A 288,358-nucleotide genomic window follows, 5' to 3' on the forward strand; every position below is an offset into this window, starting at 1 on the left:
AAAAGGAAATGGTATTATATAATGTTTACTCATGCAAAACAATTGTTGTACATATTACATTTTAGTTGTTATATAAAAACATACCTTGCTGCCTGTAAATACTTTCAAACGGTGGTCGATCGATGCGACCATCGCAGTTGTTGGGGACGTCGCAGTTGTTGGCACTTTAAACAAAGTAAATAAATATAATTTCACGAAATATTTAAATGAAAAAAAAAGTATTTTATCGGCTGCTTCTGCGTGTCAGGTGTTATGAGGTAAACTTTTGACACTGAACAACTTGACACTGCAACTTTGACGTGTTACTACGTGTTGGAATGAAAAATTTAAACTATAAATAAAATTAACATAACAATTCTATTTATTGTAGCCACATATCATATAATCCCATTATCGTATCATAAAGTTGTGTATTTGTGAATCGATATCGTTCAAAAATAGCTAGACAGCATAGTATATCATCACAATATGAAAAGTTGTCGTAGAATAATTTGTTATTGTTCAAGCATTTTATTTATTTATTGTTAAACATTATCACAATAGTTTGTAGCACAGTTATATTTTGCTCTATAATAATTTAATGGTTTGGAACGTGACTCAAATTGTTTTTTGTTATGCGGGATGTTCCGGACAGCGACGACAGCGACAATCTTTATCTAGTAACTAAAATATCCTTTGGTAATACCCACCCGCTATAGGAGAATCCACATAAAGGTTATTAGTTAATGAGGGTTATGTGTGTTTCCACATATTGTGGATTTACTCGATGTCAAGATTTTCCCGATTACTTTTACCTACTTTTACTAAGGAACGGCAATTATAAAACTTAATTTTAATGATTACAAATATTTAGTCAAATGAAATCAATTCTTCAATATTACAGTCGCAGAACTTTATGAAATAATGTAGGTATTTTTTCCGTGGTTTTTTGAGTCAAACAAAGTATTAAACATTTTATAAATATCTCACTATCAGGTATAATAAATATTAGAGGTCACACATTGCAAGCGAGCGTTTGCTTACGAGTTGTCTTTTGTTTGCATGTAATCACTTTCAGTGTAGTCAGACAGGCAAATTTTGACAGTTGTCACTTTCTGCGAACAAAATGCTCGTTGCGAGTGATTTGCTTGCAACGTCTGAGGGCACCTTAACTACCCCTCACCTACTGGGACGAGCTAATTCTGTTGTCCGCCAAAAATGCAAATGCCAAAAAGCACCTGGTTGCCGGTAAACAAATATTCCTAGGAACTTTTTTCAAATAGGCTTAACTGTATTTGACCTTGAAATTTGAATCGACTCATATACTCTGTCTATTCACCAAATTTTGTTTAACTGACGTTACTACCGGATAGTCCGCAATCTATTCTTTCTGTTGAGTACATTAGTTTACCAAAATAGTTTGAATTAAGAGCACAATCGCCGTTCCAAAAATCAAGGTCAGAATCAATTACGCCCATTTGAAAAAAGTTCCTAGATTCGCTCTTTCACTCAGATTGGTGGTTGGATTTTTTTTGACGTTTACTTTGTCTCGCTCAAACCAACAGCGACCCAACCCCGTACTGCTGACTGTTTTCAATTAAATTGCTTTTAAAATTTTTGAGAAGAGTTTTAAAAACTTCTTCGTATGGTTTGCCGTGGAGAATTTTCTACGTGCTTCCCCGATATTTTTTCGATTATCATCTTTCTGTTTCTTCTTCTTCATGCAACAACAACGACTGTCACGATACAACACGATGAACACTGTCACTGTCGCACTGCACTGTCGCGTCTACTCTTCATCCTGGCGAATCACGAACGTGAAATGAAAACATAAAACAAAAAAAAACAATCTTCCTCACGCACGTGCATTCATTAGTAATTTTGAACAGCTAGTTTTGTTGTTTGGCACATTACGGTAAAGTAATCCATAAAATGTCCAAGTTCAAACAGACCAACGCGCAAATTTACGCGAAAACTGCAACGGTGCTCTCGCCGGATACGGTTTACTGGAAGAAATTGGGGGTGAGTTGTATTTTGGTTTGATCTTTACAGTAGACGAAATTCACACATTTTTTTTCACACACAGGTGCCCACATTAGTGAAAGAATTCGGAGCAATCGATTACATCGACTTTAGTCCAGTGGAACCTTACCAGTTCGCAGTTACAGCTTCGGTGCGCGTTCAAATTTACAATCCTGTGACGAAATTGGTGGTGAAGAATATCTCCAAATTCCAAGAAGGCGCTCATGGTGGTTCATACAGAAATGATGGAAAATTGCTGGTGGCCGGCGACGACCAGGGCAAAGTGCGCGTTTTCGATGTCAATACAAAATCGATTTTAAGAATATTTGATGGACACAAAGCACCGGTTCATCGAACCTTTTTCAACGCAGATCGACATCACGTGAGCAGTTTTTCAGACGACAAAACCGTTAGATACTGGGATATTGCTACGGAGAAGCATATCAAAACCTTTTCCGAACATTCGGATTATATTCGTGCAGGTTGCACCAGCCCAGTGAGTCCTAACATAATTGTGTCGGGAGGTTATGATAAAAAGATCAACATGTATGACACGAGGACCAAGGAAAAAGTACTGTCCCTCGACAATGGTAGTCCCGTGGAATCGCTTATATTCCTGCCTAGCGGAGGTATTTTTATCAGTGCAGGTGGAACTTCTGTTAACGTTTACGATGCGCTTGCCGGAGGAAGGAAGATCGCCCAGTTGTCACAGCATCATAAAACTATAACATGCCTGCAACTGGCTAGCGAAGGTAAACGGCTTCTTTCCGGGAGTCTGGATCGACACGTGAAGATCTATGATATTGCGACCTACCAAGTGGTGCATACGATCGATAATTCCAACGCTGTATTGAGCTTGGGCGTTTCTAAAAATGACGATACACTTGTAACTGGGATGGTAGACGGTTTGATAGCCATACATCGGCGGGATGTGGATAAAGATAAAGATGGTGAAATGAAGAAATTTCGACAATCTAAAGCTAGAGCAAGATATGACAACATTTTCCAGTCTGCTGATGAGCAAATTGTCGAATTTCGACACGATCGGATAGAGCAGTATGATCGGATGTTAAGGAAATACGAGTACTCGAAAGCTTTGGATAGAGTTATGCTACCAAGCGTGATGGGAAAAACGCCCGAAAAAACGGTAGCTCTTATAAAGGAACTTATTCGTCGCAAAGGATTAGACAGAGCCCTCACAGGCAGAACGCACGCGTTTCTTGTTCGTTTCATTAATTTCCTCGTGCGTAACATTGGAGATTATCGGTTTACCCCAGCTTTAGTTGATGCAGCCAACATCCTCTTGGACGTGTATGAAGCTGATTTCGAACAATTCGCTGGAACTGAGGTCGGTAAGATCTTGATTAATCTTTCGAGGCGGCTGAAAAAGGAAGAGCAGATCATTAGCGATTTCCTCGAGGTGCAGGGGCTTCTAGAGATGATTTCCGCCGCGGCTGATGTCAACCAGGCGGTCAATGAAGACGACGAAGCAGAGTGGGCGTTGGACGAAGAACTTCAACCTTCAGTTAATGCACAGAAGCAAGCTGTTATCAATATCGATTGATCTACGAGAATGAAATATATCACTATAAACAAGTTTGTGTGGTTGTGATTGCTTATTTAACTGGAATGGAATGAAATCCTTAACTAGAATGATGTCGATATTCGATAACGCAACTACAACGTTACGTTACGTTCTCCATAATGTCAAACTATTAACAGTCAACGGCTTGAATAATGGAGATGGTCGGGTTTCGGGTTTACAAACTCTAAACCCGACCCGAACCCAAACCCAAACCCGACGGGTTCGGGTCGGGTTTGGAAAATTAGAGCAATGTCGGGTTCGGGTCGGGTACGGGTTTGTGAGATGATAAAATGGCGAGTCTGGGCCGGGTACGAGTTTAAGAAATAAAATATTGAATATTTTTTATTCGTTTCTGGTTATTTTAAGGCTTGTTCGTTGTTCGGGCATATACTCTTTTAGGTGTAAAGAGAAAATATAAAATATCTAGTTTGAGTTTTCCGCCAAAAAATTAGTTCGGGTCCAGCTCGGGTTTAAGACTGCAAAAATTGTCGGGTACGGGTCGAGTTCGGGTTTGATAAAAATTTTCATTCCGGGTTCGGGTCGGGTCCGGGTTTGAAAGGAATTTCTAAACCGGGTTCGGGTCGGGTTCGGGTTTACAAAATGTGAAACCCGACCATCTCTATTGAATAACATAGACAGGTAAACGAATGAAACACATCCGTACTAGCAACAACCCTAGAACAAACTATAGTACACTCTGAAAAATCTTCGTCATATTTACCTGAAAACAAATGTGGTTCTCATTCACCATATTTTTCACGTAAGAGTGACCTGAATGACAAGTAACCTGAACCAATTTTAGTTCCCTTGAGTTACGTGATTTATCCGGTGACTCTGACTGGATCTTCCAGTACTAATGACGTGAGGCTTGAAAGTAGTTACGTTAGAGGCCTGAATAAGAGAAACGCGGATAGGTATGTGCCGCCAATCGAACCAAGAATCGAACCGTCAAAAACAGCAGCCAATCGAGCAGGAGACCTGTCAAGCAGCCAAAATGTTGGCTCAAATACTGAAAACGGCCAAATTCGATTTTATGTCATTTTTAGATAAACAAAATTGAATGTATTTTAATATAATATATGCAAGTCATTTACAGATTATGAAATGAAATTACATTGTTTATTGGATTCTATTGTTATGTGATGTGGACATATAAAATAGCGGATTGTGAGATTTTATCTACATAAACCATTTCTTTCTTTTCATGTGTTGTTCTTTGATGAAGAAGATTGGATGCAGTGTTGGCAGAGTCATATTTTCTATCCGCGTTTCTCTTATTCAGGCCTCTAGTTACGTGTTTGATCAGGTGAACCTGACGTGATTTGGTCGTACTGGTTACGTGAAATTTTAGTGAAAGCTACAAGACAGCAGGTAACCACTACATGTTTTGAAATGTATTGAAATATAGTGATTTTGGAATGAATGCAAACATGAACAGGGACTTCCTATAAAGGGAATCTTTTTCACGTTGTTGATGCATTGATACATTGCAATGCCGTCATTTGGTCATTGCGCTTTGGAGTTATTGCAGAAACACTGTTGAAGAAAAAACAAAGTTATCGGCGGATGTTGAATGGAATTTATCAGATTTGTTGAGAAATGATTTCAATGAGAATCGCTGAGAATTTTAAAACCAGTTTTTTGCTCGAAAATTGCTAATATTGCCGCTGTTAATTAAACAAAAAGTAGTGGAAACTAGACTACAAATTTAATACTAACGCGACCGGAAAACTGTAGCTCTAGACTTCCAAGCAGCTTCTTTTTCTTTCATATCATTTTTCAACGATTCTAATAAATTTTATCCAACCTCCGTTGATTTTTTCCAAGGAGGAAAAATGCAGGTACGGAAAATATCACTTACCTCCGCGAAGCCTCATTATGTTTAGGTTATGTATCATTCATTCTTGTTTACAATGCAGGTCTTCCGCAAATGCCGAAGCTGCAATCACACTAACACAATCTCACTTAAATTGTTTACGTGGGTATACAGTCATATTCACCAAGATTTTTAGTAAAAGTTACGTGAATTTCAGGTGAGCATTACTAACGTCACGTAACAATCGTCGTTTGTTCAAGACAGACGAGTTACGTGATTTTTCACGTGAATATGACGTGATGATTTTTTAGAGTGTATTTCTAGTCTGTACGACTTAGGGAGCGTCCACAAATTACGTAACGCTTAGAGAGGGAGGGGAAGTTGAGCGAATTGTGACGATCCATACAAAATTTGCAGATGTTTCATACAAAAAGTGTGACATAGAGGGGGGTTGAAAATTCCTAGTTTTTGCGTTATCATGTAATTAATGGATCTTCCCTTAAGCAGGTTTGAAAAAATAACAGTGTTTGGTCACCAAAAGCGTAACCAGTTTGGGTGTTTTTGGTGATTGTTACTTTCCTAGCACGCTTAGTCGCTTACACCACCTCTCAAGTATCGCAACCTGGCGGCTACTGAACGAGCTCGAGATTCCCAAATTGGACGCATAGTCAAATCACTCGCAATCCATTTCTCAAGCCAATACTTCCACATGTGTATAGTACACGTCCACGGAGGTCCTTCGTAGCTTAGTTGGTTAAAGCACCAGTCTAGCGTACTGTAGGGTCATGGGTTCGAGTCCCATCTAAGGGAAAGTGGTTACCTCCAATACATTTTCCAAATCAATATCTTCGACATAACGTACATATTCATATATGAGTTTTCATAACATCGAAATTAACGTCCAAGTCGGGTGGTTTAATCCCCGGAAATAGGCAATTAACTTTGATTGAACTAGACTTTATTACCTTCTTTGACGATAGGTTGGTCTGAACTAACTTCCGTCCAGGGCTTGCACCAATTTATTTGGTGTGACAATAGAGGGTGAGTGATATCATACGCGCTACTGAATCGACATAAGTTTAGGCGAAAATGTGTGGTTAGGAAGGTGGTGAGAATCCATAATCTATATATCATCGTATACCATCTTCAATTTATCTTCTTACTCACCAGTATGTAAAAACATCAGTAACAATTAAGTGTCTCAAGACATGACATGTTCTTTCAAAAGAAATTTTCAAGCTCATTCAATCAGTTTGATTGATAATAGTTTATTATATTCACTGTTAAATATACGATTATAAAAATGCATTGAAAATTGTCTGGGCTAAAGCTTGGCCTAATTGATCTGGATGACATAGAATATAAAAAGGTCATAAAAGCATATAAAAATTACAACATATAAACTAAAATGGCGTAGGTTTTGAAACGTTTTAACTTATCGCCTGTTCCCTTTGCGATTGGCGATCCTTCGTATTATGGATTTTATATAAGAAAAACGTTTGAGTAAGGTGTATGAGGAGAGAACGAGTCGAAATAAATCATTCCATAAAATCCTAACGTAAACTAAATATTTCGTCTTTTTTTTGGTATAAACATGCGCTGCTTTTCTCTCCCTTTTGACTTTTCACTACCTCGATTAAAACTACTTCGTTTCTTCTTTTACCGTTGGTTGATCGGTTGGTTGTTGCTGTTCGTAATTTGAATGACTCACTACTCTCTACAAAAAGTTGTTTTTACCATCTCTAATCTATAACGAATTCTGCTCCTGTATTACTGGTACAAATACATTGAATTAGATGTGGTAATGCGTCTCAATATGTTGACTCTGAATGTATGTGGCTTAGGTAAGAAGATGATTAGTTGCTTAATTCTGCAGTTGCTCTGTTTGCAATAGCGTAGTGGATCGTAGAGGGGTATACAAGAGTTCGGTATTCTACGTATTTTACGACAAATTGTGGAATTCTATTTTGAGGAACATATCGTTTGAAAACAAAACATTTTGCGGATTTCATTGTTTTTCAGGTGGCTATCCGTTATCTGTAAAAACTGAGATTGCATAACACTGAAGGAAATATCATATCCCCATTTAAAATAATTGAAAATAAAAATTGGTACCACACCAAAAGTTTGTGCATAAAGGTACTCGTATCCTAGCGTGAATTCTCCTGAAGAATAATTAGTATCTTGCCAAATTTAAGAACTGTAACCAACTGCGTAGTTTTGTCGAAACAATTTACTGTAACTGTGTAGTGTGTGACCGTTTAATCCATTGGATAAATCGTCAATTTAGTTCAGTTTGTTGGTATTCAGGTGAAAAATAGGAAAAAAAATGAGAAAAAGTATCAAAAAGATTTTTTTTCCCGAAAATGATTTTTTTTCTAAGTAAACAATTCGCATAATAGGTTTTCCACGATTTGACATAAAATCATGATTCACCAATATCGATATCGCTACGTTCTTCAACTGGATGAGTTTTTTTTTCAACAGTTGACAGAATTCAATGACCCTTGCATAAAATTTAAAAACGGACACCTAAACTGCTAAACGAACTGACAAATTTTGTGCGATGTCATTTTGGGATCATCGTGGAATACATAACGGTTTTTTGTTCATACTTTCTATGTTTTTGTTTAAATATTTTTGTAGCCTAAAATTACCTCTCCTGAGTACAGCAAAATGCTAAAAAAGTTGTGATGAGAAATTGCATACATCCACCTGCTCTCGTAGAACAAATACAAGCAGATGCGCTTTTATCATATTCCTATTGACTGCCGTTCCAAAATGTTTGAAACATAAAATATTTGTTTTTCTTGATTATCTGCAAGGGTTTCACTATTACGCACGTAATACACGCTTGTTAAATGTTAATCCTGTGTCGGTTTTACTTTTTTTTTATAACTTTGAGTTTTATAGATTACCTTCTTCTCCCAATTTGTCATTTAAATACTTTGCCACGTGGGCATGTGGTTGAATACAGCCGCCAACTAATTAACTAATCATTTCACGATATTTGAGTTTATGCTTCGAAAGCATCTCCGTGACGGTGACCAGCTTTTTGAGCGAATTGTTAGTCTTACTCATCGATTGCAATTCCACGAGGTACGATACGCAGATGTGATGCAACGTGGCGAGCTCGCGACCTGTATGGAGTAGAAAATTGCTAAATTACTAAAATATCATATAGGGGGAATGACGGCTTTGGCAGGTTTTGTTATATTATTGTCAGGGGGGGTTTTTATGACTGATTATGCTCAAATTTGGCCTAAACATTCTTTGCATATCAAAGAATATTGTGGCCAAATTTCATAAAATTCGGTCGACAAAACCCCCCAATAATAGAACAAAACCTGCCAAAGCCGTCTTTTCCCCTACCATTTTTAAAGAGTATCTTGATGTCAACGTTCGAACATCTAGTTTTACTTAGGGCCAATTTCTTCACCTTCGCTTAACGCTTAAGCGGTGCTTACCCATACGTTTAAACCTGGTTTAGCGCCTAAGCGGAGGTGAAGAAATTGGCCATTTGACTAATGTATACAACGGTTATATTATATTTTTAAACTGATAAACTGTCAAGATTCACATAAGAGTACCGCATGTCGTTTTTTGACGATTTTGATTTTCTTTCAGTCTTTCAGAAATAAGCTTAAAATTGTTTAAGGAAAACTGATAAACTCCTATTCATAGTAGGAGCTGCACTCTTTTTGATGATTTGCTTGAACTATTAAGCTATATATGATGTGAAGAATATTTCTACTTTACTCTAGGTACGAAGATAAATCATGATCTTACCTGCATCGGAACTGGATAGTGTAGAATTGCTTTGCTCTACCATGCACCCTGGAGGGGGATTAGGATCAGTAACGGATGATAGCTGATCCAAAAAAACTATCATCCTCTCCTTATTTTTCAATATGAACGGATTGACTACCTCCATGTAAGGTTCCTGTAGGTGATAAAAGCATTATTTTTACTAAACTACTTTTGAAAGCGAAATGCCAATACCTTTCCCCCAAACTCGACTAAATTTGCTAAATTCTGCAAACATTTGGCAACCATAATGAGAGTACGAGTTGCCATCTGATGAGGAGTTTCACTGACTAGACCAAATTGACGTGGGTTGAGCAAAGCGGGACACAGTAAGCGTAGGAAGATAAATCCGGATACGACCCGGGTGCGGACCAAACGCTCATTGGGAGACGGCCATTTGGCCACCACAGCCTTCTGCAAGCAGTTGCAAATGTAGCGAACCGTACGAGGACACGCATCTGGCGAGGTGAATATGGATTGGGTCACCTGGTCTAAAATCATTAGCAGAAATTCTGCATTTGAGCAAGCGTCGTCGTTTACGTCCATCTTGGTTGGATTCAGTTCCCCTGACTGCTTACTGTCGAGTATTCTTTGGATTGTGTCAGACACGGCAGATTGAAGAAAAACGGTGCATTCAGCCCGCATATAGAGATCCATCAGAGTTGTCGCAAGGGAAGCACCTCGGAACAGAGTTGTCGTTTCATTCTCCCGAGCCACTTCTGCTTGACACAATATTCTCAACAATTCCGTTTCACGTTTCTCGTGGCGGAAAACTTTCAGCAAAGATGTGGCCAATGGAATACGATCGTTATGGCAGATTTCAGCTAATGCACGCACCGCATTCAGCTCTGGCTCTACCAAGAGCTGCTGAAGAGGACTATACTCGTCGCACGGCATAACTAAGTCGTCGAGGTACCGAATACGAAGTCGAATGGAACCCCATTCACCCATTGGCGTCATTCCAACCAGGGGGTACCACTCTTCCGTCTCCTGGCCATTTTTCAAACCGCACAGGTCGACGGTCAATTCCGCAACTTCTGAGTCTTTGCCGCGTTTTCCTTTGCTGAGAACGGTTATTGTCACCGTGACTACGTCTGGCGGAACATCACTGAAAAACGAAAACAGTCACCAGTTAGAAATGAATCAAAATAATGGCAGCGAAATGAAAAAAGTATAAGAAAAATTAAGTTGTAGTTAATTTGGCCTAATTTAGGATTTCGTTTATTTGCACGTTAAAATCTAACTACAATATAACCAATCAAACGAGCTGCAGTTCGGATTCTAAACAATCGGAGTCTATAACATTATTACATAATGAAGAAGGCATATTGAACGAACAACTCCCAAATTTTTATCTTTTTCTATTTCTTTTATTTTCTATTTATAGGACGCCCCGCTCAATGTTGGTAAATATTGTTTCGACGTGAGCAATCGCCTCATCGTGTGTGTTGTTTAAGGTCTCAAAATTTGTGAGCACCTTATGATATGCCACTATTGTGTGTTCAATGTTCTCAGAAATGTTTTTCAGAGACATTGATAATTTATTAAGATTGAGTTCTTGCGCGAACTTTTCTTGGCAATCATTACAGAGAGGCAGCATAAAAGTGCGTAGCACTTCTTCGTGATTCCTTTGGACGCCTATGCATGCTGCATGAAAGGTGCGTTTGCAGGATCCATAACAGCGCCATAAAAAGTGATTGTCACTTTGCGCACAATTTCTTATTCCACACTTCATGCCACAATTAAACGCGAAATGCGCGCGGGTCAGGTCAAAATATTTAAAAGATAAGCACTGCGGGGTAAAGTTGAACGCGAGGAGAACGCGCGGGTATGTAAAATAAAAAATATGTATCTCGTCAAGTTTAAATGTTAATTGTTAAGACGCCGCGATACGAGTGGCTACACGACGAGAAAAAAAATAAAATTAAATACTTGCGGAGCGCAACGACACACAACCGCCTTCGTCAACCACTCGTGATGGAAAAAAAAGGTTGAAGGGACCATCGAGATAAGGAGAGATCGAGGAATGGAAGGAAAATTTAAATGGGTACTAGATCGAAAAAAATTCGTTGCTATGCAAACCTTGAAAAACGACAACAAAACAAAATGTCATTTCTTATTTTTGATGTGTTTGTTATTGTCCAAAGATGGTATTGTAGCCTAGAAATGTGAATATATCGACATTCGAAGTCGATATCGAAGCAAAATTCTTCACACAAACAATGACAGTTCTTTATGGGTTTTTACAGTAGAGCAACAGAGAGGAGGAGATGGCGGCCATGTTTCACTCAAACTCTGACAGATAGCAATGGGGTTTCCCTATAGGAGGGAAGAGCAGAATTTGCTTCGACTTCGCGAATAGGGAGAGAGAATCCAGAACAAAATATGAACAAAACACATCGAGATAGTGATGATCGAGATGTAGAAAGTAAAAATGCATGTAGATTGAAGGAACCGAGCAAACCATTGACATAAGGAGAGATATCGAAAATCGAGATGTAAAGAATTGACTGTATTAGCATTTCCTCAGTTATTGCATCCAATATTTCTCTACACGGTTCTTATTTTTTAATTTCTTGGTTTACCTGAACCACAGCTTTTTAAATTCCAGTTCTGCCCTCCAGTTCGAACTACTCGTTTGGCCAGGGCCCCAGAACGTAACGTCGATAATCGACTCGGCCCGTTCCAGCTGTAGTTACTTTTGGTACCGACATCAGCCAAGTCCACATCCAACATGGCCAGTGATTCTAGCAGGATAAGCCCCCCTTGATTTGTGGATCGGCTTCCCCATTTTACGGCCCAAGCGTTGAAGTCCCCCGCTATCACAACCGGCCTACGCCCCATCAAGTTAGCCGTCAAACAATCTAGCATTCGACCGAACTGCTCGATCGAGGAGGCGCATAGCAGCTGCACTCGTGTACATCAGCCAATAATTTACAACTACGAGCTCAATGGAATTGTGATGCAACGTGTGAACTGTATAAAGGATCTTGGTGTTATTCTAGATACGCAGCTAACATTCAAGCATCATGTCTCTTACGTGATTGAGAAGGCTTCTAGAACATTAGGATTCATCTTTCACGTCGCCAAGGGTTTCACCGATGTTTATTGCTTGAAATCACTGTACTGTTCGCTGGTTCGATCTACGCTGGAATATTGTTCCGCTGTATGGCATCCTAATTACCAGAACGGATCAGTAAGAATTGAATCTGTTCAACGCCGCTTCATTCGTTTTGCTCTTCGGTTGCTTCCATGGCGAAACCCATTCCGGTTACCAAGTTATAGCAGCCGTTGGCGTTGTCAATTAATTAATCTTGAAAGCCTACAATTGCGGAGGCACATTGCACGGGCCATGGTCGCTGATACGCTCCAAGGCAGAATCGACTGCCCTGAAATTCTGGAATCAGTAAACTTGAACGTTCGACCTAGGGCACTGCGAAATAACGGAATGTTGAGGATACCTTTTCGAAGAACGAACTACGGACAACGTGGAGCGATGGTGGGTCTACAGCGGACATTCAACGAGGTTGCCCCATGTTTTGATTTTAATCTATCCCGACAGACGATTCGTCGTAATTTTACAAGGGCTTATTCTGCCATGTTTCATAATTAACGATGATTTTATTATAATTACTTTTATTAGTATTAATTAGGATAAGCATCATTAGGACCTAAGTTGTCTGTTGATGAATCAAACAATAAAGAAGACCCCGTTGATTTTGGCAATGACGAAGCCCTTGTGTGTCGAAGACACCAACTCTTGGACTGGGTATTTCCCCGTTGTCCATATCGCTGCCATTTTAGACCCATCGGTGACCCAATTACCGTTCCTGGCGGGTACCCGGTAAGGATCTGCTATGATGGCGATATCCGTCCCCCATTCAGCAACTGTCTGACACAGCAGTTGCTGGGCTGCATCACAGTGGTTCAGGTTTAGCTGCGTTACCTACACTGTGATTTTGCAGCACGCTTAAACGCCGGGCACTTCGAACCCCCCATGGGGTGCTTGCTGTTCGCAGCTTTGCTGGAACAGATCAAACAGGGTTCCTGCAGCATTGTGCCTTATGTCCCTCCAATCCGCAGCGTCGACAGAGCTTGCTTCTGTCAGGGCCTTTGCAGTTCCATTGCTTGTGCCCGGTTCCAGGCACTTGAAGCAAACTTCGGGTTACTCATATATGCCCACAGGGCATACCGACCACCCCACCTTGACGCTCCCTAACTTGACTACCTTGGAGGCGTCCAAGGCAGATAGCCGAACCAATGCTACCTGTGTCCCTGCCGGACCTTTCCGTAGCCGAACGGCTGCGGTGGATGCCTCCACTTCACACTGTCGCCGCAGTGCCATGACGAGCTCTTCGACTTCGGTGATCTCGTCCAGGTCTTTAACCCTTAGATTCACCTCCGTCGTGAGTGCCCTCACCTTGACCGTCTCGCCTAGGACTTCCTCCGCCAACTTCTTGTAGGCGACGCCCTTTTCGAGACGCCCGCTTTAGCTCGAGGATCATCTCGCCCATCCGGGTACGTCTTATTCGACGTACGTCGGCGCCGAGTTCACCGAGCTTGACGTCACTCCTCATCGCCTTCAAGACGTCCGAGTACTTAGCCTCGTCCGTTTTGATGATTAGGGCATCGCTCCTGGAGCGATTGGCGCCTACCCTAGACTTATTGCTATCCTCATTCGCCTGGGCCTTCTTTTCGGCCCTTGGTTTCCTCTTGTTCTTGACCAGGGTCCAGGAGGCGTCATCCCCCTCAATTTCCCTGGTCTGGGGCAGCTGAGAGCTCTCAGCCTGCCGTAACCCCTTACTACCGTTTTTCCTGGGTGGACGGACCTTTCCAGATCCTTCATCCCGCGGTTTTGGAGGTACCTGGCCGGGGTTCAGCTTCCCAGCCCCACTACCCTTGTTCGGGGTAGTAACCCTCCGCTTTTTGGAGCGGCCCCCAGGGAGCTCATCCCCTGGAAACTGTCGCCCCCGTTTTTGTGTCTGCTCCAGTGGTGCAATTTATCAACAATGCCTGCTGAGTGTGATTCTTTTGTTTTGTATTTTTTTCTGTTCCTCTTTGCCTATGATGGTACCTTTCAGTCAGAACGACAAAGCAGGAGTAGCTTAGCAAACTCGGTTTGCCAACAGCGGGCTGAAGCTGATGATCATTCGGCACAAATTTCCTGTCATTGTCTTTCAAGTGATAGTATTCACCCATGCATTTATATAGGGCCGTCGCATTCACACAGCAGCGAGTGAACTGAATAGACTGTCAGTGCGGGCTGCGTGTGCAATGAGAAGAGAGGTCTTTTGTTTACTTTATCTTTGATTGTTGCTGCTAACCATTTTCAGTTTTCACTGCTAGGAAGTGAGTATGAAGAGGGAATGGTATCAATATCCAATAAATTTCAGTCACTGAGATTGAGAAATCGCACCCCTGGTCTGCTCCATTGGAGCAGTTACCCCCGACGTGCTCGCGAATACTTGAGCCTCAGTCTGGGTAGACTTTGGCACCACCGTCTTGGCTGGCACGCCCTCGGTCCATTCGACCTTGCCCAAATCCGCGAATTCTTGGGCCTCAGTCTGGGTAGACCTCGACCCCACAGATTTCACGGGTTCGCACTTGGCCTTCCCGACCGCCGTTTCCAACTTGGCGTCCAACATCGACTTTCGAAGTTTCAGCAAGCTCCTCTTGAGTTCCTTACTGATATTATGCTTCGATGACGCAAAGTCGATGATGGCGTCCAGCTGTTCCGTCGCCACCTCGAAGGCCGAAAGCTCATCGCGTTTGCGGTTCATCGCTTTCACTAGGCGGAGACCTGAACAACCCACCTCTTGCGAAGGGGTTGTCGCCTACACCAAGATGAATACACAGCTAGGTGTTGCAGTCTGCCCAATTTATGGACGAGAAGAGGGCGGGGGTGAAAAATTCATTTTCTGTGCAAAACATAAACAAACCGGCTGGCTCTTCCATACTAAAATCCAAGATGGCTGAATCGTGAATTTGGCAGATTGGAACACCTAGTGGTGTATTCATCTTGGCCTACACTACTACCACTAGTTGAAGAATTGCCTTGGTTTTCCATTTTGGTCCCACGAGTTGCTCGGGAAAAGAGGTCCGCCACGCCAGAGCCCAGCATGACGCGGTAAGGGACAATTACTGTGGAGGGTGCCCACACACTTAAAATAAATCGCGGAATTCGGTAAAATTTTACCGAAATCTCAACAGCAGAACTGTTCGGTAAATAATTTTACTGATTTTCGGTGATTTTGACAGTTGAGCAATGGAAAAAATTACAAAAATTTTGTAAAAAAAATTACCGAATAGTTCTGCTGTTGAGATTTCGGTAAAATTTACCGAATACTGTAAAATGAGTTAAGTGTGCAGGTACCCCACAGGCTCCGTTAAAGGCCTAGCTTATTATTTCACCCCCCTGGCCATGCATCCCCTCGGCACGGGTCGCTAAACGCCTTGGGATTAGGGGTTAGGGACGATGGTCCCGGTCTAACTCGCAGTGGCCATGGGGAGGGGTCGTCAAGCCCTTGGACAAAGTCCCTGCTGACCCATGTGTGTGTGCGTCTGTGCGCACCCACGTACCAAAATGTAGCAAAAGTGTCACTCATTTTTCGGGCACTTATCCTCAACCGATTTGCTCGCAACCAGTTGCATTCAACGCAGACTTCTATCTTATTGTTTCCTATCGAAAATTGGCCAGATCGGACTATGGTATCGGAAGTTATGGCCAAAATACTTGTTTTACGGAATAATCGCATGAAAAAGTGTCACTCATTTTTCGAGCACTTATCCTCAACCGATTTGCTCGCAAATTGCATTCGACGCAGACTTCTATCCCATTGGTTCCTATTAAAAATTGGCCAGATCGGACTATGGGATCGGAAGTTATGGCCAAAATACTTTTTTGCCTTTCTCGTATACTAAGTATACGGTAAAGGCTATATGATCGCTCCAAAAACAAACTTTTTATAGAAGCCCCGGAGACCCATAGTGTTATATACCAATCGACTCAGTTCGACGAATTGAGGTGATGTCTGTGTGTGTGTGTGTGTGTGTGTGTGTGTATGTGTGTGTGTGTGTGTGCGCAAAACGACTCAAAAAATGTCACTCATTTTTCGGGCACTTATCCTCAACCGATTTGCTCGCAAAAAGTTGCATTCGACGCAGAATCCTGTCCCATAGTTTTCTATTTGAAATTGGCCAGATCGGACTATGGGATCGAAAGTTATGGCCAAAATACAAATTCATACGAAAAAATCGCGTAAAAAATGTCACTCATTTTTCGGGCACTTATCCTCAACCGATTTGCTCGCAACAAGTTGCATTCGACGCAGAATCCTGTCCCATAGTTTCCTATTTGAAATTGGCCAGATCGGACTATGGGATCGAAAGTTATGGCCAAAATACAAATTCATACGAAAAAATCGCGTGAAAAATGTCACTCATTTTTCTGGCACTTATCCTCAACCGATTTGCTCGCAACAAGTTGCATTCGACGCAGAATCCTGTCCCATTGTTTCCTATTTGAAATTGGCCAGATCGGACTATGGGATCGAAAGTTATGGCCAAAATACAAATTCATACGAAAAAATTGCGTAAAAAATGTCACTAATTTTTCGGGCACTTATCCTCAACCGATTTGCTCGCAACAAGTTGCATTCGACGCAGAATCCTGTCCCATAGTTTCCTATTTGAAATTGGCCAGACCGGACTATGGGATCGAAAGTTATGGCCAAAATACAAATTCATACGAAAAAATCGCGTGAAAAATGTCACTCATTTTTCTGGCACTTATCCTCAACCGATTTGCTCAAAACAAGTTGCATTCGACGTAGAATCCTGTCCCGTTATTTCCTATTGAAAATTGGCCATATCGGACTATGGGATCGAAAATTATACCATTTTTGCCTTTCTCGTATACTAAGTATACGGTAAAGGCTATATGATCGCTTCAAAAACAAACTTTTTATAGAAGGCCCGGAGACCCATAGTGTTATATACCAATCGACTCAGTTCGACGAATCGAGGTGATGTCTGTGTGTGTGTGTGTGTGTATGTGTGTGTATGTGTGTGTGTGTGTGTGTGCGCAAAACTACTCAAAAAATGTCACTCATTTTTCGGGCACTTATCCTCAACCGATTTGCTCGCAACAAGTTGCATTCGACGCAGAATCCTGTCCCATTGTTTCCTATTTGAAATTGGTCAGATCGGACTATGGGATCAGAAGTTATGGCCAAAATACAAATTCATACGAAAAAATCGCGTAAAAAATGTCACTCATTTTTCGGGCACTTATCCTCAACCGATTTGCTCGCAACAAGTTGCATTCGACGCAGAATCCTGTCCCATTGTTTCCTATTTGGAATTGGTCAGATCGGACTATGGGATCAGAAGTTATGGCCAAAATACAAATTCATACGAAAAAATCGCGTAAAAAATGTCACTCATTTTCCGGGCACTTATCCTCAACCGATTTGCTTGCAACAAGTTGCATTCGACGCAGAATCCTGTCCCATTGTTTCCTATTTGAAATTGGTCAGATCGGACTATGGGATCAGAAGTTATGGCCAAAATACAAATTCATACGAAAAATTCGCGTAAAAAATGTCACTCATTTTTCGGGCACTTATCCTCAACCGATTTGCTCGCAACAAGTTGCATTCGACGCAGAATCCTGTCCCATTGTTTCCTATTTGGAATTGGTCAGATCGGACTATGGGATCAGAAGTTATGGCCAAAATACAAATTCATACGAAAGAAACGCGTGAAAATGTCACTCATTTTCCGGGCACTTATCCTCAACTGATTTGCTTGCAAATAAGTTGCATTCGACGCAGAATCCTGTCCCATTGTTTCCTATTTGAAATTGGTCAGATCGGACTATGGGATCAGAAGTTATGGCCAAAATACAAATTCATACGAAAAATTCGCGTAAAAAATGTCACTCATTTTTCGGGCACTTATCCTCAACCGATTTGCTCGCAACAAGTTGCATTCGTCGTAGAATCCTGTCATATTGTTTCCTATTTGAAACTGGCCAGATCGGACTATGGGATCGAAAGTTATGGTCAAAATACAAATTCATACGAAAAAATCGCCTAAAAAATGTCACTCATTTTTCGGGCACTTATTCTCAACCGATTTCCTCGCAACAAATTGCATTCGACGCAGAATCCTGTCCCATTGTTTCTTATTTAAAACTGGCCAGATCGGACTATGGGATCGAAAGTTATGGTCAAAATACAAATTCATACGAAAAAATCGCCTAAAAAATGTCACTCTTTTTTCGGGCACTTACCTTCAACCGATTTGCTTGCAACAAGTTGCATTCGACGTAGAATCCTGTCCCATTGTTTCCTATTTGAAATTGGCCAGATCGAACTATGGGATCGGAAGTTATGGCCAAAATACAAATTCATACGAAAAAATCGCGTAAAAAATGTCACTCATTTTCCGGGCACTTATCGGCAAAACATACTTTTGCATATAAACGATAAAGACGGATTCATAAAAAACTGAAAAACGATCCATAAATAACATCTGAATGTTCTTTAAAATGCTACCATTAATCCATAAAATAGTTAATGATATTCCATAAAGAATAATTTTTCGATCCATAACTAAGCTAAAATTTAGCAATTAATTGGGAAATATGTTCCATTAACATGGTCAAGAAAAACAATACAATTCTTGCTATTTTCCCCTTGAAAATATGGAAAATGATCCATAAAAAACTATATTTTGATCCATAAAACCTCAAATTTGCGCATTTTTTTATCGTGATGATGATCCATAATTTCAGTAATATGATAATTTTATATGATAATTTTAGTCATATGAACCATAATTCTGGCCATATGATCCATAACTTTGTTCAAATGATCCATAGTTTTGGTGATATGATCCATAAATTTTGATAAATGATCCATAGATTTTATGAAATGTGTGGATCAATTAATATAGTTTCATTGGCCTTCTTTCCAAGCATTATGGATCACATTATCAAAATTATGGATCATATGACCAATATGGATCATATGGCTGAAATTATGGATCATCATCAGGATATAAATTGCGCAAATTAGAAATTTCATGGATCATTTTTCAAAGTTTTATGGATCATAAAAATATTCTTTATGGAATCTCTTGAACTATTTTATGGATTTATGGTAGCGTTTTATGGAACATTCAGATGTTTTATGGATCGTTTTTCTTTTTTTAATGGATCGTTTTTCCACATTGAACGGTGCAAAGTAAGGGCTGCCGGCACTTATCCTCAATCGATTTGCTGTCATCAAGTTGTATCAATCAAGTTGCATTCGACGTAGAATCCTGTCCCGTTATTTCCTATTGAAAATTGGCCATATCGGACTATGGGATCGAAAATTATACCATACCATTTTTCAGGCACTTTTCCTCAACCGATTTGCTCGCATTAAATTGCATTCGACGCAGAATGTCTCTTGTTTCTTATTGAAAATTGGCCAGATCGGACTATGGGCTTAGAAGTTATGGTAAAATTACTATTTATTGTGTGTCTTCTTTTGCCACCACACACGCATCTACTTTTCAGTTATTGACACATAGGATTTACCGAGATTCGGTTCAACTTTACATTACCGATGACTGTGGCAAACTTGTTTGCCGAAATTCAGTAATCAATTTGAAAGTCTTATTTTCTAACGAAATTTCAGTAAAAATATGGTTTACTGACCGCGTTCGTCATTTTATTTTACCGAGAATAATTCTAGCGATTAAGTGTGTAGCTCACTTTTTAGCACTTAGACTTCATCTATTCCCCAAGCAACACAAGTTCAACAAATCTGGTTGCAGTAACCATATTGTAACTGAATCCGGTCATATATAAGTTACTGTGATAGATGTGCAATATGTGTGCTTCTCATGTCGCTCGCAACAGATTGCATTCGACGCAGAATCTTGTCCCATTGTTTCCTATAGAAACTTGGCCGCATCGTACAATTGGGTCAAAAGTTATGGAGAAAATACTAATTTTAAAACTACAAAATAGAATGCCATTTTTTGCTCTTATGCTCATCCGATTTGTTTGCAACAAATTGCGTTTGGCGAGATTTTTTTTATGCATATAAACAAATATGAAAAATGATACCAATCCACATATTAGTGTTATTTTAGATTTTTCCAAACCTTTTGAACGAACGAGAAAGGCACCATCACCGCTAGGTGGATTAATCTGGGTTTTTTGCAAAATAATCGCATAAAAAAGTGTCAGTCATTTTTAGGTACTTATCCTTAACCTTTAAATTATTTATTCGCGCGAGAAAGGCACCATCACTGCTAGGTGGATTAATCTAGGTTTTTCTTCTTTCTTCCTCCATTTTTGACCCTTCATTCTTTTTCTTGTTCCTTCTTTTTTTATTTCTTTCTTTTCTTTCTTCCTTCTACCTTCTTCATTTTTATTTTTCTTTCTTCCTTGTTCCTTCTTTATTTTTACATCTTCCAGCTATTTCCTCAATTCTTTTTTCCTTCTTCCATGGTACTTTTTCCTTCCTTATTCCTTTTACTAACTTTCGTCTTCCTTCTTCTTCTGTCTTCCATCTACCTTCTTCTTCTTTCTTTTTTCTACCTTTCCTGTTTCTTTTAACTTCTTTCTTACTTATTATTTCTTCCATCTTTCTTTATTTATTTTTCCCTTGTTCCTTTTTGCTTCTTGTTCTTTTTCTTCCTTTCTGTTATCCACCTTCCTTTTAAATCACCTATTTTCACGTGACGTACCTTATGGATCTTCCCTTATTGCAGCCTTTTGAGATTTCAGTTAGGTATAAGAGTATTCATTCAACCTTTCGTAAGACATTCCTCCGCACGCCTTAAGGTTTGGAGCATTAACAGCGTCCTCATTCTGACAATGAAGCAGTCAATTTCCAGCTTTGGAGCAACTAGGAGCAAATCACAACGCTTACCACCGGAAAGTAGACCAAAAATAGGTTCCGAATCGTTCCCGAAAAAACTTCAGTCAAATTTTCATTTTCCATACAAATTTGTACCCCAAGCCACGACGTCAAAATCATCATAGGAGATTTGAACGCTCAGGTTGGCCAAGAGGAGGAGTTTAGACCGACTATTGGAAAGTTCAGCGCTCACCGGCTGACGAACGAAAACGGCCTACGACTAATTGATTTCGCCGCCTCCAAGAATATGGCCATTCGCAGCACCTACTTCCAACACAGCCTCCCATATCGGTACACCTGGAGATCGCCACTGCAGACAGAATCACAAATCGACCACGTTCTGATTGATGGACGGCACTTCTCCGACATTATCGACGTCAGGACATATCGTGGCGCTAACATCGACTCTGACCACTATCTGGTGATGGTTAAACTGCGCCCAAAACTATCCGTCATCAACAATGTTAGGTACCGACGACCGCCGCGGTACGACCTAGAGCGACTGAAGCAACCTGATGTCGCCACTGCATACGCGCAGCATCTCGAGGCAGCGTTGCCGGAAGAGGGTGAGCTCGATGGGGCCCCTCTTGAGGCCTCCTGGAATACAGTCAAAGCAGCCATTAACGACGCAGCGGAGAACAACGTCGGGTATATGGGTCGAAGTCGACGGAACGATTGGTTTGACGAAGAGTGCAGACAGATTCTGGAGGAGAAGGACGCAGCGCGGGCGGTCGCGCTGCAGCAAGGTACCCGGCAGAACGTGGAACGTTATAGACGGAAGCGGAGACAGCAGACCCGCCTTTTTCAGGAGAAGAAACGCCGCCTGGAAGAAGCGGAGTGCGAGGAGATGGAACAGCTGTGCCGTTCTCAAGATACACGCAAGTTCTATCAGAAGCTCAACGCATCCCGCAAAGGCTTCGTGCCGCGAGCCGAAATGTGCCAGGATAAGGATGGGAGCATCTTGACGGACGAACGTGTGGTGATCGAAAGGTGGAAGCAGCACTACGAGGAACATCTGAATGGCGCTGAGAGTACAGGCAATGAAAGTCAAGGCAGCGGAGGAGACGACTACGTCAGTTCAGCGGACGATGGAAGCCAACCAGCCCCCACCTTGAGCGAAGTTAAGGATGCCATTCAACAGCAAAAGATCAATAAAGCAGCTGGTAAGGATGGTATCGGAGCTGAGCTCATCAAGATGGGCCCGGAAAAGCTGGCCACTTGCCTGCACAAACTGATAGTCAGAATCTGGGAAAACGAACAGCTACCGGAGGAGTGGAAGGAAGGGGTTATATGCCCCATCTTCAAGAAAGGCGACAAACTGGAGTGTGAGAACTTTCGAGCGATCACCATCCTTAATGCCGCCTACAAAGTGATATCCCAGATCATCTTCCGTCGTCTGTCACCATTAGTGAACGAGTTCGTGGGAAGTTATCAAGCCGGCTTCGTTGACGGCCGCTCGACAATGGACCAGATCTTTACTGTACGGCAAATCCTTCAAAAATGCCGTGAATACCAGGTCCCAACGCACCATCTGTTCGTTGATTTCAAGGCGGCATACGACAGTATAGACCGCGTAGAGCTATGGAAAATTATGGACGAGAACAGCTTTCCTGGGAAGCTTACCAGACTGATCAAAGCAACGGTGGATGGTGTGCAAAACTGTGTGAAGATCTCGGGCGAACACTCCAGTTCGTTCGAATCGCACCGGGGACTAAGACAAGGTGATGGACTTTCGTGCCTGTTGTTCAACATTGCGCTAGAAGGTGTCATGCGGAGAGCCGGGTGTAACAACCGGGGTACGATTTTCAACAGATCCAGTCAATTTATTTGCTTCGCGGATGACATGGACATTGTCGGCCGAACATTTGCAAAGGTGGCAGAACTGTACACCCGCCTGAAACGTGAAGCAACAAAAGTTGGACTGGTGGTGAATGCGTCAAAGACAAAGTACATGCTTGTGGGTGGAACCGAGCGCGACAGGGTCCGCCTGGGAAGCAGTGTTACGATAGACGGGGATACCTTCGAGGTGGTCGAGGAATTCGTCTACCTCGGATCCTTGCTAACGGCTGACAACAACGTTAGTCGTGAAATACGAAGGCGCATCATCTGTGGAAGTCGGGCCTACTACGGGCTCCAGAAGAAACTGCGGTCGAAAAAGATTCGCCACCGCACCAAATGTGTCATGTACAAGACGTTAATAAGACCGGTAGTCCTCTACGGACATGAAACATGGACAATGCTCGAGGAGGACTTGCAAGCACTCGGAGTATTCGAGAGACGGGTGCTTAGGACCATCTTTGGCGGTGTACAAGAAGACGGTGTGTGGCGGCGAAGAATGAACCATGAGCTCGCCCAGCTTTACGGCGAACCCAGTATTCAGAAGGTAGCTAAAGCCGGAAGGGTACGATGGGCAGGGCATGTTGCAAGAATGCCGGACAGCAACCCTGCAAAGATGGTGTTCGCTTCCGATCCGGCAGGTACGAGACGACGTGGAGCGCAGCGAGCGAGATGGGCAGACCAGGTGCAGAACGACTTGGCGAGCGTGGGGCGTATTCGAGGATGGAGAGATGCGGCCTCGAACCGTGTATTGTGGCGTCAAATTGTTGATTCAGTGTTATATGTATAGATGTAGACTAAATAAATGAATGAAAATGAATGAACAAATTTGTTCGGGAGCCACCAAAAATTAAATTTACAAACTACAATCATCAAATTTTGGAATCAGTTCATTTAATATATGTGTTAAATTAAAAAAATATGAGTTTTTTGAAACAAACGAAAAACAAATTGAGGTTTTGTCCGGGTTTCCGCCATTGTGCGTCTTCGAGGGTAATTCGTAATTTGTAAATTTTCCTTCTTTGTTTTTTTTATCGTGCACAGCTAGAATTTGCTGCGCTAGCTCCAGATCGACGACCTTTACGAATGCGCACCCAAGTGCTCTACTTGGTTGAAGGCGAACAACTTGGTCGCGCTGCAGGCCCAACGTTGACCCAATAAAGTCATGGACCTCTGCAAAGGACGATTTCTTCGGCACGTTCGCATAATCGAACACTCATTGCGACAATACTCACGACACATAAACAATTGCGAATCGAAAATTACGGAAAGAAATAATTTGATAGTACAAATCATAGCCCGCATGCGGCTTCCAGCAAAGCACAACTGCTGCCACTGCTTGGAAGTTAAGCGCTAACTGATAGCTGGTTTGTTTAAAAGTTATTTGTCACAATTTTAACAATATAAAATAAGAAGAATTTGGAATTTCATCATACAAAGATGATGCATTATTTCAAAAGTGAGCAGATTTTTTTAAGTTTGATTGTTGTTTTATCGTATAGGGGTAACGGCTCAAACCTTGGCCCATTATGCTACGGTTGAGCACATTTATCGTTATAAATCTTCATATATTGCATTTCCAACCAGAATTATTCCACCAGCCGGCTTGCTTACATTTGGTTTTGACGCCAAATAGCAAAAAACGACGATGAATGTCCGCAATATCTCATTAAAACCAGCGAAAGTCTCGAGAGAAATGGACAAAACGTCGGCATCCTTGTCCCTATCAGATGGATAATTCTTCAGCCCACTTGGGACGAGTGATTGTTGATTTCGAACATACGAGAGATAAAGACGGGTTGCTGTTTATAGTGCCAGTCATTTTGCTTGCGTTGAAAAAAGGCAGCATGCAAACAAATAGAGAAAATCAAATCATCTTATTGAGCGTGAATTCTAATTGGTTGCCAGTGTTGGTAAAATCACTCATAAATCTCAATCAACGAGCGCTCCCGTGCGAATGAAATCGTCTGCGATTTTAAAGGATTGCATCACGCTTGAATTTTTCATGCTAAAACGCATCATTTCACTCATTTGCCAAAAAATCATTTTGGTCTAAAAACGCATTTGAAATCAATTTGGGGGCAATTTTTTGCTTATACATAAAAGAGTGTCTTATATTGTATGCGACAAACGTCAATTCACTTTTTTTAACGAAGGAGAACAAAAGAAAACCTACGATGATTCAAATGGATGATTCAACTCATCCATGAGTTTTTAGGTGCTGAGTAGGGTGCGTTTCAACTCACGCTTGATTTGAATCATCCATGAGTTTTGAGATTTTGAGTTTTTACCAACACTGTTGGTTGCATGTAAAATACTACCACACTGATTGTGAGAGTGCGTTTCAGATTCCCCCAATAGCACGCTTAACAAGGACATGCTAACGAAAATACTATTATATGAATCATTTTTTCCCAAATATTTACCATATTGGCAAGTGAAGAAGTTTAGAAAAATGAAAACTGTATTCAAAACTGCAATTGCAAAAAGGCTACATGTTCTAGCCCTCATGTTGTGCCTTCAAACTAATTGCATACGTTAATTATTGGCTGCCGCATAATTTTGAGATTTACTGCTAGTTGAAACCATGGCAGTTGTATTGCTCTCGCTCTCGCGATACTCTCAAAGAAACTTTTTTCCAAAACGTAAACAATGCTTTAGGTGGGGATGATGCATAACGCACTACTGAAGAAAGCCAATTGTAAAACTTATTCTAGGCAATTCCTTGCTTTGTACTGTGCATAAACAGTTATAACTGTGCCAACTACCTGATATTATTACACAATTATTCATAAATAAAATTATTGGATGCTTGTTTTTAACTCTGCCTGCATTGAAGTTTTATGATTGGTACGTGCGTTTGATTCCACTCCTCTCTATATCGATCAGCTGTTGTGAATCCTCTCAAAACTCTCACATGTTTCAACTTCCCGAGTTGAAAGAATACTTTTTCGGTATCATTTTACAGATCAAAATACTTTTTGCAAGCAATAATAAATCTTAATTATGATGAAGGTATTTGTCAAGTAATTCTTGTATTCGGGCAGCAGGGACTATGTCCAAGGGCTTGACGATCCCTCCCCAGGCCATCTGCGAGTTGTGGGGCTTGCCTAGGATGTGGTGGGGTTTGACAGTGGGCCCTGTTAAACCTCTATAAAAAGCTGCATGTATCCGCAAGTAGGCCCCACCAAAGCGACCGTGTGCCGCTCAAAGCGCACAAGCCCAAGTCCTGGTGTTAGGTGGGACGCTAAACAGCCCTGACACGACGGCCCTCCGACGAGACAGGAGGTTTGCGCAGGCCCAATAAGCCGCCTAGAAAACCAATCATTACGAACAATATAAGAGATAATGCGACTCGATATAATCGGCAAAGACCTAGGCGACGAATACAGGATCACGATTGGAAGCTTGGAACATGGAATTGCAAGTCGCTAGGTTTCGCAGGTTGCGACAGGATGATCTACGATGAATTACATCCCCGCAACTTCGACGTCGTGGCGCTGCAGGAGATTTGCTGGACAGGACAGAAAGTGTGGAAAAGCGGGCATCGAGCGGCTACCTTCTACCAAAGCTGTGGCACCACCAACGAGCTGGGAACCGGCTTCATAGTGCTGGGTAAGATGCGCCAACGCGTGATTGGGTGGCAGCCAATCAACGCAAGGATGTGCAAGCTGAGGATTAAAGGCCGTTTCTTCAACTATAGCATCATCAACGTGCACTGCCACACGAAGGGAGACCCGACGACGAGAAAGAAGCGTTCTACGCACAGCTGGAGCAGACATACGATGGATGCCCACTGCGAGACGTTAAAATCGTCATCGGTGACATGAACGCACAGGTAGGAAGGGAGGAAATGTATAGACCGGTCATCGGACCGGATAGTCTGCACACCGTATCGAATGACAACGGCCAACGATGCATAAACTTCGCAGCCTCCCGCGGAATGGTAGTCCGAAGCACCTTCTTTCCCCGCAAAAATATCCACAAGGCCACATGGAGATCACCTAACCAAGAAACGGAAAACCAAATCGACCACGTTCTAATCGACGGTAAATTCTTCTCCGACATCACGAACGTCCGCACTTACCGCAGTGCGAATATTGAATCCGACCACTACCTCGTTGCAGTATGTCTGCGCTCAAAACTCTCGACGGTGTACAACACGCGTCGAAGTCGGACGCCGCGGCTTAACATTGGGCGGCTACAAGATGGTAGACTAGCCCAAGAATACGCGCAGCAGCTGGAAGTGGCACTTCCAACGGAAGAGCAGCTAGGCGCAGCGTCTCTTGAAGATGGCTGGAGAGATATTCGATCCGCCATTGGTAGCACCGCAACCGCTGCACTTGGCACGGTGCCCCCGGATCAGAGAAACGACTGGTATGACGGCGAATGTGAGCAGTTAGTGGAAGAGAAGAATGCAGGATGGGCGAGATTGCTGCAACACCGCACGAGGGCGAACGAGGCACGATATAAACAGGCGCGGAACAGACAAAACTCGATTTTCCGGAGGAAAAAGCGCCAGCAGGAAGATCGAGACCGTGAAGAAACGGAGCAACTGTACCGCGCTAATAACACACGAAAGTTCTATGAGAAGTTAAACCGTTCACGTAAGGGCCACGTGCCACAGCCTGATATGTGTAAGGACATAAACGGGAACCTTCTTACGAACGAGCGTGAGGTGATCCAAAGGTGGCGGCAGCACTACGAAGAACACCTGAATGGCGATGTGGCAGACGAAGATGGCGGTATGGTGATGGACCTGGGAGAACGCGCGCAGGACATAATTCTACCGGCTCCGGATCTCCAGGAAATCCAGGAGGAGATTGGCCGGCTGAAGAACAACAAAGCCCCTGGGGTTGACCAACTACCAGGAGAGCTATTTAAACACGGTGGTGAGGCACTGGCTAGAGCGCTGCACTGGGTCATTACCAAGATTTGGGAGGAGGAAGTTTTGCCGCAGGAGTGGATGGAAGGTGTCGTGTGTCCCATCTACAAAAGGGCGATAAGCTGGATTGTAGCAACTACCGCGCAATCACATTGCTGAACGCCGCCTACAAGGTACTCTCCCAAATTTTATGCCGTCGACTAGCACCAACTGCAAGGGAGTTCGTGGGGCAGTACCAGGCGGGTTTTATGGGCGAACGCTCCACCACGGACCAGGTGTTCGCCATTCGCCAAGTACTGCAGAAATGCCGCGAATACAACGTGCCCACACATCATCTATTCATCGACTTCAAAGCCGCATATGATACAATCGATCGGGACCAGCTATGGCAGCTAATGCACGAACACGGTTTTCCGGATAAACTGACACGGTTGATCAAAGCGACGATGGATCGGGTGATGTGCGTAGTTCGAGTTTCAGGGGCATTCTCGAGTCCCTTCGAAACCCGCAGAGGGTTACGGCAAGGTGATGGTCTTTCGTGTTTGCTATTCAACATCGCTTTGGAAGGGGTAATACGAAGAGCAGGGATTAACACGAGTGGTACAATTTTCAATAAGTCCGTCCAGCTATTTGGTTTCGCCGACGACATAGATATTATGGCACGTAACTTTGAGAAGATGGAGGAAGCCTACATCAGACTGAAGAAGACTAAGCGGATCGGACTAGTCATCAACACGTCGAAGACGAAGTACATGATAGGAAGAGGTTCAAGAGAAGACAATGTGAGCCACCCACCGCGAGTTTGCATCGGTGGTGACGAAATCGAGGTGGTAGAAGAATTTGTGTACTTGGGCTCACTGGTGACTGCCGAAAATGACACCAGCAGAGAAATTCGGAGACGCATAGTGGCTGGAAATCGTACGTACTTTGACTCCGCAAGACGCTCCGATCGAATAGAGTTCGCCGCCGTACCAAACTGACAATCTACAAAACGCTAATTAGACCGGTAGTCCTCTACGGACACGAAACCTGGACGATGCTCGTGGAGGACCAACGCGCACTTGGAGTTTTCGAAAGGAAAGTGCTGCGTACCATCTATGGTGGGGTGCAGATGGCGGACGGTACGTGGAGGAGGCGAATGAACCACGAATTGCATCAGCTGTTGGGAGAACCATCCATCGTTCACACCGCGAAAATCGGACGACTGCGATGGGCCGGGCACGTAGCCAGAATGTCGGACAGTAACCCGGTGAAAATGGTTCTCGACAACGATCCGACGGGCACAAGAAGGCGAGGTGCGCAGCGGGCAAGGTGGATCGATCAGGTGGAAGATGACTTGCGGACCCTCCGTAGACTGCGTGGTTGGCGACGTGTAGCCATGGACCGAGCCGAATGGAGAAGACTCTTATATACCGCACAGGCCACTTCGGCCTTAGTCTGATTAAATAAATAATAAATTTGTCAAGTAATTTGACTTGCAATTATGCACATGAAATGACGTTGAAAGTTTATTTAATGAAACATACAATCCATTGTATCTGTCCATTATTAAATGAGAAATGTTTGAAGGATTCGTGCGAAAGATGATAAAACTAAATATTCTTACACTAATTGAATAATTTATTTGCAAAATTATGAAGAAAATGGTGTATCGAACCACGAAAGGTTGATGCTTGAATCGCTTTTGCTTGAATCGTGTTTGGAAGCCGTAAGGTAGGCAATTATTTTTGGTATGTTCTGCGAATGAAAGCGATTATATCGTGATTCGAGAAAAGCATCATGAGGGCCCATTTACAAACTACATGACGTTTTAGGTTGGGGGAAGGTACTTGTCTGAGCGTTAAGGACTAAATTTCAGAACCCTACCATACATGAAGCATTACTAGAGGTTTGGTGTGGGTTGAGTTTAGCGTTATGTAATTTGCGAATGAAACTTGACCGATGAGTGGATTAACCTGTTTTTACAAAAATTCTTAGCAACCTAATCGCAAGCATCGGATATTCTATCTGCAGCATTTCGGTTATTTTCTCCAGTACGGGTTATTAGTGAGAATGTTTTGATTTTAGAGTTTCACCTATGCTAACGTGGTGCTACAAATCGAAAGCGCATGCCACCATTTGGCTACGGGTGCCCCAGTATTGTCCAAAAAAGTTTTGGTTTTTTATGTCGCTTTACTAATGGAAATTGTGAAATAAAAATGATAGCTGACATAGTGTGGTTGTTATCCATTCATCTGATGTGCGAAAGCAGGTATGTTCATTCAGAAAACTCTTTTATTGGGCAAAAGAAAAACTCTAGCACAGCCAGCCTGCATAAGTCAAGGAAACAAGGCTGCTAAAAACCGAGTCAAAGTGATTTTTCACGCAAGATAATTGCTTTTAATAGTTTAAGAAGTGTATAAATCTAGAGTTATGAAGCAGATATATGTTTGATACACTTTTCTAAAGAAGTAGTGGTTAATATCTCCCTACAAATCGACGTATTATCGCTGAAATATTGAATTATTTGCGTGATGAGCCAATGTTACATCCAGGGCCAACATTACCGCCGGTTACCCTATTAATCAACAACTGGCTTCTTCTAAAATGAGCTGTTCCAACCAGAAAAGAAACTAGTGTAAAGTAAATTATAATTTCAAATCTAAAAACAATTATTTCGTGAAACAAGCAAACAGATAAGGTACAGTGGGGTAAGTGGGTAAATGGGGTAAGTGAAAAAAACGCAAGTATTTCACTGATGAAGCACAGAATTATTCAATTTCACTTCACAATCATACAAGGCCATTCAAATCAATGCGTTGAATAAGTGAAACATGAAATAATGAACCATTTCAACATGCGAGAGTAAAAGTTTATTAACCTTTCAAGTTTATCTTTTGCACAAGTTGTTTTGCGTGTCAATAAATACAAATATTTTTTTATGTTGGTTTCCATAACACATTCAATTAGTGCATTGATAAGTTGGTTTTCTTTGTAGTTTTGAATTCCCGACACAAAAATATTGATGTGAACATCATAAATTTTGAAAAAAAAATTATTTCTTTGCCTGTTTTTTACCATGGGTGGGGCAAGTGAAAACTTTCCGACACTGAAATGCATTTCTCTATTTTTCCAAACACAAATAATTTCTATTAGGCGTATATAAACAAATGATACCAATTCAAACTCATTCGAAGGCTTTTGGTTATTACAGTGACACGTGGTAATACTAAATCAGGAACCCAAAGTGCCAAGCGTGTCAGTGTTTTAAATAATCCATGTTTGATAAATAATTCGTGGAAAAATGTTATTTATATAGCTTAAATACAAGAATCACTACTATTGCAAATATATCAACTATTATGATTTATTTAGTTGAAATTTATAAAATTTATTTATTTGGTAATGTAGACTCTTCTACTGAAATCATAAGTGGATTGTTAATGAAACACAATATGATTCCAGGTTTGATGAATATTTCAAAGATAATTTCTCTGCATTATCGCCAAGGTTCATTATCTTACTATAAACTTGAAATAGAAAGTAGTGTTAGACACGAATGGAGATGAGATATTAGATTTCAAAAAATTCAAGTAAAGAAAACATAAAAATATAAAAATCATTTAATGGAGGCACTCTAGTGCCCTTTGACTCTCATAAAGTGTCAAAAAGCACCTTAACAGATCACAGTTATGCTCTATTCAGTATAGTTATCATTTGCATGAAATACATGAACAGAAAATGTGTTCTTATATTGAAAAATCCTCTTTTAAAATCAATTTTTCACTTACCCCACATGTGGGGCAAGTGAAAAATTGAAACCGATTTTTTTGTTTTCCAAATATTTTGTATCCTAAAAATATTTTTCAAAGATCTTGTTCGCAGGCATATAAAGATTGGATAGATGATTCGTTATGTCATAAATATGATCAATTTCAATATTATCTTCAACTTTTATGACTTGATGAACATGAAATATACGATTTCCTTTACCCACTTGCCCCACTGTACCTTAAATGAAACAGAATAGAACAACTCTCAATACTCACTCTAGTACAAATTCTTCCTCCCAAACCGGATCCGGTGCTGTTTTGACACGAGTTTTGCCCACCTTAACCTGATTCAGCGAAACAACACAGTACGGATGCGGAACCAGCTTGAATGGCAAACGGTGAGCTTCCAGAATTTGCAAATTCAGACAGCGCAACTCGCGCAAACGTGGCACCTTCGATTGGGCTTTGCTGAGCTGAGACACGCAATGGGACTTCAACGCATTGACCCATTCGACATAGCTCTCCTGACTGTTGGCACAGAGATAGGTGATCGTTGCTAGGCACGGTAGGGCGCGTTCAACGATCTGGAAGCAATGCTGTCGCTCCCAAAACGATTCATGGCACTGGAAAAAAGAAAAGTATTTTATATATGTGTGATGTTTATTATTATATTATTTCTATAAAAAACTGATTACATATGTTAATATGAGCTAATGAAGCAACGGTAGCTGTTTGGACAACAAGACAACAAAAGTTAGGAAGGAATCATAATTGGGTATACTTTCTAATACCTTTTTGGAGGTAGTGCCAGTTTTCCCATAAAAGAGTCATGCGCAAAAACTAAATAGGACAATGCAAGACTAAACTGAAAGTTTCTGGGCTCAACTCCCAGTACGATCTAAGAAATTGTCTCGACTTTCACGAGCAGAAGAGTGTCATCGTGTTAGTATCTCAAGATGTACGAATGCAAAAATTGTATTGGGGTATATGAACCTCGCATTTAATAACTGTGGAAGTGCTTGAATAACTCTAAGCTTCGAGGCAGCAATGCCTAGCAGGGAATAAAATTCCAACAAAAAAAAAATAAGACATGTTATTCAAAAGAATTGGTTGGAATTGAGATTACAGCTATGTAATCGTTACTCACCTGGTAAAGATAAGCACAGGAAAGATCAATCAGACCTTTCGGCTTCGTTTTCTTCGGATTATCGTAAAAGCAAAGATGCGTTTCTGAGCCCTCGACCAAAAGCGCGAAATACAGCTGCTTCCATTTGGCCGTTTTGTCCGATTTCTTCAACAGATAGCCGTGATGCTTGATACCCTTGGTTTTCTTTAAAATGTTCTGATCGCGACATTCCCTGAGGGTAGCGTAGATTTTTTCCGCCGCGCTTGCCACATTTGATGGCGGGTGATACTCTGGTTGACTACCGTTTATAACGGGATGCATCAGAGTGTGCCCTTCGACGATTTGCTCCTTCCGATAGCGATTTATGACTGCATCCAAACATTCGAAGGTCCGTCCTCCCATCAGATAACGAACGCCTTTCTTCTCGATACGGAAACGTTGTATTTGATTATTGATGTGGAAGAAAAGAGAGTAGTCTCCAGGTGAGTTGTCACTCGGTCGCACCAAGAAACTTCCCGGTCCAGCTTTAACAAGCATATCTACGGCTTCGTTTTTGGAACAAGTCGGATGGAACCAAGAGAAGACGGTATTCGGATCGATGCTTGGATCGAGATCTTCAACTAATTCCCGAAAAATCATGCCTTGTTCTCCAGTACGATGCGCCGTAACCCACAGCCAATTATCGCCCATGTCGTTGTGTACGAAAAAAATGTCACCCTTCTGAAAAGTGAGCTCATCCGTATCCGGCATTTTGGTATATGGTAGAATGGCCACCACCCGTTTCTTATCATTAACTGGCTCTGGTGGTGCCACCGGGCAAATAAGCCGCTCTCTCTTTAGCAAGTCGCTGCACGATGTGTAGTAGCCAACCAAATCGCTTAACGAGAAGAATTGTCTTCCTCCGATGTAAAAATCACCACAGACTGCCGTAATCCGGAAATGGTTGATTCCAGTCCTGCCATAGTAACTCAGAACGTATGATCCAGGTTTACGGTCACTTTCGCGAACTTAAATTCAAATTAAATTTAGAAGATTATTTCTTGGTATGATGGAAACACCAACATCCATTTGGTATAGGCAAACAACATTGAAAACGTCATACAAAATTTTCTATCCAGATAATAAATTTCAAAAACGATCTTAAGATGAAAAGCATAATTTCGGCAGACATTTTTCAGTGCTGTACCAAATGACTCTCAAATATTTTTTTTTCAAAGGTCATACCAAATGATCTATAATTAGCCAACAACTTTGGTTGCATTTATAGTTAACTTAATACTATTAAAGTAACAATTTACCCAGATAACTGCCCAGCCTTGAAGCGGATTTCAATCGCTGTTCAGCACAAAATCTGTCCAAACGGCCATGGTACCATTCGCTTTCGGGAGGAGCAGTGATTGCTGGTCTATCGCCTGGAAGCGTAAAGTCAATAATTAACAGTTTAGCATAACATGTTAACGTGCAAGCCAAAAACCTTCCTACCATTGAACGCCACAGGTCCATCGAATTCGTCCTGGTCCAGCTCTTGGGCGATGTCACCGAGATCGATCCCTCCGCCGTCTTCCGAACCAGTAGACGGAGAACCGAGTTTATCCCGCTGGAACCCTCCCCCAAGGGCACCGCTTCCACTCATTCGCATCATATCGGCCATGATTAGTTCGTTTTATGTTCGTCCTTCTACTGCCGTTTGCTTTTCCTCTACTTCCGCCTATGACAGGGGGAAGACTCACCCTCTGCTGGAGGTAGAATTACAACGTTTCTGACCTTCGAAATCGCGAAGAAATACGAACCATGAATTATAATTTAATCGTTCGCTTCCCAAGCAACCTAATAAAACAGCATTATACAAAATTGCAGAGAAAACAAAAAAATATTTCTAGCTACTAAACGAAGACAACAAAAACGTCAATATGCAGACCGTCTGAAAAATCTAGATTTTTCAATTCGTTAGCTTAAGATTTGACTTACCTATATTTTTACTTGCTATTATCTCACTTTAGCATCGTTGTAATATGAGTATTTTCACATTTTGTAGCAGTTATTTGCCATTTTTCACTATTTTTATTTCACTGCTACTTTTGATGATTAATCGGAAAAAATTGAACTGCTAAGAAAAAGCAGAAGAAAGTCGCGACAGATTTGAGTGCTGTCAAATGAATAGAAAAGACGTACGTTTGTATCTGCTTTATCGGTTCAAATGGGGTTGATAAACATTTCGAATAGTGTAGTCGGGCAGCCACCAAACTGGACCGCGCAAAAGCTCCCCGAATAGAAACTACAGTATACCCCCGCTGATCCGACAAATGTATGGCCGGACTATCGGGGTTTCTCTCGTTAATCCGACTGTCAAATCCATACAAATGAACCAAAACAAAATCACAGCACAAATTTGAAAACTGACAGCATAATGTGTTTAAATGGGTGTTGATACTTTTTAATCCGGAAAATTCCGAATTAGCGAGATCCGGACTAACGAGTCGTCGGACTAGCGAGGTCTGGATAAGCGGGGGGATACTGTACAATAGAGTTACATTAGAATATCATAAAATTACAATACATTTTATTGATGAACATTCAATTATATTGTTCTTCTATTGTACCAATTAAATTGCCTTATTGTTATTCCAATAAACGTACAATAAAATCTATTGACAGAAAAATGTTGACAATAGAATTACAATAAATTCTATTGTAATGTAAAAAAATTGTTTGAGAAAAAAACGATTTTTTTATTGTTACGGTAACTAACAACCCCTATTTTCTATTGTAAAACTGCCATTTACAATAGGATTTATGGTGGAAAACAATATTCTTAATTGTTATTCTATTGTCAGCAACAATAGAGTTTATTGTAATTACAATTTAATTTATTGTATTGTTACAATAATTTCTATTGCAACTCTATTGGACTTTTTTATTCGGGTCTCGCGACAAGACTCGCGATGCGACGCGAATCGCGACAATAAGCCATTTTATGAGACAGATTCGAACAGCTGATCGAAATTTTGAGTGGAGGGCTCGGTCTTTGTTTTGGTAAATTTGCATGTAAACCATCATCATTTCGTCATCATCATCATCATTTCATTTCATTTTCGCAAATGTTCCTTGTAAAATGTAAATATTAGTATTTGGTCTCCTGTCATTTGAGCTTTCTATAAAATGGCTTATGGACAATGAGATATTTAATAAACTATAGAGGACGATTGTCGCTGCGGTTCCCTTTGTTTCCATTCCCAAACATGTTGGGTACCCAACTGTCAAAACGTACTGATTTTTCCTTCGTTGACATTTACTGCCGTAATACGCATATTTCTCGCTTAACTTTTCAAAAGGACCTAAGTAACATTATTTTCATGAATTAATTTGAGTATTGCAATCAAAAGCTCTCATGTTTTTCTGTTGATTGCGCTATTCAAATTAATTCATGAAAAAATGTTACTTAGGTCCTTTTGAAAAGTTAAGCGAGATTTGTCCCATGTTTGCTGGGATTTCCTATGTACATGGGACAATTATGCGTAGAAAGGCAGTTTAGCACCCTATCCTCGCCAGCAAAAGATGTTTCGACAGTGACGACAGCGACAATAAGCTTCCTCTATAGTTTATTACCTCTTTTCAATGGACCAATCACGGTGTCTTTGTCCGAAACCCGAAGAGGCTTACCCGCATAATCATGGACCATACGTAGACCGCAACTGTTATAATTGAAAAGAATAATAAGTTTTATTGTAGCGATGGTCTCACTAATATTAATTAACTACACAGAAAAAACAAACATTGTTTCTTTAAATAATTTGCCTTCTTAATTTGAAAAGCGTTTAGTTTTCTTAAAAATAAAAGTAGATTTGATTCAAGCAAAAGTTATGTTTTAACTTCGAAAGTGTTTTCAGTTTATTCAGAGTGTAAATATAAAAGTTTTTATTTTCAACGCAAACATTGTTAAACTGTCAAACCAACCAAACACTTTCTTGTTTGTTTTGGCTATGTTATGAACCTAGAAACATGAAATGAATTTATACAAATTGAAATTGAATTATATTATATATATTACCTACCTTCTTACTTACCTTGAAACTTGTAATTAAACACACACATACAGACACTAGGGATGGAGAGACGCGGCCTCGAACCGTGCATTGTGGCGTCAAATTGTTGATTCAGTGTTATCTGTTTAGATGTTAACTAAATAAATGAATGAATACAGACACTAAACTCCACTCGAATAATCCCAAAACCCACAAGGTACAAACAATAAGAAACAAAACCCACATATCAGTTCAATAGAAGCTATCATCCACTAAAGTGCGCGTTCTCTAATCGAGTTTCTACCACAATCCGAAAAACCAGATTTTGTGGTCTTCCAGTAAGTCCCCGCATAGTGGAAAACATTGTGCCAAATTGTCATAACTAAATACGAAATTTAATACGTGTCTTCACCGTTTATATTATGATTGAGGAAATGTCGCACTCTAGTAATTTTTCATTGTTTCACTCTATATAACAATGACTCTACATTATCTCTAATAATCAGTTTATGTCTTGTTGTCCAAGAAATTTTTTCGTATTCCGCCTTCGATATTTTTGATTCAATAAATGATATGAAATTTCAAATGGATCGTCTAACAAGCTGTGACCTTTCAGTATACTGTCTGAGCATAATTACTTGTTCTCCATAGTTTTCAAGCATGTCACACATACGTTGAAACATCATGCCGTTTCAAGTTAAACCTACTGCATCTGTTACAGTTATCAACATTAGTGTGCATGTGGGAATTTTCAGTCATTTTTTCGCTTGATTCAACTGCCATCTTTGTTTATATACAGACTGGTCGTGATGGAAAAAGTAAGTTTGTTTTTAATGTTATACTGAAATAAATTAATATTTTTAACTTTCAGAAACCCAAATCTTCCGTTCAGCAGGAGCCCTCATAAAATACATCATGTAGCATGATTTTAGGTAAGAAATATAAAATGTTTAGCTTGATCACATTTAAGTTTCTTATAAATCTTTCTAGATGACTTCGGTGACCGGCGAAAAATTTAATGGAAATAATCAACCTTTTTCCGGAAGTTTTCGTTTTAATAGAGGTGGATTCTACTCATTGGCGTAACTAATGAAAAATTCTAGGGGGGGCTAACTTTTTTTTAAACTTTTCTATTTTAACACTCATAACACAGAAAGTTTACCATTTTCGCTCGATTCAACTGATGTATATTGTTAGTCTACCAGATATCAATGCAATGGACGACTTAAATATTTCAATTGATATCGACGCTCAGCCCTGTTACAAAAATCTAGAAATCTCGTAGGGTTCCTAAAATCCTTGATAGGTTCAGAAAACCATAGGTGTTGGGCTCACCGTAAATAGAATGTGAAGCATGATCCTGATTTTTAAAGGATTTTTTGATTTGCTTCGAACCTAGAATACATTATAAATTAAATATTGAATAAATTAGTTATTATTATTATCGTCTTTATTTGAGAGGTTTTCAGCCCTTGGCTGGCTCACCTCTGATAAATTAGTTAGTTAAATTCTTTTCGCCAGCTTTCAATTCAGTTGCCTGAAAATTCCTACGAGCTTTCAAATGGCGATATGACCACAACAAACTAACGTTCCTTTTCTGTTAAAATAACTTCTAGGATGATTTAAAAAAAAAATCAGTTTTACATCCCAATGTAACTTATTTGTCGTTAATTTTCAATTTAGTTTAAAAAAAAACAAATTATCAAGTTAACACATAGGAACATTTAACACATCTTTTCTCTTAGTAGGTCTGTTTCACGCCTACTGAGACATTTTCACTGGTTTCATTGCTGCAGCGACAATAGGAGTTTAGAGAATTAAATAGTATGCAGAGTTTCTAAAATCCATCCGAAAGAATACAAAGTTCTTTCTTATTCAACTTTTTGTTACCTCTACTTGAAATCTAAGAGTTTTACCGAACCTTTCTCAAGAAGCCTACAGTGATAATTAAAATGCACTGCAGCTTTTAGGATTGGTATTAGTTAGGAAAGTTTAGATCATACGCTCGATTTAGATAACAATTACTCACAAAACCCTGGAAAAACTTGAAAATCTCAAGGAATTGTCCATTATCCATTAAGTACTTGTAATACTAATAAATAATATATTTTTTAATTTACTCGTTGATGAGGTATTTCCTTTGGTATTTCATAAGTTATAACGTGTTTTGAGGGGTCCAAATTTTGTTGTGAGCAAGCCTTATAACAATTGCTCGAAGTTCAAAAACTTGAGCGAATAAATTGCTATAGTGTTTCGAAGAGAGTAATTAGATAATGAAGACAATCCTTTCTTTGCATTTACCCCATTTGCATTGGACTAGATATGCGCAATACTTATACAAAGTAACAAATTTTCTAGGGGGGGCTAGCCAGATCCTAGGTGGGGCTATAGCCCCCCCTAGCCCCCCTGTAGTTACGCCAATGATTCTACTACAGGCTACAGGATCTCAGCAGAGTCCTGTGACGGAGTGGCTTGATGCGGTAGTTATCGCGTCACTCAGCAGGTCAAACAGCGGTGCATGCTGAAGTGGACAAAAGAAGATCTGAAAATGACGGTGTGGATTACATTTTTTTTCATCGAAGTATAATGATTCCAGTAATCTATTGAAATTGTGATTTTAATAAAAATGAGAAGAACTAATTCCCTTTTTTCATTTTGCATTCCAAAAGTACTTATTTTTAATTTTGGCATAAACATAAAAGGTGCAATAAACTATTCTTCCTTTATATTCTCCAAAAATTACTTCACAGTATGGGTTGCAGTTCAGCTTCTAGAAAAGGGATAATATAACAACTGCTTGGTATGAAGTTGAGCGAAAATTTTGTATGAGAAAATGGCCATTTTTTTATGGTAACGTAACTTAACAACCCATTCAACACATGGTGATTCGGCTAATAACCTTTTGTGATGAGGTCAAAACCATTTGACAGAATGTAAATGTATGGTTATTTTACATTAACAGAAAAGGTCGACAACAGTGAGAAATATCGTCTATGAATGGTTTAGAATTATGCGGGTCGGTCCGTCGTATTCAAGATCGTTTCTCGGTACCGCGACAGTGACCGTGCGAGTGGATCCAGTGTCCCCAAATTCGTCGTCGAAAATCTCCCGCAACATTGGTGCCGAAACCCGGGAGTAAAGTTGCAGTGCAGTTAACCTCATCACCACGTGCTTCGGAAGGTTGCTGCATCAATTTGTCACCTCGTCGCGGTCAAGTGTTCGCAGTTCGGATCGGATTCTTCATTAGTAACCGTCCATACAGCAGCATCATCATCTCGTTCGTTCAGCAGCAGCATCATCTCGTCGTCGTCGTCATCGTCGCAGCCAAGCGGCAGAGAAAGTACCTACAGTGGATGTGAAGAATAGTGTCGTCGTGAGTAGCAGCCCGGCGGCGAACAGTGCACAGCGGTACAGAAGGCGTAAAAATCGTACCCAAAATCCAAGCACTTTATCGGAAGAACAGGAGCGGTAACAGATTTATTTTGTCGTCGTCGTCAACCCTAAGCGATCAACACCGTAGAGGGAGGTGAGAGTAAGGTTGTGGCAGGTAGCGGAAATATCAGGTACGTGATTAGGCTAATTGGTGAAGGTCCAGCATGACACCCAAGAAGAAGACGAGTAGTAAATTGACAAAATTAAAAATTTTGTATCGTCGACGAACGAATATTTTGGGCTCCGCCAACCTAATTAAATCGTTTAACGACACGTTCGACCCTGCTAATAGTGGTCAAGTGCCCATTCGCATTCAACGTCTTGATGCGCTATGGCGTGAATTCGAGGAAACTCAAGAAGAAATTGAGATCTTGGAGGAAGCAGAACAGGATTTTCTCCAAGAAAGAGAAGAGTTCCAAACCCTTTATTACGAGCTCAAAGCGTCGTTACAGGGTAAACTTCCTGTACAACCACCCGTACCTCCACCACTTCCTTCTGCCCAACCATTGAATTCCTCCGTTCCTATTTCGTCAAGCGTTCGTTTGCCCGAAATTAAATTAAAAGAGTTCACGGGTAATCTCGAAGATTGGATTCCGTTTCGCGATCTGTTTGTCTCGCTTATACACTCGAGCGTGCAGCTAACTGCGGTGCAGAAAATGCATTATTTACGAGCTGTACTCCATGGCGATGCAGCTCGTATAATTTCTTCGCTAGAGATTTCTGCCAATAACTATCTCATTGAGTGGAATTTGTTGAAGGAACGATACGAAAACCCGAAATTGTTGGTAAAACGGCACCTGTCTGCCATACTCACAATTCCTGCGTTAAAAAAGGAGTCTGCACAGGGCCTTGCAGAACTTGCCGACGAGTTCGATCGCCATGTGCAACTGTTGGATAAGCTCGACGGCGCTGAGAACCACTGGAATTCATTCCTGGTCGAACGGTTGAGCCAATGCCTTGATCCCATTACACTTCGTGAGTGGGAAACACACGTTTCTGAAGACGACGATTATCCGAAGTATCAAGAACTCCTCGAGTTTATCCACAGAAGATCGCGAATCGCACAAACTCTTAAGCTCTCCAAATCGGCAAACGTCCAATCCGAGAATAAACACCCCAAATCACGGGCAATCACTTCTCACATCGCCTCTGACAATGGGTCCAGGTGTGTCAGCTGTAAGCAAGTACACTTCCTGTTCCAGTGTGAACAATTTCGAACGCTCTCCCCCCAACAACGGTTTGAAGTCGTGAAGAAGCATAGACTATGCATCAATTGTTTGAAAGGAACACACCAAGCGAAGAACTGTTCCAGCGGGTCCTGTAAAAGCTGTGCGAAAAAACATCATTCGTTACTACATCTGCCTCCCCTCTCATCGGCCACTGGTTCACAACCAGTAACAACAACAAAGCCACCGGTGCTGAACAAACCCGTTGAAGCAAATAGTTCGCAATCGTGTCAAATGTCGCACTTCATTCCGAATCGTGTCGAAGGCTCGCCGTCAGAAGAGCCCGCGGTAGTCTTACCACCTGTCACACCATCGGTTCTCTCGCAGTCGTCGCGCGGTAGTTCTCTCCCAAATCATTCAGTGTCGTCGGTTGATTTCGTTGTAAACCCTCCATCCACTGCCTGTCAAAGTGCAGAAGTGATCACCCAAGCTCGGCAGTCAACAGTTATTCTGTCAACCGCAGTGATTAAAGTGAAAGACGTTGATAACAAATACATCCTCGCCAGAGCTCTGTTAGACAGCGGCTCACAGCCAAGCTTTATCTCTGAAGCTTTGTGTCAAAGGCTAAGACTGAAGCGGACAAGGTTAAACTCACCGGTTAGTGGAATCGGACAATCCGTAGTCAACGTTCGCTACTCTGTATCGTTAGCCATTTCTTCTCGTTTCGAAACATTCACTGCTCAATTGGACTGCCTGATACTACCGAAGCTTACCGTTTCACTGCCTAGTCACCACATAGACGTCTCTCGCTGGAGAATCCCACGGAATCTCCCTCTCGCTGATCCACAGTTCAACATCAGTCAAAGTGTGGACATTATCACTAGAGCAGCAAACGCCTGAAACCAGTGGACATCAAACCTGTCACATTTGTGTTGACGAAACACTCGATTCCCAACTCCAGCGGTTCTGGGAAATTGAAAACTTTGACGAAGGTAAAGCACTTACTCCAAATGAACAACATTGCGAAGAGCACTTCCAAGCCACCGTCGCCCGTGATGATACCGGCCGCTATATTGTCCGTCTGCCGCTCAAGGAAGAAAAGCTGTCAATGCTTGGAGATTCGCATACTGCTGCCCTGCGGAGATTCCAACAAATGGAAAAAAGGTTCGCTGGCGATCAAGATCTTCATCACAGCTACATGCAGTTCATGAGTGAATACGAGAGCTTGGGTCACATGGAAGAGGTATCCGTCGCGTCGCGTAGCCCACAGTTTTTTCTTCCCCACCATGCCATCCAGCGCCCAGAGAGTACGACTACCAAAACACGTGTGGTGTTCGACGGATCCTGCCGAGGGCCTGCCTCGATATCGTTGAATGATGCACTGTATATCGGACCCACAGTGCAACCAGCCCTCTTTTCTACCGTCGCAAACTTCCGTCTGCCACGTTTCGCCATCACCGCTGATGCGGAGAAAATGTTCCGGCAAATATGGATCCACCCTGATGACCGGAAATACCAGCAGATCCTCTGGCGGGACAATCCATCCGATATGATTCGATCGTATCAACTGAAAACCGTTACGTACGGTCTGGCAAGCTCACCGTTCCACGCTGCTCGCGTGCTGAATCAACTAGCCATCGACGAAGGTCATCGTTACCCACTAGCTGTTCCAGTCATTCTGAAAGGCACCTACGTGGACGACGTCATCTCAGGACACGACAATCACGACACTATGGTCCAAACATGTGAGCAGCTGATGGAGATCATGAAGTCTGCAGGGTTTGTTCTGCGAAAGTGGGCCGCAAATTACAAAACGGTTCTCAGTAAAGTTCCCCAAGAGTTGTGGGAAACATCTTCAGAATTAGAGCTCGATCGTTCGCAAGCAATCAAAACACTGGGTCTGCTGTGGTTCCCCCAACCGGATGTGTTCAAGTTCAAGGTCCCAGCACTTCCTGAACTAAATGTCGTAACCAAACGGATAGTAGTGTCCGAGATGTCTCAACTCTTTGATCCACTGGGACTCCTCGGACCAGTGATCGTAAACGCAAAAATGTTTATACAACACCTCTGGGCAGCTAACTTGTCGTGGGATTCTGAGATTGCGGAAGAGTCAGCAACTTGGTGGAAGAAATACCGAACTGAAATAAGGCAACTCCAAGCTCTGCAAGTTCCCAGAAGGGTTCTGTGGAACACTGAACGAAAATGCACGATCCATTGTTTCTGCGATGCCTCGCAAAAGGGATACGGTTGCTGCATCTACATGGTGTCACCAGATGAGTTAGGTCAACTACATTCCCATCTACTCACGTCAAAATCTCGAGTAGCACCTCTTCGAGGGTTATCTATTCCACGCTTGGAACTTTGCGCAGCTCTCCTCGGGAGTCAACTGGTCCACAGCCTCACAAGCAACCTCAACTTTGCAGTGCCAGTGATGTTTTGGACCGACTCAACTGTCACTACACTACACTGGATCAAATCCAGATCGAATACATGGAAAGTATTTGTCTCAAACTGCATCGCAGAGGTTCAGCGCCTATCGAAAGAATCGCAATGGATGCACGTGCCGACCGACCTGAACCCTGCCGACCGCATCTCCCGAGGAATGCTTGCCAGCCAGATCCTTCACGACAAGTTGTGGTGGCATGGTCCAGCGTACCTCACCTCCCCCGTCGAGTTGTGGCCGAAGTGTGCGGTTTCGATGCCGACCAAGTCGGAATTACAAGAAGAGAAGCGCCCTTTGGTGTCCCTAAATTCGGTCGAAGAGAACGCAACTGTTTTCAATGAATTCTCAGAATTAGCAAAGCTAACAAGATTCGTCGCTTACTGTTTCCGATTTCGGAACAACTGCAAATTACCGAGAAATCAGCGTGTGCTCACTGCCCTGGCGCCTAAGGAAGTGGAATGCGCGTTAAAATCACTGGTTCGCCTGGCTCAGCAACAAGAATTTCCAATGGAGGTTCAACAGTACACCCGTAATGCCACGGAAACCACTGGCAGAATTGCATCGAAATCGCCACTCAAGAATCTCAACATTTTCATGGACGAATTCGGACTGCTTCGTATTGACGGGCGACTGAAAAACTTGGATGCACCATTCGATACCCGTCACCCAATGCTACTCCCAGCAAATCACAAGTTGAGCTGGCTGATTGTTCGGTCCATTCATCTCCAGACTCTCCATGGTGGACCTTCTCTATTACTCGCCACAGTTCGACAACGATTTTGGCCACTCCGGGGTAGAGACTTGGCTCGTAAGGTTATACGCAAATGCGTCACGTGCTTTCGGTGCAATCCTACTCCGGCAAACCAGCTCATGGCACCTCTACCGTCTGTCCGCCTCAAGCCAGCTCGAGCCTTTACGTATGCTGGGATGGATTATTGTGGACCGTTTTTCGTTCGTCCACTGATTGGGAGAGGTTCGTCGGTTAAAGTGTACGTCGCGTTATTCGTCTGCTTGGTGGTAAAGGACGTGCACCTCGAGATTGTCGCTGATCTGTCGACCGCCGCGTGTATCAACGCCGTCAAACGCTTTATCGCCTGTCGCGGTCGAGTTCTCGAGATACATTGCGATAACGCAACCGCATTCGTCGGGGCGGATCGCGAGTTACGGAAGCTGCGGAAGGAATTCCAGCAGCAGTTTAAGTCCGCAGAATGGGGCGAGTACTGTGCAGGAAATGGCATCACGTTCCGATTCATCCCGGCACGTTCGCCACATTTTGGTGGCATCTGGGAGGCCGGGGTGAAATCATTTAAGTACCACTTCCGCCGTATCATGGGACAAAAGGCTTTCTCAATGGATCAACTTCTCACGGTCGTAGCCCAGATCGAATCTGTCCTGAACTCTCGCCCTCTCGTCCCTCTTTCCGATTCTCCAGATGACCTAACAGCTCTGACACCAGGGCACTTTTTGATTGGGGAGCCTCTAGTCTCAATCTCCGAGCCAGACCTGCTTCATCTGTCCCCTAATCGCCTCACCCGTTTGCAGGACATGCAACGCTCAGTTCAAGATCTGTGGCGCTGCTGGTCTCGGGACTATGTAAGCCAGCTACATCAGCGTAGCAAGTGGAGACGCCCATCTGCGGACGTTCGAAAGGGTCAACTGGTGCTTTTGAAACTCGACAACTACCCCTCACTACAATGGCCTCTCGGACGCATCGTAGAAACCATAGCCGGGTCAGACGGCCGAGTCCGCGTTGTGGTGGTTAAAACAAGTGCTGGGGAATACAAGCGGGCAGTCACGGAGATTGCGGTGCTCCCAATCGATTCCGACAACGAAGAGAAGGATGGATCAGCATTATCGCCACCTGGCGACCCAGTAGTCGGTTGAAACGGACGGTTTCAACGGTGGCCGGCATGTTATGAACCTAGAAACATGAAATGAATTTATACAAATTGAAATTGAATTATATTATATATATTACCTACCTTCTTACTTACCTTGAAACTTGTAATTAAACACACACATACAGACACTAAACTCCACTCGAATAATCCCAAAACCCACAAGGTACAAACAATAAGAAACAAAACCCACATATCAGTTCAATAGAAGCTATCATCCACTAAAGTGCGCGTTCTCTAATCGAGTTTCTACCACAATCCGAAAAACCAGATTTTGTGGTCTTCCAGTAAGTCGGTCCGTCGTATTCAAGATCGTTTCTCGGTACCGCGACAGTGTCCGTGCGAGTGGATCCAGTGTCCCCAAATTCGTCGTCGAAAATCTCCCGCAACAGGCTAGGTTTTGCCTTTGTCATTTTTTGCCGCAATCATCTGCTGAGTGCTGACGAGCTGGGAAAACAAAAAACGTGCCAATCACCTTGTGATAAAGAATAATTCAAATTAGTTTGTGTCACAAAACTCTTCAAATGGAATTTACTCGCTGGCGCTTTCATCGATTTCTAATACAGGTAGGTTATTGGTAAATTACACTGCATGTTGTGTTTTTGTTTCATATTAAACTTTGCTCCAATATTTATTTTTATTCTAGAACCTATACGATCCTCCATCGATGGATGCAAAAAAACGCCCCTCCAGGTACGCGTCTCATGGCGGGATGGGAGATAATTCATTTCCGGGCTTGCACAGTTCCTCGAAATCGAAAGGTAGGTCTTATGTTTATTAAAATTATGTATTCGAAAAAGTACTGGGACGTAAAAGAAACAGGTGTGAATTTATCTTACTTGAAAAACAGCATATGCACAACTCCCAGTTCAATAGCGTAAAGCTGCGGTGCTGTTTTTACTTGTTGAAATAAAGACACAATATAATCATAAATGTTACTTTATAAGCTATTCGATGATTTTTTATTTTAGATAACCTGGCATTCCTAATAACGGCGAAAACAAATGGCGCGATATCTGGATGGCTGCGATGCGAAACCTAAAAATGAATGAAACATGTTCACCCTATTAAATCCGGTTTTGGAAGCTCGGATATTAAAGCAATGTTGAAACGACTCCTTGATGGGATGTTTTTTCACGTTTGTGTTTGTGGTCCATAAATAATAAAATTTTGAAATATAGATAAAAAACTAAAATTACGATTAAATTTAATCCAAGAGAAAACCATAAATGGAAAGTTGGGGTGGGAGATTTCGTTTCCAAGTAAAACATTTCCATTCTTATTTTGTTAGTGCTACCATTTTGATTTGACAGTTCTATACTTTTACCTCGACTTTCACTTTGAATGTTCAAACTTTTAATTTCAGAGCGACACTCAATTTTTCAACCATGGGAGTAATAAAAGTTTTCCTACTTTTATTTTGAACACACGCAACTCTCTACGAAAAAGAACCAACGCAACTTTTTAGTTTTACCAACGATTTTTTTAATTTTAATAATGATTTTTCTTTCTGTGTATAAATAGACAGTCACATATAATGTTTCAACACTAGCTCAGATGTTAAACGGACAAACGACCATATGAGTAATGGGCGGTTAAGTATAAATAACATTTAAATCCGGTCGTTTTTCCGAACAAAATTTTCGATATACCATACATCAGTTGGTAGATGTACTATTAAAGAACTATATAATTACATATCGACAGCATGTTATGTATTAACAGTAAGTGTTGATGTAGGGTTGGTATGGTGAATCAAGCTTAAAATTGTATGTTAACAATGAAGTGAATAGTGACAATATATCTTATAACGCATATGCAATTTTGACTGCATGGTAAGGCAAGTCGTTTTCCATTATGCGGGTATTTTCAAAAAATCAGTATCTTTAAAATACCCACTAAAGGTAAGTATAGGTTTTCCTCTTTCATATTTCATTTTTAAAATGTTCGCCCGAAATCTTCACACAGTTTTGCACACCATCTACCGTTGCTTTGATCAGTCTGGTAAGCTTCCCAGGAAAGCTGTTCTCGTCCATAATTTTCCATAGCTCTACGCGGTTTATACTGTCGTATGCCGCCTTGAAATCAACGAACAGATGGTGCGTTGGGACCTGGTATTCAACCCATTTTTGAAGGATTTGCCGTACAGTAAAGATCTGATCCGTTGTCGAGCGGCCGTCAACGAAGCCGGCTTGATAACTTCCCACGAACTCATTCACTAATGGTGACAGACGACGGAAGATGATCTGGGATATCACTTCGTAGGCGGCATTAAGGATGGCGATCGCTCGAAAGTTCTCACACTCCAGCTTGTCGCCTTTCTTGTAGATGGGGCATATAACCCCTTCCTTCCACTCCTCCGGTAGCTGTTCGGTTTCCCAGATTCTGACTATCAGGTTGTGCAGGCAAGTGGCCAGCTTTTCCGGGGCCATCTTGATGAGCCTAGCTCCGATACCATCCTTACCAGCTGCTTTATTGGTCTTTAGCTGTTGAATGGCATCCTTAACTTCCCTTAAGGTGGGGGCTGGTTGGCTTCCATCGTCCGCTGAACTGACGTAGTCATCTCCTCCGCTGCCTTGACTTTCACTGCCTGTACTCTCAGCGCCATTCAGATGTTCCTCGTAGTGCTGCTTCCACCTTTCGTTCCCCACACGTTCGTCCGTCAAGATGCTCCCATCCTTATCCCGGCACATTTCGGCTCGCGGCACGAAGCTTTTGCGGGATGCGTTGAGCTTCTGATAGAACTTGCGTGTTTCTTGAGAACGGCACAGCTGTTCCATTTCCTCGCACTCCGCTTCTTCCAGGCGGCGTTTCTTCTCCTGAAAAAGGCGGGTCTGCTGTCTCCGCTTCCGTCTATAACGTTCCACGTTCTGCCGGGTACCTTGCTGCAGCGCGACCGCCCGCGCTGCGTCCTTCTCCTCCAGAATATGTCTGCACTCTTCGTCGAACCAATCGTTCCGTCGACTTCGACCCATATACCCGACGTTGTTCTCCGCTGCGTCGTTAATGGCTGCTTTGACTGTATTCCAGCAGTCCTCAAGAGGGGCCCCATCGAACTCACCCTCTTCCGGCAACGCTGCCTCGAGATGCTGCGCGTATGCAGTGGCGACATCAGGTTGATTCAGTCGCTCTAGGTCGTACCGCGGCGTTCGTCCGTACCGAATATTGTTGATGACGGATAGTTTTGGGCGCAGTTTAAACATCACCAGATAGTGGTGAAAGAGCTGAAAAACATTAAGGCTGCGGGAAAGGACCAGCTCCCGGCTGAACTTCTCAAACATGGCAGTGAGCAGCTTTATGAAGTTCTGCACCATATTATGTCGAAAATATGGGAAGACGAGGAAATGCCTGCTAGCTGGTTGAACGGCCTCATTTGCCCTCTCTTTAAGAAAGGGCACAGACTGGAGTGCGCCAATTACCGAGGAATAACCCTCCTTAATTCGGCGTACAAAATTATGTCCCGTATTCTGTTCAACAGATTGAGACCGCTTGAAGAGTCCTTCGTCGGCGAATACCAAGCAGGTTTTCGTGAGGGCCGATCAACGACGGATCAAATGTTTACCCTGAGACAAATCCTTGATAAATTCCGGGAGTACAACTTGCAGACACATCATCTGTTTATTGATTTCAAGGCGACGTACGATTCAGTGAAACGGAATGAATTATGGCAAATTATGCTTGAACATGGTTTTCCGGCGAAACTGATACGGCTGATTCGTATAACGTTGGACGGATCGAAATCAAGTGTAAGGGTTGCGGATGAAATATCGACGTCATTTGTTACCTTAGATGGATTGAAGCAGGGTGATGCACTCTCGAACCTACTGTTCAATATAGCGCTCGAGGGAGCGATTAGGAGAGCTGGTGTGCGAAGAAGCGGTACCATTATCACAAAATCGCATATGCTCCTGGGATTTGCGGACGATATCGATATTATCGGAATTGATCGCCGTGCCGTGGAAGAGGCTTTTGCGCCTTTTAAGAGGGAGATAGCGAGGATTGGACTCACGATCAATACCAGCAAAACGAAGTACATGGTCGCTGGCAATCAACGTGGGTTAATTAGTGGTGGTGGTAGCGAAATAGTGCTGGATGGTGAAAAATTTGAAGTGGTAGAAGAATTTGTGTATCTTGGAACATTAGTGACGTGCGATAATGATGTTACCCGCGAGGTGAAAAAGCGTATTGCCGCTGCAAATAGGACTTATTACGGACTTCGTAACCAGCTTAAGTCCCGTAGTCTGCAAACGAAAACAAAACTCGCGCTGTATACTACTCTGATTCTTCCGGTGGCTTTATACGGCCATGAGACATGGACGTTAAAGGAGGCTGATCGGAGAGCTCTCGGGGTGTTTGAGCGTAAGGTGCTGCGGATAATACTCGGCGGTAAACAGGAGAACGGTATCTGGCGGCGTCGCATGAATCACGAATTGTACCAGGTGTATAAAGGGCTGGGTATTATTAAGCTTATACAACACGGCAGACTACGGTGGGCTGGTCACGTTGTTCGTATGCCGGAAGAACGTCAAGCGAAGATAATATTTAGTAGAGAACCCGGAAGAGGCCGCAGGCTTCGTGGAAGGCCGAGTACACGATGGCTTTTTGCAGTTGAAGAGGACCTGAGGTCGCTCAATGTTCTGGGCGACTGGAAGCGATTGGCCCAGGATCGAGTCCAGTGGAGAAGGATACTCCATTCGGCGTAGGTTCATCGAAGAGCTGTAGCCCATCAAGTATCAAGTAAGATAGTGGTCAGAATCGATGTTAGCGCCACGATATGTCCTGACGTCGATAATGTCGGAGAAGTGCCGTCCATCAATCAGAACGTGGTCGATTTGTGATTCTGTCTGCAGTGGTGATCTCCAGGTGTACCGATACGGGAGGCTGTGTTGGAAATAGGTGCTGCGAATGGCCATATTCTTAGAGGCGGCGAAATCAATTAGTCGTAGGCCGTTTTTGTTCGTCAGCCGGTGAGCGCTGAACTTTCCAATAGTCGGTCTAAACTCCTCCTCTTGGCCAACCTGAGCGTTCAAATCTCCTATGATGATTTTGACGTCGTTGCTTGGGCAGCTGTCGTACTCATGTTCCAGCTGCGCGTAGAATGCGTCCTTATCATCATCAGTGCTTCCGGAGTGTGGGCTATGGATGTTGATTATGCTGAAGTTGAAGAACCGGCATTTGATCCTCAACCTGCACATTCTTTCATTGATCGGCCACCACCCGATCACGCGCCTTTGCATATCGCCCATCACTATGAAAGCTGTTCCCAGCGTGTGTGTTGCCGCAGCTCTGATAGATGGTATGATTACCTCTAAACGTTCGCACCATTGATCCCTTCCAACAAACCTCCTGCAGCGCTACGATGCCGAATCCACGGCCCTTGAGCACATCGGCGAGTATGCGTGTGCTCCCGATGAAGTTGAGAGATTTGCGGTTCCACGAAACGAGTTTCCAATCGCTAGTCCCTTTTCGTCGCAGTGGTCTTCGCCGATGGTTCCGGTCCGTACTCTCTTGTTGATTGTTCGTTGCTTATGGTTTTTTACAGGCTGGCTTGCAGGGCCTGACACCAAACCCCCTAAATTTCCGGAGGACCATTCCTCCTTATTTCCGGTGGACCATGGTGCACAGTTTCACTTAGAGTCCCTCGCTGGCACTCGGACGATGATCAGCCGCCCCTAACATGGAGAACAGACGCTGTTGTGAGCCGATCCTAACATGGAGAACAGACGCTCAATAAGATTTGCACCTCCGGAGAGGAGCAAACCCCCCTTCCCTGTCAGCATACGACCATAGTTCCCACCGGGGTTGGTTACTCGATCTTCCCTAAGGTTGCTCGTATCCCAACTAGCACTTTGAAGAGGTAGGGATAGGAGTTGCTGGGTAAGAGGCTAAGGACCGCGAGATGGGGTCTATTTTATTCCTTCATGTACGCGAAGTACCAATGGTACGCTTTACCCAGCATTTGCCGTGTCGCTAGATCGGTTTTTGACAAACGGGAACTCGTGCCGAATGCAATATTAATAATGCTGTCCAATGCGCAGCTTAAGTAGTTCGAAGTTCATCTCGCCCTGCCCTGGGAACAACGGGAATAACTTCGAGCTACAGTATACCCACGCTGATCCGACAAATGTATGGCCGGACTATCGAGGTTTCTATCGTTAATCCGACTGTCAAATCCATACAAATGAACCAAAACAGCACAAATTTGAAAACAGCATAATGTGTTTAAATGGGTGTTGATACTTTTTAATCCAAAAAAATCCGGATTAGCGAGATCCGGATTAACGAGTCGTTGGACTAGCGAGGTCAGGAGAAGCGGGGGGATATTGTACTTCAAGCTGCTCATTGGACAGCACTAAATATTCTCTTTAATATTCTTCTTTCCTTTAATCATATACCTAACCGTCGCCCACGCCATGTCGTATCACAGCAGCCGAAAACTTTATTTTTCGTTTGAACCACACACCGAATAGCGCAGACAAACAGACGTAGCACTCGAACTAGGGTGAAATACCCAATAGTAGACCCCCTAGTAGCGGAATTTTGCTCTTCCTGCCATTAATATTATGTGATATTTTAAAGAATAACATCAATCTAAACGAAACATGCCGAATTGTTTATTTTTATAAAAATCAACAAATTGTAAATTTGGTTGTGTCTACAATGCCTTTTCGTCACACATTCTTTATTCATAGTGACATATACTTTGAGAAACGACTAAAGCCTTTATTCATACAGTTTTCCATGCTTGGTAGAGGTTATTAGCAGGTGAGTCAACACCAATCGTTTAATTGAGTTCTCCAAATGAATAAAAATGTGCGTTATTCCGCTGTACTCTTCCCGAAGTGTTAGTAATGTTTTTACTGGAAATTGATTACCACCCACTTTAATTCTACACAGTGACTTAGTGTTGGTGATTCTGGGCTTGGATAACTCAATTTATGGTTTGAAATCTCGGGAAAGAAAATCTATTTCGACTTGTTAAGGTATAAAGGGGAGTCTTTCCTAATTGAGTTCTCTAAAGACAAAATCACCAACACTTATGTTACTGTGTAGGATATATGAAACAAAGTTGGGTGGTTCCTGTGGCAGTAAAAATATCTCAAAAACTTTTGGAGGAATACTCAGTACTGCGGAATCACGCACACTTTTATTCATTTGGAGAAGTCAATAGGAATCTGGGGGTTAATGTGTCGCAAAGCACACAAAACGATTGATCTTACGGCACATGAAAGCCACAGTTACAGACCGTGGAAATCTGTTTAACACACGTGAAAAATTGAATATGTCTAATAAGTTAAGAACCGGATTTGTCGATTTTACAATCCGTACGATCTTCGCAAGTGTTACGATAATATAATTTAGCGAAGCTTTATACAGTGCATATATTGTGAAGTTGGATATCATACGGATTGTTAGAATCCAATCAAGTTCGCTGTTCGATCATTCTAGTTTTCAACTTAATGAAGCACAAGAATTTTAAAATAAACTATTCGCAGGCCTTCAACTGCGTCAACTATAAATAGCATCAATATGTACACTATTAAATTCAAAACCATCAATAATTGCTACTATTTAAATAAGTATGTCTAACATGCTTATTTTTTGTTTACTAAATCTTCTATTTTTTGTTATCAGTATTGTTTCAGATGCTAAAAGATTCACCACAGCCACAAGTGCCTTTAATGTTGGGATTGTTGAACACAAATTCTGCTGCTAATTTGGTTTCTACATAGTCCATTTCTGTGCCTAAAATATGCAAAAATGTTATTTTAATAAACCTATGCTGTGCGAACTGCGGAAAAATGGTTATATTAAATGGAACGATCACTGTTCTTTTTGATATTCCTGGAAGTATAAGGCCCGATGCCCATGAAGCGTCTTTTCAACGCAACGTGCAGGCAGCGGTGAAATAACGCAGGTGTGCATCGGTGCGGTGAATCTGCGTTACCGCTTTTTTCCGATGCACACCTGCGTCTTTTTAACGCCGTGTGCACGCAGAGTTTAAAAGACGCTACGTGGGCATCGAGCCTAAGGGCCGATGTCCACGTAGCGTTTTTTCAAGCTGCGTGCACGCCGCGTCCACGCAAGGTACCCAGCATCAAATGTAGTCGTGCACACGTATACGTGTGCATTGCTCCATTTAATGCTGGGTACCTTGCGTGGACGCGGCGTGCACGCAACTTGAAAAACCGCTACGTAGACATCGGACCTAAGGTTGAAGAAAAATTGAATTCGTTGGAATTAATAAAATTTCAGAATGTACAGTGACCGATATCCAATTTCAAATGATTGATCAATCCCATTGACAAAAGTGGAAGCTGGACATGAACGTACCTAATAGCGAAAGCTGAGCTTTTTTGTCAATCAATACTTTGACACCATCTTGTACTACTTCTTCGTCTAACTTATCTGCAATAAAATAAAATAAAATTGGATTATTGAAAGCAGAAGGGTTTTAATTGTTTTACATTTTAAAATGCATTTAATTGTATGCATTTTAAAATATAAAGCCTTGTACTATCAAGGAGTAGTGAAATTTTATGTGAAAAACGAGGTGATACAAACACTATATCGACTTGGAACAAACCGTGTTCAATTGTTTTCTAGTGAAAATGGCCAAAATAGGAATATATGATTAGAACTCAGGCACTAAGGTTATGGCCAGAATACTGTTTTTATAATGCACGAGAAAGGGACCATTGCCAGTACGTGGATTAAAAAAATTGTTTAACCAGTGTTTGGGAAGAGTTTTAAATTTGATTTCCTTTGGTTGGCGATTTGATCTTACATGAAGAAGAAACAGAAAGAGGATAAGTATTAAAAAAAATGCACGGGAGAGTATACGTGGACACGTTTTACTTTTCTAAAAAATATAAAGGTAATTCAACAAGTCTAAAAGTATAAGCACAGGCTTGATTTAGATACAAAATGATCATACCAGCATGGTAACAGATGACACACTTGTGGTACATTGGTACAACTTGTACCATGATTTGGATACCACCAATGTGTCATAAGCTCGGTCATAAGTATACTTATTATAAAATTACTTGAATTTGAAATCTATGATAGTTACATTGTTGTTAGAATGTTTGAGAACAATCCGTGCATTTTATTGATGTCCTTTTTCTGTTCCTTGTTCTTCATGCAACATATCTGTAATAATGAATAACCACAGAGAACAGACATGGAAGCTCATACAATATTTAGTTGAATACGTTTGACATTCGAATCCATTGGTCAATACGACACAGTTGTTTCATAAGGGCCAATGTCGCAAACGTAAACAATGCCTTTTGCTGCAATTTCCTCTACAACTAGGACCGCTCCCAGCTAACAACCACTTGGAACTGGTGGCGCTCCGCGCCTTCTATCGAACGGAAGTGGAAAATACCGCCAGAAGTCTCTTATTTCCCTGAAATCAGCAGAACAAGTCAATGTTTACGTTTGCGACTTTCGCCCTTATGAAACAACAATGTCGAATACATCCACAAAAATGTCCCGAATAAGATTAAATTAAAAACATTGCTGTATTAAAATCTGCATTGATTCACCTTAATCTGATTCAAATTAATATAAAAATTTCCTCTGTTCCTTGCATCTGTGACCAAACCGAGAACGTAAACAAAAACATTGATCGTCGTCGAGGCTGAACATGTGAAAACTTTACATAAATGCATATTATGTAATATTTCACATAAATGTCGTCATTTTCCGATAGCTACTTACCTTTTGTAGTAGCATAATCCAGCGTATAACTTAATCCATTGCAACCTCTTTGTCGTACCCCAACTTTGAGTCCAATCTGCAAAAAAGGCATAAATGCGCATCAACTAGTTTATGCAACACGATTTTAATTAAAGTCCTTACATATTCAGATTTTCCGTCAAGAAGTTGTTTTACTCTTGCAACTGCTGCTGGGGTCTAGAATGTAGGAATTATTAGGATTAACTTTATGTTATCATACCCGAATAGTTTACCAAGGAAAGGGCTGCTCTCGTTGGAAGGAGTTTTCTCTTAACCGCGCGCACCGTTGCAGTAGCAACTACTTTGGATGCCATTTCGGCTCGTGAAATAGATGAGTTTCTACAGGAATTTAGAACTGGCACGAAGAAAAACAAAAATTCTCGTCCCCAATCGATTTGATGCGTTTCTGTGGTTTCGCAAATTTCACACAAGACTTGCACGCTCAGCTGTGATAACAAAGTACTGTCACATTGCTCCGTTTCCGAACGGTCCTTTTTTTCTTTTTTTTCCATTCTCCATGGAAACAAAGCTAATGAATGAAGATGATAGCAACATGAGTCGAGCGATGTCATAAATGATATCTCTTTCTCTCACTACAGAGGTTTTCAATTTACGAGTACGAAGCACCACTACTCTTTTTGGCTGCAGAATCAATTTACAATTCAAGACAAAATTTTCAAAACGACTTATCTGCTTTTGTAAACAAAGATTCAAACGACGATTTGACGAATCTGATAGCTCTCCCACGCAAACCAACACCATCAATAGGTAGGTGAAGGATTTCGTTACCTGTTCATGATGTTGGTTTGCGTGGGAGAGCTATCTGACTCGTAAAATTGTCGTTTGAATCTGTGTTTACAAAAGCAAATAAGTCGTTTTGAAAATTTTATCTTGAATTTAGGTAATAAATTATTGACAGTGACTGATTTTCTAGTATAAGTTTTGGAATGTATGTGACTAATGCGATGTGTAATTTTTTTTTCTTATGCATATAATTAAGCGCCATTGGCAAAAAAATTATTAGAAATCTTAATAATGAGTAACATTACTTTTTTTACGTTTAGATATTTAAAAAAAGCGCTCTGCTACAAAATTAGTTGCAAGTCACTGATCGAACTGTCATGGAAGCTTTAACTCACCGAGCTCTTGAGTTCTTGACTCATTTGAGGTCAACATCAATGAGCACTTCAAAGTAGTAGGCGCTTTTGCAGAAAATGTCGAAATATTGAGTGATGCACATTTCCCATGCATAAAAAAATATTCGCTTTATTGAGATTTTTAGTTATAACTTTCATAAATAAGAACCCTTATGTTCCGACGATCCTAACTGTTTTTAAAATTTTAAGCAAAAAAAGTCAACTTCAAAACGATTTAAAAAATAAAAATTTGCTACCGCATATGTTTTCAAAGGAACGGGATAAAAAACATTTACTTTGTTTATTATTCTCGACACCACGATTGAGGAGCTCGCAATGCTACCTCTGCATTTTATCATAACAAACGTGCGAATCGCTAGCTCAAAAGTCTGTCGTCTTACTTTTGTGGTGGAACGTCTCCTTTTGCTTTATATTCGCGAATTTCCTGACAATGTCGATCACTATTTGGTAGTATTCTGCTCGCGGAGGTTGATCGTTGATGATTCCGGCTGAATTCTGGCAGCGAACAGGTTCAATTATATATAGTGTGCATTTGTTGCTCCATGATAAGCGGAGAAAGTGAGTACGCGATCGCTATGACCTCGACGGAAGCTGTGGACTACTTGGATGATAATAATGCGTTCTGCGAGAAGATCATCAACGAGATCTATGCGGTTTTCGTGAGAGATCCTGAACTGTAAGTAATTACAAAGACTTTCTTCTGACTGAATCCTGCTACCCTACCTTGTAAAGAAGCCGAAAGATGAACATTGTGATGTGTGGAATATAATTACGAATAATGAGCCTTGAAGGGTATACGACACATTCCTAAAGAGTTACAGAATGGTAACACGAGAGAAGGGTGTCATTGATCCGGAGGTCAATTGAGGAGCTGATGAGTAAAGGAGAATACAAATTGTGGCACCGTTGTTGATCTCGTCGGTTTTGTTCTATAGTGGCGCGCGTGATAGTTTTTCCAGCGGTTCTCTAATATCTGTTTCTTCAGTTTATTCAGAGTTAAAGGCCGATTTCCAGGTAGTATCCACTTGGAGTGGAATTTAATAAATGCATACTAAGGGGTCGTACACTTATTACGTAAGCAATTTTTCTGGGTTTTTTGAAACCCTCTCCCCCAATGTAAGATTTTTTTCATACAAATGATTTTTTATTTATATGGAGCGTAAGATATTGGCCGACCCCTCCTCCCCCCATAAGTGTTTACGTAATATGTGTACGGCCCCTAAATATAAAACCACGAAACGTGCATATGAAAATTTTATTCAGAATAGTGAAAATCGAACGAACACAACTCTAGTACACTAGACAGGATCTGCCAGCTAAGCTATAATGAGCCTAAGTCAACCTCCGTAGCCCAGTGGCTAATGATGAAACCGATCGGGCGAAAAGTTGTCGGGCTAAAAGGGACATAATATGTGTACCTATAATAATAAAATATATTATATTTGGTTGATGGTGGTATTTTTTCAGTTAGTCTCAACTTAGTTGTTGTAAAAACCGTGTCAACGAAATATATTGTCAAATATCGCGAACAATAAAAAACATACCAATATTCTGTAAAGATCATGTGAAACATGACTTGACGAGTGTGGGCGCAGTCGAGGTTGGAGGGATGTTGCCACGAACGGAGTATTCTTGTATCAAATTGTTGATCCAGTGTTATCTGTTCTGTACTCGACGTTTCCCGTCAATCGTATGCTAATGACATGAAAATGTTCCTGCAAATCCATTCCATCGACGATTGCTATTTACTCCAAAGTCAGTTGGAATCCTTTGCCAACTGGTGCAACCGTATCCAGTCAAATGTTCGACGATAACTTTTCCTCGGATCAAGAATCCAATTACATTCGATTATAGGATTTTGAATACCAGCATAGAAACAATTCTAGAGACGTTCCTAGACATTCCTGGGACGCCCCGAGACTAACAACCCCGGGATTTGATATATTGATAACTTTCAGTAGAAAACGGAGCACACCATCGATAACTGTAACTCTAGGAAATCAACCAGTAAAAAAATGTGAAAGGGTTATAGATTTGGGTGTAATCTTAGATGCTAAGCTAACCTTTACTGACTATCTAATAAAAGATTTAGTTATAACTTTCAAGATCCTTATACCGTGACCTGCCCTAATTCCGCGCATCGCCTAATACCGTGGTTTTCATCAAAAATCAGAACTTGGCTATCATGGACATTGTATTATTTGGTGAATTGTTCAAATATATTATGTTTGAACATTTCACCAAATAATGTGATGTCCATGATAGCGAGTAATATGTACGGCAAAAAGGTAGACGAAACACCCGCGGCGAACTATTAGAGAACCAGAGAAGAATAATTACAAAGGGTTTTCGGAGCTGTTCTAGAGACGTGTTGTTTACTCGGTGGTTTGAGATGAAAGAGACCGACAGTCGCCGGATCGGTTTATTTAAACGGTATCGGACCGCTTACTATAAATCTTTTTATAGCGTACACTCTCAAACATGTTTAGTACATTTGAAGTACATATTAGTCCTTCCTTTTTTCGAGTTAATAGTTATCTATTAATTAAATAAAAACATTTCAAGAAACAATTAATTCGATATTCGAAAAATATTTGAATTCATTTTCATGATTACTCCGCGTTTTCTTCGAACGCCTCGGCAGGCCATCGAGCGCCAAATTTGCATCAGACTTCCATTTTCGATTCGGCTTAACCACATGAGATTCGACATCGCACAACTCGCACTCCTGGAAACTCCGTAAGGACTCCTCACACGGCTCGTCTTCTTGGATCGTTTCTTGCAATGGTGGTGGTGGTGATGGACCAGGGTTATCGACAGTACGATCGACATGCACCACCATCCCTCGCCGCACACGGCTGCCGCATCGTCGGTGATCTTAACTTGACTTCGATGCGCCGTGGTAATCATACCGTTTTCAATCGTAATCTGTAAAATATTTTTACAAATACGTTTACGAAAATTAGCTTTCAACCATTTAGACAGAGGGTTACTGTTTCTGTACCATAACACATCATCAGCCATTAGGCTGCCTAAAGGATCTTTACTAGGCGTTTTGTCAATACCGTTACTATGTCTTGTCGACAATTTATCATATTTAGTTAATGGTACATTTTTATCGTTTTTGTTTAGTATTACATTAATCATATCGATTAACAATTTAAAATAATAACATAAAACATTTCGAGAAGAAATAAATCCTTCCATCGTCATATTATTTTTTAAATGTATTAAAACTAGTCCAATTAGATCCTCCTCTGCGTATAAGTACTTTGGGTCAAGTAAAAACATTCTAATTACATCTTTAACCATTCGAACTATTCTCTCCGCCTTGCCATTAATAGCAAGATTATACGGATGACTGTTTAAACCCCATATTCCTTGCCTCTCAAAAAAGTGAGGACTTAATAGAGGACCACTACTTGACATTCTGTCTGGAAACCCATATTTAGCAAAATATACTAACAGCAGTTTTATCAATTCATCATATTCTGTTCTATTTTTCATCCATTCAACTTTAACATTTAGTAAATTAACGTGATGCTTGAAGTAGACACAGTACTGTTGTATTCTACCAAAATATATTGTGGAAGTAATCCATTTCGTATTAATCAACTGTTTTGGTTGCTCTGCCATAACAGCAGGAGCATCACAAGCATTAACAATCTTTTCCAAATCAGCAACTGACTGCTCCAATGGGAATCGCAAACAAATATCAGCACTATTATCCCTTATTGCATCGGGAACGTCAAAAGCTTTCCTATAAATAGGTGTGTCAATTTTTAAAACCAATTCGGTTTCATTACCTTTAATAGGAGTCAAAAAATCTTTAATGAAAGCATCAGACAATTTAGTCTTGACATAAATCATTAGGTCGTTGTTCTTGTGTTCAATTATTCTGTTTCCAGTTACTTGTTTATCAAAACTATTACGCCAGTTGGGAAAGAAAACATCCAACCAGGTTCTCCCAAATAAAGGAACAAAATCATGATTACTATCCAATACTAGAAGTTCCAATTTTGCCTTCATATTTCGAAATACAACCGAAACAACAACTTCCCCAGCAATTTTCAAACTGGAACCGTTTACCACTATTAAATTTCTAAAACTTTTCTGTAGGGGAACATCGAAATTAGCCAAAAATAGCTTTTTTCCAATCACGGAAACAGCGGAGCCACTATCCATCTCCATCTGCACATTGATGCCTTGAATATCTAGTTCCAATAAACATTGATGACTTTTGTTAATGGAGGAAACATGCATGCACTGTAATTCTCCTGGATCCGAATCATCACTCTTGTCTTCCCAACAACTCATCATATTCGACAAATTATCGTCATTTTTCGCACAGGTTTTTTCAAAGTTGATGTTGTTGATCGGACTCCTCTTGAATTGTTCCAGCTTCGGGCACCTCCTTCGAACATGTCCTCGAACTCCACAATAGTAGCACACTCGCTGATCAATTGCTGGTTGTTCATCGCTCTTCAGTTCCACCGGGTGAACCACTGCATCCAGATACCTTCTTCGCTGTTCCTGGAACCGCACTTGTCTAACCCGTCCGGTCTGCGAACGATGATTCACACGATTGCTGTACCTATTGTAGGGTTTTGTGTTGCGCTCGTCATCACCTGAAAAATGTTTATAGCCTGCTCGGCTCTTCACTGGACCATGCGTTCGATTTGAATCTGTCATACGTTGAAGGTTACCACAACTTCCAAAAATAGAAGCGATTTGTTCAAAAGAATTGTCTTGTGTTAATGTTTTTGCATTAGAAGCAGCTAACTCCCATGTAGATATCATTCTCTCAACTTGAGCTAGATTCAATTTGTCCCCATATTCCGCTAATAACTTTTGTCTCAAGGCGTCATCCGTCAAGCCAATGAGAATTCGATCAAGTATGCGATCCTGTTTATCACGTTTAAAGTTGCAATACTCAGCTTGGAGTTTAAGCGAAAAAAGAAAATCACTGGCTGTTTCACCAGGTTGCTGTACTCGGGACCCAAATTTGAAACGTTGGATTAAGGCTGAATCCATTTTGTCCAGCTTTTGCTTCAGCTTTTCGATCAACTCGTCAAAAGGTGCTGCATCAAGCAATTGATCATTAAAATACAAGCTCTGAGCTACTTCGAATAGAAAATCACCTCCTAGGAGAAACATTTGATCTTTCCTGTCCGCTTCCGCTACTTTATTAACGCGAAAATGATATCCTAGTCGCTTGAACCAGGACGCAAATGTTTGTCCTTTGCGGTACGGATCAATATTCGGAGCTACATAAGACATTGTTTTTATTAAAATAATTTCAATGCCCAAAATAAAATCAATTATACACTCAATAATTGTTGCACCAAAAAAAAAAAAAAAACGAATCAGTTTAAATACTCCAATCTGTTATAAACACTTTACGTAAAATGAAAAGCAACTTCTATAAATCATCACCAAAAAATGAAAAAAAAAATTGAAATAAAATTTATCAAAACGATTCAAGTTGACAAAAAGGGACATCCGCTTATTATGCGGCAAACGGCCTATTGTTTCGTATTAATTCATGAACAAAACAATTCACAAGCAAATTTAAAACAATGACAATAAAGGAACAAAAATGACTTACCAATCTCAATTTAACCTTTTCCCGATACCTGGGTAACTTTACCGGAAACTCAAACGAAACGCAATCTCCACAAAAATCGTCCGGGCCAGAGGCTGCTCGTCGTCGAAATTGTCGCTACAAACGTCACGATGTCAAAGCCAGTCAGCACCAGTCCACCTCCACACAGAGTAAATCCAAACGTATTGAAATATACGGCTGCTCTTGAACGGGAGGCAACAGTCCGTCGCGATCTGATTGTTATTATAATGCCAGCGAAACTATCCGACAGAACGGCCAAACAGCTGCAAAAAATTCGTCGCCCTGCCGACGGGTCTTTAAACCTTTGTTGAATAAAAAGAAAAATTCACTTTAATGTGTTATAAGGCAATTTGGCACACTTTTACTTCAGTAAAATCACTTGAAAAAAACATACGCCCTCAAAAAACAAAATGGCGTTACGGTACGGTGAACAAAAAACACTGTCTCAGCCGCCCAAGTTCATCACCCAAAATCACCAATTGATTGAAAGAAAAAATATAAAAAACCACTTTTAATTAAAAAAAATCACTTTTTTCCGTGTAACGATTTTGATTCGATTTGATGATCACTGCCACAGAATGGCTTTTTTTCCAAACCTTCTGTTACCTAAACCGCTTCTCCGGTCAGTTCACGTCGGAAATGTTCCGTTTCTAATTACCGATCTTTCACTGCTGCTGCAGAAATCGCGCCTCCGCCCGGCGCCTTTTTTCCACACAATTTCACCGGGAATTTCCAAACGAAAAAAAAAATTCACACGCGTTTTTAAGTTTTCCTCGTCGCCAATTAATATGTACGGCAAAAAGGTAGACGAAACACCCGCGGCGAACTATTAGAGAACCAGAGAAGAATAATTACAAAGGGTTTTCGGAGCTGTTCTAGAGACGTGTTGTTTACTCGGTGGTTTGAGATGAAAGAGACCGACAGTCGCCGGATCGGTTTATTTAAACGGTATCGGACCGCTTACTATAAATCTTTTTATAGCGTACACTCTCAAACATGTTTAGTACATTTGAAGTACATATTAGCGAGGTTCTGATATTTTACGAAAACCACGGTATTAGGCGATGCGCGGAATTAGGGCAGGACACGGTATGTACAATTGAAACTTTGTACGTTGCGTATGTCAGATCAATTCTAGATATTGTATGGTCTTCGTATATGAAATCACATGAGGATCGAATAGAATCTATTCAAAAGCAATTTCTTCTATATGCCTTACGCAAAATCATTCCCACTTCCGTCGTACGACGCGCGATGTATGCTTATAGATATCCAATCATTAGGTACTCATTGCATGAGTACGTATCTTATGTGGCAAGTACAATTGATACACTATGCCCAGGAAGTCGAGAATGTTTCCAACCCGAAAACATCCTAGACCGAAACGACAATCGAACTCGCCATCTCCGGATTGGCAATCCTACGCCTTTGCTTGCAAGGCTACTGGAGTCCACGAAAGGAAATGTTTTTTTTTAAATCCCGGGATATCCGGGACTAGTACACACATATCAAATCACTTCAATAAATCAAAACAGCACACTTGTCACAGACGAGTAACTGTGACTGATATACGATCAAATCGAGTCATATAAGTATTGCTGCAATTAAAAGGTCAGAATGGTGATTCAGGAAATACCCGGAGTAGCTGTCAGTCTAAGCTAACCTAAGCTAAACTAAGCAGAACGGTGATTCAGGAAATAACTTTTTTTCATGTTTTCTGCGAAAAATGTCACTATTTGTCCTTTTTCGAGCTTTACGAAAAGGGTTACAGCTACTGAATCTCATAGCTCCGATATTCATCCCACGAAAAATAAAGCAATGAAAAGGTATTTGATTTGTTTGTTATTTTTGTGATTTTTTCAGCAGTGAGCACGCATGTTAGAAAAAGAAGCGACGATATTGGTACCGCATTTCTTTGTTTAGCGATGAGATGAATATATGTTCAGTGAGATAGAAAACGGAATAGTTCCCCTATACTATACCGAAATCTGGAAATTAATGGCAACGCGCTGAACAACAAATCGATTTCTACCAACAGCAACTACGCTGTGGTTTCTGACAATGAAGTGAACGCTACTTTTCGATTTAAGTATCAAGAGAATGCAGGTTTACTGTGGAAGCCAACAATTTTTCTGCACGAGATCAAAGTCGCATAATTTCCGCGTGACTTAAATTATAACCTTGTGAATCCTTGAATCTATGCGACAACATCAAAGTGTGGTATCCAAGCAACGTTCTTAATTATATCTAGGAGCCTCCTTTAAAAAAGGCTCGCAAGCCCCCTTTCAAGAGGCTCGGAAGCCTCCTTTCAAGAGGCTCGGAAGCCTCCTTTCAAGAGGCTCGGAAGCCTCCTTTCAAGAGGCTCGGAAGCCTCCTTTCAAGAGGCTCGGAAGCCTCCTTTCAAGAGGCCTGGAAGCCTCCTTTCAAGAGGCTTGGAAGCCTCCTTTCAAGAGACTCGGAAGCCTCCTTTCAAGAGACTCGGAAGCCTCCTTCAAGAGACTCAGGAAGCCTCCTTTCAAGAGACTCCGAGGAAGCCTCCTTTCAAGAAGCGAGGAAGCCTCCTTTCAAGAGGCTCCGAGGAAGCCTCCTTTCAAGAGGCTCGGAAGCCTCCTTTCAAAAGGCTCGGAAGCCTCCTTTCAAGAGGCTCAGAAGCCTCCTCTCAAGAGGCCCGGAAGCCTCCTTTCAAGAGGCTCGGAAGCCTCCTTCAAGGGGCCGGGAAGCCTCCTTCAAGGGGCTTGGAAGCCTCCTTTCAAGAGGCCTGGAAGCCTCCTTTCAAGAGGCTTGGAAGCCTCCTTCAAGAGACCTGGAAGCCTCCTTTCAAGAGACTGGAAGCCTCATTTCAAGAGACTCAAGCCTCCTTCAAGAGGCTCGGAAGCCTCCTTCAAGAGGCCTGGAAGCCTCCTTTCAAGAGGCCTGGAAGCCTCCTTTCAAGAGGCTTGGCAGCCTCCTTTCAAGAGGCTCGGAAGCCTCCTTTCAAGAGGCTCGGAAGCCTCCTCTCAAGAGGCTTGGAAGCCTCCTTTCAAGAGGCTTGGAAGCCTCCTTTCAAGAGGCTTGGAAGCCTCCTCTCAAGAGGCTTGGAAGCCTCCTTTCAAGAGGCTTGGAAGCCTCCTTTCAAGAGGCTTGGAAGCCTCCTTTCAAGAGGCTCGGAAGCCTCCTTTCAAGTGGCTCGGAAGCCTCCTTTCAAGAGGCTCGGAAGCCTCCTTTCAAGAGGCTCGGAAGCCTCCTTTCAAGAGGCTCGGAAGCCTCCTTTCAAGAGGCTCAGAAGCCTCCTTCAAGAGACTTCGAAGCCTCCTTCAAGAGGCTCGGAAGCCTCCTTTCAAGAGGCTGGAAGCCTCCTTCAAGAGGCCTGGAAGCCTCCTTCAAGAGGCCTGGAAAGGAGGCTTCAAGAGGCTTCAAGAGGCCTGGAAGCCTCCTTTCAAGAGGCCTGGAAGCCTCCTTTCAAGAGGCTCGGAAGCCTCCTTCAAGAGGCCTGGAAGCCTCCTTTCAAGAGGCTCAGGAAGCCTCCTTTCAAGAGGCTCAGTAGCTTCCTTCAAAAGGGCCTGGTTGCTTCCTTTCAAGAGGCCTGGAAGCCTCCTTTCAAAGGCTGGAAGCCTCCTTTCAAGAGGCTCAGAAGCCTCCTTTCAAGAGGCCTGGCAGCCTCCTTTCAAGAGGCCTGGCAGCCTCCTTTCAAGAGGCCTGGAAGCCTTTCAAGAGGCCTGGAAGCCTCCTTTCAAGAGGTCTGGAAGCCTCCTTTCAAGAGGCTCGGAAGCCTCCTTTCAAGAGGCTCGGAAGCCTCCTTTCAAGAGGCTCGGAAGCCTCCTTTCAAGAGGCTCGGAAGCCTCCTTTCAAGAGCCTCGGAAGCCTCCTTTCAAGAGGCTTGGAAGCCTTCCTTCCAGCTCAGTCAAGCTAAATAAGCCAAAAATGCACTTTGAAAGGAACTTTTGGTTACTAACCGTGGGTCACTTAACCTTCTTCTCGGCTAAAAAACGCCGGTAGAGATTATTGACGGCCCATGGCTTGTGGAGGCGATGAACCGCAAACGCGATGGGCTTTCGGCCTTCGAGGTGGCGACGGAACAGCTGGACGCCATCATCGGCTTTGCGTCATCGAAGCATAATATCAGTAAGGAACTCAAGAGGAGCTTGCTGAAACTTCGAAAGTCGCCCGAATAAAAAAGTCCAATAGAGTTGCAATAGAAATTATTGTAACAATACAATAAATTAAATTGTAATTACAATAAACTCTATTGTTGCTGACAATAGAATAACAATTAAGAATATTGTTTTCCACATAAGTTATATCAATGCAAATGTGTGTTAAAAGTAAATTTGGTTACGACGTTGATTATCGAGATAATGATTCCAGGCACGAAACATATGTTGTAAGTAAAAGTGTTATATTTTTATCGTCCTATGGGTTTTAGATCTTTTTCATCGCTTTTGTTTCTTTTCTTTCTTGTTCCAGAGGGCGAGTAATGGCGCTTGAACCTAGGCTGATATGTACACTGATGGACATAGAAGCCTTGTCATGTTTTCATAGTAATCTGTATGAATTCATACGAATACTTTTGCCCATCAGTATATAAGCCAGGGCACTAGACTAAAAACTGTGTCCCATTCCAAGACGCCGAGGACCCATGGAGTGTACATTAATCTTCTTAGGGAGTCACTCCCAACGATTCGTCAATCATCTTTACCCCTGAATGTGAAACGGTTGGTACGGCTGTCCCCGTTTCTTCCTTTCGTAGATTCAAAACTCTTCGTTGATCATGTTATTTATTACTAATTAATCTGATTGCCGAGGAGTTATGGATTATCTCCCAAATTCAAGCCTGCACGGTGGGCCTGGCCGTTTTAATACTTGTGTCATATTTATGATATGCTGCAAATATTAATGCAGACAAGAAAATGCTCGGGAATACAACCGACATTTCCAGGATGCTTTTCAATACTGGCTGTGCATGTGCTAAGACAAGACAAGACAAGACAAGATTCTAATGTAACTCTATTGTAGTTTCTATTCGGGCGATGCTGGACGCCAAGCTGGAGAGGGCGGTCGGGACGGCCAAGTGTAAACCCGTGAAATCTGTAGAGTCGAGGTCTACCCAGACTGAGGCCCAAGGATTCGCGGACTCGGGCAAGGTCGAATCGACCGAAGGCGTGCCAGCGAAGACGGTGGTACCAAAGTCTACCCAGACTGAGGCTCAAGTATTTGCGGGTACGTCGGGGGTGACTGCTCCAACGGAGCAGACACAAAAACGGGGGAGACAGTCTCCAGGGGATGAGCTCCCTGGGGGCCGCTTCAAAACGCGGAGGGTTACTACCCCGAACAAGGGTAGTGGGGCTGGGAAGCTGAACCTCGGCCAGGTACCTCCAAAACCGGGGGAGGAAGGACCTGGAAAGGTCCGTCCACCCAGGAAAGACGGTGGTAAGGGGTTACGGCAGGCTGAGAGCTCTCAGCCGCACCAGACCAGGGAAATAGAGGGGGAGGGGCGCCGCCTACAAGAAGTTGGCGGAGGAAGTCCTAGGCGAGACGGTCAAGGTGAGGGCACTCACGACGGAGGTGAATCTAAGCGTCAAGGTGGGACGGTCGGTGTGCCCTGTGGGCATATACGAGCAACCCGAAGTTTGCTTCAAGTGCCTGGAACCGGGGCACAAGCAATGGGATTGCAAAGGCCCTGACAGAAGCAATCTCTGCCGACGCTGCGGATTGGAGGGACATAAGGCACAATGCTGCACGAACCCTCCCAATTGTTTGATTTGTTCCAGCAAAGCAATGGAATGGAAACGGGTCGGGGATGTAGTCCTGCCTCCCTCGTTTACTGTTGGAGGTGATCCCTAACCCCGCAGTTCCTGGACAACCCAGGATGTCTGTTGAGAGCAAATTCCCCCTCCATTGCTTAGGAAGGAAAAAAAATACAGTCATTGCTTGCAGTCGATGGGTGGTTGGGGTACCTTTTATGAAGTCGATGTGTTTTAATGCCTTGTCTCCCCCCCACCCTTTGCGGGCCGGTGGTACGGACTTCTATATAACACCCATCCACTCACTACCTGAGCTATATATTCATTCAATTGTTCTCCAGATATTTACAAAACATAAACTGCTATTACTTCGAAAAATTTGATATGCTATGTAATTTTTCAACAAGTGATTTAACAAATTTGATATCTTGTATATGCAAATTTCAACATGCTTGTAGTTTATTGCCAAATTTTCAGCACAATTGGTCATCTGGGAACAATGTTACAGCATGGCAAAGTTGGTCAATTTGTATGAAAAATCGGCTTCTGCTGCTCTGCTGTGCCAAGCATAGTTGTCCCATGTCGTTTTTTGTCGGTGTGGCATTTGCTCAGACAAGTTATTTTTTATCAGACATCATCGCTAGGCTTGCCAGCAATCCTTTCTAGTTCTTTAATCCAATCCATTGATAAATTCTTTTGTTGGACACCAGGGCAGCAAGAAGGCAGCAAACAAACAAACAAAGTTTCAGTACATTTTTGAACAAATTTTTTTTCTCTTTTTTTTTTGCCAGATAACGTATTTTTGGACGAGGATTCAGAATATAGGTATATTAAAAAATATTCTGGCCAAAATTGTCACGTATGCAGTTACTGAAACAAACGAAGTTAGCTAACATGCGCTTATATCATTCTTTGGAATCTTGCTGGTTGAAAAGATATTCTTAGGGCGGAAGCATTATGAAGCTTTATTTTCACGAGATGAATATATTCAATTTAAGAGCGCAAAACAAAAATGTCATGCTGTGTGGCGGCACGTATGCTCCACTACAGTTTGCCAAATCTGCTGCGATCTTGTGCCGCGTCGCGATGGCGTTTTCGTAAATTGGTATTAATTTATAATAATTGGATGATACAATTCAGCTCGTTAAAGTATGCTGCTTGTCACGACGCAAGTATCGAACCAAATTCACGTTTTGAAACAAATGTTTACGGTTATTAGTCTAAGGAACGTTAAATGCGAGCTATAATGTATGGGACAAATACTCTATTCATAACATTTATTCCATCGAAATAATATATCGTTTTGTAGCTACACAAAAAATTAATCCAGCTATGTTACATTTCAGGACGGGGTTTGAAATAATTCCGATGCCATCCAACACAAACAAATCACCGGTAATCCACATTGAGCACAATCTAGGGCTGCAGTCGTGGTGTGTCAAGTATGTCTACGACTATGCCCACCGTCTACTGCTGAGACACAAAGCTGAATGCCTGAAGCTTACCGCTGGAATGGGCCAGAGCTCGGCGAACTTGGTTGGCATCGGTTCCGTTACAGCTCCAATTCTGTCTAGCACCAGCACCACGGGAAGCAACGCAATCACCAAGTACCTGAACTGTGCCATCTTGATCAATCCGGATGTGGCGACATTTTGGAACCTCCGGAGGCAGCTTTTTGCCAAAAATAGGCTCGATATCACGAAGGAGTTTCAGTTTTCAGCCGTGGTGCTGAGTAAAAAGCCAAAATCGAATGAAGCGTTCGCTTATAGGCGGTGGCTGTATCTGTTTCAAAGTAAGTATCAATGAGTATTGTCTAGCTCAGAGTCGCCAATACATACATGTGGAAAAATTATCATCCAGGTGACAATAATGCAGCATATCTAATTTTTGCTTGTTCAGGCTTACCGAATTGTTACAAATGCATTTCATGACATATCGCCGTGATAGGCGGACTAATCATCAACACAGCTTCAATTCATCAGAGTAATGATAAAAAGGTTGTTTCCTTTTTTTTTTATTAATTGGACTTTTGGCAAACCTTGAGACAGTATGGATTTCTTAACATTTGAATCACTTTAAAAAGTAAGTTTCTAACACTTTTCTATTTTTGTGTTTCAAAGGAGCACAGGATCATTCTAAAAATGAACTTTTGAAAGGAGACACGGATTCGGGTTTGCCACAGTGCCCAGTTATTGGATCTTTTAGCATTATTTTTTATAGCATTACCTCTAATGCTAAACCTATTGTAATATACTTAGTGTATAAGTGCATGCACTACTAACATGGAGAACAGACGCTCGATCAGATTTGCACTTCCGGAGATGAGCAAGCCCCCTTCCCGACCAGCATGCAACATTTGTTCTCACCGAATGGTAACTCAATCTTCCCTAAAGTTGCTCGTACGCCGGCCGGTATAACGGGGAGGTAGGGATAGGAGTTGCTGGGGAAGAGGCTAAAACCACGTAATGGGGTTTATTTTATTCCTTCAGGTCAGGCCAGCCAACATCAACTACATTAGGGATTTTTATTGCCATGGACCATAGTCGTCTAGCCGTTAGAACTGTTGATTATTCCGTTAGCAAACGATAACCTCATTAGAAAATAATTCAGGACGGCATGGACGGCAATTGTAAACGTACAGAAAACTAAATACTGCAGGAAAAATAGTCACCAACAACATAGCCTTGATTAATATTTCAAATAACATTTTAATGTTCAAGTTGTATTCTTATAGAAGTACAACTCAGCATCCGATTCATTGTTATTCAATCATCATAATCACATTTAATCATAGAAACATATCGTCGATCAATAACAAAATTTATAGACGATTATTATTAATTTTAGGCTATGATGCCATTGATTGGGCATTTGAAATTGCACTGTGTGAAAAATGTGCCGACAAGAGCACCACCAACTACCATGCTTGGTGCCACCGACAGTGGGTAATCATGAAAGCTCCTCAGCTGCTGAAGTTCGAGATCTACAAAACGGAAAAGTTTATCCGAAAACACATTCACGACTACAGCTGCTACAACCATCGACAGTTTGTGCTGGCGAAAATGTCCGAAACTTCGTATTTCGACGAACACGATGGTCATGATTTTAATGAGCTCATGCAGTATATCGGATCGTTGGTGAATTCTCCAGTCGATACTTTGGAAGATTTGCTACGATGGCTGATCCCGACCGCAAAGAAAGAAAATCTGAACGAGTTTAAAGTGCGGTCGTTTTTATTTTGTCTTAATTTAGCAGCTTACGATTTGCGGTTTTGTAAAGAGCTCAAAGCATCATACGGTGAATCACAGGCCTTCGAAAATCATCGCCGATTTATGATAAAGTTTATCATTGATCGTTGTCGGAACGCATCTAGTTCACTAAAACAGGACGTTAGCGGAAAATTCTCCACCTCGTGTAATCAGCCAATGACAAAAATCACAAAGCTAGACGAACAGGAGAGTGCTTTCATTCGAGCTATCGAAAGTAGCGAACAAACTCGAACCACACCTCAGCACAAGTTGTGGTGCAAACTTTTCTTAGGATTTAATTTTGATTGAAACACGGGGAAAAATCTCGATTGTTTCGTTTGTTTTAATTTTATGTTTGTTAGTTTTATTCACAAGCAATACGTAGCACACAATTTAGAAAAGTTCCTAATTCTCTAAGTAGCCGAAATGAACAAACTCTACTCACTTTTCTACTACAGAAAACCTTTTTTGTAAATCGTAATGTGCTCTAGTTGTCTCCTATTTTATGTCGAATGTTTTATTTTGTATATTTTAATCTTGTTGTTTTAACTCTTATAAGATATATTCAAGTAAACCTCCAATTAAGAAAAAAATGTATGCCAGTCTCGAAAAAATAGTTATCAAGCCGGAAAATAAGCCAATGTGACCAGTTCAGTATGGATCCTCTGGGAGAGTCATTATATTAATGATAGTTATTTTTTTGCTAAGAGTTTGGTTATTTTAAAGACATAGCTAAAAGCAATAAATTTCATATTAACAATATTAGAATACTATGTAAAAAGTGCCTTTGTATTAAACGAAAGAAATTATCCAAATTGTTTGTTAATGCTGAATTTTAAAATTTTCAGAACGCGCACGCTAACTATTGTATTACGAGTTAGCTAGGGATTCATCTGCTGGGCGGCGCTAACGTATGTCCTACTAATCTCTGCAACTTAGCGGGTACTGGTGAGTCAGAATTCTCAACACAAGGTGCATGGTCGAATACTTGCAATCTATTTTCCGAACTAAATCTTTCCCATGTATTATTTTGTACCCATTCACAACGAGTGATAATAGTGCGTATTTATTATTGTCTTACATCTAAACACGGTCTTCAAATAGCAAAATCCACTAACAGATATTTCTTTCATCTTCCTACTTGTTCGGTGCCGTTATTGATCATTTGAATGTTTGAGTTACTGAAATTTCAACATTCTACTAAACAAGTAGGGGAACTGTTCCGTTTTACATCTCACTGAACATATATTCATCTCATCGCGAAACAAAGAAATACAGCACCAATTTCGTCGCTTCTTTTTGCTAACATGAGTGCTCACTGCTACAAATTACAAAAATAATAAACAAACCAAATACCTTTCCATTGCTTTGTTTTTCGTGAGACCAATATCGGAGCTATGAGATGAAGTCCAGGAGCGGTAACCCTACTAGAATAAATTTCTAATTAGTCTTGTTCTAACCTTGGTGGAATGCAGACTTACAACACATGCGTAACGTTCTCTGCAAGGCACGACGACGGTATTTCAAAAACCGGAATTTTGAGAATAGAACTTTTCTTCAACGCATCGAAGCAGAGTATGACGAATTTGTTAACACTACTTTCCGTAACTACATTTTTCGTGTCTAAGAGGAAGTTAAGTCGAACCCATCGGAAACGTCATTTGCGACGTTACTTCCAGCGGCACCTCTAAAGCAGCTAAACTTTTTGACAGTTTCTTCAAATCTGTGTATAACGCCGCGTCTCCTCCCAACTCAGTTGGCGCTATAGACTAACTTCAATCGTACTACATCAATTTTCCACGCCCGATATTCTCTACTGCAGAAATAGTAAGCGCATTGAGCTCTATTGATCCATCAAAGGGCCCTGGTCCGGATAAACTGCCGCCAAGCTTTATTCTTAAGTGCTCCGATGTGCTGGAACTTTCAGTTTGTCTTCTGTTCAACTTGTCTCTAACGCAGGGCATCTTCCCAGATGCGTGGAAGCTATCCGCAGTTACTCCAATACACAAAACGGGTAGCATTCATAATGTTGAAAATTACCGTCCCATATCAATAATATGCTGTCTGGCGAATACGTTGGCATCCATAAAAGGCTGTATTTGGCTGCCGTCTCTATCATTTCTGAATATCAGCATGGATTCGTAAAAAAAGTTCAACCGTGACGAATCTCATGATATACACCAGCATGTTGAACTCAAGCCTAGAAAACGATGCCAGGTAGACAGCATCTACATAGATTTTTCTGAAGCTTTCGATAGAGTACCACACACTTTGTTGCTTAGGAAGCTCCACCGCCTTGGATTTCCTGATTGGATTATCGACTGGCTCTGTTCATACTTGACTGGAAGATCCGCCTTTGTCAAACTAGGTGCCTGATGTACGCTGACGATCTAAAATTTTTTCGAATAGTATCTACGCTTGTCGACTGCTCTGCTCTACAGCATGATCTCGATACCATAGCCCAATGGTGTGCGCTGAATGGCATGGATTTGAATTCCAAAAAGTGCAAAATCATCAGTTTCAACAGAACAAGGACGCAAATCGATTTCAACTACTCATCAGATGGAATTTCACTGGATCGCGTCTCTTCCATCAATGATATTGGCGTAACAATGGACAAAAAACTCAATTTCAGCGAGCATATATCTGTGAGCTGTGAGCTTTTGCAGTGCTCGGTTTCATTCGTCGCAACGGCGTGGAATTCAACGACGTGTATGCTTTAAAAAGTTTGTACAGCTGTCTTGTTCGCAGCATACTTGAATATGCCGTACCAGTTTTGGTACCGTTCCATGAAGTGCAGTCAGCCCGTATCGAACGAGTTCAACATAGTTTTGTCCGGTTCGCCCTCAGGAGGTTGCCCTGGACCAATCCTTTGCGATTACCACAGTACGAGGATCGTTGTCAGCTAATACACTTGGAACCGCTCCGCCAAAGACGTGCATATTTGCAGAGGATGTTCGCCTTTGACATCCGCTAGAAAGATGTTTCAACCTTCTCAATGACTTGTCTGATTTTGATTTTAACGTTAACAGAACTTCCTTTAAAAATAGCATTAGGCAAACAGATGTAAGTTAATTTTAGAAGCAGCAGTCCGTCCAGCATAGCTGAAGACGAAGAAATAAAGAAATATTCTATATCAAAAGCGGTCTTAGCTTTCTTGAACTGTATTTCTATATAAATCTTAGATCCACCGTCCAACGCTAACTGTTGGAGGTGAGACCCACCATAAAGGAGCGTTCGGCCAGATCGTTCACTGCCTTTAATCGCTTTTCAAAAATGTTCAGAACCCCTGGCTACGCCACTGTATCGTATGCAATTGTGAAATATGAATGTTTGTTCAGGGGGAGTTGAAAAAAATATCAGGCAAATTTGTCCCAGATGGAAAATGTCCCTTTATCTTTTCCTCCGCGAAAATTCCGAACATCGCGTAAAAACGACTGTCAATAAAATATCGTTTTTTTTTTGCAATTTTCACGCGTTACCAAAGGTCTGTCGATCTGTTTCAAATATGGTGCATGCTCCTTCTTGTGCTACATTGAACAGAATATGTACAAAGTATAACTTCTTGACCATCCAAGAAATTCCCGGAGTAAGGTCTTTTGATCTACACGCGTAAACAAAGGTCTGTCGACCTGTTTAAATAAAATGGATGCTGTGCTATTCTATTTAGCACAAGGTGCATGCTCCAGTTTAACCATCTCCAGATAGTGGTCAGAGTCGATGTTAGCGCTACGATATGTTCTGACGTTGATAATGTCGGAGAAGTGCCGTTCATCAATCAGAACGTGGTCGATTTGTGATTCTGTCTGCAGTGGTGATCTCCAGGTGTACCGATGTGTTGGAAGTAGGTGCTGCGAAAGATCATATGCTTGGAGGCGGCGAAATCAATTAGTCGTAGGCAGTTTTCGTTCGTCAGTCGGTGAGCGCTGAACTTCCCAATAGTCGGTCTAAGTCGGTCCTCCTCTTGGCCAACCTGAGCGTTCAAATCTCCTATGATGATTTTGATGTCGTGGCTTGGGCAGCTGTCGTACTCACGTTACAGCTGCGCGTAGAATGCGTCCTTATCATCATCAGTGCTTCCGGAGCAGTGACGGGAAATGTCATATCGATGTCATGGGACTAATTTGTTAATAACTTTTTTCACAAGTAATTTACAATCGTATGTTTTATATAAACATAAAGCACTCAAAGGATACTAAAAATTTGTCTAATAGGTCATTGCTCTAAAACTAAAATTGGCGGCGTGAGAGCCGAATTAGTGTCAAATGACATTAATGTCATCATGGTGACCAGCGAACCGGGAAAACCGGGAGAACCGGGAAAAAACCGGGAATTCAAAATCACCGGGAAAATGTCGGGAAATATGCGGGAAATTTAATAACCACCGGGAAAATTTTCTAATCTGCATTTGTCTCTCTGTAAAAAAATAGTGCAGTAATGTCAAACATCATGAGAGAATTGGTAGACTCATTCGCTCATTCCATTCTATTTCCGAGTTTACAAATTTCTAAAGTAGCTCACGTATTTATGAAGACTCTAGATACCCCATTCAATCAAGTTGACCAAAGTTGATTTTTAGACATAGTAATTAATTACAACTCCGGGTTACTTTTATACCCGAAACATGAGCAATCAACTTTGATTGCACCGATTTTGTTTGTATTAAATCTGATTAGTGCTCTCCTTCATTTTTAATTATCTAAATCTATTCCTTTTAGGTTCTCCAATTTGTCCAAATAAATATATTTGGTATTCCTCCTCTTTTATTTCAAATATTGAAACATTTCCAAAACCATTCAAAAAAGCTAAAAAACACATTCTTTTTAAACAATAAATCTTGTATTCAACCAACAAAAAATCAAATTTATCTTTCACGATCCTCATGATGCATCAAAGAGTTTTGACGATGGAAATTTGATTCACAGTTACACATTATATTAGTTCGTGACATCATATGAGGTTTAGATTCGGTATTCTTGTTTACGGACGAACTATACTTTCAAACATTAACAAGAATATGGACTTTCGATTAATAGAACATGTTCTTAGAAAATAAGGTTTATTATCAAATTGTGGAATGGTTTGAATGATTGCGATACAGAGAAGATGTTTAAACATTTTTTGTTAAATATGTTTCTATATTTTTCTGCAGAATCGCAATATCTAAATAATTTGTCATGAGTTCATACTTACTAGAATAAAAAAAACAAACTTAGTGAAACAATAGTATTACTTAACCAGCAAAAATCACTCTTTTACATTTAATTTTGTACTTGCCGTATAATTGTTTATAGAAAAAAATCTTTTCTATTTTAAATATTTATGAATTTGTGTGTTTTTGAATTTTTTTCTAATACCTTATTTTTTTTTTAATACCGGGAAAATTCCATAATACCGGGAGAAAACCGGGAAATAACCGGGAATTTGAAATTCAAAATTCACTGGCCACCCTGCTGTCATGACATTCCGTGACATTTTTTTAAATTCGTTATCATGCCTCACACTGTATATTTAGAACAATGACCTGTTTGGCAAAGTTGTAGGATCCTTTAAGCATCACATGTAAATAAAAAAATCCGAATTGTAAACAACTTTTGAAAAAAGTTATTAGCAAATTAGTAATAGCAACCCCATGACATTTTTTTGACATTTCCCATCACTGTTCCGGAGTGTGGGCTATGGACGTTGAATATGCTGAAGTTGAAGAACCGGCCTTTGATCCTCAACCTGCACATTCTTTCATTGATCAGATACCACCTGATCACGCGCCTTTGCATATCGCCCATCACTATGAAAGCTGTTCCCAGCTCGTGTGTGTTGGATCCAATGTGGTTCCAAACCTGAAGAAGCAGTCGCTCATTCGACAGACGAAAACGTAACCTGGCCACCATAGAACGTGGTATTTGGGTGCATAACAAGGATTTCAGAATTGTTCTCAGGCTTTGGTCCGATTCGCGATGCTTGCTACTCACTGTCTTATTTATCACTTCTCACCTATCACATCTCACTTCTTACCAATAACTTCTTACTACCCATTTCTCATTTGTTACGTTTCACTTCTTGCTTCCCACTACAAACACTTCTTACTTCTCACTTCACACACTCAATAAGGAAACGTATTTCAATTATTCGGCCAAACGGCATTCGGTCAAATGGCGTTCGGCTAAATGACGCTTTCGGCCAAATGACATTCAGCCAAACGACATTCGGTCAAATGACCGTCTACCGTCGGTATAAGAAAGCTGTGCTGAAACACACCACAAAAGACTTCTACGTGCTAAAACAAATTTAACGCCATATCTCTCACTCCTCATATACATGTTAATTTTTGAGGTTAAGATCACATCAATCTTGTCGATAGTTTGAAAAAAAAGGAACTTGGACCAATACAAAGATATCCGATTCTCGAGCCTAGTGTATCAATTTGCTTGCATCAAATCATACCAGGGCAGGTATAGCTATGGAAATTCTTATAATATTATTTAGCTGAAAGGCATAACTTCATAGTAGGGAAGGGAAAGAGACTTAATCTCTTGGAAGAATTCCTGTTTTATCGAAAACCAAAGTTATTTTGTTCTAGCGTATTTTCAGTATAGGTTCTTTAAACAAATGATCATTACTCAGTAACTCATTTTTTGGATTGAAAACCGTACCAATTCTACAGGACGGTTTTTGTATTTGAGATTTTTTGGTAGCCACGCAGCATTTGAATAACTTCTCATAACAATGACCAAATACTATTATTTTTTCACAGTATAAACATGACATGTGATTTGTACTAATAAAAATCCTAACATTTCTTCAAAGTTTTAGGATATTTATGTTCTAAGTTGTTACCTCAATATGGGGATAGATACTTGATCTCTCATTGGGGACCCATACAAACATTTGGCAAAACAGTTCAAAAAAAAATATATATAGGGGTTCTGAAGTTTCTATAAAAAACCCAGATTAATCCACCTAGCGTTGGTGGTGCCTTTCTCGCATTTAGTTAAGACACCAACCTTATATGGGGTTTATATGGTCCGATGTACCATTTTCTTCATAACTTTTAAACGCAATGACCGATCGTTATAAAATTCAATAGTGATCAACGAGGCTTTGTCTCCTGCCGAATGAAACTTGTTGCGAGAAAATCGGTTAAGGATTACTATACGAAAAGTTGTCTAATGTTTTTTATAGCTTTTGTGCACACACATTAGGGTGGCTCAAATTAGTATGGGGAAAACTTTTTTCAATTTTTTTGATGGGCCGCCCTCTTATTCGGTTCTATTTGATGCCCAGATGCTCTGGACAAAATTTCAGCCAAATCGGTAAACGTTTGGGCGGTGCTAAACTCGTCGGAAGTTTATATGGAAAAATGTATGCAGAAACATCCAAAAACAGTGAATTGCAGTTGGACGGCACAACTTAGCAAGAAGAACTATGATACTCATCAAGATCTTGAAGAATTTATTACAGAATGTTATGCAGAAAACCGCGAGAAGATTAGAGTTTGCCCGGCTGAGTTATTAGCATTTCTCTGTAGTGAGGTTTGAGCAAATTTCGTTTCTTTTACCTTTGAAAAGAAATAAATTCACCCCTACAACACTCCATTAATATGCTAATATCTTTGCCTAATAAACTCTAATCTTCTCGCGGTTTTCAACATTACATTCTGTATTTAATTCTACAAGAACTGAATGAGTATCATTGTTCTTGATCGTAAATTGTACCGTCCAACTACAAATCACTGTTTTTGGATGTTTCTGCATACATTTTTCCATATAAACTTCCGACGAGTTTAGCACCGCCCAAACGTTGACCGATTTGGCTGAAATTTTGTCCAGAGTATCAGGGCATCAAAAAGAACCGAATAAGAGAGCGGCCCATCAACATTTTTGAAAAAGTGTTTTTTGAGCCACCCTAACACACATACACACACACATACACACATACATACACACGGACAGACAGACATGTGCTCAGCTCGTCGAGCTGAGTCGATTGGTATATAATACTATGGGTCTCAGAGGCTTCTATAAAAAGTTCGTTTTCGGAGTGAAATGATAGCCTTTCGGTACAACATAGTTGTACGAGAAAGGCAAAAAGATTTGACCTATTTAATGAAAGGTTGGCTCGAAAAACTTATTTATTTGGTAGATATCATAAAAAGTCTCCCCAAATTATAAAATTGCATGCAGTGTCGAGTTCCATAACAAAGCTCGAATACGCACAGCAAGTCGGAAAATCTTCGTATTTTGAAGAAAATATATTCAAAAAATCAGAGAACATTTTTGACATCACTGCAACAACAACAATAACAGCAATAACAACAACTATTTACAGACTACCGCAAATCAGTAAAATTAAATCATATGTTTCCCAGAGAGCCGGCTGTGTAACATCGGAAAAGAAAAAAAGAGACTTAAAATTTTTGATTTACCCTAAACAAGCAGTATTTTTTTTTCGCTTTCGAACAGTAATTTTTAAATTTATAATTCAAGCTTTCATAAGCGTGCAACATTGCATGCAACTAGATCCAAAGTCAAGCAGCTTTCGAGTAAGTTCTAACTTATTTGATACAGTTCCCGTGATATGTACTCCTATATCTAGGTATATGGGGTAAGCACGTATAAATCGCACGATTAATGAAACCAGTCTCTCATGCTCTCAAACCGACTAACTCAATCCTGAAAAGCACGCTTCTCTCACAGGTCCTTGAATCCGCACAGTATTTGAGGTGGCTATTTTGTGTTTGTGGACCATTGCCGAATTGCAGTGTGCTCTATTCCGCGGATCTATCTATCGGCATTTTCGCTTCCATTTCAATTGTCCAGCAGGAAGATAAAAATGTAAACCTGTAACGCATAATTGCGTACTTTTAGTGGGAAATTAATCCGTGCTTCCACTTTCACCAATAGTTAGTGAATCGCCCTCGAGCACGTCTGATTTTTTCGCGAAGGTGTGTCCTTTCAGCCTCGGTTCGCAGTGAATTTTGTAGCGAAGAATGCGGCCCACCTCAATTTTCGGCATACCTGAAATAGTGTAGTGGGCGGAAATGTGAACACCATATCCTTCGTTGGATGCAAAACGATTTGAAGAACGAATAGTGAAGGTGATTTTGTAAAATATTTGGCCAAACAGTGAGGGATTCGGCTTCTGAATTAGGTACATGTTGCTTGTTTGATCGAACTCCATTTGAGGATTATCAAAATTGCCTCCGACGGAAGAAGGTAAGGTTGATGAATGTTCTGTTCTGCGTGTAACGTGGTGGAAGGTCAGGGCCATAAGATATACGCTCATATCTATGGTATTATGAATATTGCTAATTGATGTCGCGGGGAAAAGTATAGCTGCATAGCGTGAGGTCACTTACTGCCCATAAATTGATAACAGTCCCATGTTTGCTTGATTTCCTATCTACATGGGACTGTTTTCGATTTCTGGGGCAGATTTATGTGTAGACTAGGAAAAGGTAGTTTGTATATAAATGACGATTTTACAATTTGGCTTAGCATCGCATAATTTAGTGAGCGCACATGATTGATAAGAAGTTTTGGTTAAATAATGATACTGTCATTGATTTTTGAGGCGGTATCGGTAGTTGTAGCCGAAATTATTCGAAAGATTTCTTCATCTGTAAGAATATTCTAAGAGTAAAACTTGCAATGATTCAGTTTTGTTCCAAATTTTCGAACACTATTCTAGTTTAAATCTTGAGCAAAGTAGAACAAACTCGCTGGTTTCTATTCATTTTTGATTTTTGCCTTTCTCGTACAACAAAGTTGTACCGAAAGGCTATCATTTCACTCCAAAATTGAACTTTTTATAGAAGTCTCGGAGGCCCATGATGTTATATACCAATCCACTTAGCTCGTCAAACTGAACAAATGTCTGTCTGTGTGTGTGTGTGTGTACACGAAAACCGAAAAACATTAGCCACTTTTTCATATAGTAATTATTAACCGATTTTCTCGCAACACGTTGCATTCAACAGGGGACAAAGCCTTGTTGATCACTATTGAATTTGATAACGATCGACCATTGCGTTTAAAAGTTATTAGGGAAATGGAATCGAACTATATGATCGCCATGTAAGGTTGGTGTCTTGGCTAAATGCGAGAAAGGCAGTATCACCACTCGGTGAACTAAGTTGAGTTTTTTTTTTCAATTTTATGAAGATGTTATGTTGCTGCTTAGAAAGGCGCCGTAGTTCCAAAATAGATCGATCCGCAGATAAAATGATGCATTCATACACCAAAACAATTGAAAATATTTGAATCTCGTAATTCATTTCTGGGTCAAATCTACAGAAATAGAACTGTAGAGCGGTATAACAGTTTTAATCGTTTGAAACTCAACTATTATTTAAATAAACAGCTGCTGGGAAAATTAATGTTCCAGTCTCATATGCAAACTGACAGCCCCGAACAATTTGAATCACTGCTGATTTGTTCTAAATTTTACTCTAAACTTTGAAGAAGATTTAGCTATCAAGCTGGTCAATTATCCGCATACTGTAGACGAAGGTGGGGTGACTTGATCCCTGGGGAGAGTTGATATTTTTAAGTACAGATCCTCTAGACAAATGACCTTTATGTGGTGAGTTATTTTTTGGATTGACAACCTTATTTATTCTGCAGGGCGGTTTGTATGTTCTGACCAGAGTGTATGTAATTAAGAGTGGCGACACTGTCAGAATTGGAACAAAATTCATCTGTCTTTCCCATACAAAATCGTGTTCCAAACGTGCAGGAGACCTGTCAAATACGGCACTTGTCGCCACTCGTAATTACATACACTCTGGTTCTGACGTTCCTAAAGATTTTTTTATTGGGCATGCAAAATTTGAACAACTTTTTAAAGCGTTTTTTCACAGCATAAATATGCTTAATGACCTGTACTGATGAAAATGTCAACCATCAAAGTTTTAGGATATTTGGATTTGAAGTTATTGCCTCAACATGGGGACACTTGATCCCCAATTAGTCACCCATACAAAAATTTGGCGAAAAAATTATTTATTACGTTCCTACAATGTATTACGCGCAGGGTTGTAAATTTTCGGCAGCACTGGATGAAGGTGATGTTTTTTTTATATCATGTTTTTATTTTCTTCCTGCTTTGAAATCAACTCCACATTCCCGGAGAGGCAGAAAAGTAAACAACAGAACTCACATCACCCACTGCGCCGCGACGATGAAATTTACCACAGCAAAATGTACACATTCACCCAGCAAATTGAAAAAATTCACCACGCGTTTAAATGGGCCACTCACAGTCATACGGTAAGGCGCGAACTGAGCAGCCTGTCAGAGCGACTTGTGAGTGGCTGAATGCGAAATTGAACTGTCGGTGTTGGAAATGATTTTTCGGCTGCACCCAGTCGCACTCACCACGGCGGCGATGAAGGCGACTGCAGATTATACTGAGATCCATGTTTTTCACTGTATTGACTGTGAAATGTTTCTACCCTGACTACGCGTCTCCACGCACTTTCCATATCAGCATTCTGATTCGCCAACGCGTGGTACCTTCTTCCATAAGAGCTGCCAGCTAAAAGGCGTTTTGCCTCATGAGTTTTCCGGCAACAATATATCACTACTTTTCGGAAATGGTAATATTACCAATATGTTAAAGATTTTCTACAATTTTAAAATGCCATCAGTCAGCTATATAGTTTAACTATTGCATGAGGCAAAAATACCCACTCTCTCCAACGCCAACTGGCCTTTGCAAGTTGGTGCGTGCTTAACCGAATGGATGTTAACCCATCTAAATGTTCGGTAATCTCTTTCTCGCGGAAAAGGGAAACAATAATTCACAAGTATATCTTGTATGACACAGAACTTGAACGAGTCGATCAAGTTAAGGATCTGGGAGTTATTCTAGACTCAAAACTCACATTTAAGCAGCATGTTTCCTACGTGGTTAGCAAATCATCAAAGGTTTTAGGTTTCATCTTCAGGATTGCCAAAGAATTCACGGACATTTATTGTCTAAAGTCGTTGTACTGTTGCCTGACTCGTTCCGTTCTGGAGTACTGCTCGGTCGTCTGGTCTCCACACTTTAATAATGGCGCCCAAAGAATTGAATCCGTCCAGCGTCGTTTTCTAAGATTCGCATTGCGCAGATTACCGTGGCAAAACCCCTTCCGTCTTCCAAGCTATGAAAGCCGTTGCCGTTTGATTGATCTCTTTCCGTTTGGAACTCCTTTCCGTCCGCCGAAGCACAACGAGGGCATTACTGATAGCAGATCTACTACAATGACGACTCGACTGCCCTTCTCTTCTGGAACAAATTAACTACCACGTGCAACCCCGATCCCTTAGGAATAGTTCGATGTTCAGAGCTCCTATGCATCGAACGAACTACGGTATGTTCGGTGCTATCGGCGGTCTTCAAAGACTATTCAACAGAGTTGCATCTCTTTTTGATTTTAACTTGTCCCGTCAACTAATTCGCGAAAGGTTCAGTTCTTTTTTTTTAGGAATAGTTGATAATGATACTTGACCATATAATGTAATTTCGCCCAATACAGCCTGTTGATGTATCATATAAACAAATAAACAAATAAGCAAAAATACCCGAAATTGCTAAGACATTGCAGTTTTTGCGTAGGGTCGTCGCTTTCCTTAATGGATGAAAAACTAACAATAAGAGGTAGTGATATGCTATGATGAACATTGTACAAGGACCATCCGTCTTTTAGCACAATATTGAATGAGAGAAACGAAAGTCTATCACCTTGTCGTAATCCCCGGCATTGGCCTGTAGACCCTAAGTCAATTTGTCTTACTAGCTTTATGTACCCGGCTTTGCTCGGGATTGAAAAGTAAATTATGCAATTCAAATGCACCATACACACATAGGCAGATAAATTGACAGCAAGATAGATCGATACATAGATGCAACTCGATGTGTACACTGTGGTTCCATCGGATTCTCAAAAAGGCGGCTGTACCGGTTTGTCGTTGAGTTTTATTACTCTTCATTCCTCTTTCCTTTCTTCTTTATTTCTATCTTTTACCTCCCTTCTAACTTCTTTTTGACCCTTCCTTCGGAAGTGTCTATAATTTCACTTCGCATGCGTTACGCAGGCGTGTTATGTATTAATCTATCAATAAACCTCTTGAATTATGAAATAAAATGTATGGCAATTGAAACAAATTCACTTTAATATTGAAAATATAATTGCAACAAGTGATATGATATGAAAATATGCTTATTTTTCGGATTTGTTCCAAAGCAACAATTGGTTTTAATTGAGGAACAGATAGTCGCATGTACCACAAAACCTTCTCAGAAAAGCAAAAACGTAAAAATTTGAAGGGATTTCAAAAATTTCTTTAGTGGAAGCTAGATAACAAATGTGAGCATGTTTTGTGATACTAATAGACCACTTATATGCATGTATGTGTGCAAATTTTAAAATTTACTACCATATAAATCTCGCTCATTTTTAAGGTATTAAACATCATTAGTTTTAAAAATTAGGCAGCCATAAGGCAAAATATATATTATTATTGAACGCTATTGAGCTTCGTTCAGATCAATGACTGATTAAGTTAGTTCTGGATTAATTAATATCAAGGTCTCTGGAAATTACGAATATACATGCTGCCAGCGTTAGGATAGTATCTAACCAACCATGTTACAACATGTTACAATAGCTATTCAATCCTACGAGCGCCTGATAGATAGGCAACCTGGCGTACAGTGCGGAATCATTCGTTTTGTTGTCACTCAACCCATGTAATCCGCCTTTTGGTAGGCAATTATTTTTGTCATTTACACTTTCAATCGCCGTGGGAGGTTGAGTAGTTTTATCTCGTTTTAAATACTGGAGTATGAAAATATTTCCTTTTAATTAAGGAAGGGTCATAATCTCACTGTAGGTGGATTAATCTGGGTTTTTCCTTCTTTCTTCTCTCATCTTCATTCTTCTTCAATGCTTTTTCGATCATTCCTATTATCTATATCCCTTTCCTTCTTTGTTCTCGTTTTTTCTTTCTCATTTTTTCTCTTTCTTCTTTTTTCTTCCTTTTACCTTCGTTCATCTCTCACTTCCTTCTTTCTTCCTCTTCCTCAATTTCTATTATTCCTTCTTCTTTCTCTTTCTACGAATTCTATTTTCTCCTTTTTTCTTTCATCTTCTCATCTTTCCTATGCATTCATCCTTCTCTATTGCTTCGAATTGTTCCATGCAATCACTTGAACTAAACTACTTGTTCCGTCCACTCAGGATAAAGAATATGTGCACAAAATTTGGTTGAAATCGGCAAGGGGTTCAAAAGTTAGGGGAGGAGGTTCGGTTGTGGGCACCCTTTTTTGTTTGGTCCATAACTTTGGCCCTGGTTGATCTTATGCCGACATTTGTATAGCAATGGAAAGCTTAACGTATAACCTTACTACTAGCAAAGAAGTTAGTATGATTTCATCGCTTTGAAAAAATATTAACAATTTAGAAAATTTGACATTTTTGGACATTTCTGTTTTGTGGTTCGGTTGTGGGAACCCTTGAAAACTCAGCTAAAAATAAAGAAGCATGAATAAAAACCATCCAGATTTAAAGACAAGGAATAGTTTATTCATTCTAACAGCCAGGAGACAAATCAATCCACATAGCAGTGATGATGTCTCCCTCGGTGCATTAAGGAGGATGTTGGAAAAAATCACATAAGAAAGGTCTAAAATAACACTTTAGGTAAATGAGTTTCAATTTTTCAGTGATTTACGTTTTATTGGTATGCATCACAGTCAAAAAAAAATCCTGATTAATCACCATAGCGCTAATAATGCCTTTCTCGTTCATTACAAAAAATAATATTTTGGCCATAAATTTTGATCCCGAAGTCTGATCGGAGCAATTTTTAATAGGAAACAATGGGAAAGCATTCCCCGTCGAATGCAAGTTGTTGCAAGCAAATCGGTCAACGCTTTATTCCAAAAAGTGTGTGTATAACAGCTAGATATGCCGAAAGAACAAAAATATTAATTAAACTCATTATTTCAATCAGTTATGTCTAAATAATTATGAAAACTGAATAAAAACGTTATTAAAAATAAGTTAAGGGACAGCTAAAACAATATTGAATGATTTATCAATAAAATGAGGGTGTCCATAACCTAACCAATAAGGGTGCCCACAACCGAATTTCACAGCCTTTTTGGAACAAGAAAAAAAATCGTGCTAAAATTTTGATGGCAATCGACATTGAGCCTCAAAATAGATTAAATTTACTGTATAAATACGCATTAGAACTCACTTTTTGAATTAAATCACTTCAATTTATTACACTTTGAAAAAGGCCAAAAAAAAAACTTTCGTGTAGTTTTTCTTTTACAGAAAAAATTATTTGTTTCTAGTTCAAAGTAGAAATGCTCATCCGGTTTGATATTAAGCACAAAACATCATGCTATTATAGCAAACAAATGACGGTTGTCAGAATGACAGCATCTCTTATATGTCAAAAGATACATAGGGGTGCCCATAACCGAACCTCCTCCCATACACTGAATTTTCTATGTTCTAAACAATACACCCCTAGCAGCACAAGTCAGACAAAAATAGTTATAGAAACTTTATTGTAACTAAATATGATCACATACGAGTTGCAGTAGCCTATGTGGAATATACGTGCTGCTAGGGACTACCTCCACGTCCTCCCCACGTTTTCAAATTGAATGGAATGCGTCACTTAAGTAATCAAAATATGCCCCAATGGTACCGTTTGCCAAAGCCAGAGAATTTTGGAAACTTTCTCCTTATCTCTAGAGCCGTGTCGGTGGAACATTGAATGGACAAAACAACCCTTACCGGTAAGATTAAAATAAAAATAGGAGAAGTGTAAAGAATCTTGTGAACGAAAGGAAGAACCACTAAAAGATTCCATAGAGAATCGTCGGAACAAAATAGCGAGGAACTCACTAACTCACTCAATACAATATGCTTAATACAAATATCTATCATAGTGCTATTACATACAAAAATGATAGTGTTTGAATATAATTTTCTAGAAAAACCTTTTGAGTTCAGGGGAAAGTTTGGATGAACTCAGAATTCCTGAATAATAATGAATTACAAAATAAATTGTGTCAAAATTTATAAGAAGACATTTCGTGAAAGGAAATATTCTTAAAAAATATTATTTCGAAACTTTCGAATGTTTTATAGAAAGTCCACATTGAACATTATTTTCTTGAGGAAACTTATATTTTTAATTTTTATAAACGCCTCCAAAAGAATAATCGGAATGGGTTTTTATAAAAGCAATAGAATGTTTTTCTGGATGAAATTTGGGATACATTTTTAAACTTCGTTTAAAAAACTCTAAACGAATTTTTCGACCATTAGGGTAAATCACTACTTGGGCCTATGGACCCGGTTCCCGGCTCACTGCTCAGAAAACTAATGATTTAAACTGTTTGGAAGTCGTAGGTTCATTGTTGATAATTTTCAAAAAGTGTCCCATTTTTTTTTCACAATACTCAATATTTTTCTATCACTTGTTTTACTCCTAATTGATTCAATTGTAGAAAATAAAAATGTGGAATTCAAAATTTCACTCTCCGATGCCACACCACTGAGCCGGAGTGATTCTTTCCACTTTTACAAAACGGTATTATCGAATAAACACCTACCTGAAAATCGTCACAGTGCTCGATACAACCATTGCATGAAGCTGTTAATCACCACACCATAATTCTAAACACCCGCACTTCAATTATTCTTATTTGTTCGTTTCACTAGAACTTATTTAAACATACTAGAATACATTTTAAAATGTATTCACAAACCGAACAAAAATTCACCTCGGCCCAAGAACTTCTAGCCGCACCGTGCTGCCAAAAGGCCAGGATTATAAAAATGATCCTTCATCGTTAATAGGAAAATTGTCTAATATGTTGACGTTATCATGTTATTTATAGTTCTCTCGATTTTAAAAGGTGAAATAAATATTGTTTTAAAGTATTTGGAAGAAATTTGGATGAGTTTATATATCTTCTCAATTAAATAAAAATGATTATGAATAATACCATCTGGCATCTTGTTGTCGTGGAACGTGCATATTTTTGTTTACATCGCATTTTCTACCGTCCTGAGAGAGAATGAGAGTAAAATGTTGAGAGATTGAGTGAAATTTTGCTTAGGCCGGGAACTGGTTTTTGTATGCCGGATTGGGAATCGCTATGACTGAAATGAGTGCTGCACCTCGTTAATTTAAATCAAATAAAAGCTTCTTTGAACGATATTTAGCACGAATAGCTATTTTTTAAGCAGAAGTGAACCCCAATGCAGTATTATACAGCCTACAAATTTCAGAAAAAGTTGCTTCCTGTCATAAATATCAATTAAATAATGCTGTCGTACGCATGTTAGGCCGGGAATGGGGTAAGAAACCCTATATATTTATTTATTACCAGACTAAGGCCGGAGCGGCCTGTGCTGCACATAAAAGTCTTCTCCATTCAGCTCGGTCCATGATTGCACTTCGCCAACCACGCAGTCTGCGGAGGGTCCGCAAATCGTCCTCCACCTGATCGATCCACCTTGCCCACTGTGCACCTCGTCTTCTTGTTCCCGTCGGATCGTTGTCGAGAACCATTTTCACCAGATTTCTGTTCGACATTCTGGCTACGTGCCCGGCCTACCGCAGTCTGCCGATTTTCGCGGTGTGAACGATGGATGGTTCTCCCAACAGCTGATGCAACTCGTGCTTCATTCGCCTTCTCCACGTACCGTATGCCATCTGCACCCCACCATAGATGGTACGCAACACTTTCCTTTCGAAAACTCCCAGTGCGCGTTGGTTCTCCACGAGCATCGTCCAGGTCTCGTGTCCGTAGAGAACTACCGGCCTTATAAGCGTTTTGTAGATAGTCAGTTTGGTACTGCGACGAACTCTATTCGATCGGCGCGTCTTGCGGAGTCCAAAGTACGTACGATTTCCAGCCACTATGCGTCTCCGAATTTCTCTGCTGGTATCGTTATCGGCGGTCACCAGTGAGCCCAAGTACACGAATTCTTCAACCACCTCGATTTCATCACCACCGATAGAAACTCGTGGTGGGTGGCTTACATTGACCTCTCTTGAGCCTCTTCCTATCATGTACCTCGTCTTCGACGTGTTGATGACTAGTCCAATCCGTTTAGCTTCGCTTTTCAGTCTGATGTAGGCTTCCTCCATCTTCTCAAAGTTACGTGCCATGATATCAATGTCGTCGGCGAAACCACATAACAGGACGGACTTCGTGAAAATCGTACCACTCGTATCAATCCCTGCCCTTCGTATTACTCCCTCCAAAGCGATATTGAATAGCAAACACGAAAGACCATCACCTTGCCGTAATTCTCTACGCGTTTCGAAGGGACTCGAGAATGCCCCTGAAACTCGAACTACGCACATCACCCGATCCATCGTTGCCTTGATCAACCGCATCAGTTTATCCGGGAATCCGTGTTCGTGCATTAGCTGCCATAGCTGGTCCCGATCGGTTGTATCATATGCGGCTTTGAAGTCGATAAATAGATGATGTGTGGGCACGTTGTATTCGCGGCATTTCTGCAATACCTGACGTATGGCGAACACCTGGTCTGTGATAGAGCGTTCACCCATAAATCCCGCCTGGTACTGCCCCACGAACTCTCTTGCAATTGGTGTTAGTCGGCGGCATACAATTTGGGAGAGTACCTTGTAGGCGGCGTTCAGCAATGTGATTGCGCGGTAGTTGCTACAATCCAGCTTATCGCCCTTTTTGTAGATGGGACACACGACACCTTCCATCCACTCCTGCGGCAGAACCTCATCCTTCCAAACCTTGGTAATCACCCAGTGCAGCGCTCTAGCCAGTGCCTAACCACCGTGTTTTAACAGCTCTCCTGGTAGTTGGTCAACTCCAGGGGCTTTGTTGTTTTTCAGCCTACCAATCTCCTCCTGGATTTCCTGGATATTCGGAGCCGGAAGTCGCATGTCCTGCGCACGTGCTCCTAGGTTCATTACCATACCGCCATCGTTGTCTGCCATATCGCCATTCGGGTGCTCTTCGTAGTGTTGCCGCCACCTTTGGATCACCTCACGCTCGTTTGTAAGAAGGTTCCCGTTTATGTCCTTACACATATCGGGCTGTGGCACGTGGCCCTTACGTGAACGGTTCAACTTCTCATAGATCTTTCGTGCGTCTCTTCACGGTCTCGATCTTCCTGCTGGTGCTTTTTCCTCCGGAAAATCGAGTTTTGTCTGTTCCGCGTCCGTTTGAATCGTGCCTTCCCGAGCAGCACACGTCAGGCAAATCTGGTTGCAGCAACTTGTTTGCAACTAAATTTAGTCACATATTAGTTGCAGTAACCTATGTGGAATATGTGTGCTGCTAGGGTTGTTCGCTCTCGTGCGGTGTTGCAGCAATCTCGCCCATGCTGCATTCTTCTCCTCAACTAACTGCTCACATTCGCCGTCATACCAGTCGTTTCTCTGATCCGGAGCCACCGTGCCTAGTGCAGCGGTTGCGGTGCTTCCAATGGTGGATCGAATATCTCTCCAGCCATCTTCAAGAGATGCTGCGCGTAGCTGCTCTTCCGTTGGGAGTGCCTTTTTCAGCTGCTGCGCGTAGTATTGGGCTAGTCTGCCGTCTTGTAGCCGCCCAATGTTTAGCCGCGGCGGACGACTCCGACGCGTGTTGTACACCGTCGAGAGTTTTGAGCGCAGACATACTGCAACGAGGTAGTGGTGGGATTCAATATTCGCATTGCGGTAAGTGCGTACGTTCGTGATGTCGGAGAAGAATTTGCTGTCGATTAGAACGTGGTCGATTTGGTTTTCCGTTACTTGATTAGGTGATTTCTATGTGGCCTTGTGGATATTCTTGCGGGGGAAGAAAGTGCTTCGGACTACCATTCCGCGGGAGGCTGCAAAGTTTATGCATCGTTGGCCGTTGTTATGCAGACTATCCGGTTCGATGACCGGTCTATACATTTCTTCCCTTCCAACCAGAGCGTTCATGTCACCGATGACGATTTTGACGTCCCGCAGTGGGCATCCATCGTATGTCTGCTCCAGCTGCGCATAGAACGCTTCTTTCTCGTCGTCGGGTCTCCCTTCGTGTGGGCACGTTGATGATGCTATAGTTGAAGAAACGGCCTTTTATCCTCAGCTTGCACATCCTTGCGTTGATTGGCTGCCACCCAATCACGCGTTGGTGCATCTTTCCCAGCACTATGAAGCCGGTTCCCAGCTCGTTGGTGGTGCCACAGCTTTGGTAGTGATAGTGATAGTGATAGAATACATATTTGCTTCAATCCAGCGGATTTCCAATAGTCGGTCTTCTTATCCTGGCCAACCTGAGCTTTTAAATCTTCTATAAAGATTTCGATGTCGTGCATTGGGCAGCTGCGTAGTCTCGTTTGAGCTGTGCGTAGAATGCGTCCTTATCATCATCAATTGTTTTGGAGTGAGTTTTGTGGACGTTGATTATGTTGATAATAAACTGGCCTTTGATCCTCAACCTCCACTTTCTTTCATCAATCGGCCTCACCCGATCACGCGGCTCTTTATGTCGTCCATCACTATGAAAGCTGTTCCCAGCTCGTGTATTCGCACCATTGATCCGTTCCAACAACACAACACAAAACATTCCGAAGGATCATTATCCCTTAATTTCCGGAAAACCATAGTGCATAGTTTTGCTTAGAGTACCTCGCTGGCACTCGGACGATTGTTAGCCGATATAAAACATGGGGAACAGACGATGCTGTGAGCTGCACATCCCTGGTGGACAAATGATCGATCAAATTCTCACCACCCCTATTTCCCCTGTTACCATACGACCAAAGTTCCCACCGGTGTTGGTTACCCGATCTTTCCAACGGTTACTCGTACCCAGCTTGTACCATGAGGGATAGGATTTGTTGGACAAGTAAGGACCACTCAATGAATTATATATTATTACTAATAATCATACGCAATGCCTAGCATTTATCGTGCCGTTTTTTGACGAGGTCTTCTTAGGGGGCTCATATTGGCTATGTTTCCCCTACGCATTTGATGGGGTTAAACACAAAGGGGTGTAAGTGATAAAAACTTAGTTTCGAGAAAAATGAGTGTAAAGTTTTTCTATATTTTTTTATTTCATACAATTTGTGTAAAAGTTCGAAAAAAATACAAATTTTCCATGAATTTTCTCATTCATATAAACAACGCATAAACTATATTAACATATTGCCGCAAAGCTCGAAGTTCAAAGCATGTTTTGCTGTGGTCAACTAAATTTGACCAAAATGTTACTTCAACCCTCTGCTTCTGACCACCTTATTTGTTTTCCGTGATAAACGACGAGTTTGTCTTCGTGATTTTATCGCTTCCGATGCTTTCAGATCAAACCGAAGAAAAATCGCTACGGATTCGCTTCGCAACTGTACGTGCATCAATAGAGAAAAAAGTCATGACGAAGCTTTTCTCCGTCGTTGCGAAAAAATCGCGTCTAATGGTGAAGTCTTTATATTAGTTTCCATGCATTTTGTTTTCAACTTCTTCCGGATGCAGTGCCGCCACCAACGCCACCGCGCGCACGTGGGAGTCTCATTTCCGAGCTCTGCTGGTGCATCAACTCGAAAGGATTCGATTCAACGACTAAAAGGCAAAAGCAACTCGTAGTGCAATGAGGCTGATGCGGCTGGCTGGCCGCGCGGCGTAAAGGGAAAGCCGAAAAACTTTTCCGGCCAAGCTCATACACAACATCGATTCGGATGGGTGGAAAACGGAAGAGTAGAGCATAATGTGTCAAACTCATAATTTACATACCTACCTACCTACTAGTTATACGATCTCCTCGTAATGCTCACTCTGCCAATGAATACAAGTTCAGTTGAAGCTTGAAGGGCGGTGGGCTTGCTGTGCCATGTTAGCTTGGTCCGTAAGCACGGCAGTCGGACATTCTGTATTTCAATAGAGAATAGAATAGCGTGGTGCTTTTTTTTTAAATACTACTGCTTATGTGGTACCTTTCTCTTCAGAAATGCAAGCAGCAGCGGTGTTTTAGTTTTATTTATTTATTTTCTGTACTATTTAGAGTACGTCTTTGCGTCGCGTTATCCTTTTGCTACTAACGGGCCAGAGTCAATCGGTGTGTCGAAATAAAAACATGGAACTACCGCAAGATTTGATGAAGTGTGCAATTGAGGAACAAGTTCTAGGTCGATATAAAATCCAGTTCAAATTATTGCCCAAATCAAAGAGAAAGTTATCCGGAAAAGTGGAAACGTGCTAGTGTTTGGTTAATTAATTTATTATGTTATTCTGACGAAAGAAGGCTGGTTAAGACAGAATTGTGAATAATGTTACGGAAGAATCGCAGTCTCGCTGATCTCAAAGGGTGGGTTCAAACTGTGTGATAAAAATGTATTGACATGCCGGTGCTTCATAGTGCGTGCTGCATCATAGTGCATTCCACACATCCCGTTATATAATTATTTTAAGGATTATACTGGACAACATCGATTTTCCATGGCTTACATACACCGAAAAAAGCAGTGTAGGAGGATGACCCAGTTTTCCAGAGCATAATGCTAATAGTGAGGCATTTTATGTCCGCTCTATGCGGGAAACAGGTTCACGTTTTCAAGTTCGTTATACAAATCTATCACAAATAATATGAAGCTGTTAGACCTTAAAGTGGATCATCGTTGAATTATTTTTTGCAGGATAAGTTTGTACTACAGTGTATGATGAGCCGGCTGTCTTTATCATCACCAATGAGAGAGTGACTTTGGATAAAAAGCCGGCACTGAGCTTAGTGGGTGTGTGCTCAATATGTGAACTTTTCGTTACGTAGGGTTACTGCTCCTTGAAATAAAGCCATGTGCCCAAATCGATCTCAATCAAGTAGCAGTAAGCACGCATGGTTGCAATAAAAACGAATACACGAAACACAATACAAACTAAGCCGAAGAAGCTTTTTTTTCGAATATTAGCATGTTTTAAATAATGGTTTTTATTTCAAGAAGCAAATTGGTTCGAGTAATATATGGAAAAAATACCGAAATGCCCTCGGGAATATCCTTAATTATGAACTGCATTTCAATGTTATTTCTAATCACACCCACGGGGTAAAATGACTCAACTCATAAAATCGTATAATCTACCATTACAATTCAATATTAGTTTTTCATTATCGAGCTACAGTGAAAATGTAAAATTTCTCCATTTTCACATAAATATAACAATTTGCAATTCTTACACCTCACTTGTAAGATTTTTGCGGTTCAATCCGCTAAGATAAACAAGCAACCATGCGTTCACCATTATTTCACATCCAATAGACTTATGCAAGGGTTCATCGAATTCATTCACATGATGGATTTTGACATTTGAGCGGGTCGTCCACTCGAACAAAAGTTCGTTTTGCGTCCATTATAATATATGCAACCCGCTCAAACGTCATAATTTCTTGGGGGAGTTCATTTTGCGTTAGTCTATTGAGTAATTTCCCACTACACCATTTATGGGGAATTCTCATACAAATGGGCGGCCAAAAATATTTTTTCAATGTAAACTGTTTCTATGCAACATATTTTATGTGCAGGAATATTTAAGAACCTTTTTTTAACTCTTTAAGGGCCATCGTTAACCTTTCAAAAAATGTCAACAGCGAAAAAAAAATTTTTTTTAAATTTTTTTCGGTATTTTTTTTTATTTTATTTTTTCCAATACAGCATGCATAAAATAGCAAACAACCGTTTTCGGAGACGAGCCAGCCTCGGGCTGAAAGTCTCCTTAATAAAGATACAAAAAAAAGCAAACAACCATATTTCTAGTAATAATGTTTTCATTTTCAAATCATAACGAGGTATGGAGGATAAAAATCACAATTTTTGTTTGCAGCGTTCTCGTAAACGCGCAAATATGCGCAAGCAAATCACTCACTAGAAGGTGGTACTAGGGTTATATTTTAATCCCCCATTTACCATCAGGGGACATTTGGGGACATTAGGTTTGCGGGACAATAAGTATGATAAATAATATTTTTCTTTCACAACTTTTTGATTTTTAACTTTGCAAGCAAAACAAACCAATCTATCGGAAAGCTAAGGCTTTAAGCTTTGAAATGGTATACAAAACCTTAAATTTGGAGAAAAATTGACTTATGTTATCAAAGTAAGTAATGATTTTTTATTTTTATCAGCTTTTTTCACTACACACATATGTTCACATATCTTTTGAATGATTAAACATAGCGCTTCAATATTTTTCGATTCTCTTATCTAGGGTATACTCTCATATGATATATAAATTAGACAAATTGGAGATAGTAAATTTTCCGATTAATGGCCACCCTTTTCCCCATAGTGCATTCGAGCGTTTTGTCCAGGCCAATTTAAAAACATATTTTAAGGTGACTCGGGGAGGCACTATACACACCGTGTTATTTTTCCTATCTTTTGTCTCTTTCTAGCATTGCCACCTCGTAATTTTGGAGCGGCGTATTTCGGTTTTCAGTTGTTCGAAAAGTATCAGCATGTAGATTGCGAGTAAGCACGCGCTGGTGATACTTTTTCAAAATCATATTTGTTGTAGAAAAAAAAGCATTCAATGATGAAATGATGACGATTTGATGATTGTTTGTGCTTCCCGTGTCACCTTAAATGCGTTAGAAAGTTACAAAACCTTGTTATTTTGAATAGGAGATCGTTGTGACATGTAGTTAGTTTTATAAACTTTGCATGTGCACGTTGAAATGATTCGGTATTCTTGTTTTTAGTGGCGAAAACAACGTAAAAGCTATGAGGGGTGCATCGGTACGCGTGGTCGGTACCCGATCTTATTTTCTCATAGCGCGTCAACTAGTACGTAGAATCCCTTGAGGGTTGCAACCTGGTCGTGTTACTTGACTGAGAATGTTTGTTCAATTTTATTCCATTTTTAAAGTGATTATACAACAAAGCCAGAAATCGGCCATATTGGAAACCACGTGCTTTTTCTTGTATTTTTTTCAAGAGCACGAGTTGAGAGAACCATAACGCGCATAGAAGTGAGACAAAGGCAGATCATTTGCTTACTTGTTCTGAACAATCGACTTTAATTTCAGCACTGTACATACATTATTACATTATATTTGGGATTCTGAAAATCGGAGAAGTAAAGCATGTGTTGAATTTGAAATTCACCACGGGAATCATTGTATAAACACCACAATACCGTGCCTGTCCGCACACGCGTTTAAATGGGCCACTCACATTCATGCGGTAACGCACGAACTCAGCGTCCATGCCGTTAGCAATCAGCGTGACGTTTCGCTCAATTTTGAATCACGGGCATGCCAATATGTATTAAATGTTTCAACGATTCTACCTTTTTTTTTATTCTTGAGCAAGGGTAAACGAAAATCTGCAACCAGATACCTGAGGAGGTTGATATAGGTAGTGTGGGGATGGGTATTGGGTATATCATCAGTTTCTACGAAGATCTGCAATAGTGTCTCGTCGATTAACTCGAGGCCACTTAATCCCGTTTTCCGTCCTTCTCATCGTAGTGATTCCTTCAAGAGTTCTGGGTTGAACGGCGACTTGCACCATCTTGGATCGGCTGTACCGACCCGCCTTGTGGTTGTGATGCGGGTATACCGAACCATAAAACGTATTTCCTGATAGTCACTGGAGATATGTCCCTCACGAATCTTCCATTCCGACATGAATCACCGCTCGCCCCCCTGAATGTTGGCACTTAGCCTTCATTCAGCAGTACTACGTTCAATACCGGCAGAGATTCTAGCATGATATGACCTCTGGCGTTGATGAACTGGGAATCCCAGTTCACTGCCAACGTATTGAAGTCAAGCGGTTTTAGACCGGATAGTTTCGCCGCAAGAATATCTACTACCCCAGTGTACTGGACTATACTCCAGCGAGGAGGACAGTAGCAGCTACAAAAGTAAAATCCGTTTAGCTTCTCACAATCACCATTTAAGACTTATTTGGATGCTCACTTTAACACTTCACTGCCATGCCTCAAGGAGTCAATAGCTGTAACTGCCTGGACCAACAGATATTACACTAAGACACTCCTAGCTCAGCATGTGTATTCTATACACAAACTTCAGCCATGCTCCGGGGTGACGATAGCGGTTACCCGCTACGACACTTCTTCCTCAGCACAAGCCGATAACTCACTCTTCTGCCAAGGCAGACCACGCGATACCCTACCGAAGTAGGGACAGTCCCCATGCACCTTGTGGGTTTTGGGACGTCATATTGTCAGCTTCAGAGTTGAACTGAGCTTGACGATAGGAGTCATAGGACCGGATTTACACTGTTACGCACTACTCCAGACCCTAGCAGCACAATCCGAACTGACTTGGTTATAGTAACTGAAATGTGACAAAATTCGGTTGTATAAGGTTACGGAAACTTTTGTGCAACATGTGCGCTATTCGGGGAGTAGCCATATCCCAGCGTAACGGGACTGGCCTGAATACCGGTGACTGTTGTCTGTACTCGGGAGACAGATCAGACACCAGACTCCAAATCAGATGGTCATGGGTTCGATTCCCACCCCTCCACACCCTTTAAACACCCTTTAAATATTAAAGAGGTGATAGTCTATATGACTTTAAACGAATACAAAAAGTCTACGGACATAAAAACAAACGAATTATAATTGTAAGTTCTGATTGATGGACGGCACTTCTCTGACCACTATCTGGTGATGGTTAAACCGCGCCCAAAACTATCCGTCATCAACAATGTTCGGTACCAACGATCGCCGCGGTACGACCTAGATCAACTGAAGCAACCCTATGTCGCCATTGCATACGCGCAGCATCTCGAGGCAGCGTTACCGGAAGCGGGGTGAGCTCGGTAGGGCCCCTCTTGAGTACTGCTGGAATACAGTCAAAGCAGCGGAGAACAACGTCGGGTATATGGGTCGAAGTCGACGGAACGATTGGTTCGACGAAGAGTGCAGACAGATTCTGGTGGAGAAGGACGCAGCGTGGGCGGTCGCGCTGCAGCAAGGTACCCGGCAGAACGTGGAACGTTATAGACGGAAGCGGAGACAACAGACCCGCCTTTTTCACGAGAAGAAACGCCGCCTGGAAGAAGCGGAGTGCGAGGAGATGGAAAAGCTGTGCCGTTCTCAAGATACACGCAAGTTCTATCAGAAGCTCAACGCATCCCGCAAAGGCATCGTGCCGCGAGCCGAAATGTGCCGGGATAAGGATGGGAGCATCTTGACGGACGAACGAGTGGTGATCGAAAGGTGGAAGCAGCACTACGAGGAACATCTGAATGGCGCTGAGAGTACAGGCAGTGAAAGTCAAGGCAGCGGTGGAGATGACTACGTCATTTCAGCGGACGATGGAAGCCAACCAGCCCCCACCTTGAAGGAAGTTAAGGATGCCATTCAACAGCTAAAGACCAATAAAGCAGCTGGTAAGGATGGTATCGGAGCTGAGCTCATCAAGATGGCCCCGGAAAAGCTGGCCACTTGCCTGCACAAACTGATAGTCAGAATCTGGGAAACCGAACAGCTACCGGAGGAGTGGAAGGAAGGGGTTATATGCCCCATCTACAAGAAAGGCGACAAGCTGGAGTGTGAGAACTTTCGAGCGATCACCATCCTTAATGCCACCTACAAAGTGATATCCCAGATCATCTTCCTCCGTCTGTCACCATTAGTGAACGAGTTCGTGGGAAGTTATCAAGCCGGCTACGTTGACGGCCACTCGACAACGGACCAGATCTTTACTGTACGGCAAATCCTTCAAAAATGCCGCGAATACCAGGTCCCAACGCACCATCTGTTCGTTGATTTCAAGGCGGCATACGACAGTATAGACCGCATAGAGCTATGGAAAATTATGGACGAGAACAGCTTTCCTGGGAAGCTTACAAGACTGATCAAAGCAACGGTGGATGGTGTGCAAAACTGTGTGAAGTTTTCGGGCGAACACTCCAGTTCGTTCGAATCACGCCGGGGACTAAGACAAGGTGATGGACTTTCGTGCCTGTTGCGCTAGAAGGTGTCATGCGGAGAGCCGGGTGTAACAGCCGGGGTACGATTTTCAACAGATCCAGTCAATTTATTTGCTTCGCGGATGACATGGACATTGTCAGCCGAACATTTGCAAAGGTGGCAGAACTGTACACCCGCCGGAAACGTGAAGCAACAAAAGTTGGACTGGTGGTGAATGCGTCAAAGACAAAGTGCATGCTTGTGGGCGGAACCGAGCGGGACAGGGCCCGCCTGGGAAGCAGTGTTACGATAGACCGGGGATACCTTCGAGGTGGTCGAGGAATTCGTCTACCTCGGATCCTTGCTAACGGCTGACAACAACGTTAGTCGTGAAATACGAAGGGGCATCATCTGTGGTAGTCGGGCCTACTACGGGCTCCAGAAGAAACTGCGGTCGAAAAAGATTCGCCACCGTACCAAATGTGTCATGTACAAGACGCTTATAAGACCGGTTGTCCTCTACGGACATGAAACATGGACAATGCTCGAGGAGGACTTGCAAGCTCGGAGTATTCGAGAGACGGGTGCTTAGGACCATCACCGCCAAAGATGTGCAAGAAGACGGTGTGTGGCGGCGAAGAATGAACCATGAGCTCGCCCAACTCTACGGCGAACCCAGTATCCAGAAGGTAGCTAAAGCCGGAAGGGTACGATGGGCAGGACATGTTGCAAGAATGCCGGACAGCAACCCTGCAAAGATGGTGTTCGGTTCCGATCCGGCAGGTACGAGACGGCGTGGAGCGCAGCGAGTGAGATGGGCAGACCAGGTGCAAAACGACTTGGCGAGCGTGGGGCGTATCCGAGGATGGAGAGATGCGACCTCGAACCGTGTATTGTGGCGTCAAATTGTTGATTCAGTGTTATCTGTTTAGATGTAAACTAAGTAAATGAAATGAATGAATGACTTAAGACAATTTACGGAGCCTCCGAACACGTCGTGGTTGGCGAAGTGTGCATTGGATTAAACTGAATGGAGACGACTTTTATGTTACTTCAGAGGTCCCTCCGGCCTTAATATGAATAAATAATGATAATACCAGTTGAACTGTTTTTAGAGGAATGTGGCGCTGCACAAATGTCTTCTAGGAATTTCTAACCCCCCCCCCCTTTAATATTACATTCAAGAACAATATGTTGTTTATGAACAGTTTGATTCTTTTATTTGATTAACTCTTACTTTTTTCAATTGCAGATCTCCTCGTAAAGGTATTGCTCGAGGATTCCCCGGACGTGGAGGCATTGTTGCGGCTGAGTGTGCCCGTTTAGATATCGAAGGGTAAGTTGTATGTGTGTATAAAACTAGAACCCATGACATCATAATTATCCAAGGCATAAAAAGTAAAAACAGAGACACTTGCCAAACGACAACTTCTTTCTTTCTCTGGCATTACATTTACCAACTGGGAAAATGCTTCTTATAGTATTATTAAGCTTGTCGAATTGCCACATTTCGCACCCAACCATCTGCGTAGTAAGCTCTGCTTTCTAGTCACACGTCTCACCGCTACGGAAGGTCCCATGTGACAACATCTAACTCGCTTATCGATTAATGCAGTGTTCGTAATGATAGAAGAATGAGCTGTTCGAACCAGGTGTTTGACGATCGTGAAATCCCTCTAAATGATAAATAGGTCTGATAACATACAGCATAAAAAAAAAACTAAATTCGCACACCTGGTGCTCTTCAATTTGATGGCAATTTAATTATATAAATTGTTCGACATGTGAGTTGCGCCAATAAAGGATTTATTCATTGTTCCGTTATCAGCTCATGTTCTGTTTTATTACAGAAAATGAATCATATAAATGTACGACGTACTTTGTACTATTTTGGTCCAATGTTATAGGGATCAGTTAGTATCTTACTTACTGTTTTAAACTGGCAGTAAATGGGTATAAAGGGGAAAACTTTAAACGGATAAAGTTTTCAGAATGGCAGCAAAATAAAGTTTCCATGAAGAATATCAAATTTTCCATAAAAAATAGGAAATTGCCAATAAAGAAATCAGGGTATGAGGCAATTGTCACTAATATATCCTCATGTGCGCACCAAGAAAAACTTTTATGGTTACTGTTCCAGTTTTTTATCTCGTTGAATATGGAAGCTTATTCATCCGATCAAACACAAAAGGATTGAAAGTTATTTGGCATGATTCTATTTTTTTCAATAGTGAGCACATGTTAACAAAAAGAAAACATAAATTCGGTGCTCTATTCTTTCATTTTGCGTTGAGATTTATATATTAATTCTAAATCTTTAATGATTTTCTCGCAATGAATTGTATTCGATGTGGAAATATTTTAGTTGAAAAAAAATCTCAATCTGTCACTCCGTTCAAAGTTTATAAGGAATTTATGTAGTAAGACAAAGAGGGTGAAATTTGAATAATAACGAGGGTTTTTTTTCTCAATATTTATAATAATTTATATTTTATATTGAATAATCTGAGGTCTGAGTCAATTCTATTGGAAAATGCAAGAACAGCCCGCAGTCTGCAGTGATGGTAAAATTATTCCTTAATCTCAATCATCGAACCCTCATGCGCATAGTAACTAGTTTATGATTTAAAAAGAAAGCATTGAGTTTTTCATTTGCCGAAAATCAATTTACTTCTTAAAGTGTTTAACGTCAATCGATGAACGTCAACTCACTGTTTTAACAATGGAGAACACAAAAAATCCTGCATTGATTAAAATGGCTGATTCAACTTATGCATGAGTTCAGCTTACGCATAATTTGAATCGGCCATGATTTTGAGTTTTTGAGTTTTTCTTCAACAGCCGAGATCTTGACAAAGGCTTCGACTATCTCAAATTATCTTTACCGAGATCACTGTAAAAGCTCAATTTTACCGAATAAGAATGTATTCCGACGGTGTTTGGTCCTAGTCACATTTCGGCATATCTTGGAGTGTTAGTCAGAAGATTTGCCGAAAAACCAATTTTGGAGCGACAGGTGTCCCAGAAAGTATAAGCACGATTTTGATGCACTCCTATTGTTTTCAGATAAATTTTAAATGGCAGGTAATCACTAAGCATAATTGTTTACGTTATAATCTGTCGCTCTATGATTCATAAGTGCCATTTGTTTACGTTTTTGGGATTGCGAAGCTTTTTCCTTGAAAAGCGCAAACAGACTTTGCACGAATGATGCACTATTCCCAACATTCACTGAGTCAGTTGGCGAAAATAGAAAATTAGAGCATTGGAGCAGTTTACAATGCGATTCGGAAGTATGGTGTGGATTTGAATGTAAATCGGTCCCTGTGAGCCATATGTTCGATCGGAAAAATTTTCAATCTTTTCCGGTAAAAATGGTACTTCTATTCAAGATTTGGAAAAATCTGTGAACATTGAAGAATAAAGTCGACCGAACAAGACACAAAATGAACTACGGACTTTCAGGGAGCAGAAAAGAAAAAAGAGTGAATAACATGCTGCATATGTCCGAATATGGGCCCATAAGTTATACGATAAACTTTTGTGTGGAAGATGATGATGATGATGCAAGGTGATGATGATGATAAACCATGAATGAAGTTCGGTTATAAAATGCTTTCACGGAACCATTTCAACATGATCCGTACTGGTAAAGTATTGACAATGTTGATAAGCAAATTTATTCAGGAAAATTCTGTAAAAAGGCAATGATTTTGTAAGCAATTTGTAAGTGTGTAATTCTCTCAAATCCATTTGCAGCGATCGATACAATAACAGTTGATGTGTACGTTCAGGATTTTTTGTAGCGGCGGTTACTGTTCATTATCCGAAAGCATCATAATCCAGCACTCTTTTGGACGGTTTTGATTTCAGTGTATTACGCGATGGACACGGTGATCTGGTACAAAGCAAAAAGAGTCGAATCCGTTCTCAAGGAGATGGATTCTCTAAATCTTCTTCTTTTTCTTTTTAATATTGGCATTACATCCCAACACTGGGACACAGCCGCCTTGTAGCTTAGTGTTCATTAAGCACTTCCACAGTTATCAACTGCGAGGTTTCTAAGCCATGTTACCATTTTTGCTTTCGTATATAATGAGGCTAACACGATGATACTTTTATGCCCAGGAAAGTCGAGACAATTTCCAATCCGAAAATTGTCTAGACCGGCACCGGGAATCGAACCCAGTCATCCTCAGCATGGTGTTGCTTTATAGCCGCGCTTCTTACCGCACGGCTAAGGAGGGCCCATGGATTCTCTGAATAATTCCCAGGGAATTCCTAAAAAAGCATGTTAAGAAAGCGGGCTCCATCATAACTGCAAAAAGATTGAAAATGTAGCCTAAATCATTAACAAACGGTCCGTGCAGAAGCTAATGGGTACACTCAAAAAAATGTTGCGGTCAAAACTACCATTCCGAGGGTTAATTTAAGAATACGCACCGACGATTTTCAGCAGACAACAAACCTGTTTGATTTTACCATGCGCGCAGAAAAAATCAACTGTAGTCGTGGTGGAATGTTGTTACATGAACTGAATCAGTGGTGAATTTGTCCGAATACATGGTTAATTTAACTGAAAATTTGTGGTTGTTTTAAAAACATGGCGTAGTCTACAAAATAGTAATTGTTACCATGGATTTTTTTTCTGTGTATCATCTGATCAAAATCCCACTCCTTGACGTACGATCAAAAGGATCTGGGAAAAGTGATACTGAACAGCAGTGAAGCATAGTAAAAGACATAAAAGCGAAACAACTCCTGTCGGCTACATTGATAGACTAGCAGAATATTCCCATTATCGGTGATGGTGCCTTTTTCGTGTATTATAAAATGTAATAAGAAAGCCCTGATTAATCCACCTAGCGGTGATGGTGCCTTTCTCGTGCAAATAGTATTTTGGCCATAACTTCCTAGCCCATAGCCTAATTTTCAATAGGAAACAATGGGACCGGATCCTGCGTCGAATGCAACTTGTTGCAAGCAAATCGGTTAAGGATAAGTGCCTGAAAAATGAGTGACACTTTTGCTATTTTTTTTTGGGTGGGTGCGCACTAGACTGGCTCAGCTTAGTATGGGGAGAAAGAACATATAGCCTTTACGTATACTTTATATACGAGAAAGGCAAAATCGAGCAATGGGTAATGTTTTAAACATAACCGCGAGTAGACGTAGGACGTAACGTATTTACATTTAATTTTTGAATTTATGGGGTATGATTATAGGTATTGATATTGGAAACGACAACTTAAATGCTGTATAGAATATTAGCAATTTGTTTTTCAAAACTTCTGGAAATAAAACTTATAATTGAATTCATAATCAGAATTGCTTTGTTTTTAACTATTAGGCACTTATTTATTCAAGCAAATGTAGGGTTTTTATAGATTTCTTATTGATGATAGTATTTAAAGTTTTAAAATTCTATTAATACAATTGTGTTTTACACTTGGGAAAAGGGTGCTATTTTGAGGGAACTTTCCCGTTTTTATCTTATCGCCAAACAAAGAAATGCAGCACCAATTTCATTGCTTCTTAAAAAATCCCAAAAATAAGAAACCAGTCAAGGAGTAGTAACCCTACTAAAATGGAGGAGGTTCTGCTAATACGTCAACGAAAAATTATCTAATGTTGTGGCTCCAAGCTCCTAGTCTAAGTCAAGTTTTATGATATGATTTCTCAGAAAGTAAAAACCAAAGTATAAAATAATGTTTATAAAAATATTCTTCTGGCATGACGGCGAATGTGAGCAGTTAGTTGAGGAGAAGAATGCAGCATGGGCGAGATTGCTGCAACACCGTACGAGGGCGAACGAGGCACGCTACAAACAGGCGCGGAACAGACAAAACTCGATTTTTCGGAGGAAAAAGCGCCAGCAGAAAGATCGAGACTGTGAAGAGACGGAGCAACTGTACCGCGCTAATAACGCACGAAAGTTCTATGAGAAGTTAAACCGTTCACATAAGGGCCACGTGCCACAGCCCGATATGTGTAAGGACATAAACGGGAACCTTCTTACAAACGAGCGTGAGGTGATTCAAAGGTGGCGGCAGCACTACGAAGAGTACCTGATTGGCGATGTGGCAGACAACGGTGGCGGTATGATAATGAACCTAGGAGCACGCGCGTAGGACATGCGACTTCCGGCTCCGAATCTCCAGGAAATTCAGGAGGAGATCGGCCGTCTGAAAAAAAACAAAGCCCCTGGAGTTGACCAACTACCAGGAGAGCTGTTTAAACACGGTGGTGAGGCACTGGCTAGAGCGCTGCACTGTGTAATTACTAAGGTTTGGGGGGTGAGGTTCTGCGCAGGAGTGGATGGAAGGAGTTGTATGTCCCATATACAAAAAGGGCGATAAGCTGGATGGTAGCAACTACCGCGCAATCACATTGCTGAACCTACAAGGTACTTTCCTAAATTTTATGCCGCCGACTAACACCAATTGCAAGAGAGTTCGTGGGGCAGTACCAGGCGGGATTTATGGGTGAACGCTCTACCACAGATCAGGTGTTCGCCATACGTCAGGTATTGCAGAAATGCCGCGAATACAACGTGCCCACATATCATTTATTTATCGACTTCAAAGCCGCATATGATGCAATCGTTCGGGACCAGCTATGGCAGCTAATGCACGAAAACGGAATTCCGAATAAACTGATACGGTTGATCAAGGCGACGATAGATCGGGTGATGTGCGTAGTTCGAGTTTCAGGGGCATTCTCGAGTCCCTTCGAAACGCGCAGAGGGTTACGGCAAGGTGATGGTCTTTCGTGTCTGCTATTCAACATCGCTTTGGGAGGGGTAATACGAAGAGCAGGGATCGACACGAGTGGTACGATTTTCACGAAGTCCGTCCTGTTATTTGGTTTCGCCGACGACATAGATATTATGGCACGTAACTTTGAGAGGATGGAGTAAGCCTACATCAGACTGAAAGGCGAAGCTAAACGGATTGGACTAGTCTTCAACACGTCGAAAACAAAGTACATGATAGGAAGAGGCTCAAGATAAGACAATGTAAGCCTGGTGGGTTTGTATGTAGTTTGTATCGGTGGTGACGAAATCGAGATGGTTGATAAATTCGTGTACTTGGGCTCACTGGTGGATAACTGGATAACGATACCAGCAGAGAAATTCGGAGACGCAACGTGGCAGGGAATCGTACGTACTTTGGACTCCGCAAGACGCTCCGATCGAATAGAGTTCGCCACCGTACCAAACTGACTATCTACAAAACGCTTAGTAGACCGGTAGTCCTCTACGGACACGAGACCTAGACGATGCTCGTGGAGGACCAACGCCCACTAGGAGTTTTTGAAAGGAAAGTGCTGCGTACCAGCTATGGTGGAGTGCAGATGGCGGACGGTACGTGGAGGAGGCGAATGAACCACGAGGTGCATCAGCTGGTGGGAGAACCATCCATCGTTCACACCGCGAAAATCGGAAGACTGCGGTGGGCCGGGCACGTAGCCAGAATGTCGGACAGTAATCCGGTGAAAATGGTTCTCGACAACGATCCGACGGGAACAAGAAGGCGAGATGCATAGCGGGCAAGGTGGATCGATCAGGTGGAGGACAATTTGCGGACCCTCCGCATACTGCGTGGTTGGCGATGTGCAGCCATGGACCGAGCTAAATGGCGAAGACTTTCATGTTTAGCCCAGGCCACTCCGGCCTTAGTCTGAAAATTATTAAATCAAAGTATAGATTTTACGTATACTTAGTATACGAGCAAGGCAGAAAGTAACTTGGCATAGGAACCTCGCACTTAATAACCGTGGAAGTGCTTAAGCGGCAAGAGATATGGCAGCAAAGAAATCACCAATGCAAAACACCATTTTTCAGAAAAATATTTTAAGCCCTTTTTAGTGGAATGTATTCAATCGTCTAAGACGAGTTAAGTAACTCCATTTAATTCCACCAATTATTTCGATATCTTTGCAGATACGTATTTCGACCACAACTGTGTGGAAATAATTGGTGGAATTAAATGGAGTTACTTAACTCGTCTTAGACGACCATTTTACATTAATTTTATCTCAATGAATCTCATTTGATACCTCACATAAAATCCTAACTGCTTTATAGTCCGTTCTGGATCCCCAAGGAAAGTGATACCGGTGACAATGGGTTTTAATGGTTTTCTGTTTCAAAAATGTATAGTGTCTATCTGAAAACAGGATTTGGTGTACATATCTAAAGACAGTAAGTTAATTATGGGCAGTGGCGCCGGGAGTGGTGGGACAAGTAGGACATGCCCTACGAATAAATTTGCCTGGGTGGGACAGATAAAGCATTGTCCTACCCATGATTATGGTAAGAAATTATTGACTGGCAAGAATCTGTGTGTTATCAAATGGTGACTTCAAAGGTAATCGGAGTCTTTAGAATAATCATAAGCGTTGCTAAAACTCTAAAGGAATAGAGTACTGATTGTTCTTTAGGGCTTTAGACACTTTATAATCCTAAAGCGGCTTAGAATGTCTAAAGCAAGGATATTTTTGATCATTTAGTAATCTGGAATAGATCATTTAGTAATTTGTCAATAACTCATTCCACAGGCTAAAGTAAAAAGAAGTAAAAAAATAGTTATTGAAATCAGCAAATAATTAAAAACATTGAAAGTTATGATAAATAAAGTAAGTTTAAATGGATTATTAGAAGTCCACGGAAAGAAGTTTTTTACAAACCTCAAAAGATTAATTGAAAACTGAAGTAAAGCAGATCTGCTTCGTCATGAATTCTGAGCTGCCTACGATTTTTTTATTCTTAGACAAGCATACGATTTTTTGCATGTTCGCTTTGAATCGGTAGATCCATAACCATTTCTGAATGTTAATAAGACAAATCAAATAAATTGATAACAGTTACTGTTTTACTATATTTATGAAAATTTCGACTTCTACTGGAAGCTTGTAAAAATATTCGATAATCGTCAGAATTCAAACATGTATGTCATACTTCTTAGCAATCTTTGAACAATCTTGGAAAAAACAATATTTGTCCTGAAAAAAGTACAACATGTTTCAAATTATGTAAATATTCTGTCCGTTATGATCTTTTCAAGTCCCGATTATTTTTAAAATTGATTAAGTTGCTGTCGCAAGCATATCTGTCCCATATTGATATGGATGGGCATGAAACAGTAACTGTTATTCTTTTAGCGGCAGTATTGATAAAATGTGCATCGATTTCGGAGACAAACTCGGTGATATAGTGCCTACTGCTTTTGCCTATAAACAGGAGGTCATAAAAAGCGTCATCACCGATTAAGACGATTAATCAAACTTTTGTGTGGCCTTTGCGTATAAACCGGAGCCAGCTTGATGCGAACTTTACATCTCACTGCAGCAACTGCTGGTGGTATTGATGCTTGATGGATTAGGTGTTTCGACCGTGTGGGCATTCCCGAACCTGTATCTCGCACAGACACAGTCGAACAGTCATCCGTTTCAAAAGTCAGCTGTTCGCGAAAGTAGTAAACTATGAGCAGACCTGCGCGTACCAACACCCGTGCTTCGTGCAGCTGCTCCATGGTGATGATATGGGTTTGGCGATGGGGACGCTTTCGTTATATGTATTTCCTTCCAGCACCAGCGTACTCCATCGAATAAATGGTCAGTTATAATTCATCCCACCGACTGCAAAGAGCGTTGATTATAATTATAAAACACATATCTTATCTGACACACTCGTTCTCATTTATATGTCGTGGCCAGTCCAGTGGTTGATTTTCTTTTACTCCATGCTGATGTAGGCATCAAAAAGCGGCAATGACGGATGTCATTGACGCACATGTATTGCCTTTAGTGACGCGTTTGCGTATATGGAAGGCAGGGGGTTCTCAACCAGGAGGAGCGTGATAACGGTGATCGATGTTTCATGCTAAATGGTAATTTTTACAAAGTGAAATAACCGTATTATACCTACTATGTTTCTATTTCCGTTGAGGGATTTCACGCCAACTCGTATATGGGGCTGGCAGCACCCACACCCAGCGAAATATTGGAAAAATTCCAAATGGAGTCAAACATTGAAAAAAAAATCGATTTTTTAAATTAAAAAACCCAGATTAATCCACCTAGCGGTGTTGGTGTCTTTCTCGTGCAAAAAAATACTAAAAAATATGAGTTTTTAGTTTTTAGCGTGTTTTGCGCATAGAAAATAGTATTTTGGTCATAACTTCTGATCCCATAGTCCAATTTGATTAATTTTCAATACAAAAAGTGGGACAGGATCTCCCATCGAATGGAACTTGTTGCGAATAATTCGGCCAATGCTAATTTCCAAAAAGTGTGTCTACACTTTTTACACATTCGCACATACATACATACACACAAACAGACATCACTTCAATTTGTCGAGCTGAGTCGATTGGTATGTAACAGTATGGGTCTCCGAGCCTTCTGTCAAAAATTTGGTTTTGGAGTGATCATATAGCCTTTACGTATACCTAGTATACGAGAAAGTCATCACTTTTTCATCAGATTTTAGAATTGTAGACAATCCTGGATACCGAGAATAATCATGAAGGTTTTGTCTTCTCCAGTATAAAAATAACGAAATTCTGGGGGAAGGGTCAATCGGACATAATTCATCCTTTACGCCAGATGGATTCATGAATTCAAATGAATGACTTTTGATTTTAACACAGATCGCGCGGGTACTAACGAATGATTCAAACCAACAAGTTAACAACTTGACACGTCAACTTTATTCAGCTTTGCAGGTGAAATTTGTTGATCTGCATTATAGAACGCAGTCAGTGTATATTACATCATGACGCTGACGTATATCGAATGAGGTGTGTGGATGTTGATCTTCTCGGATGAAGGCCGGAGGAAAGCTCAGTTGAATCGAGCCTAAAAGATTTCTTTACATTTACAAATCTCGTGCACGCGGTTTACGAATTATTCTCTGACGTGATTGGTGTTTCATCATCTGCCGCCGTGATGATTACTACACGACTACGGTCCACGGAAATCAAAATCTCCGTTGGAGCCTTTGTGAGCTGAATGATTTTGTTTAGCAGTTTAGCGAAAACTAGAGATATTTCTATATAAATCAATATTTGTGAATAACGTTGATTCTTCGATTATAAATTGGAACTAACGAAATGTTTCCTATTTTATAGTATAAAGCCTAAGCTAAAAGTACTTGATACTAAATATTGATTCAGTTTGCCCCGTCTCCGATATACGCAATTGATACATATAGTGTATAATTGACTTCAAGAGTTCCATAACTTTGTAAATAATTGTATGAGGTAAGTGAGGCTGTAAAACAGTGGGTTGACATCAAGGAAGGGGCGTCCAATACAGCTCCACAAGTTTCTATCTCACGTTTCCACGGGTCGGCCGATGACAAAAGACTGTCAGCTAAAGGTTGCGTACTTAGCTGGTAGTGTCCTTCTGACATCACTAGTGTGAGAAGGTACATCTCGAGCGTTTGTCCATTACCGCACCGTCTGCATGGTATCCAACGGCTAAATAACGAAGCGTTGTATCGCGTCAGCACAGCACTACATATGATGGGATGCCTCACCAGCGTGATGTGATGTGGTGTTGTGGTGTTCTTCTAAAAAAGCGAGGGTGCGTTGTGCACTGGCCCCCCTTTGAAGCATTACTTTCTGGTTGTACTGAAGGGACTATGGGCTTGGCGGCAATGGAAACGGTTTAGCGGGTCGGGATGTAGTCCTGCCTCCCTCGGTGATCCCTAACCCCGCACTTCCTGGTCAACCCAGGATGTCTGTTGAGCAGATTCCCCCCCCATTGTTTAAGAAAGAAAAAAAAACAGCGTGATGTGGGTAATGCAACGAGTGACCAAACAATTCAAAGATGTGTATTGTCTCAAGGCTTTATATTGTTCGCTGGTACGTTCTATCCTCGAGTATGGATCATCCGATTGGGCCCCTTTCTACCAGAATGGAATTCATCGAATAGAGGCAGTGCAGAAAAAGTTCGTTCGGTTTGCTTTGAGACATCTGCCTTGGAATGATCCTCTAAATCTTCCTAGATATGAAGATAGGTGCAGACTGATTGAACTGGATCTCTTGAGAATTCGTCGTGATGCTTCCAAGGCAACATTTATCGCCGATCTTCTTACCTTCCACATTGACTGTCCTGGCATACTTAGACTGCTGAACATCCGCATCAGAAGCCGTAATCTTCGCACCAACACATTTCTACATGTTCCAGTAACCAGGACCAACTACGGATATAACGCGCCACTAATTAGTATGTGTCGTCTATTTATTAATTGTTTTTGTGCATTTGACTTTAGCCTGTCTAGGACGACTATAAGAAAACATATTTTAAGATTTTTAACATGTTAGCATCAGTGTTTGTTTAACTCATGTCTGTAGGGTTGAAATGTGTACCTGTTGACGATAGAATTATGAATGAATGAATAAAATAAGATGGCTCGTGAACTATATAAGGTCGGAGTGAATGAGGCCGCCATCCAAGAAATCCGATTCCATTCGGAGGTCATGAATTCAGAGCCGTACAACCGTGGATCCCACGACCAATACAGAATTCAAATATAACATCTATTACAGCGGCGTCGAAAAAGCAGAGAAGTTTTTTTTTTGGTTTCGTAGTTATGAGCACGAAGATGAAGCGAGTGGTGAAACCCATTTGCAAACGGATCTGTGTGTCGAGGATACAACAAACGATAAATTCGACGACTTGTAGGGCACGTTTTATGAATGTTTTCATAAAACCTATGGATAGTGCCCAAAGCATGGCGTGAACATTTTTTCGGAGATGCTAACGCTGTAAAGAGGATTTTTTCTATATCATAATCCATTGGGAGAGCCTTAGCTCACCAACCAATGACAACGGCATACGGCTACCACAAATACCAATAAAGAAGCTGGTAAGGGTGGTATCGGAGCTGAGCTCATCAAGATGGGCCCGGAAAAGCTAGCAGCTTGTGCAGGCAAGTGCACACATTGATAGTCAGAATCTGGACTGAATCGAACAGCTACCGGAGGAGTGGAAGAAAGGGGTTATATGCCCCATCTACAAGAAAGGCGACAAGCTGGAGTGTGAGAACTTTCGAGCGAACACCATCCTTAATGCCGCCTACAAAGTGATATTCCAGATCATCTTCCGTCGTCTGTCACCATTAGTGAATGACTTCGTGGGAAGTTATCAAGCCGGCTTCGTTGACGGCCGCTCGACAATGGACCTGATCTTTACTGTACGGCAAATGTTCGTTGATTTCAAGGCGGCATACGACAGTATAGACCGCGTAGAGCTATGGATAATTATGGACGAGAACAGCTTCCCTGGGAAGCTTACCAGACTGATCAAAGCAACGATGGATGGTATGCAAAACTGTGTGAAGATTTCGGGCGAACACTCCAGTTTGTTCGAATCGCGCCTGGGACTAAGACAAGGTGATGGACTTTCGTGCCTGTTGTTCAACATTGCACTAGAAGGTGTAATGCGGAGAGCCGGGTGTAACAGCCGGGGTACGATTTTCAACAGATCCGGACAATTAATTTGTTTCGCGGATGACATGGACATTGTCGGCCGAACATTTGCAAAGGTGGCACCCGCCTGAAACGTGAAGCAACAAAAGTTGGACTGGTGGTGAATGCGTCAAAGACAAAGTACATGCTTGTGGGCGGAACAGAGCGCGACAGGGCCCGTCTGGGAAGCAGTGTTACGATAGACAGGGATACCTTCGAGGTGGTCGAGGAATTCGTCTACCTCGGATCCTTACTAACGGCTGATAACAATGTTAGTCGTGAAATACGAAGGCGCATCATCTGTGGAAGTCGGGCCTACTACGAGCTCCAGAAGAAACTGCGGTCAAAAAAGATTCGCTACCGCACCAAATGTGTCATGTACAAGACGCTAAAAAGACCGGTCATGAAACATGGACAATGCTCGAGGAGGACTTGCAAGCACTCGGAGTATTCGAGAGACGGGTACTTAGGACCATCTTTGGCGGTGTGCAGGAAAACGGTGTGTGGCGGCGAAGAATGAACCACGAGCTCGCCCAACTCTACGGCGAACCCAGTATCCAGAAGGTAGCTAAAGCCGGAAGGGTACGATGGGCAGGATATGTTGCAAGAATGCCAGACAGCAACCCTGCAAAGATGGTGTTCGCTTCCGATCCGGCAGGTACGAGACGGCGTGGAGCGCAGCGAGCGAGATGGGCAAACCAGGTGCAAAACGACTTGGCGAGCGTGGGGCGTATTCGAGGATGGAGAGATGCGGCCTCGAACCGTGTATTGTGACGTTATATTGTTGATTCAGTGTTATCTGTTTAGATGTAGACTAAATAAATTAAATTAAATGAAATGAAATGAAGTGGTGAAATTGAATGGGTTTGTACAAATACAAACTCGTATTACCCTAGTGTATTCTCTGAAATCCTTCGCGGGCCGTAGGAAAAGGCTTGTCACTGCGATAGATAAACCTAACTTTGGAGAATTTTGAAGTCATCCCAACAAACAAGTTAAACCGAATAAGCTAGTTTTTTTTAGCTGAAGAAATCTATTTTTGGCTGTATAACCGCTGTATAAACTATTTCATTTATTACGCGACATAGCGAATACACTATTTGAACACTCATCCAATAAACATTAATTGAGCAAAATGTTGTCATGTAACCACTGTTCTAATGTTGGTTTTTCATTATAGGAGCTAAATCGCATAATGGCTGAGTTGCATAATGGTAATTAAAGCACACATTTCGTTGGTATTGAAAAGTAGCCCGTTTCATCACTCAAACATGAACTGCAAAACCCGGAACTATGATCAGGAATTGCAAAAAGAAATTGATTATACGATATTCATCTACCACAGTGTGCTTGTTGGTTAAAAAATGTAGAACCTCTGGTACGTGGATGTAGAACGATTTTGTTTCCTAATGAGAGTGCGCGAAACCGATTACGTTCTCGTCCAGAATGGGAGGAAATTTCAATTGAAGTTTGCAAATATTTACTCATAACGGCTGTATCGCGGATCGCGTGTCAATACGAATGTTTGCTCAGATGCTGCTGGTCGGTACGGTCTTGACTCCTGAGGCAATCTTAAGACGATTTTATCCAATTTTCTCTAATCTCATGGCAAGTAGTTATATTGCGATTTATCCGCTAGTGCATGTGGCAGTGTAGATGAATGATTTTTTTTTATAATATTTTCCTCCACCTTTATTTTGCACTGTAGCGTCGCGACTCTCTCACGAGTTCGCTTGGCTTCTCCGGCTCTTGAAGTTGCTTGGGATCTGTCTGTCGTCATATGGTGGAGGTCGTAGTCGGTTTTCTCTCACGAACGATAGTAGTTCAGCGCAGTGCTATCATCATCTCGCCCTGTAACGATGATGATATGACGGGAAAACATCGATATATCGTGCGGTTGTTGGTGGAATTTTGCGAAATAAATCCGTGAAGGTGATCCGTCGGAAAAGTGTTCTATTTTCACTGCAGTGTTGTTGTTGTTTGCTCTAGCGAGAAAAATGAAAATTTGGTTTTTATTTTTAGTCATCATCGGTTTGATAAAACCTTCTCTTCGGGAAAGTTTGACGTGACGAATGGCGCTGGAGGGTTTCTATATCGTACGATGATAGTAACCGCGTGTTTGATTGTGTGTGTGGTGGTGCCTTGATTCAGCGACGGCGTTGCGAATTTCTATGCGAATTTTGGAGAGAGAGTTTTCTTACTGTGCCCTGCCGATATTTTAAAGTTTACTTTGAGTGTTTACAATAGTGAGTCAAGCTGGTAATTAACAACTTTGTATGGCCAAACATCGCGATATCAGATTTATAACATAGTGGCGTGTGCTATGTTTCAAGAAACCGAGATAACGAATTTTGTTTGCTGAGCAAGTCCGATAAGCAAGATACGAATTAATTGTTAATTATAACATTGATGCGAATGAACTAATAAGCTCGCACAACTGCTACTATTTATTGTTTACTTTATCCGGCAATTAAAAAAAGAAATCAAGCTTAAAATGAGTAACTTTCTTTTTTTTTGTTTCACAACAATATACAACTTTGGTTACACTGCTGCTCTTTTTCGTAGCTCCCCGTTCCTTGGAACTCAGTTTACTGATTTGCATTTCCACAGTTGTCAGTTAAAGGATGTCGATGTTTATCAGAGCACGAATTGAATCTTTGTGGTAAATTACAAGGAAATCCTCCAAAATAATAAGAGCTTTTCTACGAGCAATAATAAATGAAAAAAAAAAACAGAATAATCCACCTAGCGGTGATGGTGCCTTTCTCGTGTATTATAAAACAAGAATAATAATAATTAACAAAATTGCACTTTATGGAGATAGATTCAGTTTTTTCTATCAATTCACATATATTTGCGTTCATTTGAATACATTGCAGCAGTTACTGAAAAAAACGACTTTGAAAAATAAATTCCAAGAGCGGGGAGGGGTGCCTTGGGAAAAATGGGATAAAACATTGTTTTTTTTAATAACTCCGGAACGCAATGGCCGATTGGACGAATTTTTAATAGCGAAAAATTAGGATGGATTCCGCGTCGAATGTCGAATGCAAACAAATCAGATTAAGCTGAGTACAAAAAAAATGTGTCTGTTTTTGTACACATACACACATACAGACATCACCTCAATTTGTCGAGCTGGGTCGATTGGTACATAACACTATGGGTCTCCGAACCTTCTATCAAAAGTTCAGTTTTAGAATGATCCTATAGCCTTTACGTATACTAGTATCAGAGTGTATGTAATTGAGAGTGGTGACACTGTCAGAATTGGAACAAAATTCATCTGTCATTCCCATACAAAATCGTGTTCCAAACGAGCAGGAGACCTGTCAAATGCGGCGCATGTCGCCACTCTTATTTACATATTGTCGGGCCGCCACCAAACCGGACCGCGCGATTGAGCACTCGCGCTGCGACGCGAGTCGCGACAATTTGAAATATTTCATTATTGGTGCGCATCATGCACGCATGGATGTACTATCATGCGCACTAATCAGAAATGAGTTGCGACGTCTGATAACTGCAGATATTTAATTTTATTGAAAACAAATTTTCGATTTTCTACTATACACGGAATACACTCTGCTTAGTATACTAGCGAAGGGGAGCGTCCACAAATTACGTAACGCTTAGAGGGGGAGAGGGTTGAACAAAGTGTGACGATTCATACAACATTTTCAGATGTTTCGTACAAAAAGTGTGACATAGGGGGGAGGAGGGGGGGTTGAAAAAGCCCAATTTTTGCGTTACGTAATTAATGAACCTTCCCAAAGGCAAAAATGCTTATTTGTATTTTTGCCTTTGTCGTTTACCAAGGTGTACCGAAAGGCTATATGTTTTCTCCAAAAACCTTAGAAAACGAACATTGGAATAATAGCCCAAAAATTTTAAATACTCCATGTTTTTTTTTATTTCTTTATTTTATTTCTTTATTAAGAGCAGGAAAAGCACGGTTGAGTGGAACGTACTGTTCATCCTCGAACGGGCGTAAAAACCTCCTCTTCTTTTGCATCAACAGATTAACAATTCATGCTAATAATACTTGCAATATTTGCTTAAATTTACTTAACTAACCCTAACAATTTAACTGACTTCTTGTGCCGAAAGGATAATAGAGAACCTCTTGCGAAGAGTAGATCGGGATATATGGAAGTCGAATTTTTTTATTTTTTTATTATTCTTTTATTTATTTGGTAGGCACTCTGTGCTACTTAACCGCTACTGTGCCGAGATCTACTGTGGTATTCTGCAGCCAGAATCCACACAGAATATATTTTTAGATTTTTCCATTATTCGTTGTTGTCGATGCTGGTCCATCTCGTCGTGAGTCCATGGTATTCGTTTTGTCCATGTCGTGTATCCAATGGCAATGATCGTTGCATTGTCCGGTTGCCATTTATTCGGGTAACGTTGGAGGAATGCCTCCGAGAAGAACAAGTTGTCAGTCGTCATCAGGCAGCCGTCACGGTGAGGCGTGCACCCCAATACGCCACCGCATAGGCTGCGCATCCGGCGACTGACGAGGGTTTTGGTGGAGGGGCTGGGAATCGAACCCATGACCATTCGCTTGAGAGGCGAACGTGTAGCCAACTACGCTACGGGACCCCCCATGGAAGTCGAATGTGTGAGAACAGATGTTGAATACTCTACACATATTTGAAATAGGTTCAAAGTGACCATAATTTGTCCTGGCAGTTTGAATATGTAAAAACGGATGTGAGCGGAGACGCCGACTAGGTGCATTGAATTTTAGAGAGGCCAATCAATTTTGGACTGTAATAGATCAGAAACGAACAGCGATTTTGCAATTTTTCGATGAACACTCAAAAGCTCCAATCCTACGAGTTTGCAGCGATCTTCATAACGAGGGAGATTCAAAGGATCATTCCACGGCAGTTTTTAGCAATGCGGAATATAAGCCCGAACGTTTTCAAGGCTTTGGAACGTGTATAGGCAATGTGTTCTTTGAAGGATAATTTGTGGTCCAATAAAACCCCCAAATCTTTGATAACAGATTCTCTCGTAAGTATTACATCTCCAATTTTATAATCAAATTTTAAATCTGAATGCTTGCGCGAAAAGGAATTAATAGAGTATTTATCGGCATTAAGCTTCATTTGATTGATCCGACACCATTCAACAAATTTGTTAAGCTCAGATTGTAAGAATAATGCATCATTGACGTTATTGATTATCCAGTATAATTTGAAGTCGTCAGCAAATGATAGCTTCATGCATTTAAGGTCGAAATTTATGTCGTTCAAATAAACTACAAAGATAAAGGGACCTAGGTGACTTCCTTGTGGAACGCCGGATGTTACAGGAAAATATTATGATATTGCATCACCTATTTTATTAACACCCAAAAGGCCAAGCTCTTTGAGAAAGCGATTTTTGATTTTGAAAAAATCATAACTTTTTTATTTTTAGTCCAATTTTGATGAAATTTTGACACAAGGTCCAATTTTTATTCTAGTTTTGGCTGCACATTGAGTTTTTCGAAATTTCTGGATGGTTCCGGAATTATTCCAGATTCCCTTGGGGTACCAGCAAACTGGTGATTGGGGTATTCCGCCAGTTACTCAATTTTTCTCCATGGAACCCATATAAAACAGTATGAAACAATATTGCCACACTAATAACGAGTCTCATAGCGATTTTTCCGAAAGTTAGTCTTCCATACGGACATCCCCAGGAAGCTTCCAAATGTCCCCAGGGAACCTGTAATGGGGACAATTTCCATTTTGCTCCGAAACATGCCGTGCGACGGCTCTTTCTTCACAATTTTTCATGAATATACCCTCTGTTGTTATAAAAGTGGTCGATGGTCAGTTTGGCCACTCTTGTGACACCCGGAATGCCCCCAGGGAACCTGTAAAGGTGACAATTGCGATTTTGCTCCGAAACATGTCGTGAGACGGCTCTTTCTTCACAGTTTTTCATGAATAAGTTCGCTGTTGTTATAAAAGTGGTCTATGGTCAGTATGGCCGCTCTCGTGACGCCCAGAATGCCCCTAAGGAACCTGTAAAGGGGACAATTTCGATTTTGCTCTGAAACATGTCGTGCGACGGCTCTTTCTTCACGATCTTCCATGACTAAGCTCGCTGTTGTTATAAAAGTGGTCATTTCTGAATTTGGACACTCTTGTGACTCCCGGAATGCCCCCAGGGAACCTGTAAAGGGGACAATTTCAATTTTGCTCCGAAACATGCCGTGCGACGGCTCTTTCTTCACAATTTCTCATGAATATACTCGCTGTTGTTATAAAAGTGGTCTATTATCAGTTTGGCCACTCTTATGACGCCCGGAATGCCCCTAGGGAACCTGTAAAGGGGACAATTTCGATTTTGCTCCGAAACATGTCGTTTGACAGCTCTTTCTTCACAAATTTTCATGAATATACTCGCTGTTGTTATAAAAGTGGTCGATGGTCAGTTTGGCCACTCTTGTGACACCCGGAATGCCCCCAGGGAACCTGTAAAGGTGACAATTTCGATTTTGCTCCGAAACATGTCGTGCGACGGCTCTTTCTTCACAATTTTTCATGAATATACTCGCTGTTGTTATAAAAGTGGTCTATGGTCAGTTTGGCCACTCTTGTGACGCCCGGAATGCCCCCAGGGAACCTATAAAGGGGACAATTTCGATTTTGCTCCGAAACATGCCGTGCGACGGCTCTTTCTTCACAATTTCTCATGAATATACTCGCTGTTGTTATAAAAGTGGTCTATTATCAGTTTGGCCACTCTTGTGACGCCCGGAATGCCCCTAGGGAACCTGTAAAGGGGACAATTTCGATTTTGCTCTGAAACATGTCGTGTGACAGCTCTTTCTTCACAAATTTTCATGAATATACTCGCTGTTGTTATAAAAGTGGTCGATGGTCAGTTTGGCCACTCTTGTGACACCCGGAATGCCCCCAGGGAACCTGTAAAGGGGACAATTTCGATTTTGCTCCGAAACATGTCGTGCAACGGCTCTTTCTTCACGATCTTCCATGAATAAGCTCGCTGTTGTTATAAAAATGGTGTATGGTCAGTTTGGCCACTCTTGTGACGCCCGGAATGCCCCCTAGGGAACCTGTAAAGGGGACAATTTCGATTTTGCTCCGAAACATGTCGTGTGACGGCTCATTATTTACAATTTTTCATGAATATACACGCTGTTGTTATAAAAGTGGTCGATGGACGATAATTGGTATCACTCCTTGCAGCAGCTTCCGTATTTGTGTATAGCATTAACCTATTCATCACCTTCTCGTCGAAAAACTCCATAAATGCTTTTTAAGGTGAACTTATTTTACTTAAACTTAGATTGAAACTTTTGTCACGTTCAAGTTTTTCATAATTTTTACGAACTTTGGAAGGTCGCTTTGTTGAACACTTAAAATCTCCTGATTTGTTAAAAAATGTCGTTTCATCCTCTTCGTATGCAAACGGATGCCCTTCAAAAAGCTCTTCGTCGCTGTTCAGATCACAGACGAATTCGTCGACATCAGAATGCACGTTGACTAGATCCGTCTCCTATAAGCTCTCCATTTTTACAACAGGTCAATCTCAATATCTCTTGACAACTGGATTTGAAAATTTTATCGATACGAAGAAAAGTAAGATTTCAAATTCAGATAAAAACAAGCCCTTTTTGCATCTATGTACTGTCGCAACCGGCTTCTATTTGCAAAAGGCTGTAAATGATGTATCACCGAATATCTTGTGTTTCATCGATGCCCACATAATGGGATACAATGGGATTATAGAATTTCAAGAATTTTGACGATGCCGGTCATTGATTTTGATTCGGCACTAGTCAAAAGAGGAACAAATAGAAACAGGCTTCGCTATAATTCATGTTTGACATCGTGAACATATATGAAAGCAAGTAGAATTACGGTATTCGTTAGAATGTTTAGAGTAAAATCACAGCCAATGGCTTATTGTTTCATAGTTACAAGTGATGGGAGTTTTGAATAAGTAATGAAGTATTCTGTCATTTCTACCTGATATTCCGTATATTGTCCCTTACGATATCCTACTAGCCCTTCGCTGCTTGCAGTAGCTTCGGAGTAATCTAAATGTGCACACATAGACATAATTTGAACTAGTGATGCTTTCTTGAAGTCGGAGGAAAAGTAAACTTTCAACCAGGACTTACTGGGGAATCTGAGGAGCAGAATTATGATATTTCAGATATTCAAAAAAAAAACAGAACTGTGTGAAAGTTTATTGAAAATAATGATGGCGTTCATACAAACATATATTTTTCCCTTAACACGGTAATCACTTTGATGTAGTGTGTTACGGTTTACGTTATATCGTATTTAGTCCTCGCTACCAACAGCAGTCTCAGAAATAAAACATAATTAATGTTACCCTGCAGATAATTGAAAGACTCGAATTTCGTATCCCGTTGGAGGATAAACTGCATCCAACAGAAGCACTTTTTCAAGCAATTAGTTAAACAAAACCTCGATGCCCGTATCCGCTGAACTGACTGCTGGAAAATCGAGTTGGGGTTTTAAATACGTACTAACTTTTCATGAACTTGAACTTATTATTACAGCATTTGTTTTTCAGTCTATATTACATATTACAGAATATTGTGTATTTGGACAACATATTTTATTCCTGTGAGTCTTTTTCAAATAAATGATGTGCTTTTGAGGACATTATTTCCACAGGTTTTATCGCCATAGCTGATTTTTATTTTTGCAGTAGCGGACTTGACACGAGAAATTGTTTTTTTCGCCATAGCACCTTTCGGCTCAGTTGATCATATGCTGACCGATTCTGTAATTTCGATCTTATGTTTTTATGCTCGAGTTTTAGTGAACAATAACTTGTCGTAAAAAAATAAGGTGAAGTTCTGAGAGATACCCTATTGGGATCCTAATTAGCATCGGCTAGAGATTCTAAGAAGCATCCACTCAGGATTATGAGCAAAATTCGTTCGGGATTCTAAACTGAATCCGTCTGGAATTCTAAACAGACTCTATTCGAGATTCTGAAACGAATCTGTTCGAGATTCAAAATTTCAAACAGAATCCGTTTGGATTGGAGTTGTAAAGAGAATCCGTTTGTAATTCTGAACATAATTTCTGTTGAGATTTGGAGAGGAATTTGTACAGAATTCTGAACAGAGTCCGTTTAGGATTCTGAAAAGAATCTGTTTGAGATTCGGAACATAATTTGTTTGGAATTTGGATCCCAATCCGTTTGAGATTCTGAATAGAACCCGTTGAAGGTTCCTAACAGAATCTGTTTGCGATTCTGAAAAAAAATCGAATGGTTTTCTGAACAGAATGTATTTAGGATTCTGAAAAGAATACGTTCGCGATTCTGATCAATGACCACTTTTATAAGAATTGCGAAGCTATTCATAACAAATTGTGAAGAAAGAGCCATCACACGACATGTTTCGGAGCAAGATCGAAATTGTCCCATTTAACTGTTCCTTGGGAGCATTCCGGGTGTCACAAGAGTGGCCAAACTAACCATCGACCACTTTTATAACAACAGCGAGTATATTCATGAAAAATTGTGAAGAAAGAGCCGTCGCACGACATGTTTCAGAGCAAAATCGAAATTGTCCCCTTTACAGGTTCCCTGGGGGCATTCCGGGCGTCACGAGAGCGGCCATACTGACCATAGACTACTTTTATAACAACAGCGAGCTTATTCATCAAAAACTGTGAAGAAAGAGCTGTCACACGACATGTTTCGGAGCAAAATCGAAATTGTCCCCTTTACAGGTTACCTAAGGGCATTCCGGGCGTCACAAGAGTGGCCAAACTGACCATAGACCACTTTTATAACAACAGCGAGTATATTCATGAAAAATTGCGAAGAAAGAGCCGTTGCACGACATGTTTCGGAGCAAAATCGAAATTGTCCCCTTTACAGGTTTCCTGGGGGCATTCCGGGCGTCACAAGAGTGGCCAAACTGACCATAGACCACTTTTATAACAACAGCGAGTATATTCATGAAAAATTGTGAAGAAAGAGCCGTCGCACGACATGTTTCGGAGCAAAATTGAAATTGTCCCCATTACAGGTTCCCTGGGGACATTTGGAAGCTTCCTGGGGATGTCCGTATGGAAGACTAACTTTCGGAAAAATCGCTATGAGACTCGTTATTAGTGTGGCAATATTGTTTCATACTGTTTTATATGGGTTCCATGGAGAAAAATTGAGTAACTGACGAAATACCCCAAACACCAGTTTGCTGGTACCCCAAGGGAATCTGGAATAATTCCGGAACCATCCAGAAATTCCAAAAAACTCAATGTGCAGCCAAAACTAGAATAAAAATTGGACCTTGTGTCAAAATTTCATCAAGATTGGACCAAAAATAAAAAAGTTATGATTTTTCCAAAATCAAAAATCGCTTTCTCAAAGAGCTTGGCCTTTTGGGTGTTAATTGCCATTTCACGGTTGCTCAGATATGATAGTAACCAGTTGAGAAAGGATCCAGTGAAGCCTAGGCGTTTTAATTTTGCAATAGCTATACAATGGTTGATCTTATCGAAGGCAGCCTGGAAATCAGTATAGATCGAGACAACTTGTTGTTTCTTCTCCAACGCTTTGATGATGAACGATGTATATACTGTTAGATTAGTTTCCGTTGACCGTTTGGGCATAAAGCCGTGTTGATGATCAGAGATATAACGTAGACAATTGTGAGAAAGAAAGTTAAACACTATTTTCTCAAACAACTTAGAAGCTGCACAAAGGGCAGCAACCCCTCGATAGTTGCTTACTTCTCGTTTGTTACCTTTTTTCCACGGGACATTACTGTGGGCAGTTCGACTTCCTTACGTTGTTCATTGACGAACTTCCAAAAACCTTCTGGGTTGTGTCGCAATTTCCGCTGATTTTTTTTTGTTGATATGAAGCATAGGGTCTGTTATTTTCAACTTTGTATCAACGATTTGCAGCGAGATAACATATTTTGGAATGATGAGCGCGAAGCTTAGAGTATTTTTATTAATCCTAGACGCTTGAGAGATTTTAAGCGTTTTAAATATCAATTAGACCAAGGAGGATTAAGGGGAGCCATACCATTAGTTATCGTCGATAACTTATTGAATATCGGCAAGCCTCGTTGGATAAACGTACAACTCGTGCTGAAAAAATCAGGCAAGTTCATTTATCGCTTCAAGGCTTGTCGAGCTATGAAATGTGGCACGATAACATAGAATCTGATTGTTCTCTGAAAAAAAAAATTGATTTTGGCAACCTTCGATTTTGGCAACATAAATGTTCCGAACGTGTTGCCAAAATCGAATGGGGTCTGTACTTTTTTCTAACCGTGTAGATTTGAAAATATGAAAATATAAAAGTACCAATAGGAATATGAAATCACAAAAATATGAAAATACGAAAATATGAAAACACGATCAAATAAAAATATAAAAAACCCTGGTTAATCCACCTAGCAGTGTTGGTGTCTTTCTCGTTTTAATTATTTTTTAAATATCAGTGTGTGTTTTAGCGTGTTTTGCGCATAAGCAATAGTAATTTGACCATAACTTCTGATCCCATAGTCCGATCTGACCAGTTTTTAAAAGCAATGGGACAGGGATTCTCCTTCGAATGTAACCTGTTTCGAGTAATTCGTCCAATGCTAGGTTTCAAAAAGTGTGTCCACAAAATTTTGTACATACATATAAACAAATATGAAAATAATATGAATCTCGACCGTTTTCTTGTTAGCATTTATAATTGCAGCATATCATTAATATGATACAAATATTAAAACGGCCGAGCCAGGTTTGAAATTTGGAGATAATTTATAACTTACCGGCATTCAGATTACGACTATTGGAGAGTGCATTGCTTCCATCTAAGAGAGTCCCAAATCAATATCTGTGGTAACGGATGAAAGTGATGCTACTCTTATACAATAGTCTTGGCTTGTACCACCTACGAATTTGTGCGAACTGCTAATGCTAATGCTAATGAATAAACATGATCAACGAAGAATTTTTGAATTTCCGAAAGGATGAAAGGAGACAGCCGTAACAAACGGTTCCACATTCAGGGAATATAATATGAAAAGATGACGTCGGAAATCACGTTGCTAAAACGAACAGTGTCTCTACTTGCTGATCCAGTAGCTTCCAAGGATAGGATACAGGTAGTGGATTATTCGGGTTTTATTTTTATTTTATTTTGTCGTACCAAAAAGCTATCTTTTAACTCCAAACCGCATTCGACGGGAGACAAAGCCTAGTTGATCGATATTGAATTTGATAAGGATTGTCCATTGCTTTCCAAAATTATGAAGAATATGGTGCATCAAGCGAAAATGGTTTTCCATCCCATCATTCGTTCTTCTGAGCAAAAATGCTGATGAAATGATGGAATACCTATTGGTCTTAGTTATCTATCTGCTCAGCGAACAAATTGGAAGTTCTTCATGGAAAACCATTTTTTCACTGCTTTTGTTGTAACAAACCCTTCACAACGTGAACAAACAAAGAAGTGTTCTGAAGAAATGCTCAAATGATAATATCTTTTCAGATTGCTTTTTGATTATAATATATTTGTCCAAGTAAAGGTAATATACTGTGCTCAGATGATATTGCAATGGCTGGTTATTATCTACAATTGCCTAATATTCACTATAATAATAACACAGTGTGCATGAATCGGTAGAAACCGTTTGTATAAGCCTTATGATAGGCAATTATTCAGAGTATTATACCCAGATGATATCAAACAATTGTGGCGAGAAAGGGGGCCATCACCACTGAGAGATAAATTGGGATTTTGGAAATTATTTTCATGAAAATTGTCATTATTCGTCTACTTCTAGTATTATTGTAGCAAAACATTATATTAGGAATACAATATTCAATTACGACAAAATTTTTGGATTTTTTTTTAAATAGTGTATGACACATTATTAATTCCAAATATTGGACAATTTTGATTTTTTCATGAAAACTTTTGTTTTCATTGAAATTTGGACTTATTATATTCAGTGATTACTACAGTTCTGATTTCATTAGAGTAGAGTGGGGCAAGAGTGCGCGTGGGGTAAGAGTACGTTTTCGATTTTTTTAAGTAATTAAAAAAGATTAACTAGCAGCACTGCATCAGTTTGACAGGTATTCTGGCCAACTATTATCATGTGTAATTGTAAACGATTTTAATAAACAACAAGGGAGATATGGAGTTAGATAACTTTTTGGTCATTTTGCTAAAAATAATTGGGTTTCCGCAACTAGTATTTCATTACCATATATACGTTCAATCAGGTGAACATTATACCATTCCGATAACCTATTGTATAGAATACTTTATGGTACAGAACACCAATCCGGTTGGTTTTCCAAGAAGTCAAAACCATTACTTGAATAATTTTTGGGACTGTGGGGTAAAAGTACGCAGGAACGGGTGGGGCAAGAGTACGCATATGAATCTTGAAGTTATGATGTCAAACCCGTATCTCCGGCCGAAATAAGACTTCTTCCAAAGCGTAAAGATCCACAACTAAGAAAAAAGGGACAGAATTCGAAATTATCACAAATTTTTAGGATAAGTTGAAGTAATTCGGTGTTAGAAAGGACTTAGCGAACAAAGCACTGAAGCGAAATAATGAAATTGTATTAGGACTTGTTGTACACCTAAACATAGTACGAAAACACAATTTCATCTAAATGATAATTTCATTTAATCAAAAGAAACATTCATAAACTACGCAACGTTTGGCTGGGAGGGGTTGCGAGATGTGTGGAGGTCCATATAATTTTCAAAGGATTCATACAAACAGTGTAAGATAGGGGGGAGGAGTTATGAAATAGCCAAATTTTACGTTACGTGATTGGTGGACTTTCTTTAAGGAAAATGCCTTTGTATACGCCGCATGAAACCTGATATATATTTTTACCTCTGTAGTTTTTTCTATATAAAAAAACAATGGTTTTTCGTATGAAAGTGCACATTTTTAGGATCCCCTCCCCCTTTAAGAGTTACGTAATCTTAAAACATTCCCTAATATATGCTCATTAAACATCAATTAAATGTTATTAACTCTTATTTGTGTTAATATATACTTAAAGCACATGATTGGATAAATGCGTACTCTTACCCCACCCGATGCGCACTTTTACCCCACCGGTGGGGTAAGAGTGCGTTTTTCACTTGTCTTGTAATAAGGGTTCTACTAAAACGAATCTCAATAATTTCAATATGTTTTCCACTGGGCAACATAAAGGAAGAGTATATGAATCATCGACACTGATTTGATATGCAGAAGCTTGCTTCATAAGGGCTACATGATCGATTGAAAACTAAGTGCGTACTCTTGCCCCACTCTACTCTATTGGTTATTTTTTAGTTTTACATTGAACATTTTTATTTTTTTGTTTTTTAAACTTATTTTGCATTTGAAAAAAGTACATATGGAACTGGAGGAACCGCAAATAACCACGATAAACAACATTTTTGCCAGCATTCCGTCTGGGAACGATCCAATCTTCATCAACTTTGAGACAATATTCCATTACGCTGAATTTATTTCAATTCAGTGGGTTGAGAGTATAGAAACATAAAACTAGATTATCTCTCACTACACTTTTGTGAACGAGAAAGTCGAAACCTAAAATATCCGCATCGAAGCAGATACAGCCTCAGTATAATCTGGCATAACCCACATTATTTTTTGGTATTTTTTCTGGGTTGTATATGGCATCACATTAGATGCAGATATTTTGGTTACCCTTGAAAGGAAACAAAATGAAAATACCCTAAACCAATCCGAGAATCGAACCCGGCCACCTTCAGGGAGGCCCTACTTTGTAGCAACGCATCTTACCGCTTGGTCATCGAATGAACCTGCTCCAAATTTCGCAAACACAAAGTTTATTTTTTGCTTTAGGAGAACAGTAAGGAGTGTTCTCTGTTGTTTATTATACGATGCGCCCGCATTCATGACTGGCCCGTAGCAGTTTCGGTTTCATAATTACAGCTGTGCTCTGCGTTCAATTGAACACGCACGAAACGCGTAAACAATGTGGGGATAGGGGGCGTGCAGCAACAGACACGTTTAAGGCAAAAGCCTATGTTTATTAGGGTGTTCTAAAGCAGTGGCAATGTTTATTGATGTAGAAAATAAACAAAGAAATTACATAGAATTCAAGACAAAATTTTCAAAACGACTTATCTGCTTTTGTAAACAAAGATTCAAACGACGATTTGACGAATCTGATAGCTCTCCCACGCAAACTAACACCATCAACATGTAGCGGAAACCTACCTATTGGTGGTGTTGGTTTGCGTGGGAGAGCTATCAGATTCGTCAAAACATCGTTTGAATCTTTGTTTACAAAAGCAGATAAGTCGTTTTGAAAATTTTGTCTTGAATTATTGTTTGCGCACAGCTCATTCTAATTATTTATAGCTTTACGCGATTTCAGCTGATTATTTGACAAGTTGATAAATATTATAATGTAAAACAAACACCGAATTTTAAAAAAATGTCCTGATGTAAATAGCTTTAGATTACATTTCTGTGTACAATTCTGTGTAGATTCTTCTGATACAAATACATAAACATATTCAGATTTTATATAAAACCAGTATAAAAACCATTAACTTTTGAATCTGCAAAAATATATATATGCAAAAATTTTATATGGAAATTATTGTGTGTATTTTCCAGAATTATAAGAAAATGTAGTTGTTTGTACAACTTTGTAACCTTCCTATTTCGATATTTCTCTATCTCTATGCTAAAGAAAGATTCAGCTTTGTGATATATGATTTAAAAATACCAATTCGTTAATTGTAATTACAGTTTGGTTAAATTAATTACTAACAAGGCACACCCTAATATACTCACATTCGATGCAAAAGGTTTGACTAATGCCGCGCCGCCCGTCGGAAAAATGTCGAGCCGAGTAGGCAAAAAACAGACTGTTATCGATTGGCACATGGAAGCGTTTAGTCTCGCTGGCAGCTAGCAATGCGATGTGTGAAATTATCGGCCGCAAAAAAATTAATACAGAGCCAAAATGTGTTCCCATTTAGTCAGCAACGATGGAGTGTTGCGGTAACGAAAAGTCACCAAGAGCAGAACAGTATTGAAACAACCAACGGTGACAGACGGCCGTGCAGTGTGAAAATGATATAATTTTGAAATCGAGCCAATAGGAATATCGATCGGCAGTTGACTTGACCGCCGGTAGCGAAGCGCATGGGTGGGAGTGAGTGTTGAGCCTAAACGAGGTGAGTGTCGTCCCAAGTCAAGTGGGTGGTGGAGTGAGGGAAAATGATCTCGCTGGCAGAGCCGGAAACGAATAGTGGGGTGGCGCAGAGAAAAGCCAAATTTTTGCCGCAATTTGTGCGGCGTTTGGGAATTGGCGGTAAGAACAGAACGGGGCCGAAGAATGGGCTCGAGGCGGAAGATGACGTATTTTTGCGAAAAAGAGTAGTGTCGTTCGAATGCAATAATGATTCGGGTGCATCGGAGAGTGTCATCGAGGGCGATGGAAGAAGCAGTAGTGATAGGCCTTGCAGCTTGCCGTTATTCGTTCGAACAAATGATTTGGGACGGTTTGTAGATGGACGAGAAGATAAAGCAATCAGTTTGGGCGGTGAAGCAGGTGTGCGAAAAACATCGATACTCAAGCCCAGTGGTTCCCAAGTAATTGTGATTGATTACGGCATCGGTGGGCGTGATGTGTGCGTCCGGGCGAGAACTGTTTCCCGTCAGACCGATGACTTCACCAACAGTTCCGGCAATGAATCTTCCTCGTCTCCGTTCCGGCGGGGATCGTCATTTAGGCAGAGTCTTAATTACCTTTTCAAACGCAATAAATTCAAAGTGAAAGACCGCTCCTGCACCAGTGACAGCGATTCCAACGCTGTTTTAGAGCTTGATGAAGAAGCCAACGCCGATGACGCTCCTGGTAAACCATTGTTGGATGCGTTCCTGCCGGAAAAAGTGCCTAGTAAACGTGCCAGCACCGGAGACATATTCGACGACATAGTGCTACAACTCAATGAGGACTTTGGAGTTAAAAATAGTGTCAAGTCGCACAGACGGATGCATTCTGACTCGTTATGCATAGGGAAGGGTATAGCTTCGTCGAATACCACGCAAAGTGATAGGTAAGTTTTTCATTCTTTTCCTATTTTTTTGCTTATTCCATCAGTTTAAACGACAATAATACGGACACATCGAATGCGGCTCTAGAGCACGTATTGTATAAAAGGCAGAATAAGTGATTACGAGTCTGGGGTACGTTACATGTTCTTGAGTAACATATTGACATGAATTTCTTAGAAGCAGACATATTTCTATTTTTGTTGAATAATGACATAAAAAGGGCATTCGTAAGTTTTTTTTACTCTGGAGCGTCAGTATTTTACTGATAACATATGCTTTTGTTTTTATATTATAAACATCAAGTGATTATTAAGTTTCGAGATTATAAAATGTTTATAAGATTAACACATAGGGGAACTGCTCCTTAATTTCATACCATGTACCCAAACCAATACCATTCAAAAACAAAGAATCGGTGCGCAAATGATTTTATTTCTCATTTTTGTGATTTTTTTCAGCAGTGAGCACGCCGGATAACAACAAAACACCACACAAATTGAGCCTAAATTGCCTGTTTTGCGAATGTTATTGATATGGGAGCATGTTATTAATAATGGAACAGATACCCTATTAATGCTCATTTAATTTATCAATCTACGATTTTTGCACTAGCTTGCAGTAAAGGTTACAATGCTGGTTTCTAATTAAATTATAAAGTTGTTCTACAGTCACAAAACAATCTAAATGGCATCGCATCCCAAATTTCAATCACGTAGTATTATCTATATACATAAAAATGAATCAGGATCAGAACCTCGGAAACTACTGGACTGATCGGCGTGAACATTTGTATGTCGGGGTTTTTTGGGCCGCGGAAGGTTCTTAAGATGGTTCGTGACCCCTCCCCGATCGAGCAGGGAAGGGGGTGGGTCCCATACAAATGAGACACAATTTTTTTTGCTGACGGGTGCTGTAAATATTACAATTTAAAATATGGAATACTAGCAGACCCGACTGTAGTATTCAGAGCTAATGGCGAATGATTTTAGATTATAATATTATTATAAGATTATAAATAGTAGATATAGGGTAACGATGGTATTTTCGACATCTGAATACATTTAGGACTTTTGACTATATTTTCTTCAATTTGTTTCATAAATATGGCTTTTTTGTTTATTTGTTGTATTAGGTTCAACTGGCTTTGTGTAGCCTTATCAAACACACTTAAAATCTATTGACTTACAAACATCCACATTACAACAATTCCATACAAAGATACATCAATGCATCAATCCTTATAATACAATCTCACATGGTTAGAAAGGTGATTATGAAAGAGATGAAACAGACACATGATTCCTATTTATTTGAAAAAAGATAAATAGAAAAACACGCAAAATATAGTCAAAAGTCCAAAATATATTCAGATGTCCAAAATACATCATTTACCCTACACATTTGTAATAGGGCCTATTCGCCAGCACACAGAGGGACTTGCCGACGCGGTGCCTACGCCTGCCCCAGCCTTGACGAGGACCCCTTTCCGTCCTCGGGCTCGGAACTCGGTTGACCGACGCCGCGAAAGCGACGATACCATGTTGTTTTTCGCGCGGCCACTTGTTCGATAAAAGGATCGAGTTCGACCACAGAGCATGACCACCGGTATGACCCATGAAGCCGACTCCGATCCCTTGGACCACCTCTTATTTGCGCCTGAACTAGCCATCCTTGAGTCCACGCGCCACCTTCTGTGTAGCTCCGAGACGATTTGGGCGATAGCCGAAAAACGACGTTCTAGCCAACTTCATCTTTACACATCCTCTGAACTAGGTTGTCCGGGGTAGTGTTCAGACCACATGTGGTAAGCATGTGGTCACGCATTGCGCGAAAACGTGAGCACACGAACAACACGTGTTCCGCCGTTACCTCTAAACCTGCGCACACCAAACACTCGGGCGAGGCCGAGCAAGCCAGCTGCGTTACCTGCACTGTGATTTTGCAGCACGCTTAAACGCCAGGCACATCGAACCCCCCATGGGGTGCTTGCTGTTCACAGCTTTGCTGGAACAAATCAAACAATTGGGAGGGTTCGTTCAGCATTGTGCCTTATGTCCCTCCAATCCGCAGCGTCGGCAGAGATTGCTTCTGTCAGGGCCTTTGCAGTCCCATTGCTTGTGCCCCGGTTCCAGGCACTTGAAGCAAACTTCAGGTTGCTCGTATATGCCCACAGGGCATACCGACCATCCTACCTTGACGCTCCCTAACTTGACTACCTTGGAGGCGTCCGCTACAGATAGCCGAACCAATGCTACCTGCGTCCCTGCCGGACCTTTCCGTAGCCGAACGGCTGTGGTGGGCGTCTCCACTTTACACTGTCGCCGCAGTGCCGTGACGAGCTCTTCGACTTCGGTGATCTCGTCCAGGTCTTTAACCCTTAGATTCACCTCCGTCGTGAGTGCCATCACCTTGACCGTCTCACCTAGGACTTCCTCCGCCAACTTCTTGTAGGCGGCGCCCTTTTGCGAGACGCCGCGCTTCAGCTCGAGGATCATCTCGCCCATCCGGGTACGTTTTATTCGACGTACGTCGGCGCCGAGTTCACCGAGCTTGACGTCACTCCTCATCGCCTTCAAGACGTCCGAGTACTTAGCCTCGTCCGCCGTGATGACTAGGGCATCGCCCCTGGAGCGATTGGCGCCTATCCTAGACTTCTTGCTACCCTCATTCGCCTGGGCCTTCTTTTCGGCCCTTGACGTCTTCGGTTTCCTCTTGTTCTTGACCAGGGTCCAGGAGGCGTCATCCCCCTCTATTTCCCTGGTCTGGTGCGGCTGAGAGCTCTCAGCCTGCCGTAACCCCTTACCACCGTCTTTCCTGGGTGGACGGACCTTTCCAGGTCCTTCCTCCCCCGGTTTTGGAGGTACCTGGCCGGGGTTCAGCTTCCTAGCCCACTACCCTTGTTCGGGGTAGTAACCCTCCGCGTTTTGGAGCGGCCCCAGGGAGCTCATCCCCTGGAGACTGTCTCCCTCGTTTTTGTGTCTGCTCCGTTGGAGCAGTCACCCCCGACGTACCCGCAAATACTTGAGCCTCAGTCTGGGTAGACTTTGGCACCACCGTCTTCGCTGGCACGCCTTCGGTCGATTCGACCTTGCCCGACTCCGTGAATCCTTGGGCCTCAGTCTGGGTATACCTCGACTCCACGGATTTCACGGGTTTACACTTTGCCGTCCTGACCGCCCTCTCCAGCTTGGCGTCCAGCATCGACTTTCGAAGTTTCTGCAAGCTCCTCTTGAGGTCCTTACTGATATTATGCTTCGATGATGGCCTCCAGCTGTTGCGTTGCCACCTCGAAGGCCGATAGCCCATCGCGATTGCGGTTCATCGCCTCCACAAGCCATGGGCCGTCAATAACATCTACCGGCGTTTTTACGCCGAGATGAAGGTTAAGTGACCCACGCTGGCGCTGCGCACTGAGCTGCCGACTATTGCCTCTGGCCTCCTAGGCGGAGACCTGAACAACCCACCTCTTGCGAAGGGGGTTGTCGCCTACACTACTACCACTAATTGAAGAATTGACTTGTTTTTCCATTTTGGTCCCACGAGTTGCTCGGGAAAAGAGGTCCACCACGCCAGAGCCCAGCATGACGCGGTAAGGGACAATTACTGTGAAGGGTGCCCAGGTACCCCACAGGCTCCGTTAAAGGCCTAACTTATTATTTCACCCCCCTGGCCATGCATCCCCTCGGCACGGGTCACTTGACGCCTTGTGATTAGGGGTTAGGGACGATGGTCCCGGTCTAACTCGCAGTGGCCATGGGGAGGGGTCGTCAAGCCCTTGGACAAAGTCCCTGCTGCCCCAACCCCCAGATGTCTGTATGTGTGTATGTATGTATGTATATGTGTGTGTGTACAAAAAAATGTGAGACACACTTTCTTCTACTTAACCTTATCCGATTTGCTTGCAACAAGTTTGCCTTCGACGCGGAATCCTTCCCAATTTTTCGCTATTGAAAATTGGCTCAATCGGCCATTCCGCTCCGGAGTTACTAAAAAAAATATTTTTCCATGAAACTGCTACAATGCATTCAATTGAATGCAAATAAATGTGAATTGATGGAATTAATTGAATCCATCTTCCTAAAGTGCTATTTTGACCTCTGTTATGTGCTTTACTTGTTACATTTTATGATACACGAGAAAGGCACTATCACCGCCAGGTGGATTATTCTGTTTTTTTTCTTATGCAATTTATTTGGAAGACGGCTAACCATTCGATTCTCCCGGAGAGGGGACTGGAAAATTCTGTTACATTTGTATGAGAGCCCCCCTTTCCAGAGAGGATAGGGGTCTCAAACCACAACAGAAACATGTTTTGTCTTCCAAAACCTCCACATGCCAAATTTGGTCCAATTCTTATGATTAATTCTCGAACTATGTAGAAATTCGTGTTTTATTTGTATGGAAGCTCCCTTTTCTAGAAGAGGTGCACCATACAGTCGCCAAGTCGTTTTAGATCAGATCTACCGTTGGGCGAGCTCATGGTCATCCTTTGCCGCCACACACCGTCTGCACACACCTCCAAAAAAGGTCTTAAGCACGCGTCTCTCGAAAGCTTCAATTGCTTGCAGGTCTTCCTCTAGCAAGGTCCAAGTTGCATGTACGTAGAGGACCAAGTGTTTTGCATATTTGGAGCGGGTGTGAATCTTTTTCAGAATTTTCCGAGGAAATTCAGAAGAACCTGCAGGGGACTTTCCGCAAAATATCTGGATTGATTTGTCTAAAAGCGGGGAAACTAAGATGAATTTCCCATTTTTGGACAAATACCCGTTGAAATTTCGAAGAGAAATTAGATGAATTTTGTTAAAAGAAACTCTCGCCGAAAACTAGGTCTAAGGGGAAGGCTCTAATATAGGGTTTAAAATGAAAATTTCAATATGAGGGATCGTCATGAAATAATGTAAAATTTTGAATGTTAATAGCGCCTTTATCTTCACCGTCTTTATCATCTATCGTCTAAGTTCTCCACACCAATTTGCAAAATTTATTGAAACTTTTTATTTTAATTCTTTTCAAATCTAGTAAAAATTGCAGAATCTACCTATCCCGTTCATGCATCTGCATCATGACACCAGGAATCGGCCGATCGGCATCCGGCTGCAGGTGTGAAGAAAATTTGTTCACTATATCTGGAGATCAACCCCCTTTTTTGGGGTACGTTTTCGGTTACAGCCCGGGTAGAAACCGTGATATTAATAACAAACCATGATATTAACTTGTTTGAAATAAGAGTTAAAATAACAAGCGAAAATAACAAAAAAATGCACCAAAATATCATAAAAATACCAGGTTTTGCTATTAACAAGAACAAACTAATAGCTCAATATATTGATAAGCTCTTGTTTATGGTAAGCCCTGATATTTCTATGATATTTCGGTGCAAATAAAAAAAATTAAAATAAAAAAACTCCTCGGATTTGTTAAAGAATGTTTTGAAAATCCTCAAAATAATCCGAATTTTATTTTGTTGCCCCCTAAAAATATAATTTTTTGTCAAAAAAAATCCGAGGGGGGGGGGAGACAAAATGGATTTTAAATATTTCTAGGAACTTTTTCAAATAGGCGTAACTGTGTTTGACCTTGAAATTTGAAATGGCTAATACTCTCTCAATTCAGCATATTTCGTTCAGCTAACGGTACTACCAGATAGATCGGAATCTATTCTTCCTGTTAGGCACATAAGTTCACAAAACAGATTAATTAATGAGCACAATTGCCGTTCCAAAAATCAAGCTCAGAATCATGTACGCCCATTTGAAAAAAGTTCCTAGATTTGTATCGGCCTTAGTTAGATCCTAATTCAAAATATGGAATAGATTTGTGGGACAAAATAGTAACAAAATTATGAATTAAAATTTGAGTTTCGCGACCCACCACTGAACAGCCCACGCCCCCCCCCCCCCCCCGGGGGTCGCGACCCACAGTTTGGGAATCTCTGGGTTAAGGTAAGTGCATGAAAAATTTGCGAGATTTTTCTACGCGTTTTAAGTGCAAAAATGTATTTTAGCCATTACTTATGATCCCATAGTACGTTGGAGCAGAATTACTCTTCGAATGTAATTTTTTGTGATCAAATCGGTTAATGGGATCCGCAATTTTCTAAAATGTGGTAAGTTTGGCGGTAAAAAATGTAAATCGTTCAAATACAACAACAAATAGCACAAACATTGATCTAGAGTGCGACGTCGTAATCAACTCAGTAATTGACATTTCGAACCCAAAACTTAACAGTACACCCGATCAAGGTGTGATACCTATACCAGGAACTAAAAACCGGGACGTGAGTGTCCCGAAGAACTGATTAAAAATTCATGCAACCCAGAAGAGCTGACGAGACCAGCACCGCCAGAGGCGCTAGTGTATTTTACTCACATTTCGGTAATTTTATTTGAAAGTGTTTTGGTAAGTGTAGACTTATTTGCTGTGAGTTTTGACAGAACTCTAACCACAACCCGAAATGGGTTTTATTTTCGTTTTCCTCTGTTTTCAGTCCATTAAAAATATTCCGATAAAGACTTCCATATTAATTTCTTTTGCCTTCAAATTGTGTGGCAGTTTGTTTAGTGGATTTTAAAAAGCGAAAATGTGCAGACGGTTGCTGCGTATTTCAACACAAGAAAGCGTGTTGCGGCGGATGAGTTCAGTGCGATTACTCGGAACAAGAATGCCACCGCTGATGAATCGGGTTCCGCTGGAACTCCGGATAAGAAGATGACCCGAGTTTCCCGGTCTATCAAATTGATCGGCGTCGTCAAAGTTGATGTAAAGACCAACCAAAGTAAGTTTAATTTTTTGAAGATGGGAAACAGCGAGCGAGGCGTGCGAAACCCCATCATGCAAGCCTACACACCAGCAAAAAAGCAAGGCAAGCATCGTCGCCAGCATTCAGCAAACTAATTTTAGACGAAACCCAAGGCAAGCTGAGCAGGAGCGCACGACTAGCCAAGTACAAGACGTCCCTTAAGCTGCAGAATTGGTTCCACAAGTTGGACCACCTTGAGAAGGTTCGCTAAGAGGACAATTTTAGGCCACCGGTAACCCCGAGTCCGATCACCACTGATCGAAGATCCATATTGTTACACATCAATCGACTCAGCTCGACAAATTAATCATTGGTTTATTGCCTAATTGGTTGCTAAGTTGCTTGATTGATTGATTGGTATGGTAGGTTGCTTGAATGGTTGAATGATTGGTTGACTGGTTGCTTGATTTGTTAGTTGGTTAGTTGGTTAGATTAGTTGCTTAATTGATTGATTGGTTATTTGATTAGTTGTTTTGTTGGTTGCTTGAATGGTTGATTAGTTGGTTGGTTGATTGATAGCTTGCTTGATTGGTTGTTTATTTGGTTGATTGGTTGCTTTACTGGTTGATTGATTGGTTGTGGTTATTCAGTTGATTGGTTGGTCGGCTGGTTAATTGATAAGTTGTTTTGTTGATTGGTTAATTAGTTGGTTGGTTGCTAGATTGGTTGATTAGTTGCTTGATTGCTTGGTTGATTATTTGGTTGGTTGCTACTTGATTTGTTAGTTGGTAGTATGGTTGATTGGTTGGTTGCTTGACAGGTTGATTGATTGGTTAGTCGGCTGGTTAGTTGATTGGTTGTTTTGTTCGTTGCTTGGATAATAAATTGATTGATAGCTTGCTTGATTGATTAGTTGCTGGATTGGTTGGTTAGTTGATTGGTTGGTTATTTAGTTCATTGGTTGTTTGATTGGTTATTGGCTGGTTGCTTGATTGGTTGGTTACATTGGTTGATTAGTTGGTTTGTTGCTTGTTTGCTTGGTTGATTGGTAGCTTGCTTGAATGATTGGTTGCTTGATCGGTTGTTGATTATTTGGTTGGTTGCTGATTTGTTAGTTGGTAGTATGGTTGATTGGTTGGTTGCTTGATTGTTGGTTAGTTACTTTTACTTCATTGTTGGTTGGTTGCTTGATTGGTTAGTCGGCTGGTTAGTTGATTAGTTGTTTTATTGGTTGCTTGGTTAATAAATTAATTGGAAGCTTGCTTGAATGGTTGGTTGCTTTGATAAGTTAGTTGATTAATTGATTGGTTGGTTGCTTGACTGGTTTAGTGATTGGTTGGTCGGCTGATTATTTGATAAACTGTTTTGTTGATTGATTGGTTAATTATTTGGTTGACTGTTTGATTGGTTGCTGCTTGATTTGTTAGTTGGTAGAACTGTTGATTGATTGGTTGGTTGCTTGATTGGTTGGTTGCTTGATTGGTTGATTAGTTGGTTGGTTGCTTAATTTTTAGTTGGTTGCTTGTTTGGTTGATTAGTTGGTTGGTCGATAGGTAGCTTGCTTGATTGGTTGGTCGACTGGTTAGTAGAGCAGTTGTTTTGTTGGTTGCTTTATTGGTTGATTAGTTTTTTGTTTGCATGATTATTGGTTGGTTGCTTGATTTGTTAGTTGATAGAATGGTTAATTAGTTGGTTCATTGATCGGTTGGTTATTTGGTTAGTTGCTGCTTGATTTGTTAGTTGGCAGAACTGTTTATTGATTGGTTGATTAGTTGGTTGGTTGATAGGTAGCTTGTTTGATTGGTTGGTTATTTAATTGATTGGTTGGTTGGTTGCTTGATTGGTTGGTTATTTAGTTGATTGGTTGTTTGACTGGTTTATTGATGGGTGTCTTGATTGGTTGATCGGCTGGATAGTTGTTATGTTGCATTGTTGGTTGCTTGATTGACTGATTGGTAGCTTGGTTGATTGATTAGTTGATAAGTTGCTTGGTTGCTTGATTATTGGTTGGTAGGTTGCTTGACTGATTGATTAATTGGTTGCTTGATTAGTTGGTCGACTGTTGAGCAGTTGTTTTGTTGGTTGCTTTATTGGTTGATTAGTTTTTTGTTTGCATGATTATTGGTTGGTTGCTTGATTTGTTAGTTGATAGAATGGTGATTTGGTTGATTGGTTGGTTGGTTGCTGCTTGATTCGTTAGTTGGTAGAACTGTTGAATGGTTGGTTATTTTGTTAATTGATTGCTGGCTGATTGGTTGGTTGCTTGATTGATTGATTAGTTGGTTGTTTGATTGGTAGCTTACTTGATTGGTTGGTTGCTGGATTGGTTGGTTATTTAGTTGATGAGTTGCTTGACTGGCTGATTAGTTGTTTTGTTGATTGCTTGTATGGCTGATTGGTTGGTTGCTTGATTGGTAGCTTGCTTGAATGATTAGTCGTTTGATTGGTTAGTTATTTGGTTGATTGATTGCTGCTTGATTTGTTAGTTGGTAGAATGATTGGTTGCTTGATTGTTGATGGCTTGCTTAATTGGTTAAGTATTTGATTGATTGGTAGCTTGCTTGAATGATTGATTGCTGGGTTAGTTGGTTCGTTGGTTGCTTCATTGTTGATTGATTGGCTGATTGTTGGTTGGTTGCTTAACTGATTGGTTATTTGCTTGGTCTGTTGGTTGTTTGATAACAATGCTTGAATGGTTGATTGATTGCTTGGTTGATTGGTAGCTTGCTTGACTGGTTGGATATTTGGTTGCTTGATTGGTTGGTCGGCTGGTTAGTTGATTAGTTTTGTTGGTTGCATCGATAACATCCCTGGTGGGCAGTATATGTTCATGGCGGTCTACATTCAGATAAAAGACTGTACAACAATTTGGCGTTAGCTGAGGGTCCGTTTCACTCACCAGGGATGTTCATGACCCTTAAAGTTACGCGGCAATATAATGTGGTCATTAATGATATAAATTATCAACGATGTCATCGTCTCGACCATACATATAGCTATTTCTCCTCCGTACTGCATCGCTTTCGTGCCTCTTCCAGGTCCGGTAGTTGCGTAGTTCTAGTAATATGTTGAGGGAGCCGAATTTGTTTGAACATCGTCGTAGAGTAATTCCTGTTTCGATGAAAAAAGACTTCATGATGCTACTTTCGTTTAAATGGCGTTGTTCCAGAAGGCCAGCTTTAGTACGACCGGAAAATTCAAATGGTTGCTGACGTTTATGACGACACCATTATGATAGTACTATGATAGTACCTATAGGACGCAGAATAAGCACAAATAACAATCCGACGGGTACAAGAAAGCGCGGTGTGCAGCGATTAAGGTGGACCCATCATATTGCGTAGGACTCCTCCGTGGACAGCTTGATTTGTTGGAAACAAGTTGGACGGTCGCAAAATGAGACGAACATAGGAGTTGAGATGGACATGGGACATATACCCTATTTAGTTTTAAGCTAACATTCGTTGGGGTGACCATTTCACCTGTTGACAATAAACAACAATAAAATACAATTACATTAAAGTTTTCTTCCTTAGTTCTCTTCAATCTGTTATACTTTCAATCATTTTTCAATTCATCGATTTATTTTTTTATTTTCTTCAAGTGGAATCTGTGGAACTGTTTACCGCTTAGTAATGAGCCGGATTACATTGTCCTCATTGTCACGTTTGTTGTATTTGTCCTATTTGGCTTCATTGGATGAATTGTCCTCATTGTCTCGTTTGTCTTATTTGTATTAATTGTCTTGTTTGTCTTATTTGGCTTGATTGTCTTCTTTGGCTTAATGGTCTCGTTTGTCTTATTTGGCTTATTTGTTTTGATTGTCTTGTTTGTCTTATTTGTCTCAATTGTCTTGTTTGTCTGCTTTGGCTGAGTTGTCTTGGTAGCCTTATTTGTCTTGCCAAATCAATTGAGTTAATTAAGTTAAATAACTTAATTGTCTTCATTGCATTGGCTTAATTGTCTTGGTTGTCTTACTTGTCACGTTTTTGTCTTATTTGTCTTCTTTGGCTTAATTGTCTTGTTTGTTTTATTTGTCTTTATTGGCTGAATTGTCCTTATAATCCCGTTTGTCTTATTTGTCTCAATTGTCTTGTTTGTCTTATTTGGCTTATTGTCTAGGTGGTCTTATTGGTCTTGATTGGCTGATTTACACTCTGAAAAATCTTCACGTCATATTTACCTGAAAACAAATGTGGTTCTCATCCACTCTACTTTTCACGTAACAGTGACCTGAATGACAAGTAACCTGAACAAAATTTAGTTTCCTTGAGTTACGTGATTTATCCGGTGACTCTGACTGGATCTTCCAGTAGTAATCACGTGAAGTTTGAAAGAAGTTACGTGTTTGATCAGGTGAACCTGACGTGATTTGTACGTACTGATTACGTGAATTTTAAGTGAAAGCTACAAGACAGCAGGTAACCACTGCATGTTTTGAAATGTATTGCAATAAAATGATTTTGGAATGAATGCAAAAATGGACAGGAACTGCCCATAAAAGAGAATCTTTTTCGCGTTGTTGATGCATTGATACAGGGAATGCCGTCATTTTGTCATTGCGTTTTGGAGTTATAGCAACGAGAATTATCAATTAGAATCGCTGAGAAATTGAAACCAGCTGCTTGCTCGAAAATTGCTTATATTGCCGCTGTTAATTAACCAAAAGTAGTGGAACCTAGACTATAAACTTTATACTAACGTGACCAGAAAACTGTAGCTCTAGACTTCCATGGAGCTTCCTTTTCTTTCACATCATTTTTCAACGAATCTAAAATATTTTATCCTATACCTCCGTTGCTTATTTTTCCTAAAGAGGAGAATTGCAGGCACGGAAAATATCCACCTAGATGCCCCTGAAATATCACTTACCTCCGCTCTTCTTCTTCTTCATTGGTATTACATCCCCCACTGGGACATTGCCGCCTCGCAGCTTAGTGTTCAATTAGCACTTCCACAGTTATTAACTGCGAGGTTTCTAAGCCAAGTAACCATTCCTGCATTCGTATATCAGAGGCTAACACGATGATACTTTTATGCCCAAGGAAGTCGAGACAATTTCCAATCCGAAAATTGTCTAGACTGGCACCGGGAATCGAACCCAGCCACCCTCAGCATGGTCTTGCTTTGTAGCCGCGCATCTTACCGCACGGCTAAGGAGGGCCCATTACCTCCGCTCGCGAAGTCTCATTATGTTTAGGTTATGTATCATTCATTCTTGTTTACAATGTCGGGCTTTCGCAAACGCCGAAGCTGTAATACTGCAATCACACTAACACAATCTCACTTAAATTGTTTACGTGGATATACAGTCATATTCCCATGATTTTTAGTAAAAGTTACGTGAATTTCAGGTGAGCATTACTAACGTCACGTAACAATCGTCGTTTGTTCAAGACAGATCAGTTACGTGATTTTTCACGTGAATATGACGTGATGATTTTTTAGAGTGTATCCTTATTCTCTTATTTGACTTAAGGTACACTGGGGGAAGTGGAAAAAAGGAGCAAGTGTAAAAATCGACTCGAAAAATTTCAATTGTACAGACTTTACAGTTTTTACCACACCATAACATTGTGCAAAAATACAGTTTAATGTTCACTCTACTACTATGTTATAATTTGTGTAATACTTACACTAACACAGTTTACGCTGGAGCTGTCATTTTAGGTTTCACGAGAAGTTAATTTTTGCATTCATAAAATCATTTCTTACTTGCATAAATTGTTCCTTTTTCCGGTGATTTTGCACCACAGGTGACCATTATAATACAATTAAACAAATCACATTCAATTTGTAGTGGTTGATAAATACTATGAAAGCAAATAATTCAACTGATTGGACTAATATACATAAGAAAACGCCTAATAAATACACTTATCGCTATTGATACCTTTCACATGTTTTACATATGAAAAAAAAAATATGAGAAAGATAAAAATAGCACTGATAGGTAAATATATTCCATAATAAGAGGTGAGCCAGCCTAGGGCTGAAAGCCTCTAAAATAAAGACAATAATAATAATAATATTCCATAATACATATTCATGTATATTCATAACAAGTTTCGCCATTGAATGCAATTTGTTGCGAACAAATCGGGTATGGACAAGTGCATGAAAATAGGTGATAATTTTGTACGTGTACTGCGCCGCATTATTGCCCTTCCTTATCTTCTTGCCATTCCTGTTCCATGTACTCCAACGCTGCAAATGTTCACCGCCGATTCTTGCACCGAATTGTAACCCACCTGGTTCTCCACAATGCAATGGCAATCTGGCTTCCGTACAAAGCTATAGCCAAATCATTGATGTTCCGCTTGACATAGACCAACGAAATGTTGTTTTAATAGTACTAAAACGAAACACGCATTGCCCGTGTTTGTTTCAAACTCCACCTCCGGACAGATACCGTATACACTGTTCCAGAGCCGAGACCATTCGCAGCAGGTGGAATATTCGTGGGTACCATACCTCCGTGATACAACTTTTGACTTCGATTTTAGACTCGTGTTGGTGTCCCGGCTATGACAGTGTCCAGCGTAACGGAGTTCCCGAAGGCTTCTATGGTTTTGGTTTTGAAAGACGTCGAAGTTGAGACGAGGAACGAGGCCGTGTCCGTTATTGCCGAAAGTTGGTTCTGCAGCGTACGCTATGGTGTGGTGGTTAGACTCCGTTAGAAAACTTCCACATGCGGTATTGCCCCCAGTTGTTACGCTTGCACTCACACTTCCGGCGGTCATGTTATTGGCGTGAATGGATATACAGGTACACGTAAAAAAATTTAATGTTGTTTATTATTAATATTTCTAATACTTTTTTGCCAAAGCAGGCGCTTAATGACATGTATAAGAAAAAACTTATACATCGCATTAGTCACATACATTCGGAAACTTATACTTTTCATTAACTTATGAATGTTATTAGCATTATGATATGGGATCATTCATTAGGTGGCATAATGAAGAGTATAAGTATTTTCGAATGGTTTTTTGCCATAACATATAAGGTTATTTTTTTACGTGTAGATAATTCATGCCGCTGCCGACATTTACAGGAGTAGATGTTTCTATACTGGTAGCAGCCAGTGCTACCTGAAGATTGGCTATGCTGTCGAGTGACTAAATGTGGCATCCGTCGTACAAATAGCGATCCGACGGGTACAAGAAAGTACGGTGTGCAGCGAATATGGTGGATCCATCAGATTGCGTAGGACTCCTCCATAGACTGCTTGATTTGTTGGAAACATGCAGCTATACATCAAGCGGAATGGATAAAGCTTCTTTGTACATAAATACTTCAGACGAATCTTTTTGCCACAATTAAGCGGCAGGTTTTTTTTTCCAGCGGATGGCCTGCGATCGACGTCAGATAAATTGGCAAGCAGGCCAAGTCTCAGTTGGAATGTAGCCATAGAAGAAAAAGAAGATGGAATCATAGCTGTTCTGTTCCTTTGTTCCATCTTCAAGAATCCAGATGCACTGTGGATAACTTCTGTGCACTGCTTGTTTGGATTGTCGAATCATCCCTGGAAAGTGGATAATCATTATTTTTTCAACATTCTGGATAATTTATTGTAAACAGAACGAACCTGCGTAGGCATGATTGTGTTCAATGCCCATAATCGAGTCATGAACAATCAGGTTTTCCGAGGAGTTATTTCCCCACATGGCCATATGATACGATAAAATTTCAATAATAACAATAATTATTAATAACTAAACGAATTTAATTTACTTTTACGGCATTTCAGCGAAGGAAAAATATTTACTTTACTGCACTGGATTTTTGACATGATCTCATTAAAAACAAAAAATATCGATGCTGTCAGTTGTACACGGTGCGATAAATAAGCGAAAAACAGATGATAACTGACAGCGTTGTATAGTGTCTTTTCAGTTGTATACCTAGAACTCTACACATCGGTGGAGATTTCAAGCGCAACACCGAAAAAATCCTAGTGTCGCGTCCCGGTTATTAGTTCCTGCCTATACGTTTTGCTAGTAGAAAACGATAATCGTAATCCTACGTCAAAATGACGAATTGCAGAATGCTTATCAAATTCAACTAATCTCTTGCTTGAAAGCAAGATACAGAAACTTGCATAAAATCAAGTGTAGAAGACGGCGTCAAGTGCGAATGGGAGCAGAATAACGATAAGAAAAAAACAGAGTGGGTGGTATAAGATACGACTATAGGGTAAGAGAACTATTTTGTCGATCGACACATTTTTTTTTTGCTTTCGAATGACACAATCTATTTAAGTTCACAGACCGCTTACTTTAACCCATAAATACATATCTTAACATAACATGACAACATGACCTACTCAGCTGATTAATTATTTTTCTTAATTTTGCCGGAAAAACTGAATGGTTTTACTTTACCAATACTAAATACCGATCATGTTACCGGATTGGAAACCCTGTGTTCATCAACGGAAGAAAGTGTACAGCAGTAAGTTGCCTTTACACTCCGTCTGTGTTGTGTTGTGTGTATAGTAAGCTTGTACAAAAAGTGCAGAACGGAATCGAAAAGACGGACGAAATGTAAAACAACATGAAACCTGCTGCTCTGGTAGAGTGCTAGTAGTGGACCGGCTGACTGCCGTCACCTTTCCCGTATTTCTGTATTTGTTAGCGCACATGCATGTAGGTACTCCGCATCCGGCCAGTCAGTGGCACAGGCAGCAACAGAGAGCAGCGAAGAGCATGTTGAGTGTTTTGCCAGTAAGCCGTTAGTCGTCAGTAGGTACAGATTCTCCGCTGGATGTGTGCCTTTTGGGACGGATGCGCGTTCGGTTGGTTGGCCTCCAAGATCCGTTTACTTTACCTTCAGCGTTTTATCTAACCGTAAAACGTCTTAATCGCGTTTTCTTGTGCAAGTTTTTATTTGTTTTGCGTATGTGTCATGTTGTTTGCGAATTCCTCGCTGCAAGAAGAAGATTGCTCTCCACCGAACCGAAAAGGCTAATGTCCTTGTTCTAAATTCGTAGTCATCCTAATGAACTAACACGTTGTGGTTGTTAGTTTTGACCTTAAAATGCGTGAGTGTCAAACTTGAAGACAGTGAACATATGCATGTCAGTGCGGAACAAATCGCTTTCTTAGTGAAATTTGCGATTTGCAAAGTGGCTGTAAAAAGCGAAATGGAAAAAACTTGCCCTCCCGGCGTGTATTCAGTCTGGTCCGGTTTCTGTCTACATCCAAATAATCCACAGTGGGTAAAACAATAAGAAGCGAAATATTTAACGCCAGTACAAGGAGAATTACGTTTTTGTTTGATATTATTTTAAAATTTTATATTAAAATTTGAAAATTTGTAAGTTCAAAGTGTTCCATATGGAATTCAAACATAGATACGAATTGTACTTATAAGCCTATTTTACAAGCAGCATGGTATTTCATACGACTAATTATGTCTCAACCCATTTTGTTCTAATCTTGGAATGTTAAAATATTTACGGAAAAAGTATTGAAAAATCAACGACATGTAAATAAGAACTGTATATTCAACTACCTTGCGAGCAAAAGCGTAGGATTGCTAAACCGTAGATGACGAGTTCGATTCTCGATCCGGTCTAGGATGTTTTCGGGTGAAAAAAAAAACTTAGTGAAACTGCTGATTAATCACTAAGTTGAAAGGGAGGTCAAGTTCGAGTGGTCGAGTGTAGAGCCATTAAAGAAGAAGAAGAAGAATAAGAATAAGAAGAAATAAATATGTACACATACTCGAAAAGTTGTTGAAATTCACACGAAAAACAATACACATAGAGGGAATATGCCACAAACATAGTAAATTTAAGCGATTTATCGCCTAAATGTATACAATTTCTATTACCTTTTGGAACTGAATCGTATCAATGTCAGGCGAACTTGTTGGGAAGAGCCATGGCCACAATAGTGTAATTTTCCGGGTCGATTTTTTTTCTGTTTAACGTTAAAAATCGTTTTAAATTAAAACCAATTTTAAAGTATAATATCAGAAAGTTTTATACAAATTTTCGTTCGTTTTTGGTAGATTTTCTTATAATAAGTAAGATTAATCCTAATTGTTCTCATGGAAGGTTTATATTTTATTCAAAATGTTATTTAAGGTATGTTTGAACTTCCTTTCAGACGATTCGAACCTTCGATGTTTTATTCAACTTGCTATATATAATTATTATTTCAAATTATTTTCAAGAATTTCACTTGTAACGTATTATTCCAAATATCTTGTCAAAATAGATCAGAAGTCTTCTTTTGGGGTTCTACATTCACACTTGAACTTGCCTGTCTTTCAATGTAGTATTCCATTAGCATTTCCTCAGTTATGCATTCAGATGTTTTCTATGCCCGCCGTTGCATGAGTGAGTATATGTGTGGCAAACACTATGCTCAGGGAGTCGAGCCGAAAACATCCTAGACTAGGCCGAGAATCGAACTCACTTCCTACGGTAATTCTACGCCTCTACTCGCAAGGCAAACTAGATACCCCAAAAGTACTTTCTGCTATAAAATAATTTCTTTCATAGAGTATTAGCTTCCTTTGTAATAGTGTATATTACATTTTTAATACGACTAAGAGTGAATTTTGAACATACAATAATTTTGTAATGTGCTTTGAAATCTACAGCTTCAATTCAATTGTAACTATAAAAACTATCAAAACACGCAAAAACTAAAAGCGGTTCTAAAAGTTCCGTTTATTGTGCACCCACTGTGCAATTGTTGAAGCCATGAGAAGTTCACAAAAATTGGATCAATGTTGAGCTAATGGAACATGCAATATGTATGGGGAAAAAAGGTGAACAACAGTGCTTTATAGCGATCTACCTACCTCAACCAACACCTCGCCTCTGTGCTCCATTGACCGATTGTTTACTTTCGTGGGACCGGTTAGGTGGAGGACTGCGTGAGAGGATCGGAAGTTGATGTGGAACTGCAGTCGGCGAGGGTGTATATGTGTTGCATAATTGATTCATCTTTATCTAGTTGGGTTTGTGTGGTTGCTGAAAACGTGATCGTGGAAATGTAATTCAATGTGGAAGTATTTCCCATGCGGAAAGTATTTAGCTGGTGCATGATTACATGGAGTTATGAACTATTTGCACTTGATTGTTAGTTTGAATATGCAACGCAAATTGTACTTTACTTACGTACGCATTCATTCAACAGGTGGTAATTAATGCAAAGATAAGGGGTGAAGTGAACCATTTAATTGGATAATACTTAATTCAATTAGACGCTTTAAAAATGTAATAGGTGCCCTGCTTTTTGAACTTCTATAATCCGGAGTTGACCCATTTGTACAACAAATGGGCTTCACGCTGCAAATATAGGGTGAATTTTTAGTTAAGAAGAAGAAGTGGACAATTGAATTAATGCGCACTTCACTCGTTTCTGGGATTTCTGTGAATTTTACGAAATACTCACACAAAAGAACTGTTCCGTAATAAATTTTATAGCTTTTCTAGGATTCTCGAAATTTTCAAAAATCTGTTAAATTCAACACAAGTCAGAATAAGAAAAAAAAAATTGTACTCCAAGATCGTTTAAAAAAGGTTTAGAAGGGGACTGTTTGACGAAGCCACGAAAACTTACGACAGATCAAGTGATTGAACAACTAATGATCTTTTGGTATAAAATTTGATTGAAATTTTTTTATTATGTTAAGTTTTAGTTTTAAGTTTTCCGATATAGACACAAGCCAGCCTCGGGATGAAAGCCTCAATAATAAGAAACAGAAATAAATGCTGTCTAACGATTTTGTAGCTTTTCGATATTTTGTCTTATTCACCGATTTTTTTTTGAAAACTCGATATGCACATACACAGCATGTGACAGATTTGATTCGAAAAATGAATGCAGGTAAACCACTTTTTTTCGGTGAAGTATTATCACACGTAAAGTCCTGAGGGTCGTGGGTTCAAACAAAAGATATTTTAGTTATAAGATAAACATTGTCGCTGTCGTCGCTGTCCGGAACATTTTTTGCTGGCGAGGATAGGGGATCTGAATGTCAACGAAGGAAAAATACATACGATTTGACAGTTTTGTACCACACATGTTTCGGACAGCAGAACAAAGGGAACTGAAGCGACAATCTTTATCTGGTAACTAAAATATATTTTGTTCAAACCCCATCGAAGGAAAGTGGTTATCACTAATACTTCGATTTTAAGCTTTCACCTGCTGTGCAGGAGCACATCGGGTTTTCAAACATTGTAATTAACGTCCATGTCGAGTGGCCAATACCCGGGAAATAAGAAAACAATTAGGACTAGACGGAAATTTTATCGAATATATTTATTGATCAACGAATTTATCGATCAGATTGTCCATTGATTAATTTTGATTTTTCGACGGTATGCTTCAATTTTTGGAATAATTTTTTTAAATTTCCCTGAAATGTTTACAGTTTTCGTGCAAATTTAAACCAGTGCTGCAAAGTGTCACCGTTCAAGAATGATAGGAAAACTTTCCTGGTGTTGTGGTTTTCATATCCATGTCATCTTGACTATTGTGATGTTCACTTGACCTATGCGGTGTTTCGTTCGAAATCAACGCTCGACAGCAATGGAATAATCCACTTAGCGGAATTAATGGATTTTTGCTGTGATAAAAATGCATGAAGCCAAAATAGAACTTTTGGGAACATTTAAGTGTTCTTATTGTTTATATTGACTTTTTGTGCAATATTTTAAAAGGTGCTGTTAAAAGAAAAGTACATACATAGTTTTTCCAAATTTGATCCAGAGTATCTTTTGAAAAAGGCCAAATTTGTTTTTATTGATTTTTGGATACAAATTAAATGGATACAATTAAAAAACGACGCATCCTACAAAAAAATGTTGTATGGGTGACTATCGCAAAATCAGTCAAAGTTTCTAATAAAGATATCGGAAACAATTCAAATTGAGCCATACACTGAAAAAAATCAGTTTTAAAAATTGAAACTCGATTTGCGAAAAAACACTTTTTTTTTGATTTGTATGAAATTGTGTCTCAAGATAGGTGATTATGTTCCCTACCAACCGTCCATACATCGCAAGCTTGACACTTTTAAGGGAAAAAAGTTTTTCTAACAAAAACTTTTTCTTGTCGGAATTGATTTTTTTTTTCAGTGTCAAGGAGTGTCAGTGGATTTAACATATACATACATATATTAAAATATTCCTGTACTGTCAAGCAAAGTACAATATTTAGGTCGTAACTAATCGCAACGGATAAAAATACTCTGAAAATAATTTCGACAAGAAAAAGTTTTTGTTAGAAAAACTTTTTTTCCTTAAAAGTGCCCAGCTTGCGATGTATGGATGGTTGGTAGAGAACATAATCACCTATCTTGAGACACAATTTCATACAAATCAAAAAAAGCGTTTTTTCGCAAATCGAGTTTTAATTTTTAAAACTGATTTTTTTCAGTGTAGGGCTCAATTTGAATTGTTTCCGATATCTTTATTAGAAACTTTGACTGATTTTGCGATAGTCACCCATATAACATTTTTGTAGGATGCGTCGTTTTGATTGTATCCATTTGAAAAAATCAATAAAAAAAATGTGGCCTTTTTCAAAAGATAGTCTGGATCAAATTCGTAAAAACTTAGTTAGAGCCATTCACAAATACGGCCCATACAAAATACGTTACGAGAGGGTGGGTGGGGGCTTTCAGCCTCAGGTCCATTTTAGCGTTATGTAATTTGTGAATGAACCCTTAATTTAACTATTGATTTATCCAATTTATCAATTGACTTCTCCAAAGCAAGAATCACCAACACTAATGTCACTGTGTAGGATGTGTAAAATAAAAGTGGGTGGTAATCCAGTTGCAGCAAAACTATCACAAATACTTTGAGAGGAATACTGCGGAATCACGCACACTTCTATTCTTTTGGAAAAGTCAATTAAAAACGACGTCAGTCCAATCAAACGACAACAAAATCAATCAATAACGGTGCTCACCTGCACTTTTGACAACTGACCGACCTGATGCTCTTAATGGCTCTCAGCTTGTGGTTGTCAATCTGGGTGTCACGCTTACCGAAGGTACTCACGTGTCAGCTTCTACATGTCACGATGCGCTTGCAGTGATTGTCAGTAAAGAACATCGTTTAAAAGCGTGGTGGTTTTTGTTTTCATATCTGATCATCTGGTGATGGTCACGACATTTTGCAAGACTGATTTAAACTCATTCGAATAAATTTTCAAAAATAAATTTTTCGTAGATTTTCCTGAAATGTTTACAGTTTTCGTGGAAATTTAAACTCATTCGAAGAAGTTTTCAAAAATATGTTTGAATGTATTGGTCTTATTTATTAGTCATTTTTTGTTAGATGCATGCTTTTTAACGTAAATGAATTTTTTAATCCTTCCAAAGAAGCTAAGAAGTAGAAATTTTGTTTTTTTTTCTGGCGATTTTTTTTAAATTTTTATTTGATTTTATAGAAAAGTTTTTCCACTATTCCTTTTAAATTTTATGATTCTTGAAGGTTTTAAAAGTCTCAAATTATTTTTCTGATCAGTTCAGCCTTTCTCGTTCACCAAGGCTATATGTTTACTCCAAAATCGAATAGCAGGCAGGGAGACCCATAATGTTATATACCATTCGACTCATCTCGACGGTTTAAGGTGATGTCTGTTTGTGTGTATGTGCGTGTGTTTTGTATGTATGTATGCAAATAAACTCATTCACCCTTTGAACACTTATTTCAACCGATTTAATCGCAACAAGTTGCATTTGACGGGGAATCCTGTCCTATTGAAAATTGGCCAGATCGCACTATGGGCTCAAAAGTTAAAGCCAAAATACTAGTGTTAAAATAAACGGGTATTGAAGAATTTACGTTTTTGTCATCTATAATCTGCCGATTAGCTATAATAAAGTGTGAATAATGTGACCTATCCACATATCAGTGCTATTTTAAACTTTTTTCATATGTATTTTAGCTTTTTTATCCGCTGTTGCGTAATGCGTGGCCGACCCACATCCATTTATACTCTCAAATTTCTGATCGGTTTTTGATGGCATCGCGACGGAGCTCAGCATTCGAGATCCAGTTGTGAAGGACAGCTGCCCCGAATTGTAAAACGTAGACATCGGTTTGATAAAAGCTTTCAGTTTCTGCGTGATCTGTGCTGATACACACCAAGTCTCACTGACATGCAACAGCACAGATTTTACGTTAGAGTTGAATATTCGAAATTTTGTGTTTCGACTGATCTGATTGGATCTCCGTATATTTCGTAAATTCGCAAAAGTAGCCGTAGCCTTCTTGATCCGTGCTTCCATGTCAATCTTGGTTCTGTCGTCCGACGCTAACTGGCTGCCAACATATTTGAATGTCAGCCTTCTCCACTGTTTGTCCGGCTACCATAAAGATGAAGGTGATGTTCGTGTTGACATCCAACGATTTAGTCTTGTTGACGTTTATGGGGAGACCCGTCGTAGAGCAGCTAGGTTGTTGCATATATCAAAGCGCCATTGCGCCTGAAGAGCAATATCATCAGCCAAATTGGAGTTGTTAAGATGCCCCATAATAAGAGACTATGTACTGGAGCAGCCCACGGTTTGGTAAACAGTCAATCGCACCCACCACGATCTCGACTATTACGATGGGGAACAGTAGCGGAGAAAGAATACATCCTTGCCTTCGATGAGGCCAACAATTTTACCGGAGCTCCCCAGACGATCGAAACCATTTTCGTAGTTAATGAATACCAAATAACTATTCAAAACATAGAATGACTTACTCAGTTTTCTTCTTCACATATTCATTGATTTGATTGGTACTGAGAATGGTCACTGTGTTTAAAGAAGACATTATTGGCCTTGATTATGTTGACTTTTGGCACTAAAATTGTCCTTCAGTTTAACGTCGGGGTCCGGGGTGAGTAATTGTTGAAATCATAATTTAAGTGTTCAGTTTTACAGTATTTTTTTAGTTTACGAAATCTAAATAAATACCTACTCACTGACTGATATTTGATCGGAAATTGTCAATGTTCAGCCGATATTGCATATGTACGAAGTGAGAATGACAAGGAAGGCCGATGTGCTTCACCAAAAATATTCGATTATTTAAAGCTCTGATTGGAACATCTTTTCTGAAGACACAATATTCGAATAATGGTTTGGTAACGAGTTAGGACACATTTTGTATAAATGACTCCTATGAATCGTATTTCGAGCACAAATTTTAGGAAAATGATTTTGGCAATATGGTTTATTCTAGAAAGTTGTTCAAAATGACAAAAAACAAGGCGGAAAAAAATATTGTGTATTCGCTAGCTTAAACCCGAATTTTTTAGATGGTGACCGTTTGGCTTGGCGCTTTTCATGGTGTATTGATGTGAAAATTTAGTAATTTTCTATTGATTCTTCAATAACTTTGACAGGTGTTTAGATATAACAAAGTAGTCTTCTAAACAAACATATTTTTGCCTTTCTCGTAAAACAAAGTTTTACCGAAAGGCTATAGGATTACTCCGAAAATGAGCTTTTGATAGAAGGCCCTCATTATGAACAACTTTCTAGAATAAATTATTAGCATTAGCATTAGCATTGAGCATTCCGCACAAATTCGTAGGTGGTACAAGCCAAGACTATTGTATGAGAGTATCATCACCTTCATCCGTTACCACAGATATTGATTTGGGACTAACCACTATCTCTTAGATGGAAGCAATGCACTCTCCAATAGTCGAGATCTGTCCTGGCCACGTCCTTGTGAATGCTGAGGAAGAGGAAGGATGGTTAGTTGGACACCTATACTTAAGAAAGATTACTAATCGATTCGTCTTGGGCTCGGCTAGCTCGGAAAACTCGAATACCACGAAAATGCCAAAATGTTGATGAGATGTGAAGAAATCTAGAAGGATCTTACATAAACCGATCTGGCGTGTGGCTCTACCAAAAATGATATTTGAGTAGAAAATGTTCCGACCCCGAGCAACGCAGGGTATATTCTCCTAGTTATAATATAGTTTTCAGGTCGAAAACTAAAAAAGCGCACATTTTAGAGCTATTGAACCAGTGGTTGGACTTCATGCTTTCAAAGGCTGCTTCGATCTCTTGCAATGATGTCCAGCTTCTAAGTTGACGCGGGTAATGCGTCGCACCCTTGGTGGCTCATGCCGAGATGTTGATGGTTGATCGGTCGTCGAAACTTAAAGAAGTTGTTCGAAGTGCTTGAACCAACTTTTTAGCTGATCAGTTTTCCATTGAAAATTGGCCAGATCGGACTATGGGCTCCCAAGTTATGGCTAATATACTATTTTTTTAAATACACGAGAAAGGAACCATCACCACTAGGTAGATTATTCAGGTTTTTCTCTCTATGAATTTTCGATGCAAATTTGGGAATTTTCCCCAACACGTAATTTTTTTTATTCAAATTGTAGGAGAAATTCATCAGAATAGAATCCAATTCCAAAATTGCCTCCTCCCAACTTCAAAAGTGTACAAATCTCAACAAAGAAAAGTCAGATCATAGTAGAATCCATTAATTTATTCTTGCTGCATTGCAACATGCATGAAAACATGATTTTGAGTTGCGTAGATTGTCCATTTATTGAGTTGTGTGGCTTTCGTAATCTATGCGGTTTATTCACTCTTCTGCAATAAATTCCTTCAAAGTGGCTACCATTTTAAGGTAAATCGTGACAAATTTTACTAAAGGGTGTACAGTGTACACCCTACACCACCCAAATCAAATAACGTTACTTTCATTTCGCTTGCTCGCCTTATTCACACTGCGTGAGTTTCATTACGAAATTTCCAGTACCGTCGTTGGTGAGTGACAATGGGTCTGGGGTGAGAATGGGTCAACTCAGCGCCCTCACAGACAGTCTGGAGGTTGGATAACTAAATCGTTCAAAAAGGTCACTGACATGCAACAGCACAGATTTTACGTTAGAGTTGAATATTCGAAATTTTGTGTTTCGACTGATCTGATTGGATCTCCGTATATTTCGTAAATTCGCAAAAGTAGCCGTAGCCTTCTTGATCCGTGCTTCCATGTCAATCTTGGTTCTGTCGTCCGACGCTAACTGGCTGCCAACATATTTGAATGTCAGCCTTCTCCACTGTTTGTCCGGCTACCATAAAGATGAAGGTGATGTTCGTGTTGACATCCAACGATTTAGTCTTGTTGACGTTTATGGGGAGACCCGTCGTAGAGCAGCTAGGTTGTTGCATATATCAAAGCGCCATTGCGCCTGAAGAGCAATATCATCAGCCAAATTGGAGTTGTTAAGATGCCCCATAATAAGAGACTATGTACTGGAGCAGCCCACGGTTTGGTAAACAGTCAATCGCACCCACCACGATCTCGACTATTACGATGGGGAACAGTAGCGGAGAAAGAATACATCCTTGCCTTCGATGAGGCCAACAATTTTACCGGAGCTCCCCAGACGATCGAAACCATTTTCGTAGTTAATGAATACCAAATAACTATTCAAAACATAGAATGACTTACTCAGTTTTCTTCTTCACATATTCATTGATTTGATTGGTACTGAGAATGGTCACTGTGTTTAAAGAAAACATTATTGGCCTTGATTATGTTGACTTTTGGCACTAAAATTGTCCTTCAGTTTAACGTCGGGGTCCGATCTATGTGAGTAATTGTTGAAATCATAATTTAAGTGTTCAGTTTTACAGTAATTTATTAGTTTACCTACTCACTGACTGATATTTGATCGGAAATTGTCAATGTTCAGCCGATATTGAATATGTACGAAGTTATTGTGACAAGGAAGGCCGATGGGCTTCACCAAAAATATTCGATTATTTAAAGCTCTGATTGGAACATCTTTTCTGAAGACACAATATTCGAATAATGGTTTGGTAACGAGTTAGGACACATTTTGTATAAATGACTCCTATGAATCGTATTTCGAGCACAAATTTTAGGAAAATGATTTTGGCAATATGGTTTATTCTAGAAAGTAGTTCAAAATGACAAAAAACAAGGCGGAAAAAAATATTGTGTATTCGCTAGCTTAAACCCGAATTTTTTAGATGGTGACCGTTTGGCTTGCCGCTTTTCATGGCGTATTGATGTGAAAATTTAGTAATTTTCTATTGATTCTTCAATAACTTTGACAGGTGTTTAGATATAACAAAGTAGTCTTCTAAACAAACATATTTTTGCCTTTCTCGTAAAACAAAGTTTTACCGAAAGGCTATAGGATTACTCCGAAAATGAGCTTTTGATAGAAGGCCCTCATTATGAACAACTTTCTAGATTAAATTATTAGCATTAGCATTAGCATTGAGCATTCCGCACAAATTCGTAGGTGGTACAAGCCAAGACTATTGTATGAGAGTATAATCACCTTCATCCGTTACCACAGATATTGATTTGGGACTAACCACTATCTCTTAGATGGAAGCAATGCACTCTCCAATAGTCGAGATCTGTCCTGGCCACGTCCTTGTGAATGCTGAGGAAGAGGAAGGATGGTTAGTTGGACACCTACTTAAGAAAGATTACTAATCGATTCGTCTTGGGCTCGGCTTGCTCGGAAAACTCGAATACCACGAAAATGCCAAAATGTTGATGAGATGTGAAGAAATCTAGAAAAATCGTACATAAACCGATCTAGAGTGTGGCGCTACAAAAAAATGATATTTGAGTAGAAAATGTTCCGACCCCGAGCAACGCAGGGTATATTCTCCTAGTTATGATATAGTTTTCAGGTCGAAAACTAAAAAAGCGCACATTTTAGAGCTATTGAACCAGTGATTGGACTTCATGCTTTCAAAGGCTGCTTCGATCTCTTGCAATGATGTCCAGCTTCTAAGTTGACGCGGGTAATGCGTCGCACCCTTGGTGGCTCATGCCGAGATGTTGATGGTTGATCGGTCGTCGAAACTTAAAGAAGTTGATCGAAGTGCTTGAACAAACTTTTTAGCTGATCAGTTTTCCATTGAAAATTGGCCAGATCGGACTATGGGCTCCCAAGTTATGGATAATATACTATTTTTTTTTTAAATACACGAGAAAGGAACCATTACCGCTAGGTAGATTATTCAGGTTTTTCTCTCTTTGAATTTTCGATGCAAATTTGGGAATTTTCCCCAACACGTCATTTTTTTAAAATTCAAATTGTAGGTGAAATTCATCAGAATCCAATTCCAAAATTGCCTCCTCCCAACTTCAAAAGTGTACAACAAAGAAAAGTCAGATCATGGTAGAATCCATTAATTTATTCTTGCTGCATTGCAACATTCATGAAAACATGATTTTGAGTTGCGTAGATTGTCCATTTATTGGGTTGTGTAGCTTTCGTAGTTCTATACGGTTTATTCACTCTGCAATAAATTCCTTGAAAGTGGTTACCATTTTAAGGCAAATCGTGACAAATTTTACACCACCCAAATCAAATAACGTTACTTTCATTTCGCTTGCTGCGTGAGTTTCATTACGAAATTTCCAGTACCGTCGTTGGTGAGTGACAATGGGTCTGGGGTGAGAATGGGTCAACTCAGCGCCCTCACAGACAGTCTGGAGGTTGGATAACTAAATCGTTCAAAAAGGTCTTTTATAATTTAATTTTCTTGCCCTCAGATACATTAAATTTATTCTACAAGCATTATATGTAGTGCTTGTTTACAGATTTCGTACACATTTAATACATATCCGTTCAAAACAGTTTTGTTTTCGATTGGGCAGTTCAACTTGTCGTACACAGATAAAACTATTGTTTAAATAAGTTGATGTTTGGAACTTATAACTAAGCCCAAAACTTAATCAAACTTGTAGATCCACTGAAATGATTTGATTGACTATCATGTGAAAATAAAGCTCATTTTGTTGTTTTGTTATTAACAGTATTTTGTTAATGTCGTTGAATTTTCAATACTTTTGCTGTATGGAACTGCTTTTTTGAATTATTTCTTCATTGCACAAGTTTGTATCAGGATTGCCGTTGAATTTTCATTACTTTTCGCTGTGTTGGGCCAAGGAAAAAGTTTCCTGAAAATGGTTCACAATTTTCTAGTTTTTGTTGGAAATTAACTCCCCAAAAAGTTTCCACAACCACAGTGGTGATGAATTATGAAAGCACTTTTCAGGAACCCATTAACAAGCCTTATATCATCAACTAAATTACTTTGTTATCCGTTTACTACAATGAACGTAGTGTGGTAGAGTGTGTCATCCTAGATATGTACGTGCTGTTGTAATTGAAGTCAAGCCCCCACATTGCGCGATATCAAACAAATTCTGGACTAGTGCAAGGGTCGGAAAGGGAAAAACCTGTTAACAGAAGATGGTGTTGTTAATTAGAGGAAATGCGATCAATAATTCATAAGGTTTCGCTGATTCGTGGTGATATTAGTGCTTACCAGCGATACAACAGGTTGTGTATGGCTGCCCGTGGAACCGAAAAATAAAAACGTGAAGGCGTGTTGAAAAAGTTCGAGTCCAACATTCGAATGAATATGTGATATAGTTCGTCGCCGATGGCGTGTCTCAGTGTAGTATAATTCAGCAGCAGCAGGACTTTCCACGACAGCTCCTTGATTAGTGCCAGTTTGGAGATAGGTACATATAGTTGTACGTACACTGATGTCGTGCCTAGCTGAAGGCAAGGAGCAGACGGAAAAGCGCACGAAAGTCTGGTTTTACGAGTCGTAAAATTTGCTACGACCATGTTGTGTCTCGTGCAAGGTATATCCGGAACGCCGGTGGTGGCCGGCGACAGAAATAGCAAAATTAATAGCTCGGAAGGATCGTCGTCGGAAAAACTTGACGGCTCCGGTAATTCCAACGTTAAGTGGGGAATGCTGCGAAAATCGAGGTATTTATGCTTTCTGATTAATAGTAGTAATAAATTTGAAAGTAAACCTTAACACGCTTATTATATAGAAGACCACCGATTCGCAGAAAAAGCTTTTTGAAAATAGTCATTTCATACATGCTCACAGCTGTAAAAAGTCACAAAAAATAGACACAAATCAAATTCTATTCCATGGCTTGGTTTTTCGTATGGGATCAACATAGGAGCTATGAGATAAAGCCAAGAAGTGGTAACCATATGTAAATGCAAGCAAGTACGACCTAATGTATGTAATAATATTTTCAACAGAATACTTGTTGCTACCCGTTTTGGTTCTTGATATATAAGTAAGTTTTATTAAAATAAGGGTCTCTACTTCTTGTTTCGATGAAATATTCGAGCCAGAGGAAATTTTCTTTCTTTTTCGCTTAACCCTTTTTATCCTCATGAATCTCGCAGATAAATTATTAAATGCTTCCGAAATATTATTCTGTATCCATTAATTACGTAACGCAAAAAATGATCATTTTCAAGGACCCTTTCCACCTATGTCACCCTTTTTGTTGGAAGCATCTGGAAATTTTGAATAAGTCTTTTCACTCCAGATAACCCACCTTCCCCCTCAAAGTGTAATTTATGGATGTTCCATATTTAGGAAATTTATGTCTGAATTTTTACATCTAATCCGGGCGCATTCAATCCGGACGAACTGTTTTTGAGTCCGCCTACTTTGAAAACATGGTTTTGAGATAATCGCGTTTCGCTCGGAGCGCTGCGACAATGCTTCGGTTTTCAGTAACTTTGGAAAGGAGTGTCTCGTGAACCTCGGATAATAGAAATTAGTATCCTCTATAAAATAATACAATAATTTGAATTTTTAATTCAACATCAAATTATCAAATACTTATTCTCCTGTTTTGCAGATCAACGAGCAGCGTTGGCCTCGGATTTCGCCCTCTGCCGAGTTCTCCCACCATAGAGCAGCTGAGTTCCGATGTGCAGATACCCAGCAGTAGCCAACTGTCACGTAGTCCAAGTCACAACAATTCCACTAAGAGTGATCAAAAGTAAGTACCCCCACTTCTTGTCACGGAATGCGAATGTCTTATCTGGGGAAACAATTTCCCGCAAATATCAGCAATTGATGTAGCTACTTGTCCAACCAGATGGCTTGTTCTTGTTGTTATCGCAGTAAATTAAACTGCCAGGTGTTTGCATTGCTATCGTACGGGAAGGCAAGGCACTTGGTCCATTTGATAGAGGAGATATAAGGAGCGCTATCATCAGATGATTGCCATAGATCGCATCATGGATGGTCTTCAGTGTACAGAAAGAGGCGGGTTAGAGCCATGATAACAAAATCAGGTTGATGAATGGTACATCAAATACGACATAAGAGAATGGTCACATCAAAGCGCAATAAACTAACAACATGCAATCTATAATACGCTGTCAACCAATGATATATAAAAAAGGGGTCATCGATAGATATATTGTTTTTAACGTAAGACGGAAACATGTTTTTTTACCCCCATGCAACAATGTAAAAGAAGTTATGAAAAACTCCGATGTGAATAATTAGCTAAAGAATTTGTTCAGTAACAAGAATTTCCATGTGCTCCTCTCACTACCATTGTTCACAGTTCATGAAGAGTTAGTACGCATTAAAACCTCTAACTCGATTTTTTTTCCAGCGATCAGTTCAACCTAGGATGGGCACCGAGGTTTTTTGAACTAATTGCTGAAAAGCTGCTTCCGCTGCAAACAGTTTAGACTCAAACGGTGCAAATTCGAGTCTTACAACTGTTTGGTAGATCTTACACCGTAACACACTACGTCAAAGTGATCTGCCGTGATAGAAGACATGCGAATGCCATTTGGCCGAAGGCCACTAAGCCGAAAGTTGTTTGGCCGAAAAGACCGTTAGGCCGAAAGTCATTTGGTCGAAAAGGTCATGTAGTCGAATAGGTCATTTGGCCGAATAGATCATTTGGCCGAATAGGTCATTTGGAAAAACAAGGTCATTTGACGTCTCACATCTCACTTCTCACTGTGAGAAGGGAGAAATAAGAAGTAAGAAGTGATGAGTAACAAGAGAGGCGTCTCCCTTCTCACTTTGCATTTCTCACTTTACGCAGTGAGAAGTGGTAAATAAGAAATGAAGGGTGAGCTCACTCTTCATTTCTAACTTCTCACTGTTAAAAGTGAGAAATGAGAAGTGAAGAGTTAGACTTTTCACCAGGGTTTTCAGAAATCGGTCTCAATAGATAACGAACAACGATAAAGGAGAGGCAAAAACTGTTCCGAATCATTACAAACCATGATAACAAATTTATCAAACTTGTATAATACAAGTGTGAAAAAACAGAATCGGATAGGCAGCCCCCACCGAAAAATGGTGATTCTCACTTTGTTTTCGCTCCTTTCGTGTTGGTTACTGCACAGCTGTGTAGAACAAGTTAAAATGCATCATCAGAGCCAGTGCTTCCCACATTTGGAGCTTTCTAAAAGAAATTTATCATGGGGTATAGCATCCCGAATCAGTTCTTTATCATGACAGCTTGCGAAAAAAGTCTCTCGCGGTATGCTACATATCGTATATGTATACAGAGACAATAATTGAGAGACTTGTTCTTTCTCTTTAGGATTCAATCCCTGCTTTTCACTTCTCACTTCGCACTACTCACTTTTTACAGTGAGAAGTGGGAAGTAAGTAGTAAGAAGTGAGTCCACTTTTCACACCTCATTTCTCACTTTTCAACTTTTCGACCAAATGACCAAATGATCTGTTCGGCCAAATGTCCTATTCGACCAAATAACCTATTCAGCCAAAAGTCTTATTCGGCCAAATGTCTTATTTGGCCAAATGTCCTATTGGGCCAAATGACCTATTCGGCCGGATGCCTAGTGGCATTAGGCCGAAGGGGGTTTTGGCCAAACGACCCTTCCCCAATAAAAATCGTGCTAACTAAATCATGCAATTACGGAAAATAGTGCCATACAAATGCTCGTGTACAACAAGTACCTATTATTATTTATTCAGACTAAGGCCAAAGTGGCCTGTGCGGTATATAATAGTCTTCTCCATTCGGCTCGGTCCATGCCTACACGTCGCCAACCATGCAGTCTACGGAGAGTCCCAAGTCATCTTCCACCTGATCGATCCACCTTGCCCACTACGCACCTCGCCTTCTTATCCCCGTCGGATCGTTGTCAAGAACAAATTTCACCAGGTTACTGTTCGACATTCTGGCTACGTGCCCGGCCCACCGCAGCTGTCCGATTTTCGCGATGTAAACGATGGATGGTTTTCCCAGCAGCTCATGCAACTCGTGGCTCATTCACCTCCTCCACGTACCGTCCGCCATTTGCACCCCACCATATATGGTATGCAGCACTTTCCTTTCGAAAACTCCAAGTGCGCGTTGGTCCTCCATTAGCATCGTGCAGGTCTCGTGTCCGTAGAGGACTATCGATCTAATGGGCGTTTTGTAGATTGTCAGTTTGGTACGGCGGCGAACTCTATTCGATCGGAGCGTCTTGCGGAGTCCAAAGTACGTACGATTTCCAGCCATTATGCGTCTCCGAATTTGTCTCCTGGTATCATTTTCGCTTTTCACTACTGAGCCTAAGTACACAAATTCTTCTACCACCTCGATATCGTCACCACCGATCCAAACTCGCGGTGGGTGGCTCACATTGTCTTCTCTCGAACCCCTTCCTATCATGTACTTCGTCGTCGACGTGTTGATGACTTGTCTGATCCGCTTAGCTTCCCTCGTCAGTCTGATGAAGGCTTCCTCCATCTTCTCAAAGTTACGTGCCATAAAATCTTTGTCGTCGGCGAAGCCAAATAGCTGGATGGACTTATTGAAAATTGTACCACTCGTGTTAATCCCTGCTCTTCGTATGACCTCTTCCTAAGCGATGTTGAATAGCATACACGAAATACCATCACAAGCACTTTTTTTTTTAATTCAGGCCTTTGCGGTATATAAGAAGAGTCTTTTCCATTCGGCTCCGTCCATGGCTACATGTCGCCAACCATGCAGTCTACGGAGGGTCCGCAAGTCATCTTCTACCTGATCGATGTCGAGATGTCGGTTGTCGAGAACCATTTTCACCGGGTTACTGTCCGACATTCTGGCTACGTGCCCGGCCCACCGCAGTCGTCCGATTTTCGCGATGGTTTTCCCAGCAGCTCAATATCCTCCTGGATTTCCTGGAGATCCGGAGCCGGTAAAATTATGTCCTGCGCGCGTTCTCCCAGGTCCATCACCATACCGGCATCTTCGTCTGCCACATCGCCATTCAGGTGTTCTTCGTAGTGCTGCGGCCACGTTTGGATCACCTCACGCTCATACGTAAGAAGGTTCCTGTTTATGTCCTTACACATATCAGGCTGTGGCACGTGGCCCTTAATTGAACGGTTTAACTTCTCATAGAACTTTCGTGTGTTATTAGCGCGGTACAGTTGCTCCGTCTCTTCACGGTCTCGATCTTCCTGATGGCGCTTTTTCCTCCGGCAAATCGAGTTTTGTCTGTTCCGCGCCTGTTTATATCATGCCTCGTTCGCCTCGTTTCTTGGTTTGGTGATCCCTATGTGGCCTTGTGGATATTTTTGCGGTGAAAGAAGGTGCTTCGGACTACCATTCCGCGGGAGGCTGCGAAGTTTATGCATCGTTGGCCGTTGTCATTCGATACGATGTGCAGACTATCCGGTCCGATGACCGGTCTATACATTTTCTCCCTTCCTACCTGTGCGTTCATGTCACCGACGACGATTTTGACGTTCAGCAGTGGGCATCCATCATATGCCTGCTCCAGCTGTGCGTAGAACGCTTCTTTCTTGTCGTCGGGTCTCCCTTCATGTGGGCAGTGCACGTTGATAATGCTATAGTTGAAGAAACGGCCTTTAATCCACCCAATCACACGATGGTGCATCTTACCCAGCACTATGAAGCCGGTTCCCAGCTCGTTTGTGGTGCCACAGCTTTGGTAGAAGGTAGCCGCTCGATGGCCGCTTTTCCACACTTTCTGTCCTGTCCAGCAAATCTCTTGCAGCGCCACGACGTCGAAGTTGCGGGGATATAATTCATCGTAAATCATCCTGTCGCAACCTGCGAAGCCTAGCGACTTGCAGTTCCATGTTCCAAGCTTTCAATCGTGATCCTTTATTCGTCGCTTAGGTCTTTGCAGATTATATCGAGTCGAATTATCTCATATATTGCTCGTAATTATTGGTTTTCCAGGCGGCTTATTGGGCCTGCGCAGACCTCTAAGATATAGTAGGTATACAAAAAAGGCGTGACAGAGGGGGGAGAGGGGGGTCTAGAAATCTAAAAAAGTAGTGAATGTCATATTTGAATCGCCCCTAACGGTAAATACCAAAAAAGTGAGCTAAACTTTTTTGCGCGCACACACACACAGACATCACTTCAATTCAACGAGCTGAGCCGATTGGTATATAATAGGGTGCCAATGAAAATGATATTTTCGAATTTCAAAAAACGACATTGCTCGACAGTTTCATTACCCCAAAATATTTTAGGGCTTAGGAAATGTTTGCGTAACGTCCGGTTTTTAAATTCGATTAAAAATTGTTTTCACCATAAGGAATTCTCAAAGTTTCATCCATTTTGAGTCCTTTGGCATCAAAAAACAAAACAAAAATTCCCCTTCGTTAGAAAAAAAAATTTTGATTAATTTTGAGCACCCCTAAATTATTTCCGATTTAGCTCAAATTTTGCATAGGGGGATACTTTTGGCTACGAAAACGTTTGCGTATCGTCCGGTGTTAAAATCCGATGAAAAAAATTTTCAAGTCCCAAAAATGTTCTAAGAGAAAAAAATGACCTAAAAAAATTTTTTAAATAACATCAGATCTCGACTTTCATTTATTTTTAAGTCATTTGGCATCGAAAACAAAAAATCGTTTTTGGCTTTTCTCCTGGTCCCCCCTTGGAAAAATTTTTATGGGTAAAAATTTCAAAACTTTGATGAATTTTAGGCACCCCTAAATCATGTCCGGTTGAGCTAAAATTTTGCATGGGGTCATATTTTGGGGTAATGAAACTTGTGAGCAATGTCGTTTTTTGAAATTCGATGACAATTTTTTTCCCAAACATTCTATTGGCACCCTAGTATACATATAACACTAAAAGTTTGTTTTTGGAGCGAATATATAGCCTTTACGTATACTTAGTATGTGAGAAAGGCATAAAGGTTAATCATCTAATTCATTTTTCAAAAAAATAATCCTGTTCGGATAAGTGTTATGAGCTTCTGGAATACATTGAAATCAGTTGATCCTCCCAAAAACTCCAACGAAAAATCCAGCAAAATTTAATAATAATTTAATACGACATTACGACATTAAATAAGGAAAAGTTGACATTAAATAAGTGAAAGAATCGATTGATAGAGTCTTTAGTAGTTTCACTGCTTGGATTATTTATTGACCGCATTAGTTGATTGTAATTAATAGCAGGTTCTACAACCTTGCACATATGGGTTTTCTTACTATGTCAAATAGAAACTACACTACCTATTGAAAACATATTTGAAAACTGGTTGATTTTGCTTTCATGACAAATGCTATAACCATAATTTGTACATCTACCTTGTTCAAAACAAATTTGACCAATTAAATTTCATTCGAATACTGTATTTAAATATTGAAAAAAAAAATGTAGGAATAGTTTCAGCAAGTTTTGTTAATTTGTCCGGCTCAACTACCTCTGACCAAGATCAGCATAATTATTAGGGGGCGAGTTTTTACATTGATTTGCGTCAGTCATACCTTCTTATCGTGCGAAAATGCCATATACAGGCAATAATATATCTAGCTTTTTTTTGGGTCAAAGTCTCGCTTCCTGGAAACGCTTGTCACCATGAATGATTGCTGCGTCATGCTCGACGTTGGGTTGGAATATTGGCCAGATGTTGTTGTGGATTTTCTAATCCTGGATCAGTATTTACCATTGCAGTCGTGGCAATTCGGTATTGATATCATGTGGTCAATGTGAAGTCATATAGGTCCAAGTAGTACAATGATATTTTTTCAGACTATTATTCTTTTGATCGATCTTTTTTAATCTTTGCGGTGTTATAAACTACATACATTACAAAAAGCAATGTTGAAAAGTCACTCAAAACATATCATTCTTCCACGATGTTTGATCGAATTATTACTTTGGTTCAGTTTGGCTATTTACTGATTATGCCATGTTTGTCTGCAATTCGATAAGGTTTGTCGATATCGGCCTTCCTGAAATTTTTCTTCCTGGAACAGGTATACATGTCGTATTTTCGAATTAGGAAGCATGCGAGAGTCTAACAAAGGAAGTTCACGAGTCCTTTAGATTCAGCCGTAAGATACGTTGCAGAATATGTCTGCTTGTTTCCGATAGAACCATCGTGTTGGCTACAAGTTTCTGCAAAGTGTTGTGTCGGCTCTGTAGAAAATTCTCATAAAATTAGCTTGTCTCTTCTGCTTTCAAACATAATGAAAATTGAATCGCATTTACTAGATTACTCAGATAAAACCTTTGTCGTAATATGCTAACAAGTTGCAAGATATCTTCCTTTTTCTTCTTCCTAATGGCATTACATCCCCCACTGGGACATTGCCGCCTCGCTGCTTAGTGTTCATTCAGCACTTCCTCAGTTATTGACCGCGAGGTTTGTAACCAAGTTACCATTTTTGCATTCGTATATCACCGGCACCGGGAATCGAACCCAGCCACCCTCAGCATAGTCTTGCTTTATAGCCGCGCATCTTACCGCTAGGCTAAGGAGGGCCCCTAAGTTGCAAGATATATAAATTATAAAAAAAAAGCAAACTAACATTGGTGGTTTTATTGTATTCTTGTAGAGCAACACATAACGTTATAAAACCAGCAATGGTTTATATTGGTTTTTAGTTCGAGAAAGTGATGGCCCCTCATTTGTCTTGCTCCTAGTGCCGACAAGTGATAACCTGCTTTCACGCAGCAGCAATAGTGGAACTGTTATGGCTGATAAGATAGAACAACGAACTGGTTGCTTTCCAGATGTTCAACGTCTACCCCTTCGACAAGTAATCAACTGGCCGGGCACGAGCTGAAATTGCGTAGGCCTCTCCCATTGATAGATAATATTTTGAAGGTATCAGCAATGACAGCCATGCCCGTCCTTTTCACGCATTTCTAGTGGTTTCGTCCAGCAGTCGTTCAGCGTTATTGATAAGCTCTATCTTATCAATCCAAGGGATAGAACTTCCTGTCTACATTATCACAGTTGCACAGTTGCTTTGGTGGACTGTTTCCAGCGGGTATTCTCTCACTTCTGCTCAACAAAAGCGAGAATCTCTCCGTCAAGGCGCAGCAGTTTTAGTGTAGCGTTGACCTCAAGTGGTACGATTTACTCTTTGCGATGTGATGTTTGCAGATTTACGTTACCGAGAGTGTTCTTTCTATCTTTGCGAGATTCAATCTTGTATAATTATAACTGTAAACAAATAGGCCGGTCAGTGGAAAAAACAAAATATATACGTATTTACGGGAAATCATGTGATGAATTTATAAATATCATCAAAACGTGTAAACAACAACTTCGGATTTATGCTGCTGCGAAAATGCGTGCGATTTGCTTACTGCGTGGCAAAAAAAGGAAATTTTGTTTACCATTGAATAGAATATATGTTTTCATAGAACATAGAAACCTAAGATTAGTTGAAACAGATGCTAAAAAACAAAATAATGGTCATACTGCTTACGTGTTAATGATTTGTTTAAACATATTTGAACTACCATAACAACCAACATTTAAGTGATGTATCTGGTTTTACTTGAAAGTAAATTTTTCTTAGAATCTACACATGTTTGGCAAGTGCTTAGTTTTCGGCTTTTCGGCCGCACGTTAGTGTAGCTGACTAATGACTACTGACTTACGCACATCACTGCACACCGCGTGTTTTCAGATTAGCAAATTATTATTAAATTTGCGGTCCACGTGCCTTGTGGTGTGACTCAAATCCACAACAGTGCAACAGTAAAACACATGTGAAGGATACGAAAATAGTTATCTTATTTAATACGCTTAATCCGCGAAAAAGAGTAACCGTGGTGGATTCGGTGGAATTCGTAATAGAATAGCTCCCTCATAAACGAAAATGTCAGGATTTTAGTGATACTAAATTAAAGATTTTGTCATTTCTTATTTTGTAAAGTGTGTGTTCGAATTAAAATGTTTTAAATAAAAGTAGGCTACCTATAATCGTTCTCCAAACTTTCCTGCTGGTATCGTTCAGCTGTGAACAGTGATCTCAAATACTCTTATTTATCGAATTCCACAATTTTGTCACCACCGATCATATTCGTGCCGGGAGGCCTACATTGACTTTTTTACAGCCTTTATCATGTACTTCGTCTTCAACGTGTTGATAATTAGTCCAATCCACTTAGATCCCCTCTTCAGTTTGATATATGCTACACCCATCTTTTCAAAGTAATGTGCCATAATATCAACGTCGTCGACGAAGCCAAGTAGCTGAACGCTGAATCGCCAAATTCAGAATATGTGTACCCTATAATACGGTACTTTTTTCTGGATATACCCCTTAGGACGTTTAGGCATAATGGACGTTAGGCATAAAATGTCCGAAAGAACAGTCCATGATATAAAGAAGGTAGAATATATGCCTATGCGAAGCGATACGATTCTGCCCAAAAAAGTCAAGCGCGACGCTCTCCCTGCAGAATCGCCACCGAGTTAGCTAAATGTTTGAGATTTGAGTATGATTCTACCAACATTAGTAGCAACCATTGACATGTATGCTAAGTATGCCAGTCTAACCTACGCTAATGTAACAATGATCGTTCGCTAATTGGAGTTTGACCACACCCGAACTATCGAATGCTGTACGCTAGTTGGGACGTTTTAACAAGTGTCAATATTTGTTATTTCTACCATTGAACAAACAAAAACTTGTATCGACCCCGACAAAAACGAAAACGGCAGCGCGGTTTCAATTTTTTTACGCTTTTGAATTGGGTTTAAACTCAATTAGCGATCCCCCAACTAAAAAGCGCTTTAACTAAAAATAACTCAACTAGCGAAAGTTCACTGCTAAACAGATAGACGCGCATACTTTGTATTAGGAACAAATCTTTTTTACATGAACATCAAAATTTATTTCTTATGAATCTCCATCTACGTATATACACTCTACGGGTGATTGTTAGATTTTCTAACAATTCTGTGTAAGAACATAGCAAACCCTGTGTAAGAACTGGGCATATGCGAAAATGCTAGTCTCTTATACAAATATTGTATGAGACCTTACAATTTTGCAAGCTTTTCTTACAATATTTGTTTGTAAGCTAACATTTTTTTTTGTATAAGAATCTAACAATTTCTCATATGCCCAATTCTTATACAGGTTTTGGAAGGTTCTTATACAATTGTTAGAAAATCTAACAGTATAGGTTGGGTGTAGCTATACAAGGTGCGGCAGAAAATAATGCGAAAATGTTTAAACTTGAATATTGGGTTAATTTGAGTAGCTAGTGACTAATTTCTGTTGAAAGTATATTTGTTTAAGTTTACTTTCAAATGCCTCACCGAGAGATTGAAATTGTTGTATGGCAAATTTGTAAAAATGTACCCAAAAGAAGTGATTACTATTTTGTTGCTCGCCCAGAAGACTCCGAATTAGATTACTATGGTGGTAGGATGGATTTTGGCCACAGTTTATCGCCCTAAAATGTCACTGCATGATGGGTCTAAGCAACGGAAGCTGTGAAGTGGACGTCCGAGCTTTGCACGTATTCCAAACGTGATCAAATCGGCTAGTAGAAAGATCGCTCGCAATCTGGTGCGTTCTAAACTTGGTAAGGAAGTCAAAATTTCTGAGAAATCCATGCGAAAACCATCAAAGAAGACTTGCATGTACCTTCCAAAGCTTGAGTGAAACGCCACTTGATTACGGACCGGGTATAGGAACTACGAGTGACTCGTTCAAAAAGATTGCTTTCTTTGTTGAAGAAGGAAAAAAATTATAATCCTGGTTTTCCTCCTGGCGACATTTTTCTGATTTCTGAACTAAAAACAATGCCGCTGCTAATTCCCCCATTGGCTTCAGGAAATTAACATTGTTCAGCATCTATTTCACTGGTTTCCTGTGCGAAAAAGCGATATTTACATGAAATTTTGAGGAAATTAGTTTGTTCAAGAAAGCGAGCGTTACAATGCGTTACGCTTAAAAGTATACATCACTGAAAATCTCAGAACGTACACAATAAGTTTTTGTCTTGGGAGTTTAAGGTGATTATAGAAAGCAGCCCGTGGTGAATTTCAAATTCACCACACGTTTATCTACATTCATTTCCAAAAGCCAAAATCTGGCGTAAAAGTTTTCGTACAGTGCCGAAAATAAAATTATGATTGTTCAGCATAACTAAGCAAACGATCTTTCATTATTTCAGCCCCATACGCGTAACGGTTCTTTCATCTCGTGCTCTTGAAAAAAATATTGGAAAAGCACGTGGTTCATAAAATGGCCGATTTCTGGCTTCATTCTATGATCACCTTAAAACGCAGAAATCTTCTCATTGATGCATGCCAATCGAAAGAAAAGATTTGGCTTCGACTCAATTGACCAGGGTAAATTAGAAATTCGACTTTGAAAAGATTAAATTGGGGGTGTCCAAAATGTGTACATTTGGGGGTCCAAAATATGAAATGTCCAAAACGAAGAATATTTTCATTTCAGAAAATGGCAAATTTCACTGATTTATTAATAACCGAATCATTTCGAATTTCTATTTCATAAATAAGACTTTCATCATTGAAATGGTGTCATTCCCGCCCATATCGAACCTGTATTTCAATAGATATAAGCACTGGCGGAACCAGAGGGGGGGCACCACGCGATGCAATCACACCATTGTTTTCGAAGGCTATTGTTCTTGCGCTTAGTGGTGCCTTACCAAAAAACAATAGCTCTGGCTCCGCCAGTGGATATAAGCATATATTGGGATGCACTTCCTGTAGGGGTCCAAAATAGGACAGTTACCCTACTGACGCCAACGGCCGCACGGCGGTTCATCTCACCGAAGAAAGTTGCCAATGTTCTGGAGAAGGTGAAGTTTAAATTCCAGAACAATCCGGCTGGTGTTATGATGTTTGGCTTGGGGACGTCCAACGGTTTGAAACTGCCGCCTGTTTTAAGGTGAATCGCGTTGGAGTCCAATTAAAAATCGACATAGCGCTTTAAAGGGCACATAACTCGAAAAGTAAACGACAGGCAAAAGCGGAAAGTAGTTTTTCACCTTTGCTCACTTGCAGCACACACGAAAAAATGGTTTACAGATGTGCTAACCGCCTAAATATTCACATTTGTGCGAGCAAAAACGCGAGGTGAGGGATAGCACGGCCATTGTGCCTGCCATTTTTGGACGCCGCCGTAACTCACCTTAATTGATATTGGGGTTAATATCAATATCGAATTGTTTATCGGTATTTTAAAGGACTATGTGCTTCCCTGGAGGAAGGCCGAATTCTCCGAGGATCAAAACGTTGTCCTACAGCATGATGGAGCGCCATGTCACAAGTTCCATCTACCCAACAATGACATGATATTTTGGTCGAAAGATTTGTGGCCCTCTAGTAGTACGGATTTTAATCTGTTGGGTTATATGATTGGGGCGTATGTTGAAGCACGAGTCTGCAAACCATCGCACCCTTGTGTGAAGACCCTAACGTTAGCCATAACATGCACATGGCAGTTGATGTCAGAGGACTAGGTTCGAAAGGCGTGTTCTAGCTTCGGGGTCGCCTTGAGGATATTATTAATAAAAATAAAACACACCTTCAGTAAATTTGTTTGAAAGGACCTTAGAATGATAACTGAACTCGAAAATGCTGAAAATATTGCTTGGAGCAGTTCAAATGGGATTTAAAAGAAATAGAACCAATTATCGCATTATTTTCTGCCGCACCCTTAGGTCTCCTGTCATTTCCCCCGTTTCGCAAAATAGCTAATAAGAGTAGAATGAAAAGTGATACAGTTCAGATTCTTTTCTAACACTTTTCTAAGCTAAACCAGAAACAAAATAGAACAAAGTTCATGGTTTTTCCAACATTTATATTGAAAATCTTTTCCAATAAAAATATAAGTTATTTTGCTGCTCAGAAAAGTCTTGTAATTGTAAAGCCGATTTGTCTGAAGGAATAATTACACATTCAAATACCAATGCAATTACAAAATATTTGAATCATTCGATTTATTCGAGGTTCAAATCTGCTGAAAATATAACTAAGGGGTATGATAGTTTTGAGGTCACTCCTGACAGAATCCAAGTTTCAAAGTGCTCGCGTTTTCGGGGGCACAGCACTCGATACGGAAGCAACGTACGACTTTCATTTTTATTTTTTCACGCATGCTGCGACGCAGCAAAGCTGAATCAACGAAAATGACAGTTGTCCGCCGCCTCCGTATCGAGTGGTGTGCCCCCGAAAACGCGAGCACTTTGAAACTTGGATTCTATCAGGAGTGATCTGTATCTGAATCTCAACTGATATAAACATGAATCTAGAACAGCCTGTTTGGGCAATATGCACATGCTTGAATTTCGGATTCAAAATCAATCTCGCCGAACAATCTGAATCATTGCTTTCTAAACTCTAAGTACCGTCATGTGGGGCTTCTTTTGACTACGGGGGCTACTTTGAATTTTTAATTTTCTGAAAAAGTTAAACGAAATAAATACAGAATTTGAAACAGAAAGTTGCCATCCAACAATCAACAATACACCTGAATGGTGATAATGGAAATTTGATAGTAATTTACGCTACAATTCTTGCTTCAAAATGTCCAAAGTAGCCCCCGATTTGTCAAAAGAAGCCCCGCACGACGGTACATTCAAAGTTACACCCAAAACACAAATCTGACAATTATTGTATAAAATCTGGGCATATACAATTCTGTAAGCTTTTTATACAAAATTTGTATTAAAATAATACAAATCTGTATTATTTTAATACAATATTTGTATAAAAAGCTTACAGAATTGTATATGCCCAATTATTATACAGTTTCTGTAAGGTTCTTATGCAGAACTGTATTAAAATCTGCCATCCCCTGGTTGGGTGTATTGACTAGCTTTATTCTAGACCAGGACTCAAATCTAGCCACCTTCTGCGTGGCCAGCTTTTGTAGTCTTGTATTAGAATAGCGACTACATTAGACTTCAATAAAATACCAGTGGTACGTTAGGAGTTTTTGGCTAAGAAAGTTATTGTAACTCCGTTCTCCATTATGTTCCTCTTCCTGGGATGGGGCAAGGTATTTAATCTGTGCCCTGGCTTATAAGCCTAGGTTCAAGCGCCATTGCTCGCTCTCTGAAACGAAATAAGTAAACACTTGGAAACTCAAGAAGGTCCTCCCAATAACATTAAAATGCTGTTGTATTTCCAAAGTTTCCAAAGTTATTCCTTCAATTCCCAGCCAAGATATTTTGATTCTTTTTTTTTGTGATATTCAAATGTTTAGAACTCCTAAAGTTTTGATTTTGGACAATACTTAATATAAACTAAAATGCATGCTAAAGAAAACTATAAAATTAAATTTCCAATTTCTTTTTCAATAATAAAAAATGATTATTTTTCGTTAAATTGTGGTTTTGTTTGTATACCTTTGAAGAATGAAATTTAGCTTAACTTTTCAAAAAGACCTAAGTAACATTTTTTTCATGAATTAATTTGAGTACTGCAATCAAAATCTTTCATATTGGTCTGTTGATTGCGCTATTCAAATTAATTCATTACAAGAATGTTACTTAGAACCGGGGGTGGTTTTGGACATAAAATCCCCCCCAGAGACAAAATTTTCAGAAGAAATTTTTTTTTAGGAAAAAATTGTTCGGGAACCCCCCCCACCCCCCATCACACCAATTTTCTGGCTACGCCACTGCTTAGAACCTTTTGAAAAATTAAGCGAGAAATATTTGTAGTTTGGCACTTTTCCACGACTAACTTTTTACAATAGAAGATTATAGTGGCGAATGATATACCCTCAAAAATTTCTTCAACCTCTCACTCGGAAAATGAAAGACCAATTTCAGGAATTTTGATAATTCTGATATTTCAGCAAATTTTTAATATATTAAAGAATCGAAAAACATCAATAGATTCAAGAAATTATTTTATTGGATTACAAACTAGAAAAACTAAATTCTGAAAAATCAAAATGAAAAATTCATGAAATCGCAAATAAAAAGTTTGAATTGTTCAAAACGCGCTCAGATCGATTTTAGAAAGCAAAATAATGATTTTGAGCGATAAATAAAAAAATGGGTCTTAGGGCGTTATTGGGCGTCTTCAGATTTTAAGTTTTAGTGGTTTAGATCGATGCTAGTGGAACACGTTTGATGAAAAATGAAGTCAACAAAAAAAAATTGAAAATCGATACTTAACAAACTTCAAATGATGGCGCCAGAAGTGAACTTTGAGTCACAGGCTCTCTCATAGTCGAAACGGTTAACCGATGAATTAATCTAGAGGGCTTGGAACCTTCCCCTGGTCTTAGAATGGCTCTGGTCATGGCTTGATTTCTTTCTTGATTAGCTTCTTCCCTGATGCACTGCACTGCACCACAGAATTCCAATTATTAGAAAATGCCCCAATTTTGGAGATTTGAACACAATATTTTTCAATTTGTAGTCTCGGGTGTAGCAATATCGTAAAGCCCTTCTGCGAAATGCAGTGGAACGGCGATGGAACAGGCAGAATTTGACATTTAGTCCATATATTGCCAGTCAAGTTGAAAACCAGAATGGGGAACTATCGAAGTTGCAGGCCTGGTAGTGAGTCACTTTTTAGTGACTTGGTCACTATTTTGAGTCTAGTCACTAAAAAGTCACTATTTGCATTCAAAAGTCACTAAAGTCACTATTTTTCGCAAAATGGTCACTAAAGTCACTATTTTTGCTTTGCCCATTGTAAAAAATTCAAAATAAAAATCGTTTGTACCTACCTACTAGTATGTCTGTGCTATTATTATCAACCAAATCAAATGTGAATCTGGTAGCAATATATAAAATTTGGAAAATATGCACCAAAAAAGTTCCAAGTGTGCTGTGAGGTTCGTGAATTGTAGAATCGTGAGGTTATTTTCGATTAAGGTCACTCCTGACGGAATCCAAGATTAAAAGTGCTTGCGTTTTCGGGGGCACACCACTCGATACGGAAGCAACGCACAACTGACATTTTTATTATTTCACGCATGCGACGCAGCAAAGCTAAATCAACAAAAATGACAGTTGTGCGCCGCCTCTGAATCGAGTGGTGTGCCCCCGAAAACGCGAGCACTTTTAATCTTGGATTCTGTCAGGAGTGACCTTAATATCGACTATGATCTTGCGAAAGGTTGATCTCGAGTATAGAGTACCGAACTGAAGAGTTCAAGCAAATTTGACAGAAAATATATGAGCTAACTGTCTAATTTGCCGTTTCCGTTCCGCTGACATTGTGTTTGGGGCTTCAAGAATACCCAAAAAACTAGTGTGGAGGTGAATTAATTAGTTGGATTTTTTAAATATCTTATCTTATATACATAAAAATGAATTTCTGTCTGTCTGAACCTTATAGACTCGGAAACTACTGAACCGATCGGCGTGAAAATTTGTATGCAATGGTTTTTGGGGACGGGGAAGGTTCTTAAGATGGTTTTAGACCCCTCCCCCTTTGGAAAGGGGGGCTCCCATACAAATGAAAGAGACATTTCTGAATAACTCGAGAAATAATCATAGAATGAATCAATTTTAGGCGAAGCGAAGTTCGTCGGGTCTGCTAGTCTAAAATAAAACAGCAAAACTAATTAGATTTAAAAGATTTTTTTTAACTCGAGATTATTTGACCACCCATTTTTTATTAACTTCAATACTAAAGTCTGCCATTTAGAATAGTTTATTAGAATTTCTGGATTTCTAATAAAAGACCATGATTTTATTGGATTTTCAATATTTTCGTTAGAATGCCATGTCGAGTTCAAAATATCAAAAACTTCATTTAAATTTGTTATTAAACCATAGTTTAATAACAGGTAAAATCGTATTATTTTAATTTTCTTTATTTATTTACATTATTTTATATTTGTCAAACCAATTGTCGGGGTTCAGCCAAACCGCACTAAGCGGCTTTTTGAGAGACTTGTAGACTTTGTTCGCAAAAATGGGAATCATTTTTAATCAATTCATACGACAATTTGTTGAAGGATATCCACAGTTATGAGGCTGGGTGATATCCGATACTTTTTGTGATCAATTAGATCTGCTATCCGGAAGTTTGGGCAGAAAAATAATTTTTTGCTGGCGCTTGGTGTGATTTGACCAAAGATCAGCAAAAGATACAAAAGATTTATTAGCTTTGTGAGTCAAAATAGAGCACCATCTAGAAATCAATTAGATCATTTTATATATTTTTCTTGCTGTTTTACAGGAAACTTCAAGCTCATATTAAACAACAAATGTTGTAATTGTCAACATAATTTTGTGTAACAACGTACCCATGAAACCGCGTAGATACCTTCTCGTGGTGTGTTACTTATGCCTCAATATGTTATCATGGTCACATTGATAGCTTCTCGCTTATCCAACGAATACCATTCTCAATATCTAACTCCGTGGTGCTTGTTATGAAAGTGTCGCAGTGAAGATGGGCGTGGCCAGTAGCAGTAATATTCATGCCATTGTTGTTTTTGCCTTTTCTTGATTTGTGAAGCATTCTAGATAAGTATTTTAAAAATGAAACACTAGTTTGCAATCTACAAAATTAATCAATACAATGCTAATGCAACTTGTAGCTCTATACCCGGTTTGAAATTTCATGCAAAAGTCACTATTTGGTGAATTTTTCTGCATTTGAAAGTCACTATTTGGTCACTTTTTCTGCAATTGAAAGTCACTATTTGGTCACTTTTTCTGCAATTGAAAGTCACTATTTAGTCACTATTCCGTCATCGTTGGTCACTAATGTCACTATTTTGAACGGCATTCATCACTACCAGCCCTGAGTTGGATTTTTCTCGCAATCCGTATGTTCAACCGAACTTCGCCAGTAGTGCGCTAATCTAATTAGCCTCTAATTAGACTAGCGCACAACTAGCGAAGTTAGGTTTTACGTACGGATCGCAAGAAAAATCTAATATCCCCCATTCATCCCCCATTGCCTGGGAATCATCAGAAATCTTTAAAATCGTTCATAAGAGAGAAATGTTAATCGTGTTAGGCTGATTGGAAAATCGGTAGTTTTCGGTAGGAAGGTAAAATCTGTGGTTTTCGATCGTTTGTCTGTGAATCGGTAGGTGAGTCAGAAATCACCACCACCCTGCACAAGGCTAACTACTCTTACACGTCATGTAAAAAAAAAACTTGCAAAATTGTAAAGTCTTATACAATATTTGTTAAAGAATCTAGCAATTCCGCATATGTCCATTTCTTTTAAGAAACTGTCACTGGTTTTGCGTACCATGACACAAGGGTGCTGTACTGTTTTCTGGAATGATGTACTTCGTCTTCGTAGAAATAATATTCAATCCTATCTTCGCCGTTTTCCTTTTTAGTGGGACAAAAGCCTCCACTTCAGAATTAATTAACATTCTGCTCTGATTCTGAGCTGCCGTATCTCTCGATCTGACCTGATTTGAATTCAGTAACAATCCATCAGAAATATGGGTAATTCAGACATTGACACAAATTAGTTATCATTGTATCAATAACAATTGTATTACTTGGTGCGGTATTTTTTTAAAATTTTGCTTATGTTTGGTATATTTTTCGAGTCTGACTAAGAAATCAGTCTGGTTTATGTGTTAATATATGGATTCGCTTCTTAAATGTTTACTTAACACAATTTCATTCTTATCAACTATCTAATTTTCAGCTGATTAGTGACTCATCAGTTGACTGTGGTTCTTCACATGTCTGCCACGCATTAACCTATGGGATCTTTTCGATATTCCAATAGACCAATGCAAGCCTTTTTCTGAATCATTTTTGGTCATGTTATCAGTTTGTTTGGCGCCTTCAACTCATATTTGAGGGACTGTTCACAAATTACGTTTTGTTTGGTAATTACACATCTCCCTCCTTCTTATAGCACTTTTTGTATGGAAGATTACATTTATTTGTATGGACCGGATCGCTTTTGATGATCCTTTCCTTCTCCTACAGCGTTCCGTATTTTATGAATAGACATCCATTTGTGAACCTATTAAATAACGCATGTATCAATTGTTGAAGGGCTGGGAACCCTTAAATCAGTGAAAAAATAGATAACACACAATCAATCGTTGAAGCATGATTCATCCTTGTTGTAGTTATCTTATGCTATCGAATGATAATGAAATGCTCACGAATAGCAGATGAATGTATATATTCGATGAGCGGGCAGCATTCAACACGCAGTAGTAACATTGCTTTCGTTTCGGCCAGGTGGTCATTCATTTAATCTCGAAATACACTCCAATTAATGAAATCGCAAATATTACACGCAAAGAAACATCTAAGAATGAGCAAGTGATCAAATTAGTTTTTTTTCCAATGACTAGAGTTTTAGTGAAGTTGGTGAAGCGTTTACATAGTTCAATGCCGATGACACCAGCGCATTCTACGCCAAACATTCTTACGGAATGTGATGATCAAGATGATCAAGAAGGAGAAGGAGTTGTACTCAGGAGGAAACAGTCAGTTTTCTATTACGGGTAAGTGCTTATAAGTTCTCCACTACAAACTCGAACATATGCGACCTTTCGTGTGCATCATGGATATTCTTGATTTCCTGGCATAATCGACTACATGTCTTCTAATGGTCTAATATCAGCAGACACATATGAGGGTATATGTTGTTACCAACAACTGGGAACAATAGCTAGGACCAGGGCCAGGTGTTCAGGGTAGTTAGTTCAGGCTAGCGATAAGCAAACTATTTTTCTTAGTATAATTATTTATTGAACAAAATTCCTTAAATGTACATGACACAAAATTTATTTGAAGAAAATAAAAAAAAAAATGATATAAATGCTTGAAATTAGAACCCAAACCATTTGAAATTATATGCCACGTAATTGGAAGTAAAGCTAACGCAATTAAAAAAAAAATGTCAATTTGAAAACTATGTATCAGTTATATTCTCCAGAGTGTATGTAATTAAGAGTGGCGACACTGTCAGAATTGGAACAAAATTCATCTGTCATTCCCATACAAAATCGTGTTCCAAACGAGCAGGAGACCTGTCAAATGCGGCACATGTCGCCACTCTTAATTACATACATTCTGATATTTTCTACAACGGTTAACATCCTCTAAAACTGGAAACTGACAACAGAATATTTAAGAGGTTGGTACTGCAGGGGTGCGAATTCTCAATCTCAGTGACTGAAATTTGTTGGATATTGATACCATTCCCTCTTCACACTCACTTCCTAGCAGTGAAAACTGAAAATGGTTAGCAGCAACAATCAAAGATAAAGTAAACAAAAGACCTCTCTTCTCATTGCACACGCAGCCCGCACTGACAGTCTATTCAGTTCACTCGCTGCTGTGTGAATGCGACGGCCCTATATAAATGCATGGGTGAATACTATCACTTGAAAGACAATGACAGGAAATTTGTGCCGAATGATCATCAGCTTCAGCCCGCTGTTGGCAAACCGAGTTTGCTAAGCTACTCCTGCTTTGTCGTTCTGACTGAAAGGCACCGTCATAGGCAAAGAGGAGCAGAGAAAAATACAAAACAAAAGAATCACACTCAGCAGGCATTGTTGATAAATTGCACCACTGGTTGGTAGTACGTTTTCCGGAAGAGGGGGAAAATAAGAGAAAGAGAGTGATAGAGATAAAAGGGAGAGCGAAAAGGGAGAGAGAAAAGCGGGAGAGAGCAAGGAGAGGCAGAAAGTTGAGAACATAAGGACGGGAAGAAAGGCTTGAACCTTGATAGAAGACGGACCGATTAAATGCTCGCTCGATTAGGAAAAACGGATCCCGGGTTTGAAAAGAACGAAAAACGTGTTCGCGGTGAAACGGGAGTGCGAAGTATTCCCTCGGATTCGGTGTTGAGTGTCCAATTCGGTGTCAAGTGCCCTAGGGGTCCAGTACCAGGATTTAGCCACCTCGTGATCCGGATGTTCCAGCCCGGACCAGTGTAGCTACATTCCAGCCCGTGCCGAAGAGTTTTCAACAACCCGAGGAATCACTAAAGCGCCACGGATTTCTAGCCGCATCATAAATCGGTGCCACGTACCAGAAGCAAATCACGGAAGTCTGCATTCACCACGGTCCCGAAGCGTCTCTGGTGAAAATCGGTGGTCATGAGTCTAAGGAGTGTCGGACAATTTCGGCGAGTCCCGTGCTGGTGGTTCGTGCGCCCGACGACATTGCCACACCACACGCCACGATCCGCGATGGCCAAAGTCTTGGAGGTGAGGGTCTTGCTAGAACCCAAAATCCGATGAGCCATCGCCCCGTGAGCGAGCACGCGGAACGTCGAAAGGAGAGCACAGTCCAAAGCGGAAGACCTACGATATCCCGAAAGCATTGAGGCCACGTGGCCGAGACTCCAGGAAGGCGCAGTCCAAATCGGAAGACCTACGATACCCCGAAAGCCTTAAGACCACGCGGCCGATACCCCAGGTAAACCGCCAACAATCAAACTACATCTCTCTCCCATTTTGCATGCTTCGCCCGATCAGAGGCGTCTACGGATCCGGATCGGCCGCAACGATACCGCCTTCCCCCCTTAAATTGATGCAAAACAAAAATGTAAATAAATAGTACTTACGCCTTTCTAATTGTGTATGTGCCAATTTTCTTTCTGGAAGAGGGTCCTGTTCACCTAGTATTGGTCAGCATTCGTTTTCAGTTGTTTGGTCTGTAGTGTGCCCTCTCGAAGCAAGTGAGTGCCGACCCTGAGGTGTGATTCGCCCGAGCTAGCCAGTAGAATAATTTACAATGTCAGGATCAATTTCAAATCAATAATATAAAAATTACTTGGAAGGATCATTTTTTTACTTTATTTATTTATTTTTTTCACTACACTACACATATGAGTTCCTCTCTCGAGGTGGTAGAACATGGTTTCCCCCTCTCTGATTTATAACATTTATTCTGTTGAACGAAATTTGAGACTAAAATCACGATTTTGCGATTTTTGCACACGATATTTGTCGCAAATCTGTTTTCAGCAATCTTTCTTATAAATCTGCTTTTAATCCGCGTTTTTTTTCAAATCCAAATTATTGAGAACGATTTTTCTAATGGACAGCTATTTTTAAGCAAATACATGCTGAATGTGTTGACGCGATTGTTTGAAAATGTTTTCCACATTGCTCTGCGGTTTTCCAACCTTAAGGTGCAATTTATTGTTGCATCTATGTGCTATCGATAGTTCCTTTAAAACTGAATCGGATAATGCTATAAACTACCGTGATACTATGTTGATTTGCTTACTGTAACACCGAAAACTTCTCGCTTTATGATTATTTTACTACTTGTAGTATCCAGTGCACTATATTGAATTCGCGCGGAAAACGAAATGTGCTATGGATATGTGATGACTGGATTACCGTTCTTTCTGATTCAGCGGTTGCAGTTTACACTTCTCACGTTACTCGCGCAATAGATTTAAACACTTCCAAAGCAGTTAGTAGGGAGTGAGTGCTAGTAATGGACCCCGTGCGTATAATGGACCCCCTGAACATAATCCCAAATTAAACGTTGGAATCGACTATTTTTTGTAAACTTCCGTCGGGTGATGTTGCGTCATATAACGGGACAGCAGTTCCATACATTTGTTATGGACAGGGAAGCAGAAATTTAGTTATATTAACTAAATTGTTAATGTAAATATGCTAAAGGATCCATTACCAGCACACAAGAGGGGGTCCATTATAGGCAAACGGAACATGTGGGAATGGAACATGTAAATCAAATGGGGGGACCAAAATACGTATACAAACAAACTCGACGTTGCGTATTATGGCCCCGGGGGTGGCCATAATAGGCATGCTAGCTACATAATTTTAAAATGCTTGCTTTAGTAGTAAAAATGAATGTTTTGGCTAGTTTTATGTACGAAACACGATGTTGATACCTGTTGCTTGTCATCTGGTGCAGCAGAACTGTAATTTGTCAAGAGGCTCGTTCTAGCGGAGCGACTGAAGTAAATTTCAGTCGTTAAGGGGTCCATTACTAGCACTCACTCCCTAGTTCGCCTTCAAGACCACCTTGGTCAAACATAGCGCTTAAAAAATTGAAGACTCTTAAAAACCCCAGAACAATTGCGTACGTTATTAGTGTACGGCCGCCTCCAACAATATCAAAAATTCGCACCGAAATATGATAAAAATATCAAGATATGCGATAGATAAGAACAAATTAATGGCACATGATATTGATCACCCAAGCAGCACACATGTTTCACATAAATTACTGCAACTCAAATGTGACTAGATTCAGTCACAATCAAGTTGCTGCAACTTTTTGTCTGACTTGTGCTGCTCGGGTACTTCTTAGAAATAGAATAACTGGTCTCCTCGTGATATTTTAGTGCAAAACAATGATATTGTCCTCTGATCTTTTTTCTCTTACATCAATCATGCTCACATCTCATCTTGCTATCTAATCAACTTTTGATATTATTGAACTATTTTTGTGTACTTGGGGTGTGGTCTCAAAAGCAACCCCAAAAAATGTTGGTCTTATGTCGACAAACAACGAAAAGAAAATGGTCTTCTATAAACTTTGTATTTAGAAGAAAAGCAAGCGTCAACTCGATCATCAATATGTCAACTCTTCCGTGAGCAGCTTCCATCTGTTTTCGTTGAAGAAAACTTGAACCTTCATCAAGTATTTTTTTTTCTTCCTAAGCAATGGAGGGGGAATCTGCTCAACAGACATCCTGGGTTGTCCAGGAAGTGCGGGGTTAGGGATCACCTACAACAGCAAACGAGGGAGGAAGGACTATATCCCCGACCCGCTAAACCGTTTCCATTGCCGCCAAGCCCATAGTCCCTTCGGTACAACCAGAAAGTAATGCTTCAAAGGGGGCCAGTGCACAACGCACCCTCGAGGTTAGCTGCGTGTCCTTGCAGCACCGAACATCGTGACTCGCTTTTTTAGAAGAACACCATGGTATCGTGCCAGCGCATTGCCGGCTTTCCAGGTGGCCTTACCACGCCCTATGTCCTCGGAAGGTGGGAAGGGTCGACTTCGCGCTTGCTTCCCTCTGCACGACTGGTATCAAGAATGATGATGCCGCGTGCACCCCAAATTGACCTTTCTGCGATAGGGCCTATTCGCCAACACACAGAGGGACTTGTCGACGCGGTGCTTACGCCTGCCCCAGCCTTGACGAGGATCCCTTTCCGTCCTCGGGCTCGGAACCCACTCGGTTGACCGACGCAGCGAAAGCGACGATACCATGTTGTTCTTCGCGCGGCCACTTGTTCGATAAAAGGATCGAGTTCGACCACAGAGCATGACCACCGGTATGACCCATGAAGCCGACTCCGATCCCTTGGACCACCTCTTATTTGCGCCTGAACTAGCCATCCTTGAGTCCACGCGCCACCTTCTGTGGAGCTCCGAGACGATTTGGGCGATAGCCGATAAAACGGCGTTCCAGCCAACTTCATCTTTACACATCCTCCGAACTATGTTGTCCGGGGTAGTGTCCAGACCACATGTGGCAAGCATGTGGTCACGCATTGCGCGAAAACGTGAGCATACGAACAACACGTGTTTTGCCGTTTCCTCTAAACCTGCGCACACCAAACACTCGGGCGAGGCCGAGCAAGCCAGCTGCGTTACCTGCACTGTGATTTTGCAGCACGCTTAAACGCCGGGCACATCGAACCCCCCATGGGGTGCTTGCTGTTCACAGCTTTGCTGGAACAAATCAAACAATTGGGAGGGTTCGTGCAGCATTGTGCCTTATGTCCCTCCAATCCGCAGCGTCGGCAGAGATTGCTTCTGTCAGAGCCTTTGCAGTCCCATTGCTTGTGCCCCGGTTCCAGGCACTTGAAGCAAACTTCGGGTTGCTCGTATATGCCCACAGGGCATACCGACCATCCCACCTTGACGCTCCCTAACTTGACTACCTTGGAGGCGTCCGCTGCAGATAGCCGAACTAATGCTACCTGCGTCCCTGCCGGACCTTTCCGTAACCGAACGACTGCGGTGGGCGTCTCCACTTCACACTGTCGCCGCAGTGCCGTGAAGAGCTCTTCGACTTCGGTGATCTCGTCCAGGTCTTTAACCCTTAGATTCACCTCCGTCGTGAGTGCCCTCACCTTGACCGTCTCGCCTAGGACTTCCTTCGCTAACTTCTTGTAGGCGGCGCCCTTTTGCGAGACGCCCCGCTTCAGTTCGAGGATCATCTCGCCAATCCGGGTACGTCTTATTCGACGTACGTCGGCGCCGAGTTCATCGTGCTTAACGTCACTCCTCATCGCCTTCAAGACGTCCGAGTACTTAGCCTCGTCCGCCGTGATGACTAGGGCATCGTCCTGGAGCGATTGGCGCCTACCCTAGACTTCTTGCTACCCTCATTCGCCTGGGCCTTCTTTTCGGCCCTTGACGTCTTCGGTATCCTCTTGTTCTTGACCAGGGTCCAGGAGGCGTCATCCCCCTCTATTTCCCTGGTCTGGTGCGGCTGAGAGCTCTCAGCCTGCCGTAACCCCTTACCACTGTCTTTCTTGGGTGGACGGACCTTTCCAGGTCCTTCCTCCCCCGGTTTTGGTGGTATCTGGCCGGGGTTCAGCTTCCCAGCCCCACTACCCTTGTTCGGGGTAGTAACCCTCCGCGTTTTGGAATGGCCCCCAGGGAGCTCATTCCCTGGAGACTGTCTCCCCTGTTTTTGTGTCTGTCACCCCCGACGTACCCGCAAATACTTGAGCCTCTTCTGGGTAGACTTTGGTACCACCGTCTTCGCTGGCACGCCTTCGGTCGATTCGACCTTGCCCGAGTCCGCGAATCCTTGGGCCTCAGTCTGGGTAGATCTCGACTCCACGGATTTCACGGGTCTACACTTGGCCGTCCCGACCGCCGCCCTCTCAAGCTTGGCGTCCAACATTGACTTTCGAAGTTTCAGCAAGCTCCTCTTGAGGTCCTTACTGATATTATGCTTCGATGACGCAAAGTCGATGATGGCGTCCAGCTGTTCCGTCGCCACCTCGAAAGGCCGAAAGCCCATCGCGTTTGCGGTTCATCGCCTCCACAAGCCATGGGCCGTCAATAAATGTCTACCGGCGTTTTTTAGCCGAGATGATGGTTAAGTGACCCACGCTGGCGCTGCGCACTGAGCTGCCGACTATTGCTTCTGGCCTCCTAGGCGGAGACCTGAACAACCCACCTCTTGCGAAGGGGTTGTCGCCTACACTACTACCACTAATTGAAGAATTGACTTAGTTTTCCATTTTGGTCCCACGAGTTGCTCGGGAAAAGAGGTCCACCACGCCAGAGCCCAGCATGACGCGGTAAGGGACAATTACTGTGGAGGGTGCCAAGGTACCCCACAGGCTCCGTTAAAGGCCTAGCTTATTATTTCACTCCCTGGCCATGCATCCCCTCGGCACGGGTCGCTTGACGCCTTGGGATTAGGGGTTAGGGACGATGGTCCCGGTCTAACTCGCAGTGGCCATGGGGAGGGGTCCTCAAGCCCTCATCAAGTATTGAATGCAACTACAAACGTACCTCACCGTGCTAGTGTCGGCCCACATCCACACATCTCCATAAACACAATCAAAGTTGCCTGCGTTCGGCTTAACAACTCCACTAATCCGGGCCCTGATGGTATTCCTGCTATGTTGTAACTCACTCATGTCGCCGTTATCAATAATTTTTAATCGCTCCATGTATTCTGGATGTTTTCCTAAAACCTGGAAGAAGTCTCTCGTCTTCCCAGTGCATAAGAAAGGTAAAACATCTAATATAATGTGACCAGACGTCCCGCGTTTTGCGGGACGCTGCATTTTTCAACTTCGTTTTACAAATTTATTACAATTCATACAGCTTTACAAATATTTTTCCAGTTTTTCCAGAGCCAAAATCTATGCGAAATGCATTTTTGGAGGATCCCTTTTTAAGCCAGTGACGCATTCAAGATAGGCGTCCCGCGCTTCGCAGGTCGCTTGCTGGTCACATTAATCTAATATAAAAAAATATCGGGGAATTGCGTCATTATGCTCCACTTCCAAATTGTTTGAACTTGTCGTTCTGGAATTTCTGAAGCACAACTGTATCGACTACATTTCGTAGATGCAGCACGGCTTTGTTGAAAAACGTTCCACATCTACTAATCTCGTTGCTTACACAACGTTCATCAGCCCTACGACTTCGAAACTGCGGGGATGTGTAGTTCATCGTAGATTGTCGTTGTTCCAGAGTAACATTGCCCACCCAGTGCTACACCTATGGTAGTTCTCCCATTCCAAAAAAAAAATATCGTCAGGGCAGAGATCTATCATTTTTCCTATAGGAATCTACGGGTCTAGCCATGGCTATTTTAATGTGAATAACCTTTTTTTTTCTTCTTTATTAAAGAGGCTTTCAGCGCTTGGCTGGTTCACATCTGGAAAACGAGGTGAATAATCTTGTTGGGAAATTGACGACCGAATACAGTCCACCTAGAGGAATTGTTCATACAAGGACCCTCCCCAGCAGTCCTGTCGCAACCTGCGAAACCTAGCGACTTGCAGTTCCGCGTTCCAAGCTTCCAATCGGGATCCTTTATTTGTCGCCTAGGTTGTTGTCGATTGTATCGGGCCGTTTAACCTCTTATGTCATTCGTAATCTGTGGGGTCTCCAATAGCCTTGCGAGCAATGGCGAAGGATTGCCAATCCGGAGACGGCGAGTTTGATTCTCGATCCGGTCTAGGATGTTTTCGGGTTGGAAACTTTCTCGACACCCTGGGCATAGACTTTGAACGATCATCGGGTGAATTTTTCAGGCCGGTTCACGCGTGCAATACTTTTTTGGGTTTTGTTTTCGATTTTTTTCACGATTTTGTTCACGCTGTAAATATAAGACATAGAGCTTGCTGACGTTTACTCACCTTCTCTTTCAATCGCACGGGGAGGATAGGATTTGTTTTCATCGGGAAACGCTTCGGAAGCGTTTCCCGATGAAAACAAATCCTATCCACTCTGTGCGCGTGCAAGAGAAAGATGATTAAACGTCAGCAAGCTCTATAGAGCAATGTACTCGTAGACAAAGTTGTAAAGGGGAAATAGCGCTAGAAGTCTGCCATACAACACTTTTCGGAATTCCGCCCCTGGAATGAGTTATTGGCTGAATACTAAATGATAATGAAATGATAAGTTCAATCCCTGCCACAGATATTGATTTGGGACTAATCATTATCTCTTAGATGGAAGCAATGCACTCCTTCCAATAGTCGAGATCTGTCCTGACCACGTCCTTGCAAATGCTAAGAAAGGGGGAGGATGGTTAGTTGGACCACTACTTAAGAAAGATTTATTTATTTATTTATTGTACATCGTCTTCAACTTATAAATTGCACAGACTGATTGTATTACTTAATCCTAATTTGCTAACTAATTTGCTAACATTAAAGTAAAAAAACAACACACTTCGTTGAATAGTCTGCAGCATAAGTCTAATGATGCAGAGAACTCTACGACCTCTCATAGGTGTCGCGGGAGGATTTGGAGTTGTTAGTGTGGGATAGGTTATAGCAGTAGGAATCGTTTTGGTAGAACGTGAAACACAGAAAGAACTTAATTAGAAATACAAAGTAGGAAAGGAACGAGCCTGGAATTGAACCCACGACCTCCTGCTTATAAGACAGAAGCGGTAGCCACTAGACCACCATGCTCGTCCGTTTTTCGGTTAAGAGACACACTTCTATCTAAAATCGATTCTGTTCGTTTGTTATGTCAAGCTATAGTATCCCGGTTGTACGTGCAACCACTATTAAATTATAGAGGTGTACTTTTTGATAAGCCATGAAGCACCTATCAATGTTTGACGCTATTGTACACATGACAGCCAATCGTAGTAATGAATGGAAATCAAAACACTACAAAGGTTGTAATCATGTGATGTACATACATATACGCATCAGTCATTGATGATTTCTAGCGACACGCTAATGAAGAGTGTTAATGCAATTATTTTCAATTAGTGTCAGCACGTGAGAAAATAAACAATTTCACCGTAGCACGTGTCCCACGATAACGATCGTATCGATGGACGCTTTCAAACGAAAACCTCGGTTAACGTAGAAATAATTTCAACCTCCTTTGCACTTCTGAAATCATTTGAATTTCTTATTATACTGCTGCTTTCTTTGCTGAATCAATTTATAGCCCTGGCTGCATGTAACCGAGCTACGACTTATAGGCGTGAGAAAATGACATCAACCACCGGCTTGCACTGCAATTGCGAATAGACTTGACCTTGCTGGCATTGTAATTGAATCGAATGAAATGAAATGCAATATCGATAATTGTAAGGAAGTTCATTTTTCTATAATTGCGGGACTATCATCCTTCTTTTTTTTCTTTCGACTGATTATTGACTAAAGTTTCTTTTCTCCGGTCTTTCTTTTTCCAGATCTTTGAAATCTCTAACGTCCTCTCCACTGTCAGTATCGCCAACCATAAGGAGCTCCAGCCCGCATCCGTCAAAATCGTTCGCCAAACATGATGCCATCGAAAAGTCCGAGAAGCCAGAGAAGGAGAAAAAGAAAAAAGAATTCAGCAGCTCGCGACAGAAAAAGTTCTCCCGCCATTTCACGCAGGTCGAGGATGAAAAGGTTTTGAATTGTGAGTAAAATTTAGAACGCGACATCGATTTTTACTTGTTTCCTATTTTTTGCCTTTCGCGTACTAGTAAGATGTACCGAAAGGCTATCATTTCACTCCAAACCAGATTTTTATGTAGAATAATTTACTGGGGTAAATAACCATAAAGACAGAATCACATCGTATATTGGCAATTTTGCAAATTTGATATTTTTGGACATTTCAATTTTGTGGTTCGGTTGTGGGCACCCTTGAAAACTCACCTAAAAATAAAAAAAAAACATGAATAGAAACCACCCAGATTTAAGGAAAAAGAATAATTTATTCATTCTAATAGTCAGAAGGCACATAAAAAAACAGATCAATCCAGCTAGCAGTGATGATGCCTCCATCGGTGCATTAGGGAGGATATTGAAAAAAATCACATAAGAAAAATCTAAAATAGTACTTTAGGTAAATGGGTTTCAATTTTTCATTGATTTACGTTTAATTGATATAACTCACAGTCAAAAAATCCTGATTTATCACCCTAGTAGAGTAATAGTGCCTTTCTCGTTCATTACAAAAATTAATGTTTCGGCCATAAATGGTGATCCCATTATCCAAATTTTTTAATGGGAAACAATAGGACAGGATTCCCCGTCGAATGCAACTTGTTGCAAGCAAATCAGTCAACGATTTGTTCCAAAAAGTGTGGATATAATAACTAGACATTCCCAAAGAACAAAAATATGAATTAAACTCATTACTTCAATCAATTATGTCTAAATAAACTAAAAACTGCATAAAAACGTCATTTGAAATAAGTTAGAGGACAACTAAAACGATATTAAATGATTTATCAACAAAATAAGGGTGCCCATAACCGAACTTCGCAGCCTACGTCAAAAATGTCCATCCATTCTGAACTCGCCTTTCGAAAGATATAATATCCAGGCGTCTGCTATGAAAATTTCAAAATATTTTATCTAGGGAATCGAAAGTTATAGCAGTTACAGATTTTTGCGTTCGATATTTCACTATATACCGTAAATTCCTCCTGATTACATCCAAATAAATTATCATCAAATATTCAATTTGCAACCTCAACCAACTATAACCTAAAATCTATTCTTTGATCAATAGAAAACAAATAAATAACATAGGATGTTAGAGATAATATTGTTCTAATATCAATGACTAAATAGACAATACAACCACAATGCAGTATTCAAATTACAGAATTATTGCACTTCAATCTCCTAATCATACCAAAGCGTGAATATTGTCTATAACAAACAAGTAACTACACTCTGTATGATGATTCTGCTTTTATTAAATATGATAATAGTTGGCAACATAGAATACCGCGCTGAAACAATTTTGTCTTTCATGGGTACGCCAACAATAAAAAGCTGATATTCCGTCAAAAATGATGTTTGTTAGCAGATTTTTGGCGAATCATTTGGTGATTTTCAGCACTTTTGACAGAAATCTCGGCAAAAAACATGTTTGCTGGGGCACAGCTATGCGAATCTCGGTAAAAATTGACCATTTTGCTGAGATCCCGGTTAAAAAATTAAGTGTGTAAGGTCGTCTCGTACTTGACTCGAGTCAAGACGAGACACTGAAGACGACCTTACAAGTCAACAGACATGAGTCGAGTCAAGTACGAGACACTGAAGACGACCTTACAGTTGAGGTCGAAATACGTATATGTAAAAGTAATACGATTTGGTGGAATTAAATGGAATTGTAGTAAACTCGTCCGTCTCATGACAGTGAAATATTTCTTAAATAGTTTCAGTCTTTTAAAATCTCTCATTTTCTTACCTGGCTTTATGGAAATGCGATGGTTTTTCTCTTCTAGTTCTAAGTCGGATACTAGTATTCCATGTGTCAGTTAATTTATGTAGTAAATGCATTAATTTATGAAGTAAATGCATCGTAGTTCAACAAGTCAGGTAAATTGTTGAGACGTTCCGAAGTGGGGCATATATGCTTTTTCCGTCTACCGTTCTCGGAAAAGGCGGTTTTCCTCGTGCGATCTAGCCTTTCCCATTTTTTTCCAAATGGAGCTCGTTTTCGTACCACTGCTTGAATAGAATTGGATGATGATAACTGACAACAAATGATGTACATTGTTGTTTAAATGTTGGTTACTAGTCTTACTAACTACCCAGTACCCATGAAAGACAAAATTGTTTCAGTGCGGTATTCTATGTTACCAACTATTATCATATTTAATAAAAGCAGAATCATCATACAAAGTGTGTTTGTCATAGACAATATTCACACTTTGGTATGATTAGAAGATCGAAGTGTAATAATTCGGTAATTTGAATACTGTATTGTGGTTGTATTGTCTATTTTGTCATTGATATTAGAAAAATATTATCTCTAACATCCTATGTTACTTATTTGTTTTCTGTTATTCAAAGAAAAGATTTTAGGTTATAGTTGGTTGAGGTTGCGAATTGCATATTTGATGATAATTTATTTGGATGTAATCAGGATGAAATTCACGGTATATATGGTTGCGAACGCAAAATTCATTAAATTTGTAACTGCTATAACTTTCGATTCCCTAGATTAAATATTTTGAAATTTTCATAGCAGATGCATGGATATTATATCTTTCGAAAGGCGAGTTCAGAATGGATGGACATTTTGACGTAGGACTACGTCTGTCTTTTCTATACCGGGTGTCATTTCGAAATATTCAAATCGACCGCGTTACGCTGTGTTGAAAGATTTTAAACGTTAATAGCGTTCGTCTCAGTGGACGAATTTCTGCGGTAAGCCCCTCAATCGACAGATTTCAAGTATGCCTTTCATGTCCATGCTTGATAAGACCCGAAAAACTTGTTTCAGTAGGCATGAAACTGTTTTCAATGAAAAACATTGAGATCAAGGGAACCTATAAATATGGGTACCGCATAATTCTTGCATCATTCCATTACCACGTTCTCAGTGGTGCAGACACCAGCCAATGAGCAGCCGCTGGGTCTGCCGAGAAGCCATAAAATAGCGCAACGCGATTTTTTCCTTTCATTCTGACCGGGACAAGCGAAGCAACCGCATCATCGATTGAACAGCACTCACACCTTTTAGCAGGGAATGAAGTCTGTACCGACCGCTTTTTCGGCTCGACACCATCGAAGCCACCATCATCAGCCTAAACCTAGCCAGTACAGCAGCAATCCACCCTACAGTACTTTGGTGCCAAATCCAATATTCTAGAAATAACATTTTATGCATGATTTTCATAAATAGCGTCAAAACTAACAGTGGATAATTTTTCTGATTTAACCGCGAAGTGGACGAAGGACTTCGCTTAACCATGCCTTTAAAGATTCATAAGATGTCCAAATCTCTCACATAATCTTATTCGGATAAAAAAACACCGATAACAGTTCAAACATTAATAAACTATCAATCGATTTTTCATCAAATGTTGGATTTTTTGGAATTGATAAAAAAATATGTAGATAAACATTGTTTGATACTGACCGCACACAAAGCGAACGTGACTGAATAATCGTCCCATGTTACCAATTCTAAATCTTATCACCCGAAATCCCATGTCCGGGTGTTTCCTTCCTTCTACTACTACAATGTTGTCTCAGAAAAGAACACGTACTTCCCACCTGAACTCCAATTCTAAGCTCGCTTGCCCGGCTTATTGGCCTGTATCTAGCGAAAAGTCCCGTTAGGAAATAGACGCCAGCAGCGAGCAACAAGCGTAAAAAAGAAGAAGCCCTTCTCGATTGCGTTGATGATGATGACGCTTTGGCTGACAAAGAAGCGGGATACAAGACACTGGCTGATTGGCCCCTCGAATAGAAAATACAATAGAATTACATTAAAATATCATAAAATTACAATACATTTTATTGATGAACAATCAATTCTATTGTTCTTCTATTATACCAATTAAATTGCCTTATTGTTGTTCCAATAAACGAACAATACAATCTATTGACAGAAAAATGTTGACAATAGAATTACAATAAATTCTATTGTAATAGCAAAAATTTGTTCGAGAAAAAAACGATTTTTTTATTGTTACGGTAACTAACAACCCCTATTTTCTATTGTAAAACAGCCATTTACAATAGGATTTGTGGTGGAAAACAATATTCTTAATTGTTATTCTATTGTAAGCAACAATAGAGTTTATTGTAATTACAATTAAATTTATCGTATTGTTACAACAATTTCTATTGTAATTCTATTGGACTTTTTTATTCGGGCCACCAATTGGGAAGCAGAGAAGATTCAAAATAAGGTATAAAAGAAAAGTGCATTCGCTCGCAGAGCATTCAGTCTTTTTTATACCATCACTAGAAATTCGCGGTTATTTGAAAAGATCGTTTTCTTACTTTTTGCACTTAGCCGAAGCAAACAGCCTTTTCAAGGCTCTAAGGCTTTGGTCCGATTCGCGAATTAAAATCAAATTAAACTTAAAAATGACAGTTCAATAATTTTCAAATAACCCTACTCGCAGAGCAAGATTACTTTTGACAGATGTTGAATCGTTTTTGATAGATGTTTTGTTGGTCTTGCTGGGTAGCACCAGCCATTCTTATGAGCGGGGGATTTCATAATTTCCGAACTGTCACTTTTAAGTTTAATTTGATTTTAATTCACGAATCGGACCAAAGCCTAATAGTTAAAAATAATGTTCTCCTTCAGTCGCTATCGCACGGATTAGAAGGCTCTTTAGTGGAAGGACTGAGATACAGTCTACATCCCCTGCTGAGCCAACTTGTGGTTTATTTCAGGCAGTCCTTCAGTGGGAAGGTTGCCACTGTCGAGGCTAATATTTCGTGACCGGACAGATACTTCCTGAATTTTTTTTTGATGATTCTTGTTCGAGGTAGATTTGATTTCTGTGTCGGTTTGATGATAAGATTTTGCCAAGGAGTGGTATGCAACGCCGATTATTTATCCAAAATAGTTGATGTGAGAAATTTGGACATATTATGTATCTTAAAGGCATGGTCAAGTCAAGTCCTACGTCCACTTAGCGGTTATGTCACAGACATTACCCACTGTTCGTTTTTTTCGTTAATAACCGTCACAGGCACACCGTGGTACGTTATGTGGAAGATATTGTTTGGAAAATGCATTAGAGGTAACCACTTTTCCTTCGATGGGACTCGAACCCATGACCCTACAGTACGCTAGACTGGTGCTTTAACCAACTAAGCTACAAAGGACCTCCGTCGGCCTTCGCAACCTAGTGGATACTGAACGAGCTCGAGATGGGAAACCTTACAATAAAGACAATAATGACATCGTACAGATCAATCTAGGGGAACGGTTCGGCACTTCATCCCATAGCTCCCATATTCATCCCATCGAAAACAAAGCAACGAAAAGGAATTTGATTTGTTTATTATTTTTGATTTGTTTATTATTTTTGTGATTTTTTTTTGAGCAGTGAGCACGCTTGTTAGCAAAAAGAAGCGACGAGATTGATGCTGTATTTCTTTGTTTTGCGATTAGATGAATATAGGTATGTTCAGTGAGATGGAAACGGAACACCTCTCCTATATGATTGAGAATGAGATAATGGGAGAGAATATCTATCAAAATTGGAAATACAATGTCTTTTAAGTCAGTTCAACAGTGTCTTGATGTACGATATGATCAACCTTACTATCAAGATACTCATTATCAAGTGATAAAGCTTGTAGTTTGAATGTATTCAATCCGTTTAGATCAACTGATGTGAGCCGCAGGTGGTATAGAATCTAATCGGTTTTCTAGACTCAGTCGATCGAAGTGGTCAGAATGTGCCGAATATGAATTCAAATTTTCAGCAAACTCATCCAGTTGTAATCACTTCCAAAATGGCATTGTCACTCTCCACTGGAGAGTCTCCAAGAAAGCGTTCGTTTCAAATTTGAGAGTCATTGATGGATTTAGTATGTATGTATGTTGATTTCGATCAATCCATTGTTATCGATGATTATATTTCTGAGCCGGTTTACCTATTCATGGCATTGCACATAAACTGTGCTAATAAAAAACGCCAAAATATTTTTTTTATAGAAACCGCGTAGTCAATATTTTTTTTGTAGTCATCGGATTATCCGATTTCTTCGTACAGTTCCGCGCACCGTACGATATGGCGCAGTATTTCAAATACTTTGTTTTTATTCTCGTTCAACAAAGTTGCACCGTAAGGCTATCATTTCACGCCGTCCGTGTGCAACTCTACGTTTAATTTGCGAATGGATCTTTGTTGCAGTTTTTTTAGTAGACAAAAATTTCTTCAGAAATGGACAACTATGCAATTATCTTATGAAACAGGAGGACATATTTAGAGCAAAAGGAGGACAAGTCCTCTTTTAGGATACCATATGGTTAACTTGGACATGCGTGCTCCCAGTTAAAAACACACAAAAAATAAGAAACAAATTAAATTCTTTTACATTGCTTCGTTTTTCATGGGATGAATATCGGAGCTATGAGATGAAGTCTAGGAGCAGTAATGCCGACATTTGGTCAATAGTCATAAGTTTTAGCGACATTCGCATAACAGTTCATTCATTAATTTATTTAGTTTACATCTAAAACAGATAACACCAAGTAAGAAAGAAAACTGAAACTTTAAAAGTTTGCCAAGATATATCTACATGATTTGGCTAGCGACTATTAAATACTTGGAAATTGTATACTGTTGTGGGGGTTCTTTTACGGAGTAAATAATAACGCGATGTGTTCAGGTCGAGTGCCAAAAACAAAAGAGAGCTCAGCTCTGGTTTATTCAAATAATGAAGACAGCAGCAGTGTTGCACGCAGCGCTGACTGCTGCTGAATCATACACTGTTCTTCTTCTTCTTCTTCTTATTGGCATTACATCCCCACACTGGGACAGAGCCGCCTCGCAGCTTAGTGTTCATTAAACACTTCCACAGTTTTTTTTGTGTGTCTTTATTAAGGAGACTTTCAGCCCGAGGCAGTTCCACAGTTAATAACTGCGAGGTTTCTAAGCCAAGTTACCATTTTTGCATTCGTATATCATGAGGCTAACACGATGATACTTTTATGCCCAGAGAAGTCGAGACAATTTCCAATCCGAAAATTGTCTAGACCGGCACCGGGAATCGAACCCAGCCACCCTCAGCATGGTCTTGCTTTGTAGCCGCGCGTCTTACCACACGGTTAAGGAGGGCCCCATCAAACACTGTTAATTAAGTTTAATCTGAATGTATTTACAACTAGTTGACCCGGCAGACGTTGTCCTGCATAGTAGGCGAAAATGCGCGTTGTTATCTGCCCATGCAAAATTTTCATACAAATCCTAATTTTAGTTTTTCACGATTTACTCAACCTTACTCGTGATTTTCCTATTAGGAAATATCATATAAACCCGTCGGAAACTATAACGAATATTTCTGCTGAAGAAATGAAAAAAATCCATCCAGCCGTTTTCGAGTTATGCGGATACGAACACAGACCATTTCATTTTTATATATAAGAGATATACATCAGTTCTTCCCCCTTAGAGAAGTTCAAACATACATCATACATTCAAGCATACATTCATAATTCCTTCGATTACCTCGGTAGGCCAACTAGCTCTACCGGTTCTGATAACAAATTTCATTTGTATTTTCTCCGATCCGGTATTCGCCAGACATCATTCAGATTCAGGTCCTCCATGATTGGGGTCTTGTTTAAAGTAACATCGACAGCATCGGAATCTGAAGGGATGATCGACATAGATCGACAGTTATCAGAATCAAACATATTTCGAAACGTCCTTCTAGTCTTGGGCAGTTCGACAGCCAGGTCCGCCCGACCATACTGGGCTCTAATGACAGTTAGTAGCAGCCGACAAGTCCTGATGCGAACCCAATTCATCTCAGGTCTTGATAGAGCTGATGATCTACGTCCATCCATAGCAATACTGGCTTGTTTCAGATAGGCGTGAAATACGAAGGCGCATCATCAGTGGAAGTCGGGCCTACTACGGGCTCCAGAAGAAACTGCGGTCGAAAAAGATTCGCCACCGCACCAAATGTGTCATGTACAAGACGCTTATAAGACCGGTTGTCCTCTACGGACATGAAACATGGACAATGCTCGAGGAGGACTTGCAAGCACTCGGAGTATTCGAGAGACGGGTGCTTAGGACCATCTTTGGCGGTGTGCAAGAAGACGGTGTGTGGCGGCGAAGACTGAACCATGAGCTCGCCCAACTCTACGGCGAACCCAGTATCCAGAAGGTAGCTAAAGCCGGAAGGGTACGATGGGCAGGACATGTTGCAAGAATGCCGGACAGCAACCCTGCAAAGATGGTGTTCGCTTCCGATCCGGCAGGTACGAGACGGCGTGGAGCGCAGCGAGCGAGATGGGCAGACCAGGTGCAGAACGACTTGGCGAGCGTGGGGCGTATCCGAGGATGGAGAGATGCGGCCTCGAACCGTGTATTGTGGCGTCAAATTGTTGATTCAGTGTTATCTGTCTAGATGTTAACTAAATAAATGATTGAAATTCAGATAGGCGATAGTTATCGTTTTGTTTCCAACCATGTTCTGTACAAAATATAGAGGTATTCGTTTTAGAAATGATGACACCACAAGTCGTTTAGTTACATTCGGTATGCCACGCATACGTCTAATTAAGTTAATCAAACTGATTAACACAATATATATTATGGGATCATATGCTTTTTCTGAAGGAAAACTGTCCTTCAATGTCAATTTAGCGTAAGATGAACATACAATTATCTGTTTTTCAAAGCTCGGTTTGCAGCTTTTGAATAAAATATTGTCAGCCACTTTGACGCATGGTAATCCAAAACTACCAATAATCTCAATTAACATTGCCAAAACCGCTAACCAGTTATTAATGTTAGACCACTTCACCTTCACCCTTTTGAAGAAATTAATCACTGCCAAAATATTTGCAGCAGGTTTACGTTTCAATATTTTCATAATGATGTAGTTTTTTTGGATTGATTGTCATACTTGCCAAGACGTCACAAGCAGCAACAAAATTTGTGTTTCTTCCAACCGCGTGTTTTATTTTTCTTTTTAACAAAATGACACCAACATGGTTGCCACGTAAAAGTTTTAAAAATTCTTGAGTAAACTGCGATATATTCGCTTTATCTTGGAATATAATAGCCGTGTTTGTCTGTCCGGTGACTAGCCAACCAGACGCAGCACGCGGGGAAATTTTCAAAAAAATTAAAATATTTGACATTTTAATACTTTTTTACTATAATCAGATGAAGAAAACAAAACCAGTGGCAACCTTAGACAACCAGACACAGCATGAAAAAAATCACAGACAACAGACGTTGAAAATTTTGATTGAAAGAAAAACACTTGCCATGGGCGCTACTGCGTCCACAAATAAACTAGTCTTGGAATATTAAACGCCCGTCAAAAAGTTAAAAAATTTGTCGATTTTTAAAAATTCTTACATAATCAGTTCTTCTAATCCAAACAGGAAAGATCATTTCGGGCATATTGTTATTCTTGTTTTCTCTGGCATTGACCAAAGATTTGGCCCATAACTGAGCTATTTCACTATTGCAATATTTAACGAATTCTGTGGGAACTGATATATTTGGAGCCATTCGCGAGAAAAATTTCGCCAAATTATTTTCCAACAAAAGTCTACACTGAATTTTGAAATCTAACACCGACAATTTAAAAATGTTCTCCCTCCAACTGTAGGGAATGTCACAATCCTTATAGCAAGTATTTGGAAAATTATTTTCTTCTTCATTATCAGCACTACACACAGTTTTACTCAAATATTTGACAAATACATCAACAAAATTAATCTGATTTACTGCATTAAGTGCTCCAATTTGTTTTTCGAAAATGTTCACGAAAAAAAAGCGTTCATGAATTCGTGAACTAACGAGTTCACGGTGTATTTTTTCAGGAACAACAGTCATGGATTCGGGAACACAGTCACGTTTTCTGGAACGTTCTGGAAAACGTGACTGGTGTTCCCGAATCCATGAATTAAATCACGGTGTATTTTTGCTGGTTCACGAATTCGGGAACGCTTTTTTTGCGTGTTGATTAATGGCATTGAATTACCAAAAATATTTCTCCAGTTGGAAAAAAATCATCCAACCACGTTTTACCCAGCAGAAGCATAAACTGGTAATAACAATCAAGCACTAACATATTTAAATTGATTTTTCTCCCATTCAATTCAACCGTAACATCAACTTTGTCAAAAAATTTTACCCTGGAACCATTCATCACAATCAATTCATTTGAACTTTTACACGAAGGCAGATTGAATTCAGAAGTAAGTAAATTGAGATTCGTCGCTGTTACCAAGCGAGACTCCTTCGGCATCAAATTGTCTTTCATGGAATCTTCCAGTAGACAGGATTTACTAGAACTATTGGTGTTAGGAATATGCATACACTCCAACTCAAAATTATTTGCCGTATTGTTATCCGAGTCATAGTCCATCTCCAGCCGTTCAGACAAGGGATCCGGAATCTCACTGGTATTGGATTTTTGGATGTCGACATGTTTGACTTCGTCGTCCCTCTCTCGCTCGAGTTTGTAGCACCTTCTCCGAACGTGTCCACGCTCTCCGCAGTAATCACAGACACGCTGATCCATTGTCCTTTGGTAATCATCCTTTTTGCTCCGTCGATAAGATGTAGCAGAGCACCGATTCCTAGACTGCAGAGAATGGATACCAATTTGTGAGCTATTTCGATGATCCTCCATTGTTTCATAATGAAATGGATATTTGTTATTTATTGAAGCCATATAGTCAACATCATTATTTGTTAAAAAATGTGTATGAGAATTCGCCATTTCCCATGCAGCGACAATCCTTTCTGCTTGTTCTAATGTTAAGTTATGATTATCTTCAGTCAAAAGGCGATATTTAAGTGAGCTATCTAGAAGACCAGCAGAAAAACTGTCAATTATGAGGTTATCCTTTTGGTCCCCAAACTCACAATGTTCCGCAAGAAGTTTTAGCGAAATTATAAAATCACTGGCTGTTTCGCCAGGTTGTTGCGCCATCCTACTGAAATTGTATCTATGGAGTAAAACTGAATCATTTTTGTCAAGTCTCTCCCTAAGCTTTTGAACTAACACTTCATAGGAAACTTCTTCCAACAATTCATCTGTAGGAAATAGTTTGTCTGCCATTTTGAACAAAAAATCACCTCCCAAAAGTAACATCTGGTATTTTTTCTCATTTTCTTTCACTTTGTTCAGTCGGAAATGGCATGACATACGTTTAATCCAAGAAGCAAATGATCGACCCTTACGGTAGGGCTCAATATGAGGAGCTAACACGTAGGACATATTCGTCCTAAAAACCAAAACACACAATATATTTTCACACAAAGCTATTTTACAACGAAAATTGCAAACAATGAAATGGTTCAATACAATAAATTACTTTTACTGACAAACAATCAAAATAATTAAGATATTGTTTTATTATTGTGTTCTATACCTTTTGTTGAAACAATCAAAGCCAAAAAGTAGTATTGTTCACTCACTAGGATTCAAAGGAATAACAATTTTAACCGCGCCAAATCACTATTATTTGTTTTGTTCGATTGCGCAACTTTTCTTTAGCAAGCGAAAAGTAAAATCATCAACAACAAATTACGCAAAATTTAACATTTAACACGCCACTGCATTTGCGCAAATTTATTTTTTTTGTTATTAGCTTTGGTTTTACGCCTATTCTATGGCAATAGAGGAAGTTAAAATCACCAATGAATCAAAATACCCAGTACAGTAGCCGTTCGATAACTGCAAAATGTTTACTTTTCAGTTAACGAATGCCGTTCGATAACTGCAACGCATTCTAGACGTCAAACGGTTGTCAATCGACGTCAGATGCAATAAAAGTGCATCTAAATGTGCAGCACAATGCAGCTGTCATTGATTTTGACATCAGTTTGAAGTTTAGCGGTCCGATAACTGCAAAACTGTTGCAACTATCGAATTGCAGTTAAAAAGTATTGCAGTTAAATGACTTGCAGTTATCGAACGTCTACTGTAATTACACATCATCAAAACCACATTAAATCACTTTTCTCAATTAATTTCATTCACTATAATCTTGGCACAAACCAAAAAATGTTTTCACTCACCCTTTTGGTCCGCTACGCTTACCTCGATGCCAATGGAAAGCACAAAGCAGCAACCAAACCTCCCGACGGGCGAAACAATAGCCACAGCAGCTAAGCAGCTTCTTGCACCATCCGTAGCGCGTTTCACTCAAAAGAAAAATAGAAATGAAGCACTGTTAATAGATTGCAATAAATAATCCTTTCAACTTAGCACAACTTCCCAGTAAAAAATATTAAATTTAGAATAAATAATGCTGTCCGATGAGCAGCTCGAAGTAGCTCGAAGTTGTTCCCGTCCTGCTCGTTCTTTTTTGTCAACAAACGGGCATGAGCGTGACAGGAACAACTTCGAGCTGCTCATTGGACAGCACTAATGTTAGATATTTGTTCTTTTGTCGAAAAAGCAAATGGCGTTTTGGTAGGCAAATCTACTCGCCACCAATGAAAAAGCCACAACTAATCAACACTAATTAGCACTTTTTTTCTGCCGGCAGGTGGATGCTAAACCGATTATGTATAAGGTGGATCCGGAACGAATTGCACTGCTTCTTTTTTAGCGCCGAATTTATTATTTTCCTCGTCGCCACTATTAAATACTTGGAAATTGTACACTGTTGTGGGGGTTCTTTTACGGAGTAAATAATAACGCGATGTGAACATACAGGTCGAGTGCCAAAAAACATAAGAGAGCTCAGCTCTAGTTTATTCAAATAATGAAGACAGCAGCAGTGTTGCGCGCAGCGCTGACTGCTGCTGAATCATACACTGTTAATTAAGTTTAATCTGAATGTATTTACAATATACATCAGCGACCTGCTCATGTGGCAAACGGAGTGCGCCGTTCATGGTTACCGGGACTGTAAATGGAGAGATCTATTTGAATAAGTGTCTACAGAAGCATCTGCTCACTCTGTTGAAGCAACATGTAGGCCTTACGATATCATGGCCGGATCTAGCTATGTGTCACTATTCAAATGTTTTTCTTGAGTAGTACGAAGCCCAAAATCTATATACATAAAAATGAATTTCTGTCTGAACCTTATAGACTCCGAGACTACTGAACTGATTGGCGTGAAAATTTGTATGCAGAGGTTTTTGGGGCCGAGGAAGGTTCTTAAGATGGTTCGAGACCTTTCCCTCCTTTGGAAAGGGGGGTCCCATACAAATTAAACAGAAATTTCTGCATAACTCGAGAACTAAGCAGAGAATAAATCAATTAGTATGAAATAAAAATACCAAAAGCTAACTAATGGGTTATATTTTATTGTCTGAAAGTTTGAAAAAGATCGGTCAACTAGCTAATTTTCTACAGCTTTTTAATGCTAGAGGAACAAACTCCCTCTTCTCTGTCATCATTCGACCATATTTCCCGCCGGGATTGGTTACCAGATCTTTCCAAATGTTGCTCGTATCCCAGCCGGCACGGGAAGGTAGGGATAAGAGTTGCTGGACGAGGGCCTAAGAAAATTGTTTTTGCAACATTTCATTTAATAATCACTTACAGTCTGTATTACGGAATTGAACATCGTTATTAAAAAAATACCTGCCACTGTCATAAATCCTGAAAAAAATTGAATTGGATTATTAACTACGATTTTATTTCTTTTCCTTTTATTTTGCAGATTTCTCATGTGCATTGATTAGCGATATTCTTCTCCAAGGCCATCTCTATGTTACTCAAAATTATTTTGCATTCTACTCCAATGTGTTTGGTTATGTAACAAAGGTACGATGCCTTCCATTAGGAAACATCCAAAATTACGTCACGCTTTTAAGGCAGGTGATGATTTTAAATGAAGTGGGTGACCAAAAATGATGGCGTGACGTCATTAATGGATATTTCTTTTATTATAAATTACACTACTGTAAAATAATAAATTTACGTTTCCACCAACACCAATTTTACAGCTCTTAATTCCCACGGTGTCAGTGATAAAAATCTCCAAGGAGAAGACAGCCAAAATGTTCCCGAATGCGGTCGGTGTCACAACGTGCGACGATCGGCACGTGTTCGGTAGCTTTATGAGCCGCGAAGCCGCCTACCGGTTGATGTGCAGCGTGTGGCGTCCGGTTGCGCCGCCGGAGATCGAGGAACCGATCGCCCAGAAGGCGCCACCGGACGTCGAGGTGTCCGAGTGCTCGGTCGAGGATGACAGCAGCTGCTCAATTAGTGGTAACGAAAGTTCTTCCCAAGTGAAAGATAAAAAGTCTGACGTAGTTGATTCGGGTGATTCTACTAACGATAAGGTCACGGTGATTGATGGCATTAAGCGGTCTCTGGATGGTGAGTATTTGTATTTTGATGCATAGCACCCCATAACGACCCCATTTAGAAAAGGTTTAGCCAACGTGATTGTGCATTATTTTGTTTTTATAACAGCGTATGTTAATTAATTCTGAGTTAACAGAGTGACGAAGTCATTCCACCGTATTTTATTTGTATTTTTATATTCATTGTATGTCATAAACCATCTTCCATGTTAGTAGATTTATTTCTTTCAGTAAGAAGAGGTTAATCTGTGACTATAAAATGGAAAAAGAAATCATTTCCCGCTATATAAACATCCATATCAGGTTGAAATTTAGTAAAATCCGTATTTTCTTAAACGCTCTGCATAACAGGGGAGATGTTCCGTTTTCCATTTTACTGAACATATATTTTCATCTCATCGCAAAACAGAGAAATACAGCACCAATCTCGTCGCATCTTTTTGCTAAGGGGCCATACACTAATTACGTAAGCATTTTTTTCTGGGTTTTTCACCCCCCTCCCCCATGCAAGATTTTCCCCATACAAATCATTTTTTTTATTTATATGGAGCATAAGAAATAGGTTTCTTATCAACACATGGTTTTATATTCAAAATAATTCAACTTTTGGGCCTCTAATCTCTCTGCGCTTTCTTGTTCCCGTCGGATCGTTGACGAGAACCATTTTCACCGGATTACTGTCAGACATTCTGGCTACGTGCCCGGCCCACCGCAGTCGGACTTTCGCGTTGTAAACTGTGGATGGTTCTCTCAACAGCTGATGCAACTCGTGGTTCATTCGGCTCCTCCACGTTCCGTTCGCCATCTGCACCCCACCATAGATGGTATTTTCCTTTCGAAAACTCCAAGTGCGCGTTGGTCCGCGCATTGAGCATCGAGACCTAAACTCGTGTCCGTAGAGAACTACAGGTCTAATAGGCGTTTTGTAGATAGTCAGTTTGGTATGGCGGCGAACTCTATTCGATCGTCTTGCGAAGTCCAAATCGACGGCGAATTCTTGCGAAGTACAAAGAACGTATGATTTCCAGCCACGATGCGTCTCCAAATTTCTGTGCTGGAATCGTTATCGGTGGTCACAAGTGAGCCCAAGTACACGAATTCTTCAACCACGATACAAACTCGTGGTGGATGACTAACATTGTCCTCTCGAGAGCCTCTTCCTATCATGTACTTCGTATTCGGCGTATTGATAACTACCGTGGACCCCCGGTAATATGACCGTTTTCAATATATTTTCAATATGACTGTTTTCAGAAGTTCAATTTAAAAATGAACCCCGTTAATTTGAATGAGGTACCATTCAAATTATCGGGGGTCCACGGTAGTCCGATCCGCTCTTCTTTTCAGTCTGATGTAGGTTTTTTCCACCATCTCAAAGTTAAGAGCCGTAATATCAAAGTCGTCGGCGAAATAAAATAACTGAACGTTCTTCGTGAAAATCGTACCTCTCGTATCAATCCCTGTTCTTCGTGTTACTCCCTCCAAAGCGATGTTGAATAGCAGGCACGAAAGACCATCACCTTGTCGTAACACTCTGCGCGTTTTGAAGGGATTCGGGAATGCCCCTGATACTCGAACTACGCACATCTCCCGATCCATCGTCGCCTTGATCAAAAGACTCGCATTTCCGCCTCACAAGATAAAAAACTCTTTTGGCATCAATTTAAACAAAAAAGCAACGAACGATTGCTAATTCATAATTCTAGGTTCATTGTGTTGCTTATTAGCACCCCGCCATTGCAAACGAGAATATGAGGAGGCTTGACCATATTGTGACCATATATAAAGTCTTTACTGAGTAATTGTAATTATTATTAAACATAAAATTCTTTCCCTTTCTTTACAGTTTCCAAAAATCTTAAGTCAGTCCAGAAGGAGATTATTATCAAAGCGCCAGTGGCGCTGATGGCTTCCGCTGCAGTTTTGAAGACGTCACCCGGCAACGCCACTCTTAGAGAGAAACCCAGCTTTAGTGATAACCCCTATCAAAGTAGTAATAATAATAGTACTAGCAACGCTAACAACAGCATTCTAACAAGACTTAGAATTAGGCTACAACAAATCTTTCCCTCCGATTTTGGTGTTATACACGTAGGAATAATTTTAGCGATAGTGTTAGCACTGTTTTCTTGTTTTCTCATGTACAAAATACATTACCTGCAGTCGCGGATATCCAACTTCAACAACTTCCGATGGGTTAGTGTGATTTATGGCGCTTCATTCAAATCAGATAGCCAGTACGAGTAAAATTGTACTCTCTATTTCAGGGCGACGACGATAATATGGATGTGTACGCGGAGGTTCTCAAGTGGCAGAAGCAAATGCAGGACAGAAGCACGGAGGAGGCTCAAATAGTTCTCAATTCTAATTTGGAGCAAATTGCGAAGGTATGTAAATTTTCTGAATTATTGTTTTACTGGGCGTCCGTACAAACATGAGAACAATTTCCTTAATATTCCTGATACAGACGATCAGTGAGTGGCAAACTTGCAAATGTTTGCTTCTCATGTTTTATTCAAATCATCTATTGCATTGAGCAACACGTGGTACCAATTATATTTTGTATCCATTCAGCAATACAGGGGTAAATAATTTGTTAGAAAGCTAGATACATATTAAAAGAAAAGAATAGTTTGACTGAAAGTCAATTCTATACTACAATTAATTGCATATTATTCGGCAACTCGACCGTACGAACATTATTTTTTGTTAAATATCTTGACAGCGCATAGCACAGAACATATTTCAAAATGGACAAATTGGTATGAAATTTTCAAAAAGAATCCACGTGTCTTGGGGGGCTCGAACTCTCAACCTCCTACTCTCTAGATAGGCGTGATAACCTCTACACAACAAGACCACTTAAAGGTCACGTTTGTGGAAACAGTGAATAGGAGAAGAATGCATCGTGGACGAGATTGCTGCAACAAAACGCGAAGGTGAACGAGCAGACAAAACTCTAGGGTTAGGCGGGGCAAGATGGGTCACGGGGTAAGATGGGTCAGGGCCGTTTTTGAGCATCGTGTACATTTTAATGTGGAGATTATGCCTTTGTAGGAGGAATAATTTGGTTCTACTTTATTATCACTCGATTTGATGATAAAATTTTATTTTGGTAGAGTATGGCAAGGTAAAATATTTTTCAGCATTGTTTCTTATGCGAAACACACTATCTATGAAACGTGTAATCTCGTCGAGCCGTGTGAAATTGAAACATTTTAGTAACATAGTGAACGTATTATAAGTAATGTAGGTGATGGTATACTAACTGCGTTTAAATAAATAAACTTGATCGAAAATTAGACATTCTAACGTGAACTTACAAATGGGGCAAGATTGGTCAGCACATACTGAAGGGCATAGTTCGTATTCAAAACATATTTTCCACTGCTGGTTTAATAATTTTAAGGTTACTTTTGACATAATGATGTTAATTTGTTGATTGAAAATGTCTATTTTTTGTTTTTAAGAAAGCTATACTTAGACGGCTTGTTTTCATAAGAATTTGCAGACATTTTTGAATGTAGAGCATTTCTTCATCCATGGCTTAAAACTTATTTTTTATCTTATATATAAAAATGAAATGGTCTGTGTTCGTATCCGCATAACTCGAAAACGGCTGGATGGATTTTTTTCATTTCTTCAGCAGAAACATTCGTTAAAGTTTCCGACGGGTTTATATGATATTTCCTAATGCGAAAATTACGAGTAAAGTTGAGCAAATCGTGAAAAACTAAAATTGTGATTCCTATGCGACCTTTGCATGGGCAGTTCGGAACGCACATTTTCGCCTACTATGCAGGACAACGTCTGCCGGGTCGACTAGTTCAATATAATCATTGGCAATAAAGCTATCTATCTGTGTGTAATTCAATATTGGGAATAAAAGCAATATTAATTGCAGTATTTAAAGGTGACCCATCTTGCCCCGCTGTTTGACCCATCTTACCCCGCCATTTTTTGATTGACAGAAAAAAAGACTTCTACTTTAATGATTCGAAATGGAATGAAAAGTGGAGTTTTTGTTATTTCATACCCCTGGCTTACAGATTATGAGCTATTTTAATAGATCCATGTTGAAAAGTTGAAATAAAATGTTTCTGTTTTGAGATATTCAGGGTTCGCCTTAGGCGACCCATCTTGCCCCATCATACCCTATATTCCGAAGAAAAAAACACAAGCAGGAAGATCGAAACCGTGAAGATACCGAGCATCTGTACCATACTAATACAACACACGAAAGTTCAATGAGAAGTTGTACCGTTTAAGTAAGGGCCACGTGTCACTGTGTAAGGATATAAACGGAAACTATATTTTGGTTCTATGCACAGCTGGAGCAGACATACGATGGATGCCCACTGCGGGACGTTAAAATCGTCATCGGCGACATGAACGCTCAGGTATGAAGGGAGGAAATGTATAGACCGGTCATCGGACCGGAAAGTCTGCATACCGTATCGAACGACAACGTCCAATGATGCATAAATTGTGCAGCCTCCCGCGGAATGGTAGTCCGAAGCACTTTCTTCCCCCCGCAAGAATATCTACAAGGCCACATGGAAATCACTTAATCAAGAAACGGAAAGCCAAATCGACCACGTTCTAATAGACGGTAAATTCTTCTCCGACATTACGAACGTACGCACTTACCGCAGTGCGAATATTGAATCCGACCGTTGCAGTATGTCTGCGCTCAAAACTCTCGATCGACGGTGTACAACACGCGTCGGAGTCGTGGCACTCCTAATGGAAGAGCTGCTAGGCGCAGCGTCTCTTGAAGATGGTTGGAGAGATATTCGATCCGTCATTGGTAGCAACGCAACCGCCGCACTTGGCATGGTGCCCTCGGATCAGAGAAACGACTGGTATGACGGCAAATGTGAGCAGTTAGTTGAGGAGAAGAATACAGCATGGGCGAGATTGCTGCAACATCGCACGAGGGCGAACGAGGCACGATACCATCGGGCGCGGAACAGACAAAACGATTTTTTGGAGGAAAAAGCGCCAGCAGGAAGATCGAGACCGTGAAGAGACGAAGCAACTGTACCGCGCTAATAACGCACGAAAGTTCTATGAGAAGTTAAACCGTTCCCATAAGGGCCACGTGCCACAGCCACAACGATATGTGTACGGACATAAACGGGAACCTTCTTACGAACGAGCGTGAGGTGATTCAAAGGTGGCGACAGCACTACGAAGAACACCTGAATGGCGATATGGCGGTGGCGGTATGGTAATGAACCTAAGAGCACGTGCGCAGGACATACGATTTCCGGCTCCGCATCTCCAGGAAATCCAGGAGGAGATCGGCCGGCTGAAAAACAACAAAGCCCCTGTAGTTGACCAACTACCAGAAGAGCTGTTTAAACACGGTGCTGAGGCACTGGCTAGAGCGCTGCACTGGGTAATTACCAAGGTTTGGGAGGATGAGGTTCTGCCGCAGGAGTGGATGGAAGGTGTCGTGTGTCCCATCTACAGAAAGGTCGATAAGCTGAACTGCAGCAACTACCGCGCAATCACATTGCTGAACGCCGCCTATAAGGTACTCTCCCAAATTTTATGCCGCCGACTAACACCAATCGCAAGAGAGTTCGTGGGGCAGTACCAGGCGAGATTTATGGCGTGCCCACACATCATCTATTTATCGACTTTAAAGCCGCATATGATTCAATCGATCGGGACCAGCTATGGCAGCTAATGCACGAAAACGGATTTCCGGAAAAACTGATAGGGTTGATCAATGCGACGATGGATCGGGTGATGTGCGTAGTTCGAGTTTCAGGAGCGTTCTCGAGTCCCTTCAAAACGCGCAAGGTGATGGTGTTTCGTGTCTGCTATTCAACATTGCTTTAAAAGGGGTAATTCGAACAGCAGGGATGAACACGAGTGGTACAATTTTCAATAAGTTCATCCAGCTATTTGGCTCCGCCGACGACATAGATATTATGGCACGTAACTTTGAAAAGATGGAGGAAGCCTTCATCAGACTGAAGAGGGAAGCTAAGCGGATAAGACTAGTTATCAACACGTCGAAGACGAAGTATATGATAGGAAGAGGTTCAAGAGAGATAATGCGAGCCACCCACGACGAGTTTGCAGCGGTGGTAACGAAATCGAGGTGGTAGAAGAATTTGTGTACTGGGGGTCATTGGTGACTGCCGAAAATGATACCAGCAGAGAAATTCGGAGACGCATAGTGGCTGGAAATCCACAATTAGACTTAAGCTATCAGTACACTGTTTGTCATAATGACAAATATTTGTTTAGTCAGCCTGATATCCATGTCGAATTCTGGTCAGTCTGATAGATATCCGGATAAACTTGACAAATATTTGTCATCATGACAAACAGTATACTGAGGGCTTTAGACTCACTCAATTAGACTCATTAGACCGGTAGTCCTCTACGGACACCAGACCTGGACAATGCTTGTGGAAGACCAACGCGCACTGGAAGTTTTCGAAAGGATAGTGCTGCGTATCGAACCACGAGTTGCATCAGCTGCTGGGAGAACCATCCATCGTTCACACCGCGAAAATCGGACGACTGCGGTGGGCCGGACACGTAGCCAGAATGTCGGACAGCCCTACCAGCACAATCCAGACGGATTCGGTTGCAGCAACTCAAATGTTACTTAATTCGATTGCATATGGGTCACAAAAACAATTTCCTATTATGCACCCCCAGGGAGTCTACTATAGAGCAAATTCAGTCAGATTTTAAAATGTTAATTTCAAGTTCAACGAATAACGTCGTGCTTTGAATGTTTTATGTATGTATGTGAAGGGGGATGCCAAACTTGATATTAGATATCACGCGAATTTAATATGTAGAAAATTTCCACTCCTTATGGCAGGAGGAGCAAAATTGGGCATACTACACTACCTCTTCGGATTGCCAATAAAAATCAAGGTGGGTATAATTCTTAGATAAGAATGCCAAAGACATGAGGATTACTTGCCCATCTTTACCGTAGCAAGGAAATATAAATGAAGTATTGATTTAGTACTAAAGGTGAGGTCCCCGACTCAGCGATACCCCACATACGGGAGCATCAATAAATTACGTAACCCAGGGGAAGGGGGAGTGCTGTTTAAAGTATGATGATCCATACCAAATTTTCAGATGCTTTATACAATAAGTGTGGGGGGAAGGGGATTGAAAATGGCCAATTTTTGCGTTACGTAATTAATGGATCTTCCCTTAAGTACCACGGAGTTTGATAATTGGTTGGGTTAGGATTTGTCTGAGGCTGTGTGGCAATGTGACCAGGGATAACTTACCCGTAACAGTTAAAGCCTTGTAGTAACGATTTGCTACTGAACTAACGTGAATTAATCTCTTGTTTCAGGTGCGCAAAAGTCTGGAAACTTTGTCAATCCTTCTGCACGATTCTACCAAGAAGTATGGTATAACGCTAAGCAACACCGGGGGCGTAGCCAGCTCTGCGGACAGTACGATACTCGAATCCACATCCGACTACGGGGCGTAGCAAGTAATCGTAGACTCTGACACACTAATTGTAGGTGGGAATATGTGATGTAGTAGCAGCAGCAGCTAGTAGGGATTTTTTATCATTAATTTATTACCGTGATATTTAGTTCAGTAAGTATTTATTCACAAGGTAAGCTATGTTCGCATTTAAAGTAAATGTTAAATACCGTGGGACAGACGTTCCAACAGTTCAGTGGTGTGCGCAGGATCGGTCACAGGAGATAATTAGTTAAAAATGTAAAAGACAGCTTATTGAAACTTTGAAACAAACTAAGTCAAAAACGTGTCTGAGGAAGCCATGTTTCCTCTACTCTACGGTTGTAGTTGGGTTTATTGATTAGAGTAGGTTTTCCTGCCCCCAGCCTAGCTGGATACACGTAATCTTATGTTTAACTTTCATAGATGTTTCGGAATAATGTTTCCTAAGCTTCCTTATGGTACCAATACGAACTAGTCAAAAAAAGAAGCAAAATTTGGACATAGTCCATCGGGTCAATGATACAATTTAGGTCGATTTTAGAGCACATTTTCGTGAGCAACTTTTTCTATAAAAATTGTGATTTCGGCGAGTTTACTTCGGTTTTCTAAATTTAAACTACATAATGTATTGAAAAGTTTTTCACCTCCAAATACCAAAATACAGTTTTGATTATTACCTACTATACTTTTTGGTATGTTGTTATTTCTGTATACATTTTCTTTATAAAATTGTGACTGTCGCGTAACCTCCGTTATTTATCCTCTTTTTGTTAACATTGTTAAGCAAACAGGACTTGTTTCAAGAAAAATAACAAAGAAATTTTGAAACTCATGAAACGCCACTTTTTTGTTGATGAAATAGGTACATATATAGTCTGTGATACATAGAAATCCGGTTGATGGAGAAATCAAAATAATTAACTAAACAACAGAAGCAATTAACAGTTTTGTGAAAAAGCATTTCAGTGACCAGGAAAGCTAAAGACAAATTTTCTAGTAATTCGCGTTCGGTTTGACTTGTTATTAGTTTTTTCGGGTTGGACATGTTTTGTTTCCTGCTTAGATTAAGGCATAATTAGGAATACAATGGAAAGGACTTGGATAGAAAAAAAAACGCCGCTTTTATTGCAAATTTATCCGAAAATCCAAAATAAGACGTTCCTAAAAAGGGCCTATCCCGTTCCATTCTCTTAGGCCCAAGCCAGAGTAAACGCGACGAGCGATGCGACGCGACGCGACTCACGTAAATCATTATTATCAACAGGCTGTCAAATTAAACTGTCGCGTCGCGTCGCATCGCACGTCGCGTTTACTCTGGTTTGCCCCTTACTCAGTATCTTTCTCTATGCTTCTCATGTTAGCAATCGATAGAATTGGAAATTGAGTCCCATACCGTTCCCATCTTCTACACGGTGTCCTGTAGGGCTGCGAAATGGTGAGTTGACATCTGAGAAGGAGCGACCTACACAGCTCTGGTCCTCACAAGTTCCAATCTCACGCTTCCACGGATCTTCCGCTGACAATTGACCGCCAGCTAAGGGTTGCGTACTTAGCTGGTAGTGCAGCCTGGGCACTGTTGTCTTTCTGACATCAGCTAGAGTGAGTGGGTGCGACCAACGGGACCATCGTCCCTAACCCCTAATCCCAAGGCGTTAAGCAACCCGTGCCGAGGGTATGCATGGCCAGGGGTGTGAAATAATAAGCTAGGCCTTTAACGGAGCCTGTGGGGTACCTGGGCACCCTCCACAGTAATTGTCCCTTACCGCGTCATGTTGGGCTCTGGCGTGATGGACCTCTTTTCCCGAGCAACTCGTGGGACCAAGATGGAAAACCAAGTCAATTCTTCAATTAGTGGTAGCAGTGTAGGCGACAACCCCTTCGCAAGAGGTGGGTTGTTCAGGTCTCCGCCCAGAGGCAATAGTCGGCAGTTCAGTGCGCAGTGCCAGCGTGAGTCACTTATCCGTCTCCCAGGCTCCACCGGTAGAGGTTATAGACGGCCCATGGTTTGTGAAGGCGATGAACCGAAAACGCGATGGGCTTTCGGCCTTCGAGGAGGCGACGGAACAGCTGGACGCCATCATCGACTTTGCGTCATCGAAGCATAATATCAGTAAGGAACTCAAGAGGAGCTTGTTGAAACTTCGAAAGTCGATGCTGGACGCCAAGCTGGAGAGGGCGGTCGGGACGGCCAAGTGTAAACCCGTGGAATCCGTGGAGTCGAGGTCTACCCAGACTGAGGCCCTAGGATTCGCGGACTCGGGCAAGGTCGAATTGACCGAGGGCGTGCCAGCGGAGACGGTGGTGCCAAAGTCTACCCAGACTGAGGCTCAAGTATTTGCGGGCACGTCAGAGGTGACTGCTCCAACGGAGCAGACACAAAAAGGGATACAGTCTCCAGGGGATGAGCTCCCTGGGGCCGCTCCAAAACGCGGAGGGTTACTACCCCGAACAAGGGCAGTGGGGTTGGGAAGCTGAACCCCGGCCACGTACCTCCAAAACCGGGGGAGGAAGGACCTGGAAAGGTCCGTCCACCCAGGAAAGACGGTGGTAAGGGGTTATGGCAGGCTGAGAGCTCTCAGCCGCACCAGACCAGGGAAATAGAGGGTGATGACGCCTCCTGGACCTTGGCCAAGAACAAGAGGAAACCGAAGACGTCAAGGGCCGAAAAGAAGGCCCAGGCGAATGAGGGTAGCAAGAAGTCTAGGGTAGGCGCCAATCGCTCCAGGGGCGATGCCCTAGTCATCAAAACGAACGAGGCTAAGTACTCGGACGTCTTGAAGGCGATGAGGAGTGACGTCAAGCTCGGTGAACTCGGCGCCGACGTACATCGAATGAGACGTACCCGGATGGGCGAGATGATCCTCGAGCTGAAGCGGGGCGTCTCGCAAAAGGGCGCCGCCTACAAGAAGTTGGCGGAGGAAGTCCTAGGCGAGACGGTCAAGGTGAGGGCACTTACGACGGAGGTGAATCTAAGGGTTAAAGACCTGGACGAGATCACCGAAGTCGAAGAGCTCGTCACGGCACTGCGGCGATAGTATGAAGTGGAGACGCCCACCGCAGCCGTTCGGCAACGAAAAGGTCCGGCAGGGACGCAGGTAGCATTGGTTCGGCTATCTGCAGCGGAGTCCTCCAAGGTAGTCAAGTTAGGGAGCGTCAAGGTGGGATGGTCGGTATGCCCTGTGGGCATATGCGAGCAACCTGAAGTTTGCTTCAAGTGCCTGGAACCGGGGCACAAGCATTGGGACTGCAAAGGCCCTGACAGAAGCAATCTCTGCCGACGCTGCGGATTGGAGGAACATAAGGCACAAGGAAACTTCGAAGCTCTGATATCGTAGTAGGCTGCCGGAACTTACGGATGTCCTTAATCTTTGCTTCGTCCACGTGAAAGCCGTCTCCGTCCAGTTCATGACCGAGAAATTTGAGGTGTGTTTTCTCGTATTCGCATTTCACTACATTGAGAGTCAACTTATTGTCGCTTAGTATTTTCAATACTTTGACGGTACTTAGGCGAAGCTCTTCTAGCGAATCCGCAAAAATAAGTATATCATCTATTCATTTATTTAGTTAACATCGAGGCCACATCTCTCCATCCTCGGATACGCCCCACGCTCGCCAAGTCGTTCTGCACCTGGTCTGCCCATCTCGCTCGCTGCGCTCCACGCCGTCTCGTACCTGCCGGATCGGAAGCGAACACCATCTTTGCAGGGTTGCTGTCCGGCATTCTTGCAACATGTCCTGCCCATCGTACCCTTCCGGCTTTAGCTACCTTCTGGATACTGGGTTCGCCGCAGAGTTGGGCGAGCTCATGGTTCATTCTTCTCCGCCACACCGTCTTCTTGCACACCGCCAAAGATGGTCCTAAGCACCCGTCTCTCGAATACTCCGAGTGCTTGCAAGCCCTCCTCGAGCATTGTCCATGTTTCATGTCCGTAGAGGACAACCGGTCTTATAAGCGTCTTGTACATGACACATTTGGTGCGGTGGCGAATCTTTTTCGACCGCAGTTTCTTCTGGAGCCCGTAGTAGGCCCGACTTCCACTAATGATGCGCCTTCGTATTTCACGACTAACGTTGTTGTCAGCCGTTAGCAAGGATCCGAGGTAGACGAATTCCTCGACCACCTCGAAGGTATCCCCGTCTATCGTAACACTGCTTCCCAGGCGGGCCCTGTCGCGCTCGGTTCCGCCCACAAGCATGTACTTTGTCTTTGACGCATTCACCACCAGTCCAACTTTTGTTGCTTCACGTTTCAGGCGGGTGTACAGTTCTGCCACCTTTGCAAATGTTCGGCCGACAATGTCCATGTCATCCGCGAAGCAAATAAATTGACTGGATCTGTTGAAAATCGTACCCCGGCTGTTACACCCGGCTCTTCGCATGACACCTTCTAGCGCAATGTTGAACAACAGGCACGAAAGTCCATCACCTTGTCTTAGTCCCCGGCGCGATTCGAACGAACTGGAGTGTTCGCCCGAAATCTTCACACAGTTTTGCACACCATCCACCGTTGCTTTGATCAGTCTGGTAAGCTTCGCAGGGAAGCTGTTCTCGTCCATAATTTTCCATAGCTCTACGCGGTCTATAATGTCGTATGCCGCCTTGAAATCAACGAATAGATGGTGCGTTGGGACCCGGTATTCACGGCATTTTTGAAGGATTTGCCGTACAGTAAAGATCTGGTCCGTTATCGAGCGGCCGTCAACGAAGCCGGCTTGCTAACTTCCCACGAACTCGTTCACTAATGGTGACAGACGACGGAAGATGATCTGGGATATCACTTTGTAGGCGGCATTAAGGATGGTGATCGCTCGAAAGTTCTCACACTCCAGTTTGTCGCCTTTCTTGTAGATGGGGCATATAACCCCTTCCTTCCACTCCTCCGGTAGCTGTTCGGTTTCCCAGATTCTGACTATCAGTTTGTGCAGGCAAGTGGCCAGCTTTTCCGGGCCCATCTTGATGAGCTCAGCTCCGATACCATCCTTACCAGCTGATTTATTGATCTTTAGCTGTTGAATGGCATCCTTAACTTCCCTCAAGGTGGGGGCTGGTTGGCTTCCATCGTCCGCTGAACTGACGTTGTCATCTCCTCCGCTGCCTTGACTTTCACTGCCTGTACTCTCAGCGCCATTCAGATGTTCCTCGTAGTGCTGCTTCCACCTTTCGATCACCACACGTTCGTCTGTCAAGATGCTCCCATCCTTATCCCGGCACATTTCGGCTCGCGGCACGAAGCCTTTGCGGGATGCGTTGAGCTTCTGATAGAACCTGCGTGTATCTTGAGAACAGCACAGCTGTTCCATCTCCTCGCACTCCGCTTCTTCCAGGCGGCGTTTCTTCTCCTGAAAAAGGCGGGTCTGCTGTCTCCGCTTCCGTCTATAACGTTCCACGTTCTGCCGGGTACCTTGCTGCAGCGCGACCACCCGCGCTGCGTCCTTCTCCTCCAGAATCTGTCTGCACTCTTCGTCGAACCAATCGTTCCGTCGACTTCGACCCATATACCCGACATTGTTCTCCGCTGCGTCGTTAATGGCTGCTTTAACTGTATTCCAGCAGTCCTCAAGAGGGGCCCCATCGAGCTCACCCTCTTCCGGCAACGCTGCCTCGAGATGCTGCGCGTATGCAGTGGCGACATCAGGTTGCTTCAGTCGCTCTAGGTCCTGAAGTCGCTCTAGGTTGCTCTAGGCAGTGTTGTAAAATGTCATTTGCATTCGTTTGCATAATTTTCCCAGAACTTTTTTCAGTAGTTAGCTATCAACTATCAAGTATGATGAACTTATAGCGCTTAAATGTGGCTACAACTTTGTCTAACAAGACATTGCTGTAAATATGTAATCTGGGACGTGGGAGGCAAAATGTCATTCAAATGACATTATGTCAAATGACACGTGACATTTTGGAGAGATTTCACTCTCTAGCCTCAGATGTTATATTTAGAGCAATGTACCTTTGGACAACAATATAGCATTACTCAAGCGTTATGCGTACATCTAAAATTTGAAAGTAAATTTGGCTTCTGAAGAAAGTTATGAACAAATGAGTCAAATGACATGCAGATAACATTTTACAAGCCTGGCTCTAGGTCCATATCATCTATGTAGACGATAATGTTATCCACGCCTTCAAGCAGCCGACACATTTCGCGCTGAAAATTTCGGGCGCGCAATTGACACCAAACATCAGTCGGGTGAACCTATACATTCCGGTCTCCGTAAGGAATGTTGTTAAATCTCGTGATTCTTTTGCGAGTTCGAGATGATAAAAAGCGTTATTCAGGTCCAATTTGGTGAAAAATCTAGATCCATTTAATCGGATCTTCATTTCATCCAACAAAGGAAGGCGATAATATTCTCGTTTGATGGCTTTATTGGGTGACCGCATATTCACCACCAAACGAAAACCATTTTTACCTTTCGGCACGGGGGACAGCCTTATCCAATCAGGTGCCGTTCTAACACGCTCTATGATCCCTTTTGCCTCAATTTTGTCCAATCGTTGTCTCGCCCCTTCTCGGTAAGCGGCGGGGACATTATAATAGGCATTTTTCTCTGGAGGAACCGCCTTATCCACACTAAACTTTACTTTTATTCCAGGTACTTTTGGGAATACTTTCGTAAAAGATGAATCTTCGCAATTGTTGACTGCGAAACCGACCTCCAAAAGTCGCATTTCATTCGCTGTTACTCTCCCAAGAAGAGATCGGCGACCTGCTTTGATGACAAGGAATTCAGCGGAAACTTTTGGTTTCGAGCCTCCAGCCACTTCAACTAGGGCTCTGAAAGCATGGTGCACCGCCATGGGTGTTCTGACTGCGTGTGCTCGAAGCTATTGATTTTCTGGAAGGCTTATTGGCCGTAGATGAGCTAATCCGTTACGTGATTGCTCGGATAGCTTTTCCCAATCGGATCCGCCTATGATGTTCACATCGGATCCGGAATCGATCAAAAAGGTAATTGGTTTAGATGACCCGACATGGTAATCTACTAAAACATCTTCGATTGTGATAGAATTGATACCCTGTAATGAACGTGTGACGGTTTCTGACAAAATGTGTAAATATCTAGTTCATCTGTTTTATTTCTCAATTTTGTGTATCAAATTATCGTACCTGCTGGACATTGTCATCCTCATTCTGATGAAATGCTTCACTTTCGTTTGTTCTTTTGGTTTTCTTGGACGTGGTTGATGCGCCTTTTTCGACAAGCCGCCGCGAAATGACCAATAGGTATTGCCGCAATTGTTGCACCGCTTGTTTACGGCAGGGCATTGGTGTCCAGCATTAGATAACCTGTTGCACTTTGCACATCATGATCGCCGACCCTGTCCATATCTGTTTGGTTTCGAATTCGGTTCCGTTAACCTGGCCTGATGTCGCGCAACCTGTGTTGTTGTTTGAAACTGCTGCCTCGTTGCACTGAATAAGCAGTTTGATCACGGTTTTGGTTTGAGTTGCTTTGTGCTTCATATGCCTCATCTCTGGTTGCGGACTGTACTATATAGTTTGTTTCATGTCCGAATGTACGAGCGATTTTTGCCAACTCTTTATTACGCATACCTTTCAACAATTGGGTGCGTACGAATCGCTCTTGGTCCTCAGTGCTGTAGCCACATAATCTGACCTTGTCCGTTAGCCGAGAAAGAAAAGCGATAACGGATTCGCCCTTCTCCTGATACATGGCTGTGAAAGCTTCGTGTTTGGAAGAAGTGTCAGTCATCGATTCCAAATGTGTGTCGACATTTTTGGCGAATGTGGAATAGCAGCTCGAATTGTCCAAATTTGGTCTCAGTTTAGCAGCCTAAACGATGCTTTGAAGTTCCGTACCTATGGATAAGAAGAGCAGCTTGGCACACCATACAGGATCTGAAGTGTTAGATAGCGAAACCGCTATTTCGAAGTTTTCAAAGAAGCGCTGCCAAGCTTCCCACAGTTTATTGGCTGGTTAATCTTTGGGGAAAGGTGGGATCTGCTCCCAACGAATATTCGGTGTAGAGCGATTAGCTGTTCTTTTCTCTTCCAAAGTTCCCCAGCATTTCATAGTAGCCTGTTGGTGCTGAAGCACAGTGTTGTGCGCGTTAATTCTGTTGACGATTTATGTATCTCTTAGAGACGATTCCAGGGATCTTACGAGCTGTGCCATCATATTTCCCAAGTTGGACATTCTCTGACTTAGGTTTGAATTATCAGCTTCTGTCACAATCGTGTCATCTGTTCCATCATCGAATGGGTACTCTTCACCTACCATTTCAACGCTTTCTGGAACATCAGTTGTTTCCAGAGAACCTACGTCATCCGCTTCGACTACCTCTACGGCACCGAGATCAGAGGATAGCAGTTCGTCGGAATAGATCGAGACTTCTGATGGAGCTCGCACATACTTTCCGTGGGTCGACATATCGTTGCGTAATCTAGAGAGGATGCATTCAGACAACAGAAAAGCGCGTTAGTTCGATCCGTATTACACATCTACTTAATAGTGCGCCTTTGTAACTATTTTAAGCGGAAGTCTCATCACGCTTTACATTTCTACTACCAGATGGTTTAGAGCGTAATTATCAATTGATGTCCCATCTCATTGATAACTATCTCATTCTAGCCACATCTTGATAGTGATGCTGGTTTACTGCAGACGTCACATTGCTTCGTTCAACATAATTTTTGATTACCAGTAGATGTCCCGTCTTACTGTTCGATTTTGGTGCATTATTTCTGGATAATCGTTTTTTTTTGTGGATGTCCCATCACACCAAATAATTCACATGACTTGCTTTTTTTGTCGTATCATTAGCCTACAGTAGACGTCCCATCTTACTGAATTGAATTATAACCAACTTACCAGTAGATGTCCCGTCTTACTGGTTGCCCTTGTTTCTATATATGTTTTTATTTCCGTTATTCGACAGTTGTCCCAGCCCGCCGAAGTAACCGTTTCGAGTTTCTAGAAAATCGTGAATATTTGTCATTCAACAACGGTTGTCCCAACACGTTTACCGCTTTTTCATCGATTTTATCATTCTGACAGTTATCACAACTCGTCTCAAATTCAATCATTTTCATACTAGTGGATGTCCCTTTCCACTTTTGGACGAGAAAAAAAATAAATCTCACGTGGTAATATAAACGATGCTACTGATTCAAAGCGAAATTTTAAATTTACTTTTTTCTTTGGTTCATTTGTTATCGTCATTTGAGACAAACCTGGCAGGATCGCCAATGTGGAGTCCCGCTGGCAGCTTCAGCGGGATGACCAGCCGAATAATCGGCGGCGTCATTGGGAATTACACGGAGCTACTTACCTATGCGTGCGTGTCCGGTGACGGTTGGTGAACGAAGAGGACTGTTGCTAGGCTGCCACGTTGTCGAGCTCTGTGATGGCAATGGTTACTATCATGGCATATGATTCGATGCGTATGCGTATGGCGCATCTTTTGCATCAGACAACACATGTCCCACACTCCGTATTGACACTTTCGATGATTAGGCAGAATACCATACGAATACCATAGATGCAACCGGACCGAAATCTTACTTAAGGCTCCGAAGGGTCCCGTTTCGCAGTGATATGTTGACATGAAATAGTAATTTATGCACTTGCTTTTCTAATCCACGAGAATACTTAAATTTACTAATGATATTGCTTATTCACGCTTGCTTATTAAAATATGTGGCAAGTCAATTCATTCACCTATCAGATTAGAACGAGCTCAGTGCAATTAAATTTTAAAGGGAATACTTATCTGCAATTCACAGAAAATGTGGAAATTGTCCTTGCAGTCATCATGTTGTAAACGCAGAATTCCTTGATTGACTGTGGTTGTAGGTAGTATTAGTTATAAGTACCATCGCTGATACAGGAACTATGAGATTTTCTTGAACCAATTCTTCATCATTGGTCATCTGGAAAGAGGTAGATAAAAGAATTGGGCCGCTTCCACTCGCCGGCCCACAAAACATTAGTAATTAATATTACCATATGTGTCTCGAGCAATAATAATGTTCAAAAATATACGAACTACGAGCGGTAACTATAGAATACTGCAGAAAAAATATTTCGAGAAGGCAGAAATAGCGTTCAGGCCAGGGTTTGCAGAAATCGCTCTCAATAGATACAAACACAAACAGACACAAAAATACAGTTGTTATTATTCTGACTTATTAATGGTTATAATACATGCATATCTGCTATTTAACTCAACTAAAAACATATCTCGCGCTTAGTTTCATAGGGGCGTAACTGTATAGATCGATTTCTCATCGTCGATGTTTTCTTTTTATTATTGTATCGAATTGCGCTAGTTTGTCGATTATTTAATGGTTTGGTGTGATAAAGGGTGATTGTATCTTGCACCAGAATCAATAATCACGGTTGTAGCTTTTGAAACGATTGAGTTATTACCAAAATATAAAATCGATTAAGAGAAATCGATCTATACAGTTACGCCCCTATGAAACTAAGCGCGAGATATCCTCAATACTTACGGGAACCGTCATCAGCTAACACGCGTTCACACCACACCAATCCAGCGCAGCACCGTCGAACAGCGCACCGCACGATAGAACCAGCGAACACGCACTGAGCCACTAAAAGAGAGAAAAAGCGTCATAGCTACTGGAACTGCACTACAAAGATTGATGCGGGACAACCATACCCAACGCGACAGTGCAGCGAAGTACCGAATCGGGGACGGCCTACACTATACCATTACTCCGCAGAGCCTACACCCTCTCCTGCGCTATGCGACGCTGAAAACAACCTCCTAACCTTTGATGACCAATAAATAAAAATAATTAAACTAATTACACTAAGTCTAGCATTTTTGGTCGATCCCGGCTGACAACCGCGTTAACCAATGTGCTCCATGAGTGCTGATCTTTCAGCACGGTGCGTTATGCACCGCATCGGAAAATTAAACTTAAAGAAAATTAAACTTGAGCTTAAAGTTCCTGGACTGTATCAGCTCCAAGCAGGCACTGATGATCACCTTCAACGACATAGAATTTATTTCGCAAATGCTTCGTTCGAACCTGCCAAAATGATGGCTTTGAATGTTCCGACGAGCTTTAACGGGGTATTCGATGCATACGCTCTCAGGACTCTGTCCGGTTGACCTTGATCCGTGACTTGCACTCCTGCTTCGTGATATTCATTCACTGTCATAAGACGAGTTTAGTACAATTCCATTTAATTCCACCACTTCGTATTACTTTGATATACCGTGCTGTGCCCTTATTCCAATCAGCGTCTAATTCCGTTCACGCAAGACAAAATAATAAATAATGAAGAATTTTTGTATAAAAATAACAGAAACATATTTTTATACTTTTCTTCGGTTATTTATATATGCGTGAAATGAAATGAAAAGCAGCGCCATTTTGACTGTTTTCATTAACCCACTTGCTAAGAACATCTGTCATAATATTCAAGCATTTTTAGGTGAAAATTTGCCCTTAATTTGAAACAAAACTGCATAACAAGATATAACAGGTAACATTGCAGTGTATTACCTAATCGTTGTCTGTATTTTGCCGATATAAAATGCTGAAAAGTGAAAAATATCTTGACCGGAATAAGGGTAGGGTATGATGGGGCAAGATGGGTCGCCTAAGGCAAATCCTGAATATCTCAAAACAGAAACATGTTAATTCAACTTTTCAACATGGATCTATAAAAATAGCTCATAATCTGTAAGCCAGGGGTATGAAATAACAAAAAATTCACTTTTTATTCCATTTCGAGTCATTAAAGTAGAAGTCTATTTTTCTGTCAATCAAAAAATGGCGGGGTAAGATGGGTCAAACAGCGGGGCAAGATGGGTCACCTTTAAATACTGCAATTAATATTGTTTTTATTCCCAATATTGGATTACACACAGATAGATAGCTTTATTGCCAATGATTATATTGAATAAAAATAATGTTTAAGCCTTGGATGATGACATGGCTCTACATTTAAAAATGTCTGCAAATTCTTATGAAAACAAGCCGTCTAAGTATAGCTTTCTTAAAAACAAAAAAATAGACATTTTCAATAAACAAATTAACATCATTATGTCAAAAGTAACCTTAAAATGATTAAACCAGCAATGGAAAATATGTTTTGAATACGAACTATGCCCTTCAGTATGCGCTGACCCATCTTGCCCCATTTGTAAGTTCACGTTAGAATGTCTAATTTTCGATCAAATTTATTTATTTCAACGCAGTTAGTATAACATCACCTACATTACTTATAATACGTTCACTATGTTACTAAAAATGTTTAAATTTCACATTGCTCGACGAGATTACACATTTTGTAGAAAGTGTGTTTCGCATAAGAAACAATGATGAAAAATATTTTACCTTGCCATACTCTACCAAAATAAAATTTTATCATCAAATCGAGTGATAATAAAGTAGAACCAAATTATTCCTCCTACAAAGTCATAATCACCACATTAAAATGTACACGATGCCCAAAAACGGCCCTGACCCATCATACCCCGTGACCCATCTTGCCCCGCCTAACCCTTCATCTAAATCAACTTGTTCCTTATTCCGTTCTATGGGTCTGGAGGATGGATTCCGAAAATTCCATTCGTGAGAATATAATCTATGAGTTAGCAAAGGTACATCGTACATTAATGAAGCCATGAAGAATGATAAACTTTAGAAATTCTATCCTGCAAGCAGTCAGACCGAAAGGAACTCCGTTAATGACTCTACGCAAAATGATTATGGGAACGTTTTTCAATTCATGCCGGGGAAACGCAGTTTTTTTTCAGTTGTTGGTGAATGGCGAATTGTCAATCCAACTCCAATCCAAATCCAATCCAAATCCAATCCAACTCCAATCCAAATCCAATCTAAATCCAATCCAAATCCAATCCAAATCCAATCCAAATCCAATCCAAATCCAATCCAAATCCAATCCAAATCCAATCCAAATCCAATCCAAATCCAATCCAAATCCAATCCAAATCCAATCCAAATCCAATCCAAATCCAAAACCAATCCAAATCCAATCCAAATCCAATCCAAATCCAATCCAAATCCAATCCAAATCCAATCCAAATCCAATCCAAATCCAATCCAAATCCAATCCAAATCCAATTCAAATTCAATCCAAATCCAATCCAAATCCAATCCCAATCCAAATCCAATCCAAATCCAATCCAAATCCAATCCAAATCCAATCCAAATCCAATCCAAATCCAATCCAAATCCAAATCCAATCCATATCAAATCCAAATCAAATCTAAATCCAATCTATATCCAATCAAAATCCAAGATTTTGAGATACTTAACCGAATTGGCAAACTTATTCAATCTGATGCCACCAAGCAGATGTATTGCAATCAACACAATCTTCAATTCAGTAATTTTTTTTTTCCACAACTTTTTAGATTACGAAAACTTTTCAAATCTCACCGACAAAGAGATATTCAACTCAACCTACTATCTTGAACAACAGCTCCGTCGATCAGATAAATTTAAGACTTAACAAATATTCATCTCATTGATTTTGATTTTCTCAACGACTCTGTAGAAGACAACTTTCCAAATCTTATAGATGTCAAGATATTCAACCGAACTGCCAATGTAACTGTCAATATAACGCGCTTCATAGCGGATGAGTTCCAAACATAACTGGTAACTGATCTTGAAATGGTAGACCTTCGTTTTTTATATTTCTCAATATTGTTTATTTTGCTCATTGAAACACAATCAATTTTTTTCTTTATCACTATTCTGTCAAGAATCTCTCTCGCCTATTGACACCCCTTATTTTTTTTATATGTGTGTAATTTTTTCATGACTTTTCTTAATTTTTTTTGCCATATTATTTTCTCGCGTTCTCTCTCTCTCTCTCTTTCTATTTGCCCTTAGCATATCATGGCTTATCTTTTTTTTTGCCGTTCTCTTTTCCAACTTAGGCTCACCTTTTTTTTTGCCTTTTGTATAGCATGGCTTACCATTATTTTTTGCCATTTTTTTCAGGCTTACCGGGCTTTTTGAGGCTTACCATTATTTTTTGCCATATCTTGTCTGGGGTTTACCTTTTTTTTTACCCTTCACCAATCATAGCTTATCTTGCCATGTTTTTTTACGTCGGAGGCTTACCATATTTTTTTGCCTCATTTAGCTTTTCTACTACTGCTGAACTCTCTTACCTTGTAGGGAGCAACGACTACGTCATTGTCGTAGCCAAGCAAATTCGTCTTCCGATTTGCTTCTTACCAACGAAAACAAGCGCGGAACACCGAAGGATAATTCGCATGTTCACGCCTCAAAAACAGAACACTGAATGATCGTTTATTTTCACCGTTCCTGTCAGCCTACTGAGATTGAATTTCAAATTTCTTCTCATTAGCTTCTTAGTATGCTGGCATTTAAAATGCCAACTACGATTGAATTTCAAATTCGTTATCATTTATTCTATTAATGTCATTTTTGAATATTTTTGTATATTTCATTATTTTTATCATGAAATAAGAAATACGTTCCACTTTATCCATCAATGTAACCAACAAATGCAAATGCATTTTTCGGACTCACTTTATTCCCCACAGCGTGGACAATATTAAAAAAGGGCTTCCGAAGAACAAAGAAATATAATCAATTTGAACGAAACAGCTATACGAAAAATTCCAAACAAACAGAGACATTGTTTTAGAAGTTCAGGTCAAAATTAAAGGCCTAGTATCCAGGCTCAAGTCAAAATTACGTTGGGGATAAAGTGGGAAACTCCGATAGTGAATCGTATCTGCCTTTATCTGTGGTACCTAATGCGACTGGGCTGGTAAACTAACATTAATTGTTCATGTTGAACTCGTATGGTAAGTGAAACAAACGAAAAAACAACCAAATAAGGAAATATAATCATTGTATTTTAAATTTGGAAGAAAATAACATTTTAATTTTTTTATTTGCAATAATAATGAATGAAAAGATGCATTTGTGAGAAATATTATGTCTGATATTAACATCTCCAAGAAATCAAATGTTTTTCGAGTGATTGGAATTAGGAACACGAATGAACGGATTTAGGAACAATGCCATTTCAGATGATTGGAATTAGGACCACACAATTGCTCAAGTTTATTTCAACTATTGGAACCTAATTGTATATAGAAAATGACACTATGTAGCGAAATTGCAGCTTCAAAATACTTAACGGCTATTTTTTAGAGTTTTTAGACAAGCGCATTGTCTTAGGTGAACGGAATAAGGGCACAGCACGGTATACGTATTTCTTATGACAGTGAAAACATTCCACTAAAAAAGAGCTAAATAATTTTCTTTTGGAGAAATGATCGTATGCCTGACATTTATTACACTGTGCATCCTTGGGTGGGCACCATGTGCTGGCCTTCAGGTGACCCGGTGGACCGCATGCGAAACATGACATGACTGTTCCGTGATTCATGGTGAGCTTTCTAGTCGAAAATCTTGGCTTGTACCGAACAATTCTATCTTGCAGCATCTGAACTTTAGTCTCGCCCGGATATCCGGATTGGGATCCACTCATTTTGCTTATCTGCATCGGGTTTGAATGTGTATCCATGGTGGTTCCAAGTGTAATGATCTCACTCAAAGAACGACGGTCCTTTTTCAAAATTTCAACTCGCAAAGGTTCAGAATTACATTTTTCAGTGATTAGATCAACAATCATTTTATTAAAATGTTCCGCAGAAAATTTACATCGTTTTGCTTGTATCCTCAATCGCAAAACAAAATCCGACAATCTTTCAGATGACTTTTGGGTCATTTGCCGAAACATATATCGTTCGTATGCAATCATTCGTTTAGGTTCGAAATGATTGTTTACTTCAATAGCCACATTATAGTGAGCCGGTTCAACAACCACCAAAGGGACACGCTTGCTATCGGGTAGATTATCATACAGTTCTTGGAGATCTGGCGCCCCAAGATACAACAGTTTCGCAAGTTTGTCGGACTGAAATAACATTCCAGTTGTCGGTCGTCTCAAGTGAGACGTGTCGCAATCGACAGTTCTCGAGCCGTTCGAGACTCAGAATAAGTACATAAGGATGTCATCATATTATGCAAAAACTCCACGCGAGGTGATCGTATGGATTTGATTTATTCGATTAAGTAACATTTGTCCTTAATAATTGTAATAAATTAGGTTTCCGTATAGCACAATCAATTGCTTTTTACAAAAAATATTCGCGGGTAGTAGTTTTGTATTCAACGGAACGTCCATCTAAATTTTCCCGTAGCGTACACTCATTTTTTGTTACATCATTGTTTTATTGTCTGACAATAGCAAGCACAAAACAGCTCTTCATCTTATTCATCGTATTGCTGTTACTCACAGATGGTGGATTTTTTTCTGGACTCTCAAATCTGGTTTGGTTGGTAATACTGCGTGACGTTCTAAATAAAAGTAGGGATTCTCGGAAACGAAATTGCGCTGCTACCTACGTAGATTCAAATCATGATGTGCTTGCCAAGTTTGAGAAGACAACTTCTACTTTTGTAATAAATAGTTCTATTTTAAATGAAACTCTATACTGGATTGTGAATATTAAACGGGTGTGGGGGTAAAATTTGACTGTAGCATGCAACGGATATCGCGCTTAGTGAATCTTCTCACAGATGGCGTTGGTATATTCTGAGCACTTGGCTTTGCCGCCCAGATCACCAGTCAGGAATTTGGCCTCACGGATGGTTTCGAAGCACGCGTTTTGGATTTTGTCGGCATGCTGAGTCAGTTCCATATGCCTCAGCATCATCACAGCCGACAAGAGAAGGGCAGTGGGGTTGGCCAGATCCTTTCCGGCGATGTCGGGCGCGGTACCATGGACCGACTCGAACAGAGCACCATTCAGACCCATGTTTCCGGATGGGGTCAGACCCAGACCACCGACCAAACCGGCGCACATATCCGACATGATGTCACCGTACAGATTTGGCATAACCTAAACGAAGTATAACATGTTGAGAAATTTTAATACCTATATCATTTTGCTCTGGGCCGATATGCATAATATTCAAGTTATCGCTAGGGTTTTTATAAAATTTGAAAACAAAAAAAAAACGTTGCGAAAAGCAAAACTGGAATATGGGCATAAGGGCAAGTACATCGCAGAAGAAAGTACTCTACGAACATACTACGCATACTCATTTATATTGAAAAGATTGCGAATACGGACCAACATTTCAAATTCGTGCCATAACACCACTGTGAGAAATACCTTTTCAAAATTGCTATGCTAATTATTATCGAGATGATGCCATCAATATTTACTAATAAGGCCGATACAAATATTTTAAATCCATTTTGTCTCCCTCCCTCGGATTTTTTTGTTGCCAAAAATGATATTTTGAGGGGGCAACAAAATAAAATTCGGATAATTTTGAGGATTTTCAAAACTTTCTTTAACCAATCCGAGGAGTTTTTTGATTTTTTTCATTTTAATATTTAGTTTTTATTATCCCCCCCCCCCCTTGACCTTTCGGAGACTAGTAGGACAAAAAGTCAATTAAATATTTGTAACGGCCTAATCAAGTGATAATCATTTTGTCATAGCATCTATTCGTGTACTCACCAGAACATCAAACTTGCTCGGATCTTGAACCATGTTCAAGCAAACGGTGTCCAGGTACTTCTCTTCGAACTTGATTTCCGGGTACTTCTTGGCCATATCACGGCAGCAACGGAGGAACAAACCGTCCGACATACGCATGATGTTCGCCTTGTGCACGACGGTGACCTTCTTGCGGTTGTTGTCTTTGGCATATTTGAAGGCGTACTCGGCCACTCTGTTGGAGGCCTCCTCGGTGATAAGCTTGATGCTCTGAACGACACCGTCGACGATCTCGTGCTCGATGCCGGAGTATTCGCCTTCAGTGTTCTCACGGATGGTAACCACATCGACGTTGTCGTACAGCGTTCTATAACTGCAAGTGAATGAGATTGTGAGGAAGTTAGTTACCAAATGACGCACAATGTGTGTAGAGCACGTATTAACTGTAACCCACTCAGATTACGAGCTTTATAACGTACTAAAGTAAAGAAAGAAAATTGAATGTATTGAATTTCGTACAGCCGATCATAGGGCTGTCCTCTTGTAGTTTTTTTTTATACACTGACCCAGCAGACGTGTTTTTAGTAGTGTACACGGGAGTGTACCAGAGTGTGGGAATCCCCCGGAACTGCTTTCAGTATTACTTCTGGAGGATAGGCAATACTTAATAAAGATTGGAAAGGAAAGCAGATCTAGATGACGAGATGCACACATACTGAGCGATGAACATTTCTTTGATAATTCTTTCAGCGATTCCTTCGAATCGAAATGGACGAATTTCTAAATAATTTCCTCGTTCCTTCAGAGCTTTCTCCAAGATTTCATTTGGAAATATCTTTACAAAAACTTCAAAAAACACCTCAAGGAATTGATCCGGAAATGTTTTAAAGAATTGCTGTGGAAACTCCTTGAAAATTCCTTAGGAAATTTGTTCGAAAATACAGTTTATGCAAAAGTATGAGATTGCTAATGTTGTTCACGTTCGCGTGATCAACATCTTTTTTTTAAACTTTATTTATTTGTTTTTTTTTTATTTAATTCTAGGAGTCGCGTGATCAACATCTATTTTGTTTGGACAAAATTACCGGTACCGATAGTGTCAAACCAATGTTGGCGATGAAACCTAAACATGCACTACAACATGATGGGCAATAAACGGCCAAGCTAAGCTTTTAGAAGCATAATTTGACAAGATAAGTTTAATGGTTACAACGCCACTAGCGTATAAGTACTAGACGCCTAGGCTGGAAATACATTCGGAAAATGCTTCCGATTTTTTTTTGGTTTTTTAGGAATTCATTCGAGATTCCTTGGGAAATTCCTATACGAATTGCTTTGAAAATTCTTTTAGAAATTCTTCTATAAATTTCTTTGAACCTTTGAGTTTTTTTTTCTAATTCCCATAGCTATCAGAAATTGATTGGGAAATTTATTTTAGAATCCCTCCGAGAAATTCTTGTAGGATTTTTTCCCGAGATGTTCACTATATTTAGTAACCTAAGACATAAGTCTTTTATAATTGTTACAATAGTATCATAAGGTAGAATGGCGGTACGTTTTTTTTCTTCTAATGCTATATCTGCATAACTACTAATATTAACCATAAATTACTGGATTAAAGTGCTCAATACAGTTTCTCTTGAATGCTACAGAAGATTCGCGAGTCAAATCATTAGATAGCAAGTTCCAAAATACTACACTCTTTACGAAAAATGAATTACCATACTTGGATGAGCGATAACGTGGTACTATGAATTTATTAGAGCGTGTGCTTCTTACATGCTGTAATTTGTTGTATAAATATCTCGGCGTTTTGTTTTTAATAAGATTATATATAAATAAGGTACCTCGGAGACGAGCCAGCCTCGGGCTGAAAGTCTCCTTAATAAAGACACAAAAAAAAAAAAAAAAAAAATAAGGTACTTCGCATTCTGGAAAAGTTTTGAAATGGACAACCGATTAGTTGATGTTGAAGGTGTGATACACTGGAGTAACGATTAAGATTGAAGACATAGCATATGCATGCGTTCAGAGCGATTCTCAATCTGTAGCATCACTTAGTATAATATCACTTGCTAAGAAATGGGAAGAATAAGCTTTTGTACAGTTCCATCTTACGAGGTGAACCGGCCCAGGGCCGAAAACCTCATTAATAAAGATAATAATAATAAGTTTCATCTTTATATCTTTGCTAAAGTTTGATTTGAAAGCATAAAGTGTTCGTAGAGTTGAATAAATTTTACCGCATTGTGCTAAAATATATTTATTCCTACAAAAAATCAGTCTGCAAAATGATTCCTAAACTTGTAGCATGGTCTACATATTCAATAGAAGTTCCATCCATTATAAGAGATGGTTTGAGTGGTTCATTCTTTACACTCGTTGTAATAAACAGGGCATTTTTAGTTTTGGTGGTGTTAAGTTTGAGTTTATGATGCGTCGCCCATTCAGATATTCTTTTCAAATCTTCATTTCTTCTTGGCAGTATTAATCGCTTTATTATCTCCACAGTCATAGTACAGCTGTACATCATCCGCAAATAAATGAATTTTGCAATATTGTTGAGAACATCGGGTAAGTCGTTGATGTATAAAGAGAAAAGCAACGGGCCAAGTATAGACCCTTGGGGAACTCCTGAAGATATAGAAATAAAATCTGAAAAAAAAACTCCATCATTCAAAACCGTCTGGCACCTATTACTTAGATAGAAACGTATCAAGTTTGCCGCATGCGATGAAAAACCAAACTTATCTAAGAGTTTACGACATAAGATTGCATGGGACACCGTATCAAATGCTTTTGAAAAATCTAAAAGAATTAAAACAACAGGACGACCGTTGTCAATTACAACTCCAATGTCATCAATGACTTTTAACATAGCAGTTTTGATACTATGTTTTACTCGATAGCTAGATTGAAATTCATGTAGCAAATTGTGTCTGGTAATATACGCACTTGTGTCGGCCTTTACATTTTTTTCAAATATTTTCGAAAGCGCAGAAAGAATACTAATCGTACGCAAATTTTCCAAGGAATTAACTGAGGTTTTTTTTTCTTAGTAGGTATTATTTTAGAAATCTTCCATTTCGAAGGAAATACGATAGCGGTAACAACAGAGTTGAATAAATGCGTGATTGGTTTTATGACTAATGGGCAAATTAATTTTAGAAACTTGATAGGGAGTAAATCAAGTCCAACTGCATTTGATTTGGTTAAGTACATAGCTTGAACAACATTAAACTCATCAATACGGTTAAAGTAGAATTCACCATTGTGTCGAACATCTGTACGATGACAATCTTCTACATCAGGTGTGGTGAAACTGTTCACAAACGCCACATTAATATCGTTTGCATTGAAAGCATTAGATGAATGTGATTTAGTTTTGACATTCCAAGTGACTTGAGATTTTTCCAAAGCAATGGGGGTTTAGTTTAGGATCTAAAAATTCTTGAAATAGTCGAGTTTTGCATTTCTAATTAGTGTAGTAACCTTGTTACGTAGTTGTTTGAAAGCTGTATGCGCGTGAGCGTCTTTAGTTGATTTCCATTGCTTGTACATAATATCCCGATCAATTATAGATCTGCAAATAGTAGAGTTATACAATGAATTGACTTTCCGGTCGGTAAATCTAGATTTCAGTGGAACATATCTTTCGTGCAAGTCTAACATTTTAGCGGTGTAAAATTCTGCTGAAAAATTGGATTCATTTGTATGATAATATTCAGACCAATCAATTGAATGGAAATGTTGAGCAAGTTCATAGCGTTGTAGTCAAACCATGTTCTCTCAGTACGAGATGGTTTAATATCAGAATCCAATGCGGCAAATATCAAATCATGATTGGATAGAACAGGTACCTCAATCTGGTTAAACCGTAGAATTTTAGAAGTATCGTTAGAAATGATTAGATTAAGTTGTGAAGCTCCATTTTGATGATGGAATGTCGGTTCAACTCCATGGCTAAGTGAGCCATAGGCAGAGCCGTAGCGTGAAATCCCAGCGCCCTTGGCGAATCCTAACAAACATTGGAAGCTGGTAAAGCGCTTGAATATTTAGTCAAATGTATACATCTTCAGCCAGAAACTAGCATATCCAGCTTAAATTGTTTGTTGAGACTGGAATAAAACAAAAATTGGTTTATTGAATTGGTAGATAATCAGAGTCGCTATCAAAAGTAGAACTAAGATAAAATACAATTTTGGACCAATATCTGGTAATTTTCAGGAAAATTTGTAATTAACACTGCAGTACTGAGGACATTAAGGTCATTCTTCTCCAATCATCTAATGCCAACCAACAACCAACAACATTACAAAATTTAAATTTTAAAAGTTTTCAACTCTTTGTTTGCTTTGTTTTTCATCCACTGTGCTAGTACAAGTCTATGGTTTGCTAGGATCCGAAAAGTCGCTAGGTCAAATGCGACCGATATGATTTTTTTTCGGATCAAATGAACATTTTCTGCATAAAACAAGCAAATTTATGTCGAATTAGAGATGCGCCAGCTTAGAGCTGCAAGCATAGAGGCTGAAGACAATAATAATAAATTAATAATACTGATTCTACACAAAACCCATACTTCTTTTTCCTGGTATCAGTTATTAGAACAAAATGGTTCTCAAGATTTCGGTTAATTGGCTGGTTATTGGGTTGTAGCCCCTGAAGAATGTACTGACAAAAATTAAGAGTAAATTGTCCGCACCAGAGCTTAAAATATTCATCTTCATGAAGCAACTTCGGTCCGAATGTTGACAAACATCGCATGAATATTCAAATCATAGAATGACATAGTCGGATGACTACTCCACGAACTCATTCATTCGACTGTCACTGAGTGTGTTTACTATGTGCAGAAAAAACATAATTAGCATTGTTTATGTTGATGTTTACCGTTGAAAGTGCCTCGCGAATGAAAATCGGATTCAGTCCAGTGTGATAAATCACTTTACTCATTTGAAACGTGTTCAGATTTCAGATAATTTATCAATTTGTAAAATGTGCATAAATACCTATTCAATGACTAATATTCAACTGAATATTGACTGTCCAGAGCCGACTATGAATGGGTAGGAAGTGAACTGACAAATGAAGAAAAATACACTTTACCAAAAATTTTCGATTATTTCACACTCTGGTCCGCACTACTGTATTAGATTATGTTTCTGGAGGTCCCTGGGTGATGGTTGCAAAATGGTACTAATCGCTCGGTCGCAGTGCAGGTATTACAGTACATATATAGGGTATGGTGGGGCAAGATGGGTCGCCTAAGGCGAACCCTGAATATCTCAAAACAAACATTTTAATTCAACTTTTCAACATGGATCTATAAAAATGGCTCATAATCTGTAAGCCAGAGGTATGAAATAACAAAAACTCCACGTTTTATTCCATTTCGAGTCATTAAAGTAGAAGTCTTTTTTTCTGCCAATCAAAAAATGACGGGGTAAGATTGGTCAAACAGCGGGGCAAGATGGGTCACCTTTAAATACTGCAATTATTTTTTTTTTTATTCCCAATATTGAATTACACACAGATAGATAGCTTTATTGCCAATGATTATACTGAATAAAAAATAATTTTTGAACCTTGGATGAAGAAATGGCTCTACATTCAAAAATGTCTGCAAATTCTTATAAAAACAAGCCCTCTGAGTATTGCTTTTTTAAAGACAAAAAATAGACATTTTCAATAAACAAATTAACATCATTATGTCAAAAGTAACCTTAAAATGATTAAACCAGTAACGGAAATTTTTTTTTGAATACAAACTATGCCCTTCAGTATGTGCTCACCCATCTTGCCCCATTTGTAAGTTCATGTTAGAATGTCTAATTTTCGATCAATGGCACAAATCTCCTGAATTGAGGTGAACGTGCCCCTGGAGCCGACGTTCTGATATCATACGTTCACTATGTTACTAAAAATGTTTAAATTTTACAATGCTCGACGAGATTACACGTTTTATAGAAAGTATGTTTTAAAATATTTTACCTTGCCATACTCTACCAAAATAAAATTTTATCATCAAATCGAGTGACAATAAAGTAGAACCAAATTATTCCTCCTACAAAGTCATAATCTCCACATTAAAACGTACACGATGCTCAAAAACGGCCCTGACCCATCTTACCCCGTGACCCATCTTGCCCCGCCTAACCCTATCAAATAACAATTTGAAAATGATTCTTTAGGAGTTAGATTTAGTTAGATTTTATCAAACTGGTCCCTTGTAACCGCTTCCGGAAATCCACGAGAAACCAGAATAGATGTTGAAACTTCAAAGTTCTATCTATATAACATGTTGATGTGAAAAAAAATAAAATAAATATGTGGTATTGGAGACGACTGAACATAGTTTTTATGTAGAGATTTCGGTTATCTCAGTTTCAAAAATCAATAAACGATTAGCGTTTTACTCTGCCCGACGTTTTGACCATTGAATGTGTTTTTTTTTTCAAGGGAAAAAATGGTCAATCCGTTTTTGTTTTCATCCGATGGTCGAAACGTCGGGCAGAGTAAAATGCTAATCTTTCAATGGTTTTATAAAAAAGATATTTTAGTTACTAGATAAAGATTGTCGCTGTCCGGAACATCTTTTGCTGGCGAGGATAGGGGAGCTAAATGTCAAAGAAGGAAAATCCATACGATTTGACAGGTATGTACCACACATGTTTCGGACTGCAGAACAAAGGGAACCGAAGCGACAATCTTTATCTAGTAACTAAAATATCTTTTTTTTATAAGATTGAGATAGCCGAAATCCCTATAGCAGGGCTGGTAGCGATAAATGCCGTTCAAAATAGTGACTTAGTGACCAACGATGACGAAAAAAGTGACCAAATAGTGACTTTCAGAAGCAGAAAAAGTGACCAAATAGTGACTTTTGTATGAAGTACTAACCAGGTAGTGGGCTGAGTTCCATTCGTATTGTTACTGAGTAACTCGTAGTAGATCAGAAACTAGGGATATCATGTTTTTTTTTAAATCCTTATTAGAATGCTATCAGAAATCAAGAGAAGACAAAAATTACGGAATCATGATGATTACTACTGCTGGCCGTGTGCATCTTCATCGTAACTAGGGAGAGGATGGATCTTAGCAGGGGACAACCGACTTGGCGACACCATCATAAATACCACAGAGTTGGATATTGAGGAAGGTATTCGTTGGGACATCCAGAGGCTAGCAATATGACCATGACCACCTTTTTCCGTAACACACGGGAGCAGGTAACGAGTTACAAGTTGTTACACTACACCATGCTTATAAGTTGAACAACGATTTTGAAGCAAGTTCTACAGCATTGTGGTAATAAAGTTTAACATGAGCTCGAAGTTTTTCGTGAAACTGCAGTTTGTGTATGAAAAAGGCAGAATGAAGTAAAACAAATTTTGCGCTCCTTTTACTATCGATTAAAAAATATTGTCTAGTCAAAATATATTCCCAAAAGTTTCACCATATATAGATGATTCAGCTGCAAGACAGCATGAAAAAGTGCCAGAACGATGTTTTGGATTGGGCTTTCGCTAATTTTTATGTAGTTAGACGTGTGAACATTGGTTTTGGCACGTTTAAAAATTAACACGGTTTTTCGGCAAAAATAAATAAAATGATCTAATCAATAGTAATTGAGACAGAGAATTATTTGGAATCACAAAGCTTATGAATCTTTATAAGAAAAAAATGTTAAAAAAAACTTAAAGAATCAAAAATTATTATGACATTTTTAAAATACGATACGAAATAGAATTTTTAATTGAAACAAAATTAAATACATATAGAGTGCATTTGCCATTTGTTTTCTCGAGACCCTGATCTCGGTTTCATTAAAAACATTAACTCATATATAACATGAGTTTTACCGAGCCTAAGTTTCAAGTTTCGTAAAATGTGATCCAAAATCTTGAATTTGATGCAGAAATTGCTTTGGAAAACTCTGATTTTTTTTTTCAGAAATTTAAGAGAAGTTGATTTTCTGTGGAAAACCTAGTGAAAATTTCTAGGATTTTTTTTTTCAGAAATATTGCAGAAAATACTTCAATCCTTGTGAAATCTATTTCCAGGAGTTCAAACGGAAATTCCAACAGAAATCCGATGGCGAATGTCAGCACAAAAACTTCCGGAAATTCTTTCATACCATAAATTCAAGGCAGAATACTTTGTAGACACTCCTGCTGTCTCTTTCAGGAATTTCCGCGGAAACTGCACGTCAATTACTATAAAAACTTCTCTGCGAATCATTGAAAAAAAAAACTCCTTCAAATACAAGCGGATTTTTTCATTAATTCCGGTAGAAATCTTTTTAAGAATTCCTGTAGATATTGCTTGGTGAATTCCTAAGAAAAACCTTCCGAAAATGATTTCCCAAATTCAAGGCGGAATTTTTACGGAATTTTACATTAAGATTTATGCGGTCATTACAAGAAATTACAGTGAAAGTTCCTCTAAGAGAAACAAAGTTAGGAAGCTTTTTATAACGAAGGTGGATTTTTCTCTAGATACAGGCAACTTACCCAACTTAGGAAGTAGTGCGCTGGATTCGCCTAAGAAGCGCAGATAAAACTTCGGAAGAAAGTTCGGTTCGGAAGTCCCGAGGTTCGAATTCTAATGTGGTGCTACGTCGACAATACCGTGCCTTGTTATTCGTTGTAGAGGGGTTAACCAATCAGAAACCAAGAAATATCTCGGAATTATGTTAAAATTGACGTGACAAAAAAATTAATATTCAGAAACGATGAAAAATGACAACAAGTGAAGTTCTTACCCTTATAATCGAAATCCTCGTAGTCGTAACAATCCTGCGTTTTATATACGGCATTGCCTAAACGTATGCCCAAGCTTCGCTGTGTGGTCTGTCTGTGTGTCTCTCGATCCCGAAGTCCATGATTCGAACCCACTCTGCCTTTCATAAGACGGCCTTGGAGCAATTTTTCAAACTTTATATATTTTGCTAACAGATTTACATTTGATTTGGTTGATGATAATGGTAGGTACAAATGAATTTTATTTTGAACTTTTTTTTATAAACGGTGGTGCGAAAATAGTGACTTTAGTGACCATTTTCCGAAAAATAGTGACTTTAGTGACTTTTGCAAGCAAATAGTGACTTTTTAGTGACTAGGTTCAAAATAGTGACCAAGTCACTAGAAAGTGACTTGCTACCAGCCCTGCTATAGAAAAAAATATGTTTGCACTACATAATTCAAAATATCGTTGGTCTTTAATCGTTTTTTTTTATATATAGGGGGAATGACGGCTTTGGCAGGTTTTGTTCTATTATTGGCAGGGGGTTTTTTTATGACTGACTGGGCTCAAATTTGGCCTAAACATTCTTTGCATATCAAAGAATATTGTGGCCAAGTTTCATAAAATTTGGTAGACAAAAACCCCCCTGCCAATAATAGAACAAAACCTGCCAAAGCCGTCTTTCCCCCTATTTTGACCCCTTGATTCTTATGCAGTGATTCTTGATTTTTGCGCCCCCCCTAAAGGCTTGCGCCCTTGGCGGGGGCTAACCCGGCCAACCACACGCTACGGCGCTGGACATAGGTACTCAGAATATTTGATAATTTCACACTTTTTGATATTTTCTTATTTAATAAATTGGTATTTTTTTTTTTTTTATTGACTTTATTAAGGAGACTTTCAGCCCGAGGCTGGCTCGTCTCCGGATAAATTGGTATTAAAATCACCCAAGAAAAAAAAATGTTTTCATACATTGCACCATACTGAGATAAAATATGATCCATTGTATCTGAACAATCCATTTCAGGTGGATTATATAAGTCAGTAATCAAAATACTATGTTTATTCGAAAATACTTTAAATTAAATATATTCCGTGCATGATATACCAGGATCATTGTTAGATTTTTCGATAGGCGTGTATTTAATTCCATTTTTTATGTAAACTACGACACCACCTCCCAGTCTACCAACCCTATCGTGCCTTATTCAGCAACGATATCTCGAACTTACTTTCAGGAGTGGAATCATAGGAGAATAAGGACTAAACAGTTACTATTTAGGGATAGGTTTAGCATGTAGATTCCAGTTCAGCTATTGAGGAAACAGCTACCTCCTGACCATTTTCAGCACGCTTGACGTAGATTACGTGTTGTAACATACACCATGAGATAAAACCTCATTTATCTAAATACCACTAAATACGCTTCTGAACTTCGAATCCTATATCCGACAGGCAAAGTGAACGAAACCGAATGTATCTGGCGAAGAAATCGTTTCGTTGTACGGTGATAGGGGTCGTACACTAATTACGTAAGCACTTATGGGGGAAGGGGGGGTCTGCCATTTTCTTACGTTCCATATAAATAAAAAATGATTTGTATGGGAAAAATCTTACATGGGGGAGGGGGGTTGAAAACCCAAGAAAAAATGCTTACGTAATTAGTGTACGGCCCCATAGCAAACTGGACGAGAGCCATATAGACAGACCCAGCCGTTAAAGATCCGTTTGAAAGTCGTCGAAGATCAACCAATGGTACGTTGTTATCAGCAAATCTCAACGATCGGCACCATATTCGGAAATATTCCATAAGATCTTCGCCTACCACGAAGGGAATTCCACTCACAACTAGGTCATATGAACGCATTAATCTTTCTTAGTTTATACGTTAGTAGATTTGACATTATCGATGGATGCAGCAAGATCTGCGCTGGTTTTTGCATTTTCTTCGCGGAGGTTGCTTATGTTGGCAGCAATATCGGCTTTCATTTTACCCATTTCAGATACGAGAGATTCACTCATCTTATTAATGTTGTCTCTGGTGGTTTGTTGATAAGAGCGAAGCTGAGTCTGAACCAAATTTGCTAACTCTGAGATAGTCATCTCACTCTACGAACTGCTTCGGCTAGCATATTTGTTGGAACCGTAGCTTCATCGATTGCTTTCCTGAGTCCATGGCGTAGGTAACTCAAAAGCAGCATGTAATTTATCAAGATGATTGTTCTTGATTAGAAACTTGTTGCACTTTTATTCACTTTTAGACAAAGCTCGCTGCTTCCAAGACTCAACTACAATTGTTTTCGATAGCAAAATGGCAGTTTGACAATTATAGTGACCACTGATTACATTGGATTTTGCTGATTCATGGAAAAATTGATTAATTACTACAGCAGCACTGATTTACGTACGTTCCATTCGACCAGAACTCACCGACCTTGACTCCTTTGAAAAATACATTCAGAATTCGTTCGGGAAATCTTTTAAAACTCCTTAAGATTTTTTTAAATCTCTTCTGGTTCTCCTCCGGGAATTGCTTAGCGAATCTAAGAAACTAAAAAATCTCCAGGTGACGATCAGATACGGGACGTCTGGCATAAAAACCTTCCTCGAAAAGGTATAATTTTTCTCGCTCAAATAGTTTCCGCATGTTTAAAAACCAGCTACCTCCCTACTCCATGGGAAGCACGCCGTTATAATTGCAATCCCAAAACCAAAGAAAGATGCCACACTTCCTTCAAACTATCGACCGATGTGCATTCTTCCAACAATCAGTAAGCTACTGGAACGATTAATACTAGCTCGGATCGAAGCTCACCTAGAAACTACACACATCTTTTGATCAACAATTTGGGTTCAAGAGAGGCCACTCAACCACTCACCAACTATTGCGACTAGTGGAACACTTACGTAGTAATTTCGCTAAAGGAAAATCGTCTGGAATGATTCTTCTGCACGTAGAAAAAAGCTTCTCTATAAAATAAAATTGGGTAACTTTTCAATTGCAACAATGGAGTTTATCCGGAGTTTTCTCAACGATTAATTCTATCATGTAGCCGTCGACGACGAAGCATCGGAGAAGAAACCCATACCTTCCCCAACATATTCACTGCAGATATGGTAATGATCGACAACGTTGAGTACTATCTGTTCGCTGATGACACGGGCTACCTATCATTGCATCGTAATGCCGGAGTTGTGCTGGTGAAACTATAATAAGCTCAGCAATCACTCGAATCGTACCACCAGACATGGAAGATCAAGATCAGCGCCAATAAGACTCAAGCCATCTTTTTCACCAGAAGAAGAAGTCCTCGAAACCTGCCACAAGGTAAGATCAGAGCCAACGGTCAACTAATTCCTTGGACTGCTATCCTGGATCGGAAGCTGAACTTTTCGCAACATATATCCACGAGCATGAACAACTGCGACAAGCTAACCAAAACGTTATACCCACTGGTCAATCGTCGATCAAAATTAGATGAACGTTCAAAATTGCTTTTGTACAAATCAGTTTTCCGACCAACTTTGACTTGCGCTTTTGATGGTGTACTTGCGCTCGTAGCTATCGGTGATGACCTCCATTAACTTGGGGGTATTAAAAAAATCGACGACTGGTTTCAATGGCTCCTACCCAAATTCCATATTCGATGCGAAACATCTGAAAACCCCTTGCTCCAACATTTGATGCACTGGAACCTGTGATACTTAATATTTTTTTAAAGTACTCATTTCCTTAGACTATCCATGCACTATTCCAATTATGAAGGTTTTTTCTAGTTACATTATTCCCGAACTACGCGTTATAATTGTTAAAATTATTTTTCTGAACAAGTAGGGGGAATGACGGCTTTGGCAGGTTTTGTTCTATTATTGGCAGGGGGTTTTTATGACTGACTAGGCTCAAATTTGGCCTTGACATTCTTTGCATATCAAAGAATATTGTGGCCAAATTTCATAAAATTTGGTCGACAAAAACCCCCCTGCCAATAATAGAAAAAAACCTGCCAAAGCCGTCTTTCACCCTACTTGTTTTATTTTCACTGGTGTCAGGCATAGCCATCTCGGTTAAAAATATACTGCAACAAATTGTAAATGAATGATCAAAATAAATAATATTAAATAAAAATATTTGAAATTTTTCTTGGTGTTTTAGAAATAGGGGGAATGACGGCTTTGTTCTATTATTGTCAGGGGGTTTTTAATCACTGATGCTCAAATTTGGCCTAAACATTTTTTGCATATCATATTGTGGCCAAATTTCATAAAATTTGGTCGACAAAAACTCCCCTGACAATAATAGAACAAAACCTGCCAAAGCCGTCTTTTCCGCTAAATGTTTGAAAACATTAAATATGTGGCGTTCCCTAACTGTTTGAAAGTAGGAACCTGTTTTAGGAAAATCTGTTATTAGAAATGCATTATTCTGTTTGTAGAAAATAAAAGAATATTGTGCACTCTTCTGAATAAAAGTTTAGTAAACTCAACTCAATAGATCTTTTCCCGGCTCCGATCAAAATAAAATCACAAAAACCCTATTCCATAATACACTTTCCAACTTACCCCTCCAAGCTTCTGCAGGGTCGTACGTTGGCGTAGAGATTGAACTCCTTCCTGAGAGCCAAATTGAGTGAGCGATGACCCTTTCCAACCGGAGTCATCAGTGGTCCTTTCAGGCCAACCTTGTTGCGATTAACCGAATCGATGGCACTTTGTGGAATACCGAACTTTCCGTCTGGATTCTAAAAATATACAACTGTAACATGATCTAGATTTTAAGAAGTAAACTACTGATTATCTGATTCTTACCCTCACGGGAGTGACATCGACGGCCTCCCATTCAATCGGAACATTGGCGGCGGAGAAAATCTTCTGAACTGCTGCAGATATTTCCGGTCCAATTCCATCGCCAGGAATCAACGTGACCTTCCTCGCACCGGAAGCATAGCCACGTGAGCCGAAAGGAGTGGAAGCCTGAAGAAGTGACAATCGTTATTTAGGCTTGGAATATGACAACGAACGATTCTGCTATGGCATATTCTTGTTCATGGCCATTGGCAAAACGGTTACGTAACTTAAAAGAAAAACTAATATAGAATAAAAAATTTTCGGCGTTGTTAGTGTTTGCTTTGCAAAGAACCATATTGGCCAAGCTCCATCTCTACACCAAAATTACACTAATTTATCCGTAATTTTTATTTACTTGGACAATTGGCTCGGATTTATTTGGGTTTTCTTGGGTAGAAGGCGAGGTTATGTAAATTTTGACCCAATTGTCCTTCACTTTTTGCACTAAACTGTCGAGCAAATTTCCAGCATCTCCACCGAACTAGATCAGGAACAGAGGAACAAATACTATAAATCCTTCCGTATTTCTCGGAAAATCCTTTGGCTTAGCAAAAGTAGGTCCACAAAGGGCTCTCCGATGTCAATCGCAAAAACCCTCTGAACTTCAAACAAAATCATTAATCACATAGCCACAAAACTACATTCAACAGTGGGTAACAATGCACTCGACAGAATACCGATATTTCTTACAATTTTCTTAACGAAACGTGCTGCCATTGCTTGCACAGTATTTTTCTCACAAAAATAGCTTAAACCTCGACTGGAGCGGATAGGATTTTCTCGGTTCGGACCGGAGTTCTGACAGCGAAGGACTGAAAAACGATGCAAAAATCGAATTTGACATCACGCGACAAACAGAAAAAATAAAATGAAACGTCAAATCACGACAGTGTTTCACTTCCTGTTAGGGATCATTGGAAAAATACGCGCACATATCTGAAAAACGAGGGACCTTGCGAAGGTGTACCCACACAGCAAAAAGAATTGTAATTTGCTTCGACGTAATACATGCTGACGTAATTTTATTGCTATGTAAACGCAAAAGTCTGATGCAAAATTACATCATTTTTATGTTGTATCACATCGGCCACAAATTACACAGAAACGAAATATCTTTTCATCATTACGTTGTGCTTGTTTAATTTTCACATCATATATTACGTAAATTTTACATAGAATCTAATGCAACCAAATAATTCTAATTTATTTGTGTAAAATTACACAGATTGTATGTTTTATTGCATTCGATAATAATACATTTTTAAATCCCGCAACACTGCCGAGCTTTGACGTCGCCGAACTCCAGATCACTACGCCGCCATATTTAATTCGCAAGTAAAAATTAGCTCTAGCATTATCTGAAGTTTAGCATAATAATAAAACAAAATTAAAACTAATTATAGCGTGTCATTAATATTCATCTTTATTGCAGAATAATAATGGACCAAATCGCTTCGTTAAAGGTAAGTTTAATGTACTTTTTGTTGGATGAAGTATTTTATTCACAAGGCCATTACGATTATTTTCCTTTGGTTCATTATTAATTCCCGAAAGATATCTTATGATTATGTCTAGAATTATGTTCAATCGTATTATTCAAATGCCTGTATTCTTTTTCAGTTTTGTGTCGAGCGATATTCGACATTTTCATCGGAGGCAGATCGTGCAATCAGGTGCAATCGAAGCAAAGTCTGATCGAAAGCCTATCAAATCATCAATGATAATATTTTTCCGGAACGCAATCCTGAGTTCTATACGACAACATGCGTAGTAAGCGCCATTTGTTACTCAGCTGTGTGGAGGAAGGAGAAAGCTTGCACGATATATGAACTACTAATTCCTATCCGGAAAACGACGTTTTTGCGGGTACAATTTAAAACGTCTAGCCCTATGACTACAACGGAAACCGGATCTACGGAGGAAGAGCATCGCTTTCTCAACATGATCATGGACATTTGCGAGGTAAAGGAATCGGATCTATTTTTAAGGATCAACAACCACTAACTTTCCCGCATAGTTGGATGTCCTCCGCAAAGCTTCAACGTTCTTCACATAATCGCTGTGCCAATTTACAGGTGAGCCAAAACAAAACCAAAATAACGTATAGGAATAAATTTTCGTTTAATTTTTATTTCAGATTTAGCTCTTTGATAATGCTGGTACTCAATCGGCAAGCACTTCTTTATTGTTAGGTAAGTGATTTGAAAACAAAAATAGCGGGTAGGCATTTCCTCATAATCCCTAATAAAACCTAAACCAAAGAAAATCCTTTTGGCATCCGAACGGAATATTGTTGGGATTCCGAACGGAACCTGTTAAGTGTTGAAACGGATTCGTTATGGGATTCTGAATAGATTGAAATGGAATGTCTTCAATTGTCATAAGACGAGTTAGTACCATCCCATTTAGGGCCGATGCCCACGTAGCGTTTTTTAAGCTGCGTCCACGCAAGGTACCCAGCATCAAATGTACTCATGCACACGTCTACGTATGCATTACTCCATTTGATGCTGGGTACTTTGCTTGAACGCGGCGTGCACTCAATAGACTTGTGTATTACTCCATTTGAAGTTTGCATGATTGGTTATGATTCGAAGAAGGTGTTTCCTCTCTGTTATCGTTGTTCAATATCTATTGAGAGCGATTTCTGCAAACCACAAATAAAGTAGGGCTCTTTTGCTGGTTGGAACCATATTTTGGCATCAGAATAAAATGAGATAATGCCAATTTATTATTCAGAATCGGTCCGATCGATAGTTTTAACTAGGGTCAGACCACAAATTCATTTGAATCAAGCTTTTAGACCGATCTTGCATAATGATTTTATTCCAAAAGCCTTCTGATACGTCAAGAATGAAAAACCAATCAAAAAGACGGATTCTGGTGTCGCTGGGGCGCCCCCGGGGAACCTGTAGAACCTTTTTAGTTTCAGCGCCACAACTAGTCACTCGATGGTTTTTTTTTCATGATTTTCTATCACAAAGTAAAGTATGAATATAAAATGGATCATTGACGATTTTGACCGCCTCCGGAACCTACAGATTGCCTCCGGGGAACCTGTAGAAGGGGACATTTCAGTTTTTGCACCAAATCGAATTCATGGTTTCATGTTTTTTTTTTCTATCAGGAAGCGAAGTATGATTATAAAATGGACCATTAAATAACGATACTGACCATTTCTGGGACCAACCGATTGCCCCAGAGGAATCTGTAGAAGGGGACAATTCAGTTTAAGCGCCAGAACCAGTCATTTGACGGCTCATTTTTCATGATTTTCTATCAGACAGCGAGGTATGAATATAAAATGGACCATTGACGACATTGAACACTTCCGGGACCTACGGATTGCCCCCGGGAACCTGTAAAAGGGGACATTTCAGTATTAGCACCAGAGCTAGTCATTCGACGGCTCGTTCTTCATAATTTTCGATCAAGAAAGGAGATATTTATACGAAATCGACCATTGACGGCTCTGAACGCTTCCGGGATCTACGGATTGCCCCCAGGGAACCTTTAGAAGGTGACAATTCAGTTTTAGCTCCAGAACCAGTCATTTGACGTCTCGTTTTTCATGAGTTTCTATTAGACTAGGAAGTATGAATATAAAATGGACCATTGACGATTTTGACCGCTTTCGGACAGATTTTCTCCGGGGAACCTGTAGAAGGGGACATTTCCGTTTTTGCACCAAATCTAGTCATTCGACTGCTCTTTTTCCATGGTTTCATGTTTTTTTTCTATCAGGAAGCGAGGTATGAATATGAAATGGACCATTAACGATTCTGACCGCTTCTGGGACCAACCGATTGCCCCAAAGGAACCTGTAAAAGGGGACAATTCAGTTGAAGCGCCAGAACCAGTCATTTGACGGCTCGTTTTTCATGATTTTCTATCAGTCAGCGAAGAATGAATATAAAATGGAACATTTGACGACATTGACCACTTCCGGGATCTACGGGTTGCCACCGGAAACCTGTAGAAGGGGACATTTCAGTATTAGCACCAAAGCTAGTCATTCGACTGCTCTTTTGTTATGGTTTTCGATCAGGAAGCGAGGTATGAATATAAAATGGACCATTGACGATTTTGACCACTTCTGGGATCAACCGATTGCCCCAGGGGAACCTGTAGAAGGAGACAATTCAATTTTAGCACCAGAACCAGTGATTCGACGGCTCGTTTTTGCTTCCGGGATCTACGGATTGCCCCCGAGGCACCTGTTTTAGTTTTAGTTTTAGTTTTAGCGCGTAAACAAGTTATTCGACGGCTTTTTTTTCAGGGAGGTATGAATATAAAATGAAGGGCTGTCCATAAAACACGTAAACTCTTGTAGGGGGGAGAGGTTTAAAAATAATCCACGTTAGTCTATACGAAGGGGGACGAGGGGGGGGGGGGGTATACCAAAAGTCAACGTAGAATATTCTATTGTATTTAATTATTTTGTGGTAAACGATTAATATAGCACCTTTGTGCGACTTGTTTGATTTTTTTAAAGGATTTTTCCCTTTTTTTTGCAAGATTTTCCCTGAAGTAATATTCTGAATTACGGCTTAAACTATCATGGATTTTACCAGGAAATTCTTTTGTGTTGGGCAGAAAATTCTCCAAAGTATTCTATAAAAACCATTGAAATTTTTTCAAAATTTCCGCTTGGACCGGTGGAATAAGCGTTTTGTCCTAGTCAGTTTGATACGAACTCTATTCGAACGGAGCGTTTTGCGGAGTCCAAAGTATGAACGATTTCCTGCCATGATTTCATTTATTTAGTTTAAATCTAGACAGATAACACTGAATCAACAATTTGACGCCACAATGCACGGTTCTGGGCCGCATCTCTCCATCCTCGAATGCGCCCCACGCTCGCCAAGTCGTTTTGCACCTTATTTGCCCACCTTGCTCGCTGTGCTCCACGCCGTCTCGTACCTGTCGGATCGGAAGCGAACACCATCTTTGAAGGGATGCTGTCCGGCATTATTGCGACATGTCATGTCCATTGTACCTTTCCGGCTTTAGCTACCTTCTGGATACTGGGTTCACCGTAGAGCTGGGCGAGCTCATGGTTCATTCTTCGCCGCCACACACCGTCTTCTTGCACGCCGCCAAAGATGGTCCTAAGCACCGGTCTCTCGAATACTCCGAGTACTTGTAAGTCTTCCAAGTTTCATGTCCGTAGAGTACTACCGGTCTTATCAGTGCCTTGTACATGACACATTTGGTGCGGCTGTGAATCTTTTTTGACCGCAGTTTCTTCTGGAGCCTGTAGTAGGCCTGACTTCACAGATGATGCGCCTTCGTATTCCACGACTAACATTGTTATCAGCCGTTAGCAATGATCGAAGGTAGACGAATTCCTCGACCATCTCGAAGGTATCCCCGTAACACTGCTTCCCAGGCGGGCCCTATCGCGCTCGGTTCCTACACACCCGCTTGAAACGTGAAACAACAAAAGTTAGACTGGTGGTGAACGCATCGAAGACAAAGTACATGCTTGTGGGCGCATTAAGGATGGTGATCGCTCGAAAGTTCTCACACTCGAGCTTGTCGACTTTCTTGTAGATGGGGCATATAACCCCTTCCATCCACTTCTCCGGTAGCGGTTCAGTTTCCCAGATTCTGATTATCAGTTTGTGCAGGTAAGTGGCCAGCTTTTCCGGGCCCATCTTCATGAGCTCAGCTCCGATACCATCCTTACCAGCTGCTATATTGGTCTTTAGCTGTTAGATCGCATCCTTAACTTCCCTCATGATGGTGGCTGGTTGGTTCCATCGTCCGCTGAACTGACGTATTCATTTCCTCCGCTGCCTTGACTTTCACTGCATGTTTTCTCAGCACCATTTAAATGTTCTTTGTAGTGCTTTTCCACCTTTTGATCCTCACACGTTCCGTCCGTCAAAATGCTCCCATCCTTATCCCTGTACGCGGCACGAAGCCTTTGCGGGATGCGTGGAGTTTTTGATAGAAATTGCGTGTTTCTTGAGAATGGCACAGCAGTTCCATCTCCTCGCACTCCGCTTCTTCCAGGCGGCGTTTCTTCTGAAAAGGTGGGCCTGATGTCTCTGCTTCCGTCTATAATATTCCACTTTCTGCCGGGTTCCTTGCTGCAGCGCGACCGCCCGCGCTGCGTCATTTTGTTCCAGAATTTGTCTGCACTCTTCGTCGAACCAATCGTTCCGTCACCTTCGTCCCATATACCCGACGTTGTTCCCCGTGCGTCGTTAATGGCTGCTTTGACTGTATTCCAGCAGTCCTCAAGAGGGGCCCCATCGAGCTCACCTTCTTCCGACAACGGATAGTTTTGGGCGCAGTTTAACCGTTTAACCATCCCAGATAGTGGTCAGAGTCGATGTTAGCGCCACGATATGTCCTGACGTCGATAATGTCGGAGAAGTGCCGTCCATCAATCAGAACGTGATCGATTTGTGATTCTGTCTGCAGTGGTGATCTCCAGGTACCGATACGCGAGGCTGTGTTGGAAGTAGGTGCTGCGAATGGCCATATTCTTGGAGGCGGCGAAATCAATTAGTCGTAGGCCGTTTTCGTTCGTCCGCCGGTGAGCGCTGAACTTCCCAATAGTTGGTCTAAACTCCTCCTCTTGGCCAACCTGAGCGTTTAAATCTCCTATGATGATTTTGACGTCGTGGCTTGGGCAGCTGTCGTACTCACGTTCCAGCTGCGCGTAGAATGCGTCCTTATCATCATCAGTGCTTCAGGAGTGTCGGCTATGGACGTTGATTATGCTGAAATTGAAGAACCGGCCTTTGATCCTCAACCTGCACATAATATAACCCATTTGTGCATGCCGTAGTTGAAATACATGCGATGCGTTTTTAGTTTTTGCCTTTCTCTCTCCCTCCTAAACCCTAGAGGATTCCCTTCGGAATCCCTAGAGGATTCCCTTCAGAATCCCGAGAGGATTCCCTTCGGAATCCCGAGAGGATTCCCTTCGGAATCCCGAGAGGATTCCCTTCGGAATCCCGAGAGGATTCCCTTCGGAATCCCGAGAGGATTCCCTTCGGAATCCCGAGAGGATTCCCTTCGGAATCCCGAGAGGCTTCCTTCGAGTCCTGAGAGGATTCCTTCGAGTCCTGAGAGGATTCCTTCGGAATCCCGAGAGGATTCCTTCGGAATCGAGGATTCCCTTCGGAATCCGGAGGATTCCTTCGGAATCGAGAGGATTCCTTCGGAATCGAGAGGATTCCTTCGGAATCCTGAGAGGATTCCTTCGGAATCGAGAGGATTCCCTTCGGAATCGAGGATTCCCTTCGGAATCGAGAGGATTCCTTCGGAATCCTGAGAGGATTCCTTCGGAATCCTGAGAGGATTCCCTTCGGAATCGAGAGGATTCCTTCGGAATCCCGAGAGGATTCCCTTCGGAATCGAGAGGATTCCTTCGAATCGAGGAGGATTCCTTCGGAATCGAGAGGATTCCTTCGGAATCGAGAGGATTCCCTTCGGAATCCGGAGAGTTCCTTCGGAATCGAGAGGATTCCTTCGGAATCCTGAGAGGATTCCTTCGGAATCCCAGAGGATTCCTTCGGAATCGAGAGGATTCCTTCGGAATCGAGAGGATTCCCTTCGGAATCGAGAGGATTCCTTCGGAATCGAGAGGATTCCTTCGGAATCGAGGAGAGTTCCTTCGGAATCGAGAGGATTCCTTCGGAATGGAGAGGATTCCTTCGGAATCCCGGAGGATTCCTTCGGAATCGAGAGGATTCCTTCGGAATCCTGGAGAGGATTCCTTCGGAATCGAGAGGATTCCCTTCGGAATCGAGAGGATTCCTTCGAATCCGGAGAGGATTCCCTTCGGAATCGGAGAGGATTCCTTCGGAATCGAGAGGATTCCTTCGGAATCGAGAGGATTCCTTCGGAATCCTGAGAGGATTCCCTTCGGAATCGGAGGATTCCTTCGGAATCGAGAGGATTCCCTTCGAATCCTGAGAGGATTCCTTCGGAATCGAGAGGATTCCTTCGGAATCCTGAGAGGATTCCTTCGGAATCGAGAGATTCCTTCGGAATCCCGAGAGGATTCCCTTCGGAATCCCGAGGATTCCTTCGGAATCGAGAGGATTCCTTCGGAATCCCGAGAGGATTCCTCTGAATCGAGAGGATTCCTTCGGAATCGAGAGGATTCCTTCGGAATCCCGAGAGGATTCCCTTCGGAATCCCGAGAGGATTCCTTCGGAATCGAGAGGATTCCCTTCGGAATCGAGAGGATTCCCTTCGGAATCGAGAGGATTCCTTCGGAATCCTGAGAGGATTCCCTTCGGAATCGAGAGGATTCCTTCGGAATCCTGGAGAGGATTCCCTTCGGAATCCGGAGAAGATTCCTTCGGAATCCTGAGAGGATTCCCTTCGGAATCGAGAGGATTCCTTCGAATCCCGAGAGGATTCCTTCGGAATCGAGAGGATTCCCTCGGAATCTGAGGATTCCTTCGGAATCGAGAGGATTCCTTCGGAATCGAGAGGATTCCTTCGGAATCGAGAGGATTCCTTCGGAATCCCGAGAGGATTCCTTCGGAATCGGAGAGGATTCCCTTCGGAATCCTGAGAGGATTCCTTCGGAATCCTGGAGAGGATTCCTTCGGAATCGAGAGATTCCTTCGGAATCGAGAGGATTCCTTCGAATCCTGAGAGGATTCCCTTCGAATCCTGAGAGGATTCCTCGGAATCGAGAGGATTCCCTTCGGAATCGAGAGGATTCCTTCGAATCCTGGAGAGGATTCCTTCGGAATCCCGAGAGGATTCCTTCGGAATCCCGGAGAGGATTCCTTCGGAATCCTGAGAGGATTCCTTCGGAATCGAGAGGATTCCTTCGGAATCGAGAGGATTCCTTCGGAATCCCGAGAGGATTCCCTTCGGAATCCCGAGAGGATTCCCTTCGGAGTCCGGAGAGGATTCCCTTCGGGATACCGAGAGGATTCCTTCGGAATCCTGAGAGGATTCCCTTCGGAATCGAGAGGATTCCCTTCGAATCAGGAGGATTCCCTTCGGAATCCCGAGAGGATTCCCTTCGGAATCCCGAGAGGATTCCCTTCGGAATCCCGAGAGGATTCCCTTCGGAATCCCGAGAGGATTCCCTTCGGAATCCCGAGAGGATTCCCTTCGTCTTTTCCAGATACATTCCAGCAGCAGAGCCGTGACGATCTCTCCCCATGGCCACTGCGAGTTAGACCAAATCAATTCTTCAATTAGTGGTAGTAGTGTAGGCGACAACCCCTTCGCAAGAGGTGGGTTGTTCAGGTATCCGCCTAGGAGGCCAGAGGCAATAGTCGGTAGCTCAGTGCGCAGCGCCAGCGTGGGTCGCTTAACCTTCATCTCGGCTGAAAAAACGCCGGTAGGGGTTATTGACGGCCCATGGCTTGTGGAGGCGATGAACCGCAAACGCTATGGGCTTTCGGCCTTCGAGGTGGCGACGGAGCAGCTGGACGCCATCATCGACTTTGCGTCATCAAAGCATAATATCAGTAAGGACCTCAAGAGGAGCTTGCAGAAACTTCGAAAGTCGATGCTGGACGCCAAGCTGGAGAGGGCGGTCACGACGGCCAAGTGTAAACCCGTGAAATCCGTGGAGTCGAGGTCTACCCAGACTGAGACCCAAGGATTCGCGGACTCGGGCAAGGTCGAATCGACCGAAGGCGTGCCAGCGAAGACGGTGGTACCAAAGTCTACCCAGACTGAGGCTCAAGTATTTACGGGTACGTCGGGGGTGACTACTCCAACGGAGCAGACACAAAAACGGGGGAGACAGTCTCCAGGGGATGAGCTCCCTGGGGGCCGCTCCAAAACGCGGAGGGTTACTACCCCGAACAAGGGTCTGGAACTGGGAAGCTGAACCCCGGTCAGGTACCTCCAAAACCGGGGGAGGAAGGACCTGGAAAGGAAGTCTAGAGGTAGGCGCCAATCGCTCCAGGGGCGATTCCCTAGTCATCACGGCGGACGAGGCTAAGTACTCGGACGTCTTGAAGGCGATGAGGAGTGACGTCAAGCTCGGTGAACTCGGCGCCGACGTACGTCGAATAAGACGTACCCGGATGCGCGAGATGATCCTCGAGCTAAAGCGGGGCGTTTCGCAAAAGGGCGCCGCCTACAAGAAGTTGCCGGAGGAAGACCTAGGCGAGACGGTTAAGGTGAGGGCACTCACGACGGAGGTGAATCTAAGGGTTAAAGACCTGGACGAGATCACCAAATTCGAAGAGCTCGTCACGGCACTGCGGCGACAGTGTGAAGTGGAGACGCCCAGCGCAGCCGTTCGGCTACGGAAAGGTCCGGCAGGGACGCAGGTAGCATTGGTTCGGCTATCTGCAGCGGACGCCTCCAAGGTAGTCAAGTTAGGGAGCGTCAAGGTGGGATGGTCGGTATGCCCTGTGGGCATATACGAGCAACCCGAAGTTTACTTCAAGTGCCTGGAACCGGAGCACAAGCAATGGGACTGCAAAGGCCCTGACAGAAGCAATCTCTGCCGACGCTGCGGATTGGAGGGACATAAGGCACAATGCTGCACGAACCCTCCCAATTGTTTGATTTGTTCCAGCAAAGCTGTGAACAGCAAGCACCCCATGGGGAGTTCAATGTGCCCGGCGATTAAGCGTGCTGCAAAATCACAGTGCAGGTAACGCAGCTGGCTTGCTCGGCCTCGCCCGAGTGTTTGGTGTGCGCAGGTTTAGAGGAAACGGCGGAACACGTGTTGTTCGTGTGCTCACGTTTTCGCGCAATGCGTGACCACATGCTTGCCACATGTGGTCTGGACACTACTCCGGACAATTATCGGCTATCGCCCAAATCGTCTCGAAGCTACACAGAAGGTGGCGCGTGGACTCAATGATGGCTAGTTCAGGTGCAAATAAGAGGTGGTCCAAGGGATCGGAGTCGGCTTCATGGGTCATACCGGTGGTCATGCTCTGTGGTCGAACTCGATCCTTATATCGAACAAGTGGCCGCGCGAAGAACAACATGGTATCGTCGCTTTCGCGGCGTTGGTCAACCGGGCGGGTTTCGAGCCCGAGGACGGAAAGGGTTCCTCGTCAAGGCGGGGGCAGGCGTAGGCACCGCGTCGGCAAGTGCCACTGTGTGCTGGCGAATAGGCCATATTGCAGAAAGGTCAATTTGGGGTGCATGCGGCATCATCATTCTTGATACCAGTCGTGCAGAGGGAAGCAGGCGCGAAGTCGACCCTTCCCACCTTCCGAGGACATAGGGCGTGGTAAGGCCACCTGGAAAGCCGGCAACGCGCTGGCACGATACCATGGTGTTCTTCTAAAAAAGCGAGTTACGATGTTCGATGCTGCAAGGACACACAGCTAACCTCGAGGGTGCGTTGTGCACTGGCCCCCCTTTGAAGCATTACTTTCTGGTTGTACCGAAGGGACTATGGACTTGGCGGCAATGGAAACGGTTTAGCGGGTCGGGGATGTAGTCCTGCCTCCCTCGTTTGCTGCTGGAGGTGATCCCTAACCCCGCACTTCCTGGACAACCCAGGATGTCTGTTGAGCAGTTCCCCCTCCATTGTTTAGGAAGAAAAAAAGAAAAAGAAAAAAGATACATTCCAGATGAATCCCTTCCTTTCAAAAACCCAGAAGGAAGCGCAGAAGGATTCGCTTCGGAATCACAAAAGGGTTCGCTTCCCAGAATCCCAGAAAGTTATAATTCGTAATTTGCGGAGGTTCTTCTCGTGAACTTCTTCCCTTTCTAATGAATCATCAGTGATGGTCTTATCGGGTCTTATGTTCTTTCGTAGAATAACATGTTTAATGAATCATTCCAGAAATAATACTTATCATTGCAAATATCTGTTTTCAGTCTATGACGTCGTCTAGAAACACCGAGTTCCGTGCCGCTCGTTGATGTCCTTTCCCCGGTGGTGATTCATCTGAAACCAGTCGGGTAGTTTCGATTACGTAGCCGCACCTTTCGCCATGTCATTTCACAAGATCGGAAAGTTATATTCAAGACGACATGCTGCACCCGGCTGCTATTTCCCTCACCAATTACACGGATGGCTCGAACCTTCACTATATATAGGCCTCCAATAGGCGAACAATGCTATGTTGAATTTATGCCGCTTCAGCTGTATAAAAATAACCCAATTTGTGGGCATAAACATAATCATGGGCATGAATCGTGAGCATAAACATAAACGAACATAATTCTCTGTAGAAATTGTACGCAAAATAAAATAAAAATGAGAACCATAAAATTGAACCATACGATGCAAATTCAATAAATAAAGAATAAAAAACCGAATATTCCTCCCTATGAAAATTTTATTATCAAAATAATTAAATCAGTATAATACATTTCGGACGGGTTTACATCACATTAATTTACATCGCTTCGATTACATCGTCTTATTATTACATCGAAAAAAATTACATCGCTTTTGTTTATTACACAGCAAGCTCTTGAGTACGTCGCGCAGTGTAATATTCAACATCAGACGGATTCATCGGGTTGCAGCGATTTCGATGTAATATTCAACAACATTTTTTGCTGTGTATATTCCTATTATAAAACTCATCAACAAAAATGTGAGTTACTGAGTTTAGTGTAAAACATTTATGTGGATCAATAATGCAAATTATCATTTTCACTTGTAGATCCGCTAGTCAACGGCATCCAAAACCGAAGAAAATTTTTGCGCACCATAGTGTGGTCAATCAGCAAAGCACTCTTCACCGGAGGAAGTTTCTTCCTGTCCTCATCAAAAACTGCAACTGTATTTAATCAACATGGAACGCAGGAACAAGCAGCCAAACAGAAACATGCAATGGAATTGCAACGCCAGCGAATGGAATAGAAGTGGTGGCGGTCAACGTTTTGTAGCCGGTAGTACCGAAGGATTCGGTAGTAATTTACGCCATTTCGAGGAACGCTCTTGAAGGAAACCAGCCTTTCCAAGAAACACTCTGAAGTTGGTTGAAAAGAATCGTGATGCGGACACTTTTGTGTATCAGAAGGAGGAAAAAGGTGTGTCCCATTCCACACTCGCTGCTGCCTCTTTCGGGACCAAGATTAAGCCGATTTCGGATGCTAAGTTCCAGAAGATGCATTTCAAACATACTTGCTATACAAGTTGCTATACGTTTGTTTTATTTTACTTAAGCCCTGTTCTTTACCATCCGCCTAGACGGAGTGTGGTGAGGTACACTTATAATGTAGTGCTTGTGCGAATTATTTATTATGGAAGTTTCAGATTCTGGAGAATTACGGAATAGTGAATTTATTTTCATAGGAAGCTGCAAAATCAATAGTTTCTAGCTGCTCTTAGGAAGAGAAGTAGATAATAGTAAACCGTCATGCGACACTGAGGAACGAAAGAAACGTAAAATGTTATTCCTGACTGTGGCTTCTTTCTTCACGTCTGGACGTATTTATTTGTTCTCGGCAATTTATGAATAAATAAAGAGGTAAACACAAATTTATTTTGATTTTGATTTAAACCAGGCTATAGACATCCCTATCTAACTCCCTTAGCCAAAAAATAGCCACCATGTCCCGGGCACAGTGTGCAGATAGACCGCTGTCAGTTGCATGAGATGTCAACAATTGTCAACAACACCAATGATTGTAGCTTGATAATTAAAAATATCCACAACAATAAAAGAGCAGGATTTATTTTTAAATTCTGCTCAAGCTTTTCACGGTGAAATAAAAGACAAATTGTTGTTCTCCATGTAAGTAAAATCAAAATTGTCCATGTAGATAAGTTTTGAATCAATTAAACTCATTAGTCATATTTAATGAATATTCCCGATTAAAGTTGCATATTGAAGAAAGCTGAATTTGGATGTTTTATGATGTTAAGCTTTTTTAGATTTGACGTACGTTGCTCGGCGTTGGTGTTGGTGTTGGCTACGCTACACATGAGCTCTTAGCATAGGCCTGATTTAAACCATTAGGAAAAATACATACATAACCTAAAAATCCTGGATCATAATCTGCTTAGAAAAATAATCTAAATAATAATAAGCCTAACTTATACTAATTAACAAATAATTCAAAGTTATACTAACGCTGTATTGTTGGAACATATACGAATTTGGGGTCAACCAGGCGAATAGCCAGTTAGTATGACTTCTAACCTATTTAGTATAAATTAATTTCTGAGTGCACCATGGTCCTAGCCATGGTCCAATGCACCGAATGAACACAATGACGTTTGAGTCGGGCGCTGTTTACTAAAAATGAACACTTGCATGAACTCGCAATGAACTTGCATGAATGAAAAAGTATTCATTCTTAGTAAACAGCGCACCGCTCAAACGTCAATGATGAACTCGGTGCATTGGACCACCCGGATAAGAAATACAATAGAGTTGCAATAAAATATTATAAAAATACAATACAATTTATTGATGATCATTAAATTCTATTGTTTTTATATCATACCAATTAAAGTACCATATTGTTATTCCAAAAGACGTACAATAAATTCTATTGCCAGTGAAATGTCGGCAAAAGAATTACAGTAAATTCAATTGTAATTGCAAAAATTTGTTCGAGAAAAAATAGATTTTTTTATTGTAAAGATACATAATAACCCCTATTTTCTATTGTAAAACTGCCATTTACAATAGGCTTAATGGTGGAAAACAATAGTGTTCTATGTAATTTTATTGTGAACCACAATAGAGTTTAATGTAAAGTACTATTAATTTCAACGTACTGTCACAATAATTTCTATTGTAATTCTTTTGTAATTTTTTATTAGGGCATTCATTCAACGTGGCGCACAATGGTCCAATGCACCGAATGAACACAATGACGTTTGAGACGGGCGCTGTTTACTAAAAATGAACACTTGCATGAACTCGATGAATGAAAAAGTATTCATTCTTAGTAAACAGCGCCCGTCTCAAACGTCAATGATGAACTCGGTGCATTGGACCATAGACTTATGCAGGGGTTCATCGAATTCACTCACCCGATGGATTTTGACATTTGAGCGGGTCGTCTTCTCGAACAAAAGTTCATTTTGCGTTCACGGTAAAAAATATACACGTCCATGCGGACTGTTCTGCATTTGAATATGCACTACTTTGAAATCAAATCAATATCAATAGCTGAGCTTGTCACATTCAAAGACCACCACTTCCATTTGATATGCACAATGTTTTGAATTTAAAACAACAAAATAAAAAAATAGAATTACCTCAGCTCAGATTTGAATAACATACCTTTGCTTGAAAGTCCTCCGTCTTACCATGACTCCATCTCACACTTCGAAATACCACTTGAAATAAGCAGAACAGATGAAAGAACTGTCATCTATTTTTAGAACAACACCAATATCGCTCCACTCTTAAATCAATAGCCTTGAACCTGTGAATTCAATAGCATAGCACTTTCAATTCTAGTGGAGACATCATTGGTGCTGATCGAAGTGCTAATCATTTCAACATCCAGTGAGTAGCACTTTGATCAACAGTGTTGATGTTATGGAATTGTCTGCATTCAACACACTCGTGAAAGGTGTGACAACACTTCAAAATCAAAGGAATATCATTTTCAATAATAGTGATTTTAAAGTTGATCATTCAATAGATGGAACAGTTCAATTGAGCGTGTTGATTTTTTACCGTGTTCATTATGCGACCCGCTCAAACGTCATAATTTCTTGGGGGAGTTCATTTTGCGTTAGTATATGTTTTTGTTTTTAACCGCGTTGTGTGGCCGGCAAAAAAATACCCTTAACAGGCCGGCAGGGTACCCACAAAACTAAAATGCTTATATCTCAGGAAATTTTCAACCGATCTACATAATTTAGGGCTTGTTCGATTCAAAACTTCTTTTTCTGTCAAGTTGTTATCGGGAAAGACCAATCCGGTCCCTTTAATTTCCGGGAAATCCGAATTTCCAGGGACATGTCCTACTTAGATGATATTTTTCGTTGATTTCGGTGAGTATTCCGCAATATGGGTATCACCCAAGGGCTGGACCACTTTCGGACGTACCTACTTTGGAGTAAATTGAATGACCTATATGTTGCTGTATGTGACCTGTTCTCGCTTTTGTATGTTTTTTTTTACCTTTATACAATTGTCTGGTTTAAAGGAATCGAAAATTTCACAGGATCATATGGTACGATTTTTTTTTCAAATTAAAACAAACTCCCTATCATTACATCCGAGTATCTTTTATTTGGGCTTAGATTTCTTAGTCACGAACAACAGTTATACGCGTTTTTCAATGTCTACTCTGTGTTTTTCTTTTGGCGTGTTGAAGTCCTCATTTGGCTTTTTCCCCAGAAACTTGTTCCAATCTTCTTTTTATTTATATTTCCTGTTCCTTTCTATTTTCACTTCCTCTTTCGTCAGGTAAATGATAAAAAATAGTCAGTGAAGATGCTACCTGAGCCTACGTTCTGTTTTTTCCCTGTTCGGGTGTGCCACTGCGACCAGTTATTAGATCTATTGTAGCGTTACCCGTATCCTTAGTGTTTAAGTGCATGTCGAATTACTCCATTACTATTGATAAGCAATGCAGTATCGGTTTCGATACAGTTGTTGTTTTGTTTTCTCAAAAGCACCATGACAAGGTCCCGCTATTTAGACCCTTCACAGAGAGCAATCCCATTGAAGGCGCGCCCCTTATCAATAGGAAATCAATCCTGTCTTGAGAAAACAGAACAGTAATACTGTTTTTGGCCATGCATCGGAGCCCTAGCCACATCCTTGTCTTGCTTCTAGAATATCACCAGTAAAGCTACAAACTCGGGTCTGTCTGCAAGACCATTTCAAGCAAGAGAAGTAATAAGAACTTCCGTGTGTTCCTCTCACTACCATTGTTCAGCAGTTCAAGAAGAGTTAGTACGTATTTAAACCCCTAACTCGATTTTTCCAGCAGTCAGTTCAGCCTAGGGATGGGTACCGAGGTTTTTTAAGTAATTGCTTGAAAAGTTGTTTCCGCTGCATACAGTTTAGCCTCAAACCAGAGGAATTCGAGTCTTTCAACTGTCTGCAAGGTAACATTAATTATGTTTTATTTCTGGGACTGTTGTTGGTAGCGGGGACTAAATACGATGAATCCTTAATTACCACAACTTATTGCCCTAGGTAGAAAAATGGATTAAGCTAGGGCTCTGTTTGGTAGATCTTACACCGCAACACACTACGTCAAAGTGATCTACCGTGTTACGGGACGTTCTGTTACCTGTACCAGTTATTGACGGAAAAAGGCCTTTCGAAAATTAGTCAAACGGTTTATTGCGGATGTAGTTCCCGAGGGAAACGTCTGTTAAACGCTTGAATCTGAAACACTTTGAACTGATAAATTGGGTCCTAAAATGAAGAATCGATATTCGATTTTCTTTCAGGGAACAATGGAGTTAATCATCCTGAGCACGTTTGTTTTTCTTTTGATTCAAAAGTCGAAAGGAACATTGTTAAATTTGAAATTGAAAAATAGATGAAAAATGCTTCCTCGACATTTTCGGTCTCGTTTGACGTACGGAATAATATGATTCAAATGCACTAGCAAAACACCACAGGGCACTTGACTCAAATCTTGACAGTTAATATATGGGCCTGATGTTTTGGGCTGATGGTTCATTCATTCTGAAATGTTCACAGCCCAAAATTTGCCTTAAAATGTCTTAAACACAAAAATATTATTTTTACTGATTTAGACTTTCACCAGAATTTTTATAACATCGGTTCATGTATTCTTGACCGATGCACTATCGTTTGCGACCTTAAACGATGTAGGGCTTTAGGACCCAATTTGAGAATATATCAAGTTTTTTTTTACAAGGTTTGATTTTAGCTGATTGATACCCTCAGCATCAATAAAACAATGAATTAACCTCACTAAAAAAATACAAAAAAATCCAATAAAATTCAAGTGGTATCCATCGTACCGTGTAAAAAAAAAACCTTGATGAGATTTGAGTCATCATTTCCTATAATTCAATTCTACACAGAAAAAAATTCCATGGTAACGGTTGCTATTTTGTAGACTACGCCATGTTTTCAAAACTACCACAAATTTTCAGTTAAATTAACCACGCATTCGGACAAATTCACCACTGATTCAGTTCATGCAACAACATTCCACCAGGACTACAGTTGATTTTTACTGCGCGCATGGTAAAATCAAACGGGTTTGCTGTCTGCTGAAAATCGTCGGTGCTTATTCTTAAATTAACTCTCGGAATGGTAGTTTCGACCGCAACATTTTTTTGCGTGTAGATTTCGGTGCCCCCTTAAGGCCTGGCGCCCTTGGCGGGGGTCAACCTGGCCAACCACACGCTACGGCACTGCGGGTACCCAGCCAGCCACATAAGGGTTTTAAATCTAACCGTAGCTGGATGTCAGAACAAAAGTGTATATTTTTTCGAACAATCTTGTTTTTCAACTTTGTTTAACTATTAAAAAACCAGGATATTATCACGCTTTGCCAACAATTAATTTATAGCAATGAAAGTGATTAGCAATAAAAATCTGAAATATCTATATTGGACTTGACATTTTGTGGTACTTGGAACTGTGGTACTGGTACCGAAGTTTCATATGTCAAACTAAAGGATGCGTTGTTTAGTGCATCTTTATGGGAACCCACTACTCCCAAAGTTGGGAATTTTGCTTGTATCTCGAGAAAAATCTATCTTCGGTAGAAAATGTCGTCTAACTTTGTACCGGACACAATACTTGTTGAAATAGCACATCAATATACCAACAGATTCATTGAACAGCAATCCATCCAATATTCGATGGATAGCTGTGGACGAATGAAAGCTTTCATGGACGTGAATCCGATTTTGGTACGACAAATTTAAGAAAAATGGAAGGGTATTTTTGATTACTGATTCACAATAAACCATTATTTGTTCATTGCGCTAAAAGTACGCAATGGAAAGTAAGAACTCTAAAATACATGTAATATACAAATAAGTGCGGTAAGATGCGCGACTACAAAGCAAGACCATGCTGAGGGTGGCTTGGTTCGATTCCCGGTTCCGGTCTAGGCAATTTTCGGATTGGAAATGATCTCGACTTCCCTGGGCATAAGAGTAGCATCGTGTTAGCCTTATGATATACGAATGCAGAAATGGTAACTTGGCTTAGAAACCTCGCAGTTAATAACTGTGGAAGTGCTTAATGAACACTAAGCTGCGAGGCGGCAATGTCCCAGTTGGGGTATGTAATGCCAATAAAGAAGAAGATACAAATAAGTTAGAGTCGGTAGTTTGGTCAACATTTTAATTAGATTTGAAAACCAAGCCGTACCAACTACGACGGGAATTAGTTCACTATCCTACCTAACTTAAAATTTTCTAAACTTCGAGGCTAATACGAGTACTTGTATGCCCAGTGTAGTGGACATAATTTCCTAATTCGGAAATGCATCTCAGCCATCTTTAACATAGCATTGCTTTGTAGCTGAGTATCTTGCCATTAAGACCGCAGTTAACTCTTTGTATTGTTGTCAAATTTTTGCAATTTGCTTTGTTCATCCAGGCATCTAGTAGAAAGATACAACATTGATATGGATTTCGAGCAACCTAGACAAATATTTGCCATTATAACTAACAGTGCACTGATAACTTTAGGGTAAAAGGAATATACATTTTTAACGGACAACCCGTGAAGCATGTTACGAATAAGTCGCATTTATCTGATTTTTATATGCAGAAATCACATTCAGTAGACATAGATAACAAGGCTTGAATTCAATACATGTGTTTAGGATAATTCACGATAGATTCTCAGTATATTCCTGGCTATCAATGGCAGGACTGAAACAAACGATTTACTTTTTTGGATCACAAAAAGACTTAATAGACAACCTGATATGTGTTTCGAATAAAGAGTGTGACAACTTGACAGACCTGTTCGTTTGGCTAATCATCCTCCCTTGCCACAAAAAAAAGTTTGTCACATCGTCACGCTCTGCTTTATGAAGTAACGTGCCATGTTTCAATTTCATCTGATATGCTTAGTTCGTGTTAAGTGCTGCACTAAGAATGAGTAGGATATTAGTCTTCCTCGTTTTAACATACACTGTATTGCAATGTGATTGTAATAATTTGCTGGAACCAAAAAGCGAAATCTCGGATTTTTATTTGAAAGTTGTCGTAGAAATTCTGCAGACTTATTACAACGTTGGTCACATTCCAGTGCAAATTAATTGGCTATCATCCGATCCCAATGCAGCAATTCAACAAAGTGATTTGATCAATAAAATTATACAAAATAAAAGTGACAATTACAGTATATTGTTCCACATGGACAACACCATACAGCGGAAACCGTTTTACTACAACCTTATATTCGTTGATGATTACGCTGCTTTCCAGAATATGACTAGTGTCTTCGGCAGTGAGTTGTATGATTTCTCTGGTCTTTACACAATCGTAATGACTAACGCATCGGTTGAACTCTTTGTGATATCAAAAATGTTCGAGGCCATGTGGACCTTAGGTATTGCCAATACAATTCTTCTGAATCCAGATCTTAAAACTAGCCGAAAAGTGGTTCACATTTATTCCTACTTTCCCTACACTCGTGGATATTGTGGCATCGCTAATCCCGAACTGCTTCATTCAGTCTTCAGCCACCACATCGATGTTTCAGATGCCAATTTGTTCCGGAATCGTTTTAAAAATTTTCACAACTGTACGCTAACAGTGGGCACTTTCGAAATTAGGCCGTTTATCATCGTTGAAGTTACAGAAGATGAGAACCATGTGAAGGTTAGCGGACTTGAAGCGGATATGATGAGCATTTTGTCGGAGCGCTTGAACTTTCAACTAAGCTACCAATTCACGCCTAATGAAACTCAATGGGGATTCTTGGATAGGACCGACAGTACAGGTCTTTTGAATATGATCCAACGTGGTGAGGTAGACTTTGGGGTAGGATGCATTTCATTCACCAAGGAGCGCTATAGATTGCTTAAAGTTGGCACAGCTCATTACACAACAAAAGTGGTGTTTGCAATTCCTGAAGGGCGACTCTACACTCCGTTGGAAAAACTGTTGAGGCCGTTTCAGACAAAAATGTGGATAGCAATTGCCATATGTTTATGTTTTGCTTCTATTGTGGTTATGATTCTCGAGATCTCCGATATGAAGGGTTACTTTGTGGGAAGCAAAGACGATGATCTGATGATGAATCTCCTCACGATCGTTTTCGGCAATGCAATATTGAATACGTCGGGTAGGAGCTCAGTACGCGTGGTACTGATCTCGTGGATCTACTACTGCTTCGTGATACGATCGGTTTACCAGGGATTACTGTTTCAGTACCTGCAGCAGGAGCAGCGCTGGCCTTTGGTAGAAACTATGGCCGACATTGATAGAGAAGGGTTTATGTATTATATGGTGGATGCTGCTGTTCGATTTTTTGAAGCCACACCACATGTGCTAAACAGGTAGGTAAATTCAATAAAATATGGAAGTTTAAGAATCTAGTAATTTCGTTTATGCTCATTTTGTTAAGGCATCATCATTACTAGGTGTTTTAATTCGGGGTTTCATTGTTTAATGAATATGTACATAAAAAAAACCATTTTCCATTTTTTCTAGGACAATATATCTGCCACAGGAGAGTGATAATCTGAACAAAGCCTTGGAGAATTTGACTCGAGGCGAATTACACGGAGTGATACTGGTAACGTCTGACCACATCGCCTACCACAACAAACACAAAGCTGAGTGCGGAATCGCCACAGCAATGAAGAATGAACTAGTGGTCGACCCGCTTGGTATCCATTATCCGAAGAGTTCACCATTACCGAAAGTGTTTGATCGAATAATCAAGGACCTTCATCCATCGGGGTTGATTAATTTTATCGGTAGAAGCTATGGGGCGTTTGAATCTTACAGAGAAGACCACATCGATCAAGGGGAGCCAGTTTCAATAAACAATATGCATTTGTTGGGGAGCTATGTCTTATACTTGATACTCAATGCTTCGGCTTTTGTGGTATTTATTTGTGAGATAAGTTTAAGAAACATAAGAATGCAGTTGTGTGTAATTCGAAAATATTATTCTAAACATACTCACTGAAACAGAACCATCATACAATCTTTCAATTAAGATTCCAATTTATTGGCTTCAATTTCCTGGTGATGCAACAAAAATAATAATAAATGACTAAATGCATTTATTCAGACTAAGACCAGAGTTGCTTCTGCAATTGGTTTACGGATGCATGTTGCCAACTATTTAGTATACGTAGGGTTTGACAATCATCTTCTACCTGCTTGATTCACAATGAACGATGCGCACTTCGCTTTATTGCACTATTGCTTTCGAGAATAGTTTTCATCGGGTTATTGTTCGTCATTCGAGATACGTTGTAACGGCCATTCGATCCGTTACAGGTTTGTAAATATTTAGGGTTATTCAATATGAATTTGATAGAATATAGAAAGTAGTTTAATTGATATTTTAAATAGTATCGAATTTGAAAGTTCCCAGCATACTGTTGTACCACGTTTCAATCCAACAAAAAGCTATTCCAGCCTCTTGATTCTCTCATGCTCGCAAAATCAAGGATGTTCTAGATCAACAGATCAACGTGCAAACCATGTGTTGGCAGATGCGAGCGCGTGTGATTACGTCTCGGAGTCTTGTAGTGACCATCCACCTGGGGAAAACCTCAACAATGACTATTGATAATTTCGGGAAAGATCGGCAGGCGAAGTGGGCTCTAATCCGAATGGAATAATTGCTTCCTGCGCTTCGATCGTTGGGAGGGGGAAATGGGATCTAGGGACTTCGTGAGGTCAAAACCGAAGGCTAAGAATTTAATCTGAGGAAACTTGACTGGGACTCGTTCACTTTGATCTGGATTGTGGAGGAGGCAGGAGTCGCGTCGTGAGGTGATATTTAAGGTAGAAAAGTGACATGGTAGCCTCTTCGAAGTTATTAATTCAAGTTTCAACTCTCTCCTAGTTTATAGAAAAGATAGTCGTGACTAGTTAGATGAACTACCGTGCTAATTGAGGAAAGTGTGCGAGTGTGGAAAGAAAAGAAATGTAAATCACATGCTTTATAATGTGCTCCTTTGTGTGGTGGTAATAGCGTGGGAAACACGTTTCTTTCCTAGATTTGTGGCAAGTGTGCCGGATGGCCGTCCCTCACAAGTTAAGCCAGCGACCACTCCTAACCCCACTATGCAGCGTCAAGGTTTCCCCGGCGATCCACTTCGCCGGAAGGGGCCGCGACCGACATTTTCGCGCCCAGGCAGGGCGAATGCAATCGTAAGTCAGCAGCAATAGCAACCGTTTTTCCGCTTTCGGTGACGACCGAGAGCGCAGCAGCAGCAAAGCAAAGCCCACATCTCGTTAGCGAGGCGCCGTCGGCGCATGAAGGTTTTCGTAGCGTGCAGTGACGGGAAATGTAATTTCGATGCCATGGGACCAGAGCATTAATGAATAAAGCTTCCAGTGAATGACTAAATTTGTTATGATTAAATCATTCAACTCTATGATTAAAGATTATGATTAATGATTTATTTATTTTCGACAATGATTAATGATTATGATTAACGATTAAACTATTTTTTGACAATGATTAGCGACAATGATTAATGAATAAAATGTTTGGAATATGAATAACGATTACCGATCGTGATTAAATGTTGACACAATATGTGTATGATTAATGATTAACGATCCATATGATTAATGATTACGAATAATCAAATTAAATGATTTGCAAAGTGATCAATGATCAAGTAACCTATCTACCAAATTGTGTCATTAAAAGGTATGAAAAATGTATGATTATGATTAAAGATTAATGAATAAAAGCGATGTATGCAATGATTTAAATTGATGACTAATGAATAAACTGAAAACAATCATGAATATGATTAGTGATTAATGATTAAATATAAAAATCTATGATTAACGATTAGTGATTAATGATTGAATCGTATTTTTTGTATGATTATGAATAATGAATAATGATTAAATAACCCATTATTCATTAATCATGATTAAATCTATGATTAATCACTAATGCTCTGCATGGGACTAATTTGCTAATAACTTTTTACATACATTATTTACATTTATGTTCTTTATATAAACATGTAGCCCTCAAAGGACCCTATAACTTTTTCTAATAGGTAATTTCTTCAAATCTGATAACGGCGGCGGGAGAGTCGAGTTAAAAGCGGAGCAGAATGGATACGTTTGCGTGCGTTGTGGGAGTTTTTCCATAGCAAAACTGTTAAAACGCGCGCAAACGTATCCATTCTGCTCAGCTCTTTAGTGTCAAATGACATTAATGTCATGACAGTCCGAGACATTTTTTAAATTTCGCTCTCATGGCGCTCTCATGGCTTAGACTTAGACGTATTCAGAACAATGATCTGTTCGAAAAAGTTCTAGGATCTTTTAAGTATTAAATGGTAATCAAAAAATCTGAATTGTCAATAACTTCTGAAAATTGTTATAAGCAAATTAGTAATTGCAATCCCACGACATTTTTTGACATTTCCCGTCAATGAGAAGGAAGAATCAGCTACAGAGCGCGCACCGCGGGCGCGGTGTAAGACACCGGCTTCGTTTAGATGAGCCGTAGGTAGACGTCCCCCTCTCCATCAAGCAAGCACATGGTCTCCATCCCCGTCTGCAAAACACGTGCGTAGACGTTGTCCGTTCATCGTCCGGCGATCAAACAACAGCAGCGTCCCCGCTGTGGAGCTACAACGGCAACAATAATTCATTGGTCCACGAGTAGAAACATGCATGCAAAGTAAATTTCCTAAGCTTAGTGAAAATAATCCGATCCGTTTGAACACGCTAACTTTCACCTACTCAGTGACTAAGTAAAATTGTACTAAAATGACCATGAGTAGTCCTGGTTTTGACGAAAACTGATTAAAATTTCCGTGGGAAGAAAAGAGATGGCAATACAATTTTAGGAAGAGTTTAGGTTAGGTAAATCAAGCAAAATTTTTCATAACGACGTATGTAACAAAAGTAAACAAAACGGGGTTTTTAATACAACGTGACAATCACACGCGGCTTTAAATAATACGCATCGATTTTACTGATTTTAGATCTTAAAATTCTTTAATTCGATCTTTTTGCGAATCCACGTATGTAGAAATTTCTATTTTTGAAGTATTACTGTTACATACGTCGCTTTAACATATGGGAACTATGAACGACCTATGAAACAAAAATGCAAAACAAAACAAAACTGCAGTTGCGTCAATCGTGCACTATGGAAAACCGACCAATGTACAGCGACGTATGTGTAGCATACCGGTGTATGTATAATTTTATCGTTTTTCACAGGGAATTCGAATGAACTGAGCTTTGCTGTGAAGCACGCTTATTACGTGTCATGTAATGATGCATTCCAGCGGAAAAAAAATTGAAAAAAGATTTAGTTTTAAAACAGTTTTAGAAAAAGTTTTGCCAACTTTCTGCAAAGGATTTCTCGAATCCTCATAATTGTTACATACGTCGTTATGAAAAATTATGCTTGAAATGACGATTATCTGAAAACAGTACAAAGCGAACAGAGCTTGAGCTTGAGCAGTCAGCTCGTAGTTGCTACTCCATTATGACCAGATCAGCTGTTCTTGCACAGGGAACCAACAGATGTTTGCTTGGGACTAGCACACATCTTCAATGTACAAGTACTGGTGATCTCATTTGTTAGGTCATACTGGCGCCTGCCACGTCAGAATGCAAGTCAATGTAGGGAAGGGGGAGGAAATGATGATGCAATCTCACTCGCCCACTGCAAGCCGAATATACCTCTGCACTTGCCACGAGTTCATGCGGAATTTGTTGGAATTTCTGGGTTAGGTTGGAAAGGCAGAGGTCCGTCTTGGTTAACGAGCTGCCAATGTGATAGATAGGAGAAGGTAACTGATGGAATTTCTACTTGGATGTAGGAAACGAGCTCTATAGTTCATTTCCAATTCTAGCAGATTAATGGATAGAATACTCAAGTTGGAGGTATAGGAATAGTAATGGAAACGGTATGGAAGTCCATATTTCCAGTTCTAGCGACTGCTAGAACATGAGGAATAAAGAGAAAGATACAAAGTAGGAGAATGGAACGGACCTGGGATTTAAACCACGACCTCCTGCGTATGAGGCAGAAGCAGTAGCCATATGACTACCAAGCCCGCTTCGAAACAAGTATCACGCACTGAACTGATTAATTTTATTGCCGGCCGCGCAATGCAGAACACAATAATTCGGCCGACCGCATGATCGTTCTGCTGTCCGAAACATGAGAGATCACGCACTGAACTGGTTAATTTTATTACCGGCCGCGCAATGCAGAACACAATAATTCGGTCGACCGCACGATCGTTCTGCTGTCCGAAACATGAGAGATCACGCACTCATTCAATCACGTGTCCAATAATATGCGAAAAAGTCAATGCCGCATTCTCTGCATCACAACCGCCAAGAATGTCAACCCAGTCCAATGTAGCAAAGAACTCAGCAATGCTATGATGATCGGCGTTATGGAAATTGTAGATTATGGGCTCGATCGATGCAACAACATTGGCTCGCGTGTTGTTCAGCTTGAGTATCAACGAAGGATGATGGTTAACTACTTTAACTAACGGTGATGGAGCATGCAAAATTAGCGGAGCAGCGTCCTGAGCGCTAACAAAACACAGATCCAGGCTGCGATTATTTTCGTTGGTAACGTGATTGATTTGACGTAACGTGGCTGTGCTGTAGTAATCGAGGAGTTTGGAGGCGTGACTATGTACTGAAGATCGTTCCATATCTATGTGAAGGAACCCGTTGCAGGAGGAACTCCACGAAATTCCTGGCAGATTGAAATCGCCGATAATGATGATTTCGTCCGAAGCATTCGTCATTTCGATCACTGACAAGACTGATTGTGTGTGGGCTTCGATCAATGTATCATCGCGAACACGATCAGGAGGTATGTATAGTGCACACAGGAACACCGAACGATGGGAAAGCTGGAGGTGCACCCATACTTGCTCGACACATAAGTCGTTGTAAATAACTCTTGCTTTTCGTTTTTTATTCACTGCGATTAGGACGCCTCCTCCAGTTGATTTGCGACTGTTCATGGGGCCACGGTCGCAGCGAAAAACTTCGTATTTAGGCACAAAGAACTGACTAGATAGGGTACAGGAGTCGAGCCAGGTTTCGGCCAACACAATCACATCGTAGCAATCAACAGTACAAAGCGAACAGAAGAAGTGAAAAAGATATTAGGGGCGTCCCGTAGCGTAGTTGGCTAAACATTCGCCTTTCAAGCAAATGGTCATGGGTTCAATTCCCAGCCCCTCAACCAAAACCCTCGTCAGTCACCGGATGCGCAGTCTATGCGGTGGCGTATTGGGGTACACGCCTCACCGTCACGGCAGCCTGATGACGACTGACAACTTGTTGTAATCCTTAAACGTTACCCGGATAACTGGCAACCGGACAATGCAACGATCATTGGATACATGACATGGACAAAACGAACACAATTGGCGCTTTGATGTTGCATGAAGAAGAAGAAGCAGAAAGATGATAATCGAAAAAATCTCCACGAGAAACCATACGGAGAAGTTTTTAAAACTTTTCTCAAAAATTCTAAAAGCAATTTAATTAAAAACGGTAAGCAGTAAGGGGTTGGATATTTGGATTTGAAGTTATTGCCTCAATTTGGGGACACTTGATCCCCCATTAGTCACCCATACAAAAATTTGGCAAAAAAATTCAAAAAAATGTAAATCTGCATTCAAGCTTCTAATTTTTTGTAGATTTGACAGATTTGATGAAGTTTTGGCAGAAAAAAATATTTATTGCGTAGATATCATAAAAAGGGGATCAAGTCTCCCCAAATTTTAAAATTGAATGTGCTGTCGAATTCAATAAAAAAAATCGTTCATGTATTCGCACAGCAATTCGAAAATTCTGTATATTTTGAAGGAAAATACTTAAAAAATCCGAGGGCACCTTTCTTATTTTGTCAAAGCAAGTTCTTGGAGAGGGATCAATTTCCCCCGAAAATTCGAACAGTCGATTTTTAACAGCACTTCAAAAAATCAATAACAACAATAATTTAAGGACTGTCATACATCAGTAAAGTTAAATATATACTAAATTTCTTAGAGAGTCTGTGTGGAAATCGCGTACACGTAAAAAAAATTTAATGTTATATATTATTAAGATTTCTAATACTTTTTTGCCAAAGCAGGCGCTTAATGATATAAGAATATAAGAAAAAACTTATACATCACATTAGTTACAAACATTCCGAAACTTATACTTTTCATTAACTTATGAATGTTATTAGCTTTTTGATATGGGATCATTCATTAGGTGGCATAATGAAGAGTATAAGTATTTTCGAATGGTTTTTTTGCCGTAACATTTAAAGTTATTTTTTTACGTGTATGTTTATTTATTTTTGGTTGTGGTACATCGGAAATCAGAAAAGGGGATCAAGCCTACGCAGTTTCCCCTATTGTTTAATGCTTGTGAATAAACGCGATAAGGGTACCATATAGATAAACCGACTTGAGTTTTATACGAGAAAAGGTAATGTAGAGGAGGTTTTCATGTCTATCGGTTTCGTTATTTTTATGTTTTGCCTTTCTCGTACAACAAAGTTGTACCGAAAGGCTATAATACTTCTTCAAAAATAAAATTTTGATAGGAGGCCCGGAGGGCCGATTTTTATATACCGATCGACTCAGCTCGACGAATTGAGGTGATGTCTGTATGTGTGGATGTATGTGTGTGTGTGTGTGTATGTGTGTATGTGTGTATGTGTGTATGTGTACAAATTTTGTAGACACACTTTTTTGAACTTCCCATTGTCAGATTTGCTCGCAACAAGTTGCAGTCGACGCGGAATTCAGTCCCATTGTTTGCTATTGAAAATTAGATCAATAGCTCATCGCAATCTGGAGTTATGGCCAAAAAACTGTTTTTGCGTATAAAAAATAGCAAAATGTTCTACTTTGAATTTTCCTAGATTCGATCTACTGACCTTTGGAGTGGAAAGCGCTTGCTATACCACAAAACCATCGGGACACACATTGTATGAGTAAATATAAGTTGTACAGTATTCATCAAATTGATATACGTTCATTTCTTTTCAAAGCCACAGAGTTCACTCTGCTAGGGTAACGGTACCAATATTGGAAGTATTATTGAATCAATGAAAGAAAATATATTTGATAAAATCAATAGTGGTTCTAAATTGATAGTTTTAATGCATTAACTGATAGACAAACTTTGAATTTGCTAGAAATGAAATTGGATTCATTTCGCCTTGATAATTAATCTAAATTTCTTGGAGGTAAAATGAGCTCCACTATACTGCCGTCGCAAGCATAATCGTCCAATATTGATTTTGCATGGAAGAAAATATGGAACAGTTACGCTTGCGGCGGCAGTATATAGGTAGGAAGGCCAATTTATTGGGGAAATTATTGTTTTCAATTAGTATTCTTAATGGCATAATTACAACGTGTCGCTTCAAGTAAAGCAAACGTTAAGAAATGCAATGATGAACAATATTATTAAGAACCCATTGTTTTCACTGAAGGCATGATCGCCATATAAGTGTTCATTTGGGTAACCTCTAACGAAGAGAAAACTGTTCAATAATTAATAACGTCTTTACTAAACGTAATCAGGCCCATTTTGACGTAGGACTACGTCTGTGTTTTCTATATTGGGGTACACTTTACGATTGCGAAAATCGGGGACCGTCACGAAAATATGATAGACTTTAAACTTTAACATCTAAGCCGTTTCTCGATGGATTTTTAATTTTTAGACCATTCGATCAAGGATGAGTCAACGCTTCTTTGTATTTATTTGAAAATACTGATTTTTAACTATTTATTATCGATAATTGATGAAAAGTTTGAAAATAGGTAAACTAACCAATCACGTACATGCATCACTAGCACAGACATCAAAAATCAATCACTTGCGGGTTTGGATCTAATCCTCAGTTTGAACAAGATTTCACGCATAGCAGACGCATCAAAGCGATTGTAGCGGAGCGGACACAGCATCATGGAGGCGCTAATAACAATTTCAAAGAAAATCCATCGCATTGGTGGTGGTGCTCGATGTGTTGTTGCAGATCATTCAACCTCAACGAACCAGAATTTCATATGAAGAAAAGGTTGACCATAAAAATAGCACTGTGGCGATCCCGCACCAAATTATCAAAATTTATTACAAATTGTGGTGTCAGTTAGTTGGAAAGGAACATTGGGAATAAAAAATTGGTTCTTCTCAGGACCAACATTTTATTAGAAGAAAGAGTTAATTGCGAAAATGGACTGTTTCGGTGGCATCGGGTTTGGCGTGGTAGTTTGGTTGCTGTTAGTGATCCCATCCATCAAAATTCACTACATCATCTCCCTCCGACGCGCTATCAAATTAGCTATTTACGATTGAGTTTTGAACTTTGAAGAAAGTTTATTTCGGATCAACTTTCTTTTGTATAAAATCCATGAAAACTATCTACCTACAGCAACTACCCATTAGTGAACGTCGCTTGGACAGACATCATCTCCCTCCGACGCGCTATCAAATTCGCTATTTACGATTGATCTCATACCCAAATTCAGAATCTTTCGAGAAAGTTTCATTGGATTCTTAGAATTCATAATTCTCCGAACGGTCCGTTGTCTGTGGAAACTCGATCGAAATGGCTCGCGCGCGCGGCAAAGCCGCTTTCTTATATCTAATGAACTAATCCCATTAGCCCCGCCCCTCCATTAATCGTTATGAGTGCACATTATATTTACACTATATCAGCTCACAAAGGGGCGGGGCTTACGGGTTTAATTTATTAAATACAAGAAAGCTGCTGTTCGGGCGCGCGCGAGCCATTTTGATCGAGATTCCACAGAAGGCGGTTCGACATCCGATGCAGCGAAGCGGACACAGCAGCACGAAGTGGGTGGCAGTGTGGCAATGCTGCAAATTTACACAAGCGATTGGATGCAGTTAGTGATTGGAATGGGAATTGGGAAAAGAAAATCGGTTCTTCTCAGGACCAACATTTTACGAAAAGGAAGAGGTAATTGCGAAAATGGACTGTTTCGGTGGCATTTGGTTTGGCGTGGTAGCTTGGTTGCTGTTAGTGATCCCATTCATTAAAATTCACTACATCATCTCCTTCCGACGCGCTATCAAATTCGCTATTTACGATTGATCTCATACCCAAATTCAGAATCTTTCGAGAAAGTTTCATTGGATACTTAGAATTCATAATTCTCCGAACGAGTTCGTTGTTCAGGAAACCCGATCGAACTGGCTCGCGCGCGCGGAAAAGCCGCTTTCTTATATCTAATGAAATAATCCCATTAGCCCCGCCCATTCATTAATCGTTATGAGTGCACATTATATTTACACTATATCAGCTCACAAAGGGGCGGGGCTTACGGGTTTAATTTATTAAATACAAGAAAGCTGCTGTTCGGGCGCGCGCGAGCCATTTTGATCGAGATTCCACAGAAGGCGGTTCGACATCCGATGCAGCGAAGCGGACACAGCAGCACGAAGTGGGTGGCAGTGTGGCAATGCTGCAAATTTACACAAGCGATTGGATGCAGTTAGTGATTGGAATGGGAATTGGGAAAAGAAAATCGGTTCTTCTCAGGACCAACATTTTACGAAAAGGAAGAGGTAATTGCGAAAATGGACTGTTTCGGTGGCATTTGGTTTGGCGTGGTAGCTTGGTTGCTGTTAGTGATCCCATTCATTAAAATTCACTACATCATCTCCCTCCGACGCGCTATCAAATTCGCTATTTACGATTGATCTCATAACCAAATTCAGGATCTTTCGAGAAAGTTTCATTGGATTCTTAGAATTCATAATTCTCCGAACGGTCCGTTGTCTGCGGAATCCCGATCGAAATGGCTCGCGCGCGCCGAAAAAGCAGCTTTCTTATATCTAATGAGGTAATTCCGTTAGCCCCGCCCCTTCATTAATCGTTATGAGTGCACATTACATTAACACTCATATCAGATCACAAAGAGGCGGGGCTTACGGGTTTAATTTATTTAATACAAGAAAGCTGCTGTTCGGCGCGCGCGAGCCGAACACGCTCAACATTCCAGTTCGAGACAGCAACACGTACGGACGTGTTTTTGCTCGCGCATTTTTTCGAAGTGTTTTTTCTCGTTCGTTCGCTGTTTACGTTTTCGCTTGTCGCGTTGGCGTTATTTTCTCCCGGACCCGTCATGGGAGACTCGGTGGCCGATTCGGTCGCTGGAAAAGTGCCTAAGCGCACTGCTCTTGGAGGCGCGGGTAACCCCTCCAAGCAGCTTTTGCAGAGCAACGTGTTCTCGCCGTTGCCGCTTGATGACGCGGGCAATCCGCCGAAAACAGGAAGAAGCAGCAATCGCAGCTGCCGCAGGTGCAACCGGAGCGGAAGGAGAAGTGCCCGCCCGTGTTTGTGAAGGGCGATCCGCCGGATTTACGCCCAAAAATTCGCCAGCTGATCGCTAAGGGGCTGAAATGTACTTTTCGGCTCTGCAGCGAGGGCGTGAAAGTGATGCCGGCCAACCGGGACCATCATCAATCCGTCGTGGAGTTCCTCGAGGTCCACAAGTATGAGTACTACACTCATGACCATCCCGGCACGAAGCCGCTCAAGGCTTTGCTGCGAGGACTTCACGACATGAAGGAGGAAGAGCTCCAAGCAGAGCTTGAAAGTTGCGGACTGAAGCCAGTAGCCGTCCACAAGATCGCTCGTCACGACAAGGCGAGAAAATATCGCGACCAGCTTTACCTGATCCATCTGGAGCACGGCTCCACTACCTGGAAGGACCTGAAGCTGGTTGGCGTTATAAATTACACCGTCGTTGACTGGGAGCGATATCGGCCAGTGCACCGCGATGTAACGCAATGCACCAACTGCTTCAATTTCGGGCACGGCACCAGGAACTGCCGCATGAAGCCGCGCTGCAACAAGTGTGGCGAACCCCATCCGACTGACGAGTGCGACAAAATGGAGGTGGCTGATCCCAAGTTCGCCAACTGTGGCGACAAACATCGGGCCACCACAAAGGGCTGCCCAAAGCGAGCCGAGTTCCTGGAAATCCGGAAGAAGGCTTCCACCAGGACCATTCCGAAGAAGAACCGTGTTCCTGTAATCAACGAGGTGAACTTTCCAGCCATCCCTGCTCCCCGTCGTGTGATTCCAATACTCCCACCGCTACAGCCGCACAAGCGACTGGCAGCGGCAGCTGCATCGGTCCAAGCTCCAACATCGTCGTCACCGTCCACCAGCGAATGGCCCCCGCTCCCTCCTCCTGGGTTCCGTCGGCAGTCAGAGAACGAAGCCGTCCCACCGGAGGAATCTGCCCCGCTGTACACTCCGGAGCAACTGATGCCGATCTTCGCGCAGCTCGCCACTCGAGTGCGCGGCTGCAAAACCCGATTCGACCAGGTCTTCACACTTGGCATGTTCATCATTGAAAATGGCTGCTAGGGTGGGCCTGGTCAACTGGAACGCTTGCTCGCTAAAGAGCAAAACAATCGAGCTGAAGGATTTCCTTGAGGAGAAGGAAATAGACGTGGCGTTCATCACCGAAACGCACCTAAAACCGGAGGTGAACATCAACATCCCGGACTTCCGCATCGTGCGACTCGACCGGCCGACCAGGGGAGGTGGTGTGGCCATCGCTCTTCGCTACAACATCAACTGTCGTCTGCTTCCAAGCTTCCAGCTTAGTGTCATCGAGGCCATCGGTGTCGAAATCACCACTTCGGTCGGCACAATCGCGCTCATCGCGGCGTACTGTCCAACGCAAGCCAAAGCCGGCGATGGATCATCGGCTGCCCTTCGGAGGGACATCGTCAAGCTGACGCGGAGGCAAGGCCAGTATATCATTGCCGGCGACTTGAATGCCAAACATCAAGCCTGGGGCAACAGTCGCGGCAATCGAAACGGCACCATCTGGAGCAACGACATGGAGGAAGGCCACTACACGATCCTGAGCCCGGATTCCCCACTCGGCTGAGTCGGTCCGGTGCCCACGCAACGCTCGACCTCTACGTAACAAACCTGAGTGACCACGTCTCGCAGCCGGTTGTATACCAGGAGCTCAGTTCGGATCACTATCCGGTGGTGGCGGAACTGGGCTCCTCGGTCAATCGGCACCAGCAGTTACGGCGGAACTACCACCGAGTGAACTGGCAGCGGTTCCAGCAGTGCGTCGATAACACCGTCGACTACGAGGTGCGTCCGGAGACGCCGGAAAGTATCGACCGCCAGCTTTGCGCTATCGAGGAGGCGATCACGGCGGCCCGAGAGCAACACGTACCGACGGCTCGGCAGGTAAGCAACTCCTTAAACATCGATACACTCACCAAAGATTTGATTCGATTGCGGAATGTCACTCGCAGGCAGTTTCAGCGTACTGGACTGCCTGAGCTTAAGGCACGCTGCAATCGAATCACAAAATTATCAAGGCCAGAATGGTGGACCTCAAAATAACGACTTCTCGAATAAGATCCGCACTCTCCCAGATTATGCTAAGCCGTTCTGGAAAATGACCAAAATTCTAAAATCCAAGCCTCGGCCCATTCCACCTTTGATCCCACTAGACAATAATGGCTCTAAGGATCGCTTGATAACTCCCGCAGAGAAGGTCGCTGAAATAGGTCGTCACTTCGTCAGCTCACACAATCTTGGACAGAACATCGTCAGTCCACACGAAGCAGCCGTCAACGAGCATGCTAACAACATCCATTTGATTCCCAACGACTTCTCGGAGGAGTTGGAGATCTCAGCTGACGAATTGACGGCCTATATCAAATCGTCGAAGAACATGAAGGCCCCAGGCTTCGACAGCATCCTGAATCTCGAGCTCAAACACATGAGTGCTCCGTTCTTTGAGCACCTCTCGCTGATCTTTAATCAGTGTCTCCGGCTTAGCTACTTCCCATCGTCCTGGAAGTCAGCGAAAGTCATCCCCATCCGGAAGCCTGGGAAGGATCCTTCCTCCCCAAAAGTTATCGACCCATCAGCCTTCTCTCAGGGTTATCCAAGCTATTCGAAAAGCTATTCATCATCGGTTACTTGAGTCTGCCGAAAATCTCAACATCTTGCTCGAGGAACAGTTTGGTTTCCGACGCGGTCGGTCAACTGTACACCAACTGACCTGAGTTACCAACGTCCTCAGACGGAACAAGTTTGTCTCGAAAACATCCGCCATGGCCTTTACTCGATGTCGAGAAGGCATTTGACAATGTATGGCATGATGGCCTGGTGTACAAACTACAACGCTACAATCTTCCCAGCTACCTGGTGAAAATCATCAACAATTACCTGTCGGCAAGGACATTCCGGGTCTCAATCAGCGGAGCGAGTTCCAATGCGCACAACATCGTCGCAGGCGTTCCCCAGGGCAGTATCCTCGGCCCCTGCTTTTCAATCTGTTCACCTCCGACATGCCAGAACCTCCAGAAGGCGGCATTCTGTCTCTGTTCGCAGATGACACATCCATCGTCTACAACGGTAGAGTGATCAGAGCGCCAGTGGCAAAACTCCAACGAGGCCTGGATGCCCTGACAGAGTACCTCACCAGCTGGAAGATCTGTATCAACGCGGCGAAGACCCAGGTCATCATTTTCCCCACTCCAAATCCCTAAACTTGTTCCGCCTGGGGACTGTAAAATCATCCTCAATGGCACGACCGTGGAATGGGCCAATGAGGCCGGCTACCTTGGCTTGACCCTCGACAGCAAGCTTATTTTCAGGCAACAGGTTGACAAAACGGTGACAAAGTGTAACGTCTTGTTGAAACTACTGTACCCTTTGATCAACCGCCGGTCGTCATTGTCCCTGAAAAATAAGCTTGCTGTCTACAAGCAAATCATCCTCCCTGTGATCGAATATGGCATGCCGGTCTGGGAGAGCTGCGCTAAAACCCACCACCTCAAACTTCAACGGGTCCAAAACAAATTCCTGAGGATGATCCTCAACACCCTCCCAGGACAAGAACATCCGAGGTCCACCGTCTGGCCGGAATAAAAACCTTACATGAACGCTTTGGTGAGTGTAAAGAAAAGTTTAGGGTCCGTTGCTTGCATTCGGATCAGGCTCCAATTAGGGCGCTAGTTCCAATCTAGGTTATCAAATTTCTTATTGTAAATATTAGTGTACATAGTAGTTAGGTTATCAAATTTAAAAAAACACACCAGCGCCTCCTAAAGGCCGTCATGATATATCATATTAACACTTAAATAACAATGTAAACATAAAAATTTAAAATTGAAGTTGGAGGGCCAAGCCGGCCGAGCACTGTACATGTAAAAAATAATTGTAGAACAGAAAATGAAACAATAAAGAAGAATTTTACTTTTACTACGCGCGCGAGCCATTTTGATCGGAATTCTACAGAAGGCGGTTCGACATTCGATGCTGCGAAGCGGACACAGCAGCGCGAAGTGGGTGGCAGTGTGGCAATGCGGAAAATTTATTTCAAATTTTAGAGGCTGAGCGAAAAATCATCAGGTGGCGGTCGGACAGTTTCAACGTAAGGTGCCGGCAAGCGTTTGGATGCAGTTAGTTATTAGAAAGTCGCATTGGGAAATGAAAAATGGTTCTTCTTAGGACCAACATTTTATGATAAGAAAGAGGTTATTGCGAAAATGAATTGTTTCTGTGGGATCGGGCTTGGCGTGGTAGCTTGGTATCTGTTAGTGATTCCATCCATTCAAATTTACTGCATCATCTCCTCCGATGCGCTATCAAGTTTGCTAGTTACGATTGAGTTTTGCACTTTGAAGAAAGTTCATATCGGATTGTCGGATCAACCTTTTGTATAAAGGCCTTTTGGAGGACATCATCCTCAAAAATTTACGAAATAAAGGAGAAATAAGCAGTGGCGTGAAACCAAACGGAAATATTTTTATTAGCAACGTTTGGTTTTCGCTCGCGATGTAAGCGTACGTGGCAAAGTAAGGATTGTGATGTCCCCGACTGGAAGCCAGTCGAGTGGCTTTAGCGGCCGATGAATCATGTTAATTCCACGGTTAGAGACTCAAAGTCCATCCAACTGGGAGCAACTAATCGACTTCTTGATTGAGTTGGCCTCCGAGCAGTTTGCTCAATGTTAATAAAACGAGACAAATTATTATGGCAAATACAATCATTTTCGAATAGCTACGTAGTCCTACGTCACCTTTGCGTACAACCCGATTGGGCTGCACCTTTGAGTTTTTTCTATTATTTTGCTATCATGCGCTCGCATACCCTATATACGAGTGAACCTCTCATGTGGCAGCTATTTTTGTGGCGTTCAATCAGCGTATGGGAGCGCAGCTGGTGTACGTGAGGACGCTATGCAAGCACATTTCGGCGGGAGCGAACGGCACTGCATTCGCTTCAGTCGCTTGCCGTTGGATGAATAGGTATCGCAGAAGGAAGCATCACCAACACACCGCTTTGGCCCTGACGAAAGCGAGTAAACAAAATGGGGGCCGGGTGATGCTGTTTTATTTCACCCGGTAAGGGATATAAGGCGTCAATTTTAAAATGATTGTTAAAACGTTAAAACACATTTTAGCCGAAAATAGTTAGATTTTTCGGGTTCGAAATTTAATTTACTTTTAGATTGGCAACATGAAAGCCTAATTATTTCGATTAAAAAACATGTGTAGATATGTAGCATAACATATAGGTGAAGATTTCGACTATCTGTTGGTGGTGTTGGATTGCGTGGGAGTGCTCTCGGCTCTCAGATTTGACAAACCGATGTTTGAATCTTAAACGCAGAGAAGTCGTTTCAACAATTTGGTATTGAGTTATAGAAAATAAAAATTGTTCATAAATGTTTTTGAAAAAAAGAGGACCGAACGAGCGTCGAACATAGACTCTCTGAGTGAGAACCTGGGACGATACCCCTCAGCTATCTTTACTTCTTGGAAGAGTGGTGATCGAAGTATAACAGGTTATACGCAATTTGCACTGATCATCGGCTGCTTGTGCATTCGTGCGGCAACGCACCGGATGCTGTGTTTAGGTTTCGTGGCATATTTAAATCATCTGACGTTGAAAAACATATACGATTGAGTCTACGTCATGTGCTTTTGTGTCAATTCATTCAGATATGTCACCTAATATTCATAGTGTTTTGATGTGCAGGAAAGCAACATCAATTTCAACGTTTAATTTGAATCCTCTGTAATGCATTCTACCTGGCGTTTCAGCAAATAATCTATATTGGCACAGTATATGTAAAACATGGCTTTTCTGACAGTTAGTTTGTAACTAAAACAATTTATTTTAGTAAATGGTTTTGATTTTCTACAAATATTTACTTACTATATTCCTACCTTTTCGCTTGCATATCTTCTGTGTGGTTTTGATAGTTAATTAATTCATGCTATACATCTTCTTATATATAAAAATGAAATGGTCTGTGTTCGTATCCGCATAACTCGAAAACGGCTGGATGGATTTTTTTCATTTCTTCAGCAGAAACATTCGTTATAGTTTCCGACGGGTTTATATGATATTTCCTAATGGGAAAATTACGAGTAAGGTTGAGCAAACCGTGAATAACTAAAATTGTGATTCCTATGCGAACTTTGCATGGGAAGTTTACAGCGCCCTTTTTCGCCTACTATGCAGGACAACGTCTGCCGGGTCAACTAGTAAGTCCTAAATCTTGGACTTCGCTAGACCAATTAATTGGAACCCCATTCATAGTGATAACATATATGTTTGATGTTTTCAAATATCACTCGGATTATGTGGGAGAAGTTGAGTTTCGGAAGGATTCGGAGAAAATGTTCCATTCTTGCAAGTCAACGGAAAATGTATCCAAACTTGTCTACAATCCAAGCATGTTTTGGATCATGTAGTAATCTCAGTTCGATCATTTAGTTTGTCGATGACCCGGAGGTTAAATTTCAAAACGTGTTTTATGGTGGACTTCTGGTGCGAAAATTTTTCGACAGCTCTGCCCTACAGTTTATTGTTTTAATTTAACTAATAATCGATTTAAAGCACTAGTTTGTAATAACTTATACTGAATGATAACAAAAATTTTTTTTATTAGTTATTATTAGTCAGTATAAGTTACTGCAACTAGCGCTATCATTTTGTTATTAGTGCAAAAGAAACAACAATAAGGCAGAGTTGTATAAACCTTCGCACTAGAAGTCCACCATACATCACGTTTGAATTTCAACCTTTGGAATGAGTTATTGACAAACTACTAAATGTATAGGTTTGATAATTAATAAATTAATTAAGTATAATATTAGGTATGCAATCAGTATGATATAAAGTATTACACATTATTGGTCCAAGTATGTTGATTTAGGTAACACCAGCTCTGTCACGAGTAATCTATCAGATTGTGTACATGGATAGTTTACCTGTATGGAGTGAACTGATAAATAATTTCGGATCTTTTGGATTTTGGATACAAAAGCAAATTAAAATTAATTAGTTCTAATCCAACCTTCGTACCACCACTGTGAAATGCTCTCCATATGAAAAAAAAAGCAACCATAGTAGAATTATCTTCAGATTTTATGAGGTCGGATCTAATTCGATAGTTTTAGTTGAAAAGTGGTTGAATGTCAATGACAAAAACGAAGCTGCTATCAGCAAAAACTTAATTCTTACCAATATGAAGAATCATACTATTCAAAACAATAATTTCAAAAAGGCTAGCTTATTGATTGGGTGACAGAAGCCTAAGCCTAAGACTTCAAACTGGGAAGCACTCGGATGTTTGCCAACTGGAAACATTTTTTGTTCTATATCCCGGGATTTTTTTGTAATACTAAAATAAATGCTAATACTAAAATAAAACGTCACTGCATTCGCTTCAGTCGCTTGTCGTTGGATGAATATTGCAGAAGGAAGCATCACCAACACGCCCCATTGGCCCATCACCCCGGCAAGGGTGAAGGTTAAAATGATTGTTAAAATGTTAAAACACATTTTAGCCGAATATAGTTAGATTTTTCGTGTTTGAAATTTAATTTTCTTTTAGATTGGCAACATGAAAGTCTAATTATTTCGATTAAAAGACATGTGTAGATATGTAGTCTAACATATATGAGTTATACTTCGGCTACATAAATACTTCGGCTACCTGTTGGTGGTGTTGGATTGCGTGGGAGTGCTCTTGCCTCTCAGATTTGACGAATCGATGTTTTAATCTTTGTTTACAAACGCAGAGAAGTCGTTTTAAAAATTTGGTATGGAGTTATAGAAAATAAAAATTGTTTATAAATATGTTTTTGAAAAAAAAATGAGAACTGAACGAGCGTTGAACACAGACTCTCTGAGTGAGAGGCTAGAACGTTACCTCTGAACTATCTTTACTTCTTGGATGAGTGGTGATCGAAGTATAACAGGTTATATGCAATTTGCACTTATCATCGGCTGCTTGTGCATTCGTACGGCAACGCACCTGGTGCTGTGTTTTTAGGTTCCGTGACATATTTAAATCATCTGACGTTGAAAAACATATACGATTGAGTTTACGTCATGTGCTTTTGTGTCAATTCATTCAAATATGTCACCTAATATTCATAATGTTTTGGTGTGCAGGGAAGCAACTTCAGAATCAATTTCAACATTTATTTTGAATCCTCTGTAATGCATTCTTCCTAGCGTTTCAGCAAATAATTCATATTGGCACAGTATATGTAAAACATGACTGGTCTAACAATTAGTTTGTAAATACAACAATTTATTTTAGTAAATGGTTTTGATTTTCTATAACTACTTACTATATTCGTACCTTTTCGCTTGCATACCTTCGGTGTGGTTTTTGATAGTTAATTAATTCATGCTATACATAAGTCGTTAATCTTGGACTTCGCTAGACCAATTGGAACCCCATTCATAGTGACAACACATATGTTTGAAGATTTCAAATAGCACTCGGATTATGTGGGAGAAGCTGAGATTCGGTAGGATTTGAAGAAAATTTTTCTTTTTGGCAAGTTAATGGAAAATGTATCCAAACTTTTCTACAATCCAAGCATGTTTTGGATCATGTAGTAAGCTAAGTTGGATCATTTAGTTTGTCGATTACTCATACCAGAAGTTAAATTTTAAACGTGGACTTCTGGTGCGAATATTTTTCGACATTTCTAGACCAACATTTGGAAAGGGCGTAACAGCCAAAATTTATTCCTTCTGATTCTTCGTCTACATATAAAGCTATATATGTGGACAAATAATCAGAAGGAATTAATTTTAGCTGTTACGCCCTTTTCAAATGTTGGTATAGATTTATCCTCTGGAATGAGTTATTGACAAACTACTAAATTATCGAACCTATATTACTAAATGATCGAGAACATGCTTGCTATAATCCATAACAAATTACTCTAAAGCAATCAACGATTTTTGATTTCCTGATAGAATAATATCAGGTATGCAATCAGTATGATATAAAGTATTAGACATTTTTGGCCCAAGTATGCTGATTTCGGTAACATCAGCTCTGTCACGAGTAATCTATCAGATTTTGTACAGTGATAGTTTACCTGTACAGAGTGATCTTATAAATAATTTTAGATCAGTTCATTATAATATATACAAAAACAAATTAATATGAATCAATTTTAATAAATCCTTCGGTTAATCACTCCGAAATGCTCTCCATATGAAGAAAAACAACCATAGTAGAATAGAATTCCCTTCAAATTTTATTAAGTCGGATCAAATTCGTAAATCGTAGTTAAAAGTGGTTGAATGTCAATGACTAAAACGGAACTGCTATCAGCAAAAAATGAATTCTTATCTATATGAAGAATCATACTATTCAAAACAATAATTTTAAAAAGGCTAACTTATTGATGGGTACCAGAAGCCTAAGCTGGATTCTGACTTCAAAACAAGAAACACTCGAAAGTTTGTCAAATGACCAACATTATGGATCATATATCCAAAACTATGGATCATATTACCGAAGTTTTGGATCATAATCACGATAAAAATTGCGCAAAATTGTATTTTTATGGATCAAAATGTAGTTTTCTATGGATCATTTTCCCAATGGATGATGGGAAAATAGCAGGAATGATATTGTTTTTCTTGATCATGTTTAAAGGTACATACTTATTTTCAAATTATTTGGTTTATTTTTTTAGCTTAGTTATGCTTAGTTATGGATCTTAAAATTAATCTTTATGGATACGCCTGAGCTATTTTTTAAATTTAAGGTAGCGTTTTATGGAACATTCAGATGTTATTTATGGATCGTTTTTCATTTTTTATGGATCGTTTTTGTGCATTTAGGCTTTGGTCCGAGTCGCGAATTAAAATAAAATTCAACTTAAAAATGACAGTTCAATAATTTCCAAATAACCCTGCCCGCGGAGCAAGATTACTTTTGACAGATATTGAATCATTTTTGATAGATGTTTTGTTGGTCTTGCTGGGTAGCACCAGCCATTCTTATAAGCGGGGGATTTCATAATTTCCGAACTGTCACTTTTAAGTTTAATTCAATTTTAATTTGCGAATCGGACCAAAGCCTTAACGGTACAAAGTAAGGCTGCCATAAACATATGTGAAAAATATATTTGTCAACCCTTTTGAACGAGCGAGAAAGGCATCATCACCGCTAGGTGGATTAATCAGGGTTTTTTTTGGATTATTTTACTGGGGAGGTTGGCCCTGAATCCAACCAACGGATACTCTCCATTTTTTCTAGATCAGATCGGGGTGAGCTGTTATAGCTAACCGATGATGATAACAACTGTGAGCGGATATTCTTGCTTTCAACTAGATTGACTTTACTCTTTTTAATGATGGAGCGTGTTTTGAAGGGTGGTAATTTTTATTTGTAATACCTATGGCCTGTCGATCTTCGCGCTTTCCTTCCATTATTGGAAAACAACAACCCTTTCCCTGAAAGGTCTTGAAACAGGTGGATGGTCTCCATTAGGAGTGGCGCTTAATTTATTTATTACCAGACTAAGGCCGGAGTGGCCTGTGCAATGCATAAAAGTCTTCTCCATTCAGCTCGGTCTATGGCTGCACTTCGCCAACCACGCAGTCTGCGGAGGGTCCGCAAATCGTCCTCCACCTGATCGATCCACCTTGCCCGCTGTGCACCACGCCTTCGGATCGTTGTCGAGAATCGTTTTCACCGGATTATTGTCCGACATTCTGGCTACGTGCCCGGCCTACCGCAGTCTTCCGATTTTCGCGGTTTGAACGATGGATGGTTCTCTGAACAGCTGATGCAACTCGTGGTACATTTGCCTCCTCCACGTACCTTCCGCCATCTGCACCCCACCATAGATGGTACGAAGCACTTTTCTGTCGAAAACTCCCAGTAGGCGTTGGTCCTCCACGAAAACGAAACCAAATACCTGGACGGACTTCGTGAAAATCGTACCACTCGTGTCAATCCCTGCCCTTCGTATTACTCCCTCCAAAGCGATGTTGAATACCAGGCACGAAAGACCATCACCTTGCCGTAACCCTCTGCGCGTTTCGAAGGGACTCGAGAATGCCCTTGAAACTCTAACTACGCACATCACCCGATTCATCGTCGCCTTGATCAACCGTATCAGTTTATCCAGAGATCCGTTTTCGTGCATTAGCTGCCATAGCTGGTCCCGATCAATTGTATCATATGCGGCTTTGAAGTCGATAAATAGATTATGTGTGGGCATGTTGTATTCGCGGCATTTCTGCAATACCTGACGTACGGCGAACACCTGGTCTGTGGTACACACTTAAAATAAATCGCCGAATTCGGTGAAATTTAACCGAAATCTCAACAGCAGAATTGTTCGGTAAATAATTTTACTGATTTTCTATGATTTTGACAGTTCAACAATTGAAAAAAATCACAGAAAATCTGGAAAATAATTACCGAACAGTTCTGCTGTTGAGATTTCGGTAAAATTCACCGAATACTGTGAAATGAGTTAAGTGTGTAGAGCGTTCACCCATAAATCCCCCCTGGTACTGCCTCACGAACTCTCTTGCAATTTGTGTTAGTCGGCGGCAAAAAATTTGGGAGAGTACCTTGTAGGCGGCGTTCAGCAATGTGATTGCGCGGTAGTTGCTACAATCCAGCTTATCGCCCTTTTTGTATATCGCCATTCAGGTGCTCTTCGTAGCGCTGTCGCCACTTTTGGATCACCTCACGCTCGTTTGTAAGAAGGTTCCCGTTTATGTCCCTACACATATCGGGCTGTGGCACGTGGCCCTTACGTGAACGGTTCAACTTCTCATAGAACTTTCGTGCGTTATTAGCGCGGTACAGTTCCTCCGTCTCTTCACGGTCTCGATCTTCCTGATGGCGCTTTTTCCTCCGAAAAATCGAGTTTTGTCTGTTCCGTGCCCGTTTGTATCGTGCCTTGTTCGCCCTCGTGCGGTGTTGCTGCAATCTCGCCCATGTTGCATTCTTCTCCTCAACTAACTGCTCACATTCGCCGTCATACCAGTCGTTTCTCTAATCCGGAGCCACCGTGCCTAGTGCAGCGGTTGCGGTGCTTCTAATGACGGATCGAATATCTCTCCAGCCATCGAATATCTTCCGTTGGGAGTGCCACTTCCAGCTGCTGCGCGTAGTCTTGGGCTAGTTTACCGTCTTGTAGCCGCCCAATGTTTAGCCGCGGCGGACGACTCCTACGCGTGTTGTACACCGTCGAGAGTTTTGAGCGCAGACATACTGCAACGAAGTAGTGGTCGGATTCAATATTCGCACTGCGGAAAGTGCGTACGTTCGTGATGTTGGAAAAGAATTTACCGTCGATTAGAACGTGGTCGATTTGGTTTTACGTTACTTGATTAGGTGATTTCCATGTGGCCTTGTGGATATTCTTGCGGGGGAAGAAAGTGCTTAGGACAACCATTCCGCGGGAGGCTGCACAGTTTATGCATCGTTGGCCACTATCGTTCGATACGGTATGCAGACTATCCGGTCCGATGACCGGTCTATACGTTTCCTTTCTTCCTACTTGAGCGTTCATGTCACCGATGACGATTTTGACGTCCCGCAATGGGATTCCATCGTATGTCTGCTCCAGCTGTGCATAGAACGCTTCTTTCTCGTCGTCGGGTCTCCCTTCGTGTGGGCTGTGTACGTTGATGATGCTATAGTTGAAGAATCGGCCTTTTATCCTCAGCACATCTCAGCTTGCACATCCTGCTGCCAGGGACCATGTCCAAGGGCTTGACGACCCCTCCCCAGCCGTCTGTGAGTCAGGGGGTTCTGGGGTGAGGGGTGAGTCTGTGGGGTTAACAGGGGGCGCTGTTAATTCCCTCCCAAAAACCACATATCCGCAAGCAAACCTTATCAAGCGACCGTGTGCCGCTTAAAGCATACAAGCCCCTAACCCCGAATCCCAAGGTGTCAGGCGACCCGTGCCGAAGGGATTAATGGCCTGGGGGTGAAATAATTAGCCAGGTCGTTAACGGAGCCTGTGGAGGTTCCACAGAGTGAGGGCTGCTTCGGCGGCAAGTGGGTGGCAGTGGGTGGTACCCACACACCCCAAGTGGTGCACATGTGGTGCAAGAGAATGGGAGTTGGGGGTCTTACTCGTAATACCCCCACAGAATGAGGGACCGAGTGTATGGGTGAGCCCACAAGTAAGTCTCGCATGGAACGCATGGTCGGTAGTGTTAGAATAACTGAAGTCTGGTGAGGCCTGGCATTAGTGTCGGTGGCAGAGACCTCTGCGGCACCTCAGAAGTAGGGGACACGAAAGTCTCGCTGCGTCTGGCAGGAGTGTCGGGGGGTTGATGCTTCTGCGGCACCTCAGAAATCGGAGACATGTAAGGTAGTGGTGTGACCCTGTCCCAGGATGGGGAGACCACCACATTGGCTGAGGACTACCTGGGCTTCGAAACGTCAATGGGTGGGTGCTACCGGCATAGTACCTTACGGAGTCCTATTGACAGTGTCAAAGCCCGGGTAGGTGAGTGTTAGGCACGCTTGACGTGCCGGGTGTTCCACGCCCAAACGATGCACAGGAGGTGCACAGAGTGGATAAAAATGGGAGATGGGGGTATTACAACCCCCACTGAGTGAGTGACTGAATGTCAAAGAGAGTGGTGCACAAGTGGTGCAAGCGATTGGGACTGAATGTATGAGCGAGCACACAAGTTAGACTCGCATGGTACGTATGGTCAGAGTGGCTGCTTAGGCAGTAGTGTGATCCGGCTGTCAGGGACGGAATGAGTGAAGTCTCGCTAGGCCTGGCAGGAGTGTCGGGGGGCAGATACCTCTGCGGCACCTCAGAAGTAGGGGACACGAAAGTCTCGCTATGACTGGCAGGAGTGTCGGGGGTTGATGCCTCTGCGGCACCTCAGAAATAGGAGACATGAAAGGGTCTGCCTCGTAGCTGAGGTAGGAGCGGCATAGGAGCCACCAACCTAGGGTCGCCTCCGGCTTGGTAGACAAGTGGTGCCATTCTGTTGCAGGACGGGGTGAGCACCATACTGAATGAGGACTGTCTATGTTGTGAGATGGCGGCCTGCAGGGTGCCTGATCTTCCCTTGCAGTCATTCAAGCGGCATAGGCAGGTGAGTGTTGGGGCACATGTGGTGCCAGTATGTCTTGTGCAAATGTGTTGCATGGGGAGTGTCGAAGAGTTGAGGCGCATACGTGCACTTGTGTACGTCATGGAGGGGGCGCAATGCCCAATAGTCATCCCCCGAAGTATTGCTTAATTGCGGGCCGGGGGAATGACTGGAGAGGAAGGAGTTGGTTTTAGTGGGTCGGGAGTGGTGATCCCATCCCCACACTACCTGGGTTCGCCTCCCCAGGTGTCTGTTTGCAGATTTCCATCACCTTCGTTAAAAAAAAAAAAAAAAAAAAAAAAAACATCCTGCTGCCACCCAATCACGCGTTGGTGTATCTTACCCAGCACTATGAAGCCAGTTCCCAGCTCGTTGGTGGTGCCACAGCTTTGGTAGAAAGTAGCCGCTCGATGCCCGCTTTTCCACACTTTCTGTCCTGTCCAGCAGATTTCCATATTATTCGATGCCTCTAAATATTAAAAAAAAATCAAAACTTTAACATCAAAAAAGTGTTGCATCGAGACGAGCTGTAGATGTAGGAACAAAACAGACAAACATCAAAATGGTGTAAGGGCAGAGAGCAACAACTGCATGAAGTGAATAAAGAATGGTAACTTTAACAGCAACCTGTTTCACCGTGCCTCAATGTCGATATGGTACACCAGCAGCGGTACCATTCCGTCGGATACAGTTCAACGAGCAATTTCAAATTTATTATACATTTTAACAAAAATAATGGCTACCACACTTCTGCTACAACATTTGATTTTCGGCTAGAATTCGATAAAATTTAATCGATTAATTTTACAAAAAAAAACATCCGGCATCCCTATTTTTTTCATGATGACATTTTGAAGTGTGTGTGTATAACGATCGTCATATTTAGG

At 40.8% G+C, this 288,358-nt stretch overlaps 9 protein-coding genes and 2 long non-coding RNA genes across 23 annotated transcripts; 8 read left to right on the forward strand and 3 right to left on the reverse strand.

The window, feature by feature from the left end:
• The first annotated feature begins 1,814 nt into the window (after window positions 1-1,814).
• On the forward strand, window positions 1,815-3,598 carry LOC134225886 (U3 small nucleolar RNA-associated protein 15 homolog). Its single transcript, XM_062706318.1, has 2 exons — window positions 1,815-2,001; window positions 2,066-3,598. Exons 1-2 carry the CDS (start codon window positions 1,912-1,914, stop codon window positions 3,563-3,565), a joined length of 1,590 nt encoding a protein of 529 aa, XP_062562302.1. The 5' UTR covers window positions 1,815-1,911; the 3' UTR covers window positions 3,566-3,598.
• Window positions 3,599-6,650: 3,052 nt separating this feature from the next.
• Window positions 6,651-34,864, reverse strand: LOC134226512 (ras GTPase-activating protein 1). Of its 2 annotated transcripts, none has more exons than XM_062707337.1 (8): window positions 34,701-34,864; window positions 34,215-34,496; window positions 34,031-34,144; window positions 32,754-33,739; window positions 31,883-32,229; window positions 9,405-10,317; window positions 9,192-9,345; window positions 6,651-8,542 (listed from the first exon to the last, which is right to left on the reverse strand). In XM_062707337.1, the coding sequence occupies exons 2-8, from the start codon at window positions 34,381-34,383 to the stop codon at window positions 8,391-8,393; spliced, it is 2,835 nt and encodes a 944-aa protein (XP_062563321.1). In that variant the 5' UTR covers window positions 34,384-34,496; window positions 34,701-34,864; the 3' UTR covers window positions 6,651-8,390. The 2 variants fall into 2 exon arrangements, with proteins under 2 accessions (XP_062563321.1, XP_062563322.1); XM_062707338.1 differs by having other exon boundaries at window positions 34,215-34,559.
• A 5,486-nt stretch (window positions 34,865-40,350) lies between these two features.
• Window positions 40,351-45,679, forward strand: LOC134222188 (uncharacterized). The gene is made up of 2 exons (XM_062701331.1): window positions 40,351-42,056; window positions 42,202-45,679. The coding sequence occupies exons 1-2, from the start codon at window positions 40,351-40,353 to the stop codon at window positions 45,677-45,679; spliced, it is 5,184 nt and encodes a 1,727-aa protein (XP_062557315.1).
• Window positions 45,680-45,920: 241 nt separating this feature from the next.
• Window positions 45,921-46,888, forward strand: LOC134223632 (uncharacterized). The gene is made up of 3 exons (XR_009982645.1): window positions 45,921-46,259; window positions 46,340-46,454; window positions 46,665-46,888. It is a non-coding gene; the product is annotated as an uncharacterized LOC134223632 (long non-coding RNA).
• Window positions 46,889-52,285: 5,397 nt separating this feature from the next.
• Window positions 52,286-55,903, reverse strand: LOC134225990 (iron-sulfur cluster assembly 1 homolog, mitochondrial). The gene is made up of 5 exons (XM_062706473.1): window positions 55,674-55,903; window positions 55,564-55,617; window positions 55,423-55,498; window positions 54,028-54,102; window positions 52,286-53,439 (listed from the first exon to the last, which is right to left on the reverse strand). The coding sequence occupies exons 1-5, from the start codon at window positions 55,752-55,754 to the stop codon at window positions 53,336-53,338; spliced, it is 390 nt and encodes a 129-aa protein (XP_062562457.1). The 5' UTR covers window positions 55,755-55,903; the 3' UTR covers window positions 52,286-53,335.
• Window positions 55,904-56,925: 1,022 nt separating this feature from the next.
• On the forward strand, window positions 56,926-71,972 carry LOC134226840 (protein prenyltransferase alpha subunit repeat-containing protein 1). Its single transcript, XM_062707874.1, has 3 exons — window positions 56,926-57,273; window positions 69,290-69,735; window positions 70,791-71,972. The coding sequence occupies exons 1-3, from the start codon at window positions 57,140-57,142 to the stop codon at window positions 71,498-71,500; spliced, it is 1,290 nt and encodes a 429-aa protein (XP_062563858.1). The 5' UTR covers window positions 56,926-57,139; the 3' UTR covers window positions 71,501-71,972.
• Window positions 66,347-69,283, forward strand: LOC134226841 (uncharacterized). The gene is made up of 2 exons (XM_062707875.1): window positions 66,347-66,914; window positions 67,216-69,283. Exon 2 carries the CDS (start codon window positions 67,230-67,232, stop codon window positions 67,881-67,883), a length of 654 nt encoding a protein of 217 aa, XP_062563859.1. The 5' UTR covers window positions 66,347-66,914; window positions 67,216-67,229; the 3' UTR covers window positions 67,884-69,283.
• Window positions 71,973-79,912: 7,940 nt separating the features above from the next.
• On the forward strand, window positions 79,913-100,453 carry LOC134226842 (uncharacterized). The gene is made up of 2 exons (XR_009983567.1): window positions 79,913-80,406; window positions 100,370-100,453. It is a non-coding gene; the product is annotated as an uncharacterized LOC134226842 (long non-coding RNA).
• Window positions 100,454-114,379: 13,926 nt separating this feature from the next.
• LOC134226839 (GRAM domain-containing protein 2B-like) lies at window positions 114,380-210,339 on the forward strand. Of its 11 annotated transcripts, none has more exons than XM_062707861.1 (9): window positions 114,380-114,530; window positions 128,637-129,719; window positions 159,153-159,296; window positions 187,846-188,057; window positions 201,747-201,850; window positions 202,033-202,408; window positions 204,242-204,591; window positions 204,663-204,782; window positions 209,747-210,339. In XM_062707861.1, exons 2-9 carry the CDS (start codon window positions 128,878-128,880, stop codon window positions 209,885-209,887), a joined length of 2,289 nt encoding a protein of 762 aa, XP_062563845.1. In that variant the 5' UTR covers window positions 114,380-114,530; window positions 128,637-128,877; the 3' UTR covers window positions 209,888-210,339. The 11 variants fall into 11 exon arrangements, with proteins under 11 accessions (XP_062563845.1, XP_062563849.1, XP_062563847.1 ...); XM_062707865.1 differs by lacking the exon at window positions 114,380-114,530 and adding an exon at window positions 114,710-114,844; XM_062707863.1 differs by lacking the exon at window positions 114,380-114,530 and adding an exon at window positions 114,738-114,857.
• Window positions 210,340-225,934: 15,595 nt separating this feature from the next.
• On the reverse strand, window positions 225,935-241,841 carry LOC134226885 (probable isocitrate dehydrogenase [NAD] subunit alpha, mitochondrial). Of its 2 annotated transcripts, XM_062707960.1 has the most exons (6): window positions 241,684-241,829; window positions 241,349-241,474; window positions 240,955-241,119; window positions 240,709-240,887; window positions 227,422-227,773; window positions 225,935-226,791 (listed from the first exon to the last, which is right to left on the reverse strand). In XM_062707960.1, the coding sequence occupies exons 1-6, from the start codon at window positions 241,708-241,710 to the stop codon at window positions 226,450-226,452; spliced, it is 1,191 nt and encodes a 396-aa protein (XP_062563944.1). In that variant the 5' UTR covers window positions 241,711-241,829; the 3' UTR covers window positions 225,935-226,449. The 2 variants fall into 2 exon arrangements, with proteins under 2 accessions (XP_062563944.1, XP_062563945.1); XM_062707961.1 differs by lacking the exon at window positions 241,349-241,474 and having other exon boundaries at window positions 241,684-241,841.
• A 19,373-nt stretch (window positions 241,842-261,214) lies between these two features.
• Window positions 261,215-262,854, forward strand: LOC134222189 (ionotropic receptor 21a-like). Its single transcript, XM_062701332.1, has 3 exons — window positions 261,215-262,362; window positions 262,517-262,695; window positions 262,790-262,854. The coding sequence occupies exons 1-3, from the start codon at window positions 261,215-261,217 to the stop codon at window positions 262,852-262,854; spliced, it is 1,392 nt and encodes a 463-aa protein (XP_062557316.1).
• Window positions 262,855-288,358: the final 25,504 nt, after the last annotated feature.

This window comes from Armigeres subalbatus, chromosome 3 (genome assembly GCF_024139115.2).
Source record: "Armigeres subalbatus isolate Guangzhou_Male chromosome 3, GZ_Asu_2, whole genome shotgun sequence".
Lineage (NCBI taxonomy): Eukaryota > Metazoa > Arthropoda > Insecta > Diptera > Culicidae > Armigeres > Armigeres subalbatus.

Bases quoted from the DNA above. Each gene is read 5' to 3' on its own strand.
- LOC134225886 (XM_062706318.1), top strand. From the start codon at position 1,912: ATGTCCAAGTTCAAACAGACCAACGCGCAAATTTACGCGAAAACTGCA. The intron at 2,002-2,065 runs GTGAGTTGTATT...TTTCACACACAG, and splicing joins TTTACTGGAAGAAATTGGGG to GTGCCCACATTAGTGAAAGA.
- LOC134226512 (XM_062707337.1), bottom strand. From the start codon at position 34,383: ATGGCCGATATGATGCGAATGAGTGGAAGCGGTGCCCTTGGGGGAGGG. The intron at 32,230-32,753 runs GTGAGTAACGAT...TCTTTTTTCCAG, and splicing joins CCTGTGCTTATCTTTACCAG to TGCCATGAATCGTTTTGGGA. The intron at 8,543-9,191 runs GTAAGATCATGA...TACTCCATACAG, and splicing joins ACTATCCAGTTCCGATGCAG to GTCGCGAGCTCGCCACGTTG.
- LOC134222188 (XM_062701331.1), top strand. From the start codon at position 40,351: ATGACACCCAAGAAGAAGACGAGTAGTAAATTGACAAAATTAAAAATT. The intron at 42,057-42,201 runs GTTAGCCATTTC...GCTGATCCACAG, and splicing joins AACGTTCGCTACTCTGTATC to TTCAACATCAGTCAAAGTGT.
- LOC134225990 (XM_062706473.1), bottom strand. From the start codon at position 55,754: ATGGCATCCAAAGTAGTTGCTACTGCAACGGTGCGCGCGGTTAAGAGA. The intron at 55,618-55,673 runs GTAAACTATTCG...CCTACATTCTAG, and splicing joins CGAGAGCAGCCCTTTCCTTG to ACCCCAGCAGCAGTTGCAAG. The intron at 53,440-54,027 runs GTACGTTCATGT...TGCATATTTTAG, and splicing joins AGCTCAGCTTTCGCTATTAG to GCACAGAAATGGACTATGTA.
- LOC134226840 (XM_062707874.1), top strand. From the start codon at position 57,140: ATGATAAGCGGAGAAAGTGAGTACGCGATCGCTATGACCTCGACGGAA. The intron at 57,274-69,289 runs GTAAGTAATTAC...GTTACATTTCAG, and splicing joins TTCGTGAGAGATCCTGAACT to GACGGGGTTTGAAATAATTC. The intron at 69,736-70,790 runs GTAAGTATCAAT...TATTAATTTTAG, and splicing joins GTGGCTGTATCTGTTTCAAA to GCTATGATGCCATTGATTGG.
- LOC134226841 (XM_062707875.1), top strand. From the start codon at position 67,230: ATGCTGGACGCCAAGCTGGAGAGGGCGGTCGGGACGGCCAAGTGTAAA.
- LOC134226839 (XM_062707861.1), top strand. From the start codon at position 128,878: ATGATCTCGCTGGCAGAGCCGGAAACGAATAGTGGGGTGGCGCAGAGA. The intron at 129,720-159,152 runs GTAAGTTTTTCA...CCTGTTTTGCAG, and splicing joins AATACCACGCAAAGTGATAG to ATCAACGAGCAGCGTTGGCC. The intron at 188,058-201,746 runs GTGAGTAAAATT...TTTATTTTGCAG, and splicing joins GGATGAAAAGGTTTTGAATT to ATTTCTCATGTGCATTGATT.
- LOC134226885 (XM_062707960.1), bottom strand. From the start codon at position 241,710: ATGGCAGCACGTTTCGTTAAGAAAATT. The intron at 241,475-241,683 runs GTAAGAAATATC...TTCCTGATCTAG, and splicing joins CACGTTTCGTTAAGAAAATT to TTCGGTGGAGATGCTGGAAA. The intron at 226,792-227,421 runs GTGAGTACACGA...TACTTCGTTTAG, and splicing joins CGAGCAAGTTTGATGTTCTG to GTTATGCCAAATCTGTACGG.
- LOC134222189 (XM_062701332.1), top strand. From the start codon at position 261,215: ATGGACAACACCATACAGCGGAAACCGTTTTACTACAACCTTATATTC. The intron at 262,363-262,516 runs GTAGGTAAATTC...CATTTTTTCTAG, and splicing joins ACACCACATGTGCTAAACAG to GACAATATATCTGCCACAGG. The intron at 262,696-262,789 runs GTATCCATTATC...TTTTATCGGTAG, and splicing joins ACTAGTGGTCGACCCGCTTG to AAGCTATGGGGCGTTTGAAT.